Source organism: Antennarius striatus, chromosome 6 (assembly GCF_040054535.1).
Source record: "Antennarius striatus isolate MH-2024 chromosome 6, ASM4005453v1, whole genome shotgun sequence".
NCBI lineage: Eukaryota > Metazoa > Chordata > Actinopteri > Lophiiformes > Antennariidae > Antennarius > Antennarius striatus.
Window position 1 is genome coordinate 13,587,471 of NC_090781.1, and position 255,821 is coordinate 13,843,291.

At 41.7% G+C, this 255,821-nt stretch overlaps 13 protein-coding genes and 1 long non-coding RNA gene across 30 annotated transcripts; 8 read left to right on the forward strand and 6 right to left on the reverse strand.

The window, feature by feature from the left end:
• The first annotated feature begins 331 nt into the window (after nucleotides 1-331).
• On the forward strand, nucleotides 332-7,409 carry bckdha (branched chain keto acid dehydrogenase E1 subunit alpha). The gene is made up of 8 exons (XM_068318197.1): nucleotides 332-582; nucleotides 1,697-1,873; nucleotides 1,975-2,061; nucleotides 2,299-2,407; nucleotides 4,421-4,582; nucleotides 4,668-4,874; nucleotides 4,968-5,109; nucleotides 6,569-7,409. The coding sequence occupies exons 1-8, from the start codon at nucleotides 478-480 to the stop codon at nucleotides 6,924-6,926; spliced, it is 1,347 nt and encodes a 448-aa protein (XP_068174298.1). The 5' UTR covers nucleotides 332-477; the 3' UTR covers nucleotides 6,927-7,409.
• A 135-nt stretch (nucleotides 7,410-7,544) lies between these two features.
• On the reverse strand, nucleotides 7,545-10,163 carry b3gnt2l (UDP-GlcNAc:betaGal beta-1,3-N-acetylglucosaminyltransferase 2, like). The gene is made up of 2 exons (XM_068318198.1): nucleotides 10,087-10,163; nucleotides 7,545-9,130 (listed from the first exon to the last, which is right to left on the reverse strand). Exon 2 carries the CDS (start codon nucleotides 9,009-9,011, stop codon nucleotides 7,752-7,754), a length of 1,260 nt encoding a protein of 419 aa, XP_068174299.1. The 5' UTR covers nucleotides 9,012-9,130; nucleotides 10,087-10,163; the 3' UTR covers nucleotides 7,545-7,751.
• Nucleotides 10,164-10,328: 165 nt separating this feature from the next.
• Nucleotides 10,329-15,166, reverse strand: napab (N-ethylmaleimide-sensitive factor attachment protein, alpha b). Its single transcript, XM_068317053.1, has 11 exons — nucleotides 14,954-15,166; nucleotides 13,815-13,894; nucleotides 13,594-13,710; nucleotides 13,248-13,294; nucleotides 13,088-13,165; nucleotides 12,877-12,932; nucleotides 12,675-12,759; nucleotides 12,154-12,258; nucleotides 11,983-12,051; nucleotides 11,483-11,533; nucleotides 10,329-11,396 (listed from the first exon to the last, which is right to left on the reverse strand). The coding sequence occupies exons 1-11, from the start codon at nucleotides 15,049-15,051 to the stop codon at nucleotides 11,295-11,297; spliced, it is 888 nt and encodes a 295-aa protein (XP_068173154.1). The 5' UTR covers nucleotides 15,052-15,166; the 3' UTR covers nucleotides 10,329-11,294.
• A 1,654-nt stretch (nucleotides 15,167-16,820) lies between these two features.
• LOC137596280 (EH domain-containing protein 2-like) lies at nucleotides 16,821-37,292 on the forward strand. 7 transcript variants are annotated; one of them, XM_068316630.1, is made up of 17 exons: nucleotides 16,828-16,872; nucleotides 18,642-18,687; nucleotides 18,790-18,835; nucleotides 19,350-19,415; nucleotides 19,648-21,726; nucleotides 21,945-22,133; nucleotides 24,956-25,585; nucleotides 25,735-25,906; nucleotides 25,987-26,084; nucleotides 26,199-26,327; nucleotides 26,414-26,463; nucleotides 26,692-26,840; nucleotides 26,944-27,038; nucleotides 27,138-27,243; nucleotides 27,331-30,916; nucleotides 31,154-31,223; nucleotides 32,256-32,507. In XM_068316630.1, the coding sequence occupies exons 2-15, from the start codon at nucleotides 18,647-18,649 to the stop codon at nucleotides 29,091-29,093; spliced, it is 5,613 nt and encodes a 1,870-aa protein (XP_068172731.1). In that variant the 5' UTR covers nucleotides 16,828-16,872; nucleotides 18,642-18,646; the 3' UTR covers nucleotides 29,094-30,916; nucleotides 31,154-31,223; nucleotides 32,256-32,507. The 7 variants fall into 7 exon arrangements, with proteins under 7 accessions (XP_068172733.1, XP_068172731.1, XP_068172730.1 ...); XM_068316629.1 differs by having other exon boundaries at nucleotides 27,331-30,891; XM_068316631.1 differs by having other exon boundaries at nucleotides 27,141-27,243; nucleotides 27,331-30,891.
• A 1,594-nt stretch (nucleotides 37,293-38,886) lies between these two features.
• Nucleotides 38,887-41,433, reverse strand: nup88 (nucleoporin 88). Its single transcript, XM_068317618.1, has one exon. It carries the CDS (start codon nucleotides 41,431-41,433, stop codon nucleotides 39,280-39,282), a length of 2,154 nt encoding a protein of 717 aa, XP_068173719.1. The 3' UTR covers nucleotides 38,887-39,279.
• A 75-nt stretch (nucleotides 41,434-41,508) lies between these two features.
• On the forward strand, nucleotides 41,509-46,172 carry psmd8 (proteasome 26S subunit, non-ATPase 8). Its single transcript, XM_068317530.1, has 7 exons — nucleotides 41,509-41,640; nucleotides 42,255-42,327; nucleotides 42,448-42,550; nucleotides 42,644-42,809; nucleotides 43,052-43,152; nucleotides 44,173-44,284; nucleotides 45,446-46,172. Exons 1-7 carry the CDS (start codon nucleotides 41,536-41,538, stop codon nucleotides 45,581-45,583), a joined length of 798 nt encoding a protein of 265 aa, XP_068173631.1. The 5' UTR covers nucleotides 41,509-41,535; the 3' UTR covers nucleotides 45,584-46,172.
• Nucleotides 46,173-48,037: 1,865 nt separating this feature from the next.
• Nucleotides 48,038-54,069, forward strand: spred3 (sprouty related EVH1 domain containing 3). 3 transcript variants are annotated; one of them, XM_068317908.1, is made up of 7 exons: nucleotides 48,038-48,168; nucleotides 48,300-48,463; nucleotides 50,485-50,650; nucleotides 50,817-50,985; nucleotides 52,230-52,291; nucleotides 52,416-52,574; nucleotides 53,009-54,069. In XM_068317908.1, exons 2-7 carry the CDS (start codon nucleotides 48,342-48,344, stop codon nucleotides 54,011-54,013), a joined length of 1,683 nt encoding a protein of 560 aa, XP_068174009.1. In that variant the 5' UTR covers nucleotides 48,038-48,168; nucleotides 48,300-48,341; the 3' UTR covers nucleotides 54,014-54,069. The 3 variants fall into 3 exon arrangements, with proteins under 3 accessions (XP_068174009.1, XP_068174011.1, XP_068174010.1); XM_068317910.1 differs by lacking the exons at nucleotides 48,038-48,168; nucleotides 48,300-48,463 and adding an exon at nucleotides 48,564-48,688; XM_068317909.1 differs by lacking the exons at nucleotides 48,038-48,168; nucleotides 48,300-48,463 and adding an exon at nucleotides 48,675-48,797.
• A 3,432-nt stretch (nucleotides 54,070-57,501) lies between these two features.
• dhx34 (DEAH (Asp-Glu-Ala-His) box polypeptide 34) lies at nucleotides 57,502-67,087 on the reverse strand. Its single transcript, XM_068317241.1, has 16 exons — nucleotides 66,139-67,087; nucleotides 65,699-66,010; nucleotides 65,082-65,336; nucleotides 64,888-64,990; nucleotides 64,393-64,610; nucleotides 64,132-64,306; nucleotides 63,590-63,783; nucleotides 63,371-63,472; nucleotides 63,021-63,281; nucleotides 62,776-62,949; nucleotides 62,557-62,662; nucleotides 61,017-61,123; nucleotides 59,683-59,949; nucleotides 59,029-59,208; nucleotides 57,850-57,994; nucleotides 57,502-57,727 (listed from the first exon to the last, which is right to left on the reverse strand). The coding sequence occupies exons 1-16, from the start codon at nucleotides 66,844-66,846 to the stop codon at nucleotides 57,585-57,587; spliced, it is 3,450 nt and encodes a 1,149-aa protein (XP_068173342.1). The 5' UTR covers nucleotides 66,847-67,087; the 3' UTR covers nucleotides 57,502-57,584.
• Nucleotides 67,088-67,757: 670 nt separating this feature from the next.
• On the reverse strand, nucleotides 67,758-78,504 carry st14a (ST14 transmembrane serine protease matriptase a). Of its 3 annotated transcripts, none has more exons than XM_068317428.1 (20): nucleotides 78,383-78,504; nucleotides 78,158-78,199; nucleotides 76,272-76,431; nucleotides 75,027-75,157; nucleotides 74,859-74,929; nucleotides 74,220-74,386; nucleotides 74,022-74,057; nucleotides 73,507-73,741; nucleotides 72,763-72,899; nucleotides 72,564-72,673; nucleotides 72,203-72,315; nucleotides 71,983-72,119; nucleotides 71,806-71,910; nucleotides 71,591-71,698; nucleotides 71,386-71,496; nucleotides 70,809-70,931; nucleotides 70,449-70,632; nucleotides 69,575-69,846; nucleotides 68,860-68,996; nucleotides 67,758-68,618 (listed from the first exon to the last, which is right to left on the reverse strand). In XM_068317428.1, the coding sequence occupies exons 2-20, from the start codon at nucleotides 78,197-78,199 to the stop codon at nucleotides 68,460-68,462; spliced, it is 2,538 nt and encodes an 845-aa protein (XP_068173529.1). In that variant the 5' UTR covers nucleotides 78,383-78,504; the 3' UTR covers nucleotides 67,758-68,459. The 3 variants fall into 3 exon arrangements, with proteins under 3 accessions (XP_068173529.1, XP_068173527.1, XP_068173528.1); XM_068317426.1 differs by having other exon boundaries at nucleotides 78,158-78,313; nucleotides 78,383-78,502; XM_068317427.1 differs by having other exon boundaries at nucleotides 78,158-78,329; nucleotides 78,383-78,498.
• A 2,982-nt stretch (nucleotides 78,505-81,486) lies between these two features.
• Nucleotides 81,487-132,790, reverse strand: aplp2 (amyloid beta (A4) precursor-like protein 2). Of its 4 annotated transcripts, XM_068316968.1 has the most exons (19): nucleotides 132,424-132,790; nucleotides 109,751-109,924; nucleotides 107,609-107,738; nucleotides 101,929-101,979; nucleotides 98,656-98,768; nucleotides 96,912-97,123; nucleotides 96,498-96,694; nucleotides 95,946-96,113; nucleotides 94,973-95,106; nucleotides 93,983-94,057; nucleotides 93,509-93,667; nucleotides 92,456-92,584; nucleotides 89,767-89,866; nucleotides 88,885-89,058; nucleotides 88,284-88,319; nucleotides 86,398-86,480; nucleotides 85,197-85,274; nucleotides 83,684-83,839; nucleotides 81,487-83,429 (listed from the first exon to the last, which is right to left on the reverse strand). In XM_068316968.1, the coding sequence occupies exons 1-19, from the start codon at nucleotides 132,493-132,495 to the stop codon at nucleotides 83,328-83,330; spliced, it is 2,343 nt and encodes a 780-aa protein (XP_068173069.1). In that variant the 5' UTR covers nucleotides 132,496-132,790; the 3' UTR covers nucleotides 81,487-83,327. The 4 variants fall into 4 exon arrangements, with proteins under 4 accessions (XP_068173069.1, XP_068173071.1, XP_068173072.1 ...); XM_068316970.1 differs by lacking the exon at nucleotides 88,284-88,319 and having other exon boundaries at nucleotides 132,424-132,773; XM_068316971.1 differs by lacking the exon at nucleotides 101,929-101,979 and having other exon boundaries at nucleotides 132,424-132,772.
• On the forward strand, nucleotides 110,740-115,204 carry LOC137596356 (uncharacterized). The gene is made up of 3 exons (XR_011035536.1): nucleotides 110,740-110,789; nucleotides 112,142-112,220; nucleotides 115,082-115,204. It is a non-coding gene; the product is annotated as an uncharacterized lncRNA (long non-coding RNA).
• A 2,352-nt stretch (nucleotides 132,791-135,142) lies between the features above and the next one.
• prdm10 (PR domain containing 10) lies at nucleotides 135,143-148,527 on the forward strand. Of its 2 annotated transcripts, none has more exons than XM_068317996.1 (23): nucleotides 135,143-135,169; nucleotides 136,120-136,238; nucleotides 136,653-136,814; nucleotides 137,091-137,150; nucleotides 137,235-137,339; nucleotides 138,771-138,939; nucleotides 139,308-139,549; nucleotides 139,850-140,050; nucleotides 140,816-140,888; nucleotides 141,314-141,431; nucleotides 141,515-141,635; nucleotides 141,970-142,239; nucleotides 142,564-142,908; nucleotides 142,991-143,146; nucleotides 143,232-143,411; nucleotides 143,483-143,593; nucleotides 143,748-143,948; nucleotides 144,026-144,160; nucleotides 144,282-144,455; nucleotides 144,780-144,917; nucleotides 145,941-146,151; nucleotides 146,394-146,491; nucleotides 146,742-148,527. In XM_068317996.1, the coding sequence occupies exons 2-23, from the start codon at nucleotides 136,167-136,169 to the stop codon at nucleotides 146,916-146,918; spliced, it is 3,519 nt and encodes a 1,172-aa protein (XP_068174097.1). In that variant the 5' UTR covers nucleotides 135,143-135,169; nucleotides 136,120-136,166; the 3' UTR covers nucleotides 146,919-148,527. The 2 variants fall into 2 exon arrangements, with proteins under 2 accessions (XP_068174097.1, XP_068174098.1); XM_068317997.1 differs by lacking the exon at nucleotides 135,143-135,169 and adding an exon at nucleotides 135,403-135,986.
• Nucleotides 148,528-148,906: 379 nt separating this feature from the next.
• Nucleotides 148,907-152,562, forward strand: si:ch211-151h10.2 (uncharacterized protein LOC567699 homolog). Of its 3 annotated transcripts, none has more exons than XM_068318033.1 (9): nucleotides 148,907-149,087; nucleotides 149,679-149,937; nucleotides 150,021-150,085; nucleotides 150,533-150,668; nucleotides 151,001-151,119; nucleotides 151,195-151,375; nucleotides 151,505-151,588; nucleotides 151,668-151,763; nucleotides 151,841-152,562. In XM_068318033.1, the coding sequence occupies exons 1-9, from the start codon at nucleotides 148,999-149,001 to the stop codon at nucleotides 152,090-152,092; spliced, it is 1,281 nt and encodes a 426-aa protein (XP_068174134.1). In that variant the 5' UTR covers nucleotides 148,907-148,998; the 3' UTR covers nucleotides 152,093-152,562. The 3 variants fall into 3 exon arrangements, with proteins under 3 accessions (XP_068174134.1, XP_068174133.1, XP_068174137.1); XM_068318032.1 differs by having other exon boundaries at nucleotides 148,907-149,083; XM_068318036.1 differs by having other exon boundaries at nucleotides 148,907-149,083; nucleotides 149,728-149,937.
• Nucleotides 152,563-203,538: 50,976 nt separating this feature from the next.
• cdon (cell adhesion associated, oncogene regulated) lies at nucleotides 203,539-239,903 on the forward strand. The gene is made up of 19 exons (XM_068317005.1): nucleotides 203,539-203,920; nucleotides 218,856-218,991; nucleotides 219,697-219,975; nucleotides 220,450-220,596; nucleotides 220,736-220,879; nucleotides 220,970-221,260; nucleotides 221,350-221,619; nucleotides 225,548-225,822; nucleotides 226,034-226,208; nucleotides 230,799-230,915; nucleotides 231,349-231,549; nucleotides 232,111-232,292; nucleotides 233,101-233,206; nucleotides 235,035-235,157; nucleotides 235,402-235,593; nucleotides 236,374-236,669; nucleotides 236,811-236,890; nucleotides 237,907-238,169; nucleotides 239,320-239,903. The coding sequence occupies exons 2-19, from the start codon at nucleotides 218,922-218,924 to the stop codon at nucleotides 239,472-239,474; spliced, it is 3,366 nt and encodes a 1,121-aa protein (XP_068173106.1). The 5' UTR covers nucleotides 203,539-203,920; nucleotides 218,856-218,921; the 3' UTR covers nucleotides 239,475-239,903.
• The last annotated feature ends 15,918 nt before the right edge of the window (nucleotides 239,904-255,821 follow it).

Here is a 255,821-nt window from a genome sequence, read left to right on the forward strand (position 1 = left end):
CTTTCCGTTAAGAACTGAATAGTTCAGTCCTCACCTGTGACCCACTGACAGGTGAGGTTTCTTCCATTCATCTGCTGGAGCCTATCCCACACACACACACACACACACACACACACACACACACACACACACACACGCACGAGTTATCTGGTGTGACACATTCATAAACGTTTTGTGGAGGTGTCAGAGAGTGAACCTACAAACTCTGCACGGAACGGGATCGAACCCAGAACCGTATTTCCGTGAGCCGACAGCCCTTAAACCAGTTCCTTTGATTATTATTATTGGCCTGAGTCGTTTTATTTTGAAGGTTTGCCGGAAGTCATGTTAATGTTGTCGTTCACTTAGATATTCGACCTCGAAAGAGTGGCTTGTAGGTAGCAGCGCAACAAAGTACAAATTCAGCAACCAGTTTTGTTTTTTTCTCGGTAAAGCTAGGGCAGAGCCGGACAAAACAAACGACTGCAATCAATACAGATGGCGACTGTGAGACGTTTGAACAAAATATATGGACTATGTTTCCATAGTGTTCGTCAGACGGCCGCTCCGAGGCTGTTTCAAAACAGAGCTTTCAGAGTCAACGTAAGTTCAAATGTGAAACACTAGCATTAGCATATCGATACGAATTGTTGCTTTAAACCATTAATCCCCCACATGTGTAAGTGTTATATTTGCATGGTAAGCAAAAAGGTTCATGCAGCTACGAGAAGGTTACGTGTCGCTGTAATAGTGATAATACATTTTATACTACGATAAGGATTGGTAGCCATCAGAGAGTAAACACGTCACTAAACCAAGTTATTGCAGCTAGCATAATTATGTTAGCTGACAACACCTTTCGAAAACGAATTTAACCATTTTTCCACTCAGATTCTAAATGGCGGCTGTATTAAGTCAAAGCGCCACGTATCTGTGATAATAAATGTCTGACAATGTATTTATAATCTCTGCTAACATGAGTACACCTTGAGTAAAGGCATTTAGCTAAACGGCTAAAGTTTTAGCTAGCTACAACTCCATTGGTGGAGTCAAGGGGCGTGAGATGAAAACGTTCGTCCTAAAACCAGGTTTAACATCAAAATACAGTCGGTTTAATCACGTAAAAGGGCCGTGGGGATGAAGTACAAAGTAAGATCTACTGTCAGTAGAAGGAAAGGTAGACTTCCGGGTGTCTCATCAATCCCCAGGATGTGGTGATTCAAGTGGGTCATTTAAACACATTTTTATAATGGTGGGGCTATCGGGCAATAAAGTTGAATATTTTATTTTTTAATTATAATTCCTGCAAAAATATTGTTAGTCAAAGTGCAATGAAACTGACTACTGTACTCCGTATCTGCATAGTGTGATGTATTAAGAAGGCCAACGATGTTGGAAGGATTTCATCATAATAAGTGAGGGGCATTAGATGCTAATCAAGATACAGAAATAGCAAATGTGTCAGGGAACACAACTTAAAATAAAGTGGACTTTGCCTTTGACTTTAAAAACAACAAGACAAGCATGAAGAACCCAGGATACACCATTACCTGTGCATTTTATTGGAGTTCTTTCAGTGTCATTGATTTGAATTATGTGGAAAATTAGCATTTTCAAAAGGTAAAAGAACTTTATTAGAAAATTTGAGCAGTTCTTTTTTTATTTTCCATCACCACCGTATGATATTAATAAATAGTGCTTGTGTTAAATCTGCCAGGCTGTGCAGTGGCAGCAGCCGTTTGACTCGTCACTGGAAAAGCCTCAGTTCCCTGGAGCCTCAGCAGAGTTTGTGGATCATCTTGAGTTCATCCAACCCAATGTCATCTCTGGGATCCCAGTGTACCGGGTGATGGACAGGCAGGGTAATATCATCAACCCCTCTCAAGATCCTCAGGTACAGTCAAGGTACCGGTTATTGAAAATTAATCTATGACGTCTACGCCTGACAAACCAAAGTTCTTTTTTTGTTGTTATTTGGTGTGTCTCGTTTCTCAGCTCTCCAAAGAGACAGTTTTAAACTTTTACCAGAAAATGACACTGCTGAACACAATGGACCGCATTCTCTATGAGTCCCAGAGACAGGTATGTTCCTGTTTTTCTCTCTTGAGTCCTGTTCTGTGCATAGTTTGTATGTTTTCCTTGTATTTGTGTGGATTTTCTACGGGTTCGCCCGTTTCGTCTCACCACCAAGAACATGCACTTCAGGTATTTTACCTGAGTGAAATACCTGAAGTGCATTCAGTTGAAATTGTTGGATGCATTTTACCATGCAACAATTGAACAGCATAAGATTGTTGTGTTAATTTGTCTCTTTGACAGGGTCGAATCTCTTTTTATATGACCAACTATGGTGAAGAGGGGACACATATTGGTAGTGCTGCTGCTCTTGATGCGAATGACCTGGTCTTTGGTCAATACAGAGAAGCTGGTAAGGATCACATGTCTTATACTGTAGTTTGACATTGTGTGCAATGCCACAAAACAGGCGTGCTGCAGGGCTGTGGCTGGGTGCCAGCCCTTCCTCACTGAAGCGATGACCTGCAGGTTACCGTCAGTTGATATTCAAATTATATGGCACTTCTGCTTTTTTCTGGCACGTAAATGACACATCCTGACTTCCTCTACAATTATGAGGTTTTGTTCCTATTTTATTGTTGGTTTTGAAAAATGATATATTTACATCCCGCTTCAAAGTGGAGATGTATTGTAATTGTCAGTGTTTGTGTGTTCGTCCATCCATCTGTATGTCCACCAAATATGTTCACAGATAGAAAGATGAAACAAAAAGCTCATTACTTGGGCGGCAAAGGGGATGAAAATGAGATGATGACCTTGACCTTGAGAAAACTAGGTGAAGGTCAAATTTAAATTTTTGTACACTCAGGAACCGGATAAGATAGAAAGACGAGGGAGAAGGCCAGTGTGAGTAAGACCGTAGATCAAAGCTATACACTAGCTTTGATCTATGGTCAAAGCTAGTGCATAACTTTGACCTTCCCTGAGATGTCAAAGCTATGCACTTGTCAGGTACTACTTTCAGGGTACCCTGAGCTAAGTCGCAGGATGTTGCAGTCTCTGACTGCCTTGGTTCTTGTTTGCTATTTTAACTGTGATAAATTCTTGTTGTGTATTTGGATTCAGAAGTCACAGATTATAAAGCGGATGTGTGTTGGTGGAGACTCATTCATCCAGGTCATGGTAATCCTTGAAGGTTGAATCTGAGCAACTGGAACTCTGTATAAAAGTACTATTGAGCAGAATTATCAGTGTCACTGCTAATGTCTCACTGCTATTTTACTCAGCAGTCCATCTGTTGGGGGGGGACACTTGAACATAGTTTCTTTTTAGTTGTAGGATTGTGATGTTATGTTTTGATCATAAACAATGCAAGAGATTTTTAACTTTTTATTACTGCATTACATGTTTCTGGTAGCCATGCTGACAATCACCTTAGATCTTCAGGAGTGATACTATTGAAGTTCTCTTTCAAGTTTGTTAGTCAATTTTATTCAAACAAGCATCAGTGCCAGTTTTGATCAACGGAGTTTCCGTCATTGTGTCAGCTTTTATTTTTGCATCACATTGTGATCTTTTTCTTCTTTAAAACCACATAGAAATATGAAACACACCAAGATATAGACTTCCCATCAGGTTTTCAATGATATGCATGATAGCATCATGTCAGTACTCTCTTCTATCAAGAATATTTTATTCGTGATGTGATTTAAGGACTCAACTTTAAGGCATAAATAAAGTAAAAGTCATTATTTCACCACATATAAGCACAGATTGTGTCGGAGAGGTATGTCAAGAAATGGTTGGCACTCCCAAAAATGTCACAGCCACTGTCAATATCTGCATGCAAATCTAACTGATGTCACACCCTGAAACTCTCTCAATGCTACTTCACTCTTTAGCTTGGTGCCCATAAAAGCTCACAAACAGTAATGACCTTCCTTTTCTTTCTCCTCTCGTAGATGTTAAAAGGTTTGGTACCAAGTTCTGTACTTTAGGGGTACTGCCCGATTTTGATAGATAGATAGATAGATAGATAGATAGATAGATACTTTATTAATCCCGGAGGAAATTGCATGCTTCAAGTATCGATTCTTGTCACCTGATCCTCCACGTCTGTCAGGGAAAAGTTTTACACGAGGAAACATTTAGTCAGACAGAATTTAAATCTAAACTGTACACATGGAGTTTTGAACATATTTGAACAGCCTTTTCCTATAAAGGGGTGATGTTGACTTTTTTTTTGTTACTGAAACTGTAGATTAGTAAAGGTGAAATAAAGTATGAAAAAGGGGTTCTTGTGCCAGTTTAAAAATAAAGAGAATCCTAAAATATGCTGCAGGCTCATTCAGCTTAATGACCTTATTCGGCCAATGTTTTCTTATGTTGTCAGTGACTTCCTTTTGTTTTCTATGTGGACAAACAGGAGTGTTGATGTACCGTGGTTTCCCTCTGGATTTGTTCATGGCTCAATGTTACGCCAACGCTGATGACCTCGGCAAGGGCCGGCAAATGCCCGTCCATTATGGATGCAAAGACTTGAACTTTGTCACCATCTCCTCCCCTCTGGCAACTCAGATTCCCCAGGGTGAGTCTTACATCTGAAGTCTGTACAGTATAGACTTGCATAAGTTCAAATAAATATCTATGCATTCGTGATTTATGTGTTTCAGCAACCGGAGCTGCATATGCTATCAAGAGAGAAAACCTGAACCGAGCCGTAATCTGTTACTTTGGGGAGGGAGCAGCCAGTGAAGGGGATGCACATGCCGGGTTCAACTTCTCAGCTACCCTTGAGTGCCCTATTATATTTTTCTGTCGTAACAATGGGTATGCTATTTCTACCCCCACCAATGAGCAGTACAGAGGAGACGGTATTGGTAAGAAACCTTAGAATGGTCATCGTCATTATATGTTTGTAAACCATCAGTCGCGTATTCGTTCATTGTTTTATTTTTACTGTGATGGAACAGCTGCTCGTGGTCCAGGGTATGGCATGCTATCCATTCGTGTTGATGGAAATGATGTGTTTGCTGTGTACAATGCAACAAAAGAGGCCCGCCGCAGGGCTGTGGCTGAGAACCAGCCCTTCCTCATTGAGGCGATGACCTACAGGTTAGTAGCTATTCAAACCATTTGTCACTTCTTTTATTATTATTATGAGGTTTTGTTTCCTGTTTTATTGGTTTTGGAACTTGATACGGGATATTTTGCCAGTTCAAATTATGAGAACTCATTGTTTTCTGATGGGTTTCAGAAGTCACAAATTATAAAATGGATGTATGTTGGAGACACGTTCATCCTGATCATGGTAATCCTTGAAGGTTGAATCTGAGCAACTGGACTGCTGTTTAAAGTTAAAACTTAGTTGAGTCAGAAGTTTTCTTAGAAATTGTTAGTGTCACAAATCATCGTGTGATCATTAGTGTCACTGTTTCCATTTCACTCCTATCTCACTCAGCTTTCCAGCAAAGGATAACGGACACTTACCTGATACTTGAAGAAAACAATGTGGAGAGAAGACAGATGGTTTCATAGTTAAGTGAAAGGAGCCATCTCTGTCAGACATCTCTAAATAGGGGCACCACGCCCATGCAATCCATCTTTGGCATCCCAGGACATTTTTTTAATCATTAACCTTTAAGGAAAATGAAATTGATAATGCTCATGACTTGCATGGCATCCATTGGGTAAACAAATCACGAATGACAATAAGGGTACTTTTGAGGCTACGGTTAGTTTATGCCTCTAACAAATGTCATCGTGTTAGGGACTTCAGGCAGTCAGAATCCTCTGATGAGGTGAAATACTTTCAAATCTGACACAGAAGTCCAGTTGCTTGCGATTCAACCACCAAGGATAAAATGGATGTGTAATTCTACAAAATGAGTTATTGAAGTTGGCTTTTTAATATCCGTATAGAAGGATGTTGGTGCACACAGAAACATTTAATCATTGACATTTTAAATGGGTAAAGACTGAAAAGTATTATTACTCATTTATTAAGTTTGTGGCGTGTTTTAACCACATAATTGATTAGTTGTAACTTCATCTTTCATAGTACAACACAGGAACAAATGAAATCGAAATCTTAAAAAAGCAGGACTTGTTGTAATTAGGTAATTATGTAACATCTTTTTGTCAGTCACTGCTATATGTATTTGTATTTTTTGTGAGCAGATGTTACTCTGAATTTCCTTGGGATTAATGAAGTATCTATCCATCTATCAATGTGAATTAGTTTTAAAAAGCAACCAGGAAGAAAACACAAACTAACAATTTTGTCTGACATGGTAGTCAAATAGAGATTACCTTCTGTTTATGGAACATTACAAAACATGTTAGTGAAGAATATTTAAAATCATTGTTTTTCAAAATCAGTCTGTAAATTAAAATTCAGTTATCCTTCAGAATTCTTCTCAAACTGTATTTTCTACAAGTTCATAGATTCAAACGTTATTCATTCTGAACAGTCGGGGTATTAAATGTGTTAGTTGTAACAAAACATTTTGACAGAATTAATATTGCAGTCAATGTGCTAAAAATTTTCATACTGAAATATTTATTCCTTCAGAATTGGCCACCACAGCACCAGTGATGACAGCTCAGCCTACCGATCGGTTGACGAGGTGAACTACTGGGACAAACAGGACCATCCCATCTCCAGACTGAGACATTACATGACGGCCCGTGGGTGGTGGAGCGAAGACGACGAGAGGACCTGGCGAAAGCAGTCCCGCAAGGTGGTGATGGAGGCTTTTGAGAGGGCTGAGAAACGGCTGAAACCCAACCCTGAACTGTTGTTCACTGACGTTTATGAGGAAACGCCATCAAACCTGATCAAGCAGAGTGATTCCATGTGGCGGCACGTGCAGCAGTACAAAGAGCACTACCCGCTCGATCTCTATGATGAATATGTCAAGATGAAGTGAGTTACAGTTTGGTCAAAGTGACTGACAATGAGGGAAGGTTAATTTGATGCACACCTTACACTGTATACCAAAATATTTTTGAGGTCATTTCTTCCTTCACGAGAAAGAACTTGCTTTCAAAAATATTTGACTCCATGCCACCAGGTTGTGATGCCTTAAGTCACTCGATTTACTGTCAGACTTTTGTTTCACAGTAATTCCAAGGTCTCCACTCCTTTGGAAGAGTGGCAATAACAGCTGGTGCACTTTGAAAGCATTGTATAACAAACATACAGATAAAGCAATAAATTGGTTGTGTTGATTTCCCATTCATTGAGGTGACTGTTTTAAGGTGTTATTTCTAGTTTAATGATTTAAGTATCTTTACCCAATAGATGGATGGGTTTGTCTGCTGTTACACACTATTCTAGTTCCCAGAATGTTCATCCATGTAGTTCGTACATGTCAAGTGTTTATGTGGAAAATAAACTGTGGAGGTCTCAATTGTCTTGGTTTAATTTTTGATTATCATGAGACATTTGGTTACGATTCATCTATATAGTGCATATTTAATTGGTATTTCATATCCCAACTCAGTGCTTGGACGGCCCACAGAAAGTTATTTGAGAATCTCGTAAACTTTCCATAGTCCAGGACTTAACTCAAAGTTATGCAATGTTAAAATCCATTCAAGGTGCCAAGTGCTAATTACGGTAAACCTGCTGTTCTGGTTCTTTTGCATTACTGTATCCTGGAATTCAAAGCAAGAATATGACATTAACTGAGATTTTAATCTATTTTTCCCTTCCATATCTGCAAGTTGTGCATTTTTCGCAGTTGTAATGTTCAACAATTTAGTAAGGGGTTGTGAATACCCTTCCATAGTCTTTTCATCTGCTGTGGTGTCCGCTGGTGAATCATAATAAGATTTTTAGTAATGCACAGGTTGTTGCGATGCTCTTGCTTGATATCGAATGTCTGAAAGCCATCATGCGCTTCAGGGGAAACCCCCAAGGCCAAAATGCACATTCCAATGTAAACGTCATCAATGGGGAAGAAAGGTACCATCTGAGATATAGAGTAGAGTGGTTTCAGCAATGCTCCAGAGAGAATAAAACCTCCTCCTCCAGCATAAGTAGGGTATGATCCTTCGTAGAAGCTTGTAGGGATATAGTATTTGTTGTTAGGGTCCAATATAGGATTTGCTGTACTGATGATTTGTCCAACGTACAACTTGGAGGCCTTTGAGGGTTCCAGATCCTGCAGGTAGCGGAGTAATGCAGGAAAGTTTACAAATACATCATCATCCCCACTGAAGACATAGGAAACACGAGGACAATTTTCTAATGTCCACTGGAGGAATGAATTCATTTTGAGCGTCAGGTTAAAGAAGGACTCATTGAAGTCCCACTGCAGGATATCCTGATATTGTCTTGCTTCAAACGACAGCACTGCGTTCAAGTTAGGGTCATCCAGTGTAGAAATACCCAAAAGAAACACTATCTGTACTCTCAATCCATTCTCGTACAGGCCTTCTCGGCCCCAGGTCTCTCGCAACGCCTGCCTCCGCTCAAAGTTTGCAGTAGTTGACTTTATAGCAAAAAGGAGGAAGGTCTGGTTGTTACCATTCCCTTCACCAGCAAGGCACTTTTTTGGTTGATTGATCAGGATTGGAGGTGATCTGCACATCATGCCCTGCAAAAAGTCTTGGAATAAGGAAGAATAGCTGTTGAAGTCGTGCACATTAACTTTGAGGAGGTCAGTCTTTAAATCCTTGCATTGAGACCAATTACAGCCTGCAATGGAAGAATTTTGTTTAGTCTTGAGGGCCATGGACAGCAAACGGCTCCAGTATGCCCCGTTTGGAGTCATGGTCTTTACAAACTGGTCAGAAACAGACACGGTGTGGACGGGAGGACAAGGCACGAAAATGTTCTTCTTGGGTAATGTTACATCACTGTTGCAGAGTTCTTGGATGGGAAGCGCCTGTGGGACCCCTGATTCACGTGTGGGACTAGTGGTAGTCTCCAGGCGCATATTCAACAGGAAAAAGATGAAAAATGAAGAAACAACGAAAACTATAACTAGAGATTGATTTCGCCTCATGGCTCTAAATAAGCAACAAAGCTGTGTGTCCTGTTGGTATTTGAATATGTCAGGGGAAACAGTCCAGGGACCTGTTGCTGTTGCCTCCAGGTTACATAGACTCCTGTGGCTGTTGACACCTAGAAATAGAGGGAAACAAGAACACTTTAATGGAAACTAACAACGCAAACTTCACTGCCTTCATCCTCAACAGACATTAAAAAACACCACCACAAACCAGTTACATGCTACATAACCACCTCAAACACAATCATTATTAGTTAATATACTCAATAATAAATTTATCTTCGAGGTCAAATTATTTGGATTAGTAAATAGGATGATCAGCAATCAATACCAGTAACATAGGCTCTTTTTTTTTAATGTCACATGCTTTCAGTGTTAAAATCAGGGCTTTGAACCAGAATTTTTTTACCCATCGGCTCATTCCAAACAGAAACAGAATACTGTATAGTTTTGACGATGAAATAAATAAATGTCGCACATCAGACGCACACACCTACCTAAATCTTGCGAGAAAATAGTGACGAATAAGCCGCAACATCTCCATGGCAATTACATAAAGAAGAATGCATTACAACAAACACTTCCTATGTCCGGCGTCTGATCAAAACGACAAAAAAAATGTCCAAAGTAGTAAAAAAAAAAGAAAGAAAAAAGATCCTAAATCATCGGATTAGTATAACGGACGATAAATTAAATAAAACGCGATTGATCTCTCGTCGCTTTTATCACACAATTCGGCGGTGATCCGTAGATGGTGCTCTTCCAACCTGATGAGTGTGTGCTCCCATGGGGTTGGGGCAGCACCTGTGCCTCACCTGTGTAATTAAAACACACCGTTCATAAACACACCCGTTCACTTCTGACAGTCCTCAAACAGCAGGTAAGTAACGATGTGCTCCTGATACATTCACGTCCAACCGCTTTATTTGACTATTAATATATTTGATTCACGTATGCCGTTACAAAAACACCTGTGTTACAGGTGAGAATTCCTTTCAACTAAAGTCAAAAACAAATTTAGACAATTGTTAATTAGAAAATCAATATTTTGTTTCGGTAAATTACTTACTAAGGCTACTGAAGACTGAAGCTTCTGTAGGAGGAAGAGGAACGAAATGGTTGACTGGACAGGTGTGCCAAACCTCATCATTTGATTCCCAGTATTAGTGGTTTTTTTCTTTGCAGCAGGTTGTCCAATCCCGTGAGGCGGACACGTTCAGGTGTGTTCCTGGGTAAAAAGGTGACGCTTGGATCAAGTGAAGGACACGCCCACGGTTCAGATCGGTTTTTCCAAACACAAAAAAACTGGAATTATTAATTTACATTTATTGCAATTTTCATTGATATGAAGGTACACGCACAGTGTTCAAATTAATAACGTTCTGTTTCCTTCCGTGTTTTTTCATTATCGGTAGACCTTTTGAAAATGTCTCCTTGTCAGCCTGACAAATCATCACAGAAAATGAGACAATCGGGAAAACAAACAGGATAAATGACTATTATACTGTACACTCATCCACACCATGCCATGCCAATGGCTTTAAAGCTGACGGGCACATTTCGCTTTATTTGGTGCCATGACAGCACTTCATTTTAAAATGACAAATTAGTACATCACTTGATAACATTTCTCACATTCTGAGAACTTGGTATTGTAAGGCATAGTGGGTATCCATCATGGAATAAGCTCCTAAACTCTTGGCTTCTTGATATTGAGACTTCTGTGGCAGGGAAGAATTTCAAGATACCCTGCTGTTACCCGCAGAATCCTGGAGCCCTCAATAGTACCCAAAACCAACAAGAATGCTTTAGTCAACATGAGCATTCTGATCAATGAAGTTTATTTAAAACACATTCTGGAAAATAGATTTTGTAAATGTATTTGATAAGTGGTGTTCTCTCATCTGTTTTATAACAAGAAATGTCAAATTAAACCACTGTGTAGAAGAGTACTAGTATCAGCATTTAGTACTGCAGCCCATTATTAACCAATATTGGGCTGATACCTCAATCAAACAATATACACCAATATATATCTATATATATGAAAATAGTGTTCATACCAATAAAGGCCATAATTTTAGGAACATTGGGACGAGCAGATTATAAAGGCAAATAAAATACTGTAGTTTGTAGTAAAGAAACGCGTCATTTGTAAGAAATTAAAAGGGCTAACTGTCAAAAAGATAAGATGGCCAATAAAATGGAAGTGAGAGGCTCAAGGCAAAAAGGATGCAGGTCAAATGTGAAGAGCAAGTGAAACTTCAGGCAAGGCGGTCAGCGAAGGTCACTCTCATCGTCCTGTATAGTTTTCTTGATGCGGAGAAGCATAGTGGTGAGCCACTGGTCCAACCGTGAAATGCTGTCGTATTCTTTCACCTGAGAAAGGAGCAGTAAATGTTATAATTCTAATGACAAAATGACATGAATTTAAATGATCTGTTGAAAAACGTCAGTGTTCTTACCGAGTCAGTATAGGCATCCACGTTCTGTTCTTCATAAGCATCTAGAAGTTTCTGGGTGGATAAAATCATTATTTACAATAACATTTTATGTCAGAAAAGTTGCTCAAAGACAAACATGTATGTCAAGATTTCATTATTTGAATTCAATTCATGTCAAAGAATTTAACATTGAGATAAAAAAAAATAAATCATCCACAACACATAGCGTAACTTCCTATCAAGTTAGAAACAGCTCTACACTGCAGAACTCGCTGTTTTTGTTGTACGATGATGGGGAGTTTATGGAAACTTTCATAATGTAGATGTTAACAAGGTCACTCACATGTTGTCAATAAATTTTATTGGGAACATAGATACTGAAGCAGAAAAAAATGTGGCCGTTACAAATATTTTAGGAAGTCTGTTGAGATCCACTTCTCACGAACAGCTCCTCTTTATTGAAAGCATTATTATTTGCTCTTGGAAAAGAATTCTCAAACCCAAGTGACACTAAAATTTACCTTCAACAACTTGCATTCCCGAGAATCTGAAAAGGCTGGAAACATGTTTTCGTACTTCTGCACAGCAAGCTGGATGACAAGAGGATGAATGTTAGGACATTGGCTGAAGTTACAGAGGCTGTGCACACTCACACACACACACACACACACACGACCAGCGCTGTGGCTTACTTTTGCATTCAGCATGTCGACACAGAAGTGACAGAGAGCTGCTTTGAAGAAGTGATCCTTGGCACTGTATTTCAGGAGTGTGCTATCCATCGCATGCGTTCCAACCTGAAAAAAAAGTACAATCATTTTTGTCATTTTGTTGCTACCTCTGAATATGGATTTAAATAGTCTCACGTTTGGTAAATAAAAATAGACACACACATTTACTTAGAGAACACAGGACAGTGGGCAGAAAAGCATTCTTGCAAAGGAGCATTTTAAAAAATAAGCTTGAGGTGTAACTGACAGTAACAACCACACAACCACTGAATGCTCACTGAGTCTCCATCATGTTGGAGAAAGTAACTTTCACACCAAGAAGACATCTTGCGGATTTCACTTTTTTCTCTATGCCTGTATTTATGTGACAATATTGCAGCAATGTGCCCTTGTAAGAACTGCTTTAAAAGTATAATCTATCACCATGGAAGAAGAAAATCATAACATGCTGAGACAAAGGCTGCTGTTGAATATCGTCACACCTGCTCATAGATCTCAATCGCTTTTGGATACTTTTCCAGCTGAGCTGCATAGGTTGCGACTTTCAGAAGGCATTTGTTTGCTGAACTGAAAAACAAAATCAAGACGTTTCACAATCTACACATTCGCACAGAAATCAAACTTAACGTAGCACCAAGACACAAATAAAAACAACAAGAAATATTTCCCATTTAAAATTGTCACCTGGTGGATTCTTCACCCTTATAATAATCTCCTGCCTGTTCATAATGAGCAATGGCCTGGAACAGAATAATGACAGACAAAATTAACAAAACTTTCTGGTGGGACTAAGGATTAAGTATAAATTATTTAAATGTGTAAAATAAGTGGATGCTGTTGAATCAGAAGTGGGTATTAAGCTCTAAATTTCTGAAACACAGATATTGCATCTGACCTTGTCAATGTCCACAAGCTCTGTCTCATATATTTCAGCGATGCTGATATGATGCTTGGCTGCGATGGTGAAGCGCCCCTACAACCACAACCAGAAACAGTAAATCAGATACTACAACATTAAAAGGCTGCTTGGAAGAGTTGGTTTTTCAAAGACTCACCATATCGGTATATATCTCAATAGCTTGGTTTAAACAGTTTACGGCCTCTGTTGAAACAACGGTAATTTTTTTTAGATCACAGTAATTATTCCAAATACTCATGTCAACAAAGAAAGTGATGCAAGAGAAATTTTCAAAGACACAGAGAATTTCATTAGCTTGGTGTCAGTTACTCTTTTCTCCAGTGCATGTGAAGTCCACATTCCCTTTTGTTAATTGCACTTTGTGAATAAACATTGCCGTCATATCTTAAGGACACCTGGCTGAAACCTGCGCACCATCTTCTAAAATTTGTATCACAAATAAGCTTCAGCACCTGTATGCTGATCAATTATCATTACCCTACCTTGTGGGTCTGCTTTTTTGAAGGCATTGCCAGCATGTATTAAGTTGGTTGCAGCATCATGTTTGCTCTGCATCTTAAGTTGAAGCCCAGCAGCTTGACAGAATGCATTTCCCGCAGCTTGAAAAGAAAAAAGTTTCATGTTACAAAGCTTGAAGTCAGACCTAAACAAAGAAAATTTAAATCGGATTGTTGTCAAAGCATCTTCTAGTAAATATTCTTACCACACCAATTCTTGGCCATTTTGTACATGTTCGCTGCCCTCACATACAAATCACAGGCATCTTCCATCTTGGCGGAACCCCTGTGTACCAGGATCCATGTTTAGTTAAACGGGATCCCTACATAGCTGGTTGATGTTGACAAATACCAAGTGTAATAATACTTTTCAGTTAATAACTAAATGCTATAAACATATTTTTAAAATGCAGACTGAGAGGAATTAGCTATTGATATAGCTACAAATATAAAGTTAAACTCCTACTTGTGATCTTGTGAAACCCCCAATGACACCAGACTGGGCTGGAAAACCATTGAACATCACTGCTGCCCTTCATTTGAGTTAATAAATGTTTTACTAGTCAAGTGAGTTATTCAAGTAACTGCTTTACTTACATGTATGCAGAATTTCGTCTGATGTAATGCAAAAGAGGTAAGAACAATATATTACATCAGTCAACTAATTATGACACATTACAGTGCTGATGTCATGGTAATGATGTATTACCAAAATATTATTCTATGAACACTTCTAAATAAACTACTCAAATGTCGGTATACTGTAATACCTACTTAATTATTAGACTATGGAGGAAAAAAGTTCCTGATGTTGATATTTTATTTTATCTGTTTGTGTATGGGAGTTTATTTTATTTACTGTCAAATATTCAACTCAAAAAAATTCATGACACAAATGTAATCAAATGCGACGGACATTGCCCTCAAGAATGAGCGACCTTATATAGTCCCCCACTAGATGGCGCTACAACAGCGTCCATAACTGCTAATTGTGAATGCGTGTAATCAGCAAATCACTTGAAAAGATACTCATCTCTGGATAAACATTCAATAACCCTAAATACACAACTTTGTCTCATGTTACATAGGCTTACTTTTGTTTGTACACAGCTTCAGCTTAAACATTTGCTCGGTTACGTGTTAAGCAGTTATATGTAGGAAGACGACGTTATAAAAGCTATGTTCCTTAAACTACAACGATAACCAACACGGTCACGTTAATGACAACAACCTGTTGTTGAATGCAAACGGTGTGTCGCTGCAGAGACGCGGACATTTCTTTCCCTTCCTCTTGAAGATGGTTTAGTTGGCCTTTAGCTAAACATAAGCTAACTCACGTACTCACCCAAACAGTGATCCAAATAACGACTGCGATGATTTCAGCCTCTTCTCCGCCTCAGCCATTAAAGCCAGAGCTTCTTTTTCCTTCCCACTGTTGTCCATTTTGAGTCACTAGTCTGCGGTGGAGGAGGAAGGAGGAATTGCGAAAGTCAACAAACTTGCTAACCAGCGTTGGCAGCTAAGAATGGCTTCCCCTCGTCTCTACTGGTGGCGTCCCTCGGTCATGTGACCTGAGTGACGTGGACACGTTACTGACGCGTTCACGTGCTCGTTCAATGTCTGGCCTTTTCAAACAACAAGTTGATGTGTGGTATTTTTTGATAGAGGAAGGGGTACCTAGGAAAATGCTAGAATAAAAAAAAAGAAATCGTAAACGAGTTTAAATAAAGTTTGTCTTAAAATTAATATGCAGCACTTACTATTCATTCATTGTATCCGAACAAGAATATTTTGCCGGGACGTTGAGTTTTCCATGAGAAGGGAAAGTGGACACTTTCAGGACAGAAAATTGTATTGACGTAAACATACAGAGAAAATATGCAAAGAAAATCATTTTTTCTGTCACATGTTTTGCATGTCATCACCACTACAGACAAGTAGCAACACATTACGGATAAATTAATGATCCATATAGAGATTTGTCAGTTGTATCACTCGTATCCAGAGGATTCATGTACGTTGGCAATCTATTTTTTATAAAGCATGGCACAAATACCACATGGGAATGAAGTAGGCCTACAAAATCGTAAGGCTTGCAATAGTGCAGAGGAGCAGTGTTTCATGTTTAAATTGTCTGTACAGTATTCCTATTTTTGTTAGTTGTGACACCTTTTATTTTAAGGGTGATATGGAACATGTTTGTTCTGCTGTTCAAACATCATGTCATCAGTATCTTAGCTATATAAAAATATGTAGTATTTGCCTGAATATGGCTACATTTACACAATGGTTAAAGTGGCTCTATTTTGTTTTGGTTTCTTCCTCAAATCTGATCTTTTTTGCCTTTGATTGTTCATATTCATTATTTTATAAAATCAGAAACGGCATTAATGAACCAATTCACTGTGGAAACACAAAAAAAAGTAAATTGTAAAGCAGGCATTGATTTCCTGCATTTTTCATGTAGTGATAATGATCTTTTGATGGTCACTCAGTATCTTTTTGTGAGAAATAAGACAAAACAGATTTTTTTTTTCCAGTTTACCAATTAAATTCACATTCTCAGTTACAGTTGTTACAATTCTCCACTTTATCCGCTATTGCTGACAAAAGCCTGATGACTGATGGCTCTGCGTTCAGGCATCTCATCTAGGACCACATAAAGTGAGCGAAGCCAAAAAGGAAAAGCTCAAAGACCATATTTGTGTTGTTCAGTGTCTCAAAAACAATTCCGAGACACATTGAGTAAAACAAACGAACGAACAAACAAACCAACAAACAAACGGATTTAATCTTCTTTTGCCAAAAGTTTGATTAAAGAACGTTATAGCCAGGTAATGATTAGCAGAGCAAATTAGTTTCATATACAGTACTTCCAAATTACATTTTAATTATCATTCTCCCAATTTTTTTGTTTTTCCACCAATGTTTTATGTGTTCCTTTAATTAAGTTTAAAAGGACAAGGAATGTTGGCATTAAGATTATTTTCTTAAAATTCGTTATTTGACTGCACGTTTGTCTTTAAAAACAAAAAGTTCTTAACCATCTTCAACGACCAAATTTCTAAAACCTACGGACATTTATTCAATCATCGTGCGAGAAAATTTTCGTTTCAGCCTCGGGAAAGTACGTGTTGACGAAGGACAGATTTCAATCAGGCAAAACGGAAGTCTCCTGCTTCCTGTCTGTAATTGGGTCCTGTACAGCAGCCCGTGCGAGGCTGTCCTGGAGACCCCGCGCTGCCTGCACCTCAATCGTTTCGGGTGAGTTTGTACTATGTAGTAATTTCTCTATTAATCCACATAACTGTAACAAAGCTGCAATAGTAACCTACTCCAGTTAATCCGCAAACTGCGCAGCTACCGCAAGCAAAACGTCACACTTCTGCACGACCTGGCAAACAGTCATTTTCCACCGAATTCCCAAGAATACCCCCCTCATCCAAGAGTATTCCAGCTTTAACTCATATTTTGCTTGCAAGAAGCGATAGATAGCTCGCTGCGCAATTGTGTTGACACGTCTAAGCAGACATAACCATCATGTCTCGGTTGAATTGAGGTGTCGCTGTACAGTTTTAGTGTTAAAATTGTGCCCGTCTGTGGTTTGTTTTGAATGTCAAAGGCTCTTGCTAGCTGTACGTCTTGTTGATAGCTAGTTGGCTAAGTGGGTTAGCGGGCTAAGCTAACGAAATGAAACCCAGATGCATCAAAATGCTGGAAGTAGAAAAGAAATTATGATTTGAAACAAAACTATTTATTACATTGGAGTTTTAAGTAAGTCGCGAAGCTGTTAGATGTTGTCTGTTTTAACGAATCGACAAAATGTGCATGTAAAGCCTTTTGAAAACATCAGTTAGCATGTAGCAAGCCGCTTGCTCTGCCTCCATTCATATCCTGCGTATTGGCTCCACTCTGACCCATTAATGGCTCCGATCTGCTGCTTATTTGTGCTGGGATAAGTTCTCCGCACAATTGCTGTTAAATGTCTGCGTGGAAATGTTGGTGACATGTTGTGTTTATACAGTTAAAAGCGTTGCGAGTTGATGTTGTGAATTCAGCGACACCCCGCACTTGATTTATTTCCAGGCTGCGTGAAAACCGCGCGTTTTCAGTGAGTTGCGTCTTTCCATCTGCTGCTTCTCGGTGCGTGTAAGAGAGAGCTGAAGTTACCTCTGTGGAACAGTTTCTAACAGAAGCACTTTTCCTAGTTCTCAGTTAAATGAAGCCTTGGAAATTGTCGGTGATATGGCTTTGTGTGCAAAATGTAAACGTTTCCCTCTCAAAGAAGTTTTGCATCTTCATTACATCTTCATAACAACAACATTCTCTTATGGGCAGGCAGTATTCCCAGGAGAGTAACAGTAGGTTCATGAAAGGCTGACAGCACTAATATATGTGTTGTTTCACTTTTGATCCCTATTAGAACAACAACAAAAAAGATTTTTAGGTTAAACTTTTCACTCTTGTCATTGCTGATTACTTTAAAAAAATGTAGACAATAAAATAAATCACGGCTATTAGTCTGTGAGTGACAAGTAATATGTGACTTATTAGATATACAAAATGAAAAATACTTCCAGTTTGTTTGTTTTTTGTTTGCGTTGCATTGAACCAATCAGATACTGGATAGAGTAATTGTATACCCTAATTAACTTCTTCGAAATATTTCTAAGTCATTTCCTGTGTATTGAGTTGAAGGTGAGAAATTTTGAGGTATGCACTTACAAAAATTCTTTAAGAGGGTTATTTCCTCAAAAGACAATCCATGCTGAAAGACTGCAGAATAACTTTGATGGAAAAATCAAAGACCTTTTGAAATTTTGAATCTGAAATTGTTGTTTATCATTTGTAGCCACTTAATACATGCAGTGGAGTGTTACAGAAAAGATCGTGTATTTTTCTAAGCTCATCACCAACTAACTCTTGTCATAATGTAACGTAACTATTGCTAGAAAATTGCATACGCAGATAAACGGAACATCAGAAATCGTTCAGAAAATTAATCTAGGAAGTACTTTTGTGTTTCTTATCAGTTGTCATGGATGATGAAGACGGCAGGTGCCTTCTAGATGTAATTTGGTAAGTTTTTGCTTACACAGTGGACAATCAATTTTACATTTAACAAACAGTGTTCTTTTTTGTCTAGTAGTGTTATGTTATTCAAGTTGTTTTTTCCTGCAGTGACCCAGAAGCTCTCAATGATTTTCTTCATGGATCTGAAACCCATGTAAGTGCAACAGAAAGAAAGTGGAAGAAGATGCATATGCTAGCCTTTTGATAATGGGTTTATAACTGATGTGATGAGAAGACTTAGTGTTACAGTTTACGCGTGATGGCTCTGTACTAAAGCTACTTTTTTTTTTTTTACGGTGATGCACTCCCTCAATGCTTTTATGCATTTTTCTCTTTTCTTCTACTGCTTCCTCTGCCTAATGGTTGCATTTGCTATTAAATCGTATTATATTTTCATTGTGCTTCCTCTTTTAATTTTTATGTTAATTTAAAAACTGTTAAATTATAATACTAACTCTTCCTAACTGTTTGCTATTTCTATAATTTCCTCCTCTGTCACTACTTCTCACTAATTTTTACGATCTTTGTTCCCTGAACTCTGTGCTGTCCTTTCCTTGCTACCTCCTTTGTGTGATGGTCCATATTTTTCTCTGTTCTGGTGGTATTTGCTTGCTGGTATGGGTGCCTTTGGTTTCTTTCTGTCCTATTCTGGTTGGGTGTGTCTATAGTTGGACACTGACGACCTTTTGGATGGTTCGAGTGACCCCTCCAGCTCGTTCTTCTCTACCACTGGAGTGAGTAAAATCCCCCAATCCTCTCCCTTCTGATTTCTACCTATCTAGCATGCATCTCTAATTGTCCTCTTTCCACTAACATATCTATACTCTACCAATTTGATTTGCCTTGATGTCTTGTGGGTTTGTTAAGTCCGGTTTTCTGTGTTCACTTAGTTTTGCTAGTCACCATCGCACTGTGTCATCAAAATTAATCATCACCTGATTTCACTTCTTTTGTCCTTCCTGAAAGGGCCATGTTCCAGAGGTCCAGCCTGCTGTCCAGCTCTCGGCCAATGAGCCGACAGGGCTCCCTAGAGTCAGTGTTGACTTGGACTTCCTGGAGGATGAAGACATTCTGGGGGGATCCCCAGGTGGTGAAGGTGGAAGCAATGGCGTTGGGACAAATCACGAGCCATGTGACATCCTGCAACAGAGCTTGGCGGAAGCTAACATCACAGAGCAAAGTCTACAGGAGGCAGAGGCTGAGCTGGACCTGGGCTCCTTTGGAATTCCAGGACTTACACAGGTTGTTCAGACACTTCCTGATGGCAGCCTCTCTGGGGCTGGAGGCACTGCAGTGGGTGTAGGCATAGGAGTTGGCGTTGGGGGAGCTGCAGCAATTTTCCCAGGATCTGCTCCAAACAATACCAATACACCCCCCAATGCTACGGCTGATATGCTTGGGTCAGTTCTTGCTCAGCAGGGCCTTCAGCTCCAACCACAGGTCATGAACAAGGCAATTAGCGTTCAGCCTTTCATGCAGCCTGTGGGCCTGGGAAATGTAACGCTTCAACCCATTTCAGGTCTTCAAGCCCTTCCTAATGGAAGTCAGTCTGGACATTTGGGTATTGGACAAATTCAAGTTGTGGGCCAGCCTACAGTCATGACAATAAATCAGTCTGGACAGCCAATCCTAGCTAAAGCCATGGGTGGTTACCAGCTGCACCAGTCTGGGCCTGAGGTAACGGGTTCTGGTTCTCAGTCGGGGCTTGGGGCGTCAGGGGGTGGACTTCTCATCCAAAGTAACAAAGCCACTTTGGGATCTCCAGCTTTAAATGGACCAGCTGTTTGTGTCAGCAGCACAAATAGCAGTAGTGGTGGTACAATGACTGCACCTACTGGGGTTTTGGGGTTTGGCAGTACCCCTCTGAGTTCAGGAATTGGACCCCAGACACAAACTCAAGGTCAAATCATGCAGAACGTGATCATCCAGCGCACACCAACACCCATTCAGCCTAAACCTCCACAAGGAGGTGCCATCCAACCGAAACTCTTCAAGCAGCAACAGCAGCAGCCACAGTTAGCGCCCCAGCCCCTACAAAATGATGCCCACAAGGCTCTTGGGCTGCAGCAACTTCCTGTTTCTTCTGCTCAGAATGTAGCCTTTTTAACAGGGAAAGCAGGCTCTAATGTTGTTCTAAGTACTCAAGCTACCATGCAAGGTGCTCAGTTTCAACAAACCCTATTCAAGCAACAAGCAGCACAGCCATCTGGCAAGCCCCTCAGTGTACACTTGTTAAACCAACAGGGGAGCATTGTCATTCCCTCCCAAACAGTTCTGCAAGGTCAGAACCACCAATTTCTCCTGCCACAGCTACAAGCGGGCGGACAGATCCTGACCCAACATCCTGGAGGCCACATCATCACTAGTCAGGGTCCTGGTGGACAGCTCATTGCAAACCAGATTTTAACTGCAAACCAGAACATCAATTTGGGTCAGGTGCTGACCTCACAGGGCCACCCTGGGGCAGCCCACATCCTCTCGGGACCCATTCAACTCCAGCCTGGCCAAATGGGCACACCTACCCTCTTTCAAATGCCTGTTTCATTGGCACAGAATCAAAGCCAAACACAAACCCACACTGCATCAGGACACGCACAGACAGTCATACAGGGGGTGCCGATCCAGAACTCCCTTACCATGCTCAGTCAGGTGGAGGGGCTAAGTCCTGCAGTCAGCCTTCAGCCAGCCCTACAGTCCCAGCCGGGTGGAGTCCCCAGCAGCAGCAGCACAGGAGCAGCGACCATGGCTCAGGGCCAGCCTGGGGAATGTGTTACTGTGCTGGGTAGCTCTACGGACCAGGCTGCTCATCCCACTCAGCAGCACGTACAACAATCCTCTATCCTCGCCATGCAACCAGCTTCCGTGTCCATGGCTACCACGGTACCCTCGTCTTCTCCGTCCATGTCCGTGCCCACCTCCTGTTCTGTCACCGCAGTGGGGCTGGTTCCCTCACAGGCCCAGCACAGTCCGGGAAGGTTACTCTTCACCAACCAGGGCTCTAGTATGATCCTGAGCCAGGAGTCTTTGCAGATGTTCCTGCAACAGGTCAGTGGTCCATTTCCATGTGTTTGCTTTTATTGTGTGACTTAATATTGTCTGTTTGAAAATGAATAACATGCATGCTGTGACATCTCTGTCTGACCTCTTTGGTTTTACTATTTTATCCCTCCCTGCCCCCTCCCCCTCCCTCCCTCCCTCCCTCCCTCCAATCCCCTTCCTTCTTACCTCCCTCATTCCTGAATTTATTAATATACTCCAATCAGGAGCCGCACCTTCAAACTGAGAATGAGTCAACCCCCTCTGTGGGTGTACCAGCATCTGTAATCGTCAGCAGCAACAGCATCACTGCTCCAGCCCCTGCTGTCCATGACAGCCAGTTAACTGACTCATGGGTGTGTCAGAGCCACAGCCCTTCCCCCGGCCCCTCCCACATGACAGCAGTGGTAAAGCAGGTAGAAATGCCCCTTTATGTCAAGCCCCACCCACTTGCTGCTGCTGCCGCCACAATATTAGAATACCAGACCTTTCCCCATGAATTCTTTTCTTCACTCTCACATCACTCATTGCTTTCATGCTTCTCACAGTTGCTATGCTATTCCTAACCTCAAAATTCACTCATTTGCTTACAGCACCTGTGTGTGTGGACATTGCTTTGTTAAATGTAAGAGCATGATCATTCCAGTTTTCCTTATGTATGTAATGCTATCACTTCACATTTTGTATTACTCTATACACATCTATGGAACATAAAATTGTGAATGAATTGTCATACAGTTTTTTGCATGACAATTTTACTTAATTTTTTTATGAATTCGGTACATTTTTCATTCTATTCATATTTTCCTCTATTTTGTCAGAGCCCAGAAAACATCCTCATGCTTAATATGGGATCTACCAAAATGCCACGTGCAACCCGTTTACATCTTTGCTAACACTAATCCAAACCAACTCAACTTCATCTGCTGCATTACTGAGTACTAACTGACCAATCAGTCCACACCTCAACATTTCATATCTCATTAAGGTTCTGTTTATAGTTCCCCCAAACTTTGTAACCCCTAGTTTTACCAGTACCATGGCCCTTAAATTATGATTACATTGTTCACTGACCACAGTCCCTGAAGTCTTCAGGTCACCCGACTCCTCACCATCACAGGCCCGCTGATCCTGACTTCTTGCTTTGTGAACAGTTTCCCTTTTTTCGTCTTCTGAATGATTAGTGTTCTCTTTGTGTCTAATCTTCCTCTACGAAAATCAGTGGGTTCTATTACTTTGCCTTCGGCAGCCACTAGAGGTTCAACATGAATTCAACATGCTCTTGTATTGATTGGTGTGGTGTTACCCCTGTTCATGTTTTTTTATTAGGGTTGGGTGATAGTTAAATTTTTTTCTTACCATAATGAAATGTGCACTTTATTGTTGCACGTAAGAACGATTAAAAAATTGAACAATCTACAATAAATAAGTAACTGGTGTTTGCTGAAATTATGGGAAAATTTTCAAAAACTTAAAACCATTGGTACCATAGTTTTTTCTGTTCAATCATACAGATTTTTCTGTATAATTATAAATGAATTCAATTAAAGTAATAAAAAATATACACATATATATGTGCGTATGTATATACTGTATATATATATATACATACGCACACAGTGCGCCCTCGTTCCTCGCGGTTAATGCGTTCCAGGAACCACATGCGATTAATGAATTCTGCGATAGAACGAGAAACTATTTCTTATTATTTACGGTTATTTAAACGTTTATGAACCCTCCCCATACTGATATTAAACCACCGTCTATCTGTGTTACCTTTCCCCCACACTCTTATCGATTGTTTAAAGCACTTTTGTGCCTCAAAAAAGTCCGACACTCGGTGAACAGAGCGCACTTCCGGATGCCGTCAGCCAATAGAATGCCTGTATGGTATCATGTGACTGCCTACCAAAAATCCGTGATGAGATGGAGTCACAAACGTTGATGTGTGAATGCGCGAGGGCGCATTTTATATATTTACATTGAGGAGCACATTTACACCACCTGCAATTTTGTAAGTTCTCCCACTTAGAAAATGTGGAGAGGCCTGAAATCTTCATCATTTCCAGTGTTAGAGACATAATCAAAAAAAAAATCTGGAAATCATATCATATGATTTTTCAATGATTTTATTTGTATGTTACTAGGGTTCGTAAGTATGAGAATAAATCAATTGCTGCAGCAATTGTAAGAAAATGTAAAAGGCTAAACATGACTGCTAATCTACCTCGGACTGGGGCTCAGTGTGAGATCTCTGCTCGTGGGGCATTACTCATGATGAGAAAAGTAAGGAATCAGCCCAGAATTACACGGCAAGAGCTGGTCAATGACCTGAAGAGAGCTGGAGCCACAGTTCCAAAGGCCACTGTTGGTAGAACACTACATCGTAATGGTTTAAAATCATGCATTGCACAGAAGGTTGCCCTGTTTAAGTCAGCACATGTGAGGGCCCATGTTTGCCAGGGATCATCTGAATGATCCAGAGGGGTAATGGGAGAAAGTCATGTGGTCAGATGAGACCAAAATGGAGCTTTTTGGTGTAAACTCTACTCGTAGTGTGTGGTGGAAAAAGAAGGATGAGTACAATCCCAAGAACACCATCCCTACTGTGAATCATGGGGGTGGAAACATCATGCTTAGGGGGTACAGTCGTCCTGTCCCCTTAGGCAAAGGGGACAGGACGACTGTACCGTGCTCAGCGACAGCCCTGAAACCTGACAAATCTAGAGATTTGTGTAGAGGAGCAGGCTAGAATCCCTGTGGCAATGTTCGCAAACCTGATGAAGAACTACAACAAACGTTTGACCTCTGTAATCGCAAACAAAGGCTTCTGCACTAAATATTAGCACTGATTTTCTCATGGGTGCAAATATTTATGAACCCCAGTAACATACAAATCTTTTTTTAAAAAATCATACAAAATAATTGTGGGGGTTTTTTTACATCATGTCTTTTACAGTAGGAAATGCGTCTATGATGAGCATTTCAGGCCTAAATGTTTCTAAATGGGAGATATATATATATATATATATATATATAAATAATATATACACACACACACACACACATCCGATGTAGCCATATCACCCAGCCCTAGTCAGGCCTTTAATTTGCACTACAGTCATATTTATAATATATTGTGTGGTTAAATATCAGTGTGTCTTTTTTGTGCATGATGCCCTGATTTCATTCTTGAATTCATTTACCGACTCATAATGATGTGATTCCATTTCTTCAGGTACCTTCCAGTGGTCACAAACAACCCTTGAAGATCCAGGGCACGTCTCCTTCACCGGTGTTGGCCTCTCACACCCCAGCACCACCAGTGGCAGACAGCCCCCAGCCTTCACAGTCCCCTCTCACTCTGAGCCAGCAGATCCAGTCACCCCACCACCAACAACCACAGTCCCATCCTTCCTCGCAGCCTCAGACGCAGTCTCAGACACCCTCCCGCTCATGCACACCCTCATCGCATCCTCCGCTCTTTATTGTCCACAACCAGATTGCAGAGTCCCCCCAGCCTGCTTCACAATGCCAGCCACAGCAGACACAGCCACCGAACTCACATGTTCAAGTTCAGCATCAGCCTCAGCCACGGCCAGCCTCTCAGCCCGCCCCTTATCAACAAGATATGCCTCCTATGTCCCAGTCACCCAAGCCTCCTGGTGCACTTCCTGCACTGCACCAGTTTACTAGCGCCCCTGTGAGTACTTCTGCGCCTGCTGTAGTCAAAACCCAGGTTCCCATTCAGGGCTTGACAGCAGAACAGCAACACCATTTGCAATTAGTTGGAGCGCAAATCCAGACTCTGTCAGGCATCACGCAGCACTCGCCTCAGCAGAAACAGTTGCTGGATAAACTACACCAGGTATTGTTCCAGTTCATTCTAAAGCTCTCTGCGTGGAAATTTTGCCTAGAAATAATTTCAATGCAAAGTTGTCTTAAATGCAGTATATCCAGTGAGCGAAGGAATCTGTAGGCTTTAGTAACCTAAATTTCTTGCCTATGGATTGTCAGGTCCAGCAGAACATCCTGCTGCAGGCCAAGCTTCCTGCTCAGCCTCAAGTTACCAGTCAGTTCAGCTCCCAGCAAGATGTGCCTGTTGATAAAGTGGTGATTTCATCATCGACCAGCAGTACGCCTGCTGTGTTGCAGTCGACGTCAGTGCTAGTCAAAACTCCTGCCTCAGGTCAGACACAGTTTACCCTTAATGATTCACGAGGTCATGGCTTGTTTCCCTTTGTAACCATTGATTCCTTCTTGTTTTAGCATCAAGTGACTTACAGGTATTCTCAGGAGCCCAAGGGCCAGCTGGAGCAATGGTGAATCAGACTGTCACTCCTGCAAGCCTTACCCAGCCTGCACAGGTGGGCAACTTGAGCTCGGAGTAATTCTTCCAAGGGCCTGCATTACGTTTATTTTTTAGCATTATGTAACTATTTTCTGAATGTGTTTTTTTTGTGTGTGTTTGTCTGTTTCAGCCAAAGCCAGGAGTGATCAGCTCAGTTGGAGGGATGACTCTGGGGAAAGGTGGGATGCAGATACAAGTGTTAGGATCTAGTCTGACTCAAAGGCCTGCTCCACAACCTCAGACTCCTGTACAAACTCAGGTACAGGAATATCACTGTATGTCAGTGAGGCCCCAGGAAGTAACTCTAAATTCAGCCTAACGGTTATTTGTTTTTTCACATTCCAGACAACAACATTGAAGATGCCTTTCAGTGCAGAGCCCAGCAAAGAAGCCAGGTCTGTGTTTCATGCTTTAACTATTTATTGGTAAAGTGATGTTATTTTTGGTAACTTGATTTTTGCACATGACACTGAAAAAAAAATTCTTTAAATGTTGCAACAGAAATAAAGTTTTTTTATGTCCTCCTGTAACACACTTGGCCAAGTATTTTAATTGGTGCCCGATAAAGGGCTAAATTATGCAGTTTCTAAAAACAAATATTATTTTATTCACCCCCTCTGTAGGATGCTTGAGCAGCTAAGGAAACACCAGGGTTCAGTGCTTCACCCAAACTACAGTGCTCCGTTCTATTCTTTTGAGGATACGTTTCACAGACTGCTGCCTTACCATCTCTACCAGGGAACTGCCAACTCTTCTCAAGACTATCAGAGAGGTAACAAACTCTTTAACCTACCGATCGTCGTGTAGCAGCCAGTTTGTTACATTTTCACCATCATGAAAGCAGTCGTGACGTCCTCATTTTTCGTTCTACGCAGTGGATGATGAATTTGAGAGGGTGTCCTGCCAACTGCTCCAAAGGACCCAGGCAATGCTGGATAAATATCGTTACCTGCTCTTTGCTGAGTCAAAAGTAAGTTTATATGTCATCGTTCTCATTGTATGCGTTTGGGATGTTCTCTTTGTTGTGAACTGATATTAAACTGATGGACTATTGACACTTGAACCCGAGCAGAGACTTGGCCCCTCAGCAGAGATGGTGATGATCGACCGGATGTTCATCCAAGAGGAGAAGATCACCTTGAGTCAGGATAAGATTTTGGCCAAGGAGAGACCAGGTACCGCACCACTCATTGGCAAAAGATTGCTCTGGAAACAGATGGGGTGGATACTAATGATAAATCGTTGTGTTCATTTTGTTACAGAAGAGTTTGTGGCAAATGCACGCGTGTTGGAGAGTATAATTTCATCCCAACAGAAGTCCTCTGCTGAGCCCTCCTCAGTCAGTGATGATGACACGGCTGCCGTTCCTGCTCCAGCACCCACAGCCCCTCCCTCAGCACCTCCTCCAAACATCTCCCCAATCCCTCCTGCTGGATCCACCCCTGCCCCGGCTCCTCCTGCCCCTCCAACCGCAACCCCCTTCCCCCCTACCAAACTAGTTATAAAGCAGGGCGGTGGTGGAGCGTCTGTTTCCTGGTCCAGCAGTTGTCCGCCTCCTCCAGCCCCAGTGAGCCGACTGGTCGCTGAGACCACCGGCCAGAGCGCCCCTGTCAGTCGTGGCCCCGCTGTTGCGTCCACTTTCTCCTCCACGCCCTTCAACTCTCAAGCTGTGGACGATGATGATGATACACTCCCACAGAGAATCAGTAAACCACCGATCAAAACATACGAGGCTCGCAGGAGAATTGGGTTGAAGCTTAAGATCAAGCAGGATCAAACTGGCTTCAGCAAGGTTGTCCACAACACGGCCTTAGATCCAGTTCACACACCTCAGCCTCAGAGCAGCCAGTCTGTGTCCACGACTCAGTCCCAGTTCGAAGCTGCTGCACCACATCCAAAGTCCCATTTTTCATCCACCTCTAATACAGTCATCAGAACTCAGTCACCTGTATGCACTGCTTCTTCTGCTTCATCGGTTACCATAGCAACAACTCAGTGTAAACCTGCATTGAGAGTTAATGTTCCTTCCAGTGCAGCTCCATCTTCCTCTACCTCGTCTTCTCATAGTCGCTCATTTTCCACTTCTTCTTTGTCCACCCAAGTGAACGGGACATTGGATCACCACGATAAGGGAGGGGTCAAACACAATTCTGGATCCACCGCTACTCCCTCACAGACAACTTGCCGTCTCCCACTTCGAAAAACCTACAGGGAAAACATTAGTCCCCGGGTCAGACCTGGTGTCCCGGGGGGAGGAGATGAGAGTCTGTCCTACCCCAGGTCTACGTCGTCACCCCACCGGCACGAGGCCTCATCTCCTCCATCAGAGCGGACAGTTATTGCCAGTGTGAAGGTAGAAAAAAGAGGGAGGGAGGCTTTGCACACTCACACAGAGACAAGCCATGACATGGGCCGTTTAGGGAGTGCAATGCAGGGGCTGGATGAAATGGACGATGTGTTTAACCGTGGGCTTAAAACCACACAGCACCATCACCTTAAACAGCTCCTGGACAGGGAAGGGACAAAAGACAGAGGAGAGGAGCGCACAGATCAAGAGACAGATGTAAGTAAATACAAGAGGATGAGTGGAAAAAATAGACACAGAGCAGGTGGGACATTTAGGATGGACCAGCATGCCCCTGGGCCTCCCTCTCCAGAGTCATCCTTCACAAGAGACTCTTTACTTCCTGCCAAACGCTGCAAGTCAGATTCCCCCGACATGGATAACGCCAGCTTCTCCAGCGGCAGCCCTCCAGACGACCCACTGAAGGAACACGTTCAGTGTGCCATCAACAGCATCCTGAACCTGCAGCAGGAGCCCTCCGCCCGCAGTCACCACATTAAGGGAGGCAACAACAGGTCCCACCAACACCAAAGCCAGCGCCCAGGGGGCTCAGCAGCCTCGTCACACAGACCTTCGATCCCAGCCTCGTCCTCTGGTTCCTCCTCCTCCTTGGCCCAGCACCCTCAGGTTGGTGGCCGGGGCCACAATGGTAGCCTGTTGCCCCAGACTCAAGGCAGATAACAGCCCTTCAGCCACAGGATGGACTAGGAGTGAGAACTAAGGGCCGGATTTGGAGGCAGCAGAGCGGGACGTTGTGAAAACAGTATCACTGTACTACTCTGCCATGCTGTGTTGGTTTTGTTTGTCCATTGAATTGTCCAGACGTTTCCTTCTCATTCACAGTCTGAGGTCGATGTGAGCATGTGGTCAGTTGTCTTTGACAACTGCAGACTCGAAGATGTATGTCGGTTATTTTCTCTGCCAAGCTCGAATAACTACATGAAGGCTGTTGTTGTCCTTTTCTTTTTGTCTTGTCTATTTGAATCTTTTTACACTTTTTTTCTTTCATGTGGCCTGAGTGCATGTCTCTTTCATTCTCTGTTTCTATTCACAGTTGTTCATCTCTTGGTTTTTAGTGTCCCAAATGGGAATCAGGCAGCTTTTATAAGTATTTCAGTAGCCAACAACCTTCTCAAACTTGGCTACTTATCACAGAAAGGCAGAAAAGTTCATAAGATAAACCATCACAATATGTACATCTTCCTTTACTGGCCAAATTTGATAAAGCCTTCCTAAGAACAAACAGCACACAATAAAATTATACATTCCACCTCTTTATCAGGAATGTTTTTAGACAGCAAATAAAGACTGCTCACTAGACACACGCTCCTTTTCTACAGTTGTCAAAGTCAATATTTGCCTGGACCTCCATTCTGCCTGTCTTTTATAATTTGAAAGTGAAAAAAGTTAAATTTGTTTTCCTTTTGACTGTTCTAAGGTACTGTCAAGATGTGAATGAAATGTATGGAATTAGTTTATTTCTGCTTCAAATAATGTCAGATGACTTTTTTTGGGGGGAAGGGGTTCTTGTTTTAGATCACACCTTCGCACACGCCTGCCTCCCTCTTGCTAATGATGTCAGGTTATGCAAAGGTTATGCATTTCAGTCAGCAGGGGGCAGTCCGGATTTAACTGTTGGTTGTGTTCTCCGCTGTATGCCACTGTATCCTTGCCTCCTATGAGCATGTTTTTCCTCTGTTTTAGTCTGGTGGGCAATTCAAAATCAAACACAGCGCAAGCAATGAAATGGAAAAAAGGAACAATAATAATGTACAAAATACCCGTAAGAGAATTTGAAGTATAGTATTACAGATTAATTTTGTAATGTATTTATTGTGTATAATGACTTTTTAAAAAGAAATGTACATTTAGTAAAACTGTAAATTAAACCTTGCTTTTATGAAACTTTGCATGCCCTCCAGTTGTTTGTCGAACTATTGAAACCATGATTCCTAATATACACTGCACATTCCATTGAATGACTAACAATGACTGAAGGGTACAGTATTATAGTTAGGAGGTGATGGTGGCAGGGGTGTGGCGTGTTCCTTTTCACTTAGCCAGCAGGTGGTGCAAGGAAATGGAAAATAAGAGCTGGTCTGTGTGTTTTTCCCGGAGGGTTCACAGAGTTTTGGAGGAGCAAGACAGTTGAGGCTGATGAGAGGATAATGGCATCTGTAAACTCTTTCCAAAGTAGGTCGACTGCAGAGAAAAACTGTTGAAAAAAGAGGAGTTACATGTCACAGCTGTAAGGGTGCAGCACTTGCCCACGTTAAAACATGCATATGGATACTGGGTAGTTACTCTCAAGAGAGAAAAAAAAAGTCCCCACCCAAATAATTTATTCTCCTTCACCCTTCGTTAGTTCCACCCCCTCTGACCACAACACGGGTCATCCCTGTGTATTACTCTGGAAGATAACGTTTGCGAGGCATTGTTGGAACAGGAGTTGTGTTATACTAGGAGAAGAAAAGAACGGGTGAGAACATTTTAGCCTTGATGTGGTGAGCCTGTTTCTCAGTGCTTTATGCTCTTTCAGCAAGTTGAGTAAAAAATCCTTGCCAGATCTAGAGCTCATCTGAAATACATTAAACCCGAGAAGAGTGGTGCTGTGTAATCTAGCTGCAGTGGTATTACACTCAGGCTTCCTATTTGCTGTCAGAGGTACACCCATGCATGTAGCAGCAGCTCCACTAAGAGACTGACTGTTTTTGTCTCCTCTACTCAAAATATTTTCCAAGCTCCGGAGGGCAAGACTGGAAAGACGGAGAAAGGATTTGAAGAAAACTGAGCTTTCTCCATAAAATCTTGGTAAATACTCCTTTTAAAACTTCAAATCACTGTACTTCTCAGCTTTTATTCTTTTACTTTATGTTACCAGATTGTTTACAGCAGAGGAAACTAGTGTTTGTTACACTTGATGGGTGCAAAAATCAGAGCTCAGCATCAAAATGAACAAAAAAAGCAAACTTTGCAAACTTTTGTCTATTTTTTAACCAGCGTTTGTTCTTCTGAACATTAAAGCAATCCATGACCTCCCTGACACTTTTGCCTTTACATGTTACATTTTACAGTCTAAGTCCAAAGCTGTGGTAGAGAAATCCACAAGGCATTTTCACAATCTGTAAACTTTAGAGAAATAAACCTTATTTTTCTCAACAAGAATGTAAAGCAGATTTTACTCGTACAAGTTTGGTGTCACTTTTTTTATTCTTCATGTAATAGCACAAGCAGTTTATTGTCTCTCTTGAAGATCTCCGGGGTTCGCCATTACTTTGACATTAATTTCTTTCTACACTGATCTTGTGACTTGTAAGGACGGAGCAGATCATTTCTGCTTGCTGAAATGAGATTTACAAAAGAAGGAGCTCTCCACGGCTGACCTAACATCTACTGACACACGTCTTACCTTTGTACGTTTGTGTCAGTCTGCCTCTAATATCCAGTGGCTCAATTTAAATATTATCATAAAACATACACTCTTATTGAAGGGTTAAAGCTACTTTTCCAGAGTGATTTTACTGATTACCTTCTACTACCCGTAGGTGGTTGAAAGGAACATTTAATTAATTTCAATGAAAAGAAATGAGCAGTGCCTGTGCAAATCCTGAAGCAGGGTTGGGTTTGCAAGTTTTCCAGCGTGAGCACTAAGTTTTTCCAGGCATGTACTGACAGAACTTGGCAGACTCCTGGTGGGCTCAACCTTGCTCCATATTTCAGATCCTTACTCTCAGACTTCCACCTACAGATGGAATACCAGTAACAAAGGTGTTTGCCAGATGGAATAAACTTTTTTCTATTGGATTAACCTTTACCTTTCTTCTTTTTTTGTCCATAATTCAGGTTCTAAAAGTTATCAGTGCAGCAACAGTTCAAAAAGGAGATTCAGTTTTCAAAAGAAACACCAGCCCTATCATTTCTCTCAGCGCGTGCAAAAGAGGTTTCAAGGACACTTGAACATCGTTCATATAAATACAGGAAGCCCCTCAAACTATTCCAAGGTTCAGCCTCAGGACATACAGCTCCAACAACAAACACGTTCCAACACTACCTTTCTGAAAGCACAGTCTATCATCTTGTCAGCTAATCATCATGTCTCGCTGGGGGCGAAAGAATGTGAAGAAGACACCTGAAGTGATCCGCACTGTTACGGAGGGTCTCAAGTCCTTGTATCGTAAGAAGCTGCTCCCTCTGGAACAATACTATGGTTTCCATGACTTCCACTCTCCCAGTCTGGAGGATGCAGACTTTGATAACAAGCCAATGGTCCTGGTTGTGGGGCAATACTCCACTGGAAAGACAACATTCATTAAGTAAGAAATTCCACTTCTGTATCAAGTGCTGTTCTGTTAAGTTTTAATTGATTGTTAAGGTCAGAAACTATTGCAATCCTAAGAAAATCGCAGATCCTATGTTTGACTGACAGGTATCTACTGGAGCAGGAAATTCCCGGTAGCAGGGTGGGACCTGAACCCACCACTGACTGCTTCACTGCCATCATGCATGGGGACATGGAGAGCGTTATTCCTGGGAATGCCCTTATCGTAGACCCCAACAAGCCTTTCCGTAAACTCAACCCTTTTGGAAACACCTTCCTGAACAGGTGAGAGTGAGGATTTATTCTCAGTGCGTCATGCAGTGATTCCAAAATGGAGAGAAGTCACAATTACATGGACTGACTATGTGAGAGAAGCGAAAGACTGAAGGAGAGATAACAGATGCATTTATAGCACTTTGGAATTTCAAGTTCATGTGCCAAATTTCAGAGCAGGGAGGCAGGCACTTGCCTTATTTGTGGAAAATTGGAGAAAGGAAGCGATATCACCCAGGAGGGGTGATGAAAGCTTGTGTATCGGGACAGGAACTGCGATATACGCACGTTCAAATGGGAGGTCAGAAGGTCTGTGGCCCCTTGGGGCAAAGACAAATAAATGAAATCACAGAATCTATGAGTCTTAGAGAACGTGTCACAGAAAGCTCAACAGTCCGGTTCTGTCCTCTACTCTGTTTACTGTCTGGAATGCCAGATTTCTGTGTATATTTTTCCACTGATGTAAACCAAGAGAGAAGTTACACATTTTCCAGCGGAGTGCTTTGACTATTGGGTTTGTGTATGTATAGACATATGCAAGAACACTACTTTTATCAATGCTCTAATTTAAAAATATATAAAGCCACTTTCAAACAGAGTCCCACTTTCCTTCTTCAAGGTGTGTTTGTGAACATATTTGCGTCATTTTGCTTTTGCTTCCTTTTCCAGGGGTCGTTAAACTCATAAGGCACAGGAAGTGGTTTTGTTGTTCTGAGCCACACAGCGTTAGCAGCTCTTATTGTTTGATTCTGGCAATAGTGGTCATTTTCCCTCAGGAAGCCCTCAGAAATGAGAGGCCTACTTGCACACAATGGCCTGCAAAGGGAGGGGTGGAGGGTGTGGAGAAGGCCACTTCCAATCTGCTCCTGAGATCACACTGGCTTCTTTGATGAAAGATAACCATTTTTCACATGATTCCTGACGTCACCGTTGTTATGTTATCACTCTGAACTTGTGTTATCATCAATTATGCAACTTTGCTCCCATCTGCTGATGAAAATACTAGGTTCCAGTGTGCTCAGATGTCCAACCAGGTCCTGGAAAGTATCAGCATTATTGACACACCGGGGATCTTGTCCGGTGCTAAGCAGAGAGTGAGCCGAGGTGAGAGAGGTGGCAGAGGTGACAAAGGTGAGGAGAGGGCATGAGGGGGCCTGCAGAGACACATCCTTGAATGTCGGCTCACAAAATCATCTCCCTGGCACGTCTGGCTAACTCATGGGACCAGTTTCCTCTGGCACAATAACAGTAGGAGTCAGGGCAACAAACAAATCATGAAGTCATGAAGTCATGGTCAGGAACTGAGAAGCTAACTCAATAAAAACTCAACCCTTGAGGAATGTGCAGTTGATAAATAACAATAATCATCATCTCACTGTAGTTTTTCACTTTTCTTTTCATCCACGCTTGACGTAACCCTTTACTACTCAAGATAATCAGCATGAGCAACTAACAAGTTTAAAGGTATCCCAATTGTGGGACATATTTTCTCACTTGTTTGGAGTTATCTGTTGGTGGTTTCAAATATTCAGTCTGTGAGATTTCTGCCTCCACTGCCAGCACATCATCTGTGGTACTGGCAGCACTGTGAAAAATGCATTTTCAGAAGCCTGGATAATTCAAACTATGGTATTTATTTAATATGAAGCAGGTACACGCAAATTCAGCTCAGAATGAAGTTTTAAGGTTCATAGGGGACAGAATTTTTGAAAACATGATGATGTTGGGGTTTTTAGAGTGTTGTGAGAACCACAGACAGGACTTATAGACACAATTTCAGCAGAAAAAAATTTGCATCACAAGATAACAGTAAGGAAATATGTTTTGAATTTTGGGTGAACTGTAATGTATGTTCATGTCCATACTAATAAAGAAATCACTTTTAAAAAAACATGCTGAGTTCACTGGTCTTGTAAATTGGCATTCTATCAAAAGTCATAAAGAGGGGTGGGCATCTTTCATAAAGAGAAGCCCTAGTGTGTAAATGCACAGATGTTCAGAGTGTACAGGGTTTGTGTCTGTGTTGACCTTCTTGCCTCTCCTGAACCCTTCTGTTTAGTGCATTGAGCACATTTGGCTCATGAATACCAGCATCTTAGCTGCTATCATTTTCTCCTTTTCTTTTCTGACAGGCTATGACTTCCCAGCTGTGTTGCGCTGGTTTGCTGAGCGCGTGGACCGCATCATTCTGCTGTTCGATGCTCATAAATTGGAGATATCAGATGAGTTCTCTGAGGCCATCGGTGCCCTGAAAGGAAACGAGGACAAGTTGCGCGTGGTCCTCAACAAGGCAGACATGGTGGGCACCCAGCAGCTGATGCGAGTGTATGGTGCACTCATGTGGTCTTTGGGAAAGGTCTTTAACACCCCTGAGGTTCTGCGTGTCTACATTGGCTCCTTCTGGTCAGAGCCACTGATGGTGACAGACAACCGCAAGCTGTTTGAGCTTGAGGAGGAGGATCTGTTTGCAGATATTCAGAACCTTCCTCGCAATGCAGCTTTACGCAAGCTCAATGACCTGGTTAAGAGAGCACGTCTGGTTAGGGTGAGTGTGGTTTTTTTTGTCATGTCAACCTTCATGGATTTTTTTGACAAGTTGATGTTTTTGCATTCCTATCATGTTCATCGTGTGGCCATGACCACTTCTAAATCTTCTCTGAATCCCAGGTCCATGCCCATATCATCAGCCATCTGAAGCAGGAGATGCCTTCTGTTTTCAGGAAGGATAATAAAAAGAAGAATCTGATCTACCAGCTGCCAGTGATTTTTTCAAAGATACAGCTTCAACATAACATTTCTGCTGGAGACTTCCCAGATTGTGCTAAAATGCAGGTTGGTCTACATCTGTTTCTAAATTTCCCCCCACATTTGGGAAACACTTATATAAAGATTTTGAAAAGAATATTCCAATTACTGACACATTTTTACATTTGATATTTGTAAAGGAGCAACTGATGGTCCATGACTTCACCAAGTTTAAAACCTTGAAGCCTAATCTGATGGCAGCCTTGGATGAATTGCTTTCTGGTGATATTGCCAAGCTGATGCCGCTCCTGCGACAGGAAGAGCTGGAAGCGGTTGAGCAACCAGGTGTGCAGGGTGGAGCCTTCCTCGGGACCCGTGCTGGACCATTCTCAGAGGGTGACCCCTTTGTCGAGGAGATTGGAGAGGGGTGTGAGGAGGAGGAAGATTGGGTGGTAACCAAAGACAAGCCCAAATATGATGAAATCTTCTATAACCTGGCTCCCAGCGAGGGTAAATTGAGTGGCATCAAGGTGAAGAACTGGATGGTGAGCTCTCGCTTGCCCAACTCTGTGCTGTGTCGCATCTGGAAGTTATCAGATGTGGACCATGATGGTATGCTGGATGATGAAGAATTTGCCCTGGCAAGCCACCTGATTGAAGTCAAGCTGGAGGGGCACGGCCTCCCCCCTGAGCTCCCTTCTCGGCTGATCCCACCCTCCAAACGCAGGCAGAAGGGTTCTGATGCATAGACGCGACACAATGCAGAGACACTCTTCTCTTTTGGCTGTCACACTTTTGCTACTGTCTGTATTTGTTCTGCTTTGCTCCAGACTCGTGTTGAAACGTTGCATTAAATGCATCTGGTTTTTGCTCTGAGCCTGATTTTGGTCGTGCACAATGGAACATACTGTATTAAAGAGTAGGCCAATCATTTGACACTATAGAGCGTGCAGTAAAATACTGAGTCACATGGGTCTGGTTGCTTCTTCCATTTGGCTCCTTAAAATGAGCCTTTTAAGAAAAGCTTGAGACTTTACTTTCTTCTGTTTGATGAGCAAAATCTAATAAAGGCCGGTTGGCAGCATTAAGCATATATTTAACCAAATAGGGAGTGAAAAACAAACAAGAAAAAAATAAATCAAAATTTCTTCATTGACTAGAGCTCGAAAACTACAGTATTATCCAGATGACAGTTTGTTTTTGCAAGTCTAGTCATTACGTTAAGGTATCGTGAACAGATTTATTTACAAAGACATATATTGCACAAATGAATTATTTTTTAGCTGTTTAACCTCAAACTGGCAGCACAAATCTAGTAACCTGACTGCATTTCCCTTTTGTTGCTTTCTGTGACAAAACTTATTATTTTTGTAACTATTGCTGTTGTTTTGTATGTGCCGGAGCAAAACCTCAGTTTTATATAAGAACATAACACACTGAGATGAAATTTTCAACTCAACTGAATGATATATTACGACTACTGTGCACAGCTCCACCAACTGTTCTTGACTATTATTATAATCAAATAAAATTCCCTGACTGTGTCTTTTGTTTTTTCAGTGAGGATTTTGGGAGTAAAGTAAATGTACTGCCTAACACGTCTACAGTCTAACATAAATTGTGTCACACAGCACAAATAGTTGAGCGCACACAACAAGAGCTCCTTTTGATCAAGATCACTCTGAGTGACCGACCACATAAACAGTTACTCTCTCCTCTGCCAAGTCCCCATACCACCATTTTCCATGGCTCTCTCCCCTCATTCCTACCATCTGAGACTCTTTCTCTCTCACTCATCATTGCATATACTGTTCACTACAATCCCCCTCATGCCCGCCAAGCACTGCAGTCAATCTTACAAGCATGCCTCTGTGTATTTTTGCTCTTATCCTGCGTGTAGACTCTGCGGTATAATCTCAAAAACGTAACTGGTGTAGAGCACATAGAGTTTTTAAGGAATGCAGAAGGGGTGGTCTTCTCACCGCCCTGTTCCACTCCTCCATGGAAAGAAACACAAATGAGAAAGAAAGGCAATGGAGCCTTTTCCTCCCTGCTCTGGCTTACAGTGACTCACATATGAAGAATGTGGTGGGCTGGCCCAAGAGTTATTAATATCTCCTTTTCTAGGGTCCGCTAAGTTTCTCCAGACTCATGCACAGAATCTAGACACTACCTTTATGAAAGACTCGGCAGCATCCCCTATTTGGAGAACTCTTGAACTAGACCTGTTACTATACACCACACCCTCTACTGTGAGAGGAGGGGGGGGGGGGCGCAGATATTCTTAGTTTAATTTCAAGGAGTATTTTCCATCAGCTTTTGTATGTTTTCAAGTAATTTCTAGTATCCTGGTAGAATTTTTAAAATGCCCACCAGGTTCAACAAAGCTCACTGCCTGCTATATAATTATACTGTGCTGAGTCATGCACCATATTATTTGTTGCCCAATTCAACACTGTTACCACAATAAGTTGAAGACCAAAAGTTAGAGAGGAGGATCCCCAACATCAGCACCAGACACCCCTGGAAGTAAGGTCTCCATATACGTCATTGAGCATTTACATGGGGAATTCCTCGCTAACAAACCTGGAAGACAATCTGAAGTCACCAACTGTGGAGAGTGGTGACCTCTGGTGGACAGAAGACTCCTGACAGCAAAGCCTGGAGCTGAACAACCTACCAAACTGTAGGTGACAAACTGGAGACAAATCAGACATTCAAGGGCAAAAACTCAGATTATTCTGTTCAATTCTGGACCTTTACAAATCTGGTCACGATGTTATCAGTGTCTTTGCCCGTTCCTCTTCCTCTATTCTCGGATGCATGATGTGGGCTTAGGTCATCTTGTTCGGGTCAACAGAACCAGCCCTGAGACAGCAGGAATGTGGTCACCTCAATCACTCTTTTGGAGCTCCATTGAGCACCTTCACTGCAGAGAATGATTATCAACTAGATTGTATGATGTTACTGTATGATTGTTTCAAATTAGAATCTTTATGTATGATAATGGCTGTCATTAAGTTAAAAGCATGTGATCCATTTGGAGTTGAACTTCTTTTGATCAAAAATCTTGAATAGTAAATGCTACTATACATGATCCCAAATGACATTTAGACGAATTACCTTTGCAAACATCCTTTCACTTTATTAACTCAACTGTAACCAGGTTGAACATATGTATGCAAAATACACACTGAAGCCGTTTCAAAATTCACTTGCCTATAACATCTTTTCCTGGATAATTAACTGACTCAATCCCTTACATTTTAACTCTGATGTAAAAATTTTTTTTTTTACAAATTTTACAGGAAGAACCTAATGCATCCCTATTAAGAGACAAATGACGGATGATGGTAAAGTTACATCAGAGTATCCAAAATATCTTTGAATCCATATACAACTTCACATGTGGCACATTACCTTCTGACTAATCCAGTTTCTAATCAAAAGTTTAAACAGGCAAGATTTTAATAAGAACGTTAACTAGACTTCCAACTGCTTGCTGTAAATTTGACTAATTTTCTGCCACAGCTAAAAACTGAAATGATTTTTGATGTCTTTGATCTGTTTCATCATGTCTCCAATCTGCTGTCCCTGTTCCCTGAGGGAATCCTGCACGACCTTCTTCTGATGGGCGTTGAGCGAGACTGTTGTTCTGGCAGACGGGACGTCCTTATCCACTTGCGTCTTCTGGTAGTCCATCTTCATGTTCACCTGTTTGATGCAGTTGTCAAGGTGTTTCAGCTGATCGCTGATGGTTTGCAGCTCCTTCTTCATGTCTTTTTCACTGTTAGACAGTATAGGAAGCTGGCTTTGAAGGCTGCACAGCGCTCTTTTCACCCTGTTCATGATGGTTTCCTGGCGATACTTTGCATCTTCGTACTTATCAGCTAACCTTTCTGCTGCCTCTCTCAGTCTCATCCTCTCCCTCCTGCATAGAGACAATTCTTCCAGCTGCTTGTCTTTCTGACCTGCCAAGAGTTTGACCCTTCTCTGCATTTCTTCACGGGCCATGTCCTGCTTAAGAATGTACTCCTCGCTGAAAACCTGAGTGGCTCTGCTAAGAAGCTGAAGACACTCCGCAGGTGGTGGCGAGGTGTCCTTGTCTCCGGCCTTCAGTACGAGCGGATTGGTAGCACTGCGTACGAGGATATTGCGGATGTGCAGCTCAAAGGAGTTGTCAGCCAACCCACGTAGAGGGGAGCTGCTAGAACCTGGTCCTGGAGAGGAACAGAGCAGGGGAGGGGAGGGAGGGCGAATGGAGCTCAGCAGGGGCAACAGGATGCATTCATATGTGCTGGTGATGCAGATCATGGTGGCTCCCAAGGAAAGGTCAGACAAAATCAAAAATCCACGAACGGGAGCTGACTGACTGGTTGGGAGTGGTCTCGTGCAGAGAATGTGTTCTACGATGCATCGCTTCTCAGCCGCCAGCTCTTGGAGACAGTCCTTATCCTCTTCATCTGACTGGAGGAACTTCTGGAGCTTTGTGATCCAGATTAACCCCACGCTGTGCACTCCCGCTTCATGAGTGCAGTGATACCTGTGCTGGCACAGGGGGTCCCGATGCAGTCTTATCGGACAGGTGAAATCAAAATCTTGAGGCTCTTCATCCTCTCCGGTGGCTACTTTAAGGGTGAGCTCCAGCTCAACACACTCAAACACATAAAGCGCCGGAACGACTTCTGAGCCCCGGATCCACTTTTCCACTGCCCCCGTCTCCTCCTCTTCCTCAGATTCCAGCACCACACAATGATACAGGGTGCCAGTTTCCGTGGCGATGACCAGGATACTTGGAACACAAGGCAGGCAGAGAATGGCACAAGCATCGTAGCCGTAGTTATCTTCCGCGGCAGGATACATCGGGAGGGGTCCGATGGGTTTCCCGATGATCAAACCGTTAGCATAACTTGTGTAGCTCAAATACGTCTCCCCATTTTCGTAGAGAATGAACAAAGGGTAAACCAGCTGTTCTTTGGAGAACCGTGCTGCCTGCTGAGGAGGTGGGGACGAACCAGGCCCGAAGTCGAACGCCACCGCGATCTCCCCAAGAGAAGCCGCGTAGGAGCGGGCCGGCGGACGGACACTGCTGCCATCCTCCGACTGGGACACCGGCAGGCTCTTGACCAGAGTCTGGGGCGACTTCAAACTGTGAAACCTGATGGTGTTGTCGGATGTAAGGAGCACCAGCAGAGGCTCGTCGGTCTCTGTGGGAAACCAAGCAGCCTGTCGCAGGGTCATCGACGGTGAGCTGGTGAAGAAGCGCTCCGCTATGGCGATGGTCTTGCAATTGATTTCGCTCCTTCCTCCCTCGAACTCGGACCTCTTGCCCCATCGCTGAGGCAGCTCCAACACCGAGATGCCCCGTTGCCCGATGAGCGCGACGTGATGCTGCATTGGACTCAGCAACACTTGACATACTTCGAACAGAGGTGGGTTAATGCACATCAAAGTCTGGTAGTTCCCGCGGTTATCTTCTGAGTTGAGCTGCCGCAAGTTGGTCGTGTAAAACACGCGGTCTGCATCGTCCCACACGAAAAAATCTCCACCCAAACAAAACGTCAAGTTTTTGGCGACCTCTCTTTCATTTTTGCGCGATTCTGCATTTAACTTCTCTCGTATTTTTCTAAAAATGCCATGGCTTGGCAAGCTCTCCGGCCATCGATCCGCGCTCAAAGCGGCCATCTTGATCCACAGTTTGTTTGATCATAGCGAACGCTTTACGTCAATTTACGTCACCTAACGTATTACGATGGCCGGTGTCGTGATGTAATTTGCAGAATCACCATGGCGTTGAAAGAAACTGCGGGGCTCTATGAGACACTCAAAGCAGAATGGAACAAGAAAAACCCAAACCTCAATAAATGTGGTGAAATTCTGAGCAAACTTAAGGTATTGTTGTAATTCAATTCGTATATTTGTGAATTTTAGAGTCGAACGAGGAGCATTGACTATTCAGAGAGCGTTTGTGGTGTTAGACTAGCTAAGGGTGCTAATTTAGGCTAGTCGGGCTAACCGTGTGTTGAATCGTTTTTTGTTTCTTTTTAAAATAGGGCAGCTTTCTCCGATGCTGTTGAATTCTCGTTGTCATAACTTTTTATATAATTTGGCTGCGTTTTAGCGTTTGGCTGAAACGATCTATTGAATTGTTCTTTGGGATGGAATACTGAAGAATCAAGTAGTCATAGCCGTTGTTGCTATTAGTCCTAGTCAACTTTATTGTCCCACGTTAACGAACCCTTCGCCAAACCTCTAGATCAATGCAAAACCAAAAAGTTATAAGCATTTAAGGTTTGTTTCTCCAGTCTCAATTAATATTTTCCATTACAAATGTTCCACTGTTTATGGTTCGATTATGCAGCCACCACAAAACCTGCCAACGCAGTTTAAGCTGTCATGACACATCAACGTCACACTGTCATATCGTGACAGAGACTTTGGATCAGCAAGATAAGTTTTGATCATCTATGGAGAAAAAAAATCATGTTAAATATCTTTTACCCCAGGTTTCTTTACTGGAGTTGAATTTTTTGCCAACTGGCAGATCAGCCCTCACCAAGCAGCAGCTTATTTTAGCTCGTGAGTATCATTGTCTCATGAATATTGACAAGTGGTCAAAAATCATATCTATCACAGATTGGTATTTGCAAATTTATCTAAACAACATCCCTTATTACATATATTTGTCTTGTGTTTCAGGGGATGTCCTTGAAATTGGAGCCTTGTGGAGTATCCTCAAGAAAGACATCCCATCCTTTGAGAGATACATGGCCCAGCTGAAATGTTACTACTTTGACTACAAGTAACACTACCTTTTTCATGTTCCGTTGTATGATGTTACATGTACTTGTATGGGTTTTCTAACTTAATTTGTTCTTTGTTTTTTTCATTACAGGGAGGAACTGCATGAAGCTGCCTACATGCACCAGTTGCTGGGACTGAACCTGCTCTTCCTGCTCTCACAGAACCGTGTTTCAGAGTTTCACACAGAACTTGAGAGACTAAGTGCACGAGATATTCAGACCAACGTATACATCAGACACCCCGTCTCCTTAGAGCAGGTGTTACAGTTTATTGCCATGCAAAGACCTTGATATTGCACTGATAATCTGCAGTGGCTGGTTATCATGTGCTTAACTTTTATATATATGTATTCACTTAGAATTTGCATTATCAAATCAATGTGCCAATGTTTTCACCCAGATAATAAATCCACCAAAGGTGGAATTATGCTTTTAACAGTCAGACAGAATTTACGTGTGAATAGTACCTTAACAGTTTGTATTTTTTGTGACCTTTTTAGTACCTGATGGAGGGAAGCTATAACAAAGTTTTTCTTGCCAAAGGCAACATCCCTGCCGAGAGCTACACCTTTTTTATAGATATTCTGCTTGACACAATTCGGTAAGAATCTATTGGTCCAATATGCTTCATTTATGTATTTCTTTGTGTGTGCTTTATAATAACTATGGTTGTTGGGTTACTTTGTGACATTAGTTGTTTTACATTCTAATGCTTCTTGTGATTCTGTTTATATGTGGAAAATATTTCTGTATCAAATTACATCCCGCGAAGCGGTGATGTATTGTAATTGTCAGTGTTTTAATGTTCATCTGTCCGTCCGTCCACCAAATATCTTCACAGCCATTGCAGATATAAAGATGAAAAAAAAAGCACATAGGGGATGAAAATGAGATGATGACCTTGACCTTGAGAAAGCTAGGTCAGGGTGAAATTTCAACTTTTGCACCCATCGCAGATTTTTCTGTGAGTCTGGGACTTCCGTGAGACACAAAAGTGTTTTAAAAAGTCGATAAGAGTGTGGGAAAAGGTAATACAGATAGACGGTTGTTTAATATCAGTATGGGGGGGTTCATAAAAATTTAAATTACCGATAAGATAAATAGTTCATCGCTCTATCACAGGCTTCGTTAATCGCATGTGGTTCCTGGAACACATTAACCATGAGGAACGACGGCGCACTTTATACCTTTTTAGGTACACATCTCTGAAACCTGATAATCACAAACAAAAAGTAACATTTTCAGGAAGCCAGGGGCACAAAAATGTGTAGGTCAGGGTAAAATGTTGAATTCAGGGGTGTCGCGGGATGTTGCAGCCTCTGACTGCCTTGTTGGTTCATTGGAACTGTACATCAGGATATTTTCAATGTGTTATGGTCAGCTGTTTGAAAACATTTTAAATGTAAATCTGAGAGGTGGTACATTAAGCTCCAGGTAATTACAGTGACGAAACTGTTAATGCTATTTTACTGATTAGCTCAAAAGACTATCAGAAACATACGTACAATTAAACTTATTCTTTGACTATGGTGAGTGATGTTCATCAGGAAGACCAGGTTATGATGATGACATTGTCTTTTAGAGAAATTATCCAGTAAATCTCCGACCTTTTCGTTTGCAGTGATGAAATTGCTGGTTGTATAGAGAAAGCATATGAGCAGATCCAGTTCAGTGAAGCCACTCGAGTACTGTTCTTCAGTTCCCCCAAAAAGATGACTGAGTATGCCAAGAAGGTATGTCAATGTTCTTTTATCTAACAAACAAGTCAAATTTCCATCAGTAAGAAAATAAGGCAAGAAACACTTGAGCCAAGAGAAAAAAAATGTATGTTTTGGAATTGCAGGCTCGTACCTCAAACACACCATAATTTATTATTTTCAATTGATTTACATTTTAGTAAGTATTAAATGGGTGGAAATGAAAACGCCAAACTTTTTATGTCTGTTTTTGAGTTCCTAATCCTTTCTAGATTTTAATTTTTCTTATTCAAAACAGAAAAGGGATCAGGAAAAACTTCTTTATGTCAATTCTCGATACAGAAGGAAAAAGTCTTGGACCCAATTTTGGCTTCTGAATTTTAAAACAAAAATAAATTGACCATTTTTATGATAATTTCTGTCTGGAACAAAACTGAATTATATACATGAACTGTTGGTATAACATGAACATTTAAATAGGCTTATTTTAAAAATAAGAGGAGAAAATCTCTATTGCTCCTGGACTGTCTGTCAGACAGAATTGCAGTAGTCTGTGATGTGCGTATTGTACAGGAAGTAGCAGAGACAGTGAAACAGATAAGTGATGCCTATCCCCACCAAGATGAACGCAAAGTGTTACTAGTTTGGATATCAGGAAAACGCACAGGGATTTATCCTCAATGACTGAAACCAAATTTTTAAAGAAATGTGAAGTTGTGAAGTAGGAAGAAATGCATTCAATATTTTCACCCAAGGCTAACAAGGTGACTGAACATTTGTTAATATAGTTCAAACAGTATAACATCACACACAAAAGAGCTTACGAATTCACATCGACACAAATTAAGTTGCCATAAATTCACTGCTGTATTACTTTTAACTTAATAAGATTTAATAAGATTGACTTGGTTTAATCGAGAGCAGCTTTGCCTAAATATGCATACACAATGAATTTTACTATTGTAAAATTTAATTTTATATCAATGCTTATTTAGTAAATTCTTAAAGGAAAATAATTGAACATTTAGTGGCGGAGAGGGAGAAGGTGGACGTACATTTGCCTCTGTGGTAGGATACCAAGTGTATAAAATTTACCAGTTGTTACACAAATTTATCTTGTGGAAACAAAATTCATTCCTGCGATTGTGCCTTTGAGGAACAAACTGCTAACAAAGCTGATTTGTGTCTTCCTTTCAGAGGGGATGGAGTTTGAGCTCTGATGGCTATTACTCTTTTACCAGTCAGCAGCAGCGGACAGAAGAGGTGACCATCCCTTCTACAGAGCTGGCACAACAGGTCATTGAATACGCACGACAGCTGGAAATGATTGTGTAATCCGCCCCCAGGTTTACACTTGACCATGTACAGACGCACTCAACATGCTGTCGATCCAGCATACATCCAGTCAACTCAAATGCAGTTTCCATGACGAGTATGCATTTGTTGATCTGTTGCCCATACCTAAAGAAATCAAACATTCATTTCCTGTGTTCTTAAAGTCAACTGCGGGGCTTTTGGCCTTCCTGTCTTGGTATTTGTTTTCATTTGAAAAGATAAGTAACAAAAATAAAGGTATCACAGATCACGTGTTCAGCTACCACTTTAAATATCCTTGTCCCTTTCACAGTTACAGTAAAGTAATTTACAGTCACCACTCTGTTTTTGCCTCGCAGTATTACACAAACTATCAACCCAACTTTTTTCAAAATTTTCCTCAGAATTCAAGCAAAGTCTTTGTATACAAAGTTACTTTTTCCCTCAGTAGAGCTCACAGAAATATATTGCCCTTACCTCGTATCCTAGCAACTGAGAGAATTGCCATTTAAGTTTGTGAGTGTTTTCTAAATGGTAATGCCTCTTTCTCCAGAGATGGTTTGTAATCCAGTTGATCTCACATTACAGATCTTGTCTACAATAAATGTTTCAGAAAATAAACTGTGTATTATTTATTTATTTTTTACAACTCTTACCTTTCCATGGGAACAAGTAAAGCAGTAAAGTAAACCGTGAATGCTACATTTTGAATATGCTCCTTTGATTGGTGAAAATATCTTGCATATCTTAGTGCTCGGATCTTCCTGCAGTTGCTGAGAGGATAATTTTACCACTGAGGCTTGTGGAGGTAGTGGTCTCATGATGACCTTGTTTGTCTGCTTTGGAAATAGAGACATCTCTTTAGAGAAGTAATGACCCCAATGTGATAACGTTTATATTGTTTTCTCTCGCTGAGCTGTAAAATCTAGCTAATTTATCTAGCATCTCAGTGATAAGATGCAGACTCCCATCTGCACTGTGATGTCAGATGAAGGAAGTTCCTCGAAACTGCTCACAACATAGCCTGTGGATTATTTTGATTAACTGAATGAAGTTCTCTGGAAACATTTTATTATATTGTATACTAAAATACACAATACCAATTGCAGTCAAGAGAAGGCAGACTAGCTGATTTTTCCAAAACTCAGTGTCACACCTAATCTAATTAAGATGTCTGATTATCACTACAGGTAAAAGCAAAAATCCATCCTTGACTTTGGGGGCGAATGCTTTATTTAAAAGGTTGAAGAATATATAAATAAAAGTTCTACATTTAATGCATTTCCTTTGCCTTACTGTGTTTAGATCCAGAAAGGTGATAACATCTATAAAACGTAGAGTCCTACAAATAAAATGTTTGCCCACAAATGTCACTTGTACTCTACCTCACTTGCCAATAGGGCCATTTGAGGGATTTATAATTAAATATGTAACTTCAGATGAGCTGATGCTTCACAGATCAATCACCACATTCTTTCCTAATAAAAATATATGTTATATATATATATGTATATATATATATATAAGTCTAATAATGTGTATTTATACATAACATTATTAGACTGATAGAGGCCCTGTTATATTGTGGAAGGCACATAATGGGTGGCCTGTCCATTACAAGACCTATGGTATGTGTGTGAATGTAAATCACAATTTTATAACTTCAAATTTAGGGGCAAGGGAAACCAAAAACAGTTACTTGTGTGATTTTATCTTAGGGCGCCACCCGTAGCCCTGAAGTGTTTAGCTGTAAGTGGTGAGATTGTCTGCTGTGAGTTTGAATCATAATTGGTGTAACTTGTCTGAGGTAATCAACTTTGACTAGTTACCTAGTTATCTCTGTGCATTTGTCTGACCAACAGAGCTGCCTTCCCAAGTTGTGAAGTGCAGAAATGGAGCAACACCTGGATCAGGATCAGTATTTTCAATTCCTTCATTCAGAGTGATTTCAGGGCCAATCAGAGCCCAACGATGTTAGTCACTGGAAACATTGCTGCGTGGTGGATTTACTTGTCCTCACTTGACACATTATGCAACAGGAGATATTCTTGATATTAACTTTTTAATATTAAATTGAACACTTTTGGCCTTTACTACGTTGGACTTGAATATGAAACCATGACCTCTGGCACCTTAAATCATACCCACATTTTGGTCTTGTCCAGGTTACTGCCTAGCAAGACCAAAATGACCTCAAACAGGGCATCAAAACATACATGGATTCTGTGCAGTTCAGTTGCCGTCGAAATATTTTAAAAAAAAAAATCATTATTACATCTTCAGTAAGACAGACTCTGCTGAAGTGTAATCTACCTGTGTTCATACAGCAGCAACTACTGGGTCTGAAGAATATAAAAGGCATATGCTCCCTGTCAGGGGTACCACAGGCCCAGAGTCAGTCAAACAGGGAGAATTAATTCACCAGTGGATATTAATAAGGCCTGGATTAAAATAATTTTATAGATGTCTGTTCCTTTGCCTGTGAGCCATAGGTACTGCTGTCCAAGGTGCTGAATCCTCTGCGGACAGGAGTTCCTACTCCGTCCAGTCCACACTGGAACAGATCGTGTTCTTCCTCCATGAGGGCGGCTGCAAAATATATCACAGTAAGGAATTAAATAAATAAGCGTAGGAACATAGTAATTAGCCGAACTTGTGTTTCAGTTAAATGCTGTCAAAGAACTTCTCTGATCAATTCGATTTTAGTTTCGTAATAGTTGGATGTTTTGCTCCACAGAAATGTAACCCGTGGTGATCAGGGATCAACCAGAGGTCATTGATGGTTGGTCTGCGTCAAAGGGTTCAGTTCCAACAACCTCACGGTTACACCAACAGACCCAAAGGCGCACCGATGGAGGCGCACGGATGTGTTGGCACAGGGCAGGTGGAGCGAGGAAGGCGGTGAGAGAGGGAGTGATTTGGAGAGAGAGAGAGAGAGAGAGAGAGAGAGAGGGAGAGAGAGAGAGAGGGAGAGAGAGAGGGAGGGAGAAAGAGAGGGAGGATGCTGCCAGCGGAAAATGGCTGCTGCAACCTCAAGCCTATCCTGATACACCGAAACGACATCAAGGTGGAGAGAGAGAGAAGAGAGAGAAAGATTAGGAAAATGAGAGCAGATAGAGAGAGGATGTGACCGAGTCTGAGTGCTTCCTGAAAGGAGGATAAAAAAAAAAGAGAGAGAAGAGACCGTGGGGTGGGCTGCTGCAAGCGGCGGGCAACACCGAGCCATGGAGGGCGAGTAAGTCCTTACATTTTCTTTTCTTTTTTTTTTAAACATTGCACACATATTCAGCCATCCGTCAAAAAAAAACAAAAAAAACAACAACCCAAAACCGGATAGAAATATTGCCACCCGCCATCAGTGTTAACAGCAAGCCAGCATCATGCACTGATATCACCAACGGAGCTCTACAATTTAGCAGGCTGACAAGAATAAAAACACCATTACGTAGTCTTCAGACAACAGCATACACCCCGTTTCTGATGTGGTCATGCCAATGTGTGACCAGTGTTAAACAGCAACGTGCACCTGTGCAATTACAGCACTGGTGAACAATCTAGACGCACAGACAAGGCATTATAATAAGAAGAAATGTGTTAAATAAACAACAGAAGCAAATGCAACAAATTCGGATTTAATGCGTGGTTGGCCACTGGTAAAAGCAGTCACGAAATCAGTCAAAATTTATGGGGGGAAAAAAGGCGAAATATGGCGAGTTTGGAACCAGCATCGCGTCATTCAAGACATGGCTACAGTAAAACGAGGGAGGGATGGAGGCGTTGTGATTTTTATCAACGTGTCTCGGGGTTTCATTATGATTTTTTAAAGCCAAACTTTATGAATGAAATGTGATTTTTTTTTTCTCTCTCTCGCTCGCTCTCCTTCATCCTCACCCCTCCTCTCCTCCTTCCCTTTTTCTAATCGCCCCCCTCCCCCATCTCTCGTTTCCTCTCCATCCTCTCACCCACTCGTTCCCCTTTTCCTTCCCATTTTTCACACGCAATTACATTGTATTTCGGCCTAGTAAAGATTTCCGGAAAATATATAAAGGAACATGCGATATCGAAATCCAGACTCGGTCTTTTCCCATTCACAAAAAAAATATAAGATAAAATCGGGGTGTGTTAATGAGTGCGTGCAGCAAAGGGGCGGAATTGAGAGAGAGAAGACGCGTCTGGGAAAATAATTGCAACAAATAAAATTCAGTGTGATTTTTTTTTTTTAAAAATGGCAACAACAACAACAACAACAAAAAAAACCCCCAAAAAACGCGGCTGTGCATGCGGTGCGTTCACATGCTTGAATTATTCAGCCGATTGTCGAGGGTAGAGCTTATTTCTGCAAGAATGCCGGGGCCTCTGATGGCGAATGGGTGCGTTCATTGATACATCTATGTGGGAAACACTCATTCTTCCTCCCTCCTCCCATTCCACCATTCCTCTCCACACCGGCCTTCCTTCCTTCCTTCCTTCTTTCCTTCCTTCCTTCCTTCCCTCCTTCCTCCTGTCCGTTTTTTTTTTTTTGGCTCCACGCTTCCTTTTATTCCCAACATGTCGCACAACTGGATTTCCAGAAAAAAAAATCTCTCGGCCGCAGACGTCTTTAAAATCACGCTAAAATACTTTTCATTTGTCCACTATCGTCACATGTGAGTAAAAAAAAATAATTTTTTTTTTTTTTTAAATCCAAAAGATTTTACCTCAGTCACATGACACGAGATCACACCACACATTTATTTCTTTTTTTTATTTTTTATTCTTTTGTCCGTTACGAGTCGTTAAATTCTTTCAACCCTCTCCGTTTGGTTCAAAGCAGAAGCTGGTGTTTCTTTTTGAAATCAAGTGAATGTGTGCATCAGTGCGTTCATGTTTGCACCTATCTGTGTCTCATTGCGCTGTTTAACCCGACCGGCTCTCTTTGACAGTGTGCGTGTTCGTGCGGTGGTGATGACACGTGATGACTCCAGTGGCGGCTGGGTGCCCCTGGGAGGTGGCGGCCTCAGTCATGTGGTCATATGTAAAGGAAGGACTCATGACGGCAGGGGGCGGAGAGAATACGTCATAAGTGGAGAGCGGCTCCGAGACCGAGCAGTGAGTGTGTGCGTGTGTTCTGGCTGTCTTTGGTGAATGTTGCTCCTCAACACCAGCTGAAGACCATAGATTCAACTTATGTCAGGGCAGCTTTTTACAGGACGAAGGCTTGGTCGGTGAACTAACCTGTTTTTGCATGCTCTTACATTGCTGTGTGTGTCTGTAGCCGGTGCTGGAATGTGCGGTGCAAAGGGGTTTAGTGTACAACAAAGTGAACCCCATCTTCCATCACTGGCGAGTAGAGGATCGAAAGTTTGGCCTTACGTTCCAGAGTCCTGCCGACGCCATCTCCTTTGAGAAAGGGCTGCAGACGGTCATAGACAAACTGGACAGAGGTACAATTTATGGGTCACAAGTACACCTCGACTATAAGAAACCTCCACTATATATTGGCAGAATTATCAACTCTTAATGACCGAATAAACCAAGGAAAGTTTAAATATTCAATGCAGGAAATCAACGGATTGCACAGGTGTTTTCTAAAATATAAGAAGAAAAATTCTACTTTCACTGACCACTGCAGTCTCAGTTATTCAACCCATTAATGACACATGTCTTCATAGAGACCCTTTAGCTGCTATGACCTGCTGCACACATGAGGCATAGGCTGACACCGGCTTCTGGTAGTGTTACTGAGGAATCTTAGCCCATTCCTCATGAGCTCAGGCCTCTAGTTCTGGAATATTCTGGCTTTAATTTGTGCAACTTCCTTCTCCAAAGCCCACCACATATTTTCTCTCAAAGATAAGTCGGGCAACTGTGAAGTCCACTCTGTAAGGCCCAAAAAGTTCATCTAAAACCAAGCCTTGGTGGACTTTGATGTCTGCTTGGGATCATATCTCTTTTTATTGTCCAGTGATACCCAACCTTCAGCTTCCTCACAAACGGCATGATGTTTCTTGTAGGACGTACTGCTACTTGATGGAAGCAATCTTGCCTTGGACACACTACAGATTTCCATTCCAGGAAACAAATCAGCGTCAGAGCATCAAAAAGCCACAGATTTGCTTCACTGTAGATGGGGCGTTCCTTTCAGCAGATGCTTCATTCTTCCTCTGGGCATACTGTTGATCTATAGGCCCCAAAAGTTAGAATTTGTTTCGCTGCTCCACAGAACAGCGCCCCAAAACTTTAGTGCCTTGTCTGAATGGTTTTGAGTGACTGCAGCCAGCGCTTCTTGTACTTTCTGATCAGCAGTGATGTCTCCTGGAGTTCAGATGTGGATCTCTGAAGTAAATTTAGGCCTTATTTGATAAAAGTCTGGGATTCTATGGTTCAAGTAAGGCTATGAAGGTTGGCACGTGTTTCATCTACAATTGACTGAAATGTGTGCTCTTTTGAGGGATGCTATTCATTGTGTTGAATAATTTTGTGACTGGGTTAGGGTGAGCTATTTAAACTGTTCTTGTGTGATTTGGTTTTTGCAAAACTGCTGCTAAATAATATATTTAGCCAATAAAACTAAAATGCAATTGGGTTGACTTCCAAATGTGAAAAGAAAAATCCTATCCATAATTATTTGAAGAGGCTTGAGAAAATATTGAGCAAACTCTAAATTCTCTCCCTCCGTGTCATGAAGGTTCTGACTCGCCCTCATCCTCCACACCAGAAGAGGCTGACACAGAAGATGACGGACAAGCTGTGAGTATCCGAAGAGCTGGTCGTTTACCATTTACTGTCTCAAAGGGCTTGTTCATGCTACCACTGGGCCCCAATGCAGCTATTTTATGTTTTGACTTTTGGGATGACATGCAGCCTCTGCCAGTCCCATACAGGAAGTGAGTCGTCATCAAACAGCAGAAAGGAGATGCTTCCCAAACCCCTCACCATAGTGACTAGTGAGTCGTCGTCTAGCTGCTTTGTGCGGTCGGAAGAGTTTAGTTTTGGATCCAGCCATGCTGTCACCACTCACACACCTGCTCAGGTAGCACAACTCTTTCAGCTCCAAGAACGTGATTGTGATTAAAAAGGATGATGTACAATTTATCTTTTAAATTATCCTTCTGTGTTCTCATGACACATGTCTAATGAATATGACTGTAAAATATGGGAAGGGTTGAGGAATCGTCTTGAGTCAGAGGTTTCCCAGCAAAGTTAGTGACATTATAAAATTATGAGACATTAGAGACAGACTGGTTGTTTCTCTGTGTCTTTACTTCTTCAGCTGTTATTTGTTGATTAATTTGACACGGGATAGAAATAAAATGATGTCCCACAGAATGAAATCTTATAAATATGGTGTCACTTGTGCATCTTTTGGAGATATGTTGGACTATCAGAAGTGATCAGGAGCCTTCTGTCGCTGCACAGTACACATTGTTCCCTGAGTCACCCTGTAATCCTATACTCTCTCCACAGATCCACACCAGGCCAGGACAGCACCAGCTTTCACAAATGACGGCTGTGTTGAACCCCCCAGCACCCCCGCCACCGCCTCCTGCTCCACCTACTCCTCCTGTGGGTCCTCCGGCATCGTCTCCCCTGTCCCCGCTCTCACCCACAATTTCTCTGCTGGAGGAGGGAGACCTGCGCAGCGTGGACCCCTGCAAAGACCTGTGGGGCTCTCGAGGTTATGAGGACTACAGACGGGCAGGGGCCACTAGGACTATGGTTGGTGGGCTGACTGGGGGTGTGGTTGTCGGCGGCGGAGGGAGTCTGCAGGACAAGTCGGAACTGTGCGTGGTTCGCTTTGAGAAGGAGCTGGCAGGGGTGGGAACGGCGGGCTGTGACGTGACTGTGAGCTTGGACAGCAAAGCCTCCCAGCGCCTGTCGTCGTCGTCGCCTACCTGTATGTCCATGCCCAACGCCGTGTCAGGCGTGTCCTCAGGTGCCGGTTCACCTCAGGAGACGGGCAAAGGCTCGCCCTCTCCCTGCTGCATCCACACCTCACTGGCCACGCCCAGGTCGCGGACTCGTAAGAGAGGAGGAGGGGCCAGCAGCAGCTGCGACCCGGGGGTGATCTCCCCTGACGACGACAGCCCGTGTCCTCAGGCTTCATCATCGTGCTCATCCCGCTGTGTGTACTGCCGCTCTGTTTTCAGCGCTTCGGAGAACGGGCGGGGCCGCTGCAGAGATGCCCCCGACCCGGCTCTGCACTGCCTGCGCCAGTGGACCTGTGTGTGGTGCGCAGAGAGTCTTCTCTACCACTGCATGTCAGACTCAGAGGGGGAGTTCTGGGAGCCTTGCTCGTGCGATGACTCGATGGGGGGTCACCCACACCCCCTTTGTTGTGCCCGTTGGTTGGCCCTCCTGGCCTTGTCGCTCTTCGTGCCCTGCATGTGCTGCTACTTGCCTTTGCGCGCCTGCCTGCGGTGTGGAGAGAGGTGCGGCTGCTGTGGGGGAAAGCACAAGGCAGTCCGATGAGGCCAGGCAGGGGACAGGAGGGTTGTCTCTGGACAGAGGAGGTTTGGGTGTTGAGAGGAAAGAGAGAGAGAGAGAGAGAGAGAGAGAGAAAGAGAGAGAGAGAGAGAGAGAGGAGAGAGAGAGAGAGAGAGAGAGAGAGAGAGAGAGAGAGAGAGAGAGAGAGCGAGAGAGAGAGAGAGAGAGAGAAGAGAGATAGAGGAGAGAGAGAGGAGAGGAGAGAGAGATAGAGAGAGAGAGAGAGAGATAGAGAGAGAGAGAGAGAGAGAGAGAGAGAGCACCTGTAGGGACGCAGAAAAACGGAGAGATAATCAGGTGGAACAGTGCTCTCAGTAGACCCACAACTCTGGAGCGGCCCTCCGAAGGCCCCACAGCCTTCCACTGCATTCCACTCTTTCTCTTTTCAATCTGGGGCCTTCCTCACTGGTCCACACCTGCTGGAGGTGCACTGCACTCAGACCAGGCTCTGTTGGAGTCATCTGAAGCCTTCATAGAGGATTTACTGAGGTTTGGCTGATCTAGAGTTTGCAGTCAGAGACTTTATCACAGAAAGTAAGTGGCAGAGGCAACAATGATGTGTACACTGTTTCAGATGTCTGTTTTTATTTAGAAAGGAAAACACAAAAAACAAATTATGTTTATATATATATAAATATATATATATATATATGATTGTTATAATTTTAATTGGTATATTTTATTAAATGTTCAACATATTGACCAAGTCCTTCAATGGCACACACTATTACATATTCGCAAACATGAGATCTTGGGGAAGTTATTTGTTTCACATTGGGCCTGTTCGTCAGTCAGATGAACAGACGTCACCCTTTACCTCTAATTTTACCTCATATGTTACTCAATCCTTGGTCATGAAAAGAAACCGATGAGAGTGGGGGTTGAAGAGTGCACAATACTCAGTGCAATCTCTGACAAAGTATGATTATCTGATACCACTAGTGTTGTCTTTAGGTTAAAGTAGGAGACCACGACGAAAAGGAAGGTTGTGATGCAAAGGGACGATTGATAAGGGAAGATGCAATGGCAGCCACAAAGGCATGAGTTGTTACGTGGTTCTTTAAGGTCCTTTCTTACCAAATACAAGGTTATTCATGTCGTCTTAAAAACTGCAAGAATGTGTGTGATCATTGAACACCCTCACCTTACACCCCTTCTTTCCATGTATTTTTCAATATTGATTATGAACAGCGTCAAATCCTGCCTCTATACTTGTTGAATCAGTCAAGGTGCTTACAACTGAGGCCTCTGAGTGAGTCTGTTTTACTTCATACACAGCGACCTTACAGTTGCAACCCCAAAGAAAACCAAATCATGACCCCGCCCTAAACAATCTGTAGATTAGCCTAGGTCTTTGAATGAGATGCCACCAAAAACACAAGTGCAATGAACAATGTGTTGAAGAGTATTTTTGTACCAGTTGATCCCATTTAAAAAAAACAAAAACAAAAAGAAAAAAAAACCCTGAACGGAAATCGAAAAATCGTTGGGACTGAATTCTGTAGTGTTTTATTGTGTTTGATATCAAGCAGAAAAGATAAATTGGAACACTAATTTGTCTTTGAGCAGCAGCACGTGGCTCACAGGCGTGATGTTTTAACGTGCTTGCTGATGACTGTTGACCCTGTGATAAGAAAAGAGATGTATTAACTTGAAAAGATGAATGGTAGTAAGTTTCTGTTCGGACACAGTAGTAGATGTGTTTAATGAATGTTGCTATAAGTATGAAGTCAAAAAAGCTGCTATTTGAAGTCCTGTCCTGACCCTATTTAAACTTGCCCCCCCAGCCTTCTTGCAATCTATGAGGTGATGTTGGTAAAGTCAAACAATCCAAGTTCTCATTCCACCCAAGGTGCCAAGGATGCTAAAGACTGTGTGCTTAAAAGATACATTTACTGCAAGACATTTAAAAAATGCTTTTGATGTACCTTGCATTTCTTTGTCTTTTTTTGCTGATTGGTGAATACATGACCTACAGATTTTTATCAACTTTATCAAACATCGTAGCATGTCAACATAATCACCCACCCATCGGAATCAAAGAACGAGCTTTTGTGAAGCCTCCACTTTGCACCAATCATGCAAGGTGAAGATATTTTCAACAGACACCAGTTGCTCTATCAAAATTTGCCTTTTTTTCACTGACTTGAAAAACTTACTGTAGTCACAACTGTTATTATTGGTCTCCAGCCACTGAATGCAACAGGGATATTATGTTGTTTGAGGAATGTTATGCTGTCTGTCGAATGACAGGAATTGAAATCAAAATAAGTTATGAAATGAATCAAGCATCAATGAATGACAGTATTGACAGTCAAAGTGAATCTGTTGGGGAGGGAAGCAGAAGTATTTTACATAAGATTAATGACAGGAGAACAAATGACGTGCTCTGATGTCCAGACATGCTCCAGTCTTGTGTCCAAATCCCTCGGATCACCTGGTAGACTATGAATTGTGGGAAGGATGAACCTTTAAGATATTTTACCAGATTATATAAATTTAGTTTTAATGAATAACTTTCATCTAAAGTGGCTTAAAGGCAACAGGGTTGAAAATCAAGTCATGTGACAGCCAAATAGCACGACCCTAAACCTCTCGATTATGGGATGGTCATTCTCATTACTCGAACAAAAAAAGTAATGTAAAAAACAAGACCCCCTACTCCCCCAAACGCACTCGCATTCCCCACAATTTCGACACATAAAAGCAAAGACTTGCACACAGATACACAGGTTCACTCAGTGGTGCAGATACAGAGAGCTAGTAAAGCCATTGCACTCAGTTTGCTACTTCTGGTTCAGTAACGGTGTTAGAGTTCAGTACTGACAGTCTTGCGATCACAGTTGCAGGCCCCATTCTTACATCTTAATAAATGTGCCTTTTGATTTGAGTAATCAATAACTTATGATTTCTAAGTAACTCTGTGTTAAGTACTATTTAATTTTTGGGTTATTGATTTCTGCCAATGTGCATATTTTTAAATGTACGTATTTATTAGTTTCAAAGTAATTAATGAGGTATTACCTGTTTATTTGTTTATTGAGATATTTATTCTGATTCTTTATTTTTTTGAGACAGGTTTTTATCTTCCGTGCTGTCTTACTTCTAACTTTGTGCCAATGTGCTGCTTTGAGGTGTTACATATCGTGGGTTTGTATCATTATTAAACCCTCACTCTATATTTTAAAACAGTGTCTACTTCTCTCTCATGTGTGGATGTCATTGACTCAGAGCTTTTTCACAAACACTGCATTCAACTTGCGTTCTGAAATCGTTCCATCATATTATCAAAGGAACTTGAAAAAAGATCTACATATATAGACAGTATGTTCCTAGAAACCATTCTTTGAATCAGCTGACATGACTTTGGAACAGTAGTTTTTACAGAAAGCAGCAGCAAGTACATCCATCGACCATTAAATAAAAAACAAACAAACGGAGGGAAACCAATGACACAAATGTTACGTTAAAGAAGCAACTTTATTTGACAAATTGTTCTATAAAGTGTTGTACTGTAGTCCGAATAGAGTTCTTCTAATTCAGATGCTCTGTTACATTACTGGGTGGAATACATGTGCTGTCTTTTATGTTTGAGGATCTCAGTGGAGGTGAGGGTCAGGTCTTCATTACAGATGTCACAGTGATAAACCCTGGTAAGACTGGACACTGAGGAACAGCCTGCCTTTCCACTCTCTGCCTCTGGAAACATAAAACATGTCTCTATTAGTCTCAAGCTTTCAAAATTATCAGCATGCAGCATCACATCAGCAGATGAATGTGTTCTAACAACTAGGATAAATATCGACATTAAAATTCCTGACCTTCCTCCGTGTGCTGCTGTTCTCCAGGTGGCCTGCAGGTGGCCTCGTGCCGCATACGTTCCAATGGAGTTACAGGCAGGTAGAGGTCACAGTTAGGACAGCTCCAAAAAGTACGTAAACACTCACTGTAGAGGTCCTTTGAGTCCTGCAAAATAATCACAGTGGACGCATCAGAGCAGACAACGCTTAATATTTTCGTCAAGTGTAATAATTTGTTTATTTCCTATTAGGGGGCGGCAGTGGCTCAGTGGTAAAGCAGGCGGTAGAGCAGGTCGTCCTATGATTTAAGATCGGCGGTTCGATTCCCGCTCCCGCCCCCCCAAAAATACCCGGAGGTGAGCTGACAGTGGGAGGTGTCAACTCATCTCCGGAGCACTGCCGAGGCACCCTTGAGCAAGGTGCCGTCCCCTTTACAAAATTGCTCATTTGAGGCGCATCAAGAAGGAGCTGCCTGCCACTCTACCTCCCCTGCATGCCTACAGGCCCCCTTGTGTGTGTGTGTGTGATACAGGGGCCTGTACTCACAAACATATGTGTATGCATGCGTTTGTAATCAGTAGCTAGAGTGTGCCTTCTTAATTTCCCTTCGGGGATCAAACCAGTATATAAAATTAAAAAAAAAAAAAAAATTAGATGTGTTTGTGACAATTTTACAATTCCAGTTGTTATCCAACTCTTTAAAAAGTGTTGTTAGAGAATCAGTAAACTAATTCTGCAGTGATTAAATGTCTACTTTAATGTCTTCGTGCTCCTGCTTTACTTCATATATTTCAATGACTTAAAACACCGACGCTGATCTGCTGAAGCTGAAGCAAGTCCTTAATGCTCTGTTTGGTTGTTAGGGCAACACAAACCTCCAAAGTACAGAACCTTAACTTTCTGACATACAATCGTAATGGCGATTGTTCATCTAAATGACAAAAGCTACATGTAATCTGTGATGATGTCTGTGTTGGTGGAAACAACAACTGTGGTATCTTAGAACATTTCGAAAATAAGATTCGTCACTGGGATCCTCTTGAAAGACAAGGAAATGTAGCTTTTCTTATATTGAAGGCAGAACAAAACATTAGTTTGAAACTTGGCGATGCATTTAATATACGACAATCTTGTTGCAGGTGAAATATTTATTTTTCACTTCTTTGAAACTATCAAAAAGTATGTTTCAGTTTGACTCACAGCCAGACAGTTGTAGGTGAAGAAGCTGGTGACCCGAAGGCCTCCTTTAATCGGGTCCAGCTTGACTTCAGCTCCCGGGAGCAGCGGGTTTACATCTAGAGACAGTTCAGACTCAGGCTGAGGACCGATGTACAGGTTCTGTGACTGGAGCGCTGTGAGCCGGCGTAGGCTGTAGCTGACCTGAACGTTAGAATACATTAATGAGATAGTGGAAAGTTGAATGACAGAGAAAACCTTTGCAAAACAGAATTAAACAACAATCCAAAAAGACAATTGGTATTCTTTATGTTGTATTTTATTTATCTTAATTTTTTTTATTTTCAAACTTAGTATTTTACATTTTCAAAAGTTATTTTATATAAAATAATGATCTTCCATCATTTTCTTTCTCAGTGAAATTTGCTCTTGCACTGAGCTTTATTTACCTTCATAGCGACATATGGATAAAAAAATTAAAATTTGATCTAGACTTCATCAATCAGTAAATCATAAAAAAACCATACCCACTACCTCAGATAACTGTTCAAAAACTATTTTTAAACGATATGAAATAATTTGTATTATTTGCATGGTAAGTTCTACAATATGTCTATGAGCTTTTTGTTTGTTTGATTGCATTCTGGTACCAGGGGCGGGTCAGAGCTGCGTCTCTACCTCAGTGTAGATCAGGTAGCGGACGAGGCCTTCACTCAGCTTTTCCATGACTTTACGGGACACTCCCTGGACTGCCAATTCTCCTATTGTCCCATTCCCCAGCTGGGCTAACAGGAGCCGCTCCCACTCAGTTCTCAGGGTAAGAGCTGTGGAGAGAACCTTCAGAGCCTCTTCTGGCTCCTTGAGCTCCAGCTCCAGCCAGCCATCCACCACCAAACGAGTACAGTCAGCGTTACTGTCCACAGAGTTTGCGACCAGCAGCAAAGTCTATAGATAGATAGATAGATATAGATATACTTTATTTATCCCAAACTGGGAAATTTAGGTGTCACAGTAGCAGCAGAATTGTTACAGAAAATATACAGAAAACATGCATTAAGGAAAAATAAGACAGTTAAAGGTAATAATAATAATAATAATAATAATAATAATAATAATAATGATAACAGAAAAGATATATTAACAATATTAACACTAATAACACTAATAATAGTAATACTAATAACAACACTAACAGCAGTACCCAAGCATGGTAGGCCTTTCGTCATAGGTAAATAAATAAGTGTGGCACTCAGTGGTCATACACAGGACATAGTGAAGCCATACCAAAACATCAGACTGGTGGTGGGACTCTGACTGATATTTCAGAGCTGTTGTACAGCGCAATGGCTTGTGGCAGGAATAAGATCACACGCAGATTCACAGAGAATTAAAATGGATGTGATGAGTCAGCGACAATTATAGATGAAGAGACAAGGTCCACAGTTATAATGGAATTTGATGTAGTTGGCTTCTTGATAAACTTTAGATTTTACATGATTAAAAAAAATGCAGAAATCTCTACTTGTTATCAAAACATTTTATAACTGAAAGCTCACAAAATAAATTTCCGGAAGGAATCATTGTCAAATTTCCATGTTACATTATCACACAAATGAATGAATGATTAAGTATTACATGCATAAAATTAATCGCGCCCGGAGTTTCCCCCAAGTCATGCCCCTACTCAGCTGGGACAGGCTCCAGCTCCCCACGACAACGGATGAAGCAGTATGAAGATGAATGAATGAATGAATGAATATGGCAAAACTAAATACATCAGTCAGGAAAAAAATCAGTATCATCTTTCCTGAAGACTCAGTCAAAAGTGAATTGCTAGTGAATCTGACTCTAAAGTCTTAGATTTTAAATAATCAGAACAACACAGGTTTACCATAACTATGTGAGGTTGCTTTAACACAATATTAACTTTTAATAAAGTTAAATCAAGAGAATTAAAAAAATATCAATTTAGTTTTCAGTGGAAACAGGAGTGTCCCACATCTGGTACTAACTTGTAATGCAGGAACGCGCACACAGTTGGTCAAATATGGCTTGTTGGTCTCCAACAGAGTGACAAAAGCCAGAAGCTGGTGTTTGCTGCTGTCCCTGTTATCAGGACCTTCAGACAGGAAAACAAGAAAAAGAAGGAGAGACTGATGAGATATCTTACAAATGAGAGGAATAGAAATGAGAAATAAAAAGACACTGTTTGAGTTAAGAGGCAAAGGAATAGATATGACATGAATATTACTTCCAATAATATACAAATTCTACTATCACTGCTGTTTGATGCAGATGTAGCTGGAAGAAATATTGTCTTTGCAGCAAGAAAAAAAAAAGTTTTTCTTAAACTGGCCTGAATTTCAGAAACAGCATTACAAATGAGTAAAAGCAGTGCAGCAGATATTGTTTTTTCTAAACATAGAAGGAACCCCAACAAGTTATGGTAAGTGAATAGTTTACTGTCAAGGCCTGTTTTCCAATGTGTGTTTTGTTGTCATGACCCATTAATGTAAACCAATGAGGACTTTATACTCCATGTCAGGACCTCGCTTGTTGTCTCACCCTCTGTCAAGACTATTTGTGACTCACAGTAGGTTTGAAATGGTCATTAAGTTTGGATTATTCAGTAAGGTAAATAGCATTGACAACAAGGAGTAATAAGTTGGAGTATTTCACTAACTAAATAAGTCATGTTGCTCAAAAAATTGAAAGGTCGGAATTAGGGGACTGGTTTTGCAATGGCTGAAGAGTTACATTGAAAAAAGACGACAGTTTGTACAAATAGGTGATTATACTTACAGTAAATCTACATTGTTGGATTGAACTTCTGGGGTCCCACAGGGGACAGCGGTAGGTTCCAAACTTTTCTCTTATACACTACTGTATATATGAATAATATTTGCCAAGTGTCACTAGTAACATATCTGATTCACTGTGTGGAAGTTTGCAGTAACATATAAAAGCAACATAGATAAATCAATCACAATCATTAACAATGCAGGGTTAGGGATGGCATGAACAAGCTATTTTTCATAAAAATTAAAATTCTGGGACCTGGTTACATATAAAAATGAAAAAAATATGCTTAAAGCAAGGAACAAGCTGGGATTATAATTTGACAGAAGGACTTAATTTTAAAAACCTGTTGGTACCACAAAGAGTACCTGTATGTATTTATCAGAGTGTGGGGTGCATCCATGGAATGGGTTGAATGGTGAGTTAAAATATAACATGAACACATTATTGGTGGGTTATAGTGGAGGTTGGATTGACTATGTTTGGTCTTTGAGGAACACAGTTGTATAAATTAACCTGGACTGTAAATAAATGTGGCAAAAATGACGCGTTTATATGTAATTGTAAAAACGATCTGAGACAGGGGTAGGGACAAAAACGTTTAATACTTCTACCAACTTCTGTTCAGACTGTTACTTTGTTTACTTGTATGTCTTCTTTTATCTGTACTTTATATTCAAAGCAACCTAATTTAAATAAAAATGAAGGTAATTAAATGAAGTCTACACATAATACATTGATAGAGGTTTGAACCTGCATCTCTGTTGTCATTTTCAGGCACTTGTAGAACCTCTGGGTCACTGGCAAACACGCTGGTCGGGTGGATCACCACTCCCTGCTTATTCTTTGTGTGAAAAACCTACGGAACACAAATTCAGACCGTTTAAGTACAATATTTCATCGCAGATATTTTTGAGACAGCCGGTTTACTGATATCGTGCCCCCGTCACGTGTGTGTCTAAACATTCCAACCTGGTCAGAGTCTTTGCGCGTGGTGTTGTGTTCATCAGGCAGTGCTAGTTGAGGGTAGAGTCCTCTGCAAATCAGAAGCTTGAGCAAAGCCTGCTGGCGGTGGGACAAGTCCTTACTGACAGTGACCATGTCCTGCAGCTCTGTCATGTTGTGACGCAACTTGAACTTCACGTCCTGTTGTAAAGTGAAGAGAATCATGATCTGTGTTGAGCGTACATGATAACACAAAGATTACCTGAGTTCACCTGTATGTCCACGTTTTGTCCTGATTCCTTCTTGTCCCTCTTGCCTCGACCTGCTTCCTCTGTATCTGATCCTGATGAGAACTCTCCATCCTGACATTCGCTCAGCTTCAGGATTTTACGTTTGCTGCTCTCCTGCTGCTCATGAGATCTCTTCAGCTGATACAGCTTCTTCCTCTCTGTTAGCTTCTCCCTTCGCTTTTCGCGGTCATCACCAGTAGTACTTTGCACAGACTCAAGCAGGCCGTGGCTCTTCAGCAAGTCCTGTTAACCAGACCAAGCACATATCATCAGTGTTTAACCATAAAAGAAAGTACTGTTAAATTCTGTGAACTGCTGCATTAGCATCCTGCCTTGAACTGTCTACGCAGGTTGACCATCTCATAAAGTCGCTGCTCCTCCAGGCCTCTCCTCCTGCACCACTTCCTGGAGCCACCACCCCTCTCCCCCTTTGTCTGTTGGTCAAAGTGGAACAACTTTATGTTCATGACAAACATTTTATGTCCTAACAGTTACAGTGTTGACTCTGTTTATATTAAATAGTCAGTGTCACACGATGTTGTCTTACTGACCTGCACCCAGGCATTGAAGGTGTTCAGCAGAGTGAAGGGGTCTCCCTGGTTGCTTTGTAGGGGCTGACAGGCAGTGGCACAGTCGGGGTTCTGCTGTGAACTGCGAAGAAAAGGTGACTGAACGCTAAGGGCTGCTGCCACCGTCAGGACAGGCTCCACCAAGTTAAACAAGGAGCCCAACACCAACAGCTTCCCTAAAAGAACACAAACACACACTTACCTAAATCCAGCTTCTGCTTCACGCTAACACCACATATGGTTCTACAAAAGTACTTCAAGTGAACGACACCAAGCATGAAATTACACTTTTTGAAGATAAATTTACCATTTAGCATTTATTTGTGCTCTATTGTCACTTTCATGGAAAAGAAAGATTAAAAAAATTACTATAAAAGATTTTTATGGAAAGGATCTGTGACATACAAATAGATGAACAATCAGATGGACACCATACCTTTACCCTCTCCTCAATTTGTGTATAGTACAGGATGAAAATGGCAAATATGACAACTTAAAAGATGCGCTTGCGTAGGAAATCTTACCGATGACCACATCCACAGGCAGCTGCGCCAGCAAACTACCAATAGAGGTCAATTCACTGTGATGGTCAAGTGCTCCCTGCTCTTTCAGATACGTAACCGCTGTCTGAATACTAGCAGCTGGGGGAGGATCAATGAAGACAAAAGACAGAGGATCTCCGAGGCACATACTTTTCATCTGCAAGAACAAGGTGGCATAAATACAGCTTAATCCAAATACAGAAATTGGCATAGCTCGTCTAGTTTTCTGTAGGATGTTGTTACCTGGAGAATGAGGGAGTCTAGAGCCACTCTGTGGATTTCAGGAACAGGATAAGGTGCAAAGGCATCATAATCAGACTCAGCGTACAGGCGGTAGCACACTCCTGGACCCGTACGACCGGCTCGGCCCTTCCTCTGCTCAGAACTGGCGCGGCTGATCCAGAACTCCTGCAGACGTTGCATCTTGGCCTTAGGATCAAAACTCATTTCCTTTACCTTTCCTAAAAAAAACAAAAAGCAATGCCATCAATTTATTTTGCTACATCTGTGCTATATTTCTAGTCTTTCTTCATTATATTCTTTTTATAGTTGTATGAAAACCTACAAAAATTTCAGCAAGGGAGATTTTGTATTTTTCAAGCAATGAGGATTTAAATTAGATTTATTTTGGGATTTTACCTGCAGAAAATTAGAGTTGTCAAAATGGAATAATTAGTAGTCAGAGAATATTTTTAAAATGTAATTTCCACAGCTATAAATGCAAAACGAGTTTCATACCTGAGTCGACAACGAAGCGCACCCCATCTATTGTAACTGAAGTCTCAGCAATATTGGTAGAGATGATGCACTTTCTCACCCCAGCAGGAGCAATGTCAAACACCTGAAGAATAGCATGAGGAGAGACATGAAAACAAAGACTGAGTAAACATGAAATTCTATGTGTAAACTAATCCAAATGACGGTGACTGTGCCTTGTCCTGCTGGGCGATTGAGAGGGTGCTGTGCAGTGGTAAGACTATCCAACGACGTGTATGTGTGGCATAAATCTGACAGGCTTCTTGGATGGTGGAAATCTCTGCCAGACCACTGAGGAAGAGGAGCAGGTCGCCACGCTCTTCAGGAGGGTAACGCTGATCGATGCCTTGCAAGATGCGAAGGTATGGTCTGGGATCAAGTTTCTCAGAGCGCGAGGACTGCTCCTCAGATGGAATGGGTTGATATATCACCTAAGTACAGGAAAGAGTAATAGTAAGATATAGATAAATTTATAAAATATAAAAGCAAATTCTAAAAGTCCCCATAGATAGAAAATGTTTGTTTTGAACATGATAATAAATACTGATTTAAAAAAAAAACAAAACAGATTGCAAATTGTAATTACAGATGAACTACTTAAAACACAAGAACTCACTAAACTAATAAACAGAATTATTGTTGCACCTTGATTTGAAAGATTTTGCCATTGTTTCTTTTATTTATTAAACACATTAAACACTGTCTTTCAAAAGTAAAGTTAGCAGTTCCACTATATTGCCAGAAAAATCAACTCCTTCTAGTGAGATATATATTTGTGATGCCCTCTGCTCACCTGTATGGGAAACAGTCTGCCTGGCACCTGCAGCACAGGAGCACTACTGAAATACTCGGAGAAAAGTTTGATGTTGATGGTGGCTGACATGAGTATGAGTCGAAGATCTGTTCTCTCAGCCACCAGAGAGCGGAGGACACCAAGAAGGAAGTCACAGTGGAGGTGTCTCTCGTGGACCTCGTCAACAATCACCACCTGATACTGAGCCAAGCTCCTGTCCTGCTGAATATGTCGCAGCAGCAGCCCCTCAGTCAGGAACAACAGTTTTGTGGCCGTGGTGCGAGTGGTCTCAAAACGAATCTGGTGCCCCACCTGCAAAACATACCAGCGATGTACTTTCAATATATTTGTTTGTGTAGATGATCTTCACTGCTGCTATGTGTTAGAAAGAGTATGGCTACTGCAAGAAGATGGACTTCATTTGACTGCTCACGACAAACCTTTGAGCCAAACTGATTGAGACTCTCAAAGCTGACCCTCTTTGCAAGGGATATACAGGCAATACGTCGAGGCTGAGTGCAGGCGATGTGGCTGAAGCCAGCCGAAAGAAGATACTGAGGTACTTGAGTGGATTTCCCACAGCCTGTGTCCCCTGCCACCACGACCACAGGGTGAAGTCGGACCAGCTGCACGATCCTCTCCCGATACTGATAGATTGGCAGGTTTTTTTGCTCTCGGCGAAGCTTTGCCAGTTTTCCAAAGCTCTGTCTCTGGCTGAAGTCCAGGAAATGTAGAAGAGCCAGGCGGCAGTCCAGAACCTCCTGCCCACATGGACCAGATGTTCTCTTGGTGCTTCTGTGCTCTGACTTCCCCAAACGCGCCTCGACATCCCCGGTGCACACAGACACATTGATCCGGTAGCGAGCGTCATACTCTTCAGGAAGGTCAAGGTGTACTTTTGCGACTCCAGCCTTTCTCCGATGTCTCCCTTCTTCAACGTCGTCTTTCCGACTGGTTCCTGATCCAGACATCTCTCTTTTCGTTTTAAACCTCTGGAAGCGGTCAAAGAAAACCCAGAATTCCCTGTGCTCCAGGCTACCCGCCTGGATGTAGTCATGCGGGCGGAAAAATATCTCGTCCATCTGGGCTCGGCACTGCGGGCTGTCCCAGTCCCAACTCCGACTGTCTCTCCTCCGGTCTGACTCCATATGGACTCTGAGCTGCGTCACTGACCTTCACCTAAAACCACCATCAACACAATTTATGGAGAACACTCGTGCTTACAAACATGTTGTCGTTGAATACAAAGGATGCCTCTAAATTCGAACGCACAATTAAACTGTCTAGAGACTAAACCAGCGAGATCTTAACATGGTTTTACTGGTAAACTAGACATTAACACCTCCCGACAGTAAGAAAAAAAAAACAGCCTCCAATGCGTCCGTAGTCACTGCGAGACAGGGGACAATAACACAGTAGGACAGCTTCCGCTCCGTTCCTAAAATGTTTCCGGTTAGAAATATATCCGTCTTCGTTCCGGTGTAAACAAAAATTCCGCCCCGATTTATCAGAAATCGTGGTTACGCAACTCAATGTTTACGATTCTCAGGAATGTTGAATCTTTAAGCATTTCTTAGTTTATACAGTACATTTTTGAGTTGTCAACGAGATCTCAACGAGGCTATTTCTTAAATATATTTCTTCACCTTTTTGTAAAATATGATCAATTATTTTTTTCCAAATAGAATTTGCAGTGTCCCACAATGGATCTGTATGCATTAAAATAACATTTATTTGAAGAATTTTGACGTTTACTCACAACTCACCATTATTATGAACATAAAAGTAGCTCCTTCTGACCTTCTCTGTAGTTTCTCCGTCAAACGTACACCCTTCCCACACCTTATTTTATACATTTTGTGTACAAGATTTACATTCTTTTCAAAGAAATAAAAGAGATTTATCAAACAAAAAAATAAAGATTAATTTGTGTCCGGTGCAGAAGGAGCGTAACGTTTTGATAAAATAGTGCAATTCTGGACTTGCGATTTCTACCAAACATCAAAAGTGAAATGCATGTCAGCATGTGACCATATAAAAATACGGAATTAGAGGTTATGTAAGAATATTTTTATTTACAGCCATCAGATATAAAATATACATTTACAGTTTTGGCAAAAATTTAAAATGAGGGACTGAATAATACTGTGCTGAATGGGAGAGAGATATTATTAGTTGTGAATATAACAGCTCAAACTCAAGCAACACCTACTGCTTTCCATTGAAGTGCCATCCCCAGTGGGAAGGATAGAGTGCTTGCTGTTAAAGTGAGCAATCACATGGCCAATTTTCCAGGGATCTCCATTATAAAATGCACAGGGTACCAAACCATAGGAGGTAAGAAGCATGAGCTTGCTGCCATTTTGTTTTTAATTTATAAAATTTACAACAAGGACAACAATGAAAAGTGATGGGAAATTATCTTGATGACTGCTGATGAAACAGAGGACAACAGACTATAAGGATGTTCATATCACAGATGTAACAATCAAGCTTAATAATCTTGAAAGCCAAATAACATTGTTCTCCATCAACTGCTAAAACAAATAAAAACACACAAAAATAAAATATTTATTTACATTTAAAATCAACCCCACTCTCATAAAATCCAAGTGAACATAAAATGCATTTACAGTGAGAACTGGGGATCAAGTCCACTGAACAAGGCTCGGAAAGTTTGTATTTTATTAAAGCAAATGTGTGTACTGTGGTTTGAGTTCATGTCCATCTCCTTAGGCTTTTTTAAGCCCTGTGTAGAGCTTTACACTCCTGTTTTTTGTTTAATCCAGGCACGGAACTGGGAGACTACTGTATAGATCCCCGGTTTGTCCCTGCGGGCACAGCCATCCCCCCAACTGACCACTCCTGCTAGAGTCATACGACTGCCATCTGGACTGGACAGAGGACCACCAGAATCCCCCTGACAAAGGATGCACATAGGTGACAGATTTATTAACATAGAATCTAATTTAAAAAGTCATCAAAAGATAACTAAAATAGTTTAACACTACATAAATTCCTCAATGTAACTGAAAGTTATATTTTCGATCAATTGTTTAAATGGTCTATCGATAACATATTCATGTCCCTTGTGTTGCACACTGGGAGAAAGCCAGAACACATAAAAATAAAGCAGACTGAGACATGATTCCTTTTCTTACCTGACATGCATCGACTCCTCCAGCAAGCACTCCAGCACACAACATCCGAGATGTGAGCTGCCCACCCATCAGTTGGTCACACACTGAATGGTTAATAATTCGGACCTGGGCCTTTTGGAGTACTTTTGCAGCAAATCCTGCAAAACAAAGAAACAAACATTAAATATGAAGTCTTCCAGTCAGGATGTAAATGCCAAAAGACGTCCAGTAGTAGTAGGGCCTCCCCCATAGAAAACTAGTTTGTACTTGCAGGTCACCACAAAAACACCTTAGAGTGTATGAGTTACATGGCTTCTACCTATCGTCAACTTTAGCGCTTATTCTGTACAATTAAAATATTTTAATAAACTATATGGATCAAATAAGTACCAAATCATATTATCATATATAATCATGTAAATTGGGTACATTATGCTTATTACAATTAAATACATGTCAGAAAAGCTGATATAACTCTTTACTTAGGGTCTGAAATTATAACCTTTCAACATTACATCCAGGGGATCAGCTGGATCACTGCTATACACTTCTGCTATTAATTCCGTATGCTACTTCTATTACTCAAAAATCAAAAACTAACCAAAATGTGTAGATGATTTTTTATCATCTATCAGGGGTTTTGAGAAATTCAGCTCTTTCAGTATTTAAAAAAAATGTTGTGGCTACAAATATTTACCAATGACATAAGCTCATCTTATTGTCAGTGTGGACTCACCTCCTTCTCGAGTAGCTCCCCACCCAGTGATCCACACTGTGCTGCCAACTTCAAAGTCCTGTTGGGAAGACGGTAAGCAGATGGGCCTGATGTAGTCCGAGAAGATGACAGGACTGTCCAACTCCATCAGGGCGATATCATTGTCATAAGTGAAGTCATTGTAGTTTGGGTGGGGTATGATCTGCCTCAGGTTCTTTTTAACCACAGAACTGTCAATACTTCGCTGGGTGTGAAGACCCAGGTAAACTTCCCAAGTTCCGGGGTGGGACAATCTGTGGAAAGAGTTCACAAAGTTCATTCTCACTACTGGATGGCAATTGCAGTCACTTGTAATTTCTGTCAAAGGATAAAGCAAACAGTCAATGTGCAAAGTTTTGCATTGGCCAATTTAAAGAACTCAAGAGACTTTAATGTTGTTGAGAATACTTTTTTTGAAATTGTACAGTAAAGCTAACAGGAAGAGCTAAGGACTCTCACCCACAAAGCACTAACTCGGGTTTTAGCACTCAGTTGGAGCTAAATATAAATTTTTGCGGATTAAAAGTACATTTCGTGTTTGTCCTTGTCTACATGTACAATGTGTCAAAGAAAGAATACAGTTAAAAAGGCCTCAAAAAGAATATTAAATAGGTTTAAATAGGTAAAAAAACAAAACAAAACTCCAGCACAATCAATGCCATATTTTCATTTCATGAAAAAAAGTTTACACAGGCAGACTGACAGTTAAATGGGAGGAAAAGGGCTTAGCCTTCAATTTAATGACCCCCAATCAAAGTGAGAGAGCAGTGAGTATGTAACCTGTTTGGTCAAGTTATGCAGAATAAGAAAGACTTCTAGCAGCAAGTGAAATACAGAATATCAAGTAAGATGCTACCTTGTCTTGCCGTCGTCCTGCACACAGTGGGCAGCAGTAACTAACCAGCGTGGACTGATTATGGAGGCTCCACACACGTGACCGAAGTTTTTTATATGGAGGCTGACCTGCCAGGGAAAGTCCCCTTTTTGTGCGTCCTGACCGCCCACTATACGGGACGTCTTGAACATACTCTTCCCACAGTCTGCAAAACAAGCAATTAATCAATAAACACAGCCTATAACTTGTTGTGATGCCAGAAGAGAAGAGCAGTGAGTGGAGATATTGATTTTAACATGCAGTAACAATGCATAACGGTGGAGATAATGTCTAATTTATATAAGTTACATATAGCTTGCTGAGCATTTGTGCACAACATACCACAGTTCTCCTCATCAGATCCATCATCACAGTCTCTTGTTCCGTCACATTCTGGGGACGATTTGCTGATACATTTGTTATTTTTACATTTGTATGCATTCGCAGGGCAGTTTCCACGAGATCCTAAAAGTGGGACAAACAATAAAAGTCAAGCTATGAAACACACTCCAGGGGTAATTCACCTCATGTGGTGAAAAAAAATAAAATAAAATTGTGTTCACTATGCACAAACATAATTATAGTAATTATTTCATATTTGTGAAGCAGTTTTAGCTTTTCAAAATCTTCATCTAACATCAAGCGAACACACAGCAACATTTAAAGTTATGCATATGTCAACTCGATCAATCTTTGATTAATATATCCTCTTCTTTCTCAACCAAAATATTCAGTTGATAAGTGCTTAATGTGATTCAACAGCTAATTTTTTAGTTCGACATTTTGTGATTTGCTAATCGTTATTTTAAATTTTATTAAACTACAATAACATATGAATAACATATGGAAAGAGTGCAAAAAGTGACTGTAAAAGGTTTTCCCAGCTTCAGAAACATTTAAGATAATGAGTTTTACTTACCACAGTTAACCTCATCCGACCCATCTCCACAGTCATTTCTGCCATCACAGCGTTTCTTCTCAGAAACACATTTCTTGTTTTTACATGTCAGCTGTCCAGTTCCACATCCACCTTAGAAAGAATAAGAAATATGCAGCAATGAGAAAACTCACTGTGAGACGTTCAATACTTCAGTACATGTCCAGCATCAGAACAAAGATCTTACCACAGTTCTGTTCATCCGACCCGTCTCCACAGTCATCAACACCATCACATTTCCAGAACATGGACTTACAAAATCCATTTTGACAAGTGATGGATTTGGCATTACACTCTGTAAAGAAACAGATTAATTTATGTGGTGTTCTTACAATAGAGAACATAATTAGATTAAGTAGGTAAAATCAAAACTGAGTATGATCTGACAAAGGTGATACTTACTGCAGCTCATTTCATCACTCATGTCTCCACAGTCATTCCAGCCATCACATCTGAGATTTGACCTAACGCAGCGCTGATTTTTGCACTGGAACGTTTGTGGACAAGCTGCAAATGACACAATTAACATGAGATACACTTCCCTAATAGTCATCATGTTCAAGAAAGGAAGCTCCTTACGGTTTTTTCTGTCAATTGCCTCAAACTCTGCTGAAAAACCTTGGTCCACATAAGAATAATCTGAGTAAAACGTCACGGTCATTGTGTTGGAGTCGCTGGTTTCGGTCAGTGTCCCTTCAGGCTTTTCTCCACAGAATCTGAGGATGAGATACGCAGTCAATGGCACATCCGCTGTTATACAATCCTTATGTGGTTTGTAGACATAAAAGCACACACTCACTTCTTTCCGTTGACTGCTACGTAGTCTTTCTTACAGTCTTGGCTGTTTTCCTGGCCAGGCTCAGACACAAGGAACTTCTTGAATGTCACCTTCACTGCCTTACCAGTAGGGACCTTCAATGACAGAGTAAAAAACTGAGGTTGATGTCACCTTGACAATAAAGTGGGTTTCAAAAAAAGAATTTAACGTGGTCTTGTCCAACAGCTTTATTTATTTATTTAGCCATTTTGGTGAGCTAAAGACACACTTCCCCTCAGATGGACAATAAAAGTGATGTATTCAGTTCATCATAGACACAACAACAATGCAGGATGGACACCAGTAGAAGCACATTATGAGTCTGTCTTAAGAACACTCTCACCTGGATTGACCATTGACATGAACACTGAGAAGGGTAGTAATTTGGAAAATTGGGGGAAGAGAAGGTCCCTTTTTCACCCGTCAGTTGGCCACCACATTGTTGTTGTAAACCTGTTAAAAAATAGTGTTAGAATTTGACTAGTTATCAAGTAGGTATTAGTTCACTCAGGACCAAGCTAAGAATTAGCTGTTCCACTTACTTCTCTTTGGGACTTGTGAAACTTGTGCTCTGAAACCAGGGAAGTTCTTCTTGTCATTTGTAGCCATCGTCACCAACATGACATTACTAACAGACGTAAACGTCAGTGGCTCACTAGGTGAATAGTACCCACACATCCTGTCGAAACAAAGACAACAACAGAGTTTTCATCTACGCACTGTTCAGCAAAGCAGTGATTGTTCGCTGTAGAATCAAAATTAGAATCAGCTGATGGGTGGAAAAAGATCGATTGAAACGTCTTTGATCCAAGAATAAAATACACAGAAAATTCTGCTTCCTGCCAAAATCAAGTCTTAAAAGGCTGGTAAAGCACTGACTTTAAACATACATTACAAAATAAAGATCATCTTTCTCAACTGAAATAAAAGAAATGTACCATATTGTGCCAATGACAATAGCTCTCCTGCGCAAGAATGTCACAAATGACTATACAAAATGGACATGTACCTCATTCTTCAGTTCGGTGTGAGAAATTAAATTTTCAGCTGAAATTTAAAATAAAAATACTATTTTTGAAGTGTCATGACTGGCTTTGCCATGCAAATGTCCATTTATGTACAATTTCATATCAGAATCCGACCAGCAGAGGGCCTTATACACAAGAACAGTTCCTCAATATCCAAATCTGAAATATGTTCAGTATTCTATTGTGTGAAAATAAAACAAGAGAAAGCTGATGAGTCATCACATGCTTAAATTTAGAGATGGAATGAGACAAACTCACTCTTCCACAAGGAGGTCCTCAATGGCCACAAGGGAGTCATAAATTTTGACAAAGTCATTCTTGCAAATCTCTTCTAGATTCATAGTGTCAAACTCGAGTTTGATAACATTGTCGCGGTCGGCTCTCAGGATCCACTGAATGAAGGTGTTGGGGGAATACGGAGTGTCGGGGAAGCCAGGAGACTGGATTCGTAGTTTTTGATTACCCCTTACGTGAAGTGAGTAGCTTAAATATTCTGAGATAGAAACAATGATTTTTGCAGGTTATCACATTACATTTAGTATACAATTCGTGCTGCTGCCATTACATCAATATTTACACTGAATATGCTTGATTATATAAAAAAGATATTCACTGTCTAAGTTTTCTGCATATGAAGAAAATAAATTACAATGAAGATTTAATCAAACGAAGTGCAGGAATATCTAGCATGTATTACACTCCTCAAGGAAAATAACCCTTAGTTTTAAAAGATAACTTAAGTAGAATAAATTATGCGACAATTGTGCACTTACTAGTGAAAAATATTGAAGAATAGCGTGGATCAAGTGCTGTGAAATGAAATAAATCATACATGATTTAGATATGCTTATTTACAATAAAGTGAAAAATGTCAGCAAACAGACAGAAGTTGAACCTGAACAAGAACATTACTAAGGTAGAGACCAGCTGAGAAAGGAGAGCAGTATAACAGTGAGCTGCTTTGACTCTACCTGAAGACCTTGACTTTTCAAGAACCAGAGCATTGCTAGTTCTGTACAAGCTTCTCTGCTCCTTGTCTACTAGCTTGTCCATCGAAGATATAGCATTGTCAACAGATGCCTCTTGGCCCACGGGGACGTTAAACTCGGACAGGTAGTAGGCAACAACGCTGCCTTCACTGGGAGCAAAGAGATGAGACTTTAATATGGACATGGAGCAAAGTTAAGAACCAAAGCTTGGCCTTTTTATTCGTCTGACATTAAATACTAGATGTTGATATTGATAGTATTACGGCGTTTATCCATATATGGCCAATAGACTACCATTTGCTAATAGATGAAATCATCCTCACAAAAAAGTTTCTTGAACAGAAGTTTAGTTTTAATGAAAATTCAACCAAATTTGTTTTGAAATGCTAATCAACACACAAATACTGTAGGCCTTTATACAATGTACTATATTTACACAAAATTTTCCCTGACATATTACAATATTCTTAAACACTGTAACATTCTTTATGTACATTTTTTCTTAGCGCTGCAGAAACACTGCAGACCCGGATTTCATTCTCATCTGTGGTCCAATAACTGTCGGGTATATCAAAGAAAGCCTGTGATAAATTAAGTATTGCACCAGCTGTACTTTGTTACCTGAAAGCTTGAACTGTAGAACCAACATAGTATTTGGCCAACTGTGGACTTTTGGAGTAGATGGCTTTAAGCTGCAAGAATATGAGTGAAAGCTATTAGAAAAGACTAACAAGTAAATGTGGACACAGAGGTGACAGCTATTCATGAGGTCTGGGCAGTGGATATTACCTGTGTAGTCACTTGTTTTGCCAGCGCTTTGAACTCAGAGCTGTTGGAGTTCTCATATGCATCCTCAAACACCTGGTTGGTGATCTTTATGGACCCAGTGTACATCTTCTTGACCCGCACATCTTTACGGACTGCAGAATTACAAAGGCAACACTAAATACAAGTCACACCTTCAAACCTTGAAGACTGAATCTGACACAGCTGTATGTCTGTCCATAACAGGCCAGAAATGACAAGGCATTCCTACATTTTTACTGTTCAAGGGTGCACTTCCTATTTCGCTTTGTGTTTTGTCTTTCCTGTTTCGCTTTGTGGTTTTTAATGTTTTGCATGTATATACTGTATATCACTGTTTGGAACTGTAAAGCTGTCCCCAAGTCCCTTATGTGTACATGTGTCAGCTGATGTAGTTTTAATCTCTCCTTGCTCTCAATCATTTGCATGTGAAAATATTTGTGAATGGAAGTTTAGTCTTTTTAAAATACAATTATGATCCCCAAAGAGAAATTAAGACGGCACACTACTAATTTTTTCAATCACACGCATGCATATATATATATTAGTGTGTACAGGACCCTGTAATATACACAACCACACACAGGGGGGCCTGTAAGCATTCAATGGGGGGTAGAGGGGCAGGCAGCTCCTTCTTGGTGTGCCCCAAATGAGCAGCTTGTAAGGGGGACGGCGCCTTGCTCAAGGGCGCCTCGGCAGTGCTCCAGAGGTGAGCTGACACCTCCCACTTTCAGCTCACACTTCAGGTGTTTTTGGGCGGGAGTGGGAATCGAACCGCTGATCTTGGATCATTGGACGACCCGCTCTACCGCTGAGCCACTGCCGCCCCAAGAAGAAGAGACAACTTTCCCATGAGTGTTTGATTTGTCAAACATTTGCATATTTTTAAGATTCTATAAAAAATTGAATGAAATAACAGACCATTGAGAAACAAATCATTCAAAGAGATTTTTTTTTAAGAATTCACAAGAACAGGTAAAGACTCCTTTTGAACCATGAACCTGATGAACATTTTATATGAAACTGAACTTATACACTATCTTTATGTCTGATCATTGAGCTTGCTCACTGGATTTATTCACTTCCATTTTTACGAATCGCATTTAATTGATCTCCCTTTTTAAAGGTACTGTTATTAATTATGATCAGAATATTTTGAAGCAGGAATCCTTTTCACAACAGTTATTGCATCATATTAATCTAATAAATCAATAAGGACGTTGTTCTTACAGTGGAAATGCCAGACCAGCAGTCCAGTCATAAGTGCAACAACAACAGCAAAGATCAATACACCGATCACTGCCCCAACTTTTCCTGGACCCTTTTTCTTCTCAAGTTTTTTGTTATCTGTTGCCGGTAAAAACTGGACAGCAGAGTCCCAGTCTTTATCCTGAAAGACAGAAGAAGGGCAAATTAATGATGGAGACATAAATCTGAAGAGCTCATAGAAGCTCACAACAACCTCCACATAATATTTTCAGAGTGATGATGTTTGTGGAAATAATCTTGTGCCCCCAGGATGTTCCTCCCCTGACACTGTTGATTTAGGTTGTTGAGTGAGAATACATGTTTCTGTCTTGTCTTCTCACAACAAACGTATATGATCAACTGAAGATTAGTGACAGCAGCAAACAGCAAGCAAGTACTTGCATATTTTAGGAATGTCTCTGGCTGTGGTCAACAACAGACCTTTTGTCTAAACCACAGCGCCTGTGCTATTAAATTTGGAAATATGATATATAAACATATGATTTATTGAAGTTGTGGCCATTCACTACAAAATCGGAACAAATCATTCAACCATTTTCTGCTCATAAAAAGAGGATCACTTCTGATATGGGCTTGGAACGGTTTACAATTTGGTAGGGAATTTGCATGAGTCACAACACTGTGGTTACCTTTAAGAAGTAAGACAGAGGGGGAGGGAGTACAAAGGTTTCACCATGCAAAACCCTGTCAAACCTGCTCGACACAAGCGACCAGATCTGACGTTAAACACAAGTTTCTCTGAGTTCTTGCTAAAGCTTCATAAAAATGTTGGAAGACTCTTGGAAACTAAGTGTACTTCCTGACCAAAAAAACAATCATTTTAAAAGTTTTGGGAGGTTTACAAAATTCCAAAAGTCTCTGCTATGACTTCATTAGTAATCATTTGCAGAACTATGACACCATCAACTGATGGATAAACCAACGACAATCCATTACTTTCATCTGCATAAACATGCCAGATAGACAAAAAATTATTAAACTAGACTTCTGGCCAGAATGTTTTAAGAAGGACATTTTGCATGCAGTCATCTCCAATTCTCATTTTAAACGAACAAAGGTTCTGTAGAAACTGATAATCCTGCAAAATGTATGGCTGTTTATTACCCATCTATTACATGCACCGTTCATTCACATCCTGAGGTGGGTTGCATTTAGCTGCAAGCTTTAAATTCTAAAGAAATAGAGAAAAGGACCTCCATCATTTTTACAGGATGAAGTGCTCCTGGCTACAAATAATTTTATAACAGCAAAACCGATATAACTAGAAACGTAAATATAAAATTTTGTTGAATGTAAATGAAGTGTGTCAGCAAATTCTAAACTATTCCAAATCTGCTATTCCCTAAAATGCTGAAAGTCTTTTTTTATTTTTCCTCTTTGTTTTTGGAGGAATGAAGTGTCATCCTCCGTTGGCTTGGAGAAGGATTGCCCTGATAATAAAGAGCAGTTAATCAATTGAAGACATGGAGTTCTTAAGGCCTTGTATTTATCACCATGCTGTGATGCTGTGCATTATTTTGAATGACTGTTAGTGTACAGGGGGGGGGGGGGGTCTCCAGTCAACAAGTCAGAACAGGGCAAAGGAACCTGGAGGAATTCCAGCATCAGCCTGAAGGACTCCAGAGGACCCTCACTGACAGAGAACAGGAAAGCTTCCATGTGTCTTCATTTTAGGCATCTCATGGCGACACACTTTTTAACATCCCTCATTGTCTCCACAGATGAACACAAGATTTAAGTGAGTTCTAATTCTCTATTATTCTATTATCAAATTATATCAGAGAGCACTGCCCATAGTAATGTGTGCTCTCTCCACTAGCCCGTCCCGTCTAGTGTGGGGTTCTTACCGCCTTAGGAGTGTATCTGAGGCCACTGTCCATGTAGTCCATCTGGAAGGAACGAGCGGAGCAGAGAGTTAAATTAGAACCTCCTTCTGTACCGATCTCGGTGAACCTGCAGGTTCGGTGGCCGAGAGGTGACTCCTGTTCGTCCGGAAGTTCCACCTGCGCACAATCCAATCTATAAACCGATTATAGCCACCAAAAAAAGAGCCGCAGACATATTGTGACTACCTGAGACGCTGTCCTCCTGTCGTGGTGTTCACTGGTGACTATCTAACCTGAATATGTCGTCAAAGACCAAACACCAGACGAACTTTTTCCGGGAGGTTCGGGTTTCTGCGGGCGGGTCTCTACCAAACTCGTAACAACTTCCTGTTTACCTGTCGCAGGTGTATTCAATCAGAAACCTACTGCGGTAAAGGATTGTCCCGCCCTCCTCCGCGTCCGATTGGCTGTACGTAGTTTTCATGGTCGTGTTCATTGGCTCGGTGGTCAGCGGGGGCGCCAGCCTGAAGGGAAGTTCCGGCGTCATCATAGTAGGGTCTGTGCATCCCGTCAAGGGAGGGTATCTGTATTACAAAAAGTGTTTTTTTTTGTTTTTTTAAGGACTTAAAAAACTACTAGGATATGCCTAAAATACCTAGACTACCGTTGATTAGATTATATAACTGATGATAATGTAAGTTTTGACGCAAGATAGTCTGGAGACGTTAAAATGGAGTTTTTAGGCTAAATTTATTATAGTCCAAAACTTAAAAGTCAAACTTTGTTAAAGTAAGGATTCCATACAATTTAGTAGTAAGTATCAGTCATGTGATCAAATGCGGGTTTCAAGCGGTTTTGTTTCAGAAACAGAGTGATGAGTCACTTCTGCTGAGTCACCTCTCTATTGGCCCATGTGGTTTCTGTTTGAGTAAATGCCATTTCCTGAAATGTTGTATTGCATATGAACGGATTGTGTGTGTGTGTGTGTGTGTGTGTGTGTGTGTGTGTCAGAGAGAGAGAGACAATGGTTGAGGACAAGGTGTGGCTGTACGTTGGCCAGGAGGAGGGGGATCCCTCTACAGGATGACACAATACTTGGCAGGGTGTAAGATCCAGGCTAAGAGATCACTGAGAGGTATAACCACCTGAGATGATGTACAGGAACATGTACTGAGTTTTGATTAAAAGTCTCCAAGTCCTGGAGCAGTGCACTATTTTAAGTAGGGAAGAACAACAAAACCAAGGACTTGTAGAACTTCCAAACTGACAAGTAGCTACTGGCTATTCCAGCAGACATTGTGGTTGTGGATGTGGCAATCCCAGCAGACAGTAACATCAAGAAGAAGGAGCAAGAAGGAGCATGTAATAATAATAAAAAAAGAATCAGAAACATGACTAGGTTGAAGGACCAAGGTTGTGGAAGCTGAGGCGGTCCCAGTGGTGTTCAGAGCTTCAGGTGCTGTGGCCCCAAAGAGTGACTCCAGCGACATCTGAGGCCTCTGCAGTCTTAGGAACGCTGAAATATTGCAGGAAGACATACACCAATGGCAGGAGGGGAGGTGTGTGTGTGTGTGTACACATAACATGCATGTGTGTACACATACACACACTACACAACCTGAGACTTTTTTTGTGTGGAGTTTATATATTCTCCCCATATCTGCTTTCTGGCTTCCTCCCCTTCAAAACAAGGAGAGGTGAACTAGTGACTTTACGTTGACCACAAGCGTTAATGTGAGTGTGATTAATTCTTTTTCTTTCTATTTGACCCTACAGTGAACTGGCGACTCCTCCAGGGCTTACAATGTCTCTCGCCTGGAGTCATCTGTGATAGGCTCCAACACCCTGCTGATTCTGTTTCCATTATAAACAGTTACAGAAAATGAATGGAATATTCAAAATATAATTACATAAATGTCACTACTGAATTTAATATTTTATGCTAATGTGTCTGATTAATTCGGGATATTTGATTAGAAATTTTCTTTTCTAATCAATGAGGAGTCAGGCCAAACCATTATGTTAGTTGTGTGTTAGTGTTGGCTTTCATATTAAGCTTGGTTTTTCCTCTTCACACCCTGGATTTCTTTTTTCTGCACCAATCCTGCCTTATGTGCCTTCAATTGCCCCTTGGGGACAAATTAACTTTTGAATTTGAATTTGAAGAGGAATTCTAACCAGAGGACAGCTCCCACACATTCCCACTTATTATTTTCTCCTGCTTTGAGCTGCACCCGGACTCTGAGGAGAACACCAGCTGGGTCCTTTCACCTGTTGCACTTTTCACCACCAGCTGTCCCTCCATTGAGCACATTCATGAACATCAATCATTTTTCTTTTTACTTCCAGTATGAATAAGGAGAACCAGCAGAGGGCAGGGAACAGGCCTTACTGTCCACCGACAAAACGAGCCATAGCTGATCAATCTCACCCAACCTCGGTGAAGAAAACAAAAGGAAAGAATTGTGTATGTATGAAAACAAAGTCACATACATATTATATTCATTTACGTATCATATTAAGACAAACATAAATGAGTGACAAATGATGTTTTAGACAAGAACTTAGATAGTAGCGTAAAGGAAATGAGATAAAGACAGAACATATATAATGCACATGAAGGTGTTTGTGAGTTGAAATTAAATTACATTTCAACCACAAAAGTAAATGGATTGGTTTAAAACAGTAATTGTGTGTGATTGAGAGGGTTTGGGTGTGTTTATTGGAAAGTATGTTTTTGCTTGTATATTAATCTTTTTTGTGGCGATGTACGTAGAATTAAGTTTCAAGAAAGACGTGAATGGTCGCTGTGCTTGAAGGCTTTTAGAGTTTTCTGTAAGATGCGGCTTTCTTCATAGATATGTGATCTGAAAGGGGGTTTATGTGATGCTTTACATTTACTTACTTCTTTTATTTTCTACTGAGAATAGTTTTCTTGGTGACAGAGAAAGGAGCATGTAGTTTTATGTGGTGTATTTATATAGTAGACAGGTTTTGTGCTGACTTGTTCAAAAAGGAGAGAACTGTTTGACAAGCCTAAAAAAAGAATCTGTTGTTTTTATTGTGCAACATGAGCAGACGTCAAATTCTGTGAAGAGTAACTTGAGATCTGACGGTTCGTACTGAGTTTATTTCAGTGAGGGATTTATGATTCAATCATGACTCAAACTAGCAGAACCTTCAAACAAGCTTCAAAATCTTCAAATCCAAACACTCAAACACACACACACACACACACACACACACACACACACACACACACACACACACACACACACACTGATCTAAGGAAAAATACCAAATCTCTCTCATCCATCTACTCATCCATCCATGAAACAATGACATCAATGTGGAACTTGTGAGTTTATTGATGTGTATCCTCCCTGTAACCACAAATCAGTTTAAATTGATTTCAGTCATTTTTGTAAATCACTAATAAGCATATTAAATTAGTTCCCAGTCCCCTCCCACAATCAAGCAGGCAGTTACAAGATTGAAGCTGTTTGGGTGCATAGTGAGACAGTCACATACAGAGATACTGTCACAGGAGGAAAAAAAAATAGAAAACAAACTTAAAAATATATATCCTATTATTTCATTTCATATAAGGACAATGCACACCACAGGTAATCCTCCAGAAAAAAAGCCATGATTGCAACATCAACTATACAGGCATACAAAGACAATACTAAGAGAGAGAAAAGAGGATTCTAGGGTTGAATTTTCTTGGGTTTGTTTCATTACCTGTAAAAACACACAAGGTAGCTTTTTTCAGGAACCAACTCTCCAAGCCTTGTCTTTCTGTGTCTCTGTCTGCCTGCACAGTCCTCCAGCTCTAAGATGCCTTCAGGTGGCTTTTTCAGAGAAACATTTTTTGTGAATTACCCCCAAATCCGACACAATACTTTCACTTAATTTTGGGGGGCCCATTTGCTGATGGACCTTAATCAGCTTAGCTTTTGGGGCTGGCTTTGATTTGTCTATCAGACCGCTTATATGCTTCATGAACAAAATTCAACAGTTGCTGAAATGTTTTTATGTCAACTATTCCCGATGGAGCTTTTCTGGTAATTGACATTTATGTAACTAGATTTTTGTAAAAAATAAACAAATCAATCAACAACTCTTGTCTGTCTTTGTGGGGTTTGCAATTAAACACAATGTCTGTGGTAACGCATTGACATAACAGCCATACAGGAACTCTTCAGGTACATAGTGTGGAAAAAAATCTTCCCAAATACATTCAACTATGTAACACTTCTCTGTAGGTATTAACCTATTAATGTTGTCCATTTCCATATTGATAAAAGATTGTGTGGTGTGTGTTGGGGAAATTCATCAGCACATTCAAATTTTTAGGGTTCAGAGTAGGTTGATGTGGTTGAGCTGGGGGTCTGTGCACATCCTCACCTGCCCTGGCTCGTTCTAATAGTGTGCCTTTTAAACACAACTCACGTCCACCAAACTACAAACTCTAAACCGACTTCTAACCTCTTTCCTGGGAAAAAAGGTGTATTAAAAACATCTACTCTTATACTGTATATATTTAAATTGTATATGTATATTTTGTCTGTTATCATTACAAAGAACAGAAAGTAAATAATTCATGATTAATATTTTTTTCTCATTTGTTGTTTCACTTTACATTTTAATTGGTACAAAGAACCTTCATATACAAGCAATATATTGAGAGGAAAAAAGAACAAAATAAACACCAATTCTTTTCGAGCAAACCATCAGAAACTGCGTAAATGACACGTGCATGGTGGAAAACGGAAATGTTGTGCCTGGTATGCCAGATTAATAATGGCTGCTTGAAAAACATTTGAAATTGGCTTGATTTGCATTTCACTCTAAAAAAACAAACAACAAAAACGCCTGAAGAAATGTTATACATCTTGATCTGAGATATAGATAATTACAGAAAAATCTGCAGAATCACGTTTCCATAATGCAAAATGGCAGATACATCACTTTTTTTTTTTTTAAGAAAATGATCAAAAAAAGCTCTATAGTACAATAATAGCAGTAGTAGAAGTAGAAGCATTATTTATTTGTTTTGAACAAACCAGTAAATGGAAGTTGGATGTAGGCAAATTATCTTTTAACAATAGCATATGATATTGGTCAGTAGTATGTTCCCACTTGGTTGTTGTCATCTCATCCACTCCATCGTGCCAGTAGGTTCTCATCAGATCTGCATCTGCTCCAGGTATTTGTACGTGGGGTTCTCGTAGCCGTGGTTCTGCATCTTGCTGAGATGGCGTTCTTCTGGTGTCAGCATGGGGTCAACCTGTGAGTCACACACAACCCTCATGATGGCAGATCTTAAGAACTGTAGCTCATCTACAGAAAACCTAATGTGCTGTGTGTGTGTGTGTGTGTGTTGGCTTTGCACATGCTTAAGGGAAGTTATTAAATCAGCTATTTACTAATGTATGCATGGGAACTTACATGTGATCTTTAAATATGACACAACAACGAGATGGATAGCATATTAAAGGGGAGCCATGATGTGTGCAGCTTCTGCTCTCTGCTGAAGTTTACCTCCACGATACCATGACTGATGGTTCCATATTGCCTCTTCCTCAAAAGCACCAGACTGATCACAATCACAGTTGCTATGGCCACAGCAATCACCAGCAGACCAATCAGTGCGCTGCTCCCAAAGCTGAAGTCCTCTCCTAGGGGCCGGTAGGACTCCTAACCGGTAGACCGGGTGAGGGGAAACAGACCCGTGAGGAGACAATGCATGCACAGCTGACTGCTGAAGTAACACAAGGAGATAAGCCTTCTATGTTGTTGGAATCATTGATACACGGACTAGTTAACTTCTTAACTTCTTAGTTACCTTAAGATGGTCAGTAACTTAACCGACTACATATTAAAAAGTTATGTTATAATGACAACAAAATATAATTGGTACATAAAAATATATAAAAATATAATTAGTGTCTAAACACTTTTGCCAACCTTTGCAATATCTGATTATCTTGTTGTCTAAATTCTCAAACTTCCATTGTGACATATGATCATGTAAGGATTATTAACGACATTTAACATAGGAAACTTTGTTTCTTCATGCACAAAGACTAAATTGAGAGCAAACCTCACACCTCATCCACACATGAATACAGCAGCTGTCACGTTGGTTCAGCTATGCTATGTAGTTCACCTCCGCAGCAACAGGAAATTCCAGAGCACAGCTTAATGTGATTGCTTTCAGGCAGACTCAAAGAGAGCTCTTTGCTTGATTTTTCATAATTTAATATTTTTTGAAAAGCTCTGAAAGACTTCATCCCTTGATCAGTAACATTCTTGCAGACATCTAAGTGTAATCAGTACAATCAGAGAGTAAATTGTTATGTGATGAAAGTTCACAATAGAAATATTAAACATTTCCATCCGGGTTGACACAGAATGTATATAAATGTACCTTGAAATGGAAAATGTAATAATAAGAAGGGAATGAAAACGTAATTCTTGTGTTATTTTAAAAAAACAACAACAACAACCCTGTGAAACAGGGACAATATCTTTTTCTGAGAATCTGTCACACAGGATTGACTTGTGAATCGTGGGTACACATGCATGAAATGTGTCCATGTGTGTAACATCATTGTCAATTCTGCATCTTCACATACAAACACACCCTTATCTCTTAACTCTCTTACACACATTCATAATGTAATCTGGCACATATGATGCGGTAATCATATGTAGACAGCTACTGGGGAGATTAGTTACTTTTCACACATAAACTGAGCACGCTCAGTTTGTGTGGATGCACATTCTTTATATCACCTGAGATACTCAATGTGTACATTCAAACACATTCACATAACAAACATGCACCCATGCAGAAATAACCAAAACATATTAGCCTGAACGGAAACCTAAGTAACCAAAGGGGGATTGAGGGTTTGATTCAAAGCGATTTCCCCCCTGTTATCAGCTGCAGAAGTAAAATGTTTGTACACTCCCACACTCCCTCCTTCTTCTCCCCACTCGTAAGTACATCTCCCCCAAAGTGCCCTCTGGAGGGCGCTGCTATACTCACCATCTCATCATCATGCATAACGCTGACTCTCTCAGCACTGTAAACCACTTCTTTAACATCCAGGGACTCATCAATCACCTGTCAACACAGACAGGGGAGCCCAGGTTACACTCCCCATAATGTGTGTGAGACAGACAGGGAGAGAGAGAGACAGAGACCAAGAGAGAGAGAGAGAGAGAGAGAGAGAGTGAGAGAGACTGAAAGAGAGAGAGACAGCGAGACAGAGAGGGAGAGAGAAAGAGAGAGAGAGAGAGAGAGAGAGAGAGAGAGAGAGAGAGAGAGAGAGAGAGAGAGAGAGAGAGAGAGAGAGAGAGAGAGGGAGAGAGAGAGAGAGAGACAGAGGTGGAGAGTAAGAGTGTGTGAGTGTGCAACAGAATAAACTGTAAAGATCGTCTGTGTGTTTGGGTGATGATACACTCAGGGCTGTTTTGTACAGACTGAAAGGAGAAAGGGAGGGGATTTGAAAGCATCAACAACAGACTCTTCGAGACACACTTTTAGCACGTCTTTCAAAACAGACTATCAGTCAGTCATTACTGAGAACTCTGACCCAAAGAGGCGACGTGAATGGAAGTGAGTGTGTTCAGGAGGCAGACACAAAATCTGCTGTTTGTAGAGACAGAGCAGTCCAGAGTCTGTTCCTCACAATAAAAGAGTCACGAGTGAGGTCACAGGTGTCCCCACCATTTGTCATTTTCAACATCAGATTGCTCCGTCACAGAATATAAAAAGAAACCTGCATGCGTTTAAAAACTTGCAACCACTCGTATTCACACACAAACACAGATTTTCAGTTGCTGTTGGATTAGCATGCAACACACAGCACAGGTTCAGCAGCCAAGCGTCATTTGAAAATCCGTGAGGAGAAACGGTGTGTATGTCAGTGAAAAAAGTAGCATGCGATGCAGAACACAGTGGGTCGGTTGGCAGAGGACAAAGAGAAACATGCAAATAGAAAAAATATGAAAGAGTTGTAGCCATGACGACAAAGGTACTAGAAATCTGACTTTTTAAGCTGAACGTAAGAGCTATGTGAAAGTGCTGCATGTACTCGTCAACAGCTCAACCGAGACACTCAACACATATTCTAATTTAAACATCTCCAGTGTGTGCTTTGACAATGCTGCTCTCGGTTCGTGTTGATCAAGTTAGAGAAGCTCCGAGGCACAAACAGAATGATAAAGTGACAGGAAGCTCTTACCAAATTTTTGCTGATCTTGGGTTTACTGTTGATGATTCTCTCCTCAGCACCTATTAAGCCGTCCAAACCAGACATGGCGGAGCCTGTGGAAGTTGAAGAAGCACGGTCAATAACAGCAGAGCAGCACCAACAAACAGGTTTAGTGGTATTGTCGCTGAACAACAGCACACAGCTATCCAGCTCTTTTCCTCACAACTGTCGCCTTAGTCTCTGCAGCTCACTGATAACAACAAAGCCCTTTCATCCAGTCAGCACAGTGTGAGCACTGTGAAACCCGTGTGACACTGACTTTACATTTTCTGCAAAGGAACTATTAAAAAGATGTTTTCTTCTTGCACATAGCTGAAAATTCTCTGTAAACATCCAGTTACATGCATGGACTCACAAGAGGAAACCCTGAAAGCAATTATGGGTCATCCTGATATCTTCATGTTCAAAACCCTGGATTACTGTCGTTCCTCATATGCAGATCCCTTATAGTCCCTGGAGATTTTTACAAATGGCTTTTTAAAAAAATAGTCTAAATAGGCGGCGAAATCAGAAACTGGTCCAGAGTGTCAGATATGCACTGATGGTTTCTGTAGAAGCACAGGATCTACTAATATATGTACACCAGATATTCCATGAATAAATCAAGGACTGAGAGAGATAGATTGAACCAGGCAGTGATTGCAGGTTCCTGAACGATAAACAGCGGCAGTGAATCTAGTGTTGGTTTATTGTCTGCTGCTGCTGCTTTTCAGCCACATCCAAACATTCAAGAGGAGTACAGCTGCCTGAGGATTAAATGCAGCACAATAACATGAGTTTGCAATATTCATTCTGCAGCAGTGACGTCTGACACGCTGGTAGGTTATCAGATGGTACTGCAGGGTACACTAAGTGTCACAGGCAGCCACAATAACAGACAGCACAATGGCAGCGACCTTTATGGGAACAATGTGACCTCTATGTGGATTTTAAAAAGTGCTGAAACAAGCAGTCTGTTTATCAATCAGTTATTTGACAATGAACTGACATCATTTAAGTCACGTATCAAGCAAGTGTGTACGTTCATTCAGTCAGAACACTGAAAATTTATAACAGTTTCTATCTCATTTTCTCTCTTTTTTCTGACTAATTTTTTATAATGATCACTATTGTGTTACTGATATTTTTCAGAATCCCCTGGTAACAGATTAACAGAGACAATATTGGAGGAATGAATCTATAAATCCACAAGACAATCTTTAGTTGTACCGTAAGTGTAGTTTGATAAGTAAAAAGCAAAATCAAAGAGAAAGCGACTAAAAACATATTCATATATATAAAATTAGTAGCAGGTGTCCATATGCTAACTGGGAAAAATAAAAAAAAGGTTTATCCCAGATCAGACAGAGGACGTGACTCAAACAGTTCCCTCTCAGGTCTGAGAGGACAAATTGGAGCAATTTAAATTTGGCTGTAGGTCAACAGCAGAATCACACTGTCTCAGACGGAGCCACTAAATCACAGCTTCTATCAGGATGAGGGGCATGAGCGTGTGGGTGGAGGGATAATTAAGCAAGGAGCTTTGACAAATGCACTAAAGACAAAATGACGGCAAACACAAGACCAAAAAATCTCTCTTAGAGCGGAACTGTGATCCATCACTACTAGACTTTGAAAGGCACCAACATTACTATTCAGTCTGACATGATAATCCCAGTATGATGAAAAGCATAAGGACAACTGAAACCCAACCACACAGCCCATGTGAGTCATTAAAGAAGTTTAAAAAAAATAGCAAATGGCTACTGGCAAAATAGGAATGATGAGAGAGAGAGAGAGAGTGGAAAATAGTAAATGGTAGCAGCTTAGGAGATGAGGAGGGGGACGGAAAAACAAAATGCAACAGAGGCACCAACCTTTCTTGAAGGCACGTGGGGAGTCTGATAGATCGCCTTGGCATTAGAAATGAGCAACATAAAAGAAAAAGAACAGAAAAGAGGAAGGAGAGAAGAGATAAAACTTAGGTAAGAAGAGCAAAGGCAGGATTATCAAGCTGTGTTAATTGATTAAGAAAAAGAATCCAGCAGGAAATAAATTTGAGGCTCAACCAAACTGAAAAACTGGGAGTCATTTCAGAGTTGGTTAACTTTTTCCTATGCCCTCTAGGGATTTGGTATACATGAAATGTTCTTTGGGGATTTACTTTTCATCTTTCTGGAAGTGTTCCATCCATTCTTGATGATTCAATCGTTTCACTTGTGACAAAGAAAAGAAACTTAACTGCTTATTTTTATCTGAGCTTCAGTACTGCTACACTGAAGGCTTTGCCAAAAAGGAAAGTCACTCATAAGTCCGAACCCATGGGTCCGAAGCAACATTTGCATTTCAATGAAATACCCTGGAAGCCTGTCCTGTACTGCGTCCTTCAGGAAGGTTTTTGTGTGTGGACTTGAGTTTTCTACACGGCCATTGTTCAAGAAGCTGCATATTACGGTGTCAGTGGGTGGAGGTCCTCACCCTCTGGCTCTGAACGGGACCCCAAGGATGTGACCTGGAAGGGCCGGTATGGTTTGCCCTCAGAGATGGGAACTTCCACACTTTCCTCTGATGACACGGTGACGTCTGGCTGAGATTCAGAGATCGACAAAAGGAACTGGTCCATGTCAGCCTTCTGCTCTTGGAGAAGCTCATCTGCAGAAAAGTGGCAAAGGACAAACTGTGAGACCACCTTGTACACGTTTAACACCTATCACCCTCTGACATGGCAGCAACGGGCAAAGGAAGGCTTTTATCGATTACTGTTAACATTCTTCTTTAAACACAGCTCCTGCTTCATGTTATATCTCCTAATGAGCAATTAGTATATTACTGAGAGCTATTTTTCATGTAACCATGCACATCTCCCAACAGGATGCTGCCTGGTGAAAGCTCTGACCCAGTTCTGTCACCGCACTCGCTCTACTTTAATCTGTGCTGCAACATCATGCTGCACGGTTCCTTTTACGAAGCACACGGACCAGAAGAAAAAAAAAAAAAAAAGTGTGCATTTCAAATTGTGTCACTGGAGATGAAGACATCTCATACATTTCAGATCTGAGTAGAGACCATTAAAAAGAGAGTAGAAGCTGTAGTAAATTTTGCTCTGCAAATTTATGCCAACATAAAAGACATTGTTCTCTCTGTCTGTGATAGTTGGTTTACAGATAGCACTGAAGCCTGTCTACTTGTCTCCTCGTATATTTGTTTACTTTTGGACAAAGACAAGCTGCAGAACATTTGATGATGAGATTTACCCATCTGGCTCATGTGTCGATTCCATTACTGCCTTCATTTCCCCTCATTCTCTTACTACACACCATCCTTCCTCCCAGCTGCCTCAGGGATTTCAAAAGAACGTACCAATTTCATCCTGAATTTCGTCGGCCACATAAGGTACTTTGTAGAGCAGAGACAGACTCTGATTCATCCTCTCCTCAATCACACGAAGGTGGGTCATCACCTGGTGTTGGAAAAAAGAAGGACAAATAAGTTGTCACGTAACTGAAATCATGCTGTGTTTTTAAGAAGAAAATATGTTTTAGTCACAGCGTCAGGACACAGATTTTCAAGATCACTCTTTACTTCCAGGAATCAGGTAATATTATGATTTTCAATTATTACATTCATTTCATATATTAATTAGTTATTTATTGTTTAGTTTTCCAAGAAAGAAGAGCAGATCTCCTTTGTAAGTTTATTCTTATATACTGCAGAAAAAAACCCCAATCCCACATTGGAAAAGTTAAGATTTTAATTAAGACACTTAACATGATAATCATTTATTAAAATTTTTGCCCTTAGATAAATAAATCAATTCAATGATTGTCTCAACAATAACCGATGTAGGAATTAATTACAGAAGAATTTGCTCGATATTGCTGGAAAAAGCAAATGTCAACAATATTATTTATTTGAAAACTGATATTTATGAATCGTAATATATACCTTTAGCCCTAAAACCTTTTCTTGGGCTTATGAGGTCACAGGTTTTACCAAACATAAATCACACTTCTGTCTTATTGATCATGTTAAAAAATGAAGGTGAAAGAAGCTGATGAAGCAGAAGATGTGATGAGTGAAATGCTTTAATTTGGTAATGTTTTAACTAGTGACCAGCACCTACCATTGCCTTGATGCTACACACTCAAAATTACTACAAGTACAAATTGATCACTGTTCAAATAATCTAAACACACTTCATAAAATTGAACACACCTCTATCAAGCTGAATAATTCCTTTGAAATAAATTAAACTCTAATCCAAATTCCAAAAAGGAATGCTGTCAAAATTCTTAAAATGTTAACAAAAGTAATCCAATAAATTGTGGATTCATGTTTTTGGCTCCTAAATCTCACATCTCCGCTATAACATGTCCAACTGTCAGCGCCAGACAACATGCTGATGTTTCCCCCGACTATATAATGTACTTCGGACCCATCTGTTGTAGAGATGTTCCTTTTAAACGAGAGCCTCCTTTCACCAAACAAACTTTGCAGACATTCACTTTATATGAACAGACATAAATCAAGTCACTGCATCTGTTTTTCAAATCAGCTTTGAGCCATTGAACTGACCTGACAGGATCTACAACCCGTCAGCCAAAATTACCTCCATGATATCGCAGTGGATATCGAGACAATTGTTTTGATCACAGGCACACAAAACCTTGCATGTTCCAAAAAATTATAACAGGCGCTTTCAGTATTTCTACCTGAAATACGATGCTGAAAGCACAGACATATTTTCTCATTTCTGCTGCCAGAAGCGGTTGGCAGAATATGAAAAGCGACAATCCACTGACAACGTTGACCAGGTCTTGGCAGATAGCTGCTGTTTATTTACCACAATGATCACTGACTGACTCAATCATGCCACACATGCCTGCATTGCACCAGAGCCAGCCACAGATGGCACTATTGGACTTCTCGCATTAAATGCATGATGCAGATACAGTACTGTGTTGCACAGTGATGTGAAAAATCCCCATCACTGTGATTATATATCCCTGCGTCGCTGTAAAGATTTTGATGCATCGGGAAACGTCTCCTAAGCAAGATGGGTCAGGGTCCTGATCTTGATGTCAGAAAGGCCCATATTAAAATCGTATAGTTCACAACAAGCTTTCTGTTTTCAAATAATTTATTTTCATAATGCTCTACAAACCACAAATGATGGAAATTGTAATATAATAAAACTTGAAGTAAACACATCTTTGTGAAGAAACACACAGGAAGTAGGTTTAACAAGTAAACAATAAGAACACAACAGTACAGATTGACTTCCCGTGACTGAGCACAGACATGGTTTCATCCATTTACTGTGTTGCCTCTAATGGCGGAGGATAACTATAAATGATGTCGGAGGGCAGTGACACACACACACACACACACACACACACACACACACACACACACACACACACACACACACACACACACACACACACACACACACACACACACACACACACACACACACACACACACACACACACACACAGACACACTGGCGAGTGCATCTAATAGAGGAGCGTCCAGCCAAATCCCTGCACAGTGGCTCAGAGTCCAGCATTACACACGACCTGCACAATTTTAATCGTTGGCTGAGGCTTAAGTGAATGAAATACCCACCCTCCCCCTGTAAAACAAGCCTACTCACTCCTCCTGGGCTTCAATTCAGTGAAACACACACTCTCTCTACCTCCTACACACTTAGAAACAGGGCAGAAAGGAGCAGGCTGAGACATCATTATCTCTCCTGTGTCTGAGCAGAAAATGTGGGGAGTGTGATATCTTGGAGTGGCTCGGCATGAGTCTTCAGATTTTCTGACGGAGTCTTTAATACAGTATGTCCTCATGTCAAAAGCAGCTCAGGGAAGATGCCAAACCTAAAGGTAATGGCAGGTACCAGTTCAACAAATTTCAAGCCTTTCAATGTTTTTGGGGTATTTTCACTGTTTGGACAAAAACATTAAAATAAAGATATCATAACAGACCTTTAGCACTAGAAAAATAAATCAGGAAAAAACTACACAAACAGAACACGGACCTGTGACTTCATCTGAGCGGCCTTCTCGGGATCCACTGCCAGGACGTGCTGGTAGTGGCGGATGGTGTGCTGGCGGTCCTTGTTCTCAGCCCGAACGTACCTCCTCAGTGCTTGCAGGATGCGGTGGGGCTGAGGGGGGACAAGGAATGTGAAGAAGAGCAGTGAGTGTATTTAGGTGGCTTCTGTGTAATAAGAACTCTTAGATGGATCTATCTGATGCAGAATACCTCTTATTTTAATGATTTGACTACAGTTTCTTCTTTGAGACTCTATCAGTAATTTTCATGTTTAGTTTTATTCTATCAGTGATCAAAAATTTTTTTAAAGAGAGGATTCTTTTTCCGTTTCCTAGATTCAGACTTCATGAGGTTAAGATTTATATGACTATGGATAAAACATCAATTATATGAGACAAAAAGCGAAACCAAAAGTGAGCATCCAATTAGATGTGGCTCCATTATAAAATGAAAAACAATGTGAAAATGCTTCTCTTTCCCTCACCTCCATCTGTGAAGACACATGATATATATATATAAATATAAAATGACATTAACTCTGCCTCAGGGCATAGATGATATAATTAACAATTTAGGGAGTTCAAAATGCTCTCATGTCAGTTAATAATCTTGTTTTGAAATGACTTGAAAAAAGAATATTTGATTTTTTTTAAACCTTTTTTTTAATTTTTTATAGCGGGTTAACAGATAATTATAGGGATGCCCAGAACCTTAGAATAAAGAGCAGTGTGTATTCATGAAAGGTTCAAAAGACCATTAGATAAGAAGAATTAAAAAACATGACACAAGGATTATAGCTGTAGGTTCAATGTGATTGACTTTGTGCTCATGAAGGATTTTGGGATATGTAATCCATTATCCTCATGATGAATTGCACTTTGACAGAAGGTCTTCTGACAGAATGAGATTAAGAATGACATAAGTAGTATTGGTCTTTGAATGTGTTTGCACATTGACTGAGGAGAGGAAAAAGTAATCGACAGATGGAGAGAGGTGATGATGAAAGATGTTTTCAGGGGCAGAAGTGTGGGTTTACCCTCGGGGGGTCGGCCTGTAGAGCAGCGAGGTAGTTCTCTAAGGCCAGACGGCGTCGGTCATTCAGCATGGCCTCCACCCGGGCCAGGTGAGTCTCCACCAACTGCTGCTTCTCACTGGCTGCCTCCTCCTCCAGGGACTCCACCATAGCTTGGAAATGCTATAATCAAAACCACAAACATGAATAAATTTGTATATGCAAGCTGTACAGTATTGCACTCTTTCAATTTACACCTGACAAAGGAAGGATAAAAACAACTTTTGGTTACACTCATTCATCTCTCCAACCTATAAGCAAGTCTCCCTGTTCAGACGGTGCCCTAATTTAGACTAAGACAGATAAAGATGGAGCAGCCAGGGAAAATGGATCTTCATTGACACAGAGAATAAGGGACTCTAGGCCTGCAAGCAGTAATATCTCATCCAAACAAAGGGACAAAGGGAGGACACCTAATGGGAAGGATCAGTGTCTTACCTGGATCAATGTCTGTCTCTCAGCCTTGGGCAGGTTCTTAGCCTGGCGATCAGCCTCTTCCCACTCTTTTCTTACCTTGAGCAAGACAGACAAGAGGAAATGAAGTGAGATGCTATACAACCCCCCTGCACCTGTTCAATCAGATTCAGCAAGATAATAATGCCATAATAACAAAAGAGGAAAATGTGTGTCCAAGCAGACAGATGCCATCATTACAGGAAAAAAAATCAATTTGTGCTGACGTTGATAAACCATTGCTTCTTTCTTAGGTTAATGTAAGCCAAGTGACCTCAAGCAATGTGAAGCAAATTCAACATGTTATTTTTTGTCACATCTTCTGGGCTAATTTTGATATTAAACAAATATTACGTTTAGCTGAACAACCTGAACAACATCCGGACCCTAATTCTTCAATGCAGCAGCTACTGTCAGCTGTGTCTAACCAGACAAAGATCTTGAATACTGATGTCAAACTACAAACATTATATGCTTGAGTTTAAAAAGAGAGCAAAAACCTCATTTGCTTTGTGCTTTACAAATCTTTCATCATTCTACCAAACTGATCGCAAAATAACTGCAAATCAAGTGATTAACTGCACCACAGATACTGACAAGGACTGATACAAATACTCATATTATTGAACTTCACAGAAATGATCTGACTGTTTTCATCTATGATTACTTATCAATGACAAAAAAAATTCACATCCATGGCATTCCCCATATAAGTGAGCTCTTTGAAAAATCCATGTTCCATTAATTTTACAAGCTTCATATTTATGATCAAACATAAATCTTGGCACAAGAGTCAAGACTTCATTTAGTAGAAAATGCAGGTTTATACTCAAAAACTGGTGGCCAGAAAATTCCACATCTGGATTGCCACATATTCTTTGAACTATTATCGATGTATTTCATGCAATCATGAAGTCTTATTGAGAATTTAATCTTATTGAATGGCTCTTTAGTTAAACTGGTGTTCTAACTCACCCTTTCCATGCGATTGTGGTGCCTGATCTCCAGCTGCTCCTTGGCCCTCTGGAAGCGACTGTGTTCTTTGTCATCGGCTGGAGTCTCGAAGTAAATGTCAACATCATCAATGGGCTGGGGAGTTGGTGGAATGGCTAGAAATTCAAAAAATGATTGTGTGACCAGGACTGCTGACTGGTAGAGAGACAGACACAGAAACAGACAGACGGGTCGATCCAGGCAGACATAGGCTCGCAGGAAGACAAAGGTAGACAGAGAACAGGGCACAGACAGTCGAAGCAGAACGCAGATTGAATTTGGGCAAAAATCCTTTCAAAAGCACTGCTCTCCTTGATGTTATTCCACTGCCTGTAACTCTGATGAATTTAAAAGGAGCTGACAGTCATTCCTTTTGGATTTCTTTCATCTCCCCATCGGCTTCCGGCTGACAGGTTGCATCTCCAACAGTAATGGACATATTTCTATGTTTGACGTCTGGGTCAGCTGGGGCGAGGGCAGAGGGCTTCGTCCTGAGTTCCTCACTTTACAGTCATGCAAAACCCTCTCTCTGCAGTGCTTTGACTTGCAAAAACAACTTTAACTAAAGTAACATACCAACAAATTGCTGTCATTGGTGTTAAATATGAGAATTTGATTTGAATGACTGATAACTGAGCATTTGGCTCTAGGAAGCAGTGATGAATAAGTAGTCAATACTTTTTCTATCCTGAACAAATAATGTGTTGATTGCTTCAGTGGAATGAAAAACACAGAATGTTGGTGAGTGAGTCAGTTGTAAGATTTATATGGTGGAAAAGACACGGCTAAAGAAGCCTGTTAAGCGACAGGTTAGGACCACAGAACAAGTGTTCTGCTTAAAAGCCGGCGACAGACATCATGATTCTTAAGGGTTTTCAGTGGAAAGTCTGCAGCAAAAGTACAAACAGAGAAAGAGGGGATGTTGTCAAACCAGTCCCCGTCGGGTCAGACTTACTCAGGCGCTTGCACACGGCCATGCAGTATTCCTCTGAGTCGAAATTGTTGCGGTTGCCGGCACACCCCCCATATATGAAGCGCACACACTTCTTCTGACTCATGTCGAAGTGCCAGCGGGGCATGGAGGCACGGCAGGGGCCAGTCTCAGCCTCCAGGGTGCACACCGCTGCCAGGGGACAGCGTGTTAGATCATCCGACCACTAGGGGCAGGACTTAAGTCCAGGCGCCATTATAAATACTGCATAAAACTACCACCAAACAAGTCTTACGACCGGAAATGGTTTAATGACACAAAACAAAACAATAAAAACTAGTGAAGGAACACATTCTTTACAAGATGAACCAGCACTGTGGCAACAAGCAAGGAAGGATGATTTTTGTGCACTCAGATAAAGTAGAATTGAACAGTCTGCTGTGGGCTGAGGAAAAGCCACGTCTGCTGACAGGAACATTTATCTAAAAAGTCTGGCTGAGAATTTAATGTATAAAAGGATTGTTTATAGGCAATTTATCAATAAGTGGAGGAGGAAGAAATAGACACGAGACAAACCTTTCACTTCCTGCAGAGTCTTATCCTCATCTTGGGTCTCTGGCAGTTCGTTGCTTTCTTTCTTCTCATCTTCGTCATCTGCCTCCTCATCCTCATAAACATAATGGTACTCCTCCTCATCTTCCTCCTCCTCCTCTTCTTCATCCTCATCCACTGGCTCCTCCTTTTGGGTGGGCTGCTCATCAGTCGGTGTTTCACTGGGGGGAGGTTGGGGTGATCAAGTTAAGGAGAGCAAGAGGAGTGATTTATCAAGAAGAGCAGCTGCCACAGGTCAATGTCACATCCCTGTCATTCATCCGCCTGCCATCGTAGTACCTGCCCTTCACAGGAAAATGGCTATTTTGCTTGTAATATATCAAAGACACAACACAAAAGCAATCACAAATTTTCCCCTTTGGTTGAATGACCACTCACTTGTTCTCCTCTTCCTCCAGATCACTCTCATCAATCTCTTCATCCTCTACCTCCTCTTCTTCATCGTCCTCCTGGGAGGGCAGGGAAGATGGAGCAGATTCCCCAGTGCGAGAGGCTGGGCAGCACACGTACTCGGTGCCGTGGAACTTGTCAATGCCACAGGGCAGCAGCATGCCGTAGCTGTGCAGCATCATGGAGTTCTTTAGGCAGGCCTGATGTGACAGAGGAGGTCGATTTAATATGGCAGTGAGATCTAATGATGAGTGCAGGACTCTCATTACTTTAATGTTTGGAGTCTTGCTTTGACAAAGAGACACTTGTTTGACCTTTTGTTTGGCCTAAGGGAAGCTAAAGGACTCTAGCAGAAAGGATGCATACGACAGTCATGATACTGGTGGAAGACTGCAGTGAAGCTCTTGTGTGACGAAAGCCCTGTCTGTAATTCAGTTTTGATTCTTTATTATATACCTGTAGATACTATTGTGGTTATTCAAAAATAAGTTCTGTAACAGTTGTACTTTTCTTACTTATTGTGTGCCTTGCTGGGATAAGGTTATTTTCCCCGTCAGAAAATCTCCCTTGATAGATTTTATTGTATGACTTCTAGACAAACCTTTACTGTTTCTTTATGGTAAAATACAGTATATGCTCATTTAGAGTTATGCATCATGTCACATATGGAATAAAATATTTAGGCCCACTATTTTAAAAAGATTCAAAATCAAATTAATTAAATGTTGTACAGTAGAAACAGTGGAAAGACCCCATTTATGGAACAAACATGACAGTGAAATCAAAAACTCTAGAAGAAACAATTAAAGCTAATGTGTTGAGTAACAGCAGGAAACCATTTTAATTCCACTTCCTCCTGCTATGTTGTCACCAATATTGTGAGTTTCTTTTTTATTAATATTTCATGTTAGGATGTAAGTGAAGACTGTGAGAGGCTGTTTTGCTAATATTTTTATTTTATTAAAGATTTATTGAAGTAAGTCTTGAGGAAAAGGGACAGATCCTTTTTATTCAGAATGGGATATTTTTCGTGTTTGCAATAAAATGTCATTTTTGCTGCTGAATTAAAAAAAAGGAATTTAACTAATGGGACATTTTCAACAACATCATTGGAGAACATCTCAGTGGTAGCTTGTGAGGAGGCTGGTGAGTATTAGTTTCACTCAGCTTCTTCTACGGCTAAAATGTGTTCCTGCTTGGCTCTGACCAAGTTGTTATCAACTGCAGTCTATTTGTGTTTGGATGTTGCGCTGTCCCCAGGCTGCTAAGCTGTAGAAGATTTTCTGACTCTAAGTCATTTGAAATATGTGTTGAAGAAGAGTTAGGAAACGCGAAGCGGAGAGAGGTAGGAGGAGATCCTTAATGGGCTTGGTGAACTTTTGCTCGAATCGTCGTGGTCAGAGTGGTCCCTAAGGCACGGCTCTGGAGCTGCTTGGGGAGAGGGATTAGTAGCATTACAGTCACAACACTAATCTGATTAGGAGCCCAAATGTGAAGGCTCCCAGTTGGCCCTGTGATCAGAGGGCCTCAGAGACTCACAGAGACAGGTGGAAGGATTTTAGAGAAGGAAGAGGAAAGATCAGTAAGTTATAAAAGTCTGACCACTATGACAGGGAGAAGGGGCTTAAAATTAGTTTGGTTTGAACTTTAAAACTTAAGTTGATGCTTAAGTTGTCCTTTTTCCACAGGCTACATCAGTGAATGCAGCCTCCCACTGTAATTCCTTCCTTACCTCTTTAGCCACATCGTGCCACTGCTGATGGCTGATGCACATGTCCATACGCTCCTTATGGAAGAACTTGCACTTCTCTGGAACCAGCAGCACATCACTCACAAATTCGCCCACTATAAGAAATAAGGCGGATAAATTTGAATGTTAGTCATGCCAACAATCTATGAAAAAAATATCAATCCCCTTCCATGTCACTGCCAGCTTTGGAGACAATAAATCACCCAGTGGAACAAAAAAGGAATAACAGATGAATGAAAAATTGCATTATTTAATAATTCATAGCTGCCTGGTCATTAACATTTCATCATAGAGATGGTATCTGACATCTGAACATCTGCTGTGCACCTGAAGCCAAGGGGGATGCATCTCTTTTCTGTAAGCACATCTCTGATGCTGCAATCAAAATGGCATTGGAGATGATCAGGCTTCACTTTGTGACTCTTTATAGGTAGTCCAGAATCTTCCTGCAAGTTGGTGATAGCATTTACTTGATGGATTCAATTTGGAAATGTTTTATTCATGTAACAAGCTCACAGAAAGTAGATCCACAAGAAATAAGACATGACGAGCATGTTGTGGTTGAAAACAGGTTGAAAACCCTGTGTGCTCAGACATATTCTGCAGGGGTCATAAGAAAGCTCTGGAAGGATGGCAATGGTCGATGCACTGGAGGTGTGACAAAACGCTGAGGTAGACATGCTGCTGTCAGAAACATATGGACAACCAGGCAGAGACAGAGAAAGAGAAAGAGAAAGGAAGAGAGGGAAGACTAATAGTAGGTTCAGGGTAAGGTCCACATCACAATGGCTGGGAAATGGGTGGACTGAAAACACAAAAATGAGGGTCTAGAGGCCTCACAATGAGGGTTGGGAGCTGTCCTGTAAGTCCTCATTAAGTGGTTTGCCACTACCTTGGCCTGAGGCAGAGCTGCTAAGGCTCCAAGCCTAAGCCAGGCAGATGGTAAGTAAGTAGTGTTTTGTAAAATGAGAGGGTAGGAAAGGAAGAGAAGAGAGCTGGAAATAGTAAGAGAATCAGCAGCTGTGTCTCAACTCTACCCAGGACCTGCAGGAACACACACTCCCATACAACCATCATCAACGCTTCTGAGACCTGTTCTCCTGCTTCATCCATAATTTGGAAAGTTATTTACACATTTCCTCAAATGTTGCTGGTGTGCTGTGCTTAGATATATTTTGATTAAAATAACAAGAAATTTCAAAATGTCACCTTGGGCTTTGTAAAACTGTGGTCAGAGCTTCTCTGACATTTTACAAGACTAAACATTCAATTCATCCTTTGTGTAGTATTTCTAAATTAGATTTAGTCGGCAATGTAATTGTGATTAGATCTTTAGTTGCTTATAAAATATCTCATTGTTACAGTCTGTTTAAACTGCCCAACTGTATATGACGTGGTTAAAACGAAACCCATCTGGATTAGGTGTTATATTTAAGTTGAGTGACAAAATAGTCCCATCAAAAATAATAACAAAATAATGCTTTGGAAAGTGCCCATTCTGTGTGAGCGCCTTTAATAAAGCGTGATATTTTAATGGATTCTGTTGATTCTATTTCTTAATTGCCCTTTTGCATAAATAAACATTTGTGTACATGATTTACTTTGCAATGGATCATAAAACACACATTCCTAGCTCTAATATTCGTATTGGTTCAGTAATAGGATCTAAAAATGTATTTGTCCATTCATGCCCACCTCGCCCTCTATTTGCTCCTCCTTTTCACATCTGAAACAGAAGGACTGAAAAACACCATTACACCCAGTCAGCCTCGGCTCCATATAATGCTATCTGATGCATCATTCCCTCTTTATTTCTTTCACGTTTACACTCATTTGCTTCAGTTGTGAGGTGGAGCGGGCTTCAAGTGTACCCTGTGTGCAGTCACACTGCAGTGGGTGATGGATGGTCGTGTTTGTTGAGCAGCTGTGCCTCGCAAGCATGAGAGCACATGTTCCTTTCTCAGCAACCTCCACTCCACCTTCTCTTTTCATCTACCCTTCCTTTAACCTTCGTCTATGAGACATCCTCGCTTAGCAGTCTCCAGTGCCCAGACTGGCTGCACTACGGGTATCCAGGGGGAATGGAGGAAAGAATAATTCCAAAGAACAAATAATACCTTCAGCTCTGAGAGATGATGAATTCAACTAAATAACAAAAGAGATCTGCTTGTCCACAACAGGGTCAGTGTTTTTAAAGGACTTTCCCAACCAGCATGTAATAATTAAATTTTTTTTCATTGTGATTGTAATTGTCTTGTCTTCAGACTCTTTTTCCACGGTTGTTACTGGAGCCTATCCCAGCTGGCTATGTGTGAGAGGCAGGACACACCAGCGCATCACAGGGCCAGTATGAGGTCAAAACAGGGAAATAAACAGATCAGCCCTTAAAATTATTCAGTCTGTAATATACATTATTTAACCCCATGTACTACTGAAGAGTATAGTTTAGCAGTAGAGTGTCAGTCTTTTACTTTATACTTGATTATAATTCAAAAACAATGACTTTACCTTCGACAAAAATATGATAAGGAAAACATTGTCAAATGATATATATGAGACGGCAGTAGCTTAGTCCGTAAGGACTTGACTTGGGGACTGGGTGGTCGGTAGTTCAAGACCAGCATGAACCAAAGTATGGAATTTGAACTGGTAGAGCACCTCTGAACACTGATAAGATGCCCTTGAGCAAGGCACTGAACCCCACAAGCTCCTAGGGAAATGATACAGGGATAGATGGTTGCCCATCATCTCTATCCCTTAAAAAATTACACGTTGTACAGTAATTCCCTTGTGTGTGCCGTATGTGCTCTGGCCTGTGCTGCATCACTGATTTTCACATTTGGTTGCACAAAAACAGGTGCTAAATACAAGAGCCACAGAGGCTAGGATCTACCAGAGTAGATTGGACCCAAGGTGCCAACTGTGCAAAGATGCCCCTGAGACAGTCCAGCACATACTAGCAGAGTATAAGATGCAAGACGGATCAGTGTCCATGGATAGGCACAACTAAGTGGTTGGGATAGTGTACAGCAGGGGTCACCAAATGGTGCACTGCGGTTCGGATCCGGACTGCGTGATGGTTCTGTCCGGACCCGTGACCACTCCATGATAAATTCACTAGAGTAGTAATTCTTTGCGCATTTTTTCTGACGGTCTCGGCTAAAGACAGCGGGCGCTGCTCCTCCAGTTAATACAGTAATAGCGCCACTCAGTTCAGCCAATCAGATTGTTTGTTTACCTGTTCTTTCGGCATACCTGGAAGTGAGACAGCTCGCTGCCACTGCCGCTGACGCTGTGAGTTTACCGCTACAGGAGCACAGAAGAAGGGAGACAGCATAGCTCTGAACGAAGGGAGGTTAATGAGGAAAACCGCTGGTTAACAATGAGTAGACGAAATTTATGTTTATTCTTCCGTCAGGCAGTTCAAAACCATTTTACCTCATATAGTGTGAACATGTCGCACTAATTAATTAATTAATAACATGAAGCGCCACTACGAAACAAAGCACAGATCTTTTGCGCAGAATTATCCCCTGAAGTCCGAGCTGAGGGCAAAATGACCGAGAAAAATGCAAACGAATGTTCACTGAAGGTGTTATGGATTTTGGGTCAACATAAACATCTTTTAGTGATGGGACAGTTATGAATAAGTGCTTAAAAGCTGTTGTTGAGACATTGTTTAAGGGAAAACAGAAAGATGAGATGTGTGGAAAAACTCCCAATGTCAGCTTCAACAGCAACCAGAAAATCAGAAATAATAACATCTTGATGCAGCTATTCAGAGAGCACCATGCATATCTGTGGACACTGATGAGTTGTAGCTTGTGTGTGTGTCAGGTTCCTTCACAAAGATAAGGAGCTCTTTGCTGAGCATAACACCACTATGAAACACACACAAGAGGAGAGGACATACATGCAGCAGTAAAAGAGATGCTGATAAAGTCCAGTGGTCTCTTTCCAGTGGACTGGTACATCTTGTGTTCAAGGTCACTTGTGTACAATAAATTACTTTCTTTCATGAAGAAAGTTCTGTTTGTATTTTTCCCCTGAAAGAGCCAGTTTTTATTTATACTTTCTGAAGATGTTAATGTTTCTTTACTTGAAGTGTAGGTCTTCAGTTCTTTAGGCTGGAATGTCTCTAATTTACAAGAAAAAAGATTGTTCAGCTCTTTTTTCACTTTATTTTTCTTTATTTTATTTTTCACCTTATTTTTATGTTCCTGGGTCTACTTTTATTCATGGTGAGGTAAAAGAGCTAGTTGTGCATTCAGTTAAACATATCCTGCATTGAAAATTGATAATAAATGATAATGTGGACATAGGGGCCGGCTATAAGACATAAACTGGACTTGGGTTCGGACCTGTTACTAAGAGGAAATTTTTATAGCTGGACCTCCGTGACTTTTGATTGAATACCCCTGGTTTACAGGAACATTTGTACCCAGTATGGAATAGAAGTACCCAAATTCCAATGGTCCATACCACAGAAGGTGGCTGAGAACAATAGGGCCAAGGTTCTGTGGGACTTCAGCTTCCAGACTGAAAGAAGGAACATGAAAAGGTTGAGGAGTACCATGGATTGCAAGAGCAGCTGGAACGAATGCGTAAGACCAGCATGGGTCCCGTGGTAGTGGGAGCATTCAAGGCATTAACCCCCCCACTAGAAAACTGACTCCAACAGATCCCAGAGGTTTGTGTTGCACAGTTCAGACTCTTTTCAAAACACTTCAAGAGGCAGTGTGAAGGAATGGAGTCCGCATCTAATATCAACTCATTTGACAACCACTCAACTTCTACGGTGATATCAGGAGTTGTCATTGAGTGTCCTGCCTTCAGTAACTCAACAGTCTTAGTCAACAGAAAAGGCAAAGGATATCTTTAAGTGTTTCTAATTTAATTCCACTCACTAAAACAAAATCATATGTTTTTCAAAGAAACTGCAGACTAAAAGTCAAGGTCAGGATTAGAGCTAAAAATAAGCCTCGGGATGCCTGAAATAAATCCGATCTGGATTTTATTAACTATTAGCATCTTTAGAGGTTTTATAGATAAAGTAACAGGCATTACATAGTTTTGCACTGAGAAAAATACAGATAAATCTTTCAGATTCTACCTCCAAACATAACGCAGTTACTGTGCACAGGGACTGCCATGCACAACCAACACCCTGCTCTCACATCTGCGACTGTTCTCACTATTCCACATGGAACCGAAAAGTCTGCCTTTGGCGTTTGACAAAGACATCATGCTGCAGGGATTAGAGTACCACGGAACAAAAATCACATTCATTTGAAGAGTCATTGTTTGTGAACCTGAAACATGGAGGGATTGTGGTTCTTCGACTGAGCCTTTGAGAAATGGGATACAGCAAAACCCATTTCTCTCTATTTACACTTATATTCATCCTCTGCATTTGCATTATTCAAATAAACCTATTAATGAGACATTCATGCTGGTGGAGCCTTTTTAATCACATCCTTTAAGCTACAGCTACCCTTCCTTCAGTCAATTAGATTTCTTTTTAATTCTATTATCATTCATGTACACTGATGGATATGAAGCAGAATCTCTTGTGTCAGTTTCTTTGGAACACTGTGTGACCATGATGGACCGTAGAGGTGATGTGGAATGAAGTGGTAGTGACATATTGGGTCTTGTAGCATATGATTGCCCTCCAATTAAGCCTCTTACATGCTCCATTACATAATTGAGCAAAAACCCACTCCATAGCATCCTTCTTGCCAACACCTTATGCTTGTCTCTCCATCTGTCTCTTATGTTCTTCCAGGTCAAATTTGCAAATCGCAGGAGCAGCACAGCAGGCCGTTGTAATTTGATGGACCATTAGTGCGTAGACCTTTAACAACGATGACAAAAATGTGTGAGAACAAGCAATGATGCTATTTAATTATTTCAGAGAAAGTAATGAGATTGTTTTAATTAAATGACAGTCATGGCACTGTTGCTGAATATTAAAGAAGGATTACTGATGGATGTGACAGCCAGGCAGCGAAGACAGGGGGAGGTGGACTTTCAGATGCAGTAGGTACTATTGAGGGGAAAAACTCCAGGATGTGATGATGAGAGCAAACAGGCGACTTTGGGAAACTGATTCTGCATGTCAACCTGTCTCATCTGTATTCCTGTCTGAGCCACCAAGTGACCACTTTAGTTGTGGTGTTTGCTGTCCCATGAATTTCCCATAAGCCTCCTCTTTGCGTTTGCCAAAAACGCACTTGAATGCTAGCCCATTTCACAGTCCAGTGGAACTGCTAATAGGTTTTTCATCTTGGAAAGCAGAACAACTCAATCAGCAAGAGGTTTTTTCCGAGACGATGGGCGGAGGTGTTTGTAGCACAAGGGGAGGTTTTCTACTTCCTGACATAAGTTCCGTTTACACAACCTGTTTAAGAATGGACGGGTGTCACCTTTATTCTTCCTTTCTCTAAACACTCTAAGAAGAAGTAATGCAGGGCCTACGTAACTCTGCCTCTGTGCAGCAGTGGTAGTGACAATGCTGAATCAGACATCTGTGTAAATGCATGAAACAGCAAGCCGGGAGGACATAAGGGGTGTGATGTTGTGATGATGTGTGAGAGTCACAACTGCAAACACAAAAACAAGCTAGAAGCTCTTCATAGCTGACTCAAAGAAGATAATACACTAAAAATATCTCAGAACTACAGAATTCTGGACCTTCTCATCCTTCTCATCTTCTGTCCCCTATTGGGGATGTCTTGATATGCCACCAATATGTCACCCTATATGGCCAGAAGAACATAACACATTTCCCATAAAAGTCTGACAATGACTGATTCCACTTCTTTGGCAAGTCTTTGGGCCCAGCAGATCGACACCAAGGCAGAATCACCACTTCATGACTCACTGTTCATGTCATGCTATGACAGAGCTTTAGACAAATATAGGTATCACTGGCTCCAACAGGTGGTGCAAGCAGGATTGGAGGAAGTTGACTCATGAAGGGTGGCGGGGGATGATGCAGAAGGGTGAATGGGCCAAATGGGAGCAAGATATCTCATGGACTGAACTGTGGAAGACTGAGATTTTCAAGTTCAATGTTTTGTACAAGATTACTGTTGAACCGGTGTTGTTGGAGGTTGGCTGAGAATGTCTTCTGTGTAAGAAATGAGGATCACTTAATCATAGCAGTTGAGATCCAAAAGATCCAGGTCCAGAAAAAATATGTTCCTTTCTGAGGTGGTAGATTAAGTTTACAATATGGTACCCTCTCATACTGGGTGCCCCATCTGTAGCCACTGAAATCAGGTGTTTGGTGTTTATTCCTTTGTCATTTAAACACTTCAGCACAGCCTCACAGATGTCATCCACCCGTGTTTGGCCTTTCAGTGGTATTAATTTGATCATTTCTTCATGCAGCCCATTGGAGTTTACATACCTGCCCAACAGCACTGTCTTTTCAATGTCAATCACATCAGACAACTTATCACATTTAATTGAGAATGCTGAAGTTGAATTAATGTCCTTGATTTGTTGATTGGTGACTTTGCGGAGAGAGGAATGTCTTTAATTATCTGTATTATCTGTTTTGTTTTTGAAGTCTGAAAATAGGTGCTCTGATATTTCAATGAATTCATATAATTACCATCTGTGAATGGTTTTCCACGTTTTATTATCTCTCAAGTTGCAACAAAACCAGCAGCAGTTTGGAGATGAAATCCACTTCTTAAATCTATCTTTGCGCTCCTCTAATGTCTCCGGTAGTACTGCAATCACACTCTGTCTCTCAATCACAGATGGGTGGTTATGTAAATTTAGCATGTCTTTCCTGGTAAGTCTTTCCACATTACTCTTTTTGTTATTTGACAGCTTCTCCTTGCAAAGCAAACATGCACGCAATCCTTCCACATTTGCGATGAAAGCAAATTATTTGGTCTATTCTTCCTTGAATCCTCTTTTCCTATCAGCTATCTTTTTTCCCTTTTGGGATCCTTGGCCCATACCACACCCGGCGGTTTGTTTACAACAGCCACCCGCCTGGTAAAGCATCGTGTTGAAACGTGTGTCGAAGGCTCTGACGCCAGTCTTCGTGGACAGAAATGTTGAAATGTAGGCCTAATACAGTCATATTGAAGGAAAAAGTAATTTAAGTTTTTGAAAACTTTTTACTTTGTAAAGATTTTTTGCTATGTGTATCAAATCTGTCTATTTTTTTTTCTTTTCAACATTATCTTTTCCATTTTGTGATTTATCTCCAGGGAGCCACTAGGGGTGGGCTAAAGAGATGCATGCGGCTCCAGAGCTGTGGGTTGCCGACCCCTTGGGTAGAAGTACAGAGCTGTATTTCTGTGGGATTATAACCCTTAGGGGCAGCAGGAGTGTGCAGGAGTTTAAGAGCACAGATGTACGTGGCCTGCAAAATCTGAGGCTGCGTCTGACATTTAATAAAACAGAATATAGCCCTGTTGCCACTGTTGATTATAGTGATACTGCGGGAGAAAGAAGATGGTGAGAGGTGTGCATGACAGCACGGGCGAATTGAGGAATGGTGAGTAATAAAGGAGACCTCCACACAGACCTCCCTTGCTAACTCTGTGTGTCTATGTGAGTTTATGGATACTGTCTGAAGGGGAAATAAGATTGTGCTTTATTGCTCAACAATCCTCCCCAGCAATAATGGCTTTACCCCTTTAACTATCGTTTCTGAGAGACATTAGCTTCCATCCAGTGGGGATCTGCTCAATCTGCAGCTCAAGGCCAGGATTAGTGGACTGAATCAGACTCCAATATTGTTCTATGTCACTTCTGCCTATGGCTAAGATGTTTTATAATACCCATCTTTTTTTCCTTAGTGTTTCGTAAAAGGCCAAGGTAGAAGAGGGGTGACAATGGAGAACACCTTCAATGGAGGGCAACTATAAGTGGTTTCCTTCTATGCGTGATTGCACAAGCTTACCTAAGCATTTATAAGGCACCACAATATGGGCATGCCCTTTGCACACCTTCTTCTCCTTCTTACACCAGTTCTCGATACGAATTGGCTGGTTGGTTTCCACCACATTTGTGACTTGTAGCTCAGGGTAAATCTGTTGGAAGAAGCAGAGAAAAATATAATAAATGATGAGAAATTGTGTGTTTCTGTGTTTGTGTGTGTAAGGGTGTGTGTATGTGTGTGTGAGAGACAGAGACAGAAAGAAAGAGAGAGAGAGAAAGAGAGAGAGACAGAGACAGAGACAGAGAGAGAGAGAGAGAGAGAGAGAGAGAGAGAGAGAGAGAGAGAGAGAGAGAGAGAGAGAGAGAGACCAAAGGGGTGATAAGGGGAGCTTCAGTGAGATCCTTTAATCCACATTTTATATTCTCTGGATGCCATCTGCTCAGCCGTGAATGAGGATCCATCTTGCCCAAAATGCCATGAAAATGTCATCAATAAATGTAACTGAAGCTTGTGGGGGAAGCTGCATGAAAAATATACGGCCCTGCTTTTTTCATGGATAGCTGCATAAGATACCATGACAGCAAAGCCAGGAGCCTCCTGGGTTAGAAGATACGGAAAAAGACGCAAATAAGAGTGAGGAGATCCATGCTCAGGAAAAACACATCCTACATTTTAGAGACAATTCTACACGATGACAGTCAGAGGAGCTGCTCATTAAAATGCCATCCACTTTAGAGTACTGTCTGCCTATCATTGTCTGCTTAACCTCTAATGCTTACATTTATTTATAATTACATAAAAAAAGAATTTGTTGATTTCAGGCAAATGGTAAACTAAGTGCTGTATTTTAATTTGAATATAGTACATATAATAAAAGTAAATTTAGCTATGATGCAAATTAGCACTAGGCGTAAGTGGCATAATAGCAATTTATGCAGATGTGCAGATTGTTTTATTGATGCTGCTACTGCTGAAATACAGTAGAACTTTGACATTGAATCACAACAGCTGTTTATGTACAGTCATTACTGTTACAGCTATAATAATGATGTAAAATCAATACAATCCTTGGTATGTGTGAAATATGCAGGAACAGCCATTAGTGGGATACCTATGACACCTCAGCTGCATTAGGGCCAGAAGCAATCTGAGGTCAATCAATGACAGTAATCCACAAAGGGTTAATTTTCTCTTTCATCGTACATCACATGGAAGAGAATTATTTTCCTGTTACTGGCTCAATAAAAACTTTTCTCAACTTTTGGATAATCAACATGTAAATCCTTAAATTGTGGCTTATCAACACCTATAGCTGCCAACACTAAAAGACAAGCCTGTTGCTATGTTTTGATGTTTTTCCACCAAATATCTTGTGTTTCATCAATGTAGCGGGGGTGTGTGTGTGTGTTAATACTTTAATAAATTGCCCCACAGAACACTTCTCACAGATTTTAAGCAGCCTCTCACTTCTTTTTGTCCAGAATGACAAAATCCAATCTCAGAGAGGATAATCATACATTAAAAATATCAGGCGTAAAGTCAAAGGGAAGACCAGAATGCTTATTAACAATACTATATTAGACATAACAGCAACACTGAAAGCATGCTGGGCTTGCGCTAGCCGATCGCCAATTCCAGAGTGGCTACAATGTTTTTAGCCTGAGTAGCCACAGTGGCGTTCTTATTTTTAGGAAAAAAAGGCTAAAACTTTCAACTTTTTTGGACTCGCGAAAATCGCCGAGCTATAACATAAGACAACAAACTTTTTCTCTCGTTCTCCTCTTTTCTTGTCTTGCTCCTCGAACGTTCGTCGGCACGCCGCACTGCGCTGCTCCACTGTCTTGGACAAAGAGTTTGGTTTTTTGTGACTTACTCAAATCTTTTACACTGAGCCACAGTGGTTTGTCATACTACCTCCTAGTGTAAGCCCAGGCATGGGTTACACACTAGACTTATAATCAAACACTAAAATGTATATATAAAAAAAAAAAATTCATATAAAATGATAATACATTTTTAATCTGCATCTAAAACTCACCTCCACCCTGGCTTTAATATTCTAAGTTCCTATGAGGTGTCTGCCCTTTTCAATATGACTTTGGTGGTTGAATAATACCTCTATGAGAGGCAGATTTGAGAGATGTCTGTGTCGCAGTAACTCACCTCCTGGCAGTACTGCAGCACACCCTCTTTGGTTCCTACGCAGCTCTTGGTTCCAGATGGGTCAGGTTCCCAGCGGCCGGTTTGAATGTTGACATGCATGTTGAGTTTCCCGCAGAACATTGCCACCTGTGGTTCAGCCACAGCAAATCCTGTGCCTGCATTGGCTGCTAATGCCTGCAGTGAGACAAAGAAAGACCGAGAAATGAGGTTTAACACAATCAATCATTACACAGCCACAAAATCTAGACAGTGCTGTAGCTGAGAGACTTGAGTCACTGTCTGCCTGACAAGCTTTTGTCATAAACTTTGTGATGAGCCTGACACAGGAGCTTGCTGTGAAGTCTGAATGCTTGTGTTCTACAATGGTTAACTGCACTACATGTGATGAAGCAACATCAGAATTGCCTGTCAGTGCTTGGGAGCTACTGCAGCTCTGCAGTGTTGAGAGAGCAGTGGGGCTCTCAGAGGAGACAAATTAACAGCACCAGAAGAATGTTTGACTGAGTTGATGGTTAAACCAGTAGGGGTTTGACTGGATTTGGTATTTTGCTCTGATACCTTTTGAGTGACCGACAGAATGCACACTGAGAGCTGAAGAAATGAAAAAAGGCCGACTGTCACGCCCCACAAACCAGGACATTCCTGGTTGAGGGCAGAGCTTTGCTCCTCCAAGCCTCTTGGGACTAAAATCCTTCCACAGAGGATGGATCATTTATTCTTCAAGGTAAACACTGATAGTTCCCAACTCACTACAACCTCCACTGTTCAGACACATAAGAATATGTTTGTTAGATCTGTCAGAAAGAAATAGTAGTTATCTACCTCTGTGTTTATCTGCCAACCCTCTGAACATGAGAGGCAGCCCCATATCTGTCCTCCCTGTTGTCCTTCCTGTAATCATTGCCCTGCAGTTCCTCCTTTGGCAAACAGGAAGCTAGAACGCACAGTCGTTGACTCAGAATAACTTTATACTACTTTCTTTAGAAAATGCACACCTACTACTGGCAACGACATGACTGATCAGCTCCTTACTGTAACGGTAAGTCATGGCCTGCTAACACCTAGCCGATGAGAGGGATGTCACAACGTGATAAACTAATGAATCAGAAAAGCAATGATGATTTAGACTTGCTCAAAACACTCTGAGGAACCTGTAGACAGGAAATGGAATGAATCTGATCCCCTCTTGATTGTCAAAGGCTCAAATATCTGACCCTTACTCAGCCGTGAGACAATGCGTGCAGAGGTGTCCTCTGCAGCTGAGATAGAGGCTTGGGTACCAGCCCGATAAACAAAGCTCTCCATCTAATTCTACGCCTGCTCCCCGGCTGATAATAAGTGCAGACCAGAGCAGAAGGAGAACAAAACAAGTGCTGCCTAATCAGTAGTTGGCTGTAGGGTGTGTTGAGCTGCAGAGCCAGCCAGAGAGTAGTCCACATTCACGCGATCACACACATAAACCCACTACAGATCCAGAGTTACACATTCGTATATTTACAACGCATCTGCACCCACAAAAACGTGCAACTACAAAACAAAGACCAAACACGCTTATAGATATGCATGTCTTGATTTGGTCCCAGTTGCTCATGTTCAACCTCATTTGCCCTCCATCCTCTGCCTGCATATCTTTGCCCTGCTGCACTCTCCACGCTCTGCTTCAGCACAGGCTCGTTTGATGTGCTCCCTCTCATTTTTCCATCTCATTTCTTTGTGAGATTGGCTCAGGGTGTACCAGACAAAGGGAGATGGGGGGGGGGGGGACACGGGAAGCCACATTAGGGAGGAAGGCGAAGGAGATAGTCTAACCACAACCAGACTGTGTGGCTGTGTTGAGGACTTCCTGATAGCAGTGTGACTCCAGCGAAGTCCTGAAGTCTGAGATTTTCTCTAAGTCTTCAACACCAGCAGTAGAGACGGCGTTTATACCACGGCGTTAAATCTTCAGTCACATGGCTGTTTAGTGTGTAAGAATGGAGCTGCTCTTGGCTGAACTTACACAGGGAGAAAACAGGGAGAGACTGCAACATGCCGCGGCACCCCTAAATTCAAAATGTTACCCTGACCTACTTTCATAGGTCAGGGTCATTAAATAAAAGACCCATGATCCTACATGTAACTGGTGCATTCTATTTCTGAGGTTTCATGAGGTCATGAGGTTTCAGAGATGTGTAGTAAAAAAGGTATAAAAGCAAAAATGTGACTTTGACCTAGTTTTTCAAGGTCAAGGTTGTGATGTAATTTTCATCCCCTTGCCTCCCTGAATATAACTCCTTGTGTTTCGTCTTTCTATCTTATCCGGTTCCTGAGATATGCTTTGATCTGTGGTCTTACTCACACTGGCCTTCTCCCTTGTCTTTCTATATTACCCGGTTCCTGATTCTACAAAAGTTGAAAATTGACCTTGACCTACTTTTCTCAAGGTCAAGGTCATCATCTCATTTTCATCCCCTTCGCTGCCCGAGTACAGGTAATGTGCTTTTTGTTTCATCCTTCTCTCTGAAATGGTTGTGAAGATATTTGGTGGACGGACGAACGCACAAACACTGACACTTACAATACTGTACATCACCGCTTCACGGGATGTAAGCAATGGGGGCAGCAGAGTGCAACAGAAGTGACACATAGAAGTAAAGGGCTGGGAGGGGGGGGTTCTGAAATCTGTATTGTCTGCACTCCCTTTTCTTGTCACCAGAAACACCTGTAACAGAAGAAGGAACAGAAGAATCCTGGCCTCAGGACAACAGTCCGGGCAGGCAGTTCTGCTGACTGACATAAAAAAAACAACTTGCGTGTGAGAAGCAACACTACACGCAATATACAGAAAGATTTGGTGTCATCTGGAGACTGAAGTCCTTATTATTTCGAGTCTGTTCATGCAACAGCTGGAGTACTGTTGTCAGGTTGTTGTTGTTGTTTTTTTACGCTGTCTTGGTTTTCTTTGAACAGTGGAAGCAAAGTTACTTTACAGTCAATAGGGAGCTGGAAATATGGCTGCTGTGGTCAAAGTTATTGCCTTATCTTTTTTCACTGCGATTTATCTCACCTGAACTCCTCCTTAAAGTCTGGCCACTTGAAATAACTTCGAAAGTGATTGATTTTCTACAGATCAGGATTTTGTGTCTTCAGTCATTGATTCATTTTTAAAAATCAAAAGTTGGAAAACTACAAAAATGTGCAATCACATTTTGACGAATGATATTTTGACCAATTGCGTTGAGAAGCAAGAATATGAATGTAAGATATTTTGAGCTATATTTAATAATGAAAGTTTTCAGATGCATGAGAAACAGGTATTTTGACTTTTTTGTTCTTTCATGACGATCTGCAGTATCTGCCTGGCATCCTTTGACCCATTAAGATGGATAAGCTCTTGCTTTGTGCTCAAATATTGAACAACAGATAGAGGCACATGAATATTATAAAAATATGTCAAGGCAACAGGATAAGTCATCAAGAATTCATCTGTCATTACCGACTCGCTGAGTGATATTATATCAAGAGTAAGTGAGGACACCTGCTGCTACGTGGAGGCTAATAAAGAGGGAGACAAAGAGGGAGAAAGATAGAGGAGGGTGGGAAAAGGGGGATTCAATAAGGAAGCAAAAGCTTAGGCAAATAGGGCAAACAGACATAAGCATCAGGGAACATGTGCCAATATAGCATGCATCCCAGTGTGACATTATCCTCAAATAAACAGAGGCTTCAGTGCAATAAAGAACGGCAGGAATGCAGGAGAGACTGGCCTGCGTCTAAAGATGCTTGTCAAGAGCTGTGTGGGCTGAGGATCATTTAGCTGGTTTTAAGTTTTTACTGCAAACACACACTAGTCTGTCCCTGCTTTCCCTGTCTGCCTCCAGCACACAAACACATTTTATTGGCCTGCTATGTTTTCCACACCAAACTTCACATAAAACAAGTAGAGACATGACAGTGCTCATCATGAAATAGCACACACAGAACATCAATGGCAGATGATGCTTTTTGTCCTTGCTAGAGATAAATAGACCAATTAGTCTACGAGAAACCAGCAAATGCAAACAAGCATTAAAGAGAGATTCATTCACTGTTTACATTGTGCAAGCAGTCAACAGGTGAAGGTTTAATTTCCTTCTTTCACAATAAGTTCCCAGTGACTTTAATGTGTTGCCGTGGGTGATTGACAGGGAGGAGCCAGCAAACGCAAACATTCATGTGAAAAAGCTGAACATAGCCACGATGAAATAATGATAAATCAGAGAATATCTGGCAAAATCAAATCACAGTGATGCATTATTTAGCTCCAGCAACTCTAGAATGTAGAAGCAGATTTTTTATGGGATGCAAAAGAATGAAAGACCGAAAAAGGTCCCCTTCAAACACGCTGAATGGGAAGCAAAGAAGCCTGACATATTCAACAAAATGGATTGTGTGAAGGGATAATAAAGAATGAAAACTGAAACTAATACAAGTAGCACAAACTCGCAATGGTTAGTATTCCTTAATGAGGACCAGTACGAGTGAGTTAGTACATGACCTACCACAGAGCATCTGCACAAGACTAAAGAAGTTAATCCAATCTGTTTGTGTGTGTGTGTGTGTTTGTGTGTGTGTGTGTGTGTGGGTGCGTGTGTGTGTGTGTGTGTGTGTGTGTGTGGTCTCCGGTCAACTGCTCAGGGTAGCATGCCTGTGGACTCGGAACACACACTAAGTGGGAGAGTTTCAATAAATAAAGGGGGCGTAATGTTTAAAACACCTGAGCCTTATGGGGCTTTCTGATGATCCTCCAACACAAGTAGTGAGACAGAATCTCTCCATTTATATACACAGCTCCCATGTGAACACACAGCTGATCTTTCTGACAAACAGAATTTTTGGCCAAATTGTCTGCGTTATGTACAAAAACAGCTCCACTGTCACCTGGTTTGCAACCCTTTCAGGCCTCCCTCAGTGCAGACAGAAGAAGTCTAATTTTGGCAAATGTGCAAACCATCGGCAGTGGAGTTTTCATAAAAACAGCTCCAGAATGAGACACTAGCAAGGACACGCGGATTCCCAGAATGCTTTGTGTCCATGTGACTGTAGAGAGAAATGCTTGGCACTGCTAATCCACCTAATCTGACCGTGTGGTGAATAAATACTTAACACGATGGTGAGAAAGCTGCGCACGCACACACACTCACACTCACACACACATGCCCAAACAGAGGAAAATTATCTACATGTGCAATATATAGGAGCATGACATCAACACTAATTTCCATCTCCTGTTTTTTTTTATGTGTTGTTATATTGTATGTGCTCATTTATTGTGTCTCTTGTTTGTTCCTTGTGAATTGCCTGTGTGCAAAGGTTTGAATCATCAATCAATGAAAGCTCCAGCATGTGGTGAGACGTCTGGCTGTGTAAAAACATGGAAACACTTCCTGGGTACTGCTGATGTTTTCACCTATTCAAAATAAAGGACTCCGAAAGCAGACATTTTTGTAACCTTTTTGATGACATTTAAGCCTTTATTCTCATCGTTACTGTGACACAGGTAGACAGCAGGACGTGTGACTGAAGCACACCAAATGAGGATTTATTGTGTTTCATGCTTCAGAATTTAGACAGGAACTTTGACTAATATGCTTCATTTTTCAAACATATCATTTGGCTTTGTTTGTGACTGCAGTGGTTAAAGAAGTAATTTCCAAAATAGCCATACATGCAACAGAGTTTTGCGGTCCTGATGAACATTCAGACTCTAATCTAGTTTTGCTTTTTCAGATTATGGGCTTAACATAGGTGAGACAACCTGGCTAAGATGTTGACATGAGCCGCCACGTATTAGAGCCGGAGCAAAGTACAAACATACAGCATAATGTGGCAGAGGCTGCTGCACAGGGAAATCAAACACAAAGCAAGTTTGAGGAGTGGAACAAAAATTTTAAAAAATATATATCAACATATTTTTCTTTAGTCTACAGATTGTTAAAAAATGTCTACTAACATCTGATTTTATTTGATCCAAATTCAAAAATCTAAGAAATCAAGAAAAGTAATAATTACTATAATAATCATTGAAAAGATTCTATCGTAGGAGATTTTATCACGCTTCATTGCTCTTGTAGACTAATATAACTCATAAAATACAGCAACCCTGTCACATTCTATTACTATAAACACAAACATGCACGTCAACACACACTTGTGCTAAATGAAGTCATGTCATATTGGTTTGGTTCCCCCAGCGGCGGAGCTCCGCCACAGATAACACGGAGACAAGAGGGTGCAGGCCTTCCAGCAACAGTGACACTGTGAAATTTTGTGACAGACCAATCACCTCCGCCTTCTCCCACTTTCTAAAGGGCACATAATATAAACAGAACCATAAAACCCAGAAGGTATCTAAATGCTATTTCTCCCACTGGAATGCTAATAGGCTGCTTTGCGTGAAACAAGTGCCCTTTTGTCTTCACGTCTAAAGTGTCGTATGAGTCACCACTTGAAGCCCATGGTGCTAAAACGGCCCCAGAATTTGGGGAAGTCCAGTCAGTCTCACTGTCCCTTCAGAGACAGCCCAGGAAATTTTATAGTTCCTTATAAACTGTGGGAATCCTTGTCCTCTTGTCCTCTTAACAGAAAGACGCCATTAATTTTCCTCCTCTGGAAATCAATCTCTAATCATGGGATAAATTTCTCATTGGGACTGTAATAGTGGACTTCTGTAAATAATTTCACACTATGCTCTCATGTACTTTCACATCATGCATCGACGAGATAAAATGAACTCATTCAAAGTGCGTATCGCCTGTGTCTGTTTGAATTTGTGACAGAAAGACATTGGAAATGGTGGCCACCTCTTGTTAGTCTCCCATCATTCATAGCAAGACAGGATCGGATAAAAAAAGGAAAGTCTGCAGCTCCATCAGCTGTGAACTGTCACAGGGGAGCGGCAAAACACCTCATATCCAACACCCACTGTGGAAGACAACGACGTGGCGATGACATGCCGGTACCAGCCCTGGCTTCAGATGGTAAGCCTATTTGTAATTCTTTTTGCTCAATATGTGCTTGATCGAACATGCCTTAATTGATCAGTGTGTGGAGCCGTTCTAAGGAGCACAAATCACTGGAAATACCACTGATAAACCATGTTGTTTTAGGCCAAAAAACAAACAAACAAAAAATTTCTAAAGGGAAAATGGGGTGATTCTATTAGAGTGAGTCCAAGCGATGAAGAACCTAAGAGAGGCTTCATCCATCTATCCATCCATCCATCCATTGCGAAGCCACACTCAAACCAGCCAGCCAGCCAGCCATTTTCTTAACCCGCTTAATCCGCTTACACAGGTCGCGGGGGAGCCGGTGCCTATCCCGGCAGTCTCAGGGCGAGAGGCAGGGGACACCCCGGGCACGACGCCAGTGTACCACGGGAGGCACATAGAGACAAACAATCACTCACACACACACTCACTCACTCCTACGGTCAATGTGGGACCGGCCAATCAACCTGAAGCGCATGCTTTTGGAGGTGGGAGGAAGCCGCAGAACCAGGAGAGAACCCACGCAGACACGGGGAGAGCATGGGAACTCCGCACAGAGCGGGACTCGAACCCGGACCAGCCGTTTTGTGAGGCGACAGCGCTACCCACTGCGCCACCGTGCCGCCCTCACTCAAACCAGTATTCTGCATTTACTTGCAGCCTTTTCAGTTGTGTTGTTTTAGCCAAGCAACATTATGAGCTGATGTAATATAAAATGTGTTTGATAAAAAACATGTGCTGTGGGTGTTTTTGAAGTGATGCTTGACATCGCAGCTTTTAATACATGAGAGCCCATGATTGGAGGGGGGTGGATTCCTGCCTCTTCCCTGCCTATATTGCTTAGAAGTGCTACCACTGCAATTCTAAAAATTAAATAATATAAATCAAACGATAACATATACCCCATTATCTAATCTTACACAGGCTGTTGGCCTACGTTTCCACCTGTTCTTATAAATGGAGATGATGCAGGGATGTGCATCAATGAAGAAATTAATTGCTTCTACTTTTCCAGCAGTTCTTTACTGGTGTCCCACCTTGAAATACACCTGACCAATTCTTTCCAGAAAGACTATTAATGTTACCCCGGCGTCGCCATGCTCTACCAAACGAGCCAAACAAAATTGAACATATTCCTAACCAAGCACCAGCTGTACCACAGGCAGAAGCTGCTTGGTGGCAGAGTAACAGTTGTGATGATTGAGTGGCGCAGGTCGTACTGTGTGTCAGGGGTAGATAATATGGCCTCTTTCCAGCTTTCAGCAAACAGACTTGAATGACGACTTGTTCAAATGGCTCATCACTATGGAAACGTTCTACAAAAGCATCCCAGCTATTCACACAGAGGAACATTGGCTCCAAAATAAAATGAGGCATCAGGAAAATGAGAGGGGGACAGGAGGAAAAGGGCAAGACAGAGAAAGAGAGCAAACAGAGAAACAGTTTGCAAAAGTCAACTGACGAGAGGTTAGGGGAAGAGTGGGAAGCCAGCGTGGAGGTATAATTTGAGGCTCACAGTGACAGTGGGAGGACAGGTAGGAGGAAAAAGAATGGGGGATATACGAGACTGAAAAAATAACGGGGAATGAGGGACTAAGGACACGGTTGTGAGGCAATTTGGTGGAGAGGGAGACAGGATGGTTGGCGTTGTGTTGACTGAATGGAGCAGAGGAAGGCCCTCATGGGAGCAGCTGCTCTGCCCTGTTTGGTTCATCCAGCATCAGTGTCCTGGTGTGGAAACAGGAAAATAACCCTCAGGTCCATAGGCTCGCACATATCTCCCCCAGACTCACACATAAGCAGGCAACCAGGACACAAAGCTTTGCCTGTGCTAAGGCCCCTCATTACCATTAACGTACCCATTGCCATGACACTGTATCCCGCAATAAAGCTTCCCGTGAGATAAAGACATGGCAATGATTGCTACTAGTGTCTTTTAAAATATTTACCCAACAGGAAGTCACAGCTTGAATTGAGAGACACGATATGTTCAGAAAAGATGGAACCAACCAGTAGTGTTTTCTGGATGTGTTACAGCAGGATAATACCACACTGAAGATTAGACAACAAAAACACATCAGCTGTCAATCTCACATGTAATGTAATCTGAATGTTTTGGAAGAGACAATTAAAAACTAAATAATTGCTGCTTTGAAGGGTTTGTCCACAACAGCTGTTTGGAGAGTGGAATGGTTAGGATTTACTCGATTTTTGGTCAGAATCACATTGTTTCTCTTTCAAAATCTGTTTATTCAATCTCTCTGTGTCTGTATTGTTGTGTAGCTGCAGTTTCAAGTGTGAAGTACTTTGGACTGGAAATCTGAGAAGGCTGCAAGGTATTAAGTCAGAAGGTGAGTAATGGACAGGTCCAAACAGGTGGGCTTTGGATGACAACTCAATAATTATAATTTTCTTAGAAATGTAAAGGTCTAAAGATTCAGATGTAGCAGAAAGAAATGGTTGCACAATTTAAGGCATGAAGCACATATAAAACACAAATGTTGGTCTTTTGTTTGTGCTGACGGTCCTGACGGTCCTGACGGTCCTGTTTTAAATATCCCGAGCATTTTACAGAACATTTTTGAACAACTTTCACAGTCTCTATAAAATTTTTCCTGAAGATACATTTCAATTGAACAGTTAGATAAAGCTTCCAGGGATGTCCAAGAGTTGCTGGATCCTGCAGCAGAGTTGTTAGCGGCCTTCACTCCTAAAAGCCTAAAGATTAGAAGAAAACCTAACCTAAACTTATCATGTAAGACGCTCTGTCTTAGAGGGGATCTCAGAGATGATTTTATGGTGGAAAAAATGGACATGTAACCACATCATCAAATTGTGTTAGAAACTGATTTAAATGATCATACTATTTGGCATTGATTCATAGTTGATATCTATATATCTCTGTGTAAATAGTCCTAATGGTAGACCAGATCCATCCTCCCACTCCACTACACAACCCCTGTGCTAAACGCTGAAATGAGGTTTAAGTGCACAGCCCACCTGTGAACTTGATCAACTATATTTTTGGAATACTCAACCAAGAAAGAGGTATCCTCATTTGACAGGAAGCCTCGGAGGTTAGTTGAACAAGTTTCTCGCTCAATGATGACTAACGCAGAGAGAAAATATTTGACTTCAGGGTCCTTGTTTTTGCTTGCACTATGAATGCATAATTAGACTAATTAGTCTCAGAAAATGTTATATTCCTAGAAGTAGAGTTTTAATGTATGAGTATTTCTGCAGAGGGACAAACCAATGAACTCAGTAATTCATGTAATGTGTGGTTCAGTTGATTTAAGTAGATTCAGTGGATCAAACGGCAGCAAGCCACGGGAACAATTGCCCATTGTGGAACACTCAGTCTCTGACATTAGGGCAATGATTCTTACTTCTCCCCTTTTAATGCCTTTCCCTTCGCTTACTTCAAAGTTTATTTTTTCCCTGCTACACGATTTTTCAGACACCTAGTGTTGTCCATAACGTTTTGCATTGTTATCTCGGCTGCTTTTGATGTTGTTCAACTGTTCAGATGAGATGAGAGTCTTGTGGCCGACACCAGCAACGCTCCTGCTGCATCGAGTGTTTTATCTTTCTGTTGTTAGGGCAGATGCTTCCACTGAAGCATGGAGAGCAGTATCGTGCAAGAGGAGACCTATGAGCCGTTACCCTATGGCCCCTCTTGACATTAACTTCAAGCTGCTTACATTTCCCTGGAAAATTTGTCCTAGCCCCATCACACAACTTGAGGGTCATTCACCACCATCATAATATTCTAATTGTTTTCTCTGGCTTCATGGTCAGATTATGTAGATACAGGGCAGACTGGGTTCTAGATGGCTGGGGAGCAGCCAGAGAGGAGGAAGCAAGAAAGCAAGTTTTTTTGTACTCCGTGTACAGGTAAGATTGGGCCTAAAAAAATCCAGCCCGACCCGACCCGAGCCCGAGGGTATTAAAGCCCGACCCGACCCAAAAGTAATAATTGACATTTTGAGCCCGACCCGAATTTAGGGCCGGGTCGGGCTTGGACTCGGGCTTAAGATCTTACCTCTAACTCTGCTGGTGGTACTATTTGCAGTACATGCACCAAATTTAGGCAGTGCATGCCAGTAAGGGCTTGACTACAGCTGTCTTGTTATTCCAATCACTGTCAAGAGATTTTGAGAAGAGACAAAGGAATGAAGGAAAAGAGACGGGTTGAAGGGGAGAGGCAGGGCAGAAGCGTGACTTTCAGTCAGTAAAACCAGAATTCTTCTATGATTGAATAATTATTCATCGTTAGAAATATTTGTTCTTCTCTCTGGAGGAGCAAGGATCAACACAACAACTTTGAGAGAGAAAAAAAAATAGAATGCTTCATAAATTTTTGACTACCAGTTAATTGCAGTGATCCTGAGTGGTTTCTTAGAGCTGAATTTTAGCCAATACTCCAAAACGTCTGCAAAATGTATGACAAAAAACAACTTCTGGGTCTAAGATATGTGCTGGTATTGGCAGAGAAAGTTGGCATACACACTAAAATCAGTCAATGGAGGAGGTGATAACAATCTGTTGCAACGATAAAGAGGTAATTACATCAAAGGTTTTACCCAGAGCTTGTTGTTTAGTTGCTAAGCTACACAGGTGCATGGTTACATGAATAAGGAAGGTGTAGTGTAAAAACGATTTCTTACATGAATACGATAATTGCTTTTCATTTTGCATAAAGACGATGATGACTGTTTTCAGGTGCATTTTTTTTTTCAGCAGCCTCACAGCTGCAAGAGATGATGACGAAGGATGAGCATGCTCACAACCTCTATAGAGCTCCTGTCAGAACAATCACAAATTCTTCACTTCTGCACGCTAAAAGCTGTCTGAATGAGCAACCCTTTCAGTCCTCCATCTCCCTCGTCCTTCCTCAGCTCCCTTGGAGCACTCTAAACAACTCTGTGCATGCATCTCCTCCTGCCTCAGCCACAGTATCTATACATTTATCTTGCCACCTGCCTCTCTGCCTGTCTCTCTCCAGCAGAGCCATGTGAGCCACGACCCTCTCAGCCCTCTCTATCCAGGCTTAATGCCCACGTGGCCTAGAGCGGATTACATTCTTGACATCTCTGTGCCAGATGTTTATGACTAAAATAGACAGAACAAGTAGTCTCAACACAGAGTCAAACAATGCATTTAGCCTAAACATGACTCCCCACTTCCCAGTACGCTTGAGCAGATCCGTCCGTTGGTTATTAGGACTGAGAGCAATGTCAAGAATACACACTGGCCCCAGAAAGAACAGCCTTAATGGATGTAGTATCCTACAATCCACCATCCTTTTTGTTCAACATGAAGGAAAGTAAGTGTCAAAGGCATTCACCCTTGTCAGGACTAGGTTGTAATATTCCAGTTTGACTTAGGTGGATTATACTGTAACCTCGTCATTGAATCTGGACATGTGATGCATCCAAATGTTTTTTTTTCACCTAACCCTTTCTTCTATTTACAATTAATCCCTTACTGTTCTCTGAAAGCTTGCATTTGTTCACTCTTCCTCCTGCTGTCCTCAAATGAGTCAGTATGTGGATCAAATAACTGATGGGCCTGAATCTAAAACACATTTGCTTGATTAAATTGGCCATTGCCTGTCAATTTATTAAAAGCCCCCCCTTGTGCTGTGTGGGAGTTCTACCTAGCGTAAGTGGAGAAAGAGGAGGACAGACTGGGTGTTTGCTGTTGCACATCGTTGTGTATCACTGTCATGACTACAGTCTGTCTAAGCCTAACATCATTTAGGCAGAGCAGGTAAGGAGGATTTCAGGGGTCGTTCTGGCACACGGAGGGGATTTTTAGGTAATGTGATGGGAGAGGAAGCCTGTTGATATGTGATAGCTGGGCAGTTTTGTTCGGTTCAGACAGCAGCCACACAGAGATTTAGGGCTTAGGCGATTGTTAGATGCAGCTCAGTTTGTTTTGAACTATGGGCCTCTATTTTACACAGGCTTTTTTATGTGGATGCTGACTCTTCCCCCACTTTGTACTGCTTTCTCAGCAGTTTGAAAGACGGGGATTAGATGCAGGAGTGTGCCCCTCTCTCTCTCTCTCTCTCTCGTCTGCTGAAGAGCACAGCCACCTAATCTCTAGCGTTGAGGAGAGGGGATTTGGAAGAAATGACCTATGTTCACTTCACTTTCTCCTCCTCTCTTCCTCTCAAACCCTCCAAGCTGAGTGAAAACAGCGCCGCACACTTCCTTTCTTCTGTCACTCCCTCTTCCTCTCTTTCATTTTTCTGCCGGATGACTCGACACTCATTTGCATGCAGCACCATGCGGGAGTGCCCAAAGGGAGAGGGAGGGAGGCTGACAGGCAGGAAGACTTGTCAATATAGAAACAAGAGTAACACGGTACCTGAGCCCTGTCACTGACATCTCTCTTAGCTTTCTGACTCCCTCAGATGATGAGCACATAATTGTTGAACAAGCAAAAAAGGAAATAGTGAAGCAAGGAGGGAACAGGGAGATAACAAAGTAACAAAAAAAAGGATAGTGTAAGGTGAAGAAAGAGCAAGGACAGTGCAGAATGAGACATAAAATAACCAATCTGCCCTAAACTGTGTGACACAGTGAAATCAGCAGTGAGAAACATGGGGAACAAGAACACTTTATCTAAGTGGGAGAAGACATTGAGAGCAGGCGGGAAAAGGCAGTTTCAAGGACAACATGGAAATATCACACTCAGCTGCTACAAAGCAGCAGTGAGTTGTGGCGAGGCCATTCTGGCGTTTGAGAGCTGCAGGAGAAAGACGAGTCCACCAGTGTGTAGCCATGTGACCAAAAGATGTGACATCATCAGACGACAGCAAGCGACAGGTGTAGTATGTGGGAATGCAGACATAAAGTCGTTGACCTTGACAGTCCTGGCATGTTAAGAGGGATATTACATTTAATGTGTTGCCATAATGCACACGTTTTACCTCGTCTTTTGACGCAAGTAAAAAAAAATTAACTTACATAATTGATTTAATCAAATTATCAATTGTGAGACAGCTTTAATCCAAATAGTTTGTAAGTATTAAACATAGTTTAAGGAAGAAAATATAAACACATTTTGAAATAAATACATTTTGATAAAACTACTGAGCTGTAATGTTTAGCCATCATTATGCCTGGGATTGACATAATGATGGCCAATCCCAGGCTATTTGTGAGCACCCTTGATTTTTGGTGTATCTAGCATCATTTGCACTACTTGGACCTTGTTTGTGTGTTTTCAGCCAACTAAGCATGTTCTATCGGCTATAGGGATCATTGGTCACTTAATTGTTCAGAAAAAAGGGTGAAGATAATCAGAAAAGAATCCAAGGAAAGCATTTTTAAAAACATGTATTTCGAGGAATCAGACAGAAGACTTTATTTTATCGAATGAATATTGACATCAACACGGCCATCTTGATAGAAAAGTGAAAAGTAGACAGTAGACAAATCCTGCTTTAACATAGCAGGGATATGTTCACTGACAGCCCTTACAGCCACAGTTCTTGAATATGGTTGGTTCAAGTGCAGCCCACAAGAGTCCTTATCCATCACTGCTGCTTCCTTGATAAGGCTTTAGCCTGCCTGGGGCCATAGTGACAACACTGAACTCTGATCTGATTTACAGTTGCAAGTTATAGACAGCAGAAGAGTCCAGTACTGGGCCCAGCAGGTCTCTTATGGGCCACCAAGATGATTTCAAATGAGCATGTGTACTGATTGAAGAACTTCACGCTTCCATTACTCCCCTGCAGACATTGAGCAACGGAAAAGAGATGGAACCCACACAACTCTACGAGCCTGTGATGCTCCAGGCAATGCAAGGGAGGCCATCCAGCTGGGCGGTTTGATGGCTGTAATGTGGATACGCTTATCTGTCATCAAGCCATGCCATTAACCCCCCCAGCTAGTCTTCACTGGTAGGGTAGAGGGATTTCAGGAAGGCTAAAGAAGAATATAACTCTCAGGATGCCCACAGCTAACCCAGTGGTGTGTCTGATTCATAGCAGACACACTCAAATCTCTCCAGGCATGTTTTCTACATAGTCCATGTGTCTCCATCTGGCTTTGACCCCACCTACTGTGTTTTTCCTTTCAGTTTAAGGTCGAATGACTCTTTCCTGTGGCAAACAACTACCAGTGAGCAGTCTCTCTAATTCTAAGTCAATCATTTTTTAGTTTCTTCATCTTGGGTAAGCTGCTAATGGCTACTAGGTACTTTTTTAAACCAAACTACATATAATTGAAATGTCTCATCCCGTCTTGTCTGGCTGGCCTAACCTTTGGGATTTGTAACAGTAATACAGAACAATATAGATGCAACTGTCATTCCTGAAGTAGCTGTGTAAAAGGGGCTTATGAGGCAGACACATCTGCCATCGCCTGAATGCGCCACAGTGCCGGCTTGTCAGCTCCCAGATCTCGAGTTGTAGTGCAAGCAAAGCTAAATATGCTCCTGAAGCATAAGGATAGGATGTGACAAAACTCTGATGGGAGCAATTGGAGGGTAGGTGGGGAATGAAGGGGGCTCAGACCAGTGAATACGGTGAAGCTGCTCAGAAGGCTCTATAATTAGCTGGGGAAGATCAAATGACTTTTAATGGGTTTGTCTGAAAACAGCAGACTATTTCAGATTTGTGCTGGGAGCTATATTCATATCTCATCAACCTAATGGGATTCTCTAGTGTGCTTGATTGGTTTTTATCTCAGATCAAAATGGCTGATAGAGACACGGGGCTGCAGAATTCATGTTTCATGTAGTTCTATCCAAAAAAAAAAAGTGCCATTTCAGGCCATTATTATGTAAAATGGAAATTGTTGTAAAAGGCACTTTACACATGCTAACCAATGACATGAATAGTCCTTCAACTCTGATCCAATTACAGTCAAAATTCAGTTTGCTGCACAATCTCTGTTGAGTAACATCCCCATCTACAGGCTTGTGATCACCATTTTTAGAAATTCTAAAATTATATTGACAACATAATATAATATTAATTAACATTAAAAAATGATTGCTTGCAGCCACACGACTGACTGTCCTACCTTTTTGACCCTTCCAAGGTTATTGTTTCTGCATAATTAAGTTGTATTCCTGAAAACCGGTGTACAGATGACGCAGGGGAAATAAATGGAGATACAGAATGAGGCAGAACGATGAGTTGTAGCTCTGGCTGAAATTATTATTGTGTCCTTTATTTCCCAGTTTCCTGCTTGCATTCAAGCTACATTAATTTCTTCTACTCCATCATCTGGGGTTTTCAATTCTAGACGGAGGAAATTATGTCAAAGAAATCCAGTCTGTTCCCAACCCTCTCTCACATTTTGCCGTCTTGTTAAGTTATACAACACCTAGAGCTTTTTATTACTCATGTGAGGGCAGGGATTGAATCTGTGAGCTTAAGCTCTTCATTATATTGTACTACAGCTCTCACTGAATTAATGATTATGTGTTAATGTACGAGATTAAGGATGAATGGGGGAATTCTGTCATCTAATTTCAATGTCTGGACATGATTCCATAGTTCAAGGTGGAATGCTAGCTTCCCCTTTGCCTACTTTGACTTTGAATCTTTGAGGGATGAAATCAACCCTGTGTTCTCGCTGTGTCCCTACTGAGCTTCTGTTTGTCCTTGGCCACCTTCTCCTTGAGAAAGTGCTGTATCAGATAGGTTGCTAACAGGGCCGACACATAGCTGGAGCACCGGCGGCTGCAAGACAGCCTGTTTCTCTGAGGGTATACAGTTACATTGCACTGCTTCTATCTCGTTCCGTTCTGACATTTTCATTTCCCTCAACTCTCCTCAGGGGAAAAAAAGGGATGAACATGGAATAAAACAGGATGGACTCCATGCTGCTGTTCCTGTACGCACGATACCATGTTCACGACAGGCGTGGGGATAAAGAGAGGACGGTTGTGAAGGAAGCTCTGGAAGCAGGAAGACAGACAGGGATGTAGCTGGAACTAACATGCTGTGTTTTGCCTGGCAGCGAATGAAGTATTTGAGAAGAATTGTTCAGCAAAACAGCAGCGGCGAGGCAGCCTGCCAGTCATCTAGGGCAGCTTATCAAGGCAAAACACTTCATTCTCCTTCAGCTATAAACTGCAGCAGTGTTTATTCCTGGGTATGTAGATAAGTTGGTGGAAGAACCTCATGAAATGGGACTTCTCATGGTTCTCAAATCAACAGAAAACAACAAAATATAGACACTGTGGCCGTGAATGTCCTCAAATCCTAAAGCAATCCAAAACTTTGCAAACATCACAAAATGTCTTCTCAGCTTGCGGCGTGCACATCAGGACAAAATAAGTACAGAGACACACGATTCACAAAGAGACACACATATAAAGACAGACAGAGGCGCCCACACACTTCAGCTCTAACAGAGACAAAGACACAAATAAACAAAGTACTAAGAAAAGAGGCATCAATTATAAGTGACGTTTGGAAAAGTGTGTTTTATCTGAACTCTCTTGTTCGACTAGACACACAAAGTTCTGTGGAGAATCGGTTCTAAGAGCAGTAATGTTTAAAAAAAATGGGCCTTGAGTAATTTATGCTCTTACAGTTTCTGGGGTAGTTGATCACTCAAATGCACAGAACACAACCTAGCACATAGATTAACTTCGGTTTTGATTCTTAGCTGCCTGCCTCCACTCCGTTTCATGTTACACAAGAAAAAAAAAAATCAGTGCGCTGGCCTCACCTGATCCGAGGTATGACTCATTTATCTCATAAAAAAGAACCTGAATGAGGAGGAGACAGCGGACATCTTCCTCCCATACGGACAGAATGGGACGGAGGAAGAGACATGGGTAGAGGCACAAATCCACTATAACTCACAGCACACCAGATATTTTATTCATGAGAGAAAAACCCAAGGAGCAAGAGTGACTCATGGAGCCACACACACACACACACACACACACACATACGCTGCATAGAGGGGTGACAGGGTTTACCCCCACCAGCCTCAACTGACTTCTTACGCTCAAACAGAAAACACATTAAATAATAAAGTCTGAAACAGTCGGACTCCTGTCAAAGGGATTAAAGGGGATGTTTTTGTCAACTGAGTCTCTCTAGCGCTATCACAGGAAAAGTCGCTTACACCACAATACAGCGACCTGTTTACACTCCAGGCTACGCATTCCTTAACACCAGGAATATAACTGACAAAAGAAATCGTCGTGCCGCGCTGAGCCGGGCTATTGTTGAGATCACACGGCTCAGGTGTGGTGGCGTTCACGTCGGACGTCCGTACATGAGTACGTCTGCCATAGCTGTGCAAACTGGCCTGCATATTACAGAAGACCTGATGCAACTTAAGCATTGTGCAGTCATCAGCATGCTGATTTGAACCCACTCACTCTGCTGCACTAACTTCTTGCCGCCTGGGGCCGCTCACTGAGAAACAAAAAGTCTAAATATGTGATGAGCTGAGCTGTAAGGAGATTCCAGCGGGCCATCACGCGCACGCACACACATATTCAAAAGACATACACACAAACAAATGTGTATTTCCAGCTGCAATAAAAGGAGGCAACTCTGCTCATTTGGGATAATTACTGCATATATGGAGGAGAAATACCAGCATTGTGAGAACAAGGCTGGCTGATGAGGCCTCTTATTTAAATCCCCGAGAAGAGCTGAGAGTGTGTCTGTTGGTGGACGAGCTCCAGGAGACGTGCTTGGGCTTGGAGGCAGAATCCACCGAGGCGGTTAAAGGAAGACGGAGAGACAGATGGAGACAAGAAATACTGTAGCTGAACCAAAAAGGTATCTTTGACGAAATGAAAAGACCAGGAATAAGAGCCTAAGATTCAATCAGACCATCGTTCCTTCCCACCGCTAGACATAGACGTATCAAACTTCTATGTGGCGTGCACACCAATGAAAATACGCACAGGTGACTCACTCGGAACACTTTGAAGTCAGTTTGCTGCTATGGGGCTTGGGAAATAAGGGATTGACGAAGTGAGTGGGCGGGTGAACTGAGTGTGCATACGAGCAGACGGGCAGGGCTTTAGGATTAGTACCTTTCCCCTTCGTAGATCTACCAAGTGTTTCTTGTTACTAAGAGGATTCACAGGGATACAGAGCCGCCCCAACAATCGAAAGAACGGTTTTAGAGGCTAATCTACGAATCCAAGAGCGAGCGAGGCGGATGGACCCGCTGCTGCTTTCAACTTGATTGACACGGCACAGCGAGAAGGTCAAAGAGGAAATCTCTGCAGCCCAGAGGAGACAGAAGAACCAGAACTCCAAAAATTCTGAATGATGTACCGTCATATCATCAGAACCATGTGCTGCAGTTGTTTTGTTTGGAGGTTTATTTTCAAGTAGGAATCGATGCCAAAAGTTTGTATTTTCCCCCTGCCTGTGCTTTGGTTTCGTGATCACCGTATGGTAATGACACCCCGAGGTTTCCTCGCTATTCACGGCATCACAATGGCCCTCATAGGGAACCATTCAGCCCTGCTAACAGACTACTCCATAGCACTCGCCCAGACAATCACAGCCGACTGTGGGCATTAATCTGCATGCAACTGTTCGCTATCAGCCCTTATCCGGAAGGAATAGACACTTGGAAGCACACAGGTGCATATTTATTATCTGTGTTCTGACACACATGATAAAAGGGAGAATCTTGCTGCTGGAGGATGACAGCCAAAGAAAAATAAAACACAGCAGCCTGCTTTTCTCTCTGAGGCAAAATGTCCATCTCTTCTGCACTTGTGTGCACTGGATCTGTCATCCATCGCTCCAGGGCTGCTCTGATGACCACATGTTTCCTAACAGATCCTATAAAGACAAAAGTCATTCCACCTGCAAGACATTTTTAAACAACCATTGATGAATTTGATGTCACAGGCTCTATTCTATTTCAGGCCTGTTGGAATGGGACACATTCATATTGTTTGGATTTTTCTGACAAGCATAAAAAAAACATGGAGTTGTGTTTCTTAACAAATCATTTTTCCGGTGTGTGTCATAACTGTGATAATCTCTGCTGCTTAAACCAGCAGGGAATAAAACGTACAGAATGCATTAACTGTTCTAGACATTCTGCATTACATTAATCCACTTGGAGCCTCAGAATCAAATGCTTGAGTGTGATGAAATTCTCTGGGTAAACCTGTGATGTGGATCTAGCCTGCGCCCAGTTTGCAAATCAGCTTCAGGAAAGACCGAGAGCAAATAGCTCTCGATTTTTCATGAACAAGGGAAATTTAAATGAAGTCGTTGTTTTGATACAAAGAGGAACAGAGAACTTTGAGGGAAGATACAGAGGAGCAAAAAAACCACTGGGGCAAAACCTCTTGTGAAGCCGTGGCCGACTAAAGCCTTGTGACACAAACGTTCAAAGTGGGGGGGGGGGTGACAGCTGAAGAAACAAAAGCTCACTATCTGACAGTCACAGGTATCTGGAACCAAAAAAATGCATTTACACAGCTGAAGTAGCTGGATAATCACAAAACACTTGAATAGACAGAGCAGCATTCTTGTTTCTGTGGAAAAAACACCCCCCCCCCCCCCATAAAGGCCGGTTCGTTATGGTGATGCTTCAGCAATCATTAAATACAAAGACATGAGGCAATATAGGTGTGTAGAGTTGGACAAGAGGTGAAAAGGGAAAAGCCGAAATGAAAAGTAGAGGAGAGTTGGACAAGAGGTGATAGAGAATCCCTGAGTGCGTCTCCGAGGAGGCTCATTTATTCAAGCTCAAGGTCCGGGGGAACAAGTGCAGCCAGCATGTCAGCACAGCAATATCTGCGTTCACCGGCTCCAACAGCAGCAGCTCCACCGACTAGCAACAGTACGCTCTTGTTTCCGGCTGTCCGGTCCTGACACACTTCAGACCGTTAAGAATTACACAGACGGGGGTGTCTCCTGTCGAGGCAGCGGGAGTCAGGGGTTGATGTTTAACTTCATGCTTGAACAAAGTGGTCAGTGTGAAGCTTTTATGGTTGACTTTGGTTAACTTAAGGTGCAACCCGATGCCATTGTTAAACATTTATAAGATGTAGTTGTGTAGATCCGACAGATGTATATCCAGCCACTTTTCTTTTATTACCACTGCAGTACTAAGCATAAAGTGCACTCAGAGGCAAAGGATGTTCAATGAAAAGGGCAGAGAATACTCATATCCTCACCATGTGCTGTTTTACTCCAAACGAATGCCGTATCAAACAAAGCAAACAAACCTCGACCTTCAAGAAATCCATTGATCAAACGACAGGAATCCTCAGCATGTGCCTTATAGACAAGGCAGACAACGGACACCATAAATTCTCAATTTAATCTGGGTGACTGGTCGGGAAAATTCATTGATTTCATCCATTAATCATCTCAGGAGAGTCTGTACAGTATTGATCAGCATGCCTGTGCAGTGAGGAAGGTTGAGTGAGGAGGCAATTATTACAGGGGGAGAGGTCTTTGTTGAGAGAGTGCAGCGGCATAGATTTTTTGGGGGACATAAACCATCATTTCCCCTTCATACTGATCCAGGCACCATGGCATTAAAATGGTTGAGGTTTCTGTCGCAAACGCAGGACTGAGAGACATTTCCATGGAGAGGCAACTGGTTATAATGTTTTCTCATGGTTGCTTCAACAATGAGCAGGGACATTTGTGTTTACCCTCTGGGGGGGAGGGTTGGTAAAGGAGGGTGGGGGTGTTTGCTGTGAAAATGATTGCATTGTTATATGATGACACACTCCTCTCAAGCTGCAGGCACCGGTGTTGTACACGGACAATAAGCGGCGAGCCAGCTGGAAAATAGGGCATCAGGTAGGTAAGGGGTGTGTGCACGGTGTATTTGCATGGGGTTGGGGGAGAAGCTACATGGGAGGGGGGGGTTGCAAACCAAATTATGTTTAGTTGTTGAAATGAAGGACAACAAACCAGTCATAGAACAGTGGATGTCTGGATGTCACGACTACAAGAGGGGTCAGATATTTAACGATATCAACCATGTGACAGCAGCCCTATAGCCCAGTGTGTGTGTGTGTGTGTGTGTGTGTGTGTGTGTGTGTGTGTGTGTGTGTGTGTGTGTGTGTGTGTGTGTGTGTGTGTGTGTGTGTGTGTGTGTGTGTGTGTGTGTGTGTGTGTGTGTGTGTGTCTGTGTGTGATCCACCGCAGAGGTCCGGCGGGTCCCCAAAGGCCAGGCAGGGGACAGCTGTCTCTCATGTGATCTCTGCAGCAAACCCCAACGTGAATCTTGTTCAACTCCACCTGCAGTCGGTTCTCAAGACCGAGAGCAGCCCGTTAATATTTAACTCCAAGTGATAATACATCAGCCTTCAGCCACAATTAACATGTGAAATAAAAATTTAAAAAAAAACAAGTGTTGTGTAAGTAATTATGTTATAAACTGATTCGTGTGTGTGTGTGTGTGTGTGTGTGTGTGTGTGTGTGTGTGTGTGTGTGTGTGTGTGTGTGTGTGTGTGTGTGTGTGTGTGTGTGTGTGTGTGTGTGTGTGTAGCCTGATAAAAATACACAGACTTCGTCATGAGACCTGCACAGATTGGATATTGCGCCTCGGGGGGTATGAAGTATAGGCCGAACAGATTTGCTTCGGCGTGAACGAACCACGCTGCGATTCTCATCCAAATCAAATCAAACACAGAATGAATTCGGAAACACGTCAGGTTACGTACCTCAATATAACCGGCCAGCGCTGGAACCACGATGCCCAGAACGAGGACAGATACCGCCGGGACCGAACCCATCTTCCAGGACCTCGGTTAGGATTGTGAATAACTTATATCCCGTCCGCAGTGTGCGCGCAGAGACGTCCAGGTGCGAACTGGATCCTGGAGACGATCGTGGGACCTATTCCGGACAGAGACCGGAGTCCTGCTCCGCCTGTTGGCTTACCCGACAGAAAATGTTGGAGGGAGACTGAGAGTCGTTCTCCTCTGGAAACGTGGGGCTCTGCGCCTCCTCCTTCCTCTGATCCAGTGTGATCCAAGCGCGGCGCACTGCGCCACCAGGCGCACATCCACCCCAAACACAGATTCACACCGGACAGCTCAATCAGAATGAAGACAACGGATCATTATGACGTCTGCTTCTGAAACACACTGCTCATCACCACGACTCACTACTACACCTTGTTTTAAGTTGTAAGTAGTTTACAAGATCATGCAACCCCCAAATGGATCATTTGAAGTCAATGAAACAGATCTCAGCATTCATTTAAATATGTTCAGAGTCACAGATTCTTGGCTTGATGCTCCATAGTTTTGCATATTTAAAACCCAGGCTAATGAAGGATTGTACAATTAGAAGGAATTTGCAATGAAGGCTTTGCAAACAAGTAAAATAAACATTGATTTAGTTTCTAAGAGCAGTGGGAGCTGATGCAGTGTTGCTAAAACTGGTAAATATGGATGTATCTGTAACAGGTAAAAGGTTGCAATAAAAGATAACGCTCCAATAGGAAAATTTACACAATGTCTATTTTTAACATGTTTACTGAGCACTTGAACTCAACATTCACAATAAAAATAGCACAAGAAATTCTGTCGTTCTAAATGTAAATCTTCAGTATAATATTATAAAGGTATGGCTGTGATGATGTGTACAAGTGCAATCAGAAAAAAGAATTCCATATCTTCAAATGCAAATACATCAGATATGGTGGTAGCTTGTATTTGAGTTCATGTTTTAACGTCACTAAATAATCTGAAGTACTGCTGAGCATATTATCAGAACTTTGAGTATGAGATGGGAAACCCTTCACCCAGCAGGGCCTTCAAGTGGGTCCAAAGTACAGCAGCAATGAAAGCTTTCATTTATTCTTCTGTTTCTGTGTATAAATATCACCTGAAAAGAAGAGAGGCTGTTCAACATGTATTTTATTTTACCTAGATGTTCAAAATGTTCAGAGTTCACATTCATGACACATCATAAGGTCAGGTGTGTGTGTGTGTGTGTGTGTGTGTGTGTGTGTGTGTGTGTATGTGTGTGTGTGTGTGTGTGTGTGTGTGTGTGTGTGTGTGTGTGTGTGTGTGTGTGTGTGTGTGTGTGTGTGTGTGTGTGTGTGTGAAGGAGGCTCAGTGTGTGAAGTCACTTGCTTTCTCCGTCATATGTCCCTGAGAGAACATAGTTTAGAAATGTGCTAGATATAAATATAGAGAATAAAATACATCTGTGGTTGCACAATGGTGCTCTAGTTGTACTGACATTAAGTTGCTCCACTGAGTGTCTTTATTGTGCATGATTGGGAGCGGTGTTCATCATAGTGTGGAAACATTGTGGTGGAATCTGCTGACCCTGTAAATCATTGTGTCACCACTGAAAAACCAAAGAAATAATGAAGTTGATTTATTCAGTCCCATAATAAATATTACTACTTTCCTTAATGTTCAACTGTTCAAGAAAGGTTTGGGCTTTATTTTTTATAATACTCAGCCGAAGTTGTCATATTGACACTGACGTTAAAATTTCATTATGCACTTCGTCTCCATGGCCACATGCGGGCAGCAACGAGAACCCATGATTTAAATACAGTACAGTACTGAATAACGCGCTTACCGGGTATTGACAGATAACGTTGAAAGATTTTAGTTCAAAGAAAAGTGAGACAAGTGAGAAAAGCGTTAATGTTAGGCAAATTTACTTTTTAAAAAAATACAATCTATTCTTAGAAGCGTTATTGTAAGGCAAATTTACTTTTAAAAAAAATCTATTTGATGCATATGTTATAAATACCATATTCTATTTCATTATTAATGTTTACATAGTGTTTTTTTTAATTCCAAGTTTGTTTATTCCATTGCATTTAACTCTCCTTTGAATTTTCTTCATGGTACAGTTATACTGTAAGTCCCATAGTACTTTATTTTTATGTGTGCGCTGACGTTAGGTTAACGAATTTAATACAGCAGATTCACTTTGTGACAATGCACCCTAACAACCAATAATGAAAAAGTGTAAAAATCCCATCAGCATAAAAATAAATAGGTTGATTACATTAAACTTATGTCTTTTCAGAGTTGTATATTAAGTCCCTGTATAAGAACGATATTAATTACACGCACTGTACAAATACATTTGCACAGCGCGCACACTCGTTCAAACCTGAGTCGAATAACTGGCATAGTTCAATTGGAAGACTTCTGTGCTTAATTTTTTGATTGGCTGTACTAAAACTGTCGACAAAAATATAACCACAATCATCTAAAAATAAGCGCTAAGACAGTGAGCTGTTTCAGCAAATTCTCTTTAATTCCAATTAATTTGTATTAAATATATTAAACTCTTTGTGAAATTGTGTTAATATGACGCTGTGTTTTCGCTTGAAAAAATAACCACCAATCAGGGGCCATGATCAGTATGTTGCTAGGCAGTTTATGTTAATATATGCAATGCAGCCATCTCTGCAGCTACCATTCTGAGGTAAGAACGACTTCTACGATTTCCTCAAAATGTAGGAAAACTACGAATCACTTCACGGCTAGTTCTGTAGCTTGACTGTTCGACAATCTCTCTGTTAATATATATTATATGTTCTGGTTGTTTAAGCGCAGTTGTACTTGTAGAAAAAATATTTTTTTTCTTGGTCTCTTCGACTGTGCTTGTTGTTGTTAGTCCCACCCAAAATGGAGCCTGTCTTCCTTGTTCACAGTCGAGTAGAAGGGCTGGGCTCAACTCGAATCGGGGGACGGGTGGGTTTAGTCAGTGAAACTGGGCTTTTAACGCTTCAGTATAAGCCCAGCCAATAATCACAGAATTTTCTGTGTGGTCTGAGGCACGATAAGTTATGTCTGAACACAGGGTCCACCTTGCATTGGGACTATATAGCAGTAATGCTAATATTGCGCTGCACTAAATGCCCAAGTTTCTATTGCGCCGTTTTTTGTGGTATGGTCCAGTTGGGACCGGGAACTTGCGGGGTTAAAATAGGGGGAAATTCATTTATTATTGATTATATCAGCTACATTTCTGAGCGAACCTGGGGTTTTGAGACATTACGACAGCTTTTGTGCCGATAAGACATCGTATTTAAACACGCTTTTCCGGGCGGCCTCGTGAGCAAACGGTGCCTGTGTGTGCCCTCCTACCCCCGCTGAGAGTCTCCTGTGGCCGCACTGCACACCACGGGCCACGCTGGCTTACTCCGACATGTACGCCCTGACCGACGCGCTAGTGTGTGCAGGCCTGAAGTCTCTGATACTAGTGGCCCACACGTCAAAAGTGGATAACATCAGACAATGTACATGTTTCTATACATACATTGGTGCAACCAGTACATGACAAGTGAAAGCATCAATGACTTTGTAGTTTGAAATTAAAATTAATATCTCAGTATCACCCCAGATCTCTTTTTTTTTTTTTTTACATCACAGGTATTCCTGGCTAGTTAGTCATTGGTGATAGGCCTGGTGGAGCTGCCATGGAGACCAAGCAGGAACCCTCTGCTGTGTGGACTCAGACAGCAAACAATGATGCAGGCAACAGCACACAGGTCTGCAAACCTGTCTGAAGTCTTCCTGAATTAGAGTCACAATCATTTCAATAGGATGCATCTGCATCAAATGCAGTCGAAACATCTCCCAGTTTGTTGTTTGAACACACTTACCAAACATGAATTTATGTATCTCTCTCCAGTGATGAAATCATAAAGTACGAGTTGTTTGTTACGAATTAATATCATTCATGAACTTATTTGTCAGCTAATGTAAAATAATGGCTCTTTTGAGAGTGATAATTTGTTATTCCCCTAATAGTGTTAAAAAGGACAATATATAATTTCTTCAACACTTTGATATTGTTAAACTGAATGTTAGAAGTTATTTAAAAACCAGAGAGTGAGTCACAAATAGGGGGTACTAAATCTGCAGGTGTTCAGCGCCTTTTTGCCATGTGTGCATGTTTGCAGGTGCATTTTGAGGGTGGAACGGTGGCCCAGATTGTGTACAGTGGAGATCAGGCAGACCGTGGACAGCAGCAGGTCGTTTACACAGCAGATGGGAACTCCTATACCTCAGTAGAGTCTGCTGAACACACACTGGTCTACATTCACCCTGCAGATGGCTCTCAGGTAAGAAGAGATTGTATGTAGAGCAGATTATTTTATCCATGAGATGACACTCTCAACACAGCATCATGCATTGATACACAGGTCCATGTGATCCTGTGTGAAGTGATTGGGAGAGTCGTTCACAATTACGCATATGGAACAAAAAAAAAAAAAAAAATGCTTCACAGAATCTCATAAATTTCCACTTTGTTAAATGTATAAACAATACACAAATATTATGCTATGTAAAATGAATGAGATATCATTGTCTTACTATTGTGTTTGATTTTCCCTCAGACTGTATTCACTGATCAGCCACAGGTGGCTTATATTCAGCAGGATGGTACAACCCAGCAGGTAAGTTCACAGTGACTTGTTGTTAGACAACTATCTACCACTTGCTTTTTGTTGACCCTGGAAACAATTTAAATCCATTGGTAGGTCACAGTTTTGCTGCCTAGTGGACAGAATATGAATGCAGCCAATCTGCATGTTCTGAGTAATGTTGCAGAGACTCCTCAAGCTATCCTGGAGCCAGTGTCCCAGGTGAGTAAATATTCTACTTTGAAACTTACCAAGCAAAGAGATGGTATTTGTGCACAGTTGGGAAACATAAGTGAACATGGTTGTGTATTGTGAATTATGTATCTAAACCATACAGTGCATTGCAGATACATTATAATGTCATGTGTAATATTAAAGGGACAGTAAACTCATTTTAAAGTGATATATATTTTGTTTATCATTATGAAAAAAATGAAGACATTTTTTACCTGATGTCTGGCATCATCCCGGTGGTCAGGAAACCTTGGTGTCTGCGCTGCAACAGCTTCTGTGTCCAGTGGTCACGTGGGGTTAACGTCATCTGCCACGCCCCTAGCTTCATCAGTCAGGGCAGCCATTAGGACACAGTAGACCACTGAAGCGATAAACCCCATAAATTCATGGTTATCTCTGAGGTGAATGGTTGTACCAACACCATAGGAGTTAGACACAAAGATAGGAACCTTTCTTTCTTCAGAATACCTTCTGGAAAGCTTGTAGAGCAATGGAAAGCAAGGATAAACAGGGTCAAAATGACCAAACATCTAAGAATCTGCCATGATCACTTAACCCCAGATAATGTTGTAAGAGATTTGAAGGTAAAATCATTTTCAGACAACCAATAGCATTTATTCAGAATTCCCAAGGCTTAGTGAATAATTAATTCATGTCCGGAGTGACTGGAGGTGTTGTATAAATGTTTTAATGACCAGATTATCACGTGATTAGGGCACTAGACAGGTCATTTTACTGAGATCTCCGAAACTGAAATTAAACAATCAAAAGCAGCACGTCAGGCCCTCATCCTTATATATTCGTAAATACAAGACATATTAATATAAACTGGAGTTGTTAATAACTCCACACAGTCCAACAGTAACGAATGGCGGTTAGCTCAATGCTAACATAATATGGAAAATCCCATTGACGGGCTGGCGCGTTAGCATTGGTATCGCGATTAACTTTTACAGTGAACCAAAACGGGACACTAACCAGTAAGTGACCCAAACAACGTGTGTTCACCCAGACTTGTTATTAGCCTTGTAGCTACAGCAGGACGAGAAAGAACGGTGATGGAAACAACCTACAGAAGCGTGCAGCAGCTCAAACAATCCACTGAAACTCTATGAGGGTCAGCACAGCATGATTTGAGATGATTTCTTGATAAATAAGTGTGATAATGTCGCTTGATTTATATTTATTGTAACGGCGCTAATATAGATTCACCGTCGTGCGTCATTTCCGGTGTCATGGCGCGCTCCGTCATTTAACATAAGTTTTGTTTTTCTAAGTCCCCATCGATCAGAAAAAAATAAATATGACACCAAAACTTTTTTTTTTTTAATTATGTACTTCAAATACACACCTGGTTCATTTGACTTTACTGTCCCTTTAATATATTTTAACGTCTTCACTTTGTGAAATGACGCACAGGAGCAGCTGTCCAATTCACTTCCATCTATGGCTGACATGGAAGAGCCCCCCACCAGTCCCCTCAGAGCCATGGACTCCACAGACATCTCTGATGAAGATGAGGATGAAGACTCTGACCTGGATGACTGGGAACCCCACGAGCCTCAGTCATTCAACCCCCACAGCCTCTGTGAGTGATGTTCTAGGACTGTCAGTATGGAGCAAAAACATGTTGAGACCTGAAGTTACGGCCACCAGGCATTAAAGACACACCAGTATAGGTTTTTGAAACAGAGCATCACAAACTTATTTATGTTAATAATTAATATACTGCTATGAGCAATTGAACATGTGGAGAGATCAGCACCATTCAGTTTTGGTTAAAACATTTTTCTATTTTTTAAAATTTCTTGAAAGTGAACTTAAACAAGGGAATGATTGTAGTTTAATATACTGTAATAGGATGCTCTATTGACTTTTTAAGTAGGAATTAAACACGAAAAAGGACAAAAATGGTGCCCAAATTAATGTTAATTGATTCTGTTTTATGCTCCTCAGGGTGTGAGGAGTGTAACAGTGCCAACCCGTCTGTGTGTCTGAAGCATGGCCCTCTGCATCCCATTCCCAACAGGCCTGTGACGTCCAAGGCCCGGGCCAGCCTGCCGTTGGTCCTTTACATCGACCGCTTTCTGGGTGGGGTGTTCTCCAAGAGACGCATCCCAAAGCGCACCCAGTTTGGTCCTGTAGAGGGACCCCTGGTTCCTCAGAATGAACTTCATGAACACTACATTCACCTGAAGGTAAATACTTTTCTGCTTGGATAGTTTGTATGTGATTCATATTCAGCTGTCATTAGTCATGCAGTTTGTGTTTTGATGCAGCACTGATCTTGCAAAAATATAATGACAAAATATCCCATTTTACCTGAAAGCAGGTCAGTTATTTATTGTTTGTTTAGCTAAGTGTTTAACTTTGTAATTACGTTGTCCAACAAAGTGATAAAGTAGGAAATATAATTTTATAAATGTGGATATTTTATAGGTAATTGTTGGATTATCTAGAACAATGTAATCCAATATGTTCTCTGTATGCTGTTTCAGCTGTGCATGTTGGATACAGACAAAGATGGTGACAAGTCTACCGACATGTGGTTGGATCTTTCTGATGAAGACAGCTGCAACTGGTTGATGTTCGTGAGACCTGCCCAGAACCACCTGGAGCAGAACCTGGTGGCCTATCAGTACGGCTCGGAGATTTATTACACCACCATCAAGAACATCCAGCCCAAACAGGAGCTTAAGGTCAGTCGTGTGTGGTGTCCTGCTTCATGTAGTATGTGTTTCTACCTGCCTTGCTCACGCGAGGGTTTCCACGGGTGTGAAACTCACTTTCACCGAGGGCCACATCAGCATAATGGCTGTAATCAAAGGGCCAGATGTAACTAAATGTAATTCAATGTAATGAAAAATAAATGTAACTACACCTTAATGTAAGTAACTATGAATTTATTACTTAATCAAGTTACAAACATTACAGTTGCACAAAAAAATTTGCTTATTGCTCTGTTATAACATAAATCCTTTTAATTTGCCAGATTATTAAACCCACAGAACTCCCATCAATCAGGGATCAAATTATCGAAGTAAACAAAGAAAAATAACATCAAACACAAGTTAGGATGTTAACTTTATTTGATACGTTTTAGTCAAAATCAAAATGGGCTGAATTAGTGCATTGTGGGAAATGTTGTTTCTGGTCAAAGCAGAGCTATTTTTGATCTATTTATTTTGAGACACTCTGGCCTTTTATGTTCTCGCGGGCCACAAAAATGATGTGGCGGGCCACATTTGGCCCCTGGGCCTTGAGTGTAGACAATCATTCACAGAGCAGGGGAAGATGCTGACAAGAGTTGTGGAAGGGAGAGGGAGGAATCATGGGGTCATGTATTGTATTGAACTCACTGCCACCACTAGAAGTCTCTCTTCTCACCTGGTGCAGCCTCCTGTCTTGAATGAGCAGAATTTCACCCAGTAATTTGTGTTTTTAAGGGTATTTCTTTTCCTCAGGTTTGGTATGCAGCATCATATGCAGAATTCGTCAATCAGAAGATCCATGATGTTACAGAAGAAGAGAGAAAAGGTGAGTCCCTGCACATTATTCTTACTTTGTTTAGAAGTTAATGACATATTTCAGCTCTGCTATGATGCCGGGCATCCCGTTGTGAGAGATTCCATAATCTACATCTCTTCAACCAACTTCATGGTCTGTATTCATGTCTACCTGGAATGGGAGGGGGGGTAAGGGTTAGATCTGGGTTGGTATTTCAGGATATGGTACAGAAGTTACTATTTGATAATTAATCGGAAAACTATTTACAGGATAGTTTTAGCATTAGGATCAGAGCAGTGATTCTGCTGACAAGAATAAGAGAATTATTTATAAATTGAATGAATAAACTTAACATTTTACTCTGATGAAAACCTTGTTCATAAAAGTACATCGACAACCCTGAACACTCTTTTTAAACCCAGTGTGTGTTTGCTTGAAATCCTCACTCCTTTCAGTTCTCCGGGAGCAAGAGAAGAACTGGCCTTGTTATGAGTGTAATCGCCGCTTTGTTAGCTCTGAGCAGCTGCAGCAACACCTCAACATGCATGACGAGAAGTTAAACTCTGTTAGCAGGTAAAACCGTGACTGATCATTCATGTCTCCTTCAGTTTTGCTTTGCAGCTCATGTAACCCAATGCTGCTCTTTTTTCTCTCAGATCCAGAGGCCGGGGTCGAGGGAGAGGCAGGAGGAGATTTGGGACAGGGAGAAGACCAGGGCGCCCCCCTAAGTTTATTCGCTTGGATCCAACAACCGATACCTGTGGGGACAAGACTGCTGTAAGGAACATATTGATTAAGGCCTTACTGATTAACTGATTAGTTGATCTTGATTGATAAATCTTATAAACCAGTTGATTTATTTATAAAATAATCTGCAGATTAAACCGCAATGAAACAGTTGTTAGTTGTAGTTCTAATGCATACAGTAAATAAATCCGGAAATAGAAACATTATTTCTGAAGATATTTAATTGAGAAATATTAACACACAAGCAGGCCCCATCCATTCATTTTCACAGGTCTGTGGAAGCTAGTATAAGCAGATAATAACTAGAAATATATTGATTAAAGCGTTATTAGTGACAATCACCACTTACTGTTTTATGAATCAGGATATGCTGGAGCTGCCGGAGAAACCGCTGGAGGAGCAAGCAGATGGAGCTCAGAACGGGCTGAAGGTGGTAGAGATGGAGCCGGAGGTTGAGGCAGTGACAGAAGTTGAGGACCAGCTTACACCTCCTGCAGGGGAACCAGTCCAAGAGTCCATTGCATCACCCCCGAGTATGGACCTGCCAGTCCCCCTCAAGGAAGACCCAACACAGAGCAGCCAATCAGATCCTCACCTCTCATCTCAGGACATGCGCCGTGCCAAAAGGATACGGGTAAGACCGGAGACCCCAGTACTCGCTGAAATGTGATCGCGCTGTTATTAGTTTGTTATTTGGTGCTTTACAACAGTGTGTCTCTCTTCCTAAATGTGTGCTTCCCTCAAAGATGGATGTGCAGGTAGGTGGGATGGCAGGAAAATACAAGGATCAAAGATTCCTGTTTTTATTTTCCATCCTGTTGATGCTCATGTGACTTGTCAGGATTGATCTCCTGCACACTCCATAGCGTCCTCAGCCTCTTCCCACATCTCATCAGATCCATGTCGAAAACATTGTCGGGTTTTTCTAGTGGTGACACCTCTGTTTTTTTCACCTCAGAATGCAGCGTTACAGCACCTTTTCATCAGGAAGAGTTTCCGTCCATTCAAATGCACACACTGTGGCAAGGCCTTCCGTGACAAGGACAAACTGGATCAGCACCTGCGGGTCCATGGTAGAGACACGTATCCCTTTTCCTGCCACATTTGCAGCAAGAGCTTCATGAATGATTCCGCCCTGGAGGACCATCTGTTGGTGCACACAGAGAACCGCTCCTACTCCTGTCTGTTATGCACAGAAACCTTTGAAAGGCTGGACCTGCTGAAAGAACATGTTGGGGTGCACGCCGTGGACGGCTGCTTCACCTGTCCTTCCTGCAAGAAGACATTTACTGACTTCATCCAGGTCAGCTTTTTTAATTTTTTTTTTTTTTTTTTACTGTTTGAAAACATCATATCTCTTTTCAGACATATTATGTCTTCTTTAGGTGAAGAAACATATTCGCTGCTTCCATTCAGAGAAGATCTTCCAGTGTCCAGACTGTGAAAAGGCATTTTGCCGGCCGGACAAACTGCGCTTACACATGTTACGCCACTCCGACCGCAAGGACTTCTTGTGCTCTACATGTGGCAAACAATTCAAGGTAGAAACATGGGGAGTGTTGTTAGACAAGAGTTGCTGATATTTGAGTTGTTATGTGACATGTTGTTTGATTTTGTGGCATTAAGAGGAAGGATAAGCTTCGAGAGCACATGCAGCGCATGCACAATCCTGACAGGGAGGCTAAGCGGGCTGACCGCATCCACCGCTCCAAAACGCTCAAACTGAAAGTGCCCACCACCGATTTCGAGAGCTTCATGTTCAAGTGCAGAGTGTGCATGATGGGGTTCAGACGCCGAGGAATGCTGGTGAGCAAAAAGTCACCGAAAGCTCATTTGTTTTACATTTCTGGACTTTAATTTTAATTTTGTGGTTGCAGGTCAATCATCTGTCCAAGCGCCATCCAGAGATGCGTATTGATGATGTGCCCGAACTAACGCTGCCGATTATCAAGCCCAACAGGGACTACTTCTGCCAGTATTGTGATAAGGTTCACATAGTCATTCTCCTTTCATTGTTATTATTTAAATAATGATTCCAGAGGACATTCCTTGTGAAACCTGCAAACATTTTCTGTATCCAACTGAATCTCAACATTGAGCACAAAACTAATGAATCGATGGGATGTGCTGATCTCTCTACAGGTTTATAAAAGTGCCAGTAAGAGGAAAGCACACATCCTGAAGAATCACCCTGGGGCAGAATTGCCTCCCAGCATCCGTAAATTGCGTCCAGCTGCTCCGGGTGAGCCGGACCCCATGTTGAGCACCCACACCCAGCTGACAGGTACCATCGCCACAGCACCAGTCTGCTGTCCTCATTGTGCCAAACAATATAGCAGCAAGGTGAGTGTGGAGTGTATGGGGTGGTAGGTTTACTGTCTCAGACCCAAACTGACGCTTTCTGTGTTTTTATTTGTCAGACTAAGATGGTTCAGCACATCCGGAAGAAGCATCCAGAGTTTGCACAACTTGCCAACACCATCCAGACTGCAGCAGTCATCAGTACTGCTCCAGCAGTCATCAGCACAGACGGTACCACAGCTGAGGCTGTCGTGGTAAGAGTGTTAAACATAACTGTAGGTGATAGTGTTCTGAGGGTGTCAGTCTGAAGGTCTTGTGTAAAAATGTGGATGACCATATCAACACATTACAGGCATTTTCTCTTTTTTCCCACAGACCACAGATCTGCTAACCCAGGCTATGACGGAGCTTTCTCAAACACTCCACACCACAGACTACCGCACAGCGCAGGGCGACTACCAGAGGATCCAGTACATCCCTGTGTCTCAGGCCGGAGGCAGCCTTCCCCAGCCACAACACATTCAGCTGCAAGTGGTGCAGGTTGCTCCGGTAAGACCCAAGATTTGAGATGGCTCTTAGTTTTTTTTCCCTTTCTTTGAGATTTATATTTTTATTTTTATTGGGAAAGATGACCGGGCATCTTAGTCACAGTTATACACAGGAAGGATGCAAAATAATTCACTTGAAAAAATTCTTGGATGGATGCTTTGGTATTTCAGGTTTTAGACATGTTGATGGATAAGTACGGTTTCTTCTCTGCTGTGCTGTACAGAAAAAAATACTTTGGTTCCCCCACATTTATGATAAAGACTCAGTGATTGAGATTAATTTAAGAAGTTGAATCAAGTTTGTGTTTCTGTCTGTGTTTCTTAGGCTTCCTCCCCACATTCCCAGCATCCAACAGTAGATATGAGCCAACTGCATGACCCTCACGGATACAGCCAGCACTCCATCCAGGTACAGCACATCCAGGTCACCGAACCCTCTGGCACTGGGCAGGGGTCCACCCAGGTAAACCCTCATCACACGGACTCTGGGATCAGTGTTTGTAAAAACTGAGTGACTTAATAACACACTTTATGAGCTTTGTAAACATAAGTTTGGTAACGGAATACTTAATGTAGCAAGTTTCCAGGCTACATTATTTAAAGATATTTGCGTTTGGACTAGTCAATCAGAAGACTGATTCGGCTCATGGAGGTAGTGGAGCAATGAACCACACAAACACAGTACTTTAAGTGCAAATAGTATGTTGTATTAATTTGTGAAAAAATATATATATACAGTGAACCCCAATATTTACACTTTGCAGAAGGAATAAAATAAACTAAAGTAAAGTACACATTTCAGATGCATCATGATAAAACCACACAATATTTATCAACACACACTCACTGTGCAAAGTAATCCAGTGACAAGATCCAAGCCATAAATTGTCTGTTGGCAAATGCGCGTGTGTGAGTGTGTGTGTGGGTGTGTCCGGAGGTGACGTGGGGGACCGGCTTCCAGAGCCTCCTACCAGACCAGGTGAAGTTCTCTGCGACGGTTGTCTCTGTTCTGAATCAGAGTCCTAGCTCGCCATCGTTTAGTCGAGTCCTCACCGGCACTCCGACCAAATCCATAAAAATGTTCAATGTGACCGACTTATCGCGGGTTGTAGTTCGTATAACTCCTCCACGTATGTCTGTTCCGTTAGCCTGCGGCTAATCAGGTAAATCCAATGTCGGCTGCTCTCGGCGCTTCCGGATCTCTCTCTCTCTTGCGGACACACCCCCCCCCAAAACGCTGTCTTCTCACTGGCTTTTTATTGCGGGTGACATCATTAGCCACCCGCAGCCCCACAGGTGAATGCGTGATGTCATACACCATGTGACAAGAAGTTCCACACTAGTGTGGAACCCGACGTTCTTTAATATATTAATAATAAACAAAATATTAATAATAAACAAACAAAATAATAAAAAAAATAACTATGAAATATTACCATAGTAACATTCATCCCGGTTACATTGACAATCTCTTCTCTTGTTTCAGGTCACAGGTCAGCCTTTAAGCCCCACCTCCCAGCAGGCGAGTCAGGAACTAAGCCCCACCCAGCTGACACCTGTGACTTTAACTCAGAGCAACCAGCAGCAACAGCAGCAGCAGCAGCAGCAGCAGCAGCAGCAGCAGCAGCAGCAGAATCAGCAGCAGGGGACTGTGCAGCATGCATACATACCTGGGAACTGGAACTATAGGGGCTACTGTGAGTCACACACATACTGCCAATTGGTCCAGTTGGACTTAATGCTTCGATGCCCCTATGTTGTGATTACTTGCACAGATGTGAGCGAACTCATCAAAAATGAGATACTATGCTGCATGTGTCAATACTTAACCTAAATTTGTTTTTGAACTAACTATAGTATTCTGTAATACAAATGGATGATTTCTTCATTCATGTTCAGATTTCCAGTTCAGTATTTTCATGTTGATTTGCTGTTACAGCATCTGAGATCCAGATGATGGCTCTACCTCATGCACAATATGTGATAGCTGAAGCCAGTACCCCTGTATCTGGAGGCAACAGCAACCAGGTTAAAACGGTGAGTGAATGATTCCTGATAGATAATAACAACAAGTACATTCATTCAGCATAGATGTGCTTTACAAACATCCAGTTAAAAAGGATGGGCTACAGGAGAAATTTCAGCCTCAGTGTGTTCATCTCAACTGTGTCTTGTTAGAGTATAAAGTGGCTCTTCTGTGTCAAACCTAGAAGCTTCTCTCTTCATTAAGGAATGGTATTTCTGAACCTCTTTGTGGAACTAATGACATCTCATCCACATCCTACAGACACATTATGTCATCTCAGAGGGTCAAACTGAGCTGGAGACCAAACAGATCACAACCCAAGCCCACCCTGAACATCTGGAGCGCCAGCCGACCAATCAGCAAGCTGCAACACAGTACATCATCACCACAACAACCAATGGCAGTGGGACTAGTGAAGTTCACATCACAAAACCCTGAACTATACAGCGAAGAACTCAATCCTGCATGTAGACCTCAGCAGTTTGAACACACATATGGGCTAACACACAGTCATATGCGCATCAATACAGATTTGTTCTTATTCAGAGAGAATGGATGACTGACACAGTTTTATGTGTCTGTTATTTCGAACGAGGTAATAAAATCCAGTTAGATGACTGACAAAATGTACTTTGGGTTTTAAACAGAAAGATAAACAACAAAAACTGATCATGCAGTACTGGAAAGAGAGGATTTGTTTCTGAAACTTTTGCATCAGAGCTGATAAAAACAGGCATTATGTATAAATAAGAAAAACATTCATTCTACACTAGTTTTGTATGAGTTAGGAGTGAAGCGCTGGAAGCGCTTTGTTCCTCACTCCTTACATGGATCTGAGAAACTATTTTCTTTGTAAATAAGTTTTCTGCAGAAGTGAATATGTGAAAGGAATATGTGAAAATACTGTATAAATTAATCCTGCAGGTGTTAAAACAGGTCTTAATGTGAGCACCATATACAGTATGGTATGCTAACACATTGATCAACCAGGCTTATGATGCATTTCTTCAGTTTTCTCGTTTTGTTGATAATATTTCTTACATGTTGGAGTTTCCTTATTCTGGAAAAAAATATTTTGTCCCAAATAAAACACCATTGTTTTTATTAGAAAAGTAAAACTTCACCCTTCGAAACTCACTGAATACCACCTGACTGACTGTTTTCAATGTTTTGCTAGTTATTTGATTTTAGAAATATCACAATCAGTCACTTTCCTCTCTGAAGGAGGGGTGGGATATGTGAGATGCCCCTCCGCCTCACACATGCACACACACGCACGCACACACACTCACACATCCAGCAGTGATGTCACAAGATCATGGTGAATATCAGAATATTACTGCAGCAAAATGAAGTCAGCTAGTGGCAGTCAGAAAGAACTACACTAAAGAATTTGCAGTTTGAGCTTTTTCCTGGTGCACTAGAGCGATATAATCACTTCTATGAAAACCTATTTTTATATATTAGGCTACTTTTGACACAAAAATAAAAAAGATAGAAACTGTATTTACCCCCCCCCCCCTAAAAATGAAACATTACAGATGATTATACAGTATGTTAGCTTGACTGATGACATTTTTTTCTTCCATAACACCTATGAAGGTGAGTAAAAGTGTTTTGGAAAAGCATCACAGATTTGCAACTGAACAGCACAGAAGCTAAATGTGAAGTTATCACTGTAGTAATCTATATTTTGGGTGTACTAACAGGGTATGGACAGTATTGTAACATGTTTCAGATCTCTCACAGTAAATAGAGAAAAGACAACAGAAGAATGTCTTCAAACCCGTCCAACTGAAGTGGACATGCTTGGTGCCAGAAATCGTATTGTTCTTGAAATACTTTTACAGTATGCTCCACATGGCACAAACAAACAAACTGCATTATGGCCTTTGTAAATGCTTTAAACATGAACATTATTTATACTGACTTATTTATGACAATAGAATTGCGCAGCAAAATATAGCATGTGTACAGCGATTGTTTTTCTTACACGTGTTTCCTTTATGTTCATGTATTGAGACATTAAAAGTCTTTTGTACATACACTGTGTTCTGTGTGTAATTTCAGGGTCCACCAGTATGGACTTCTCTGGATGTTATTCATGTATTTACCACTAGGTGGCAGCCCGACCTCAGAATACAGTACAAACATGAAAAACTGGTCACAAGGGAAACTGAACGATCATGACACTCACGGTGTATGTAGCAGAGACAAAGAAGAGAGGAAGTCATGGTTTTTGTGGCCGTTGCAGGGCTTGTCCACACAATTGTTCACAAGGTGTCGATACATTCCTGAAATGATGGAATGTGGGAAAAGGATAAAAGGCAACTCGAAAATGAGTCATCCAGTAGAACCAGTTGGACAAGCTTGTCATGTTAAGGACACAACCATGCAATGAACTTGTGCACATTTTACAACTAATTCTCTGCTAGTTTCAGCCAACATGCCTGCGTCTGTGTTTCTCCAATGTCTCGGTTGACTTTTGTCAATCCTAAAGGTCAGGAGGGTATGGGACATGGGGGGGAAGGGGACCAGAACTGGGCCTGGAAACGGATGGAGGACAAAAACGAGGGTGACCCTCTGGAGATGCTTGAACTACAGTAGGTAGATTTGAGTGTCATTTCAAAAAATCTGTTCTTTAGTGTCACCGTCTGAGAGACACATCTTTGATAAGGATCTGCTTTAGGGAGAAATCTTTGTGAACGATGCTCTGAGTAGATTGCTCTGCTCAGACATCCTGACAGCTCATGTTTCTGCCACATTAGGCAGATATCTGTCACCATGTCAGTCCTCTGCGGCTGCATATACAGTACCTGCTTATTATTACCCATGTGAGAGACCATCCATTAGATGTCACAACGCTGGCTTAGGGAACTACGACTAGCCAACAAACGGATTTAACAGGATAACAAATGCATGTTGTGTGGCAAAATGTTCAAAACCCTTAAATTATATTTCAATCTCTAGGATTCCACCAGACATTAATTACCATGACACATGAAATCAGTAATTAAACCTGATGAAGTGGAAACATGAACGAGTATTAGTACTAGTATTTAATGTGTGTTCTCTACCTATCTACCTACATACTTTTTCCATCGTATTTAATCAATAATGGGACTTCCTTTGACTTTCATCTTTAAATTCTCACACACACACACCCTCTCTCTGTCTTTGTGACTGTTGCTTTATTAGTCCAAACCAAGCACCAGCCGTTCAGCCACAGCAAACATCTTGGTTACAGACTCTGAGGACATGGCAGCTGGGTAAGGACACCGATAAGTTCATTCTGGTAGGTGCAGTATGGTCTGTCTGCACGTTGGAGGCGTCGCTGTCCCCTTCCCTGTTACTGGTGGACATGTGCTGGAGACTCCTGCTGGTGGGATTGCTGTGGCTGGCACTGGGAGGTTGTGTTCATGCCCTGAAACATTGCATGGGGCTCAGCCCGAACCCGGTTAGTGTGGCATCATGAGCTGACCCTGACTTCTGTCATGTCAATCCCACCTTGTTTGTTCAGTGACTTTGCTTCATTTCAAGGGGGAGCACCCACTGAGTGTACAGGAGGATATTGTGGCCGAATACAGGAATAACGAATACGTGTGGTGAGATCTCTTTCAGCTGAATTACTTTTCTGAAACTTCTGCACTTTTGACAGCGGATAGCAGCAAAAAGAGCCACACAGAGAGAGAGAGACATCAAATGAACACCTTGTGATTTACTCCTGACACTGCACTGACACATTTCCTCATTCTAAAGATACCATAGTTGGTGAACACAAGAAAAAAAAACACGTTGATGATCACAAAGGACACTTGAGTATCTTAATCTTTACTGCCATCTGCTGTCAACTGTTTTTATTCCATTGAATAATAAAGTTGTAGCAAAACTAAAGGAATGTACATCTTCTTGTTTCTTGGTTCTTTACAAACCTGAATTGTCAACTGTTAAATATATTCTTCTATTTGTCAAGATGACAGAATTATCCTGACAAATCACCAAATGGTTTTGAATATACGTTCAAATTCACCCGTTGTCTGTTTGTCCACAAGTTCTCAATTGAAGAGCTCAGGCCAGGATGACGGTCTGACCCGTGTTCTGGCCGACAGCCTGCTGCTGTGCGTCCTTCAGGAACCTCTGTCAGATCCCGGCGTTCCACATATAAGAGATCTTCTCTCCAGGCTGGAGGTAAAGAAGACGGAAACCGCCTCTGAGAAACAAGTACCGTCTCTACTACAAACAGCAGCCTCCAGCAAAACTTGTCATCTCCTGTGTGTTCAGGCTGTCTTTGCATAGAAATCAGTGTAAAATCTACCATTGGCGATGTTACGGAGATCAGACCTTACAGATATCGTAGCCCAGGGCAACACATACCCTCTGAGCTACCGTGGTTTCCACTCTGAATTAAGATGGGCAGAAGAAAGACAGTTTGATATTCTGTCTTGTTAGACCATCAAAAGGAAGCTAGAGATGCAATAAACTATAAAAATAAATTTTTATTCTCTTTTTTTTCCCTGCAGTCGGTGTCTCTCTCCCTTGAGAAGGCTGATTTGGGGTCAGAGGTGACACCAGCAGAGTTGGACGGAGACTCTACGCTGACAGACAAAGTGAAACTCATCTGCACCTACCTGCAGCAGAGGTGAGGCTCAACATCTAGTGTGTTTCCTTTGAACTCTGTTGGGATGAATTCATTTCACACGTGCCTCTCTGATAGGATGAGGTTGTTGTGCGCACTCGTCCAAGTGCAGGAGGATTTTGAAGACAGTGTGAAGGACATTCATAAGGTCCTTGATGGCCTCTGGGTTCAACTGGAGGAGTTACACACTGGGGTCACGTTCAACAAAGAGGGGAGTCGAGGCCACAAGGATCTGGCCTCGACTCAAACAGATGCAAGGGTAAGCAGTTTTGAAGGTCTGTCTGTAGTTCCTGGCCTGACAAGTTGAAGATTTTTCCACAACAACAGCTGCATATTCACCTTATCAGTGCCTCTGTGTTTGTGATACCTTTTATGTGTTTTGGCAAAGACTTTGCTTGCAATCTTGGGTTACTCCAAAAACAGACTTCAGTTCTGTCAAACTAATCTGAAGGACAGCACACAACTCCTGCAGGTAAGTTTGTGCTTGTGCAGTAAAGTCCACTTGTTTTTGGTGTGTTCTCATGGGAAGTTCTTCTGTCCTGTTCCTGCAGGAATTAACCTGGAGTCACGCTCACATGAACACCAGTGTGAACAGCAGCAGTGAGTCAGTCTGGCCAGAGCTCTTGCTTCAGTCCAACATGGAGCAGGTATGTTGGAGTAATATCAAAAATATTATTTACAAGCTGACAAACCCATACGACTAAAGACACATCTCTCCTAACAGTTTGACAAGGTGCAGGAGAGTTTCTTCTCCTTGGAACAACAGACCTCAACATTCCAGGCACACCTGGAAGGACTTGAAAAGGGGACTCAAGAAAGAAATGCAAAGTCTGATGATGGATCATCTGATTGCCGAAAATCAACCTCTTCAGAAGCATCCATCTCTTCAGCAGAAGTCCCTTCGCCACAAAAGCTGTCAGCCCTGAAGTTGTCCTCCATTACTGCACGGACCGGAAAATTAACAAGGAGAAAGTGAATTCTAAACTGCCAAACAAAATGAATTCAATCACAGGAGAGAATGTTTTCAAATGTTGATCATTTGCTGGTCAAAAATATTATTTGCACTTTAAAAAAAAAGTTATGTATTTTTTTTCTGTGATTACATCATTGTGATTTATTCTAAAACCTGAATTATAATACTATTCTGCATAATGTAAATGTTTTTAATTTATACAATATTTCAACCATAAGGGGGCACACTTTTACTATTTATTACAAGTACAACCAGTCAACAAGATGTCATTTATTGCAGCAGTTATTTTGTTGATTGGCACACCTTTTATAAGCCATGTATTCAAATCAAATCCTTGTCTGCAGTGACAGACTTTGCCAACACTTCTTGTTTTCCATCGGAGAGGATTGCACAGACCAGTAAATGTATTTCTTTAAGAATAAGCAGACAAGTTGTTTCTGATGCTTTGAGAAAATTTATTATAAAGGGAAATGTGTATTGGATTTTTAAATAAATCAATTTCATTAACTTATTAACCACTTATTTTATCTTAACATAAAGCAATCATGCATTTCTTCCTTTTGGAGCCTTTACAAAATTTCTGCCACAACTCTACAAACTTCAGTCAGAATATTTTTAAATCTGTCTATGATTGAAAGAAATATTTTTATGTGCATGAAGGACAGGTTAGAGGTTAAAAAATCCCAGACTTCTTTTCCCCCCTGAACTACTTTTCCTTCTTCTCTGTCAGCCTGTGATGACTTGAGCCCTTCAAAGTGGATTTTTAAGCCGATGGCAAAAAAAAGAGTAGAGGAAGGTATAGAAAGGTGGTGGAGATCAACGCTGGAAGTGTTTCTGTTATTACTAAAACTTTGCGGCCCTAGAGACCTTTTTTAAAGACATCAATGTCTTTCATCCAAAATCAATTACCTTACAGCTTCAGCACTGATAGCATAGATGTCAGAATTTTCTTTCTCCATCAGATTTCTACTTCTACAGGGAGAGCAAAGAGGTTTTTTCTGATGCCTGCTCTGTGTAGGAAGTCTGTACATTACGAATGACACAGAAGTCTGTTGACCATGGACTTGCCTACCATCTGCTCGATCCTGCATCTGTCTGATTCCCTCACACTGGGGTGGTGATTGGGAGAGGTGGGGTCGACCCCCGGGGGTATCTGGGATGAATGGAATGTAAGCTAAACGCTGCAGGAGCTGAGCTGTCACAACACCAAAGACACAAACACACCATGTCTGGACAGATAGAAGGAAGCAAAAACCACCAGAGGAGAGATGTGTATTTGCTCACTTCACGTTGGTGTCATGACATGTGAGGGGAATGCGTAACATTATCAACTCTGAACAAACTTTAATAAACAATATATGTATTTGCTGAGTTTCAACAGAACAAAGAAAATAAAGATAGATTTATAAAATGCTTCAATGAATGACAAAAAATGAATTTTGTTAAATGTGAACGAAGAGCGATAACACAATTTAACTTGACATTAGGCACAGAAGTCCATTTCTGTGTAAAAATAGAACCACTGGGACAACAACATTGATGCTCATCATTACAGTTTAAAAAGTGTGAACACAAGCCCGCTGTAAGAGGCAGGGAGAGCAACCTGGTCCTGTCCACATCAACTGAATCTTTGCATTCACGGCATGTGATGTCATAGCTGCAGAGGGATGGCCTCTGGGAGAGCAGAGGGTACTGAGGATGTGTTCACTGGGAATGTAGGAATGAGCTAATGAAATTACTACAGGCTTTGTTTAGTTACACTAAAAAGTTGATGACGAGCTTCCCCGTGGGCCAGTCCAGACCCAGTGGAGAGGCTATTTCAAAGCAAGCTCAAGTGTGTGTTGTTTCAGAAAATATGGTTCATGGCAGAGGTCAATCCCTCGTCTTATCCCGACAATTACTCAAGATCAGGTTTCTCTGGGATACAAAGAGCACACATTTGTGCTCATTCCTCTTCTGATGGCACTGAAAGACACTAGAAGGTAATACGAATGGCAAAACAAAACTTTCATTCTTCGCTTCAAATTTCTGCTGCATTTTCTAGAGAGACAGTCAAACAGAAGTTGGAGACAAAAACACAGAATATTAAAATTGAATCTAATCCAATTAAATGTTGAGGAGGAAGTTGGCATTTCAGCAGAAGAAACGTATGTGTGTGTGTGTGTGTGTGTGTGTGTGTGTGTGTGTGTGTGTGTGTGTGTGTGTGTGTGTGTGTGTCCTGTTAAGTTATGGGAGCAGACAGCAGCAGCATCTTAAGTCGATGAACTGTTGGGTTACATATTGCAGTTAACTGCAAAGTGCTAAAAGCAAAAAATATATTTGGCTAAAAGATAATGTTATGTATCTGACAGATTCATTAGTTTATTTCAGAATTTTGATGATTAGTAATACATAAAGCAATTAATTATTTACTGCATGTACTGTTTGTTCTCTTATTAATTATTTTATTCTACTTTTTTTTTAAAAAAAAGTCTTTTCTTTTTTTTCAAAAAACCAAAATATTTGACCCACAAATTTTTACATTTAGAAATTTGACAGGCAATGAATAAATTTTTTGTTTATTTCAGTGACATCTAAGCGTTTGAGATTAAATATATTTATAATCCACTGAATTATAATAAATTATAATCAGGGACTGAAGTGGTCAGAAAGTGGATGTGAGAATGTGTTCAAAAGGCCGACCCTCCTGGTGAAGACTAACCACAGACGTGGCTTCTATTTAAGGGCTGGACACAGATAACGGAGGCCCATGCTACTTTTAACCAGAGGCTGTTGGAAACGGAGCGGACAGCTGTGCGTTGAGACAAAACTTCAAAACACCAGCCACAGATGTACCCAATTAGCAACATGGTAGACATTTGGGGAGCAAAGGTCCATAAACTTGCAACTTATTATAGCTGATCTAACATGGCTGGAGGGAAGCCAGAACTCAGCAACATTAATGGGCTTGTGTAGAAACATTCCACCATCCAGAATGTAATGCCTACAAAGGCTTAACACCTTAAATCTGTCTCAAACCTTTAATTTCAGTTTTATGATCTGCTACAAATTCTTATTATTCTGTTCAGAGCCTGCTATGCATGCAGTGTGTATGTATACATGTGTGTTTTGAGTGACACAAATAGGCCCAATGTGTTTCCAATTGTTAGGAAATTCTCAGCTTCCTGTTTGTCTAAATATTTTCTTATTTTGTTTGCCAAGAGGTGGGGGTAGAACAATCATTCCTGACCTCTGGGCTCTCCTGTTTCCTATTTATCACACGGACACAAGTCACCTTCTGCGTCTATGCTGCCGGGAGCCTGTGGCGGCCCGTCTTTGGCCGGTAGAGGATTCAGTTAGGAATGGATGAATTCTCTGCAGGTCATGACCGACAAGCTATCGATACCAACGGGTCACAGCTGTGGTGTCAATTTTAACTCAACACAGTCAACTTTTAAACTCCACACAAATTCATAAGCATGCCCTTTTCTTTGTTTCATTTATTGTTTTGAGAGCTAATATCTCTGGGGTAACAATTTCCTGTGGACTGATAAGCTATAGTTGTAGAACATATTGGAAAAAGGAATTGATTACATTTGAAAAAAGTAGAAGTTATTTGAAAGATAAAACCACACAGCCTTGTGTAATTCTCTCAGAGGTTACCTACAACTCTTCAATGACATCATAAATCTTTCACCCTTGATCTAAGTTGATTGCATCAGCAGTTATTCATCTTGGACTTACAGTATGTTTTATTTATGCTACCAAAGGCACAAGCAAAAACAATATGAATGATTGTACAGTTGAATTTGAGGGAAGAAACATCCAAATGTTCTTTGGAGTTACAGAATTCATTGATTAGCTGCCAGGACCAATGATCTATGCTCAATTAAATGAATGTTGCATTCATTTCATGTAGCATAGATCATTTTCTAAATGGTAGGAGCTAGATTGACGAGGATTTGCTCTCTGCACCGATAAATGTTCTGACTGTAAATTATGTCTTCGACATTGTGGTAGCACCCAAGTCCTACAGGACCAGTGACGTGTGGTTAGGATCATGGCTGGTGAGGCACCGACGTCATTACACCGACCACGTGAACAGATTTACAAAAATATGAACCTACAGTGTAGCTTATTCACCATGTAATTAGCGACAGTGAGTGGGTTATGTTAAAGTCTCATTGCAGAATTATTTACATCTACAAACTGTAACACACAAATAAGCATATTTGATTAAAAAAAGTAATGTTGTTATATACCTATTAATATGTCAGGTTTACTTGTAAATGAAGGCCATGCGCCGCTCCCTCTGAGCAAACGCATCAATAACTTATTTGTAGAAATTGTCCGTATCTTCCTTCGATTTGTAATATTTAATCCTCCATTTGAATAGTCGAGCGGAAACAACAATTGCTGCACTTGACTTAATGTAGATCGTAGCCTGCATTCACTTATTCTTCGGATGAGGAGTCCCAAGACGAATCCCTGGGATCACCAGCGCCCCCTATCGATGAGGCCGGGTATTTTTGTGCCTCACCTGGTGCCTTTTCACAGCGGTTTCAGGACCCCTCAACTCAAGAAAGACGTTACACACATGCAGCTGTTGACAAAGAAACACTGTACATTACATACATTAGCTAAATTACTGGAATTTAGTTTATAGAGCGAACGTGTTTGAACATTTTAATAGCGACATATAGAGAGATAGCATTACGGTCTCACTGCATCGCATACCAGCACAGCTATCTGAGCTATTGAGCAATCCATGGTGAGGCTCGGCTGGCTGGGGCCTCACCGCAGGTCTCTGCTCCGTATTGCAGAGAAATTCAGCGATTTTGAGTAAAAATAACATAAAATTGGTGACGCTAAATGGATAATAAGTTTATAATACACATCGCTGGATAAATATTAGCATTTAATTTATTTATTCGATTTCCCATTTTTTTCTTACATGATGGCAGGTGAGGCTGTGCCTCACCATATACAGTATTTATACTGATAACTGCTCAGAGAACTCTTTCTGTTCTGACATGTCATCCCATAGAATGCCTGTAGACAATTATTGCAAGGCTGTGTCTGATGTTTATGAAAGAGGTCATTGTGTGCAGACATTATTATTTGCAGGCATTATTTTTAAAATAGATTAATTTATGAATTTGCCTTTTGAGTAATGCAGCCAAGGAATTCCTCACGTCTGTCCCAACAAGCAGGTAATTAACTTCATATTGCTGGTAGTTGTTAATATTTTCATTCCTTTTCTTTTGATGCTGTCTTTTTGATTTTTAGACCAAATAAAGACACTGATTGCAGTAACAGGACTGCACCACTGTTGGTATCTGCATAGAAAAAAAATCCTAACGATACCCATCCCTGCCAGAGGGAGTATTAGTTCCTCCAAAACAACAGTGCAGCTGCCATCTGTCATAATGAATCAATGCAATAAGCATGTTTGAATTCCCCTTGAAAGCTTGTGAAGTCGTTTTCATCTGAAATGACAGCATCGTTTCCGCCTGCAGATAAACATGTGGCTGGATGCTACAAGTATGATTCAAAGGAAATACACCTACAACCTAACTCACGAGAAGCAACAGAATCTCTTGGATGATGCTGTTCCCCTCAGCATAAATGTAGCTCAGTCAGAAGTCCTGATCCAACAGTCAATTCTTACCTGACTAGGTAACCTACTTGCTTTGTGACTTCAATATCAGGGAAGGAGGATATGCCATTTACTATATTGATGACTGTTGTACAATATTTGGAGGATGCTATCCTCAAAATAATTCTTTTTTGGAAACAGGACCATGGACCTGCCTCACATGCTCCTATCCAGTGAGAAACTGGATTCTTTAAAACCAGAATTATCAACTTATATTAAAAGATGTGTTCCTAAGCTTTACAATAATGTGATGCAACTGAATTACATTATCAATATTGCAAGGAATCCAGAGACTTTGATTGTAATCTTCTCGGCTTCATAAAGATGAATGAATGAATATTGCAATGACCTGTGAACATAAGACACAATTTCTTAACATTCTGGAACTGCACAAAAAAGAAGACACAGTGGTCTCCAATCAGATTTTTGTCTTCCCATCATTCTCCTCACCTTTCACAGCTCGAGCCGCTCTCCTTGGCCGTCTGAACGAGCCACAGATATGTGAATCAACTCTCTGAAGAAAGGCTAAACAAACAGGCTGGCCCAGGCACAAAGAGTCCGCCACTCACAGACATGTGGCAGCAAAACCCTCTCAATCCATCCCCCCCAGCCACAAGTCTGAACCCCTCACACTCCGACCTGAGCCACACAAACAGTTCCACAAACCCTCATCTTGGAGCCAAGATGAGGCAAGATGGAGGAGGAGGGGAGCAAATTCTGATTTCTATTGACTGAATGTCACCACCTCACAAAGAGGACTGCATGACACTGCCACTAAATCACAGTTAATGGACTCTTTTCTCAGTCCTGCGAACATGACAGGGGGCGTGTGTGAGAGAGTAAGGGTGTGTGTGAGGAGAACGGGGGCTGGTGAGGGTGCCTATTTACCCCACTGAAGGGGCAAATGGGCCAATGAGCCTTGTATGATGTAGTGAGAAATTGGTGATTGTTTTCCTAGAGCATTAATAGCTCCCCTAATGGAAAACCCCACGTCTCATTCTGCATTTATTTGTTTTTAGCAGTTCATAATTCAGAGATTCTGCAGACGTGCTTTTTCCATAAATTGTTAACCATTTTAAAAAGGTGAATGGCAATCATATGGTTTGTTTGACCATTGTGTTATGTCTCTTTCAGCACAGTTGATTTGTGTTTAGGAAGCAAAACACTGTAATATAAATCACAGGCCTCATTAACAGTAAGTACAGCGCTACACAAACTGTGCTGGTGTGAGGCCAATCAATCAATCAAACTCCAAAAGTAAAGTTACGGGGGAACACCGTCCGCAGGGCGAGGGGTGAGTGTCTATTTGCATGTGAACACTTATTGGACAATGAGGAGCCAGACTGGGATACAGCAATTTTGGAGCCATTTTTTATCTTCCCTGCAGGGCGGAACCTAATATGAGTAATCCCTCTCACCCGGCAAGTTAGCACTCCATTCCGCTGGGGAAGATGACGGCTTAGAGGCCGAGGTGGAGATGAGTGAAGATGGTGTTGGTGTCACTTGGCAGGCATTCATAGCTGCTGCTCCCCCCCTACTTGGATTACGCAGGGGAGATGCAGAGAGACAGAGGCGGAAAGACATGGAGCCCCAGGTATCGACCTCATTAGCAGATAAAAGCAACCTTTCCTCACGACCCCTGACCCCTGAGGTTGCTATGGAGCCTTGTAGTCGAGGCGTAGATGCATGCTGGGATTGCTCTCAGCGGGGAAGAATGAATATGGGCTGCTGTGAGAGTTATTAAGACCCCCACCCCCTCTGTTCTTGTACAAAAATCCATATATGTCTACATAATACTCCTTTCTTAAAGTCTGGCTCAAGCTCATGCATCATTGTGCAGTGCCTCCTGTTTTGTTTCTGCTCTGTCTTCATACCAGTCAAAATGTTAAGCTTTGCTTCCCCACATTCACCGCTGATGTGTCGACAGGAACATGTATGATGGTTTATAAAGGAGTTCAATAGAAGGACAATCTGAGTCCCATCAACAGTTAACATGTTTGATTTCAGCACTGATCATTTTTGTTGTGAAGTGTCGATCATTAAAGGGACAATACTTTGTGTATATTTAAAAAGAAATATTCCAAAATGAAGTAAATAAATAAGGTTTCTATATACTGATAAATGGCTTGTTTTCATGCTAAGTAGGCATTTTAGTAGAATGAACAAACAAATGTTAATAAAGTTCACTCGACTTACTTTTAACTTATTAAATAGAAAGATAAAACTGTACAACCTGCTAAATCAAGTCATCTTTTTATTTGTTAACCAATCGCAGAGAAGAAATGCACAATTAATCTTAATTCCATACTGTGACTGAGTGTCTAATGAACACCAGAGCCCCCCAGTCCTCCGGGCCCCCGACATGAGGAGAATGGTGTGGACCACAAGCTGCACGGATTACTGAGCCAACAAGCTACCGGTAGTTTGAGTACTGTGGGGAGCAGTTATAAGTTACTCTGGTGGTAAACTAAATGTTAAGAATATTAAAATTCTGTTCTAGGAAGGAGAAAAACCAAACACATTAGGGGTTTTCCTTTGTCAAAATTATGACTAAGATATTTTTCTTCCTATATTTCATTTCCTTTGAAGCACTGGTTTCTCAGAAAATAGAGGGAGAGAGAGGGAGAGAGAGAGAGAGAGCGTGCGTGCGTGTGTGTGTGTGTGTGTGTGTGTGTGTGTGTGTGTGTGTGTGTGTGTGTGTGTACAGGGTACAGGTTCCTGGAGAATGAGGGGGAAGGGTGTTATATCTTGGTCATGCTGACTGAGTTTTATAAGCTGTGGCTAACCCCACTCCCCACAGCTGACTGAATATTAAATAAACAGAGCCAAGTGGATGAATTCAGAGGAGTGAGTGCTCAGGCTGGAGAAACACTATTTCACCATCGCAGGGCCTCCCCCACGGGGCCCCCACATCAGCCTGCTTTATTCTTGGCAGCTGCAGTGGAGAGAGGCAGCATGGGGTGGGCGGACGGGGTGTGTTTTGGGGTCGTAAGGGGAGTTACCTAAAGCGGAGAGGAGAGGTTGATGGAAGGAAAAGTTAGAAGAAGGAGTAAGGAGAGAGGGATGTGGGCGAATGGAAACCTGGGCCTGGTGTTTGTTGGTATGTGGCTACAGGATGAAAATCATTAGTAGGAGAAAAGTGAACATTTCTTCGTCACTGGCTTATTTCTATTGTGGGTTTTGAGGGAGAGCTGGAGGAATCTGTCCTCCAGCGTGAGTCAGAGTGTGGATGTAAGGCAGTGTGTCAGAATCAGTCTGTGATTCCTGAGCAAAGCACAGGCCTTCATGCTTAATCCCAAATTACAGCAAATATTTAATCAAAATCAAATAAGTCTTACAATGTGACTTTAAAGTTTTGATTGCATTTATTTCCAACGGTTGTCCAGGAGGTTAATAATTTGCTTTGAGTTTCTGTTGCTCCCAGAAGACTCAACCAGCAGGAGAGGAGAAACACTCAAGATGTGAATGGAGAAAGTTTCTAGAATTTGTTCAATCCAAACCATGACTGGAAAACCAGACAGCAGGTGTGATTTTAGGATCAGTCCTTTGTTCAACACACCTTAAATAAGTCATTATTTTGGATAACATATGATAGTTTTACCTCAAAAAAAAAAAAAAAAAAAAGTGAATAAATGGAGCATGCAGTTTGAACTATTCAACCAGGTTCACTTTTGTGCCACTCATTTTCCCTCTCTTCTGGGGCAAACCCTCACTTGTTAATGAAATCTGTGGCAACGACTCATCATAATAACCAGGACTTTCCAAAGTAAAATAAAAAAAAGCAAAGTCCAAGTCTGTGAATGAAATGAGGACAGTTCACCAAAAAAACAAAACGACTTAAAATCACAACAGAACGAGTGCATGTGTGATGGTCAGAAAGAAACAAATACTATATATTACATGTATATTACATCACTAAAAATTCACTAAATGGGTAAATTAGTGGGGATGGTGATGATTTATCTTAACTTTTTAACATAATCTCATTTAGTGCTGACTCAGTGTAGAACAGCACCCATGTGAAATGTGCTTTGGTTTGGTTTAAGTTTGGAAAACTTACTGAACATTTTGACATTTGACAGTAGTTTGACATTAATCTGAATTGACTTTCAGTTTATTTATCTTGGAAATCTGTGCCATGACATTCTCTCACTAATTTCACAGGTGTGATTGACTACAACTACAAAAATGAACAATGTCATCTGTTATGTAAGCTGGTGTTAGTAAGTTCATGACTTTATAAAGACTACTTTCTGGACATTAAAATTTGTTTAAAAGACAAAATAGAACATTAGAGGGCTGAAGTTATTATAAAACAATCGTATTAATTTCTTAATATTATTGTAAGGGTGCAGCGATGAATCCTGTGATTGAGTTCCCCTAAAAAGCATTTAAAATCATCCACACTATGTGGGCAGAGTTCAGGCACCAAACTGACACACCAGTCGTGATTCCATATACCCACATGAGTGCAGAACTGTGTACTGACTGCAGCAATGCCTGGGTTGGTTTAAAAGGACCTACTTACTACTTTATATATAATTTACAAAGACATTTGAACATAGCATTGTCTCTGTTAATGTTAAAACACCTAGGTTTCTCCTGTGACCGATGTCTGAGGTGCTGACATTTGCATGAGCTAAAGCCACAAGTCTTTGCTGCACCAGCCACAAGAAAGTCTGTGTGTGGCTTGTTGCTGTTTATAGAACACACCAGTTCTATTTTACATGTTAACATATTATGGAAATAAATCATAATTGGTACTCCCTTAGTTGCAGCCTGAAAGCAGCCAGCTTCATCCTCTGTATGGCGTCAAATCAAGCGTTCAGCCCTTCTTCCCACTCGTCTTGACAAACATCATTGCCTCACACCCTTTAGAGTTTCCTGTTTAGATTGTGTTTCATCTCACAGTTAAAATAAGTCTGTGGTGCAACCCCCCCCCCACACACACACACACATTGTGTATCTGGCCGCTCTTCTTAGGGAATCCAAGCTGAACATTCCACACTTGTTAATTTTAATCATTCCATTCAGTGAATGAAACCGATCTGATATTATGGTCTTCCTTGATTTATAAGGTGCTCCCACATGAATGCTATTGAGTTGCATTGAACATCTGGGAATGCCAGCCTCCCAAACACAGCTCCACAAACACAGCTGTCAGTTTTGCATCTCATTTCATTGTCAACTCATGTGTTCTTTGTATAATTTGAGCTTTAGTGCTGCGCAGATAGTGATATAAGACATTTATAAAACGATGCAGATATTCGGTGAAATTTGGGCTGTTGACTCTCTATCAGCTCCCTCGTCTGTGGTTGGTAGATATGTGGAAGTTCTTCTTACTTGCTGACTGAAGTGATTACAAAATAAAGACATGTATATTGAATCCTTAATCGTGTTTACAGAGAAATCCTTGCATGGCACATATACAGCTGCCAAACGCCGCCCATCTCTAATGACTTACACCAAAATTCATTGAAGCACATGCTGAGAGTTCAGCTACTAGAAGCATCTGTGTTATTCCATGAATTGTTGTTCACGCCATATTCCTCTCTAAGCATCCTCCCACACTAGTTTCAGACCTCCCACAGAACATTACAAATGTACATTAGGTTGCAATGGTAGACACACACACACAAACACACACACACACACACACACACACACACACACACACACACACACACACACACACACACACACACACACACACACACACACACACACACACACACACACACACACTCATCGGGACAGGTAGGGTGCTGTCCTGGGGGAAAGGAGTTTCATCTTGACTCCAAAAGCAGAGGCATGAGTGAAACTCATTGGTTTTCAAAGGGTGAATGAAAAGGGAAAGAGAAAGATGGTGTTAGAGAAAAAAAGATCATTTGTGTGCACAGTGCTGGAAAGAGAACCAAGGAAAAAGTGAGGTAAAATAGAATAGTTGTGCATAAAAATCTCAGCGGACGTCTCTGTGCTCTCCTCTCCTCAGCCCTGAGCAGGTTGGCGTTCCCTCTTGCTCTACTTGTGTGGTCCACAGCTCCAAGTCATTCCCAAACAATCGGCATTAATCCAGGCAGCGAGGGGCCTGGAGCGCAGCGCTGCCAGAGCACCCAAATGCTGGCCCGAACTGACACATGCTACACTAGACCCGCTGTACAAATACACACAGACACTAATAGACTCATGCAGCCTTTAATCAGGATTGGTAGCGCGTTGTGCTGTAGTCTACAATATGATCCAGCAGATGTTCACTTAGCATGAATAAGATTACACTGAACAACATTAGAAATGTCTATAAATGTACCAGATGCTATCAGACACAAATTAGCCAGAGGAAAGAAATGCTTTATGGGTTGCTTGGCAGAGAAAGTCTTTGTTTTGGTGCTTATAGTCAAATTTATATGACATATTAGTAAATTAGAATTAGTGATTACAGATCATAAAATTAGAAACCACATATTGTTATTACAAGACATAAATTACAAGGAAAGATGAAAACTTTCATGTAGCACTGTGCAACAAAAAATACGATACCAGGGCTCAGCAGTACATTCATTGGTGAGTGAATGCACTGCCACATTCTTAGTGAGGATGTTTATGCACTGTTTCAAGACACCATATTTTTCATGATGCTGCATATTTTTGTGTGTGGTTAGCGTATAAAGCATAGTTTGCAATATTTACATTAAAAAAGGAATTTGTATTCACAACAGCAGCGTCACACTCAGAAATGCAAAATCACACAAAAGACCATATCTGCATAAATTGTTTTTATGGTCTCTATGTCTGCTTGTGTTCTGTACTTTAGCTCAAAGTGATTTAACTTTCAATACAAATGATGGCCAAAAGAGGGAAAAAACCAAACTTTTAGCTCTGACTCTTAATTTTACTCATACTCTTGCAGAATTCAATCCACACCTGTGATCCTCACAGGTGCACACACTGAATAATCTTTCTTCTTTAAATTTATTCTTGAAGGTTTGATGGCAGTCTACATCAAGATAAAGTTTTTAATGTTGGCTGTGCACTCAGCCTCTGTGAAAGACTCACATTGACCAGAACCACTCTTATCCCACCCCCTCCATCATACGCAAGCCCAAGCATCTGGGATTAGCTAGCGTTGCGGCCTGGAATGTATATTCTTGGCAGTGCTCAGGGTAAATTGCTGTAATCAGCCATTACTCTAATTCAGTCATTTACCTGGCTTTACACATTTATCACTTTCATATATTTCTAGGCACACAAATGATGAATTGGAGTGTTTGTGCACCAGCATCCCCTCCCTAATCTTCCCTGTGTAACAGCCCAGAAAACAGTAAACATGTCTCGCCAGTGGACCAAAGTGGACTCCCCCCTCCAGCTTCTTACAGCTTAATCACTGGCTCTGACCAGCCATTAGTCAGTCAGGTCAGACGCTTTGACACCATGTCCGGTACCCCAACCACAATCCATCGTGCTCCCCTAGCACACAGGCCAGAAGGTGGGTGTGCTGCTCAGAGGGTGCCAGATGGAGTTTCGGGTGAGGAACCAGGTCACTGGCTGCCTTATGGCCATTACTGTAATTATTGTTGGCGTTGTTAATTGTTTTTTGCTGAGCCTAATGGGGTAGGGGGCTGGGGCAATACAATTAGGAAAGCTGAAGGTGGTGGCGGTAGGTGAGTTTATGGAGAAACAAAGGGTGAGTGCGGAAGCCAGAGTGGAAAGAGGGAGCAGGCGATGGAGTGCAGGATTGAATTGTCAGTCCAGGTTATGATTAGGAGGCGCAGATGCGGCCATGTGAGAAATGAATTTCATGCCTGTTGATTCTGAGACTTCTCCTGGAATGTAAGAGTTTGACTGCAGAGATAGAGAGAGGGACAGAGAGAGAGAGAGAGAGAGAGAGAGAGAGAGAGAGAGAGAGAGAGAGAGAGAGAGAGAGAGAGAGATAGAGAGAGAGAGAGAGAGAGAGAGAGAGAGATAGAGAGAGAGAGAGAGAGAGAGTCCTTCATATGTTCTTAGAAGAATGAAGGAAGAAGAAACACTAGCTCATCCTAAGCAGGAAGTCGTCTTAAGTGTCTGTTAGAGGTCATTTTTGGGGGGATTTTTATTATATTTTTGTATGTATGAGGTCTTTCATTAAATATATTGAAAACTTACTGTTCACATGCAAACAAATCTGCGATGCTTTTAAGAAGCTGACTGCGTACGACCGTTCAGATAAAGCAGGTTTGTGTTCTTTGACACCAATAGGAGGAGTGGTTGCATTGCTCGAGCAATCATGAGACAGTTACCCCCAGATAAATCCTTCCTGGTGTTGCAGAGATGCCTCAGTTTGGATAAAAGGGCTGAGTCCGATGAAAAGGCTTGAAACATTATGTGTTCATCAGTGTGAGAACAACAGAACCCTGTGTCCTCTCCCTTTTGACTCCAAATGTAAGCACATGTTTTCCATTTTTGTTTGGATTGTTGGCAAAATGTGTGACACAAGGGGAGAGAAGGGTGTCTGGACTGGGTGTGCACATGAACCGGCCTGCCAGGCATTGTTTACTCTGGCCAGCACCAGTTGTGGAGACCAGCCTGTAGTCAACTGCCAACCTGCACCTCACCAGCAGCTTAATGCCCGTCCCACCCCACTCACGCTCCCTGGCAAAGTCCAGACCTACACTGCAAGAGTTATTGGACCTGGCAGAGGAGATGCCAGCCAAATGGACTCCTCATTATGAGGAAGCTCAGGTTTATTTGTGAGGTGCAACTGTTTCTCAGCATTATAAAAGCAGGAAGCATAAAAAACATTCATCATAGTTCATGAAATCAATGAGACAGTTTTCTTATTAGTTATGGAATTTTCTTTTTCATTCCAAAACGGCTTCAGAATAAGCAATGTTTGTCTTAAAGCACCAAAATACAGTTCCTGGAATTAAATGTGTATAAAATAAAATAAAATAAAATAAAATAAAATAAAATAAAATAAAATAAAATAAAATAAAATAAAATAAAATAAAAAATAAAATAAAAAAATAAAATAAAATAAAATAAAATAAAAGCAATTGATGCTTATCTTTGGATGAAATAAGAATGTCAACATAAAAGGATATTTTTCAGCAAGCTTTTTTTTCAGCCCCGTTCATTCTTGCTTTTTTCAATCCTAACTTCTTTCAGTTTTAATTAACTGTATATACATGTAGCACGAAGACAATCATGTTTCATTTTTAATAATGAATGTGCTTTTCACCTGTCAGGCATTTTTAGAAGTGAATTGTTAACCGTCAAGAGAAAAAGTGGTGAGTCCGAAAGTTAACAATTGAACAAGTAGAGCTATGAAGGATTTCCACAAGATTTGTGGGTTTTTCCAACCTTGCAATCCAAAAAGTGATGGCTTACTATTTGAGTATGAGAGGTTTTCTTGTTGCTCTTACTTGGTGCTCTTGCTCCAGCCAGTCAGAGGGTGGTGAGGGAGGCTTCCTGAGCAGTGAGGTAGTGCACATGTTGTAATGGGGTGTCGCAGCAAGTAGTGCCGTGTTTGTCCGTTAGGGACATCGCATCATGGAAAACTGCACAAACCTCAGCCTGTATGGAGGTGGACCTTGCTTAAAGTTTTCAGCAGCCTTGTCGGAAATGAGTCAACACAGTCCCTAAAGCATTTTGGTCCTGTCCACACCTCGGAGTGTGGGAGAACACACAGGTGCACCTCACAGTTCATGTATATGTGTTCATTTCAGCATGTGGTTGGGCACAGGGCTGTTTGTGCCTCTCCTGCTGTGTTTCTTAATGAAGGAGTCTAATTGGATTTTTTGGGGTGGACATTCAGGCCAGGGCAGGGCCGGGCTGAACCCCCCGAGGAGAGGGGAAATGAGGGAGACAAACCTGTGTTCTGGATTACCACTGTGCCCTTTTCTCTGTTTCTCCATCTTCCCAAGGGATTATGGTCTGTATGAACAGGGCGGCTGGTGAGAGAGTGCTTCATGAGTTTAGGCTGTTAGGATAAAGGGCAGGTCATGCGAGACAACACAACTTTGAACGTGAATGTTTAAAGGGAAATCTAGTGTTGGTCAATTATTACTGTTCATAGCAAATCAAAGTTATTCTCAAAGGAAAACCTCTGCGCTGAAGAAGAGATCATAAATTCATAGAATTATATAACACTTCTGAGCGTGATGCAAGTGTAATACAGAAGAAAATTAACCTCATTTAACTAGTTTATCCCAGCAATGTGCTGGTATTAAGCCCGGGGTGTAACCTGCCTCTTGCCTGTAGCTAGCTGGGATAGGTTCCAGCATCACCTGTGACCCCGAAGGTGGACACGTGACTGAAGACGAGATGATCACGAGTGTCGACATGAAAATGGATGAATAGATGGATGGATGACTATTTCCTGGAGTGTTCATTGACATGACATGCATCTTTTCAGAATATTTATCAAGTCATATTTGGGCATCTATCTGTAAATTTTCAACATCGTCATTTACTTATTGATCCCTCTATACAGACCTACGCGGACTTTAAATCTATAACATAATGGAAGGAGACAGGATCTGCAGGTTTCTTCACCGACAAAAGCTATTAAACAGACAGAGATGTGAAGTGATGGTGAACACAGATTTGCCCCTCTTCTCACTCCTTCCCACCCTCCCTCGTCTCCTCTCCCTCTGCTGCCTTATTGTCCGTTGTCCTCGACCTCCCTATCTCCCGGCTGTGCTGGAGTGTTTCCCGATTGCCACAAACAAGATTAAGGGGCACCCATGGCTCCGGTCATTCTCCTTGAATCTAGGAGAGTTACTGCAGCTTGGCTGAGCTATGGTGCTTTAATTACCCTACCACCAGGTGGCCTCAGAGCAGCCCGGCAGGTGGCAATAGGGAATAGGGGGAAATACTTCTATCCTTATGGGAATAATCCCTGAACCGCTCCCATCAGGCCAGCCGGTGTTAAGCACTGACAACCATTTCTGCCCCTAATGCCATTTGCACAGTGCTCAAAATTTACAACAGCACAAGCAATAGTTTTAACCTACAAACTTTGAAAAGTAAAAGTCTTTTTTAAAATTAATTATTAACTTAGCAAAAGCGTATTTGTGACCACATGTTGTATTTCATGTTCATTAATTACAACTCAGGGCCAAATGGTTGTGACCAGGATGAGAAAATGCAGTTCAACTTAAAATGGCAACTTTTGGACCAGTGTCACTGTTTGCTCTCCCTCTCACTGTGCATGATGCAGATAGAGTGTGTGTGTGCTTGTACTTGTGAAAGAGAAGGGTCTGCAGAGAAGGAGGGAAAGCATGGGCAGAGACAAAGGTAGGCTTGTGTGCCCCTTCCACTGTTGACCTGTGGAAAATTCCCGGTCAGCACTGTGCCAAGATGCCTGGCCCTATGAGCAAGGAGGAATGTGAGAGGCAGATGTGACCAGGATCTAATACCAGCATCTAACCAGAGACACAGATGGTAGAAGGACTAGATATACCAGTGGGGTCGTAAATTTAGAGTCAACAAAATCATTTTGTGATGAAAGGATGTCCCGCGAGCTACAGCAGAAGAAGCTGGTGTGACGATGAGTGAATGAATGAATGAATGAAAGGATGTCTGTTTTGTGATGTGGACCCTAGGAGGAACAGGAATTGTAACTTCATAAAAACTCACAAGTATATAATTTTTATTCATGAGCTTACTTGAAAACAATTAGGGTAATGCCGCCTCTAGTTGTTTAGAGACAAAGTCATTTTACAGTATTATAGTGCTGATGGGTTGAGCTTAGTTTCCAATAGGAGATAGCAATACTGTCCTGTTCCCAGTCAACTGAGCAGCAGTAAAAAGTGATATTCTTTTGATATAAATATTCACCGACAAAATTTTGAGATGAGATGAGATGAGATGAAATGATGAGTTGATGATAAATACTCTTAAAGGCAGTGGTGTGAGCACCGGTTTAGACATCTCAGTGTCATAAAACACAATTCTATAAATATGTCACAGAATGTATCATTAAATACTAGAGCTGCTTACAAAACAAGCACGATAAATCAGTTGTACAAGTCACAAACAAACAAATCATAAATCACTGTGACTCAACAATCATAAGGTCTGAGCTGGACCATCACTTTCACTCTTGCTCCCATCCAGCTTTGATCTGAGCTGTTAAGGCGCTGCACCATGCTGCCATATTTAATTAAACTTCCATTCACAACAGCATAGAATGTGCTCTTGTTAATCCTGCTAATCTAGTGTATCTTATCCCAGCTGACTCTGGGTATGTGTCAGGGTACATCCTGGAAAAGCTTGACTGTGGGAGGTGTGTCACAGAGAGAATTCCCAGGTCCTCAGGTGGTACCCATAACTCCTGCACCTTCTCACTGTGGAACAACAGTGCTCTCTGCTATGCCAGCAATATAAAATGTAAACATGACAATCTGCTGAAGATGTTTCTGAGATGACCTTCTGAAGTATTTAAAATGAGATGTCCTTTAAAATGCTGTGGGAGATAACCTGTTTAACTAGACTGTGGTTGAGGAGTGCAGGGTCAGGGGCTCTGGCCTCTGGGGAACATTTTCAGTCGCTTAACTGCAGTCAGACTCTTGCTTTGCCAGAAACTGTCTACAGGTAGTGTAGTTCCATCGTCAGTATTTCAGAGGTCTCCGTGTCTTTTTCCTGCTAGTGGTCATGTTTTTTACACTTGCCATACCATAGTCTTTACTATCCATAGAGCTATAGAGGTGCCAAATTCTCATCATTCCTCGATCATTATAACAGCTCGAAACCAAAAACCCAACATGATACTGGTAGCCTCAGCAGTGGCTGTCTGGTTCCAAGTTGGCAGGTTTGGTATGATGTCTTTCTCTTCCGCCCACTGGGGCGGCAGTGGCTCAGCGGTAGAGCAGAGGTCTTGAAGACAGATCGCCCAGCCATCGGTGGATCGATTCCCGCTCCCGCCAGAACATCCCCGGAGTGTGAGCTGACGGTGGGAGGCGTCAGCTCACCTCCCAGCCACTGCCGAGGCGCCCTTGAGCAAGGCGCCGTCCCCCTTACAAGCTGCTCTATTGGGGCGCACTCCAGGAAGCTGCTGCCCGTCACCCAGGCTCCCGATGTACAGCTTGATGTTGTGTTGTATACTAACTGCATGATTACAGGCCCCTTTGTGTGCTGTGGTTGTTTCAGGGGCCTGTACATACATAGTGTGTGAAAAACTAACACAAAAAAATGTAACAAATGTACACCTGAGTGACAAATGTAATTTCCCCTAGGGGATCAATAAAGTGTATCTTCTTCTTCTTCTTCTTCTTCTTCTTCTTCATCCTTCGGTTGGGGTTTTTCTCCTACCTGTGGCTAAATTATTGCACACCATCTGTGCTGGAGGCTTACATTCGCTCCTAACTCCATCTCTTATTCCACTAATTATTAAAGAGCTATTAAAAAGTGACCGCAAAGTTCCAGGTATATGTGTGACTTCGCTAATGAGTAATGGCTCAGATTGATACAAATAATGACTCATGGACAGTTATTAGAGCAGCAGGGTAACAGAGATGAGAGACCTGAATCCAGTCACATTTGGCAGCCAGGTCATCCTGGCGCCATTCTTTAGTTGACTCAGAACTTTGTTCTCCGCATGGCATTTAGAAAAATTTGAGACTTTTGTTTCATATGATGAAAAATACAAGATAATGTGTTTTACTCATATAATCCCTTATGCTATGATCTCCTAAGAGCAACTGAATTCATTAGAAAGTCATTCGATGGGACAGTGATCAGATGTTGTTTTTTTTCATTATGTTGTAAGTTGTGCAGAGAGGAAATTGTGCCGCCAAGCCTCCATGAATCCTGTCTGAGGCTCCACTGGGACTACTGAGCCTCCGTCAATCAGGCCCAGGAGCCACACGGACCCCTGCATCTGGTCCTACTTAGACAGGCCCCAGTCTCACCCGACCAACACATTAATCATTTGCTTTTGCTTCAGTCCTCTACCATAGCGAAGCTGCAGACGGGTGTTAAGACAAACTGTTGGGTGTGCTCCTCTGCTGTGCAACCAAAGCATGCATGAAAACAGTCAGGGTTTGGTGAAAACCTGCACAAATACATAAATAAACACTTATATGGACTCTCACATACACTATGAAGAGAGAAAAAGGTCAGCTCTGCCTTGCCCCCACCCTCGTAGACATTCCTGGAGCACCTGCACTCACTTAATATTTTGGCAGGAGTGGAAAAAAAGCTCCTCTGCTCTGTGCCTGTCATGTTTGTTCACTGAAGGAACAAGTTTGGTTTTAATTAGAGCCCCTGCCAAGAACTGAGGTAACTGCCACTTTCTTTAAAAAAAAATCTTTGCTCTTTTGTTGCTTCATATAGTGTAAAACAGCAGAGTGGTGCGTGTGCTTCCTGTAGAAACAGCTTTTGTCTGAACGTGAATTAAGTATGGTCAGTGGGTGCATCCACGACAGATATCAATACAAATAGAGGGAAAGCTTGGGGTGCTGAGTGCAGACAGACCTGTACTGTCATTAGTTACACAGAACAAACAGAATGGGATGAGGAACATAAGCATTATGATAAGCGCTGTGTTCATTTAAAACCCCCAAACTCTTCACGTCTGTATGTTTAACTCTCAGGGTATTTTTTTGGCCTGCAACAAGCTTTTCTCCCCCCGAGGGGTTCCACTGTTAGTTATCCTTTCCCATAACTATCCACCTGTATCCCAGCTGTGGCCTCAGCAGCTCATGAAAATTCCCACCAAACTATTTTGACAAAACAGCAACATCTGCAGGTGAGAGATGATCCCATCATGGCATACACATCCAAACACACTCCTTTATAAATAGGCCAACCCTGTCTAGACTTATTCATGCATGCGGTTTTGCTTATGCGCCTGCTGACATCTCAATTCACAACAGTCTAACAAGATCAATATCTTTGATAATATCAAAATTGGAATGCATTAACTACAATTCACTTCCATTGCTGGCTCTCCAGTGACATATTTATTTATTTTAAATCTCATTCAATCGTAATGTTGGAATTAATTTGTCTTCTGTGCAGCCAACAGCATTTCATATGATACATATTTGTTTTCTTCCTGTTTTGTTGTCTTTAAATGTGTTTTGTGAGATGAGGTGAATCACTCTTATGCTTTTTGCACGTTAATGCAACAATGAAATACAAATGTAAACCTGAATCTTACAGAAACTTTTGACAGCCTCATCCCTCACTGTGATGCTCTGCTGTGTGTTCATCACACTTTAGATTGAAAGGGTGTGCTTGAATTGGGAGGACATGTCTTTCTGTTTCTCTGTACATGGATGGAAATCAGGGCTGTACTTTCTCCTGGGTTTTTCATGACAGGTCCTCAAATGACTTGAGCACATGCTGAGCCTTTCAGTGTGCCTTTTATTTTGATTTGCAACAGCAGGGGATGGAACGAAGCTGGCTTGGTCGCTTTCCATCAGAGCCCCTGTGGACCCAGCAGACCCCAGTCCAGAGATGAGACGCCACAATGCTGGTGCACTATTCATCATGGATTAAAGACAGTTGAATCATGTTTTAGAGCCAGCCAAGGCTGGGTGGGAGTAGCACATGGCTGAGGATCTGTACAAACTGAGACGTGGAGACGAGATAGACAGACAGACGGACTTGCCTAATCCTTCTGGTTGCTCCAGGCAACTTCCTGTTTCTCCGATCAGCTCTCAGTGCAGATGAAAAACAGAGATGGGAATGCTCTTTCCAGTCAAGGCCACTAGCATGTGCTGAGAAGTCTGTTAACTGTTCAAGGTCAAAAGTATCATCTGAGCTGGAAGAACATAATATCTCTGCTTCATTTCTGAGATAGTATGTTAGAAGAAATGACCAGTATGTAGTAATATACTAGATCATTTCATAAATGGTTGAGATATTTCCATTGTTAATACTATGATTTTGGTTCTTGAGATAAATTTATTACAACCTCACTGAATCTAAGCTGACAGCTGCAGCCTTCTTCCAAATATGATTAAGCAACTTTATAGAGATGCTTTCTGACATTTTGTAAATATTAGATACTTGAAACTACTAAAAAATCTAAACATATATGAATTTAAACATATTGAGTGGTTTATTTAGGAATGGAAGTCTGGCTTTTCCTTGGACATGAGATGATGTGGTCAACAGAGAGTCCCCCTTTTGGTCACATAATACTCCCCCTGCAGATATTGCATAGATGAGCTCCTTGTGTAGTAGACATCAAGTAGTATCTGCAGATGTCCAACGAAGCACTGAAATTGCGGTGAAACAGCAAGAATTTGGGCAGGTCTCAAAATTTAGTCATCACTTCCATGTCCAGAGTTGACCTCGGTATAGAGAGTGGACCACATTTGAGGATGGCTAAACTCTCAGTCATGTCTCAGGTGAAGTGAATCACAACAGACACTCAAGACAAGATGTTCTGGTTCCGATTGAATCCAATTTGAATCACTGCTTTAGATGTCTATGCCAGATGCACCGAAGCTTTGGAGGCTCATCCTCATTTTAAGGACAGGGATGTTTTACCCATTTCCCGCCACCCATGTGTTCTAACTGATACAGTATTAAATTGAAAATACACATTGAAATCTCCGGACACACACAGATTGCAAAAATTTAAAAAAAAAACAAAAACACCAACAGCATGAATCTCTGTGTGTCCTGAAGTCAAGTCCATTGGGTGGCCTTTGCTCAAGGGGTGGCCGGCCGTGGCACATTAAGAGAGTTGATTGTGTACAGTATGAGCATCAATTGTAACACCTCGTCTTCTGTCCGCCAAGCGAAACATAACTCCCTGTGCCCTCCACCTCCCAGGACACAGAAGGTGAGCTGGACTCCAGCCCAGATAAACGTAACGTGTGTTCCAGCTGGGGTTGTGTCAGGATCTACAGGGAGGCGCAGACAGGCCCGTCTTTGTCTGACATAAGCTGTGTGTGGTTCGGTATCTTAAGAGAGTCATAATCACATCGGTGATTGGGGTGTTAACAGGCCCCTACAGCTGTCAGAAAGTGATGTACCCGAAGGAAAGTCGAAGCAAGCGCTGGCGTGCTACGTGCCAGTCGTAGTGTTCATAAATGTCTGTATGTGTACGTCAGATCATCTCAGGGGTAGTATCTAATTCAAACACACCAAAAGCTATGCAACGCGTCCACCGCTTCTGTTCAGGGAAAACAAGTGTTTTATGGATTTTTAAAAAACAACAACATAAAAACACAAACATGAAACAATGACTTATCTCTAAAACAAAATCCCTCACAGAATGTCATCTGTGTTGACTAAACCCCAAAACAAGCTCTCCTTCACGAGGACACATTCGCAGGCCATTTGATGCATGAAAGGTGACCCAAACATAGCCTGGTGGTTATGGTGGGGATCTATGGGGCATTGCTGGGGGACTTTTCATGACCCACGCTGAAGTGCCTCCTGTCTAGGGCCTGATTCATGAGAAGGGGTCAGTCCTTCAGAGTATATATCAGGTTCTCAGTTTGTTGCTTTTAACAGCTGTTATTGCATTCAAGTGACTGAGCTGCCCCTGCTGAATTGCAAGCATGAGCAAAGGGGGAGGACCTAATCCTCTAGGGCTCCAACATGCAAGCAGAAGAGGAGGCAGGAGCTTCAGGATGACAGTACAATATTACGGCCTGTCCCAGGCAGGGATGCATCAACACAGGCCAATGCCAGTTTTTCTCCAAGCTGGCAGCAAGGCAGCAGAGGCTAGGTGGTCCAGACTTGTTTACCCCCGGAGCCGCACACACAGGCTTGTTTAAACAAAATGTTTGCGTTCATAAGTTTCCCTTCAGTCTGTAGACGTCATCAGGCAGGCGTGTGTTGATGTGGCCTTTCCCTGGAGCACCCTGGACTGTGTACTCTAGAGACAGAGAGAGAGAGAGAGAGAGAGAGAGAGAGAGAGAGAGAGAGAGAGAGAGAGATGTTGCTCGATGACTCTCCAACCACAGCTCCCCTCGTCTCAGTTGTTTGACCACATCGTTGTAGGCCCCAAAGATGGAGGAGCAATATCAAAATCTTGGTTATTTGGCCACAATGAGTAACATTTCAAACCTTGCATCGAGCCTTCTAGCCAACACTTCAACAGACTTCACTGTAGAATACTGTCAGCTCTTTTTCTGAACACTGAACACTCACGCAATCGTTCACCTGTTCCCAGCTTCTCAGGTGATGGTAACGTTATTACAGGGATTATATCAGAGAGTCTCAAGCATGTTAATCATGTTTGCTATAAATCTCATGAAACTAAAAGAAACTATAACCCGTACAGGTCATGAGAATCATGCTCATCTTGATAAAACTGAAATGTGTTATGCGGCTAGAGTGTGTGGTTCTGTTCACCTGATCAGGTGGTTATTCTAAAGATATCTGCCTTCCTGTTTGCTGGCACGAGACTGCGATCGAAGAAAAAACAACAAACATGAAAGCAAAATGAGAAACAAAAAAATCTTAACACGTTTTATAAGTGAAACAAAACCCAATCGCTACACTACCTGAGTAAAACAAAACTGATGGGAAAGTGAACAAGAATCGGATAATCAATTAAATTTAAAAAATCCCGAGAAGATGCAGCAACACCTTAGAAATCTTTTAATTTTGTAATGTGTAATTATGTAATATGTAAAGGTAATGCCAACTTCCACCATTTGAGAAACATTATTTAGTGTAAAAACATTCATGGCCAGCACTTTGGAAAATAGGAAAATCTGTGATTACACATGACTGAAAATATGTAAATGAAAATAAATGCTTTTTAAGGCACTGCTATCTGTCTAGTGTCTACAGACCGGTGGCGGGCTGTGTATTTCACACCTAGGCCTTCAGTGATATTCTCCTTAGTCAAACGGGAATAAATACATCCCGTAATACTGTAAGCGGCTCCCACCGCTGCCACCAATGTAGCACTCAGGACTGAGATGTTTATAACTTCTCTCAAATGGGACAAAAACCGGCGTCAGCCCCACTCCTTTTATTGTCACTGGAACCCCGTAGCCACACTTTTTATAGACATCACACAACTACGTCACAGAACAAAATTGACTGAAATGACCATTATTTATTATTCACAGCTAGAGAAAAGAAATACAGAAATACACTAACACACTACTAGATGTTGCATCACCTCTATCATCTATAAAATGGGCGATTTTCCAGCAGCGACACAAGTCTCTTTCTATATTTCCACTACAATCACACAGCTGCGCAAGTGCGCCACATTATTTACACACATTGCAGAAAAGCAAGAATTTTTTCCCCATTTTTAGTATATTTATCATTTTATTTCGTTATTATTTGATATAAATGAAACTGAATTACAAGAACATGAAATATTAAAACTTAGATAAATGAAATGCTTGTACTCACTGAAACAACTGTTCAAACGGCTTATTAAAACACAAAATCCATTAACCTTTCCTTCCTCAAGAACACTCCGTTAGCTGGAGCAGGTTAGCTAGTTCAGGTTAGCTAGAATGGGTTAACTAGTTCAGGTTAGCTAGTTCAGGTTAACTATAACAGGTTAGCTATAACAGGTTAGCTATTTCAGGTTAGCTCGTTCACGGATGGGACCCTTGTCTCACTAGAGCTTCTCTTCAAATGTGCGTCTGCATGGCGCCGCCTTCTCAGAGTGAGTATCCAATCACAGGACTCGTACACGTTAGGACAACGTGGGCCAGCTAGCAGGTCCTAGAAGGCCAACTCTATATGTTCCTGTTCACTCACAGTGCAGGGACACCTGCATTCTAGATTCTGAAGGTCCTGGGTAGATTTCATTAAACCTGGCAACACAAGCTAGCTGAATTCTGATTGGATAAAACCTCTATAACTTAAAAATAGAACACTGACCAATTGTTGGCCTATGTCATATTATATCCCCATGTATAATTATATATTTATACAAATATTTGAATATATTTATTTAAGGAAAATGCATTAAAATACAATTAACTTTCAGAATAATTATTATTATGATTTCTGGTTATGTTAGACCAGTAGAGAAGGCGATGCTGGCCCTGACTGCCCACCACTGCCACAGACAAAAAACAGGACCCTGGTACTTTGGTCAGGCCAGAGGAATTTTAACGACAGAAAAACCACCTTCTGGTGCTCCAGTGTCACTGATACCAGAACACATCCATATCAGTCAAGAGCAGTTGAATGACTCATTAGTAGCTGCCATAAAGGCCACTTGGCTGCTCACTCTATCATTAATCAAAGCATTCTGTCATTTAACGTCGACCAAAAGAGTGTAACTAGCAGTGCTATCTGAGAGCTTTGATCCAATATTGACCTGTTCTTCATCACTCCGTTGGCCCTGGGTGGCTCTGGGTGTCCTTGTGTTACAATCCCTGCCTGGTCTATGGGGACAGGGTTCGAGATAGGTGGCAATCTCAGATGTCCTCCCCTCCTCCATACCCTTCCTCTGTGCCCCCCCCCCCCATCCTCCAGCAGATGAAAGCGAGCAGAGGGCACGCGGGTCTGAACCCGGCCGTTGACATGAATTTTTGATCAATGGCTGGTGCCTGTGAAGAGCCTTTTCCAACATTGCTCCTCTCACCAGCCTCCCTGCCCCTGATGGCAACCCCCCACTCCTCCTCTTTCCTCTCGCTCTAAAGCTTGGGCAACTCCAAATGTCAATGATGTTAGTTTAGCCATTGTACACGGCTGGCCGCATCTGAATGGGTGACTTGTCCCCAGGCCAGCCCCCTACAATGGCCTTCTTTCTCACTCTGACTTGTTCTCAGCGTTTCACCCTCTCCATGAAGAGAGGGCTGTCTTTGGCTGTCTTAGCTGTTTGGCTCCACTGAGAATCTTGGAGCCAGAGTTAAATTGTAAGAGAGGAGCATGAGATGAAGAAAGAAGGCCAGGGAGAGAAAGAGAAGGTTTGAAGGAAGGATGCAGGTTGGGGAGTCAGGAGGTGGACCGTGACTGAGTAGTAAGCACTTTTATTACCACGGATGTTACAGTGAACTCTGCCAATAATTGCTAGCACTGATGAACGGCAGTAAATCTGGCTTTCACAGACTGGCTAAGCTGGTTAGTTTGCTTAATCAGACAGGGAAAGCGTGTGTTATGGCACTGCATGGTTTTGGGAGTAGGAAAATACACACCTGCTTCTCCAAAGAAGAGCGGCATTAGAGATGGAGTAGGGAGGATGCTGAGGGAGGAGGAAAGTCATACATACATGCAGAGTTTACAGATCAGGATGGGTTGAAATTCCTCATCCGTGAGAGAATGTATTCTCAGCGTGAACTGAAGAGCTGAAAAACTGGGTGTCTTTTCTTGTGTTTTAGAAGGAGAAATAAGTTTCACTCTATTATATCTACTCTATCTAATTTGTTCTATACGTATTAACTGATTTTATTTTTTATCTATCTATCTATCTATCTATCTATCTATCTATCTATCTATCTATCTATCTATCTATCTATCTATCTATCTATCTATCTATCTATCTATCTATCTATCTATCTATCTATCTATCTATCTATCTATCTATCTATCTATCTATCTATCTATGAATTTAACATATGAATAAAAGAGTTTGTCAGAGCTCTATCCATAAACTATGGAGAGATTATCTCTGTTACTCTCCTTTTACTCTAACAAAACACAAATAATTTTATTCAACTAAAATCCTAGAGGCAGGATAATAATAACTTCTATAAGATAGATAGATAGATAGATAGATAGATAGATAGATAGATAGACAGACAGACAGACAGACAGACAGACAGACAGACAGACAGACAGACAGACAGACAGACAGACAGACAGACAGACAGACAGACAGACAGACAGACAGACAGACAGACAGATAGATAGATAGATAGATAAAATAAAATCATTTAACGTATAGAAAGAACTTTCCCCAAGGTCAAAGAGATTTTTATAGAAACAGCAGTGGAGTTTAAAAGATCAGTCAAAATCAATGTCGATCACATATTGTGGCTAAGAATTTATGAACGGTAAGATCTTGGATTGAATTTCTATCCCTTCAAGAGCGTTTCATCTTTTATGCTTAGGTTATAGTTCAATTAGTTATATTCTCATTAAAACAAAGAAATTAAAATAATTTAAAACACATTAATTTTACAGCAATTTCACAGAAGAATAATTTTTCACTGAAGTGAACTTAATGTGCTGCCATCTACTGATGCCTCAAAGAATTGCTTGGTTTTTTGCAGTCTGGGGGTCACATATGTCCACATCTGGAAGGCACATGCCTTCTAAGACAGATGCATGTCGGGTCAGGGGTCACTCGAGTCCTTTAGTGCAGATTAAAGAAGAAAAGTGAAGAATAACAGAGATGAACAAATCTCTGAAGTGGCTCCAGGGCTGGACAGCACAGAGAGAGACTCAGGCTAGCATCTTTCAGGTATGCATGTGATATCAGGCTGGTTGATTGCATGGAACAACTGGAAACATTATCTGCATGAATGTACAAGTAAATTACTAACATGAGGGCCCAGTTTTCCATAATAGTTTCAAATCCAAATTTTATTGCAAAATGTAAATCCTCATCTTTTTAATGAGGATGTCTGTAACTTCTGATGCTTCTACTCCAAATGTAGATGTGTTATGTGGCATGTTTCTTGTGTTAAGCCTTTGTTCCCTCCGCTGTGCTGCTACTTGCTCTGCTCAAACATGTTTGTCTCTCCCTCCCCTAAATTCCCTTCTTTCAGGAAGAGGTCAGAGGCCAGGTCTATGACCTACCCTGGGGGTGGGTGAAGGACTCCCCACTCCCCTCCTTTCCCAAGGAGATGGACTGTTCCTCCCCATTTCTTTATTTTGTATACACCTGAGTCTCTTTTTTCCCCCTAGGATCACCTACTAGAGTGCGGAAAGAGAAACTGTATCCAGTTTCAAGCTCTATTTTGGATTGCTCGGATAGATCAATAAGGGCTTCACAGCGGTTTGTATGGAGTCATTGTGCATGCAAAAAACAAAGAACAAGAATGGCACTCAATCTCAGCCAAGGTCGTGCAATTCAACATGTTTGCTTCGGATGACTGGCCCAAGCACCAAATTGGTTCACCATACCCATCTACTGTATAAATGTTAAGGACAATAAGTTTCAGTTTATTGTCACCAAGATCTTATGGTCTCTGTCTTTCAAGTTCAGTCGCTTCCACCTAGTTTTGTTCAAATCTCTTTTTCATGTTGTCCTACAAACAATCACCAAAACCATGAAAAGAAACACCTCTTGGTGGAGGAAACAAGGATGTCAATGTGTGGAACTCATGCAAGAACCAAACAATCCTATATATCTGACCCCAACCCTCCACAAGAGTGGGCCCTATCCCACAGTGTAAAAGAAAGTGGAAAGATGGTCCAATGTTTGGCTCTTTATTCAAATGTGCAAAAAATTAATAAATTCTTTCTTGGCCACCAAGATTTATGGATTTCCAGGACTTTTAATGTCATCCTGCTAATAAACCAACAAAGCGAAGATATAATGGTGGTCATACAGACTTGGATCGCCGGTGTTTATTACACATACAGTACTGTATATGGTTGCGTTTTTTAGAACGATGCTTCGCAAATAGCAATATCTTTTAACTTTCCACTTGCTGAAAACAAAAACATGTAAGTTTGGAGAGATGCTTTGTTATGATTACCTGGTTGGGGAAGTGAATTCAGATCAAACTTCAGACAGCTTGCAACTATTCTCTGTGAACTCATAGGCCTATGTGTTTTGATGCTGACCACCCTCCCTCCTCCAGTACCCCTGGCTCTCCTTGGAAATTGTCCTGCATGTGTGTTTGCTTAGAGGAATTATCTGGAGCCTGCAGGAGAAACCAGTTGAATTACACGCCGCTGTCTCCTGCGCTCCTACGCCAAAGCAAAGTGTTGCTGGCTCTGTCTCTGCTTGTGCTTCCCAAACACGTTCGAACAACATGCCTCCTCTGCCCCTCATTCCACGTTGTGACAAGGTACAAGGAAAGTGTTTGGGATGGAGCTGGCTCATCTCAACCTCATGTCTCCTGGTGATTCCTCTGGGTGATTTTTACAAGAACTTTCCCAAAAGCAAGAAAATTCCATATAATTCTGCAGACTACATTTCAAAATGTAAATGTTATGAAATGACTTTAAATAATTGTTCATTTTTCAGTTCATGTATTAATATCCCTTAATTTCACAACATAATTAAAATAAGAAAACTCAACCTTTTGCTTTTCTTGTCCTCACCTGAACTTTTTTTTTTTTTTTTAAATCGCAGATTTGTATTGATCAAACAAATATAAGACTGGAATGTATATTTCAGCAGATAAACTACTGGAATGAGTTAAGAGTCTGGATAAACTGATGAATCTAAACTTGCTTTGTAAGGTTTCATGAGTGGGATATGAGATTCTGCCATTCAGCTTACCCTTTCATTCCTTTACTCCTCAAATGCAATTTTGCCATTTGTCTGTTTTTTGTTTTCCCTGTCCTTCCCTCTTATTCTCATTTCCTGTTTTGAGCTACACCAGGCTTTCAGCCCCCCCCTTGCCGCGTTCCCATAAGTATGAGAGCATATCTGTTATTTACAACCCCCAGGGGCTACCTGTCATTCTCACCACTCCATTGTGAATGCCATGGTGACACCCGGATTCCACAGAGCACAGGTCCCGACCCCCACCTGCTCCACCATAAAGCTCTGACCCCTCACCTCCACACCTGGGGATGCAGGTCACAAAATCTATGTATCTGTCCATCTAGCTGCCTGTCTGTCTTTAGAAGAATAACAGATAGACAACTTGTTCAACGTTGTTTTACTGTGACATTATGAAAAATTATTTTGAGGCTAAAGCTTATTATTATTATTATTGATCAGAGGCAGAATTACTGATATTGCTGCTGAGAATAAGAGGCATGATCCTTTGCGCTACATTTAATAATTTTAGTTTTTATTCCCTTCTCCTCATGGTCTTAAATCATTTTACATTTTCTTTTGTAGTTATGTCTGCAGGTACGTTTCTGTTTCCATTTAATGCGCTAACCACTTACGAAAGGAGTTGCAAAATTCAATTTTGTACATTTTGTGACTACAGCTAAAAAAGATGTTTAAATTTGTGGGCTTTGGCTGTGTCCTCCACGAGTAGTCTCCATGTGAAGCTAAGCTGACAAGTTGTTGGTTGTAGCTGCAGAATGTGAGAATGGTATTGATCCACCCAATCAGAACTGTGCTTCACTAAGCGGTGAAGTATTCCTCTATAGAAATGTCTTTATCCATCACTAGCTGATAGATTACTTTTTAGCACATCACAGCTCAATACTGAGGTGAAAAACAACACCTGGATGGATGCTTCTTTTGTGTGTGTGTGTGTGTGTGTGTGTGTGTGTGCGTGCGTGCGTGCGTGTGTGTATGTGTGTGTCTCCAGTTCACCATTACAGATCTTCTGCTATGGATACAGGGGCAGCTTGAAGGAGAAGACACAACAGAGAGGGATCAGAAACTGCCGTGAACTCGTGGGAGCAAAAGTTAGAGTTACAGGCTGATGCTGAGTTTAATCTGTTAACAAAGTCATGAGGGATATCATTTAATATCTTCTATTTAACATGGGAAATCCCCCAGCAGGGGTCTAACCTTCTTCTTAAAGTACAATTCATGCTGCTACTTAGAAGCGATTGTATGTCTGACTCTTAATAAAGAAAAAAAGATGATCCCATTCACAGACACCCTTGGAGGGCTGATGTGTGATTGGAGCAGAAACCTGCGCTCATGTGACCGTTAACATTTAAAATCCAGCGAATTAACCCGTCCAGTCCCTCAGGCTGTATTCCTCCATAATTACATGGTTTCACATTTTTCCTTTCTCACTTTTAGCCCCGTAATGGTTTACTCCTGCAAATGGTTTGGTCCAGCTGGTTCTTTAGTGTAACTACAAGGGGAGCGGTGTGGTGTTCGGGTACTGTCTTGTTTACAGAGAGAGAGAAAATATATTAGAGACAAAAGAAATAAACCATGTTTACAAATGTAATGGATGAGAAATTACAAAAAGATGTTATAGTTTTAACTTTTAAAACTCTGCATTCAGGTAATTTTAAATTTCTTGATGTTTGATTAAATGCAATAGTCTGATCCTGTTCCATATTTCATGTTTTGTTTCAACTACCTTTTCTTGTTTATCAGTACATTCATTCAAAAACAATACCTTCATGAGATACAGTACATGTTATGTTAAGATGTGCACATAACATGGTAATAGCAGAGGAGATGTAATTTATAAGACTTTCTAATAAACCCCCGAATGCATCAAAGGTTCCAGGTTTGTTATGCAGTATTTGGTTGATTATTGATTCGCGATTTTTAAATGTCATAAGGTGAGGAAACTTTATTTCTGCATGGGATTAAATGTTTTTAAATCCTTCCATCTGACTGCCACTCTGACTGCTCCACACCCTGTGAAGTCCACCTGTCTGTCACTATTTGTTTGCCTGTCTTATGAGCTGTCCACCATTGGGCCAAACCACACAACCATCTGCCTTCTGCCTGGCTCCTGTCCGCAGAGACATGGATCATCAAAATGTTTTTCCAGTGGAAACCTCAGCAGAACTAGAGGAACCCCGGTGCTCTGGCACACTCCAGTATCGTCTCCCGGATGTGGACAGCGAAGGTTTGAAGGAAACTCTAGTGTAAGAGAGATTCCCTCCCCTCGGAGTCCTGAAAGGCTTCAGAGTGAACAGAACATCAGGTCAGAGGTCCTGGATTTATTTATTGGGAAACACTGAGAACTAAACCACAGATGCTTCTTCAGCAACCAACAACAAAGTTCATCACTGACATCTTTTTATGTATATAAATTAATAGATCAGATAGTTACATATGTTGAAATTCCCAGCATATCTATATGCTGAATCTCACTTATGCATCTGCTGTAGATGTTGTTCAAAGTCCTCAGCACACTGGAAGAGCAGAGAAAATGTGATTTCATGAAACCATCTTCCTCAAATTCAATTAAACTTCACTATTTACATTTAAAGTGAAGCCTATAATCTTAACTTCAAATAAATATTTTAACTGCTTTATTTTTTTAACACCCTTCATGAAAAAAACCAAGGGTTTTCTGTGTAATAAAAATGTGTTCAGAAGTGACAATGTCACGCCACTGATACATTTCATTGAAGACCATCTCTAACTTTCTATCCTCAAGCATCCCTATCATCTACTTCTACACACGCCTTTTTTGCGGTGTCTGTCTCTCCTCTTTTGCCTGTCTTTGAAAACAGCTTTCAATTTCCTGGGCAGCTTTCTTCAAAGGGGAACGGATGGGGGGCAAGAAGCTGAGTAGGATGCCAGAAGCCCAGTGACAGCTGGGAGGCAGGAGATTCTGAGAAGGAGATCAGAGAGTTCGAGTTTCTGCCGCCACAGACACACTGTCATTCTCTAAGCTCCTGCCCCTGCTGCTTTCACACACAAACACACACACACACACACACACACACACACACACACACACACACACACACACACACACACACACACACACACACACACACACACACACACACACACATACACACACAGACCAAAAGCCAAATATGTACATAAATATGAACATTGTACAAATAGCTCATTAGTTGAATATACAGTTATTTCACTTATGCGTACACACAGTCTGTTGCACAGCCATTTAACCAGGCAGACACACACACAAACACACACACATACAAACTTGCACAGAACAAAACAAACACACGCACAGAAAAAAACAAACTTGTAGCAACTTGTTCACACGGGGCAAAGTGAAACTTTTTCACTCAGCCGTCATCAGTGCACTGCAGGTCTTGTAAGGCTGCAACAAGGGTTGTAACAGGTTCTTATTCCCAGCTGATGATGTAACTGTTGAGGGAAGAGTGAAAATGCGGTAATCTTGTTCAATTTACATAATATGTTGACTTTGGAAGTGATACCATTCTGCTGGAAGAAACGCAGGACCTTTCACTGGCAGCTCACTCAACACATTTTCCTGATTAATATACTCGAGCAGACTTTAAACATCTGTCCTACTCTCTCATCTTTTGGCGCTGCAGTCAGCTTACCCACTCTGATATTGGTTTCAGAGCGTCTGCTGGTTGGCTTTCATGCCCGGGCCAGGCTGTAGCACTTCAGCTTTTGTGATGCCGTCACAAGCTCACAGTAAAAAGAGCCTGAAGATGCTGGTGCCACATTACAGCGATATCTCCCTTCTGTTAAATCACACCTTTTCAGTGGCCTGGAGAGCTTGCCATAAAAGAAACAAATCATGCTGTGATAGCATCAGGTAAAAAGATGCCTGAGTGTTTTGCTCTTGTGGCCTGGCAACCCTGTCCAAATCCTGGGGTAAAGTGACATCAGCAACTACAAAGCTTCTGTTTGCACACGAGCAGGAGATGGAACAAACAGAGGCTCTGTTTGAAAAGGCCTAGTGACACTTTCCTAAGTCTCACCTCAAAAACCAGTGTTGACTGCTCTTGAATTCCCAGAGCATCTCACACTCTCAAGTAAAAATATGCAGGGGAGGCAAAGAAAGCCTGAGATTCAGTATGAAAGAGAAAGTGGAAGAAAACGAGACAGAAGGGACCCCAGCTCGTGGGGGGAGGGAGAAGTTAGACAGGGGGAGGCAGAGTTAAGGGAGAAAGGGGAATGGTCTTTGTTAATCCCTCCACATCTGGCTTCTATTAGGATGCGGAGGCCGCTAAAATAATGTTTTTCACCCTACAAGCCTTTCTGTGCTATAAATTACCCACCAGCCACTGTGCCTTCCTGACCGAAACTCTTTCAGTGAGCCAGCTTTCATTTTTTAGGCAGTCGACTCAACTCCTCCCACCTTCTCTCTTTTGCTCTTGTCCTCTCTGCTTTCTCCATTTCGAAACTCCCTCTTTGCACTGGCGCAGTAAAACCAGGCCCTTCTTCCTGTCAACCTTCCAAACTTCCTGTCTGTACTCTGGTCTGTATGAATCTGCTGATTCCAGACATTTGGATACCTCCCTCCCCACCCCTACACTTTCACTGTGGCTCATGCAAAGACAAACTGAGTAAGGCTGTGTTTAAAGTAATTGTAAATCTTTAAAAAAAAGAAAAGAAAAAAAGAGAGAGATTAAAAAAAGGTATTCTCTTGACCATTTCATTGCTGCCACAAAAGAAACAGCAAAAAGCTGATCCTGACTTTGGCCCATGTGTGACCTCAGTATGCATATGCTACTTTGTGATGTGGTAACAAGCTGCCACAACAAAAACTTTCACTGCGCTCAGTTTTCCCGTAAATGCGAACAGGTCCTTTTTTTTTTTCTTTCCTGGGTAGATGTGAAATCCTCTGAATGGTCTCTGGTAGTGTCAAGCGGATATAGCGTCCAGTTTATCAATAATCCGTTCAGATCTGTTAACGTAAATTCAAACTTACGTATTCATTAATTTCATTGGCTCATATAGTGGCAAACAAACTTTGGCTATGTTGTTGCCTCTGCTGTTTGCTCAGAGGTATACCAATGATGCTCCAAAAGTTTTGTTGTTCTACAGAATGGAAGATAAAACTGTGAAGATAGGATGGAATTTCTGCCTCCATGACTGAAGGTGTTGTGTAGATGAAATGAAAGAAATTATATACAGAGTTGAACATTGCTCATAAATATACATGTACAAAAGATAAATCTCGCAGGGTCCTTGAGAACCCGTGAAATAACTATTAAATAAAGACAATTTTTTGCTCTGGACACACTTTAAGATTGAAGGTTAAAATTATACACTTTCACCTAAGGCTGGAAAGAATGCACAGAGTTCACTTATGGGGCTAATTTGAGCTCAACTTTGGAAGCACTTGTTTAAAAAGTCATTTAGCAGAAGGATGGATAATCAGATGCACAACGCAGGCAGAATACCTGTTTAGCATTGTGTTAATCCTGTTGTTTCCAAATGATGATAAAGATAGATAAAGGAATAAGTTGTATAACACAGTGTGGAGGCAACATTAAGTGCTGCAGTGTCTTGCTTTTGGAAACTGACAAACCAGACTTGCTGTTTTTCATTGGATTCTATTTAATTTTCATTCTAAATATGGTTGGTCCGGATCTATGGGTCCCTACAGTCTCCCAGCAGTGAGGTGGTCGACCATGCTTGATCTGTCAGAGTCTCATTAAGATCAGGGGTTAAGCAGAGTTCAATGTGCAGAGGTGCATAAACATAGTAAGCTTGAATGTATGGAGCCAGAGACATGAGGTCTAGTGGCCAGCGAGACAGTCAGGGCAGGGCCTTCTGAAGGAGAGGGGAGGGAGGCTGGAAGGGGTGAAGGGCGGCAGGTCAGTGCCTCTTCACCAGTAACACCAATTAGATAAATAAAAGCTGACAGCCTGGAGGATGAAAGGGAGAGGATTGACTAATGCGTAAATTCAAGTAGTAATGATGAACTGGCCGAACCTGATTTTATAGCCATTAGGCACCTGTTTTAGGAGGGCAGCTGGTCCTGCCAGGAGGCTGATGCTTCCCCAGGTGATCCTCGATACCCGGGCACATCTGCTCTGAAACCAGAGCCATGCTCTGTCATGAGCTCCATCTTTAATTGCAGCATAATCCTGGGAAACCCATCCAGAGATCAAACCAAGTAGAGTGAAGTAGAAATCAGTCAGTTGAACTCTATCTGTTTGATGACCAGTCCATCAATACCCTTCACAACATACACCTTGGGCTATCTTACCTGATGATATGATGAGGTGAGGATGATTTCTGGTATTTTCTCAGCTTGCAAAGATCAAATAAGCATTATATCTGAAATAAGTGTTGCCCTTCCTCTGGGGTACATCAGCCACAATTTCCACATGGCTTTCTGAAGCTGGCACCAACCCTCTGGGTATTACAAAGAGAAGAAGATATTCAGGAGTAGAGAATGGAGCTATCACATATTCATTGAGCATGAATTGTCGGCTGTAAGGTGTCAGCTCAGCTTTCAGTTATTTGAAGTCTATCTGGGAAAACACAGGATGGTATCTTCCTGGAGGGGCAGACATATATCAGCACGGAGTAATTCAAGCTGGTCACGGCCCATCGTCTGGATGGAGTGGATGTCATCTCTGTGCGGGCTCTCATCATGTCAACGAGTCCTTTGCCACATTCTTTGATGTGCTCTCTGTCTCTTCTGTCCGTCTCTCCATTATTCCATCCCATAATTACCTTCTGCACTTCACTCAGTGAACCCAGTCCTGTCTTTGCCTATCTGCCAATTCCTCAGATGTTCAGAGAGTTGTGTCATTACTTTGTTAAGATGGACCAGCCAGAAGACTTTCCGTCTGGACTGTTCTAACAGAACAACATGCTTCAGTCTTTCAGTCTGTTTTCATGAATAAATGGTAACACTGGCTTTTAAAAAATAAACAAAATATCCTGTTTTTTATGCATCAGTTTCAGCATTGTGATTATCTCACACTGGAAAACTCCTGTTGCTATGCAATGATGCCTGTGTATCCTCAACCTGTGGGAGTCTATCTCAGTTTAGTGGGAGAAGGCTGAGATAAGAGATGAGTGAAGAGATAGACGGAGCGCTGAGCTACAGATGAGAGCATCTCACTAACTTCATGGAAATATCCCAATTTATGAGAGGTGAGGAGAGAAAGGACCCAAACAGCCTTTCAAATAGTAATGGAGATGTATGTCAACCATGCTCAGAATACTAAAACCCTTGTCATTATTCTGTCATGATTCATGGGATTATTCGTATGAAGGTGGGGTGAATGTGGGGTTGTATGAACAGTGAAGGCTATTCCTCCACCCAGGGATCTAAGATATCAAAGACAGAAGTTTATGGGAAGGATGGAGAGGGTAGATGCAGCGGGAAGGTTTAGGAGCGGTGGGGGTTGGCTTTTGTTCCATCCCCTCCACCAGGGTCCCCTGAAAAGATCACCGAGCAGGCCGATTGGTCACGGCTCCGAGCCATTCCCTATGATTGGTTATGGCGACGAGCAGATGTTGGAGGTGCAGCAGGGGGTTCAGATGATTCCAGCTCCTCAGTCTCACACCACGGGACATTCTCAGAGCACCAACAGCTCTCAGAGGCGACCTGCTGAAGCAGGGGCCCATGGACTCACAACACAACACTCGCTTGGGTGACTCCCAAAGACACACACTTAGCACTGCTTCCTACCATCAAAGGCGAACATCGGTTCTTACCCCTAAACTGTGTTTGCTTCTAGAGAACATTATGGGTGTTCATTCACCACATTTAAATCCACTTCGAGATGCTAACGACAAACTAAACATCTCGTCATGAGGTCACAGCTTTATTCAGAATAGATTACACAATTGCACACAAGCTGCAGGTCTTGATCCAAGGTAATTTCTTCACACTGATTATCATAAATATGAATTTTAATAACTTTCAGTTGATTCATTTTATGTGCATCATTCTATTGGCAATTGGAAGAATATCTCGATTCCTGTTTACATGTCAAGTTATCGAATCCATTATTTCATATTTTGGGGTCTCAGAATTCACATAGTATTCTTAGTAATAGTCAAAACAGTGTTTTATAAACTACAGCAAGAGCTGGAATGTTGAAGTAATTCGCCTTTAAATAATTATGAATAAATAAATGTTACTGACCACCCTGTATCTTTTGCATTATTCACTTCACATTTGTCATTTGGAGATGTTTCTAAACAACACTTTAGTGGAAAAAAGTCTTCTTGAGAGCAAACATAAAAGTAAGTAAAAACATTTCCACCATAGGGCAGTGATGAAGTGTCAATGCACATTTATATCATCCCCAGAAATCAGATGTGGCACTTGTTGTTCTCTTAAGGTAACGTTCAGTGTCTTGAAGTCATTCTTTCCAGTTCAGTTCAGATATCTTTCCCTTTCATCCCAGTAACCGTTAACATCCCAAGATAAAAGGAAAAAAACGCCTCATATTCAGACCAAACCCCTCTTTGAGTGAACTAATTAGTGTGATTAGTGCAGGAATTACTAATCTCTGTGTCATTTGAACAATCCCATTTCATGGTATCTCTGCAGCACTTTATCCCTATCTTTGGTTTCTTTGCTGTGCTACAGCAGATAAAAGTACATACTAGTGCTGTGATGCAGATCTAACCTAATGAAGTCTCAGCTTGGAAGCCAATGAGCTCTGCAATTTTGCAGGAAGAGCAATTGCTCTGCATTTGCGTCAATGGCCTGATGCTCGCTGAAGGGCATGGGTCCCATGCAGACTTTCTGGCCGAGTTAGAGACGCAGATATGCTATCTGGAAAATTCTGCAGGATCTGGAGCTGGGAACAGTTCCCATACTTTTCTTTCTTGGGGCTGAACAGTAAAAATACACTCTGGTGTTACCTCTAAATAGATGACAACAAACAGAAATACAAACAAATTAAAATACAAATCAAATCAAAAATAGGGGAAATAAGGAAAGAGGAATTTATTTGCTTCTGTAATATGATTTCATGGAGCAGACCTGCAGAAGAACAAGCTTCATTTGGCAGTTTTAGGTCAAATCAGGCCATGGCTAAAAATCTCCACGAGGCCCTTTTCAATTTTCATTCCTAATTTCTAGCAAAAGAATGAGATTTATTTTTTGGATTCATCTAGCTGGGGTCTGCATTTACAGTCTTGGCAGCAGGTTGAAAGGAAAAGTGTTCATTGTTCACACACAACACAAATCAGAGTGTGTGGAAAGCCAGCAGGAACTGTAAATGAAAGTCCAAAGATTTATGGGTCAATTTGGAGTGTTGAATTTTGTTCTACAGAAAAAAAACCCCCACATGGAATGCTACCTTGATAGCAGCAGATAGAATTTTTTGTTATTGCAAATAAAGCTTGCGAGCTGAAACCGTTTCAGCCCCGGCCTGGACAACTGCCACCAGAAATGAAGAGCAGCGGCGCAGCTTGGCAGCGCAGTTCTCATTATAGGTGTGTTCATCAGAACCATATACAGCAACCCGAGGCCTTTGGCTCTGGAGCCAGTGTGTTGAAGGTTGATTTAAATTATTCTGTTTATTTCCAGTATTATTATTCTGCATGGCATATTTGCTGCTCCACTTACATGTATTATGAATTTTGTCCACATTGTGTCGCCTGCTTTTGATTTTCTCTCCAAACTATTCCAAAACGATGCAGGAACAAACTGTTCATGTTGAGTGACCAGAAGAGGGAGGGAATATATGATTGATTGGAACAATTAACAGTTGAGTTAGTCGGTGTAAAAGGCAAAGGTCAAAGGTCAGTTCTTCTCCAGGAACAGACAGGAATGATCTTATCCTCTAAGAATCAGCCAGCTGTGGCTCTCTCGCGTGTGATGGTTTGCTCTCTTTGAAGCCTGGCGCTCCCGTAGGTATAGCATGGCGTGACTTGAGCCGAACAGGGTGAGGAGAACCAGGAGGGGAGACGTTCTGGTCGTGGTTATCGGTGTGCTATGCTGGCATCCAGATAGTATGTTGGAGAGATAACAGGCCTTGTGAAAAGATGGTGGTGGTGGTGGTGGTGGTGGGGGTCAGACCATCCACCTTTAATTCAATGTGACCAGGCCTCGACCCATTTTGTGGACAATTTAAGTCTGAGCCAGTAATGCACATCTGTGCCTTATTTTATTGCTGTTCAGTTTTACTTCGGTATGCACAAAGGGCAACAAACAAAGCAGTTCCTTGGCTGAAAACTCCCTCGCCTCTCCCCTTTGCCTTCCTCTCTCCCCACTCGTGGAAATCCATTTGGACACACATAGGCATGCATTATAGAGAATGCAAAGGTACAGATCTTATATCGAAGCAGCATTCCAGTGTAACCCCCACAGGGTAGATGACAGGGCTTTACTTAAAAGAAAAAGGCATGCAGGGGGAGACTTGAAGTCTAAAGAGGATATTAGAAAAATACATTGAAAATAGTCCCCCTCCGGCACTTTTTTTTTTTCACTTTCAGGAACAATTTTGTACCTTTCCTTCAAAGGGAAACTATGTTCGATTGAGGGGGGTAGGAGGAAGGGTGAGATGCTGAGATGCTTTTTTTTGTGTAGGTCTGAAGTGCAAACGACATAATGAAAACCAACTGGCAGGCCGTCACTATCTATCTGTCCTGTTGCAAGAGCGCATTGACATGGAGAGTAGAAAAAAGTCCTTTCCTAACATGGTCGGTCCTGCATGCTTTTTTTTTCTTCCCATCTATCTAGTTGCTCTCTCTATCTCTCTCTATCTCTCACTTCCTAATACACTTTCAAGATGGAAAGACTTCTCAGACCAAGCTGATGTTTTGCAAATAAAAAGAAAGTGATTTGAAATGTGCACAACTTACAAAATGTTAGTGACTAGACAATCAGCAACATCATCAATAAAATGCAATCAAAATATCAAAGTAAACCTTCATAAAAATGTTCTCCTTTTATCAGTCTGAAGATAAATCCCCATAAAGAATCACATTCCAGTAAACAGAGGTGAACCGGACATGTGTTTGCGTCATGGAGGGATTCGGGACTGCATGACTTCTCTGTGGCGTTGTGTCCCACCTGGCTACAAAGTGAACGTGGTCTTTGGATGGACTCTAAAGGTTGCCTGGTGCAAGGGGTTTGGTCTGTGGGGTGATAACACTCTGAAGAGAGCTCTTTGACACCCACACTGCTTCCTAATCCCCACCGCGTCACCCAAACCACCAAGCCCAATATTAGCTTTCCTGCAGCTTGCCAGTCCAGGTAATGAGTATGAGCATGTTTGTTTCAGTGCGTGTGTAGTGGTTCTGTCAATGACATTTTTATTTTAGTACAGGTCTGGTCATAAAAACCATGCGGAAATTTCCCCATACCTCTGATGTGTATTCTGATCCCATTATTTTCAGTATTTATTGATTATCTATTATCTATTCAATTCTAATCAATTGGTAAGTCTACAAAAAAGGAGCCAAGTTCAACACAAAATTCTAGTTTTGGGTGGGTGTCTCAAACAACATTCAGATACAAACTAGAGCAGAAAATGTAGCAAACGTTAACATTTGAAAGGCTGGAAGATGTTGCTGTTTCTTTTTGATTTTTACTATTCCTCATCAATCATGTTTAACAGTTGCTGCTGACTTTTTTTTAAATTTTAACTTAGACTTAGTTTCTAATTAGAGTCAAAATCAGAGTAAAGACAACAGCCATGATCTGAGTGTCTCTAAATCCATATCATGAATAAACTGGTTGACATAAAATGTGGTGGCATTGACAAGTGGTGGGATGAATAACAGAGCAGTCATAAAAAATATGTGACATATAGTCACAGGAAAGACTGCGGTGCCCACTCTCACTGTGAAAAAAATTATGGCTGTCTCCCTGCAGTTAAGTGTTTGTTAACACTCCATCTACGCTTTTCCTCCTCATCAGCCGTTAGCTTATTCCAACAAACTCCTCTCATTATCCAGCCCAGGGTGACAGGTAAAGAGAGGGCCTTTCATTCTCTCCACATATATTACTACGTACTTTAATGAGTACTTAGGACCGTCACCTCCACTGTGTGATTTATGGCATTTTGAGCGGAGATCAGAGGCCTGGGCCCGTTGGGAGCCAATGAAGCCGGCAGCCTTTCCTGACACCCTGGGCTGGCCTGAGTACCAGGGAGACACAGCTGGGCCCAACATGTCGAGAGGTGTGAACTCCCCGGGTTTAACGAGCTGATGGACGAGGCGGATTACAGAGCAGGTCAGAGGTGATGGGACTCGGGCCACAGAGCCTGGTCCTAATATCCATGAGGCAGATTAAAACAAGAGAGATTAACTCCATTAGTGTGCAGTCAGAGAGATTTCCTCAAAACCAAATGTTCATTCTAGCACAAGCTGACAAGTGATCTGTGTGTGCCCATATCTCCAGAGCCGTGATTTATCACAACAACGAAAAGAGAAGGAAAATGTGTCTCAGATGAGACTGATGTTGTTGGGTCTTTATTCTCTCACCTTCACATGCCCAAAAAACACCTAAGCAATCACGAAATGAATTTCCTGTGCAGCTGAACAAAATATGTCCAAAAAATGAACATTTATCAAATTACTGCCTAGATCTTTCTGTCTTGACAGCTCCCTGCTTTCCAAATGTACATTGCAGAGGCAGATTACTCTTTAATTCAAGTAAATACATTTGTACTGCACAAGAGGAAAGAAGTAGCATAGGTTGGCTTCTGTATTCTGCACAAGACCACAGATTAAAAATTCCTCCTACTGACTCTTCAATATTCATATCACTTCCAGATTTAAGTGCTCCAGTTATTGCCTATTGCTATTATTTCAGTGGACAGCTGGAATTAGATATATGCAAAAAAATGAAATATAATAATTAAAATTATGGGTTTTTTGCTGGATAAACTTTATTGAAGTCAACATGCATGCGACAGCAGATAAAAATCCATCCCATGTCTGAGTCTAGGTCTTTTCAAAGATATGACATTTTCCAAAAGATTTCACTTCATCTCAGCTACTTATCTAAATTTTTATGAAGAGAAAATTTTCTTCTTTGTCCTCAGACTGGAGCCACAAACCATGATGAGCTGCTTTGCAACAACCTGCCAGAATATTTTTTAAGTAAGATTTAATAAAATAATAAACGAGCTGGGATCAGGAGTCAGTCAGTCTAACAACTGACCTCACACGAAGCGTGTTTTGACAGTCGTGATGGGGAGAGCGATTTTTAGAGAGGCCATGGTCATGTTAGCCACGCTCCTGACCCTCATTCCATGTGCAGATCTACCCATGAGCACCTGGAGTGAGATCAGTTGTAATCAAAGCAGCAAATTACCGGTGTCGTACCTGTGTCCTCATCATGTGTTGCTCACTCTGCGCTGATTCCTCCTCCTTGACCTCAAACAGTCGAGTATCACAGAGGTGAACCTGAACTGCTTGAGAGTTCCCTGTTGAGCAATTATTCTGCCATGAGAATTGGAGATTCACCTCCCACGTGTCTGTCTCAACCAATTTGTCCTGGTTGCTCGTTTTTCACTCGAAATAAAGCAAATTATATCCTCATATTTCTTATACTTTCAGATTCTGTCACAGCATCTGCACGGACCTTTTTTTAATTTTTTTTTTTACTGTATGCAACATCCAGGTTTATCTGTTTACATCTTAAAGTATAATCCAGTCTGTATTTATGACTGTACACAAAGATAACATGCATTAATTTTCTGTAGATTCAAATTTGAATTAGAAATAAGATTGTAGGCTATAACCAGCCTGTGCAGACACACCAACTTGTCTTAAACTGACCTCACTCCAACTCCTCAGTGACCACCGTCCATCAGGGCACAGAGCTGAGCAATTGAGGATGTCCAGTGAACTCATGCTGGGCTGGGACATTAACTGAGGGAGCACAGGCCTTAAAATATATGCCTCTTTAGAGAGAGCTTTTTATTTGCCTTTAACAGGGCTATAAACTGCCTTTCAGGGCTCTGATGAGGAGACCACAGGCACAGTGACACCAGATTCATCAGCCCTTTCAGCGTCCATTTGCGCTGCCTTACGACATCAGAGACAGGAAGTAGAGATGACTTCGATGTCTTGGTTGAGTGTACTTTTGTCCAGCAAGTCTAATTTGAAATAAGAGCCCTTACGGATAGCTCTATCTGGATCCCACTTGTACTGTCTTCCCAGGCATCCCTGGGGAGCTACGATTTATGGAGCAGGGAAGGAAGCACAGCCTGCAGGATGGAGCAGATTGTTCACGGATCTCGCTTGTCTGAGGAGAAAAAGGACACAACGGGCAGGGTCAGGTAATATAACATGACATACAAGAAAAAAAAAAATACCCAGGAGATCATTATGAAGACATCAGTGTCTTCACTTAACATCTGCCTGAGACATGAAGTGACAGCTCATCCTGTTCCAGAGGAAAATCTGTCCCCTGAACTGGATACCAGTCATCATTACAATATGGTTGGAGAGACATCCGTGCCATGAAATCTAAATCCAGACAAAAAAGATGTGCATGTTGAACACACAAACACACACAGTTTCTTTATTTACTCCAGGTGCATTTTTATGGTGATGATCGGGGATGAGAGGCTCCAGAAAAATGCAGAAGATAAACGGATTTGGTGGGTTTGATCTGTGACACACACTGATGTAAAACATACTTCTTCACACATCCACCGAGGAGGTTATGTGATTGATTGTTAGCAGGATCATGTAAAAATTAATGGATGGATTTGTATGAAGTTTTCAGCAAAGATGGACACTAGCTTTTTCTAGAGGGAATCAAATATTAGGAACGATCTGGATAAGGATCTAGATCTGGGAGAATTTCACATAGTTTTTTAAAAAACTGTTAGATAGGCAATTTCCATCATTTTGGCTCATAACCTTTAGAACTATGCAAAGCACATGTCTATCAAATAGTTTGATGGATCTCGTCCAGAAACCCTTCCAAAATGTTACGGCCTTGGCGGAGGTTTGTGCTCTCGGACCGCTGTTGTTTTCCATTTGTTGCAAAAAATAAAGATGAGGCCAGAAGATTGTCCTGATGTTGTTTTTGTCTAATCACTGCATCTCATAACCATGAAAACAAACAAGCCTGATGGCTTGTGAATCATTCTCTTGACGATCAAACTAAAACCTGAGTCTTCTCCTAATACTGGAGCTCTCTCTTTGTGGATTATTTTTGCACCGGTAGGAATGAAAATCATTTTCAGAGGTCATAGTGAGATAAGTTTAAACATTCAAACATTTTGGGCATGCTCTCTCCTTAAGCTTTGCAAATGTGCGCTGCAAAGGCTGCGTTCAGGAATGTGTGCCGACAGTTTCATGGCCTCGTCTCAAACAGAGCCGACATGATGGATGGTGATCATCATGTTAATGCCAGCTGGTAGATGTTTGTGTGTTTGTGTACTGACTATATCTGTGTGTGCGTGTGAGTGTGTGTTTGTGTGTGTGTGTGTGTGTGTATTAGGAAAGTTACTAGGGATCCCATTTCCTTACCACACTGTCCTTGACCTCTTCTCAGAGCAGTACAGACTTTTGACGCATTCCCAAGAAATGAAAACCTCCAGAGATGATTTTTTTATTGTTGTTGTTTTATTTATTATACTTTATTGTAATGAAGATGCAATAGAGGCTTTTTAAACATTTATAGTATGTTTCTGACCATAAACTTTAAAATTACACCCACATTTGTTATTTGTCTGACCAATGTACATACACACACCGTTTAATTCGACCAGACTGTTATAACTTTTTTATATCATAATGATTGTTTTCCATCAAGAGACCTGTCATAAAGCAAGTTTAATCATTTAAAGCTGATTTGACGCTTTGCCAGTCTGACCCTCTTCTGCATTCGGTTTTTTTCAAGGTTTTCTGAACACCAGTCCGAACACATAAAGCAATTACCATCACACCAACAGCCACAGTGTGTGTATGTTCACAGACGCAGAGAGAACACTCAGACTCAGGATCCTCTTATTTTGAGGTGACAATGCATTCTTCAATGGTTCAATGTGCTTCAATGGTTCAATGCTTGAAGTACTTGACCTCTGGAGGATGACTGTAAATCCTATAAATGGAGGGAATGTCCTAAAATTTAGATTACAGTCAGCCATTTAACCTTTAGTATTTTTATTCATGCAAAAATACTACAAAAACATCCCAGTGAAGAGATGAGATCATAATAGTGCCCTGAAAAGGAAGAGCACTGCATGCACAGCATGCAAAACAAAACAATGAAGGGAGCTCATTGAAAAGTCACTATAGTAGGGACTTGGCAGAGGAAAAAAAAAAAAGACTGAATGTGGAATTCAGGCTTAGTTTGTGTTTGCGGAGGTTATATTGCCAGACGGTGTGCAAGTGAAAGAGAGTGTGGTGACCTGTAACAGCTTCATGACTCCAGTCTGGGGCTTTAAAACCCACATGCCGGGGTCCTGGATTGAACCCACAGCAGCCCTCATGTCAGTATAGACAAGGCAGCCCCAATGGGAAACTGATTGTTTATTTAACTACTGTTTTATGGAATACCTAGTGACAGGAAGTCCTTAAAACAGCAGCAGTTACTATTTATATAGTCCCTTTTTCAGAGTAAACACACCCGCTCGCCCCTCCTCCCTCCAGCAGACACCCTGCCGTTGAGGAATGTACCCATTCACAAGCTGGTGGCCATCTTGGAGGCTTGCCTCTCACTTCCTGTTTCCATGGTTACACATCAGCGCTATGGGAGATGATAAGCACTAGTAGTCTCCGGTTGTAATCCTCTTCACTGAACTCGTTTTCTACATGAATTTGTGCTAATTCCAAACAAGCTGCAGCAAGTGTCACATTTGTACAGACAGGATTCCCAGGCAGAAACACAAATTAAATACTCATACATACATTTAACAGCTGCAAAAAGACTCAACCCAAGTCTGCATTGAACTTAAAGAAGCCCTTTGAGGAACTAACTATGCATGGGGTTATGCATGAATGTGGTATACATGTGTTTGAGTGCAACTGGGGCAGATTTATTCTGATCTGCTACTCCAGCGCTGCTCCATAAATCACAAGGTCACCATGAGCCTGAGGGACCAGAGGAAACGTCAGTGTTAAACAGGAACAGTATTTTACCTCAGCCTCTTCCTGCTGTACTGCTCCCCAGACGCCCACAGCAACTTACTTGTGAGTGCTTTATCATGACAGCTTCATGTCAGCACCAATTCTGTTGTCGGAGATGAGACCGGAAAAACACAGAGAGTGTGTGAAGCTGTTTTAATTGAGCCGAGTGGAACTGATATGATGCAGAGTAGCAGAACAGTTTTCATGACTTCATCACTAATCCGTCTTTCAAAATGTTTGTCTTTTCAATCGGAAAACTGTGGATCCACTCCGCTAAAAGTTTGTGCTTACGACTTAATATGATGTTTTTAGGCCATGTCCACACAGTGCCGTTTTTTTTTTTTCCCCGCATAGAAAAAAATTTGCATCGGTGTCTTTGGCAAGGAATGAATGAATAAATAAATATATAAACTTTAGTACTCATTACTCATAAAGAAAGAAACAGACGGACAAATATTCAACTGTCAAGCATGTTTATCAACGTGTCTTCGACGTGGAGCTGTTATACATGAGAAAATAGCCAGTTTTAGCTCCGTCCATTCTGTGTGTACATGTAGACACAGGTCACACACACTAACGTCACAGCGGTTTTCGTCACAGGGAGACGCCCCCCGGATAGAAAAAGTTGCGGATACAGCGTCCACACGACAACACAGACCCGGCGTTTTTAAAAAAAACTTCAATTTATTACATATGACTAACCTGATGTGACAGGAAAAAGAAAAACCACATCATCAATTTTAAACTGCATGTTGAAACTTCACATCACTTTTAATTTAAATTTTCAGTTTTGTTTTCTGAAAAACATTGAGCTCAAGGTCAAGTCAGAGTTAGGAAATTATTATTCACTGCTCGCATGGCTTCAAACGATGAAAATGGCTGCAAAAGTTCCAGATGTGTCATCCCAAATGTTGGATGTTTGGTTGGAATTTGCTCTGTCTTTCCATTAAAAATACTTTGTTTTCATTGAAATACCTGTTTTTTTGACCAGGGTCCCAAACTGTTACAATTTCTATGTCCTCCTTCTGATAAGAAAGACAGTCCATATATGTCATACTCATATTTAGTGAATATGAAATATAGGCTTCCTCAGTGTGTCCAGTGTAATGCATGCAGGAAAAATAAATATAATATTTAAATAAATATAATCAAATAGATATTTTCGAGACAACTTAGGCAAAAATGTGAGTGTGAAAACTGAAGTTTAGACAATTTCAAGGGCCTGTACAATCCTCATACACACCCAGTGCTAGTCAAAAGCTTTAAAGACGTCCAGAGGATGTACGGGGTCACTGCAGTGTCAGCAGAGCGTCGCTCTACACGGTAAAACCCAGAGAGAAGTGTGAATAAGTGAGATGTTACTTACTGATGAAATTCCCAGAGAGCCTGCGATGCATAATATGATTCCCCCACAGTGATGATGCAGAAAACAGATGGAGAGGCTGACTTTGAATGTCTTTTTCTTTTACACAACCATGAACTCTCTCTCTCTCACACACACACACACGCACAAACATACGCACGCACGTACGTACGCGCGCGCCCACACACACACACACACACACACACACACACACACACACACACACACACACACACACAGTGCATGCACCTGTCTAAGCTGAGAGATATACTACCCACCAGAGGGAAATCCATTCAGTCTATGTGGTATATATATTTCTTCACCTGCACAAAGTTTTCATTGTCTCATTGTCGTATAAAAACACATAAAAGTCAGAAATAAATGTTAAACGTTTTTAAAAAAAAAAAAAAGTAATTGTCCTTGTTCATGTTGAAACTCAAAATAAAGGCAGCAAATACTTGATCATCACACTTTAGCCATTTTTTTTACTCCAACAGAACATCAGACTTTGAATATATGACATCAGACCAGTTTCAGACCTGTCACCTAAGCTTTGGTGAAATGTCCAGCTGACAAATCCCAAAACATTGACCTCTTAATAGCACTGGAAGTCAGGCATCTTCAGGCCCCTGCTGACAGAGTCAACACAACCAAGGGCTGCTTTGCAGGTCATAAACACTTTGTTGACAGTGGTCGGAGGCTCATTAGCCTTAGAGCCAGTGACGGAGGGCTGGAGGTATCGACTCCAAACAATCCCAGGCTTCAGATTGAGAACACAAAGGCCTTGTTAGCAGGTCTCCTGCTATTTCCCCTCATTTCCACTCAATCAAAGAATCCGATGAGGAACGTTACTAGTTTCATGTCTATTTCAATCAAAGCCTCGGTGTTCATGAACAAGGTATAAATTATCTGTTGATGTTTGATCAGAGCTGATATGACGAAGGAAACAAGCATCATATCGGTTAAATGTGGGCCAGAGGTCAGTGCTGCTTTGTGCGCTCGGTGTTTTTGCTGCCTCTGCTCTCGGTGAGAAACTAGCGAAGCTGGTGTGGCTCAACAGCGTGGAGTTGGCAGCTCCGCACAGATATACCCCAGGGGGCCAGAGACAGCCCAACTCTCAGTGGATGAGAAGTGTCTGTGCTGTCAGCTTTGTTTCCCAGCAAGGCCTCTCCTCCTTGGTCGCCCCACCTGCCCCTCTGAGCCCCCAACCCTAGCCCTTTGTATGTGGACCCTGCTCCCTGTGGACTCGCCACTCTCTGGCCTTTCACATGCGACTGTGTCCAATCACCCACCTCAACCCCCCTCTGAACCCGGAGCCGTCGTCTCTACCTCCAACCAGCTCCTGACCCTAATGGAGAGAGAGAGAGAAATGGTTATTAAAAAGTGGCTTGCCCTGGACTGTTGAATGACAAATGGTTTATAAAGAGTTTATAGGTTGTAGCTGATTATTGTCATCGATAAGTCATCTATTAACACTGCGTAAAGCAGTAACTAGATGAATTCGGTACAAGCCCCAGTCCATTAAATATGATTATCCATAACTAGATCACGACATGTAAAATATTGCTAATCTAGAAACAACAGCTTATTGCATATCTACAACCATTATAAATATGTCCTAATTCATTGAGGAGAGATGAACAACATCAAAAGAAGATCAATCGTTGACAATGACCGGAACCTGGCCCCGAAAAGAAGATAACAGATTCCAGGTCGGCCCAACTCCTGTAAGTGAAAACAGAGTTGAAGCATCCGTCCTTCCGCAGCCCTGTCTCCACCACCTCCTCCATGTTGTTTTCACTCTCCTCCTGGTCAGAGGTTTGCTGGTTTGTTGGCTTTGGCTCTGACTGCCTGAGGGCCCGCACTGGGTCGGCTCAGCCTCAGGAGGATTGGGTCACACCTTCCACTGGAGTCAGCTGTCACATGGTGAGCTGCACCTGCTGTCTGAGGCAGGGTGGACCCACCACCGCCCAGTTAATGCTGCTGCACATAATTACAGCCTCCAAGATTATTATGCTGTTTACTCATGCCCATACGCACAACAGATGACTGTTTCACACTCTCAGCTTGTGCGCCTCCTCCTCCTCCTCCGTGGAGGCGTTTCACCCAGTAATGAGGAAGTAGCTGTAGCCAAACAACATTTTGCCCATCCAGCAGGTCGGGATCCAGAAGCGACCTGTAGCTTTTAGCTGTTCAAACATTCCCCTCCCACCTAATGTTAATTCAATTCAATGGGTCCAGTGAGAGCTGGTTCTATCTACAAGGAGCTGTGTATTCTACAGACGAAAGAGAACAGCCTTTGTGGGTTGTGGTGGTGTTGGGTTTGAGGCAGAAGGTGCAGTAGATGAAAGTGTCACCAGTCTGGAAACAGAAACAGGTTTACGACATGTTGATGTAGTTTAATTGGTTTAAACGCTTGATATTTCTTATGTTCATATCAGTAAATTTAGATCTAAGAGCAAAAAGACCGCAATGTAAAATATATTTGACACATAAGATGTGTCCCATCATGATCAGTTTAATGCATAAGAAAAAAATATTTATTTAACATTTAAATATTCAATATATTCAAAAAATATTGAATGAAAGTTTATCCTTATTGTTCCAGCATAACTTACATAGTTGATAGCATTATTTATTTGTTTGTCTAGCTGTGTTTACCAATAAGTGTACAGTGTAGCTGATTTGAATAAATACATTACCCTAAATCCAAATTCACATTTAGAGGGAAAACTCTTGTTCCACATGACTTTGTTCCTGAAGAATGCCCAGGTGACTTTAAAGTTTACACAACATTTAGTTACACAGGTGAGTGAGCTCAGGAGGAAGGAGGGGATTTTTTTTCTTGATGATTGTAAAACACAGTCTATATGGGTGACGCTCCCTCCCCTGTCTCCCTCCCTCCCCTCTCCAGGAGCCGTATGGAGCTGTGGGGCTGGGACATTCCTGGTTTGACGCCGCTGCCATGATTTGCTGAGCAATTCGACACTGGCTTCAAAGATGCGTGTGTGTGGAAGAGGCAGCGGCAGACGCGGGTCTGGGGAGAAGCTACAATAACGGGTCAGACGCACCACGACTCTGAGCGCACCGGGACGCTTTTATTCCAGGTGGACTCCAAACTTCCCAAGGGAAAAAAAAACAACAACAAAAAAACTGCATTACCTCATATTTAGACCAGAGGGGAAGTTGTCGCACCTTGGCCCCGAAGCCTGCGCAGCTCCGCGGGGTCTGAAAACTTTCCCCACCTCCTCCTCTCCACCTTTCCACAGTTTTCATGTTCCTCCCGTCGCCTCGCACCAGCCCGCGGCTAATGGAGGGCCCCGTACGGATTTGCCAGCAGAAGAATGCGTTCTGCTGCTGATCCACCCGTCTGCTCACGGCGTCGGCTCTCCTGCACCAGAGGTAAGGACGAGAGGCGGGGAGAGAGAGGGAGTCCCCGGGCCGCTCGGCTGCCCGGACGACCAGCCGACCGGCCCGCGGGCGGTGGAGCGGAGGCTCCGGTGCGGCGGCTGGCTCCCCTGGAAAGACGCTCAAAGGAGCTCGGTGTGTGTCATCCAGGTCCCCAAACACGGACGTGTGGGTTTAACTTTGTGTTGTGCTGACGGTGGACACCGGCGGTGTGGAGAGGCAGGACGGGCTCCGGCGGTGTGGAGAGGCAGGACGGGCTCCGGCGGTGTGGAGAGGCAGGACGGGCTCCGGCGGTGTGGAGAGGCAGGACGGGCTCCGGCGGTGTGGGGAGCGGGGGGCGCCCGTGTGTGCGGATTATATTTTTACGTGTGTGCATATCCATGAATGAAGTTTCCACACCGCAGATTATGCGTAATTCCAAATTAACCACAACATTTACTCCGAATAGAAACGATTGGTTTCATACGTTAGGCCTTTATTTACTAATTTCATGTATGTCATTGCGCTCTTACAATGACATAAATTAATATTTGCATATATATATATTTTCTGGATCGGTTTGTTGGAAGTATGAGAAAATGATGCTCATCTATAAACTCGATTTTTTTTTTTTTTGTTGCTTAGAAACTACTTCTCTATTATGTTAGATGAATTATACAGATAGACAAAAAAAAAACTTCATCCCGGAACAAGCAGTTTAAACCCTTCTTTGGCCCCAGAGGTATTCAGATTAATATTACATTACCCTCTTTGTGTCGATCGGTGTTGTTGTCTCTGAGGTGGATTAGAGACGTAAATGTTTGTTTGGTGAACATCTCTAGGAGGCTGCTCCACCTAATCGAACACCCTGGTTGAAACAAGTGGCCCGTCCTCATGGTTTCTACCTAAACGACTACGTTTTCGGAAATGGCAAACATCTGAAAATGCATCTCTGAGGGTTATGTGATTTGTTGTTTTGTTGCAAAGTCCTTCTTTTATTATGGATTCACTGTAGGAGCCACATTTATGTCATATTTACCACTGTGCAGAAACATGGTGACTGAGACTAATATGTGAAGGTTTCTCCCTCTTCAACGATAGAGACCTTTTATTGCTTTTGATAAATTCCAATGTGACAAAAGCTGCTTTACTACATACTGTAATGTTAGTTTTGCTCTGAAATTTGGTAAATGCATAAATTACTGTGCAAAGTAAGCACCTACCACCTGCCTGAATGACTGTCATTATTATCAGATGGAAGCAGGCTTTGTGATGACTTTTCATCTTTTATCAAATAGTTATTGTGTTTACAGATATGGTAAAGCTACCAGAGGCAAACAGGGAATCTTCAACCATAAGTTGCAGATGTGTCGACATCTGATAATCTAAACGTTTTTGGTTTGTTACAGCTGGCCTTCTTTCACACATTACCTCAGCATTCCTCTCTTCTATTAATGTGTAAAATATTTCTAAGAATTAGAATATTTTCTTTGTGTAAAAAAAAAAAAAAAAATCAGCTGATGTTTTATGTTCCGCACACCTGGAACTGTGAGGACGACAAATCAAAATGTTGTAGTTATTACAGGAATATTTTTTTAAATTCCTTTTTTTGAAGAACTCTTGCCTTATATACATGCTGGTATGATTTTCAGAGCCATTATAAATGTTGAGGATTGTATGAAACCCTAAAAAGACCCTTAATTATACTAAGTGATGTAACGATGAGGCTGCTGAGACATGTCCCTCACTTTTTCCTCTCACGTAATTTCCTCAGTCTACCGTTCACCACTATCAAAAGGCTTCACTGAGACTTTTGTCACATGGGGGTAACTCCCAGAAATGTGAACACTTAAAAGTTATCCAGAGAAAGTCCTGAATCCTTCTCAAATCCATGACATCCAGTCTGTGGGACACACATGGCTGCTCACAGATAAAACACTTTCAAGTTCAAACACTTGCTTGTGCTTTGTTGCATTGGTGGGGGACACGGAGACACTTCCGATGCCTTTCAAATCCTTTTAGTGCTCCCCAATATTGGTTGAGCTTTTGACAGGGGCAGAAAGGTTTGCTCTTTGTGTTGTGGCTCGGACACTGATGGCTTACACTGTATGGCAGAATGTTTCCTTCTCGTCCTGATACAAAATTTGTTCCAGAAGATTTTGTTTTAAAATAAATACTGATTTTTTTGATTTTCCATTGTGCTGGTGAATACTTTAATAAAGTATCATAGTATTAGGCAACTGTTGGAACAGGAAATAAATATTTTAATATATGGAAAATATTACCACCATCACGGATAGCGGGTCATTTTCAAGCTGGACAGAAAGACCTGTTTAGTATTTTTAAAGTAACTGACCATCTTGTTATGATGGGGGAATTTCCCCACATCATGAAATGCATGAGAGTGTAATTCATTCATGTGGCACAGTCTAAGAATCTTTTCTAATATGTTTTCACAGCATATTTTTGTGGCTTGTAGGAAAATTAAAAACAAAACAAAACATTAATGGACCAGCTCTTATCAGTCAGACCCAAACAATGCACAACTCTACCATTAAGCAAGTTTGAATAATGTTTGAGCCATTAGCCTGCTTGCTAATGATAAACACATGTTGCTCTCTGAGAACTATGTTAAGTGGGCAATTTGAATGTAAGCATGTGTAATGATACCAACCCCTGTTCTCATAATGGTTCTCCTGATTTTTCTGATCTATTATAATCACACAGCCTCCAACAAGACAACAGAGGATTGCTGAATAGTAGCAGATTAGGAAACAAAATCAAGGAAGCCATGTTGTACAAGAGTAAAAATCTTTTTAATCTGTTCATTAAAAAACCTTCTAACTTAAAGGGTTCCTATGATGAAACTCACATTTTTTCAGGTCTCTAAATATACATAGTGGTCCTCCCTAACCCGACCAACTCCTAGAATCTGGAAAACAAAGGCTTCCTGCATCAATAGATATTTGGAGTTTTAGGAATTCATGGCCCGGACCGAATCAAAACGATCGGATTTTACTAGAGTTACCATTTATGACATCACAAACGGTGCTCTGTGATTGGACAGAGTGATTGACGATATTGAATGGTTGACATGCGCAAGGGCGCTGACATGCCGCTTGGCCATCTCCGAGGGGGGAGTTCATTCAAACTACGGTAGCATTGTGTGGTAATGTGCTCAGAGCTACAGTACACACTGAAAGGTCCTCACAAACTGTTGAAGTCAGCTAGCAGTTGGCTAGTTAGCCCCTCTTCAGTCGTGTGAGTGACCCGCTAAAGGCATATCCTCATCGTCATTGCGAACACAGCTGCGTGTGTCCACATCGGTCATAAACAAACAGCCTCAGCCTTTATTTACAGTCTAACAGATATTCACTGTCACCAGTCAACATAAAACCTGCATGTGAAATAATCCAGGCAGAAATCAAGAGGTGAAATTATCACTCATTCGGGGCCTCGTGAGACAAAGGCTGGATACGTTACACACACACACACACACACACACACACACACACACACACACACACACACACACACACACACACACACACACACACACACACACACACACACACACACACACACACACACACACACACACACACACACACACACAAACTTCCCCTGCTCCGTGTTGTAAGAAGTCGAGCCCAGACCAGTAATCTAAGTGAGATAGAAGTGACTGACTCTGTATTTATTACAGGATGTAAAACCCCTGCATTTTCCTCACTGTAGAGAAAATAGGGATGGCAACCAACAGCCAGTTCAATATACAGTACTCGCTACAGTTCAATATACAGTACTCGCTTTGGCTTATCTTTCCCGTGTTTCATTTAGACGGCGATGTCCCTGTGATCTCTCATTGTCAAGAAACAGCGTTAATTATGTCCTGTCTGTAAACGTCTGTTGTCGTCTCCACTGATTTTTGTCCCATTTGTAAACACTGTGTGTTTTAAATTCTTTGCGATGTTTACAGATTGTCTCAATAGGATCAGCCCATGTAGTGTTAACATAATGAACAACGGAGTCACGTTGGACTGAGAAAGAGGATCTATGCTCAGTGCAGAGAAATCAACAGTCATTAACAAGAGAAACAAACATGAGAAAAATAAGAGTGAAATACGTAGTGACAAAGTTACTGAAATTTAAAAATGTTCTAGACAGAACGCTAGTGCACAGACGTTGAAGTGGCTCATGTAAACAAAACGCACGTAAACGCGAGGTGGGAGGGAGTGTTGATAGAGGCAGCTCGGAGGGGGGAGGGGGGTGGAAATAGAGAGTTGAGAACTATACCCCATTTACACAAAGCGTTTGGGGGCAGAAGTCAATATTAAATCAAAGATATTGAGGACCCCGGATCACTTCGGGGCAAGACATTTCAAATACATTGTGGCTGGACATATGGTAGCTGAGTGACATGAATTTTGAAAAAAAAGCATAATATGGGACCTTTAAAAGAGTTATTAGTCATGTTATGAAAAAAAAGTTCAGATTAGTTCATTTGTTGGCTGTTATATATCAACTATTATTTGATAAGCGATTAATCCTTTAAGTAAATAAAGACAGCTTGTGGTTTTATTTTAAAATAGGAAGATTTAATTTTTTTGTCAAAATCATTCTGAATATAAATATCTGTTGGATTTGGAATATTGGTCAGACAAAACAAGCAATGTGAAGAAATCTCTGAGCTCTGGGACGCTGCACACAGCATTTTTAAAATCTGTCTTGTCACTGTGTCCAAAGAAAATCAATTACCCCACACACTTAAGTCTGTCTAAGTGAGTTAGTAAAGCTGAAGTGGTTTTCTGAGAGAACCACAGGAAACTTGGAGGTGATTTCAGGGAGCAAAAAAAAGAATCATAAATTACTTTTGGGAGGATTGTGACTTTTTATACATTTTGAAATAAAAGAGCTAAAAGCAAAGTCATGATTATGATGATGGGACAGAATCTGACCAGAAGGGGAGGGGAGGGGGGGCTTCGTGAAAGTAGTGCCACTGGACTGAAATACGTTTTGTATGTGTCCCATATACAGTTCTGTAAACCACACAGACTTAAGGCCTGGCTGCAAAACTCTGCTCTTGATATAAAGCACATGGAAGATAATGTAAAAGCTAAATCATATTGTGGTGCATCTGCCGATTTGTTTTCACACTGTAATCTGTCACTTAATTGCCACCAAGGATCAGCGTTCCCTTGAGAACAATGTGTGTAACCCTTGAACAGAAGAAATGTATAATTCTGAGCAGCCATCTCACTTATCATAATTGTCACAATATTTTTCCAGCTAGAATTAAATTTTACACATTTTCTAAATTCCTGATGATATAATTCATTTCAACCCCTCAGTTTAATAAAGCAGAATTCAGTGCTTAGCTGAGCAGTTGATGTGTGACCCTCTAGACCACTCTTACGAACTGAAAAGTGGCTTGTTTTGAACTTTTGACACAGTTCTCCTTTTGCTCATTGCTCAGGGATTGAGTCAGGGATTGCAGCATTTTCCCCACTTTCCAATGCTGGCCTTTACTCTGGGCTTCAGCTCCCATTCGTCAAGGACAGACCACAGCTCAGACCCTCATTAGATGGACAGAGGGAAGTTTTGGGCAGCATGCCAAAGAGTCCTCATGTTCAAGGAGCCAGGAGCTGCTGATTGACAACACCCAGCAGCTATGAGCAGGGGGTCAACAGGAAAGATGGGCAGGCCATAGAAAGAGTTTGAGTTCTTGTGACTGCTGGGTTGGTGAGTGCACCCTGCAGCTGCAGCACTAACAAAAAAAGACCTTACTCTCCACCCTTGGTTTCCCTCCCTAAATTTATTCTAGGGAAAGGCTGTGAGTGGAATTGGATAAATTGAAGCCATGTTGAAGTAGCCACGAAAGCAGACGCAGTAGCTGAAGGTGCCATTCATGTTTACAAGAAGCTGTCTTTAGTAGCACTTCTTATCTGCTCTGAGCTCAGACTTAGTCATTATTTTAACTACAAAACACACACGTCTTTCACTGCAACCCCCTCTCCATTTTTTCCGTGTCCCCCAGTTCTGACAGATGATCCAAACAGCCTAGCTCTGACTCGCTTTACTATGCAAGCATGTTTCTCCAACAGGTTACAGATAGGCTCCGGTACAACTGCTTCCAAATGTCAAAGGTGAGCTGACTGTAGCGTAATGTACACGCCAGCTTTCAACAGATGCTCGTATTGAGTTTCTAAAAATTCATAGCCTTGATAGACTTGAAACTGGATAGCAACTTTCGAGAGACTTGATAAATTGAATGAGAAACATCAGGACGTAATTGTTAAGACAAACAAACACTTTTTGTAGCAGCAGAAACAGATGTTTCAGCCAGCCACTGAAATGCAATAGTCGTAAAGGCTGGAGGTGGGCAGTACGACGTTGTGTGCTTCTTCTCTGAGATGGTTTGTTTTCTGTTAATGTAATACAGAAATACACACCCCAACTAACTATATATGTCTGCGTTCTCAATATGATAAGAGAATGTAAACCAATACCACACACAGTGCTCTGAGGAAAAACACTGTCCAGTTCATGAAAATCCTTTAACAGCAGATGGTTGAAAGCAGTTTGTGAGTCAGTTTGATAGAGACCAGGATTTTTTCTCTCGGAAAGAATATACTGTAGGCTTGGGTCTTATATAGCCTTGATGAGGAGACCAAAAGTACAACAGACTGGAAAACACTCATTGGTCATGGCTGCTTTCTTGCAGTACAGCTTGAGTGTTGTTACATTACGTACACTCTCATTGTCTGCTTCTCCTGATAGTCATTACTCTAGAAAGGTGCTTTTTGGTTTGTATATTATATGCTTTAAGTGTTGCAGAACACTTGCATGCATTAAAAAATTCCCCGATGAGTAGATCTCTGTGTTGAATCAAGTCAACTAGGCTTGAAGGAAAAGCTTGAAGAAGTTTTGTCTCTAATCCAAGAGGCTTCTTCAGTTGTGGTATCTAGGAGGACAGCTGAAACATCTTTGAGCTTTTCCTACGAGTCCAGTTGAATTAATTCCTCACAGAGCTCTACGATGACTTGGATCACTGAAAATCTTCATAGACTTCCCCTGAAGCGTTGTTCGTGCTATTTTATGCAATAGTCAGTTCTCGCCAAAAACAACAGATTTTCTCAAATTTTTTAGCGAATGCACGAGGAACCCCATTGTTCCACAGCCTCGTCCCACAGTTTCTTAACAATTCCTCAGCCTTAAGGAAGATTTCAGGGAGTGAACTCCTGAACCAAACTGTTGGTGACAGTTCTCACAGTTAAATTTTGAAGAACATTGAAAGGGATTAATTTTTTGCATCCTCAACATCTTCCTGTGTGCGGGATTAATTTTTTCCCTTCTTGAAACTGACTCCATTAAATATGTCTGACTTAGTCTGTCACCTCAGCACGAGCCCCAAGAGTTACTGTGTTTTCTTCTTGAAACTGTGAGCGACCACAGCTTTCTATTTCAAATGCTGAACCAATAAGTCACGTCTGACATGGGTTTTCTGCGAACCAGAATATGTGCGCTGTTGTAAAGCCAGCGCAAGGATCAGCAGGACTATATTAAGGCAAAACTAGTGGCTGGCACTCCCCTCCAGCTTACAAACAGGCTACTTGTTTGAAAGGCTGTTTTTCTCCCATCAGTGTGAGGCAGTGTGGGTATTGCTGCTGCCTGCCTTCAGGCCAGTGGTTGTGGGTGCCATTTTGGGCTTTTCCTGCTCCAAGATGTTGTCCCTTATTGGGAATGGAACCCCTTATTTAAAAAATAAATTCAAAGTGAGGGGAGGCACTTACGTCAGCAGGGGAAAACACATGGTTGATCCAGATCTACATTGTTCTGGGAGTGTTTGGAGAAACAAACATGACTTTAATCATGTAAAATGATGCTGTCTCTTGGTGTGGCTCTTACACAGTAGCAAACAAAAGCAAAACGAAGCAAAGAGTGTGCCGAGTTACCTGAACAACACAGTCTTCTATTTTTGTATGTTTTGCTGTTGTCATGAGGTTATGTTTCTCTTGGCACCATTGGCGCTCTACATCATCTGCGAAAAGTTCTTCTCACCTCCAGCGCTGCAACATTAAGACTTTTATGATTTGACTCTGAACCAGAAGTGGAAAATCAGATGATCTGTGTGTTGATGTATCACCACCAAGTTTGTTTTGTGATGACTTGACTGCCACACAACAAGTGTGGAGTGTTACAAAGCGAGACAGAAAACATTTAGACAAACTAAATTAAGTCTGTACACACACTTGAAGGGACTGTATATTTATTCTTGTGTCTCGAAAATTGTATCTACAAGGGAGCTAATTTGTTTGTTTGTGTTTTTGTAAGAGATTTGTGGAATTGGTGAAAAAAAAGGCTGATTATATTTTCACTTTTTAACATGTGTTTGTTTTGGTTCAGTTGGCTGACTTCGGAGCCCCCCACCCATGAATATACAGCCAATCAGTCAGTTTGACATTCTGAGAAATGACAACACTCAGTGTGTACTTTCTTTCTCACGCATCTAGAGTGACATAACAAAAGAGGAAATCATCGCAACAGCGACTTTACTTGTTGGTGTTAAATACTGATGTTAGCAAATCAAATTTCTTGTATGCATCTATTTGGGCACTGTCATTTTGTTTTTGCTGCACATGCTTGAAATAACATGATTTCATATATGTTTTAGTTTGAAAGTACTTTTGGTCGTGTGCCAGGGACCTATCAGGAGGAGACTGAACAGAAACTGTTGTCTACGTCTTTGCTGCTTGTTGCTGTAGAGACACAGGCATTGATGGAATCCAGGAGAGTTGGGGAGAGACGAGAGACTGCACTGAGGGGGGAGAAGGGGTGGGGACAGCTGGTTCAGATCACTGCATGCCCATATTTCACAGCCCACACAACAGCATCTAAAAACACAGATAGTGTCTTGATTTCCATTGAGAAGGTGGACATTTTCAAGGCATTTGGCAAACTTATAATTTTTCCTCCCCTGCATCACAGAGTTTAGCTATCATCTCTCTAACTGAGGCTGATACTGAGGAATGTGTATTTCTTGCCTCTGGTGCCACAGCTACACAATCTCAGCTCCCTCCCCTCACCTGGCATGATGAATCAGGCTCTTGGCACATGTTGGAGATCAGTCTTTTAACGCCTTGTGGGCAAGACATTGTGCACTTCTCTTTTCCATCAGAATTACCTTTTCGTCTGAGCAGACGTTACCCTGTGGACTGAAAGGCCTGTGAAATTAGCCGTAAGAACCTAGAGAGCTCCCACAATAGAGGAGGGTTGTTAGCTGCATTCTCTTCGCAAAAGGTCTCAAGGTGGCCTTGTATGGTGGAGATGTCCGGGGATCTGTTTCTAGTGTCCGAGGCCACTACTGAGTTTCGCCCCTATAGATAATCCTGCTGTTCATGACCTTGGGAAACAGCCACTCCTCCCTACCCTCCTGTCTGCCCCCCTCACAGATTCCCAGGAAAAACAAGACATTGCACAACAATCTCCAATTAAGATGGGTTTTACATACTGTACCATTCAATTCCCAGTCTTGCTCCCCTCTGTCTCAATCGTTCTACGTCTCTCCCTTTCTTTCCCCTCTCAGCTCTCTGTTTGTGTCCTCGGCCAACAAGCCTGGGGGTAGAATTAGCGCTGTCTCCCAGGTCCCGGCCCTGGCACTTTGGAAGGGTCGGGCTTTGGTGAACGGAGATGTTGGGGGAGGAGGTGATGGGAGGGGGTTGTGTATGTCTTTGGTAAACAGGGCTTTGTGGGATGTGACTGTCTGATCGCAGGGGGCCTCTCCTTTCATTCTTCCTCTTGTCTGATCCCACACCACGGTGTTGTCATTAGGGCTACAGGGTTTCTGGGTTCTGGGACCCACTTGGCCTCGCCATCACCCTACGCCTCCCAGAGTCCTTTGCTCTATGCACCTGCAGACATTCATACACAGAGGCAGCAGACTGGACATACTGTCCTTGTGGAGGTTGTAACTCATTTGTCTCACTCGATTTAAAAGATTTATTGAAGAGACTTGAATTAAGTTTCTGCAGGATATCAAATTCGGGCAAGGGCGGTCATTTTGCGTAATGGATCGACTAAACCTCCGTGGGATTTATGTGACTTTATCCTCATGTCTCATTGAAAAACAAAAAGGACCCCTCTTTCCCATCTTAGTTCCTGTATTTAATTCCAAATCATGTCCCTCTTTTTTTTGTCTTTCTCTTTCGTACTTATGCTCACACCCCTTCTCTAAATCGGTACCACTTTTAATAACGTCTCAGTCTTATTAAAGAGTCAGGCCATACCAGAGGCCCAGTGTTTCCACTCATTAGTTTCCTCTGTAGCCCCAGGCTGCCTCAGCGGGCTCACCCAGATCACAGAAGAAGCCCATAATGGTCCCCTAGAGTCCCTTCTCTTGGGAGCCTCTTCCCAAGTCTCTTGGCAGAGGTGAATGCAGTTAGACCAAATCATCAGTCAGTTTGGCAGATGTGGATTCATGCACTACTATTATCTGTATGTCTCTATCTTAGAGCCCAATTGAGAGGGAAAAGAAAAGAACTGAAGCTCCGCAACACTTTACCTCCCTGTTGGTGCTTCACCTTTTTGGGGTGGCAGCAGTTTAGCCCACAAGGACATGGCTTGGGGACTGAAGGGTGGCTAGTTAAAGAGCAGCGTGGACCGAAGTATGGAGTGTGAGCTGGTAGCTGGAGAACTGTCAGTTCACTTCTTGAACTCTGCCGAGGTGTCCTTGAGCAAGCTGCTCCCAGGGCACTGCTACATGGCTGCCCTTCTCCATTAATTCCATTTGTATGTGTGTGTGTGTGTGTGTGTGTGTGTGGGTGTGGGTGTGTTTGTGTTTGTATGTGTGTGAATAAAATAAATAGAGTGAAAAAGAATTTTCCTACTGTAGATTGATAAAGTAACTTTCTTTCTTGTACCCCTACCCCAGTGTGGTTTTCTTTCTGTTTTTGGTATTTAATGCTCAACAGTGCCATCTTCATCCTATGAGTGTGTCTGTGACTACCTGAGTCCTTTGTGTCTGTCACTCTCTCTCCCTCTCTCTCTCTCTCTCTCTCTCTCTCTCTCTCTCTCTCTCTCTCTCTCTCTCTCTCTCTCTCTCTCTCCCTCGCCCTGTCTGTCACTGAGGAACTGAGGAATGTGTGTGCTGTAGATCCTCTGTCCATGAGATGTGGGGCAAGTGCAGACAGGTTTGGGGTACAGCATGTGAATCAGCTATAGCACTCAGGTCAGATTAGACCATTACACCAGAAAGGATTTGCTCTTTCTCTTACGACCCACTGCCTCCTCGCCCTCAGCACCTTTATGTAGAACTCTGATCTTCATTCACCACCGGGCATTTGTTATGTCTCTTTTTTTATTTAGTCATTTGATTTATTGGTAGGGATTGCGAGATCAGTCATGATTGTCCACTGTTATCAAATCTATACCCGAACTGCTTCATGATATTCATTTTTGACTTAAATTTCAGTTGTGCAGTCATGCAAACCAGAGGAGCTTGGCCCCCACCGCAGTTAGCTAGGCTGGTTGTGACCTGATCTTCCTCTGCCCTCCAGGTCTTTGATGCTTCGCCGCTTTGCTTTTGTCCCTATTTACTCAATATGACAGGGATGTGGGCAAGCCCCACATGTAGGCAGATGGAGCTTTAAGTAGTTCCTGCAGAGAGGAAGCCAAAGAAATGCAGGTGCTAACACCTTAGAACTCAAACTCCTTTCCCGTCCCTGAGGGCAACCTGTCAATGTGTTTATTTTATCCTGTGTCATCACCAGGAACCCCCCTTGTCTTACTATGTGGATATATGGTGCAATTCTTGTGACTATTACTCCCACAATATATAAATAAAGATCAGGCCTCTCAACAGTAGTTCTCCAGCGTGGAGTCCTTCAGAAGGTGGCTTGACAGATAGAAGCTGAGTTTAGACTACTGTTTTTCCTCACTTTCACACTCCTAAGCCACGTGCCAGTCAAACATTTCCCTAACATACACAGGTCAATCCCCACAACTGAAAAATAGGAACTTTTCCACTTGAACTCACGAACACTCACCTCATCTATTTTCATAAACTGTCCCATTATCTGTATATCTGCTTTCAACAATGAGGCGTCTGATTTATATGCACAATGTCTCTTCAACTTATAGCTGGTTGATTCTTCCTTCAGACATTCATGCATCCGCAACATAAGTGCAAAAACAGAGTAACATAATATGAGATTTGGGATTGAAGGAAAGCTGGGATACACAGGTTTTTTTTTTCTTTAAAGCAATGTAGTCTGCATTTTTGTAAAGGAGAACAGTAGAAAGAGGGACTGGGCTGACCACAGATCAACATTGGACCAGAGGAGACAGCTCTCAGGCCAGTCAGAATGCATTTAACAGAGACTTCCCCTTTGTCAAAGGGCCATTCGAGCTTTTGTCTGGATGTCTGCTCAGCAGGAAGTGGGACTTGCCTTTCCATACAGCTAGTGCTGGCAGCATCAGGATTACACTGTGTGATGCGGGACACTAGATATCCTTACACTGTCTGTCTCCACCAAGGTGGCTTCATAGTGGCGGATGTCAAAAGAAAGCCAAACAGATAAGAAGCAGGACTGATGCCCCTGTGTTTTCTTGTTGCGCCAGATCGATGGGTCAGATAGGCAGCTGTGTGTGTGTTTATACAACCCAGTCGTAGCTGTAGCACCCTGCTGCTACACCCACCACAAAGGCGATACAGATAAAAGAGTTTGCAGAGTTGGCGCCAGTTTCTCATCATACCGTTTACCGATATGCCCACTCCTGGTAGTGCATTTTTATAGCACTGTTGTTATTATTGTAATTGTATATCATTATTCCTGCGCACAGAGAAAGATGGTTTCCACTGATGACATAGGGGCAGTGTGCAAGGCCTGTTGCAACTCGTGGGACAGAGAAACGATAGATGTGCAAGATGTGGGTTTGATCTGCACAGGCTAAAACTGGAGCCTAAGATGTAGAGTGTACTCTACGTTCATAATGTAATACAGTGCGCCCTCGTGCATTCTCGCATCTTCACTCGCGGCTTCACCTTATCATGGATTTTTGGTAGGCAGTCATGTGATACCGTATGCGCATTCAATTGGCTGACGGCATCCAGAAGTGCACTACGTTCTGTGAGTCTTGGACTTCCATGAGACACAAATGTGCTTTAAACAGTCGATAAGAGTTTGAGGAATGGTAATACAGATAGAACGTAGTTTAATATGAGTATGGGAAGGGTCATAAATGTTTAAATTACCGTAAATAATAAGATAAATAGATCGTCGCTCTATTGGGGTATTCGTTAATCGTGTGTGGTTCCTGGAACGCATTAACTGTGAGGAACGAGGGTGCACTGTATGTTCAGGCCAAAATGGCAGATTGGAATTAAGCTCAAAATTGAATAATTGAAAAATCAATGTTTTGTTTTTTTCTGTTTGCTTTAAACTACACTTCCTCTTGTTTTGTATAGAATGGTAATTCCCATGTGTAAAAGCAGTGGATCTATATGTGAGTGGAGCTGGAGGTGACCTATAGAGGCTGTTCCAGGGCCACTAGACACCCGCTGGTTCACCCTCTCTCTCTGCTCTTCCCTGACCTTTGACCTGGGGGTGAGAAGGGGGCGTGAGCCAGAAGCCGGGAGAGTTTATTATTTCCTGCCTCTTCACCCACTGAGAGAGAAAACAAGTAGAAAAGAGTGAGAATGAATGCATGGATAAAGCATCTGTGTCTCATTGGTTTGATCACAGAAGAGCAAACTCTGCCCCCAGCTCACGAGTACCACAAAAGAAAGTCAAAAGTAATTTTGATAGGTAATTAATCATTTGCATCATTAATCAAATAAAATGAATAACATTCTATTATTCCAATGAGTGAAATGGATTAAGATCCACTTAATAAAGAAAAAAAAAACTTTCTTAGAAAAGACAAGTAATAAACAGAAAAAGTAATAAGGAGACTGATCAGTAGAAAAGAAAAGTGTTGCAACCAAAACCGTAGAGGAGCCTTTTTAGCCTGACCGCTCACTGGCATCTGCTCTCAGGAATGATAACCCCAGTTGGGTGCACAACTTTCTTGCTCAAGGACATTTCAACATTTAGGTGACTGTTACTCAACAAATTCTTTCCTACTCATGCCACCTCGAGTGGAGGCCAAACAAATTGAAACGCTTGAGAGTTAAGCGGATGAAACAATGATAAGGCTGGAGGATGAGGGTTCAGCTTCACCGATCCCACCCATACATCATCCTTTTAATTTGACCCACCCTTCGGACCCGGTCATCCTTGCCACTAACGTTTGCGAGTCACTGATGCACCACTGTGAATATCACAGTTGGACAGCCATTGTCCCTCTGGCCTCAGGCTCAAACTGTGGTTACCAACCTGGAGGCCAGGATCAAAGCTTGCGTGGATTACTCTTGCAAAAAGGAGGAGGAGGTGCCTCAGCGGGAGGGGGTCAGGTTGAAAAGGATAGAGGAATGCTCCTAATTACGTACTCTACTGTGTTTGTGCCTGCACTTCAGGCTACAGTGAACCTATGAGGAAACCACACAGTGTGACAAGAGAGTGATATTAAGAGTGAGGCGACAGTCTCTCCACAGCTACTCCATCAGTGGGAGATCTCTGCAGCTCAGTGGGAGGGAGAGAGAGACAGAAGCAGGGGGGTAAAGAGGCTGGACATTCCAGCCTCCATAAAGATACTGAAGTGGGCGAGAAGAGGGGAGGGTGGGATGTGGAGATCAAGGAGTGTGTAAAGAGGATGTGTCACAAAGATTAGAAGGATTGTTGTACAAGGTTCATTTAGAAACTAATAGATTTTGGTCCCTCTCAGATCCAGCTCTGCAGGCCCGTTTTGTCATTTCTTTCTTTCTCACCTCATGTTATGCTGATACAGATGGTGTTTCCATGCCGAGTTGTACGTTTGATGCATTTTTTTCTCTCTCTTTGTTGTGCTGTTGTAGATCTGCTGAACAGAACAGAGTGTGTGCACTGGGCAACACGGCTGCTGGCAGGGGTCAAAGTGCATCATGGACAGTGGCCTAAGGGTCCTCCTGTCCACTGTGCTGTGTCTCAGCCAGTCCTTCATCAGCTGCTCATGTAAGTTGTAAAATTTCACCCATTTAATAACCATTACAAACTCTGCAGCTCTGAGTAGCTTTCATTCATACTTGTCTCCATGGCAACAGATTTACTCTGATGTCCAAAACTTGTCCTGCACAAAATAGCAGATGGATTAGCTGGCAAATAAACTGCCAAGAATCGGAATTGTTCTTTGGACATGTTGGAAGCCAAAACAGATAATGAATAAAGAAGTTATTAATGTAATTTCAAAATTCTGTTTGTCTGTCAAAACGTGTCCTGCTGGGATAGATCTGATGGGATAGATCTGATGGGATAGATCTGTCCCGCTGGACAGCAGAATACCAAAAAGAAAACTGCCATGTGGCTCGCTTTCAAAAATGAGCCAAAAAGAACTTTGTGGTCAAATGTAACTATCAAAGGTCGATCAGTCATTACATCCAAAAATTCAGCTTCACTGTTGATACCATAATGTTCTGTTTAGGCCTTTATTTAGCACCACAACTTGAGGATAGTAACATGAATCTGCTCCCCATGAAAATATGATGCATTTGTAATAGAACCTTTGTTTTTACTCTCTTCCACGATACTATAATTATAGTTTATGCAGAAGATCGTATTCATATAGAATATGTTATCATCTCTTTTAATAATGACCATCTGTAATCTGTTTATGATTTGAAGTCCTGAATTTGTCTTTCTCTGCTGTTGTCTCCCAAACAGCTCAGTATCCCTCTTTCCTCTCTGAGCCCACCTCCCTGGTTCAGAGTCATGGCTCTCTTGCTCGTCTACGCTGCTTAGTAAGTCCATCCTCGGCGGTGGTCACCTGGCGCTTCAGGGGTCTCACCCTTGACCGTGACACCCTGCCTGATGTGGAGCTCAATGAGGGCTCCCTCACCATCTCTTCCCTTAAACCCAGCCATGTTGGTGTCTACCAATGTGTGGCACGCTTAGACCACGGGTCGGCCATCGCCAGCCGCCACGCACGTGTGGCGATAGCAGGTACGGATACAAAGAATTACCCGTGTGCACACTTATACTCACTTCAAAGTGGGGGGTTAAAGAAAAATAGGAAGTTGCCTTGAGAAAAGGAAGGCCATTTTGGGTGTGTTGAACACATTGAAAGAATGCTTGCCTGCTGCTGAGGTGCAGGGGAAGGAAGCAGTAGGAGTTTTTACTTGGGCAATCTTCCAGAAGCCTCTTGACCAATATCCTAAATGAGCCTTGGGCTTTCCTGTGTAGTGTGTTATGTTCTTGCTGGGATGCTGCTTGCTTTTGGACACTAGGCTAAGGAGTTGAACCTGATCTGGAACAGTATCAGGCATAAGTAGAATCACTCACTGCAACAATAAACAAAAGCAGTGATCCAACACAAACAGCTCAACTGCAGCAGCTCTGCTTACCTTCATTCTGAACTGTGCTTACACTCAATGCATACCATCTCCAATTGAGTCTTCTTTTCGTTTATCACTGCAGAAATATCAGAATATGAAGATGTCAGACGGCGGTCGTTATCGGTACCGGAAGGCAGCTCTGTCCTCATAGAGTGTCCTCTACCACACAGCGTTCCCCCAGCCCTCCCCAGGTTACGAGTGAGAGGGGAACGGATAGAAGTCTCAACAGGTTTGTCTCTTGTCTTGTTTTCTGCCGTTCACTAGACTCTGATCACATGACCAGTAAACTCATATGTTTTAACCTTGTTCATAGTAAATTACTGTAGAAGTTGTCTGTGGTCTTTCTGAAGCTGCTCTGTTTCTTTTAGATGAATATTTAGTTCTTCCATCTGGGAATCTCCAGATTATCTCCGCTGCATCAAGACACCACGGCATGTACAAATGTGGTGCTTTCAACCCTGTTACCGGGGAAACTGTCATGCAATCACATGGCACTAAGCTATCAGTGAAAAGTAAGTGTGACGATATTCTATTGACATTTCAGCTTTTATTATGAGTATTTCCTGTTATCACCTCCTAATATGGTTTTCCTGTTTGTATAGGTTCAGACTCCACTCTTCCTGTGCGGATAGTTTACCCCATTGCCCCAACGACTGTTTCAGTGCAGCAGTCACATCCGCTGGTGTTGGAGTGCATCTTGTCTGGTAACCCTGCACCAGCAGCGAAATGGCTTAAGAATGGCAAGGAGGTCACCCCAGGGCCTTCGCACAAGTGGAAGCACAACAATCTGGCATTTGCTTCGGTGACGAAGAGCGATGAAGGGGCTTACGCCTGCGCTGCAGAGACCGAGAATGGTGTTGTGGTCAGCACTAACTATACTGTGAATGTTCTTGGTAAGAATAAGACAAGAAAGACCGTTGGGAATGTTGAGACTGCTTTTAGCAGCTCTTACAGTGATATATATCTCTTGTCCTCTCCACAGTTCCTGTTTCTATCACAGAGGGCCTGACCAACCAACCTGTCCCTTTTGGCTCCTCCACTATATTCACCTGTGAGGCAACAGGAAACCCATCCCCAAACATTACCTGGCTCTTCAATGCTGACCCCATCAGCCCATCAGATCGCTTTCAGGTGTCTGGATCCTCACTTATTCTCACAAATGTGACACCACGGGAGGAGGGAGTGTTTCAGTGTCTGCTGGACAATGGAATCGGCTCAGCACAGTCACATGGAATGCTTACAGTTCAGTCAGGTATGGATCTGTCGTAAATGTATATTTTTGCACCAATCATAGCATTTATTGATAAGAAATAAAATAACATTATACGTGGAATGTGGGACATGCTCATATAAATGATGGTCTCTTATGTTACAACCATGTAGGTACAAGTTCAGACAGAACTATTGGAGCCTGTCAGTGTCAGATAAATCTGTGCTTCGCAGTGCTCTGGAGCCTGTTGCAACTTTCTCACATTTCCCACTTCAGTCAGCAAATATTTGTGTGCCAGACCTGAATGTGGGAGGAATCATGAGAATCAGGAAAGCTGCAGCAAATAGGAGCACAATCGATATTGTGGCGTAATAAGCACTCCCAGGAATATTTCTGTAATTACTCTCACTACCAGAGGGGGGAGACAGAAGTTTCATACCCCAGGATTAAATGACGGTTAAATTCTAACAACATAAATTCCTGAAACCCATTAAGTGCTAATAAAAAGAACTGGCAACAAAAAATGAATTGTAAACATTTTTGGGTAAGGCGCCCCAACAAATGTAATTAAATTGTCAGGGGTTGAGGGTTGTTCATGTATCTGTCCAAATTGTAGGTTACACATATCTAGACAGCACTCAGAGAGCACAAACATCCACAAAGACAGCAATATTTACCTATAATGTCATTACACTAAAAATTATATGATGGTATGATAACATATAATTAAACACACGGACCATAGTTGGTGTCACTATCATCTGAATAGTCAGTATTTTCAGGCTTTAGTGCAATAACTTTTGAACATATGTAAAATCAGAAACCACACTGAAACAACATGGTTTCATCGGCAGTCCTTTGTTACTTGCAGGTCTGTAACATTACTATCTGTCATCTCAATGTGGTGGATTCAGTGTGAGCTTTGTAATTTGAAACATTCTGGACCACCAGATCTGGAATATTCCTTGGATCCAGGTCAGATTTTCATGTGTGATAGAAAAATTTGTAATTACTCTCATCCTGCACTGGTAAAGAAGCCTTTTCAAAAATGTGGCTGCAGATGGTTATCCAGATCACCATAATCTATTGGATTATTCTCTGGACCGTACCCTAACGTCTACAGAATACTTAAATCCAATTCACTCATAATTTTTTGGGTAATCCTGCCAGAAGTCAGACAAACAATCTCTCCAATGCCAGCAAAAATATTATCTCCTTAGCTGAAGTAATTATTCAGCCACTCTGAAATATCAGAATATTATGGTAATGGGGTGCTCCTTAGGTGTTTACACAAATCACAATAGGATAGCAAGATATCATGTGACTTAAAACTTTTCCTGCTCCAAATGTTCCCACAAACTTTCACAATGTTAACGTATGACACTGAAATCATACCCAACTTGAGTTTGTGCGCCAACACAGGAGGGCTAGCAGAAACACTGCTTGTTGTGAGTGTTGGAAAGGGTTAATGTGTCTTGACAAGCAGAGTTTTTGTGGGTCTGTACGTACAGTATCTACAAGGAATCCTTGCTCTTTGAGTGTGAATGTGTGTGTGTGTGTGTGTGTGTGTGTGTGTGTGTGTGTGTGTGTGTGTGTGTGTGTGTGTGTGTGTGTGTGTGTGTGTGTGTGTGTGTGTGTGTGTGTGTGTGTGTGCGTTTCTCATGGCTGGTAGGAGAGGCTTAGCCAAGGCTGCCCTCCTCCTGAGCCTTGAACTGAGCTTGAGTGTGAGAGTGAGCTTTGTGCACGCCGTCGGGGATAAGCCCCCGGACGCTGGAATGTAAGGAGTAGCCGTGGAGGGTTATGACGAGGACCAGACCACCCAGCTGTCAACATCATACACAACTGGCTTTTATTTATTAACACATCACAACCCTCCTCCTCCTCCCCACCTCCTCTACCTCTCTACCCCAAGCCTCCTTCTCCTCCCTCCCCAGTCGCTCTGCGCAATGGCCCCATTCCTCAGCACACCCCTCTATCTGCAGAATGATTAATACAGCTACAAGCAGTACATTGGGAGTGCAAATCAGGATCAGGCGAGTTCACTGGAAAATATTTGCATGCCTTTCACAGACCACAAGAAAAAGAGAGATATTTAATGTAATTTACTGTAGAACATGTTCCTACACAAAAACAGAATATGATGATATGATAACCAGGACATGCCCAGCAGAGGGTAAGAGTCTGAGATCAGTTTGGGTTTTCTAAAGATCGGCGCCAGAGTTTATCCATTACTCTGTGCATTCAAGGTAAACTCTATCTGGATGTAAAGTATGTGGTCTGTTTTGTAATCTCAGACAGCAATCAGGAATATGTCTGTTTGGTATCAGTTTTGCTATCACCATGACAACTCCCTGATTCCATCCACTGGTGGGATGTGACACCTGTCGCTTGATTGGCTGTTTCTCTGATGTCTCTCCCATCAACACCCGCTGCATTCCCCTGCTTCATAGCACTCTCCTCAGAGCAAGCACCGAGTGTTATTCAGTTAAACAGAAAATTAATTCAGAACAAATGTGATCAGAACTAATACGCCATTTAATAAACAATACATATCAGATATTTTCTGTACTAAATGATTTAATAGTAAACTATCTGATTGATGAAGCACATCAGGAATGAGTTGTTGAGGCTTTCAGGCCATCAGTTAGAAATATAAATAACAGAAATACAGTCCACACTGGGGCTCGTGTCGCTGCTGCTAATCCTTTGTGATTTACCATCACGTTTACTCTAAGGAACTGATTTCTAAAGCACTAGCAGTCTCTCTGTCCAGGTGTTGTAGCACTTAACTCAGGATATATTACTCCTTTCCATCAGGATGGCGAGGACTCCATGGCCTTGATTGCCTCCTCCTTTGTGAGTGTGTTTGAGGAGGAGCCCTGGCTGTGGTTGAACTATGAGTCAGAGCTATGGAGAGGTGAGAGTAGTGGAGGGCAGGAGGACGGAACAAGCAGAGAGTGTGTAGGACTTGATGTAGTGCCGAGGTCTGATTCTCTCCGGTATTTTAATGGTTGGCGTGTGGAATGTGTGGCAGCTGGCTGTGGGCCCAGGATCAGGTCTAGTGTTACCAGCATTGGGTCTGTTTGTTTTACAAAGTGAACTGGTGCTGTACACAAAACAGCCTGGAACTGTACTCAGGTCCCTTCAGTCTGCCCCTGTGACCAAACCGGCTGTCTTGACCTCCTTCCTCGCTTGTCTAGGTTTGATATTCAGTTGTGGAGCCCTTTGGCCTCAGCGGTGTGGCTTGTGGGCCACCCTAAGTGTTCCCCCAATGCAAAAAAATTCCACCAAGGCTCTGCCAAACTGGTGTCAGCCATAATAAGACTCTCAGCTTGCATGATTTGTCCAGGTGGAGCGCTTTGGCAAAGACCTAATGAAAAAAACAAAGTGTGATTATGTAGTGCTTGTAGAGAGCCAGGGTTTTCTTGTTATTTTATGTAGATTAGAAGTCCTGGTCCAAATGTCAAACTTTCCAGAGCTTGTTGTCCTCTGTGTGCACATAGAGCCACCTCTGACTGACTGTCACTGTTGCCATTGCCTCAGCGTATTATTTATTGTGTTTTTTCCAGTGGAGCACCTCCAAAACTCAGCAGCACTTCAGGTTATTCGTGTAGAAGCTAAATATTGACTATTAAATGGACATATGGAAATGTCAATGCATGCTGTTACGTGAATTAGGAAAAACTGCATGTAACTAAAAGATTTCTTATCGTGTTCATGGATGATGGATCAGTTACAGTCTGTGACAATATAATGTGAGCTAATATGTGATTACAAATGTTGCCAATATACATTTTAAGAACTGAAAAATTGATTATGACATGAACGGAATCTGGAGCTCTCAGATGCCCATCAGCTGCAAAGATTTTTAAGTCAGATGAATTTTGTCACATTTATTTTGTAAAGCTAAAATTTTTGGTATTTCAATGGTTTACATATTGAATTTTAATCTAACATGTTTGTGGGACAGATCCTTACCTGGGCTCCACCACCGGTGTACAGCTGGAGGCTTCGCCATCGCTCCATCCCATGCAGAGCGACGAGGGCCATGAGCTCTTTCTCACCGAAGACGACGGCGACGTGATCAACCTGCCATCTAGTAAAGGTGGAGACCGACCCACTCCAGAGGCCCCGATCATCACAAGCCCGCCGCAGACTCATAAGCCTGACGTCTACGACCTGGAGTGGAGGGCAGGCCGTGATGGGGGGAGTCCAATCAACGCCTATTTTGTGAAATACCGCAAGGTGAGGAGAAAATCACTGTCTGCGTTCAATCTTCACTGACTTAAGGGTGGTCATTTTTCTGTGGTTGCCTCAGTCGTAAGCTCACACTCACCATAAAAACTAGATAGCAGTTAAGATTTGTCTGCAGGGTTCAGGCTGTTGCAAATGATCTGATTCTGACTGAACTGCGTTAATATGCTCTAATGCGTTAATACTTGTCTGTGTGTGACAGGTGGATGAATTAGGAACAGTGGTGGGGAGCTGGCAAACAGTTCGTGTCCCCGGCAGTGAGAAGACACTGCGGCTGTCAGAGCTGGAGTCCTCCAGTCTCTATGAGGTGCTGATGGTGGCTCGAAGTTCAGCAGGCGAGGGACAGCCGGCCATGCTGACCTTCCGCACTGGTAAAGGTCAGTCATACCTTTGGTTGTTTATGAAAAACACTCACCGCCTCTAACCCCATATTTATTCCTAGTTCTACTAGTGTGTTTTCATTGGATTCCTGGGAAGAACTCCCCAATTATAATAAATTCTGTTGCCCGAAACACGAATGAGCTTTTGTTATCGGTTAAGTGAAGGAGCATCTGGTTGGTTGCGGATTTGAAATTTTGCTCGGACATTCAGGAAGGAATATATCTAATGCGACTTTCAGAGCAAACCGATAAGATTATTTTATGTTGTAACGTCTGAGAAAATGATTTTCACTAGATGGATTTTTCTTTCAGGCTGCAGAAATGAAATTTAATTTGTGAAATCTGAGTGGGTTGAGGGCAATTATGAACTGAAGTGGAAGTAGATAAGACAAGCTGAGAATGAGTCACACACCAACACACCAAAATGTAAAAATATGGTGCGTCATTATTACACAACTGCTGGATGATTAAAATATACTATATAAAACATCATACTGTATTTGAGGTTATATTATTCCTTTAAATTACCACTTACACCACACTGTCCAATTAAACTTCTAAATCCAGGCTTAATGGTTAGTATCATAATCATAGTGAATGACTAGGAGCATGGTTTTTTTGTGTGTTTTTGAGACAAATAAAAATAAGACCAACCACAACTGTCCCAAAAACTAACAATAATGCTATACCACAACAGTGCTGACAAAATATCCCTGGTCAGAAATATTTAAAATACTGCCAAAACCCACACATGTCACTGCTTCCCAAGGGTGGTTCTTTTTACATAATGGTCCTGGACTAAAAATGCCCGCCAAGACTCTTGAGTCCACATGCAGCCGAAGTCACCAGAACAGCTTCACGAAACGTCTGAGTTTTGTCTGTATTTTACTTATTCTTATAACATTTCAGTTTCACCTTGTGTGAAATCTCTCCCCCAGATGTGTTGCTAAAAAAATCCTCCAACTGCCAGAATTATAATTGTGGTAAGAGCACTGAATCCAACTCAATAGAGAGTTAAGAGTGTACAAAGATCAGGCCACCAAATGTGGAAAAAGAAAATCTGAAATATCCAAAGCAATAAGAAGATATGACCTCAGTAAAAGCTGCAGCCTTGGTTGCTTATATTTATAGTACACAATTTTCTTTTCTTCTTCTTCTTTCCTTTTGGCTTTTCCCTTCAGGGGTCGCCACAGTGAATCAGTTGCCTCCATCTAACTGTCTTCTGCATCCTCTTCTCTCACACCAACTACCTTCATGTCCTCTTTCACTACATCCATAAACCTCCTCTTTGGTCTTCCTCTAGGCCTCCTGCCTGTTAGTTCAAAACTCAGCATCCTTCTACCAATATATTCACTATCTCTCCTCTGGACATGTCCAAACCATCTCAGTCTGGCCTCTCTGACTTTACCTCCAAAACCTCTAACATGTGCTGTCCCTCTGATGTACTCATTCCTGATCCTATCCTACCTGGTCACTCCCAGAGAGAACCTCAGCATCTTCATCTCTGCTACCTCCAGCTCTGTCTCCTGTCTTTTCTTCAGTGACACTGTCTCTAGACCAAACAACATCGCTGGTCTCACCACAGTTTTGTACACCTTTCCCTTCATTTTAGCTGAAACTCTTCTATCACACATCGCACCTGACACTTTTCTCCACCCGTTCCATCCTGCCTGGACACGCTTCTTCACCTCTTTTCCACACTCTCCATTGCTCTGGACTGTTTACCCTAAGTACTCAAAATCCTCCACCTTCTTGATCTCTTCTCCCTGTAACCTCACTATTCCACTTGGGTCCCTCTCATTCACACACATGTACTCTGTCTTACTGCGGCTAACCTTCATACCTCTCCTTTCCAGGACAAACCTCCACCTCTCTAGCTTCTCCTCCACCTGTTCCCTGCTCTCACTGCAGATCACAATGTCATCTGCAAACATCATAGTCCATGGAGATTCCTGTCTAACCTCATCTGTCAGCCTGTCCATCACCATAGCGAACAAGAAGGGGCTCAGAGCTGATCCCTGATGCAGTCCCACCTCCACCTTGAACTCCTCTGTCACACCTACAGCACACCTCACCACTGTCTTACAGTCCTCATACATGTCCTGCACCGCTCTAACATACTTCTCTGCCACTCCAGACTTCCTCATACAATATCACAGTTCCCCTGTGGGCACCCTGTCATAAGCTTTCTCCAGATCTACAAAAACACAATGGTGCTCCGTTGGCATTCTCTGTACTTCTCCATGAACATCCTCAAAGCAAATACTGCATCTGTAGTACTCTTTTTTGGCATGAAACCATACTGCTGCTAACAAATGGTCACTTCTTTCCTTAGTCTAGTTTCCACTACTCTCTCCCATAACTTCATTGTATGGCTCATCAGCTTTATTCCTCTGTAGTTGCCACAACTCTGCACGTCTCCCTTGTTCTTAAAAATGGGCACCAGCACACTTCTCCTCCATTCCTCAGGCATCTTCTCACTATCTAAGATCCTGTTGAACAACCCAGTCAGAAACTCTACTGCAACCTCTCTTAGGCACTTCCAAACCTCTACAGGTATATCATCAGGGCCGACTGCCTTTCCACTCTTCATCCTCTTCAATGCCCTCCTCACTTCATCCTGACTAATCTTTGCTACTTCCTGGTCGACAACAGTCACCTCTTCTAGTCTTTGTTCCCTCTCATTTTCCACGTTCATCAACTCTTCAAAGTACTCTTTCCATCTTCCCATCACACTACTGGCACCTGTCAATAGACTTCCATCCCTATCCTTAATCACCCTAACCTGCTGCACGTTCTTCCCTTCTCTGTCTCTCTGTCTTGCCAACCTGTATAGATCAGTCTCTCCCTCCTTACTGTCCAACCTCGCATACAAGTCATCATAAGCCCCTTGTTTGGCCTTTGCTACCTCTACCTTCACCTTACGCTGCATCCTCCTGTACTCCTGTCTACTCTCTTCTCAATTCTTCTTAGCTAGCCTTTTTCTCTGTATACTTTCCTGTACCTCCTCATTCCACAATCAAGTCTCCTTATTTACTTTCCTTCCAGATGACACACCAAGTACTCTCCTACCTGTCTCCCTGATCACATTAGCTGTAGTTGTCCAGTCATCTGGAAGCACCTCCTGACCACCCAGAGCCTGTCTTAACTCCCTCCCAAAAGTCATGCAACACTCTTCCTTTTTCAGCTTCCACCATTTTGTCTTCTGCTCTGCCTTTGCCCTCTTCATCTTCCTCACCACCAGAGTCATCCTACACACCAGCATCCTATGCTGTTTGGCTACACTCTCAGCTACCACTACTTTGCAGTCACTGATCTCCTTCAGATTACACCGTCTACACAAGATGTAGTCTACCTGTGTGTTCCTACCTCCACTCTTATACTGTAGGTCACTCTATGTTCCTGCCTCTTCTGGAAGAAAGTATTCACTATAGCCATGTCCATCCTTTTTGCAAAGTCAACCACCATCTGTCCTTCTGCGTTCCTCTCCTGGATACCAAACCTGCCCATCACCTCCTCATCACCTCTGTTTCCTGCACCAACATGTCCATTGAAGTCTGCACCAATGACAACTCTCTCACTTCTAAGTATGCTCTGCATCACTTCATCAAAGTCCGACCAGAATTTCTCCTTCTCCTCCAGCTCACATCCTACCTGTGGAGCATACCCACTAACAACATTGAACATCACACCTTCTATTTCTAGCTTCAGACTCATCACTCTATCTGACACTCTTTTTACCTACAGGACATTCCTGACAAACTCCTCCTTCAAGATAACTCCTACTCCATTTCTTTTCCTATCTACACCATGATAGAAAAACTTGAACCCTGCTCCGAAACTTCTAGCCTTGCTACCTTTCCACCTGGTCTCCTGGACACACAGTATGTCTACCTTCCTTCTCTGCATCATGTCAACCAACTCTCTACCTTTTCCTGTTATAGTTCCAACATTCAACGTCCCTACTCTCAGTCCTATACTTGTGGCGTCCCTCTTCTCTCTCTTCCTATGAACACATTTTCCTCCTCTCCTTCTTCGACCAACAGTAATCCAATTTCCACCGGCACCCCGTAGGTCAACAGCATCGATGGCAGTCGTTGTTAACCCGGGCCTCGACCGATCCGGTATGGGAGTCATAATTTTGATTCGCATGTTTGATTTGGCAAATGTTTTACGCCGGATGCCCTTCCTGATGCAACCCTCTGTATTCATCCGGGCTTGGGACCGGCACAATAAAACACTGGCTTCTGTCCTCTTGCGGCTACATTAGGACACAATTTTTCTTTTATTTCGACAAAATAATCATTTTATTGCACTTACTGAATATCCTGTTACGTTTGTGTAAAGTGTTAAATTGAGTACACAGTCACACATCTGTCTAAGTAACAACGCAGCAAAGTGAACCTACAGTGATGTGGAGTGGAAACTTGAAACTCAACCAGATAAAACCTGAACAGTTCCAGAAACCAGGGGGAAATTTCAGAATCCAGAGCTAATATCCGGAGCTGTTCCGTTTTCTTTTGGAGAAAGTGTAGACCTGTTCGGCCTTTGATTCCTTATTTTCAGTTTCTCTCTCTCCTCCCTCAGAGAAGAGCACCACCTCCAACAAAAATCCGTCCAAGCCTCCTGTCATCTTAGCGCCCCCCAAAACTCCAGAGGACAAAACCCCCAACACACACTTTGGTGTTGTCATACATGACAGAGGTAGGTGTAAAAACGATCATCAGCCTTGTTGCTTACAGCTTAATGTTTAGATGTGATCTCAAGTACAAAGATTGAACCAAAAAAAAAAAAAAAGACCACCGTCAGATTGCGTATGGCGCTATGGTCAGATCTTTGGTTGTGTCTATCGACGTGCATGTTTTTGTGGCATAATAATCAGGCCTACTTTGCTGTCGCTCACACTGGTCTTTTCACTAACCCTCTTTTCTCTGTCTCACTCTCTCCTGCCGTTCTAATTTTTTGGCTCAGAGCCCGAGCAGTAAGTACACATCACTCCACAGCATGCTGTGATGTGTTCTGTGTGACCCATGCATACTTGAGTTGGGATGAAGTGATGGTGGTTTTGCTTGATTATTATGTTTAATTTTTTTCTCTGAAAATCTCAATGGTTATTCTTCATTTGTGTCTGTCCCAGTTCCCGAGGCCCCCGACCGCCCCACCATTTCCATGGCGACTGAGAGCTCTGTGTATGTCACCTGGATCCCAAGAGCCAATGGTGGCTCTCCGATCACAGCATTCCGTGTGGAGTACAGACGCCGCAGTGCAGAGTGGGTTATTGCAGCAGATAACATCTCACCTCTCAAGCTGTCTGTGGAAGTTCGTAATCTAGAGCCTGGTGAGTTTGGACACAGTTTAAAACTTCTCTCCTGGCCTTCTCCCAGCCACAAATACTGATAAAACATTTTCATTTGTTGCAGCTTTGCTTTTCTGTCTTGAGTTTGATCAGTTGACCTTCAGGTGTATGTGATCTTGTTTGCTGTGTGACATCCAGCAGCTCCTGTCTGATTGTTGTAGTTTGTTCATATGGAGAAGCAGGGAGAGAGTCTGGCCCAAATTAAATTCAGTGTACCAGTCAGGGAAAAGGCTTCAGCAACTATTATTGTGTTAATTTATCAATGAGTGGTAAAACAACTATAGGCCTCAAACCTGTAAAGCATATACTCATTGTTTTCCAGCACAAAGCTAATTTATTACAGATTTGCTATTTCTTCATCAGTTTATTTGTAACACACAGAATAACATAAACTGCTAATAGATAGAATATGTAAAAAATAAAAAAAATGTGAAGTCCTCCCAAGAGGTAAGCAGCAAAGATTTATATACACCTATAATAAAACTATCAATGAATTAATCATCACGTTTGTATCGCAACATTCATTTTTTGTTTATGTCCCAGGCTCCACCTACAGATTTCGTGTCGTAGCCATAAACATGTACGGCGTGAGTCCTCACAGCATTTCCTCCAAGCTGTACCAGGTGCCTCAGGCCAGTCCTCGTATGGCGGATCGCCCTGTGGTCGGACCTCACATTTCATCCACAGACGCCATCAGTGACACACAGATCATGCTGCGCTGGACTGTGAGTATGCCACAGATGCTGTATATCCATAAGACCAGCATCAATGATATTTAAAGTGAAAGTTTAAAGTATGTTCTAAGTTAATAGCTGGATTGGGAAAAAAGACATCCAACCTGCAAAAATGGGTGGGGTGAGAAAAAGGAGCTGTAAGAATTGATGCAAACTTATTTGGAGGGAAAATCCCAAACATACTTCTTTCTTTTTGATCTACTACATCCCCACAGACTTTTGATGAAGAATAAATGAAGATTTATTTTAGACATTTTGGCTGCACATTTTGGCTGCACCCCTTTATTGGGATGTTTCACATCCCAATAAAGGGGTTTGTGAGAAAGAGGTGATCTGCTGGCTTGATAAGAAGTTGTCTAATAGCTTGTGTTTGTTGTTTTAGGCATGCAAAATACATAGCATAATAAATAAAAAGGCAACGCCCACTTAGTGTATTGTGTTATCTGCAATTTATTATGTAGTGTTCCAGCTAGTTCTGTGGTTGAGCTGCTGATGGTGCTTTGGCATCTTTATACTCAATCAGTCCTTTGATTGAGGTGATGAGGGCTCTTAAAGAGATGAAGAGGCCTCGGCCATTTTAGTCTGCTTCCTTTAATCTCGTGCAGATGGACTCAGATACTGTTGTTGCCCACATTTACCCAACCAGCCTCATTATTTCCTAAACTTCAGAGAGATAGTGCAATCACAGTCTTTGTTGCAGTTCTGTACATCTGGTGATAACAGTTTACCCCTTTTTGTATAATAATTATTCCCCAGATTGCAGTAAGCTGACATAATGCTTTTTCTATTCCACTTTCAGTATAGCCCCTCAAGTAACAACAACACTCCAATCCAAGGCTTCTACATTTACTACCGGCCCACAGACAGCGACAATGACAGCGACTACAAAAGAGATGTGGTTGGAGGTGAGTGTCGTTGTTTCCAGTACAGTTTGACTGCAGGCTTTGGAGATGACGGCGATTGTTTGCGTACGCTCTGCAGACAAACTGGGAGTTGAGAGAATAAGGGATATTCAGTGTCAAGAGTTTTTTATAGAGAAGAGGGCCATTTCTGCTACGTGATTTATAGACAGTGCTTTCCTGAACAGCAAGACTTTCTGAAACCTGTTTTTAATAAATGGTAGCTGGCGCTGTAATATGAGTCCGGCCAGCAGAGAGGGGCTAAGGTTCCTGTGTAGAATGCTAACGGGGGAATCTGGTACAGGAAGTGAAGGAGGGATGTAATTTTAGTCCGCCCAGCTCTTAACATTGAAATGTCTACTTCTCTGCAATGTCTTTACCATCAGAGACAAAAAGTTATTGTTAAGTGCAGGTAAACAATGACGATAATAGTGGATACCAAACTTTAAGTCAAGGGACCTCAAACTGATGATTGGAAATTTTTTGTTTCGCCACATAAACCAACTCAAAGACCCTATTGGTTTCCCAGAATCCACCTTCAAGACCACAAGACCTATATAATAATAATAATAATAATAATAATAATGATAATATAATGATAATGATAATGATAATAATAATAATAATGATAATGATAATGATAATGATAATAATAATAATAATAATAATAATAATAATAATAATTTGAGCGGGTCTCTTGTTAAAAAATTTCATTGTAAATTTTCAGTTATTAACTGATTTCAGCTACTTGTAAAGTACTTTTTTTACTACACTTTCTATTCTTGTTGATTAACCTTTATTATTATTTTTTTACAACACAATATCAATAAATAACTATATTTATAGTAAACAGTACTCTACCTGTTTATGATTCTACCTTATGTATCCGGTCCTGAAAGGTAATCACAGAAAGAATCTTCCCATGATGCTCTGCTGGTTATAGTGAAGTTTAGAGCACATTCCTATGAATGATGTCATCCTCATAAAGTGCTTTAATTATGTATTTATCCCAGATTCCGTTACAACATGTCACTGAAATAATACAGTAGAACACTGTTCCAATTTGTACAGGAATGAACAGTATAAAAACTCGTGGGACTTATTCTCATTGAGCTTCAGTATTTCTGCATTACATGTCTCTTGCATGTCACTTTCCTCTCATATAATCAACTAACACCTCATATATCAAATGTAATTGAGTAGAAACCTGTAAATTTGTGCTGTAAACTCCTGAGTGCACAGTGTAGGTTCAGCGTGAACATCAGCTTTCTTTTATGGCTCTGTCTCACAGCAGTTTAAATCTACCTTGGCCAGACGTAGCAGTGATTTATTATACTTCATACTGAACAAAACAATCAAGAACCACAAATTATTTGTGCCTCGTTTGTTGGCAATGTAGCATTTCCACGTTATAGATTTTCATCTCATCTGTGATTTCATAGCGTATAGCCGTGTGTGTGTGTGTGTGTGTGTGTGTGTGTGTGTGTGTGTGTGTGTGTGTGTATGAATACTGGAGGGAAGCCAGGACAAACATGAAGTGGCCATATATGGAGGTTGCCTCGAGTAAAGCAACTGTCTGGGCCTAGTGGGACTGACAAAATAAGAGGGAAGGTTGTGGGGGATGAAGCTGTTCGGGGGCGAGGGATGAGGTAGATTTAGAGAGAGAAAACTTAAGGGGACGTAACCTCCCGGAAAGTGTGATACATGAAGAGAAGGGAGGGTGTAAAGTTTACATAGAATTTTGAGCAATTTGACTCACCGTCGGCACCTAGAGAAAGTGATTTCTCATTTTTGTGTCTCTCTTTATTCTCTACCCCCTCCCACTCTTTCTCAGGTGTAAACCACTGGCACATGATTGGACATCTGCAGCCAGAGACTTCCTACGATATCAAGATGCAGTGCTTTAATGATGGTGGAGAGAGTGAATACAGCAACGTTATGATCTGTGAGACCAGAGGTAAGAAAACACAAAAAAGTAAAGCTCTACGTTATCAGAAGTCTGGGCATGTTTCCTTAAAGCCTGTATCTTTTAATGATGGGTATGGCTGCCATAATTACACTATATAAATGCACTGAGTTTTATGAGGCCAACAACAATGGTTTCCATTTTACAGTTTGGTCCTGTGCTTTTGTTTTTTTGTTGTTGTTAGTGAGTTAAAATCTGTACCTTTTGTCCATCCCCTCCCCCCTCTCTGCTGCAGCACGCCAGGCACCTGGATCTCCCAGCCAGCACCCGATCACCCCTCCTGGCCCCCACCCACAGGAACCACCCAGTCCACCTGGAGGACTGTTGTACCTGATTGTGGGCTGTGTTTTGGGAGTGATGGTGTTTATCCTGTTGGCATTTATCGCCATGTGTCTCTGGAGGAATCGCCAGCAGAACAACATGCACAGTGAGTTTATAGACAAACTAAAACCTCAAGCTGCCATAAAAGAAGTAGAGTTGCTGCTTACACTGAGGAATTCTGTGTTTAAAAGCAGCGCATGGCCTTTGTAGGCCAAGCTTTCATGTTAAAAAGAGCACAAGCACACATGTAAACAGTTAAGTCTATCATCATTGTCTCGTATTAAATATGCCCCCTTGGCAGCTTGCGTAGCCTATTGAAAAAGTTTATAGGGAATATATGGATCACGCAGTGCTTGCAAAAGTACCTGGTACCATTGAAACTGGGACATGGCTGCAGCTTAAGGATATCCGAGCCAAAAAGAGACCGAGTCACAGGTGTTTAGCTGGAGTGTAATATGAACTGACCTGCACTGGGGCAACTAGAAGCACAGTGCTGATTGGCTGTTTGCTTTTGCTCACTACTGGATTAAACATGATGAATTAAAGTTTTTAGCAATTTTAGACCAGGATTATCTCACTGCACAAAACAACAATAACAAGCCAGTGCAACAAATATCGAAATTTAAGAAGATAAATTTTCAAGTGCTAATTGTGTTACAGCTATGACAAAAATATTTATATGTCCAAAAAAATCAAAATATTTGATAAGAAAAAAAAATAAATAAAAAATTATAAAATAATTTTTGACACAATAGCAAAACCTGTCTTACATGGATTATACACTGGACAGATTTCAATGTGTAATCACTCTCTAATAAATTCACTAGCAATCTTAGTTTATTCCTATGATGGCGGATGATTTAACCAGATGATCGCTCTGCTGCAGAGTATGACCCTCCCGGGTACCTGTACCAGCCCACAGAGATGAATGGCCACGTCCTGGAGTACACCACGCTGCCCGGCTCCAGCCATATTAATGGGGGTGTCCACCGGGGCTACGGGCACAGTGGCCCAATTTTACCCCAAGGATGCCATCACCTCCACCACAAACTGCCTAACGGGTTGGGGCTGCACAACGGCACCAGCAGCCTGTTCTCACCTGGCCACCCACACGGACACGATGGCACACTGCCCCATAGCGCACGGGACTGTGAGCACTCCCACCCCCACCACCACCATAACGTGAGTGATTCAGCCCGAACACCATTAAGTACATAAGACATCCTGTGGAGGCATTATTCATGTGCAACCAGTGGCACTTCACACCAGCAGAAGGATCAGTTTGATTTGTCTAAATGGAGCGTTTGTGTGTTTTTTTGACAGGGGGGAGGGATGTACACTGCTCTACCCCAAACAGAGTCATCAGACTGTATGAGCTGCCAGAACCTCTGCAACAACAACAGGTGGGAAGATGTCTATTCAGGATTGCTGACTGTTGTGGACATCTACATGTATTTTTTTGTTTTTATTTTTTTAAATACCTGGCGGTAAATAATCTGATAATAAAAATATTCCATTGTAGGTTATGTTTAGATATATGTAGTTTTTTTTTTACCTTAACTTATACGTCTGTTTTCAGAATTTATGAACATTTGAAAAACATCTGAAATTTTTATTTTAAGTTTTTCTGTAATTTCAAAATGGATTAAGATAAATCTGATGTACTATGTTAGATAGATGTCTGCTACAAGAAGACTTCCTGATATATTTTGTCATTGAAGTGCTACTTAATGAAAAACTACGATTTTTAGCGATTCTCTGCTACAGAACACACTGTGTTTCAGGAATGTAAGCAAGCCTCTCATGTAATCTGTATTTATTTGTCAAAAATGTGAAAAAACATACGAAAAAGGGAGGTTTATTTTTATTGTAAAGAAGAGAATGTTGTTCGCATTAACAAGATGTATCCGAGCTGAATGTGTGTGCGAGCCTGCATACATCCATCTCCTTCCAGTTCTGTTTATGTACTTAAGGGACCCTAGCATCACAGTTTATCCTATGTGCACCCAGCCAGCAGGCCTAATGAGCCTTGTGTTTATTTACCTCCTGCTGCTGGGAAAAGAGGAGGTGTGGTCAGAATCCGATAGTAAAGCGATAGAGGGAAGGTGAGTATAGGGAAACGTGCTGAAGCAAAAACCATAATGTGTCAGGTCAGAGTTATTTAGTGGCCAACCTCTGGTTCAGCTGCTGAAAACATTGTGCAGCTGTGTGAGAATACTGTAGTTGTGTTAGTTATTATTTTTACGCTTGATTTCTGTGTCTGGTGGAAATCCCACAGATTGCTGCAGAGAGGAAGAACCAGAGCAGGATTTGAAGCGCTGCTGAGAGTTGTCAGCGGATGAGCACTCGATGATACCTGGGTACTTTGTAATGTCTATTCACATTTGTTGATGTGTCTTGTATCTTCCTTCTCTCCCAGATGCTACAACAAGACCAATGGCACTTTCTCCAGTGGCACTCTGCCTCTAATGCATCGCGTGGCGCCCTGTCAGCAGGACGGGCTGGAGATGATGCCTCTGGGCCAGGTTTCTCCACAGTGCCACATCCCTGACAGTCAGATGCACTCTGGTGACCAGGGGGCCGGTGCGGGGTACCAGTTAGATGAGCACAAGGACTCCTCGCCCTCACAGCATTCCTGCTGTCTGGTCAGAGACAATGAAAACTGTCCAGCAGACAGCACTGGTAAGTCACGCCAACTAAATGCCAACAAGATATTTTAGATTTTTTCTTTTTTCCCCCTCACAACATTTTCCTTTTTTCTTCATCTTTTCCCTTCTAGTGTCTCATCTCCTCATTTGAATTATGGACAACCAATAGCTTCCTTTTTCTTTATAATAAAAGGCTTTTTGAAATAATGTTAAATTGAAACACCAAAGATGTAAATAATCAGGTTAAGTAATAAGGTTGTAGAAAATATGATCTATAGGTACAGGCAGAAATGAATTTATATCTTCATCATTTTTCTTGGGTTATTTTCTTATGCCCTTAAGTTTAAGGCATTAGAAGGTAGTATTTTTTGTGTTTTGCTTTGTCTGTTGTCTCTATTTCGTTTAATGTTTTGAAGTTAGTAGAATCTTAATCGAAGCTTGTAGCCAGTGTTTTTCATGACAGATAAAGAATCGATAAGTTAATTACATCAGGTCACTGGCCTCTGCATTAATCAATATAATAAATATAAACAATCAGTGTCTCATCAGCTTCACAGTACAATGTTAATTTTAGATGAAACAGTTTGACGGTAGATATAGAGAAGTTAGTTTGCTTTCTTGCCGAGAATGCAATGAAAATATTGATGCCTGTCTCATATCGCTTTACTAAATGTAATGTTTCATCTAGAAAGGGATTAATTGAGCATAGTGGCTGAAAAAAAAAAGTCATGAGGGCTGAATGTCACCCTGAGGATGTTGGTCAATCAGCTAAGTCTCCCAGAAGTGAATTCTCACAGCCAAGAAAAAGTCTGGCACTCAAGTCTGAAATTATATCATTTTTAAACCTTGATTTTTGTCCAGCATGAACAAATATGAGAGGTCAATTAGCACTAAAAAGGCTAAAGTCTTTGACAGAACGACAGTACCCATTTCACACTGTTTCCTGTCTCTGTGCTAAAAACAAGCCAACCAGTTCCTGGCTCTAGCTACATATGAACCGCTCTGGTATCAATCTTTTCATCTCATTCTTCAAGAAAACTGATGAACACTTCTCTCATAACATTGCAGAATTTCATAAAGACACAAGAGATTCAAAATAAATTCCAATGGATATGGTAATAATAATCCAGTATTTTGTTTCTGTGAGTATAAAGTCTACTTTCTCTTCCTCTGACCCCGTGCAGCTGAGGAGGAGCTGGAGTGCGTGGACCTGGAAGGTCCTGTGGTCTGCTGGGAGAGCCTTGGCCTGCCAGATTTGGACTGTGATGAGAAGCCTGCGTGGATCTCCAGCAGCAGTCTGGCAGGAGTGCTGATCCAACCGAGCCCACAGGAGGTCTGAAGGCATCGTGCACACAAACAGACTGTACTACAGGAGAGTTTAGAAGAACCTGGCTAAGTGACTGAACGGCTGACAGCGAAGGAAATATCACTGAGAAAAGATTAGGAACAGCGATGGAGTAGTCAGAGACACTGCATGTTACGGTGAAGAGGACACAAACGTTTGGATGGACTGGGATGAGATGAAAAGACTGAGAGTAAAGTCAGATGGAGAGGAACGGAAAGAGCAAAAAAGGAAGTGTTGCTCAAAGACAGAAACTGTGTCCCACTGGAGCGAAGACACTTGTTAAAAGAGCAAAAACTCTTTAGATGACTTATTTATTTTTTGTAGTAGTAAACTATTATTTCATATGAATGTATCTGTTTTAAAGAAAAAAAGTTTGTCTTTTATATTATTTATGCCTTTTGGATGATAAATACTTTTTATCTTTTTGCTGTTTTGTCCCTCTGTGTTCCACAGAAGTGTGGAGATTAGCAATTGTCTGTGTCAAGTTTTGTAATAATATAAAGAGAAGATATGGAAGAGTAAACAACAACAACCTGTTTTGAATGTCTTTCCTCCCCCTCCTCTCTTCATAACAGCAAGTTGATGATTGCCATAATGAATTTCCCAGGGGTTTCAACCCTTCGATATTTCTGGCAGGTCTTTGATGTGGAACTGTGATGGGCTGTTCCACTGCAGTGACCGCTGAACGAGGTGAACACTCCCTTCTCTGTTCACATTCAGACTGATGCTCTGTGCTCCAGTGAATACTTGATAGCTCATCACTTTATACAAAATGCACCGTTACTCCAACTGACCCCAATCTGTTAGAGGAGTGGAGCAGTTACACTGAAACAACATTTTATAAGCTTGACCATCCCCTTTGCACAAATATTTGTATTATTTTGCTCCTCAGCTTCCACTATTTTCATTCTCAGATCACACAGTCTGACCAGGAGAAATTTGAACATTTGAATCCGAAAAACAAATAATACCATAAATGTTGTACTGTTTAGTGACCATAGGCCTAAATTCTGTTTTTCTCTGGCAAATAAGGGATGAATTACCTGTCAGATCAGCTAACATGCATTGCAGTCTAGTACAGTTTCAGTATCTTCCTGTAAAGAACAATATGAAAAGTGGTAAGTCGCAGGCTGACGCCCCTGATGTGAGAGCACGCTGCCGAAAACTCATTCATGAAACAGTTGTGAAATTCTCCTCTCAGGTTACATCCAAACCCAGTTTCTGATGGTTTAAACACTCCATCGGTTTCAAAATAATCTCGATAATGTTCTGGCTGATTGGAGTTGATAGGATTGCAGAGGCAAGATGACACAGCTGACTGTGCTTCACTGAGAATGACTGTGGTGCAGGCTTTCCATGCCTGGTGCCTGTCTGCCTGTGTTGGTGCCAGAGACAGCTGCCAGCCTTCAGGCTTTGGCTCGCCTGGCATCTCTCCTCCCACTGATTGTATATGGGATATTCCTAGCACTCAGATTTACTTGCCTGCTGCTGAGGTGTGGCATAATCTCTTCCGGCTGTTATTTTTAGTCCCATTGCAGACCAGCGGCATTTGTTCGGTCGGCTTACAGTCATTGCTTTTCCAGGGATAGCCTGTCTGAGTTTCCCAGCCTAAAAACCCTCAGATGTATTAGATGTGGCTTGGTTTGATTTTGTTTCTGAAATGTGAATACAAAACTACTAAGAAGTTCAAAGAAGGATCTATTCCCTTCACGGTTTCATGAAGTTTCCCGTCATTTTTAGAATCTGCTTCCATGCAGTAGCTCCTTTAATTGTTTATGATCATTCCCCTGCTGCCATTAGGAGGAGAAAGGAACAAAACAATGGGTAGGAAATGAAGCTGGAAGCGAAAGAGAAGAAGTGAGAAAGAGGGGATGCTGACAGATGCAGGCCGGGCTGATGAGGACCAGATAAGTGCAGGGTTGTCTCTAAATGAGCTGCTTCTCCATCTCCCACGTCTATCAGTCGGCACTCTCCCTCCGCCCTGCCCTGCACCCTCTACCCACGCAGCTACACCCCTTCATTAAGGAGCCCATGGGAACAAGAAAAGTCATTGTCTGCCCTGGAATTTCTGCCTCTTGCTGCAGAGCCGACCTGTTAACGCCAGCCCCTCTCCCCTCCGCCCACCATTCTTCCTCTCTCCCGTTTCTGGCACACCCTGGATGAATGCGTTTCTTATGAATCGGGCAGTGTGTTGTTAACTCCCTTGATTCAGCCCCGGACGGTTTAATCCTTGAGATGTCACAAACTACAAGTGAAGTATGTTGTGGTTGGATGAAGTTCAGCGGCATTCCTTTGGGTCCCTGCAAATGATGAGCTCTTATGACTGAATAATCTGTTTGCTTCCTCAGGCATATGTGCTGTTTATTGTTATCAGGCTCATGTCCTGCTGCATGAAGATAATGGCTGATGTAACCACAATATTTGTTGAATGCACCTGTTGGATATAATCAAGGGAAAAACTGTCTTGTCTTTAACAGCTGCTTCCATTTAACATCTTCTATTTTCTCCTCGTCAACACGACAGGACGTGCTGACAAGATTAAACATTCAGAATGAAGTTCTTGAGCCACAAAAAATTTGAGAGCCACACTTCCTAAACCATAAACCAGCTGTGCGGTTATTTTAATTCACCAACCAATCCAGGGCATGAGTGCAAGGATGCGGGTGAGTTAATGTTGTAGGAGATGATTTCAGTCAGGGTATCTCAAATATGGAGCAGCTGAAACCTTCTTCAAACATCAGGAACGGGAGGATGTGACTTGGGGAGATGTGTTATAAAATGTTGGGATGTGTCAGAATCACTGCCACGATACATCATGTTAGGTTTAGTACAGCTTACCGTTTAATACATGACACAACACAGGAGAATACTTATGAGTGTAAATAAAAAGCAATAAACAATATCTCTAATGTCAAGAAAGACATTGAATCTTTTGTTCAGATGGTTTCAGTTATAAGACAATACAAGACTGGTTAAATATTTGAAATGAAAACCACAACCAAAGGTCAAAACTGTGCCTAACAGTGTGTCATTGATCAAAAGTGTCTCAGTGGGTGTTATCAGGCCGGGTTGTTGCTTCAAGAACAAACTAGGACCAAGGCAGTCAGACACTGCAACATTTTGTGACACCCCTGAATGCAAAATTTTACCCTGACCTACTTGCATAGGTCAAAGATCAAAGCTAGTGTGCTGACCTACTGTCATTGATCAAAGCACCAGCTTTGAGTGTACACAAGTTGAAATTTGACCATGACCTACTTTTCTCAAGATCAAGGTCATCATCTCATTTTCATCCCCTTCGCCGTCTGACTAATGTGCTTTTTGTTTCATCTTTCTATCTGCAACAGTTGTGAAGATATTTGGTGGACTAACTAACTAACAGACGGACGGACGAACACTGACAATTACAATTCGTCACCGCTTTGAAGCGGGATGGAATCAACAGGCAAAAAGCACTTTTCTCATTTAATATCTATCGTATGTCTTCTGGGTGTGTTTTTATTTGTTTGATCGGCCTGTGTTGAGTGCAACTTATGATCTGTGCCAAATAACCAACGTCTCCTGGAATCTTTTAATAGAGAAGCACTGAGGAACACAGAGGTACACCAAACACTTTGTTTTGGACTCTCACTAAGCTCAAGAAACAAATTTTAAAGGAAAATGGTTTAGATAAACTTGTTGTCAGATTTGCTTTGTGAACGCCGAACTTACAATTTCCAGTTATCTCTTTTCAGAGGACAAGAAGTAGCCTTCACGGAAGAAGGAACACTAGATTAGTTCAAATTGGTGCAGTTTCCCTGTACATTTTTCAGTGGTGAAATCTATTCCACTGCGCTGCAGCATGGTTGGTTCAGGTACGTACAAACAATGGGTCCACAACTATGTGTGTGGTAGGGTACACTTAGAGAAATTTAGGGAAGAATTTGAGTATATCAAGATAAAGGACATGATAAAGATGTTCATCATCAGTTGTGCTCCTCCACCTCCAGTCGGATGTTGAAGAAAGTATCTCCTTCATCTGTATTGTACAGAGCCTGGCAGGTGTACATCCCCTCTGCATCCTCGGTGATCTCCTCTATGACTAAAGCGGACGTGTTGACTGGCACCTGCAGACGACCCAGGCTGCTGGACTGGGATTGGATTATCGACCCCTGTCCGTAATTGTAAACCAGGGCTATGCTAATATCAGTTCCTGGTTTGGTGAAGCCCCAGATGAAGATAATAGGCATCCTGGACCCACAGCCCAAGGTGACATCTCCCCCCACTCTGGCTGTGACATTGGAACGAATGTATTCCACCTCTTCTGACTCATGTATCACCAGGCCTGTAACACGAGTCAGCGAGTCAGTTACTGTTGCCATGGTAGAAGAAAGCGTTTGTGCTTTATTATACACATCAACAAATATAATTTCAACAAGATCAGCATTGAAGGAGATTTATTAGCAAGTGTCTTCAGAATATTTATCGAAGAACTCACAGCTTGTTCGGCAGTGACTGCGTCAGCGCTTTGGGTTGGACAACACGTAATTTAAAACTCGTAGTTCATCTGCCTTGGGCCTATTTGATCAAATTTTACGGCCCTCCCTCTGGCTGCTCTTAAAAATTTGACATAATGACAGTAGTTTGTGATGAAGAGTTGACGCGCCCTGACTTGTCTTCTACTCTGCGTCATTGTTGCTGAAGTAAGCAATACTGCAATGAGTCTTTACCTTGTAGAGCAGGAACCAGCCAGCACAAAAGTGAGCAGAAATAAGGAATTATCATCTGTCTCACTGCTGCAGAGCTTCAGCTGGAAATCAAAAGGCTATTCAAAGCCCACAGCGGCAGTGAAAGTGTGTCTCCTCTCGCGTCCACAGTGCTGCACACACCAAGAGTGACCGAGTAAGGTGGGGGGACTGATATGTTTCAGAAGACTGAATTCACTTTAAATTATTCAACAGTGCTACCAGTGCTCCATTTGACCCATCTCTCCAGCCCCTCTCCTGATTGGGCTAACTTGTGAATGAAAGGTGCAGGTTACCAGGATGAAGCCTGGTAACCTCATATATTTTTCTCTGAAGCAGAGGAAAAGCTTTTATAGTAATTCCCTCATCTCCAACGTGGAATAAAAAACCAGGATCTAGCAGGGTTGGAAAGCCACCACATTGTCTCCCATGCAAACACATGCATGTTAGTATTTGCTCTATCAAAGCTGAAATGAAATGAGCTGAATCATGTTGTCAACTAATAACTGGTGTAGTTATGGATGAGCGGACAGCATTGTGTCATCTTCAAGCTTCAACAAGTGTTAGACAAGGAATAAGTGCACATAGACAAGTCAAAATAGAAAAGAAATAAAATATGGGTTTTGGCTTAACTTAAATAAAATTTTTAACAGCTTGGAGTTGAACATTGAGGTGCATTTTTCTGTTGTGACAAAGAAACAGTGCGCATCATTAGGAACTGACAGATGTTTGGGCCTGATAGTTGCAACAAGGGAAGCTGCATCTGAGCGTTGCTGCCCTGCAAGCAGCCCTAGGCTCTAATTATGAAGAATTTTGTGTTCAGCTCTTTGTGGGCAAGAGGAGGAGTATATTTAGAAGGCTGCTGGAATACAGACACATGTAATAAAAATATAAAACAATGTGGTTTCTGAGGGCAATTTGGACTGGCAGATGAAGTTCAAAGATGCATCTGACAAGTGAGTAAACACATTGCATCACAAATGTTTCTGATAGAATTATAGTATTTTCTATTTACTAGCTCTGAATTATTCATACGAATCACATTTAAATTAAATTATTTTATATAAAGAACATAATTAAAATTTAACTTGACAGGTTTTATAAAACTAATGCCTAATGCATCCAGGTGCTGATGCAGTGAACCAGCCGGTGTGCAGCTGATGCTTCAGGCTGTGTCCGAGCCAGGGGTGTGTGATCTGTCATGAAGGGCACCGGTAAGTCTTATTCTGCTGGTGTCAGAACTGGTTGAATTCTTTACTGGTTAAGTACATCCTTTCTAAATACTGCAGCCTGTACACAAGGGCTGGCCACATACCTTGGCAGCATGCCTGATTTGCTGCCTGGCTCTTTGCAACTTAAAAAAAAAAATGGAAAGAAGAAGCCAGGCGACTGGAAAATGTGAGTCGTTGACAAACAAAACTGTTTTGCATGGTGGTCGCCACGGTGTAGATTTTAGCGACAAGGAAAGGTTGCATCTTCTCTGGACCCACTCAGCCCAATAAAAGCTCTCAGGTGAAGTGCCCCTTCGAGCCGATCCGACTGAGCCGAGCTTGAGTCTTGGCAGCAGATGAGAGAACAGACCCAGATATCTGGAACTATATGGGAGTCTGGGTAACACATTACTGCTACCCCAGCATGTGTCATATGTCCAGACTGAGTAGTTAGCAACACTATATTTTATGTGAGAACAAAGCCAGCAAAACAGGTGAGTTCCTGTAAGCGTGACCTGTGATTACATCAGACATGACGACGGGCATCATTGAAAGCAAAAGTAAACCTCTCATTTCAGGACCACCTGTATTGGAATGTGTTACTAAAGCTTAAGAGCAGATGACTCAGTCTGGATGTGAAAAACAGTCCAGTGAGGATATGTTCCCACGTATAAGCTAAAGACAATCTGAGCCTTTTTGATTGTCTTTTATTTCCAGAATGCAGCTACTGCATCTAATTTATTGTTTATTCGTAGATATCATTGTCCTCTGGTTCTTGACATTCTCGAACTTCAGTCCCTCATATCTCAATTTGGCTATTGAAGAAGGACGTTCCTTCCTTGTCCTCTTCCTTCCTGCTTTTTTTTTTGTGCTGACAGTCGTGTCCGGGACCACACATTGAGGAGGTGGAGCAAAAGTAGTCGCAATGTTCTTGCAGACAGGCTAACATATATTACCAGGCTACCATGTATTTTTGCTCAATCTTCATTTATCTGCCAGGCAGGCAAGAACGGAGGTAAGAAAATCTGTGCAGAGGGTTAGATCTGAGGCCAACCCCCTTGACCACCGTTTTCCTTCCGCGTCACTCATCTCATTGCTTCAGAATTTACCGTGCCGGCCTCATTTCCAGAGGACTCCCTACTGGGCCTCTACCTGAATCACAGAGCAGAGCTGCAGATGACTGGCCTTGGGACAAGGACAGCAGGAAGGGGCCCCCTCTCCTCAACGGAACCTGAGGAGTACACAGCTTCAATATGTGGTTCACACAAAACAGATAGAGCAGTTTGGTGATATATATGTGATACAATTTCACTTGTATTTTATCCTTCTCAAAAATGAAAAAAACAAAACAAAACTATGAATAATTTACTTTTAAAACAACAACTAAATTTAAACAAGCACGAGTCAAACATAAATATCATTAATCCATATAACACAGTTCTTTTGAAGAGAAATAACATGCTTGATTACCTTCTTGACTGGATTATGCCTTTTCAAAATTTAAGACTTTCATATTTGTGCTGTATAATCAGGAAGATCATTGTGTATCTCAATAGCTCCTCCTTTAATTATTTCTCAAAGCTATCTTGTTCAGAAAGACAATCTGGAATACGTACTAGAAAGTAATGTACCAGAAAAGAGTAATGGAATAATGGACATCACCATTCTAAAATAAAATTACCAGTGAAATGTGTTTTCGTTGCTAAATCAGAGACATTATTCTTTGTAATCTTTGTTATAAGCCTCTGTAATAATGGAAAAGACAGGCTTCTTCAAATAGACACTCTTACTGCCAATAGATTTAAAAATTAGATGATAATAAGTGCTTACGTTTTATGTTCCGTGTTGACAACTTGTTTTCCTCACAACCAGTGAATTTAACTTATTCACAATTGAAAACAACTTGTGTAAACATTTTACTCACATCGGGTGTGTTCTCCTGAGACCAGTGGAAAGATCCAGCCTTATTTCACCATGTTTACACTCACACAGTCCTGTAAGGAGATTATATTATAATGTTAGAAGTGTGATACTAAAAACAGTTTGACTCTCTGGGAAGAACTTGCAATCAGTGAAGTTGGTAATGTAGACGCTGAGCGACGTGAGGGCTCTGTAAACAGCACATGGAAAGGCTTTGGTGTGAAATATAAAGTATTTATGTATTGAATGCCAACATGATCAGTGTCCATCAGCATCCAGGAAGCATTCATGCCACGACCTCTGTAACCACTTCCACTGGACCACCTCATCTGGACCAGCTTGCCCCCCCCAGCCTCCCCCCAATTCCGCCTCTGCAGCAGCCTTTTATCCCCATGGGACCCTCACTCTGCTCCTGGTTCAGCTGTTTAGTGTACAGTAGCTCATACCCACAATCCTCTCTGAGCAGGTGGTCTGTCACAGACCTCTTTGTTTTACTGAGTCTCAGTGAGGCAGCTGAGAGCACAGAGCAAGAGAGCAAGGATGAAGCTTCAGGGTCTTGTTGTTTCTAGTTTTATCGAATTTAGTTAGACTATCAGCACAGAATCTGAAAGTGAGGTGAATATAGTGGTTTGCTGAATGAACATTTCATTTGTGGTGTTACATGTTACCTTCTTTAAAGTCTGTAGGACTATGCTGAAGGCAGCAGTGACTGTGACAACCTCACTACAACATGTAAAATGAGACAGCAAATCAAATTTTTTTTAATATTCTTGAGAATCAGATGAATAAGTGATTGAGAAATTAACCTTTCAGTTTTCTCTTTAATAATATACAGACCTGTGTAAATTCTCTGACTTTTTTTTAAAAAACCAAATATGGAAGTGGAAGAAAAATACAAAATATTCTGCTACTACTTTTTACAGATATTACACTTAAGCAGTTTGTGCAGTTTATACAAACTTTAAACTGTTCCAGGCAAAAGCATGTCATTCCTGTGGGGTCAGATGGCATAATTTATTATCATCTTTACCTTTCCTCTTTTGTTTAAACTGTTTATACTGCAGCAGTAAGGGAACACTTTGAATTATTATCTAATGTATCACCAGATGTACAACAATAAATCATCAGAGTGTCTGAACAGAAGAGTAACACTGAGGCGTGTAAATGTTAAGACATTTACCTAAAATTAGCTTCAAAATGCTCCACACATATGACAGTAAAATTACTCTTTTGTTTCCACTGGTGTAATGAACTTGTCAAACATGGTTTAGATCCTTACTCTCTAAATAAAAGTCTGTGTTTAACTTATGAGCGCACCACTGATTTGTGAAAACTGAGTTGTGATGCTGGTGAGAACTCACTGATCCCAGACTGGCAAAAGCAGCAAAAGCATCATTGAAAACATCATTGAAAACTTTTGAAATATCTTACAATTACTTGAAGGTTACATTCAAACTCACAGGATATCTTCACAATAATGCTCATTTGAAGCATAAATCAGCTATACTATAGCTTGAAAAAAAGTTTTTGTCAGAGGAGGCACTGGTGGTTTCTTCAATCTATGATATTTTAATAAACTGTCAGGATAAAAATCCTAATCTCAATAATGACTTGCATATTTCACCCTTATTAATTCGATCTATCAGGAAGAAGAGATGAAACATTGGCCATAAGCAAGGCATTGAATTTCTCCAAACCCATGTGAGATTACTGAGTCTGAGCGCATGCAGCACAGAATACTTTACTAGAACTGTGAACGTGACGACTTGTGTTCATTGTTTTATGTGTCAGTGGCATCACTGTTTCATTGTTTAGTAATTTTACACACTCTGAAGCTGTTAGTTTTTCAGAGGCAAGTCAGACTCAACTTGGAACAGATGCATCTTTCATTCTACAACAGTAACACACATCTCACAACAACTTATCTGAAACAACTATGAGAACATTATTACTTCATAACACATCATTACAGTATTTAAATAGATATTTTTTAACATCTATCCTGCTCATGCTGCTGTAAGATGTTAGAGATATTTGAGATGTGAAATAGCTCAGTTCAATGGGTCTTGGGCTGGGGACTGGAGGGTGGCTGGGTCAAAGCCCATGTGGACCAAAAGTTTGGAGTGTGAAGTGGAGAGGGACCAGTTCAGCACTGCTGACGTGCCCTTGAGCAAGGCACTATACCCTTACAAGTTGCTCATTGGGCGCAGCACAAAGGAGCTACCTGCCGCTCTGCCTGTCATTATCTGCATGCTTACAGGCCCTTTGTGTGTGTCAAGGGTCTTTCTTTCTTAAATATTGTCAATTTTTTTTAGATAAATATTTTGCAGTTACTCATTGGCAATGTTGTAAGATAGTTTTAATGAAACCAAATTTTCCAGAGGGGAACTCGTTGGAGAACTCTGACAGTACAATCATGTACTGGCTAGTTTGTCTGGATCCACAGAATTTAACCTTTGTGTTAATTTAATCAAGCTTCAACAGAATCCATCAAACAAATGATGCGTAATGGATGGCTATCAGATATAAAGATGGGTTCTGAAACATTATCTTGTCTTTAATTTTCTCCTTGTTCATAGAGACATGTTATGTGTGCCTAATGTTTATGCATGTTGGTCTAATATGAACCTAACTGTGAACTGTGATTACTACCTTAGAGAGGATAGACATTACGGATACAGAAACAGTAAAACCAGAATTAAATTGTCTTATTTATTACTTTATTTTCTGTTTAGCTCCTAAAAGACTTTGAGACCTGATTAGCATTACTGCTGAGATAAATATAACATTTTTGCATTTTTATTATGTTGTTATTCTATTGCTGTTATGTTTCATATATTACTTCTATTTGAAAACTTCAAAGCACAATCACACTAGATACTATGAAAAGAAGTTGTTTTGTTTCATCCAGCAGTGCACATTCACAGAAGAAAAACTATTGCTATCTTACTTTTATTTTAAAAATAATCCTAAAAATGAAAAACTAAAGGAAATCTCATTAGATGTGGATTCTGTTCCGGTAATTTCATCGATCCAAATATGTGCACAAGACATGAACTCAGGAAATCATTTCCACAAGTCTGAATTCCTTACACAATATTAAATCACGGATGCTGTAACCAGTGACCAATCATATATCCATTCACCCATACAGTAACCAAGTAAACAAATAAACACAGTTGAACACAAACTGTCCAAGGTGCACGGCCTATGGATTGGTTGTGACAGGCCATATGGCACACATCACAGGTTTCCTCACTTGCTGCATGGTTTTTGTAAGGTAAAGACATTAAAGCATTATGGTTTTTTGAAAGTAAACTTGAACCCCACGGTGCCTTCTCCATCTGGAAATAGTAGAGAGCTTGTCTAAAAGATAAAAATGATATGAATCGCTGCTGGCAACTCAGATGTCCAGTCTGGGATCAATTACATAGACGGGATTCAGAGGAGAGAGCGCAGTTTTCAGTTTGTGGTCTGGTTCAGCATGGGCATGTAGCCCACATACACCCAGACACACATACACACACACACACACACACACACACACACACACACACACACACACACACACACTAAACAAACCGCTAGCGACCTGTCGCTTGTGCACACAGCTCCCATTGCCTGCCTATGGATTGGTTGAGACCACATACTAAAATGTTGCCGCCCCACTCGCACACTGCATTTAACAAGCGCCTGATGTCAGCTCCAGATGAGACCGCTCTCAGCCAGCTGCTCTGTCATGTGGGTTGGGGAAAGAATTTTTTGCCAGGATCAATAGAATATGCTGGTTGTCTCGTTTACCTCTCTGCATGGGTTTATAGCTCGAGAAAATCTATTAAAAACCTGTTAATTGTTCAGTTTTTAAAAATTATTTCCTGGGTTGATTTTTAATGTCCAAGTTTGTCAAACTTTTTCCTTATGTAAAACATACGTGGGCCAGCATCATGAAAACATCTGCTTGGCAGTTTCACTGAATTGCATTATGGGAGGGGGGGCTATAATGGAATGAATATGAATGACACAGAGTGAAAACAGACCAGGAGGGGAGAGTGGGAAAAAGACAAAAGGATTTAATAGCATCCAGACTGTTATGAGCTCTCGCTGTTTCAAAGGGAGACACTGCCATATGTATGGCAATGACTACACTCATTGTGTTTGTTGGAGACCTGAGCAGGCAAGGGCAGGCCTTCAGAGCTTTATAACAGGTCAAAGCAACACCTCCAATCCCCATAACCTTTTTAGGGTCAAGCTTCAACTTGCAAATAGTGCAGGGCTTCACCTCATGTGGCCCCATTAAACTAAATAGGCACGGTCTGCTCTGTGTCTCCTGTTACTGTCACAAAAGTAAATGCACACCAATACAATTGGTCAGATGTTACACATTATTGTGCAACTGTATTTTGATTAGTAGGCTTCCTACAAGTACTCTGGTATCACAGTAGTCAATTTAGTCTAGGTTAAGAAGAAATGAAAGTGTTTTCTTTTGTAATTACTTCATGTGAAGCAAATTCACTTGTATGAATCACCTGTCTCTGGCAATGGTTCACAAAGACAAAATATTGTGATTTTTCCTTTCACTTTTTTTACTTTTTTGTTAATTACCTAATACTAAATAAAATACTTTGTTTTAACTGAGCAGTGGTTACATTTTATTCACTGAAGAAAACTAGTATCCAAGGCTGAACAATTTTGTGCAGGATTTTGATGCCAAATTACCACCCAAATTCAAGCCTATGCAAAAATGATTAATTTAGAATTTGCCATCTGTGGACAGACATCTGGAGTCTGATGTGAATCTCTTTCCCCACTGTTTTTTTCCCCCACTCTTCATATTAGTGAGTCAGACCTGTGTAGCACATACCACTGTGCACGGTGGCCATGATTGAATTTATCAGAGTAAGTCTACTGCCATCTACTGTCTGTGGAGGTTTTCTACAATGCCTGCAGGTTGTTTGATGGTATACGGAGAAACTTTGTTTTAAAAATGCAGTACTTTAATTATTAAGTTATTATTTGTTTATTTTTTTAATCCACAGAGGAAATTTAATTTTTATGCTTTCTCTCTCTGTAGTACTCAGGATGTGAACTAACACCTCTACAACTTCCGGTTCACATTCTGTACTATGGTCCACATTGAACTTGAACCGGCCACTCTGTGGTTCCCAGTGCCAAGTCCCTGTGGACTGAATTACTACCACCCAAAAAAGACATCATCACCACTATGATTTATGAGGAACTCTAATAATTCTTAAATTGTAATTCTGACTGACTGGACTAAAGTGTATAAAAATGAAAAAACAAAATTTCTAAATGTACCGAAAGGCGAGCCTCTGTGAAAAATCATATATTCTCAACGTGGTCTTTTAGTGTGACCTCTGCTTTGTCAGCATGTGGTTCCTGTTATATATACTGTAGCTTACCTGTTTGTCTGGCTCATGGGTATTTTTCCATCATGGGGACAATTGTTTTAAGATCTATAGTCACCTGTCAGCCTTTGTTGTAGCTTTGTTTCCAGCCAAACATTACCTTTAGTCACCTCCTGCATGGACCTAATCCAAAAAACAAGTTGTCCATTTACTGACAGAACTGGTTTATTCACTGCAGAAAACTGGTCTGGCCGTATGGGTATTGTGGTGTGTCAATATTCTGGATAATAGCACAAACAAGACTACAGAGTTCCAATAGAAATCAGAGGCTAACCTCTCCCTCTTCATCAGCAGTAACACCATGTGAACAGTTTCTATTTTGACAGAAAGATGTTCGCTGGTGGTTCAAGCTTGAATTCTTATTCATGAAAATCCACCGAGTTTCCATAACTGTATGCTCTACTTCCTCCTCTCCTGAGTACTTTGTCATTTCTGTGTATACTGGCTGCCCTCCATCCAACACCTGCATGGATTTTAAACTGAGGGTCAAAGGAAAACATGATTGTTGCTGACTTTGCCCACCTGGAAAACCACCTGTCGGACATTCTAGTTTTGTGCAGCAGGGAATGATCCAGCTGTCATGGAAGCTGGTTCCTCTTCTACCACATACTTCTAGTTACCCCCCCCCACACACACACACTGCGTCAAACTGTCACACTGACTGAACAAACACACAAATCTGAACATGGTTGCTGCTTATTAAATTATTTGAGCTATTTATCAATGTCACATACACACAAGCGTTGTTGCTTTGTTCAGGGTTTCAGTGCATTCTCAAGTTGGTAGCTGGTAGCTCTCTGCTTCTTAAATTTTCTCTGTCAAATCCTTTTTTCTCATGCAGCTAGATTTTTTTCATTTTGCTACCTTACATGTATTATGTAATTATTGTAAAGCCTTATCAGTTCATTATATGAGTATTTCCACAGTAAAATACATTATGTTGTTTCAGCATGCACCTTGTGTCCAAATACAGTATATGATTCTGATATGCAATGACTTTAATAATATGCATTTAAATGCAAAACCAACCTGAGTATGTATAATAAGCTTGTACAAGAACCCACATCAAGCACAAAATTTTGTTCTGTGAGAGCTCAGTGTTTTCAGATGTTCCCTGTTAGGGGAGACTGCAGGTGAAAGACATTACTTTCTTTCCTGCAACACTTGATAGTGTTTGTCACCACAGAAGCCATTTGCTTCTTAGCAACAGACTTTATCAGCTTAAGCTGACTCTAAAATCAAATCTAATGATAAGATCCCAGTCATCGATAGAATGAAGAGTTTATACTGGCAAAGGTTTTGACAGTAAGGGAGCATGCAGGTGAAAGAGAAAAATAATGATGAGGCACGACAAACTTTTGTGTCCCTATGCAATGGGTCTGGTTCGACTTTTTACAGTTGCTGACAGGTGGATTAAGAATACACTCTGGTATGAATGGCAGGAGTGAAGATGGCTGACATGCATCTCCATCACCGACTGTCAAACTGCAGCAGGATGCAGCAAGATGCAGCTGGAGCAGGGCCATGAATTGTATTAATTCATCCACTCAGTTAGACGTCTGCATCACTCAAACCATTGCCTTTGAGTCATTAACTGTAACTCTTTAGTTTAAAGAGGTCTGATCTAATAGACATGATTAGAATCAATACATCAAGCATATATACCATTATAAATGTATTTTGTCCGAAGTGTATTTATCTGCATACAGAAAAGTCCTCCCTTAAATACATTTCCCTGCTTATTTCTTTCCATCACATTCCCTAAGGGTAAACCAATTTACATTCTTGTTTTGCTCTTCAAATCCATGCCAGTTTCCATGACAACATAGTTTCACTTTCTCATCCTCTGTCTCACTCTCTCTATCTCCTGTTCTCTCATTCGCCACAGCTCCTTTTCATATGTTCTCTTGACCTTCCCACAATTGTGTCATTTTCTTTCTCTCCAAATTTCTCCTCTCCTCTCCTCTCATTTCCTCACCTAATTGAGCTCATTCCTCTGCTTGCCATATTCCAGCTAAGAATAATGGACTTGGATAAACATTTCTCAGGGGGGGAATGGTGGAACAGAATTTACAGCTTTTTTTTCACATTTTCACCAAAAAATACAAATGCGACATACCCTAGAAGCCGATTTATTCCCTCTAAAATATGTCCGAGCTGGTATATTTGGCAGGAACAAAGCCTAGAAATTACTACTGTATATGCTTTCCTGTGATTAAAATATCAGTTGGAAATTTGTATTTCTGCGTAATAGATCAAGTTAATTGGGAAAAAAACAAACAAACAAAAATGTGTATGTTTCTGTACATTAACAATATATGTGTCCCCATCCTTGAATTTAGTTATTGAACAAAAAAATCTAACAAGTCTCAGCTAAATTTCGATTTGACATATAAAGGCAAAAAAACAGATCCAAAAACATCATAATACAATTCTAAAGCTATTGAATTTTGCAGTCATTAAAAATGTTAGAGAAAAACCACTCACCAGTTACTGCTACCTGTTTCCATTGCATGTCTGCAGGTCAAGTAGACGCAGCAAGTCAGCTACGTGGCCTGTGATTGTTTTTCACTGCTCCATTATGACCCACATCCACTGCAGACTGGTGTTTTACTACTCTCCCTCTCAGGTTGTTTCATGGTATATTCATCATTACCACAAATGATAAGAATAATGATAATAATAATAATTATTATAATGTGTCTACAATGTAGGTGGTCTGGAAATCTAAATATGAGAAACTAGAGCAGGTGTGAAAAATTCAGTGGAAACATCTGGACAAGCAGAACAAATGAGATGTGCTCTCCCTTGTGAACAATGTCTAATGTTTCCTCAATTATCGCAATTACTTTGAAAGGGCAAAGCAATACCCTGCACCAAAAGGGGTGTGCTCCTACATGCAGCCTACTGCAAGGGTTCTTAAATGAATAAATTGCTGCTCTGTCAGTTTTTCCAAAGTCAATCATTGTGTAAAACATCTGCTGAACACACATCTACTTAAAAAAAACCCCCAAACAAACATGGTTAATATTATGAATATGTAAGAGTGGTCTCCTTCCC

Coding starts and splice junctions, on each gene's coding strand:
- nup88 (XM_068317618.1), bottom strand. CDS start 41,433: ATGGCCGCTTTGAGCGCGGATCGATGGCCGGAGAGCTTGCCAAGCCAT.
- prdm10 (XM_068317996.1), top strand. CDS start 136,167: ATGGAGACCAAGCAGGAACCCTCTGCTGTGTGGACTCAGACAGCAAAC. Junction 141,432..141,514: donor AAGTTAAACTCTGTTAGCAG/GTAAAACCGTGA, acceptor TTTTTCTCTCAG/ATCCAGAGGCCGGGGTCGAG. Junction 144,918..145,940: donor CTGGGCAGGGGTCCACCCAG/GTAAACCCTCAT, acceptor CTCTTGTTTCAG/GTCACAGGTCAGCCTTTAAG.
- spred3 (XM_068317910.1), top strand. CDS start 48,564: ATGCTGCCAGCGGAAAATGGCTGCTGCAACCTCAAGCCTATCCTGATA. Junction 50,651..50,816: donor AGCGGCTCCGAGACCGAGCA/GTGAGTGTGTGC, acceptor GTGTGTCTGTAG/CCGGTGCTGGAATGTGCGGT. Junction 52,575..53,008: donor CCACTCACACACCTGCTCAG/GTAGCACAACTC, acceptor CTCTCTCCACAG/ATCCACACCAGGCCAGGACA.
- aplp2 (XM_068316968.1), bottom strand. CDS start 132,495: ATGGGTTCGGTCCCGGCGGTATCTGTCCTCGTTCTGGGCATCGTGGTT. Junction 96,695..96,911: donor CTGGAGGAAGAGGAGAACAA/GTGAGTGGTCAT, acceptor ACCTCCCCCCAG/TGAAACACCGACTGATGAGC. Junction 86,481..88,283: donor CCCACGTGCCTTCAAGAAAG/GTTGGTGCCTCT, acceptor CAACTTCCACAG/GCTCCGCCATGTCTGGTTTG.
- b3gnt2l (XM_068318198.1), bottom strand. CDS start 9,011: ATGAGGCGAAATCAATCTCTAGTTATAGTTTTCGTTGTTTCTTCATTT.
- psmd8 (XM_068317530.1), top strand. CDS start 41,536: ATGGCGTTGAAAGAAACTGCGGGGCTCTATGAGACACTCAAAGCAGAA. Junction 42,328..42,447: donor GCAGCAGCTTATTTTAGCTC/GTGAGTATCATT, acceptor CTTGTGTTTCAG/GGGATGTCCTTGAAATTGGA. Junction 44,285..45,445: donor TGACTGAGTATGCCAAGAAG/GTATGTCAATGT, acceptor TCTTCCTTTCAG/AGGGGATGGAGTTTGAGCTC.
- napab (XM_068317053.1), bottom strand. CDS start 15,051: ATGGACAACAGTGGGAAGGAAAAAGAAGCTCTGGCTTTAATGGCTGAG. Junction 13,166..13,247: donor TTGAGATATATACCGATATG/GTGAGTCTTTGA, acceptor TTGTGGTTGTAG/GGGCGCTTCACCATCGCAGC. Junction 12,933..13,087: donor AGCTTGTGGACATTGACAAG/GTCAGATGCAAT, acceptor ATTCTGTTCCAG/GCCATTGCTCATTATGAACA.
- si:ch211-151h10.2 (XM_068318032.1), top strand. CDS start 148,950: ATGTCTCGGTTGACTTTTGTCAATCCTAAAGGTCAGGAGGGTATGGGA. Junction 151,376..151,504: donor CGACTCAAACAGATGCAAGG/GTAAGCAGTTTT, acceptor GTTTTGGCAAAG/ACTTTGCTTGCAATCTTGGG. Junction 151,589..151,667: donor ACAGCACACAACTCCTGCAG/GTAAGTTTGTGC, acceptor CTGTTCCTGCAG/GAATTAACCTGGAGTCACGC.
- LOC137596280 (XM_068316630.1), top strand. CDS start 18,647: ATGGATGATGAAGACGGCAGGTGCCTTCTAGATGTAATTTG. Junction 19,416..19,647: donor CGTTCTTCTCTACCACTGGA/GTGAGTAAAATC, acceptor CCTTCCTGAAAG/GGCCATGTTCCAGAGGTCCA. Junction 26,841..26,943: donor TTCTCAAGACTATCAGAGAG/GTAACAAACTCT, acceptor CGTTCTACGCAG/TGGATGATGAATTTGAGAGG.
- dhx34 (XM_068317241.1), bottom strand. CDS start 66,846: ATGGAGTCAGACCGGAGGAGAGACAGTCGGAGTTGGGACTGGGACAGC. Junction 63,282..63,370: donor ACCTGCGTAGACAGTTCAAG/GCAGGATGCTAA, acceptor TCTGGTTAACAG/GACTTGCTGAAGAGCCACGG. Junction 59,950..61,016: donor TGCGCGTTCCTGCATTACAA/GTTAGTACCAGA, acceptor ATCTATCTATAG/ACTTTGCTGCTGGTCGCAAA.
- bckdha (XM_068318197.1), top strand. CDS start 478: ATGGCGACTGTGAGACGTTTGAACAAAATATATGGACTATGTTTCCAT. Junction 4,583..4,667: donor GGCAACTCAGATTCCCCAGG/GTGAGTCTTACA, acceptor TATGTGTTTCAG/CAACCGGAGCTGCATATGCT. Junction 5,110..6,568: donor ATTGAGGCGATGACCTACAG/GTTAGTAGCTAT, acceptor TTATTCCTTCAG/AATTGGCCACCACAGCACCA.
- st14a (XM_068317428.1), bottom strand. CDS start 78,199: ATGGACTACATGGACAGTGGCCTCAGATACACTCCTAAGGCG. Junction 75,158..76,271: donor GCTGGTCTGGCATTTCCACT/GTAAGAACAACG, acceptor GTAATTCTGCAG/TCCGTAAAGATGTGCGGGTC. Junction 68,997..69,574: donor GGGAGCTACTCGAGAAGGAG/GTGAGTCCACAC, acceptor TTTGTTTTGCAG/GATTTGCTGCAAAAGTACTC.
- cdon (XM_068317005.1), top strand. CDS start 218,922: ATGGACAGTGGCCTAAGGGTCCTCCTGTCCACTGTGCTGTGTCTCAGC. Junction 220,597..220,735: donor ACGGATAGAAGTCTCAACAG/GTTTGTCTCTTG, acceptor TGTTTCTTTTAG/ATGAATATTTAGTTCTTCCA. Junction 236,891..237,906: donor AACCTCTGCAACAACAACAG/GTGGGAAGATGT, acceptor CTTCTCTCCCAG/ATGCTACAACAAGACCAATG.